Source organism: Bacillus rossius, chromosome 12 (assembly GCF_032445375.1).
Source record: "Bacillus rossius redtenbacheri isolate Brsri chromosome 12, Brsri_v3, whole genome shotgun sequence".
NCBI lineage: Eukaryota > Metazoa > Arthropoda > Insecta > Phasmatodea > Bacillidae > Bacillus > Bacillus rossius.
This window is the reverse complement of record NC_086339.1, coordinates 33,224,695-33,497,879: the sequence shown is the minus strand read 5'-3', so window position 1 is coordinate 33,497,879 and position 273,185 is coordinate 33,224,695. Positions and strand designations below refer to the sequence as shown.

The 273,185-nt window shown below is 37.6% G+C and overlaps 4 protein-coding genes across 6 annotated transcripts; 2 read left to right on the top strand and 2 right to left on the bottom strand.

Moving 5' to 3' along the window:
• The first annotated feature begins 12,822 nt into the window (after positions 1 to 12,822).
• Positions 12,823 to 16,563, top strand: LOC134537813 (uncharacterized). The gene is made up of 3 exons (XM_063378652.1): positions 12,823 to 13,196; positions 13,322 to 13,466; positions 14,699 to 16,563. Exons 1-3 carry the CDS (start codon positions 12,898 to 12,900, stop codon positions 15,506 to 15,508), a joined length of 1,254 nt encoding a protein of 417 aa, XP_063234722.1. The 5' UTR covers positions 12,823 to 12,897; the 3' UTR covers positions 15,509 to 16,563.
• Positions 16,564 to 46,668: 30,105 nt separating this feature from the next.
• LOC134537812 (uncharacterized) lies at positions 46,669 to 61,774 on the top strand. Of its 2 annotated transcripts, none has more exons than XM_063378651.1 (2): positions 46,669 to 46,736; positions 60,025 to 61,774. In XM_063378651.1, coding segments are annotated over exons 1-2 (345 nt in total). In that variant the 5' UTR covers positions 46,669 to 46,735; the 3' UTR covers positions 60,369 to 61,774. The 2 variants fall into 2 exon arrangements, with proteins under 2 accessions (XP_063234721.1, XP_063234720.1); XM_063378650.1 differs by lacking the exon at positions 46,669 to 46,736 and adding an exon at positions 58,752 to 58,891.
• Positions 61,775 to 101,486: 39,712 nt separating this feature from the next.
• LOC134537318 (trissin receptor-like) lies at positions 101,487 to 258,768 on the bottom strand. The gene is made up of 4 exons (XM_063377620.1): positions 258,567 to 258,768; positions 160,264 to 160,408; positions 118,056 to 118,215; positions 101,487 to 102,305 (listed from the first exon to the last, which is right to left on the bottom strand). The coding sequence occupies exons 1-4, from the start codon at positions 258,766 to 258,768 to the stop codon at positions 101,487 to 101,489; spliced, it is 1,326 nt and encodes a 441-aa protein (XP_063233690.1).
• On the bottom strand, positions 153,518 to 157,995 carry LOC134537808 (uncharacterized). 2 transcript variants are annotated; one of them, XM_063378641.1, is made up of 4 exons: positions 157,192 to 157,995; positions 156,902 to 157,057; positions 154,761 to 155,580; positions 153,518 to 154,360 (listed from the first exon to the last, which is right to left on the bottom strand). In XM_063378641.1, the coding sequence occupies exons 1-4, from the start codon at positions 157,320 to 157,322 to the stop codon at positions 153,977 to 153,979; spliced, it is 1,491 nt and encodes a 496-aa protein (XP_063234711.1). In that variant the 5' UTR covers positions 157,323 to 157,995; the 3' UTR covers positions 153,518 to 153,976. The 2 variants fall into 2 exon arrangements, with proteins under 2 accessions (XP_063234711.1, XP_063234712.1); XM_063378642.1 differs by lacking the exon at positions 153,518 to 154,360 and having other exon boundaries at positions 154,594 to 155,580.
• Positions 258,769 to 273,185: the final 14,417 nt, after the last annotated feature.

Here is a 273,185-nt window from a genome sequence, read left to right as displayed (position 1 = left end):
TGTTTACAACATTGCTTACAACATCATCACAAGGTTGTTTAGCTTGTGATACCAACTCTAGTTTTATTTCAAATATATAGGCCTACATTGTTTCTAATCAAGCATATCCTAAGCTAAAAAAAGTTTTGTTTTCCTTTATTTATTCCTATATATTTACTCTGTAAAGTTTGTGTATTATCAACACACATTAGGTATCTAGTTTTGTATTGGTCCAGTGTGATTTTCTATTGAAAGCCAACCCAGCAGTATGTTTCTGCTATCATGCTACGTAATCTCGATAAGCCGTGTAAAAAAAAATTGATTGTCTGTAAAGTCGGTTTACGGACGATAGTTTCACGTGACGTCATAACAAAACATTGATGAAATGATTGCATACTTTTATGAATAAAATTGAATCATTTTTATTGAATAATCACTATTTTGTATGGATACAAAGAAGTAGTAAAATGAAATCTTCAATTTAATTGATACATTTACTTTTATTTGCACTCATTAATTCAAATATGTTTATTAATTTAACGAAGAGATTATTTTAACTATAACTTTTATACATGTTTGCTATTTAACTTCTTCCAATCTGTGTTATTCTGTTAAGGATAGGACAATGATAGGAAAAAAAGGAAACTAATGAGAGTGTTTCAAGTTTAATGTGCCTCGAAAAAGTCAAATCGATGGTTGTTCCAATCGAGTGGAAGAGAGATAGATGCGGCGCAAGCGTACAATGAGCGTAACGGGACACAGCATAACAAGATAATATGCGTAACGGGACACTTTTTCGTGCGTGCAGCCGGCGTTCATCGATTTATTAGACATTGTCACGTAAAAATTCTCCTGGTAAGAGCCCTTACATAGTTTTATCCCGTTTAAAAACTGCAAAGAATCTGTAATATAAATCGTTAAAAAGACAACTACAGCTCGCAAGAGCTCGTGTAAGACTACAATATTGACAGATCCACTCACGTTTTTTGAAAGTAATGCTTGTTCCATTGAAGTGTAGTATTTAAAATTTATGAAACTTAGTGGAGATTAATTCCTTGTACTGTACCAAATTACCTATCCGGAATAAACTATGCATTCTCATATTTACAAATTGGTCAAAAACGTTGGATTGAAGAAGGCTTACCTAAGTTTTAAACGCACCAAACAGCATATACTTGCGCATCGCACCACAATAAAACTATATTCAACGTTTATTTTCCACTCGTTCCATCGTTGTGTGTTACCTGTAAAAGCTGTAAAACTGCGAAAAACCTACATTTTAAAGGAAAAGGGGGGGGGATTTACTAGCATCTTAACGCTTCCTCCCACAAGAACCAACGCTGTTATAACTTTGTTATGACCAGCAAGCTGTCAAAACAGCTTTTGACGTGACAACGTCTAATAAATCGATGAACGCCGGCTGCACGCACGAAAAATTGTCCCGTTACGCACATTGTCCCGTTACGCCCTGAACCGTTACGCTCATTGTACGCTTGCGCCGCATCTATCTATGTTCCACTCGATTGGACCAACCATCGATTTGACTTTTTCAAGACACATTAAACTTGAAACACTCCCATTCGTTTCCTACTTTTCCTATCATCGTCCTATCCTTAACAGAATAACACAGATTGGAAGAAGTTAAATAGCAAACATGTATAAAAGTTATAGTTAGAGACCTGCAAAATTCGCGGATTCATTGACCTCTAGGATAGACTGCACAGTCCTTTAAATACTCGCGGAAATGACACCTGTTCATTGGTTTCTGACGCGTGAGACGTCTCAACTAGGCTGTCCGTAATTTGGCACTTTCTTGGTTTAGTGTTTCCCATTGGCTCACAGTCCCCCGGATAAAATGTGGGCCAATCGCAGAAGCGGTACGAAGGTATAGTTGTTTTGATGCTAGCCTATCGCGAAATGAATCCGCGAATTTCGCATGTCTCTAGTTATAGTTAAAATAATCTCTTCGTTAAAGTAATAAACATATTTGAATTATTGAGATCAAATAAAAGTAAATTCATCAATTAAATTGTACATTTCATTTCACTCCTTCTTTGTATCCATACAAAATAGTGATAATTCAATAAAAATGATTCAATTTTATTCATAAAATTATACAATAATTTCATTAATGTTTTGTTATGACGTTGTCACGTTAAACTATCTTCCGTAAACCGACTTTACAGACAACCAACAATTTTTTTTGTCTCTCTCGCTCGGATTGTAATTCCCCAGTCTGCCGTTGACAGCAGTAAATGGCGCTGAAAGCAAGGCGATAGCAGTCTATGTATACATCTAGGTCGTTGACCAGAGCCGAGTGGTTTGTAGGGAGACGTCGTTGCTCAGGGAAGGGGTGGTCTTGTGGTTACATTGTACCTTCTCCTCCTTTCCCGGTTCACTCGACCGAGACTGTAAAGGGGAAGTACCTAGGCCCCACCGTCTTATATTTCCCAATATTATTGGTATAATTCTAATTATTAACTATTTATCAAAATTTTTGGCATGTCAAGGCATAAATCATTTGTCACAGACCTTCTTTATCGGGTCGTTACCACAACGCCGAACGTACAATAACGCCGAATACCATAACGCCGAATGCCAAATTGACCGCAACGCCGACAGCTAGAAAACTGCTGTGTACCACAACGCCGAAATACAGTAACACCAAAAAATGTTGTTGTGGTGAGGGGGGGGGGGGCACAGGAGCAAAATGAAAAACAACTGAATGAATTTGTGTGCTAACCTTACCTAACTAAACCTTTGTGGCAGTCCTGCAATGACATTTTTCGGGGTTAATATATTTCGGCGTTGTGGTACACAGCAGTTTTATAGCTGTCGGCGTTGTAGTCAATTTGGCATTCGGCGTTATTGTACGTTCAGCGTTGTGGTATTTCGGCGTTGTGGTGCGTACCCTTCTTTACCTTGTTACAACCACACATTTACAAGCAGGCTCTAGTCAGTAGGCGTCGCGATAAAGTAACTTATAATCTCACGCCGGCGACTACAACTGTGTTAAATACTCCTCACTACCGGAGCTAGTCAGCACAACTTGAGAACCCAGCTGGGAGCAGCGTCAAATTGTTTTTAAAAATTGTTTTAAAAAAATCAACCGAACTTGAAAAATCCACGCAATATCTAAAACGCTGTCCCAACTTCGGGGTATCCTAGAAAGCAAAATGTTAACAGTTATCAAAAAAAAAAAGTTGATAAGGTCAAATAATCAGATCAGCATTATTAAATTTTATCGCGTTCATTTTATTTACCAAGTCAAATATAACTCCAATTGCTGTTTTTTGTATACACAAATTAGTTGTTTGGGTGTATAAATCACCATAAAAATTACAAATCTCAAATTAAATATTAATATCTTATTAGCGTGCACGCCTAGATATTAGAAAACTATAAAATAAGAAGTTAAAAATAAGAGTATAAAAGCCATAAAAAAGAATAACAAACCGAAAATGAAATATTTAAGGGTAGTAACACGTCATAAAAATAAATGTGTAACTCCCAATTATTTTGATCAAATAATTACTTAAGCCGGCAAATTCGTGGTGGTTGTAGAAATTCATTGAATTAAACATAATCCAGATGCACAGTGATCCATCTTAAATACTTTCTCTATTATTTACAATAACAATGTTGTAGAGCCCCAAGACGTATAGCAGAAGCTTTTGAAGCCCTTTAGATGAGAAGCATAAGATGTACATCAAGTTCTGTCCCTGCCCGAACACGCCCGAATATTCACCTTCGGCCAACCTCGGGATTTGTTTTATTTTTGCGCAGGAAAAATAAATTCAAATATTAAAAGTGGTTGGTTAGGTTAGCTAAATTAAAACACTTTAAAACAATATGGACGGTTAGTTAGGTTAGTATAGCTACATTAAAATAAACAGAGAAATATATATATATATATATATAATTAAACCCGAGGTTGGCCGAAGGTGAATATTCGGGGGTGTTCGGGCAGGGACAGAGCTTGATGTACATCTTAGGCTTCCCCCTTTAGACCGTAAATCGTATATATTTTGTGATAATTATCGTGCACCTGAAGATTTTCGGTCGGATTCAGACTCACTCTGTATAGCTTTATGCAGCACACGCCGCTGGAGCTGGACATCAACTCACCAATAACAGCGAGCAAGTCTTCAGTACTCGCCAACGATGTGTAACATCTGACCTCAGCAAAAAGTAAAGTCATAAGTTTAATTGTAGCAAATACACTCGTAATATGAAACTCGGACACGAAATACAACGCATAATTCTTTAAAATAATGCCGAGCGTGATAAATATTTACGCAATTTGTGTTTTAAACTACACTTCTGGACGCGAATCACACGTAGTTTCCGCACCCGCCGCTAGAATTCGTTACCGGAACAGCTACGTCGGCTATTGTAGCATTCGATTATAGAAGACCGAAATTTTAAACTTTATAACTAAACGGCTCCGACAAAAAAGAAAAGAAAAAAAACATTTCAAATGTTCCTTAACCCCGGCTTTGGACTAGATTTTCTACAAGGGATTTTATTAAAATACTGCCCATTTTATTAAAATTCAATAAGCATTTAATACTATAAATTTTCCAATTGGCTTTGGAAACTTTAGTTCTCGCCATCCGCCACAGATTGCAGCACCGTGGTTGCACATTTCTGTTCGATGCGACTGCCGTTCCATTCACGTAATTACTCCCGCCAAATGCCGTGTACCGAGAGCTAAGGTGTTACACATAAAAAAGTAGTATTTAGCATTTGACAATGGTATAACAGGTTGCGTTTGGTGAATGAAACGGGAGAACCCCGAAAAAACGCACTAGATCACGGCAACGTCCACCTCGTTTCCCACTTGCGAGAAATTCCCCGCCAGGAACCAAAATTGTATCGCTTTAACCGGAGGTGAGTGATCCACGAATCAGATATGATACTCAAACATGCAGCTTACACTTGTTACTTAAACTTAGACTCACAATTCAATTTGATTATTTTGTAATTACTGTTATTTAAGGGCTATTTATAAAAGTTTAACTCCATAACTGCCTTTTATTGTTTTTTTGCCACATGTATTTCCAACATATATTCACTAAAATGGGTGTAAAAAGTCGTGCTAAAGACGATAATTACGAAGATTTGGCAGTCTTTTTAAACTCAATATATTAGGGTACATTAAGTGAAGATATGTTGAAAATATTTGTTACAGATCAAAAATCCAAGGCAGGTGTTAAGTTAAAAATAATGACGAATAAATGAAAAAAATATCCAAATTGCTTTTGAGCTTTTGATTTTCGCCGAAAAAAAAATGTTCATAAATAGAAGCAAATTAATTTGTGCTTGTTACTCTTTTTATTTTAACTGAAAAATCAGAGCAGTAATTAGTAACTATACCTGCCCAAAAAAGAACTGGCCGCTAATTATTTTCGCTTCAACGAAGATATTTTCGTAATTAAAAAGTAATCCTCTTGCAGACGTGGCTTATCGTCTTTTGCATGCAAACCTCAAACTTAACGGTCCACACTTGAAGTTTCCGCTATATAACGAACGGATTACCACCCAGAGAAAATGAAAATTTTATAAGCTTTTTCCTCTGGAGATACTCAAACCAACTCTTTTGAACTTCGCTTGGTGATTCTTTTTAAGAGGTAATTTCCTTTTTAACTTTTTTATGGTTTTCCTTTTAGCTTCTGACTCCTGTGAGAAAAGTGTGGAACAGATTGAATTAAATATAATAAAAAATTTCAAAGCCCCAAATTACCATTCACAGGCCAGTCTCGCTGTAATATTGGGGTTGAGTTTTTTTACACAAATGCATTGAAATAATTAAATCTGCCATGTACTTAGGCTGCCGAATTATGTGCAGAGAATCAAAGAAACGATTTTCGTTTTATAAAAAAACTCTTAAGTTCTTAGTGGCGTTTCTACAGTGAAAAGACCTAAACAACTTTTCTTGCTGCATATGTTTTCTTTTATTTTATTACCTATATTTACTTAGGACGAAATTATTAAAAACCAAATTGTTCTATCAGTATTTGAGGCTATGAGTGAGACATTCTTAAAAGAAGTAAATTGACCCGTTGGGAAAAAATATATTTATTTATTGTGACATCATTACCGTACGAACCAAAATTTAAATATTAGCGCCATTTCAGTGGCTTGCTTGTAGAGGTGACAAGGCATTTGTTGAACATGCTAAAGCCATGGCATTTGTTGAACATGCTAAAGCCATTCTGGACATTTGGACTCTTCAAATTCTCACGTGCGGGCGCAAGCCGTTAGTTTCAACTACTAATTAATTAGGTTTTTTACTTATTCCGTTATTCGGTTATTACATGCTGGAATTATTTTTATGAAACAATTAATATTTATAATGCGTACGCGTGTTAGTTCAATGTGCTAAAATTTTCTATAATAATTACTTAAAGAAAGTATACCTGAAATATTTAAAATTTCCGTACTATAAGTATGTATACATATATTGTTATTAAATTGACTTAAATTAGTCTGTAAATACTTTATAAAATCTTAACTTAACCTAACTAAGCTGGTTCAAGATTTAGTTTTTTTTAACAGGAAAAATAACATCACGAAATATTTTAATCCTACCTTAACTTCATTATTCTTAAACGGTTTTGTTATGAAATAAAATTTTACGCACCTGACCAATTTAACTAGTAAAAAATGTTTGGAATTAATCACATATAGTTCTTTCAATGGTAAGATTTTAGCAAAACTGTAAAATTGCTCGAGCGAAACCGCCAGTGAGAAATAAAAATTAATCAATAAACCTGCAGAGCACAAGCCTAAAGTAGCTCATGTCAAACAGATGGACCCAACGACGGAACTAAACAGGTTTCGTGGACAACACAGCGACCACAGCACTGGCGAACACAGTTAGTAGGTTTCCTGTGACAGAACAGTTGCGACGTTTCGAGATGTGATGCTTTTCTTCACCGCCATCTTGCGCAAGGTGACAACTGGCCATCGTGCTCTGCTATAGCCACGTGGTCTTCCCGTCATGACGATTGATGATCCAGACCAGCTTCAGTGCTTTCTTCAATCAACATCACCATCACATCACCACACTACACCATCACCACATCACAGCATCACACTACCACTCCACTACATCGTTACACAACCACATCATCACAACACCATTAAACCACCACAACACCACAACCATTATCATTACCATCGTAATACATATTTATTTAATGAGAGCAGAAGTTGGAAAGAGAACATGTTAATATTTTAAGAGGAAAATCTAGGAACCGAACTGCTTTCAACCGGTTTAGTCAATAACAATTCAATATCTTTCTATTTTCAAAATTTTGCTTCGTTTTTATTATAGTGAAATGCCTGAAAGTTAAAAATGACAGACCGCTGCAAATAGTTCTCCTTGTGAAATCACTGGAATTGATATTGCCAACAACAATCTATGTTGTGGTATTAGAAAATCTCTTCATGTGCCATGTTTTTCTTAAGTAAAGGCAAATTTTCAAAACAAAACGTTAAAAAATTATGATCACGGTCTGAATAATATTGAAACCAATAAGGCGTTTTTCGGTTCGCCTCCTTACCCCTTTAAACCTCTCTCTGGCTGCTGTACGCACTTCTGTCAGATCCCAGGGTTCCTATTGCTTCATTATACAGATCATTACCCATTTGTAAACAGTAATAGACCAGTAAGTGGGACTGTTGTTTTTCAAGGAGGATATCAGCGTGTCTTTATAAACCTTCGTTTATGTGTTTACCGCACTTTTATGAGCACGACAGTCGTACACTGTTTAAGTTAAATTTTAAAATATAGTAATATTTGAAGCAACGTTGGCCAATAGCACAGTAATTTCAGCTATTTTTCTATCCATCCATAAAAATGAAATTTTTTATGCGCAAATGTTTGTGCATTATACAATTTTTCAAATAGTATTATATATCTAGACTATTTAAAATGTGTGTATAATTTGTTGAAATGAAATGATTGCCCGTTCGGTGTTTAGTAAAAACAATTTTTCTCCTTGCCCACAGACTTAAGCTTATAGCTGTATTACTATTTATCAATAATTATTTCTAAAAAAATTAATCCTTCATAAACACCACTTAAAATGTAGGGCCTACATATAAATACTGACGTGAGGGTCACTTACTACTGTAAAAACATGGTACATGAGAGCAGGTGGAAACTGTTGAACGTTTCGGAGTATCGCTTAGCATTGACAGCGTACCGCGCTTCGGCAGTACCAACACCAGACAGCCAATCAGGAGAGGCTGGTTCGACGGTCCAGACGAGACTGCCGCCAATCGGCGAGACGAGTGACGTGATTAGCGAGTTAACTTTGGTGCACGGCGCTAAATGCGATAAATTTTATCCCCTGACAGCGAACTAAGGCAAAAGCGTGTTTTGCTGGATGTTATTGAAGAGAATTAGTTTTAATTCGGTAAATAAGTGCCTTTTAATCAAGAGTAGTGAGTGCCCCTTCCTACACTGTTAAAAATTTTCGCCATCAGTTCTGGTTACAAAATATTCAGGGATCTTCGTGAATTGACGCATATCTTCGTAACTTTACGGATGCTGCGTGTACTTAATTTGAATACGAGCTGACAAGAATAATTTTGAGCGTAAACTTAATTTTTTTTAAAAAAATATGATAAATATAAATGCAACAAAACACAAAGGTTTATCTTGTATGCGACGAAACACAGAAGCCATACTTAATGCAGCGTAGTTCTTGCAAAGATCCAGTTAACTGGAACCACTAAAGAGCTTTTCATTTATCGTAGAAACCCCCGTAAACACACTGCAATAGTTGTTTAAGTCTCGGGTCTAACACGGCATGTTGATTTTTGATGTGTAAACATCTTAGCGCTCGGAATGCGGCATTTTGCAGGAGTAATTTCGTGAAAATAGAACGGAAGTCAATGAACGGAAATGTGAGACAAAGATGGTGGACCAACGAGTGGAAACATGAACCCGTATATAGTCTATTTCATAAAAAAATTAGGGTACATACAAAACGTATTGGTGTGTCAAATTAAACTTTACGGTAGTGAAACTACCCTGGAATATATATGGTAAAGTAAAATAGTCATGGTAAAAAGTAATCCAAAGTTTTAAAATACGTTAGAAAATTTCATTACATTATTGATGGTACATGGTATTCTCCCTCAGCTCTAATTGAACCGATAACTTAGTGGCAGAACTCACGCTTGGTAAACTGAAGGGACGGGGTTCCAAACTCGTCAATGGGAATGTTTTCTAGTAACATCATAATAAATTAATGTTAATTCAGCTAGGTAAGTTTAAGGTTTGTATGTAGGAACTATTTAAAACTGATTTCAGTTGTTTAAGCAAAAACTAATTTACAAACTTATACTTCACGTGTTTATATGTGTTTTAAAATATTCCAGGATAACATTTTAGTAATGTCATAGAAGTATAACTGCTAACGTGTGCGTAAACAGAGTATTAACTGTTTAGTGAATTTTAACAGGACGGGTAATATCTACTGCAACTTTAAGTTTGAAAAATACTTGAAAAATAGCTCCAAGTTCGTAATGCTTTAGAGAACAAAAAAAAAAAAAAAATAAAAAAAAAGTTAAATTTTTCTGATGACATTTTCGTCCCAACACAATTTTCCTGGCTAATAAATTATAGGTATTTTTAAAGTTGCTTATATATTCTTTTGACTTTTAGAGTTCAGATACAAAATGTGTTCCAGGATAGTTTACTTTGGTGCACTAATGCGCTTAGTACATCCCACGATATTCGCTAAACATGCACGGATGCATGTTGCCACTCGTGGGCCCACCACATTGACGACTTCGGCAGTTTCTGCATGCATGCACATTGGAGTTTCAACCTGTCAAATTTCCGTCGCATAATGCGTGCATATTTCATTGCATTTCTGGTGCATACTAAAATCTCACCCTGAAGGCGCCGAGTTCCATTGACACCCCTAATGTTATACAGCACTGCCTTTCCAGCCGAAGGGATGCTGAATTCAAATAAACAAAAATAACAAGATGTTAAAGCAGACTTACATTTTGACTGCTTGTTAATCTTAGACAAAATATATTATCAAAGCACGTGTTTGAGGCAATGAGAATGCGGTTTCTGTAACATTGAACATCAACTGTTGATTTTAACGTAACCACATTAACCCATAAACAATGCCGTAATTAGAAGAAGCAAATGCATTTTGAAGAATAGTTTCGCAAGAAAATCTTTTACAAAATATAGATGTTTCTTGTTACCAGCCACTATTTGAATGGATTGGGTTGTCATTTAGACACGCAGTGTTTATTTCGCGAATTAATTAGATAGCAAACAAACTTTAAGCTCTTATAAATTTGCTTCACGTTGATGACTGAACTACAGTGCTCCTGACATGTCCTTGAAGACCCTGGGTCAGTATTAAACAAGAAGAAGTGGTGAACAATAACGTGTAATTGTTCAAAAGATATAACCATTTATCGACCAAAAATAATGTTACGAGTTGGGATAAATCGGGTTCGTAAGTATAGCCCAATTAATGTTGTCCAGTTTTATTTGCTACTAATATTTACATTACTAATTAAATCACCACAATTAATGTCAGTTCACAAATCGCCAAAAATCTTTAGCCTAAGGCCCATAGTTCATACTCAGTCGCACCTTTGAATATATATACTGTATAGAAGTCGCGAGTGGATAGGATTTACTCTACGTTTTTCAGAAGCGTATGATGAGCAGCTTGGTAACTTCACCGCTGCAGTGCGCTGCCGTAACGCTCTGTATCGTCTTAGTTGTTATTTACACGTTAGAGCGCAGCGCTGTCGCCCGCTGTCATTCCCCGCACCCCCCATCTATCATTCACTGCAGCTCAAGGTCGTTCAACGGGAGGGGGAAGGGGTGTTTGAAGAGTTCGACACTTGTCCGCTAGGGACCACCACAAGTCGATGCCCTAGAGATGGTGGCGATTGCGGCGGTGAATTAACCAACTACCTCAAAACCGTATTAGAAATTTTAACCTGGGCTGGCGACTTCTATACAGTATATATATTCAAAGGTCGCACTCTCACGGTCCCGTCATTCTGTGTCGCCGCTCGCTGAACTCTCACTTCACTCTCTCTCTCGCCTGTTGGAACTCCTGCGAAGACCGGCGTCACCGCTTTTATACCCGCTGACCGTCTTTCTGGACCCGGCCGGAGTAGTTGTGACGTGTCGCGTCATCCCGGTCATCTAGGTCTTAAAATAACATTCTGAAACTTAAATTACACTTAGATGTACAGCCTGATAATCAACATAAAAAAAAAAATAATTGACGCAATGAAATTTTGGGTGAATTTCACGTACATAATTGTTTACAAGGATAACACGCAAACGAGGGTAGTCCCTGCAAGATTTTTTTCTTAACAAAGGCAGGACTTAAATAAGACTATATTAAGGATAACCAGAAAACACAAGGGGCATGGCTATCAAATATTTTTTTTTACGGCACGGCCAGCGATCCAAGCTCCACTCCATTACGAATTTATTTCGCGGACGTGATGCGTGTTTCACCAAGGACTTCTCGAGAATAAAACCCTAAACTTCCTTTTATGTTGCCTAGCTGACACCCCTTTGGTGCATTATTCCTACTGCCAACTTTCAGCGCATCATGAAAAGCCACGGTAGAGAAACGGAATGAACCAGATGCTCGGATGATGCTCCCTCAGGTCTTGCCCGAAACGAAGCACGTGATACCTCTTGTTCTCGATGCATTTTTCATGACCCTGCTCGTAAATTTTGGGAGATTCGGGGTGTTTTACAAGGAGCTTCACCAACCTCGCTCGTTTGATCTCGAATGTTGGCTCGTAAAAACGCGGCTGAGAAGGTTAGATGATGCCTATAGCCAGTTCAAGCGCCAGTAAAAAATAGGAGTACTCGGGGCCCACCTCGAATCCCACTTTTATTTAACTTTTATTTTGGTGGATGTATTTATGTTTTCTTAAATACGTCCACAAATATGTTCAAATTTTCTTCCTTCAAACATTGTATGAAGGTATTCCAAAAAATGAGAGCGAGTCTTTTAGTACTCGTAGGAGATGTGTAGCATCTAACCTCGTTAACAAGAAAACTCGTTTGTTCTCATTTTGCAAATACACTTTTAATACGAAAACAATAGCGAAATTTTACGTAGAATTCTTTAAATTAATGCCAAGCGTGATATATAGAGTAGAGTGGGGTAAAAGTGCGCGGCGGGTAAAAGTACGCAGTGCTGGTATATTTGTTCCCACTAATATTATGTTGGAAAACCTTAGTTGGTGTTAAAGGTGTCATGGTGGAGCATCGTTACACGAAAGAACAGCTGGCTTGTACGAACGGCATCAAAACCATTAGGTAAATATTGTATTTCATGATATTGATGTAATATTTAGATTTCTCGGAACTAGTTTATCAAGAAAGGAGTTAGTGTACGAAAATAATACGCTAGGCTGTTTGATAAAGTGGTTTTTCCCGAGTGTCGTAAAGTATCAGATAGTTCGCATTGCATACCACATATAGCAGCACTTCCTGGAAATGGAAGAGAATTATTGCGGGGGCAAAAGTACGCAAGTATAAGAGGGGTAAAAGTTCGCAATGCGAACTTTTACCCCGCATACACATCTGTATTTTACAGTCCTCGAAAATATTGTGGGTAATGATTGTAATACCAATTAAATTTATAGTTATGTTAAAACATTATTTACATACATATATTTATTCTTTTAAACTTCATATATAGTAATGAGGTCATTTTTGACGTGTCAACATCTAAAGCCGCGTACACACTTGCGCGCCGCGGCTGCAATGCAACACGAAACGCGCGCCACCCGCGCGGCGCGGAGCGACACAGCGCGCCGCGAGCGCGCGCCGCGCACCCGGCGAACCACCTGAGACTGACGAACACCGCAGTTCAGCCGGTCATGTACGACGAGGAAGACGAAATTCTTCTCGTTAGCAGTGCTGTGGTTGTAATAGCTGCTTACCATTGTATGCAACGAAAACATAAGCGTCGATCTCGACGATGGTGGTGCTCAAATCTTTTTAAAGATCGTGTATCTAACCAGATGTTAGGAGTCCTGAAAGCTCAGGAAATAAGTGGCCAATACAAAAATTTCACACGAATGAGCCCGACTACTTTTGAAGATTTATTGATTAAAATTGGACCAAAAATCTGTAAGAAGGAAACACACTTGCGAGAACCGATCACTATTCAAGATCGGTAAGTAGCCTATGAATTGTTTACAATTTGTACTAATGCCTGACAGCAATTTCCCTGTCAGCATTATTAAAAGTGTTAATGTTCAATATGTTTAAGTACACAGGTTTTCAATTTTAATGTTCCAGGTTAGCCGTGACATTGCGGTTTCTAGCGACAGGAGACTCGTACTCAAGTCTGCAATATCTGTTCAGAATTTCAAAGCAGGCTATAGGAGGAATAGTAACAGAAGTCTGCTCAGCGTTAATTGAAGTGTTGAAAGAAAATATCAAGGTAAGTTGAACGTTAGAACAAATAAACGTTCTTATTGCTTAAGTTTTTATTTATAAAACGATATTTTCAAAAATACAGTACTCAAATGATGTAAGAAAGAAAAATTAAATAAATGAACTCATTAAATTCAAATTAAATCAGAGTAGTTCACATAAACAAATAAATAAATTAACACAAAAATTGTGATGCAATTTACACACAGTCATTAAAATCATCAGAACACTGAGATGAATGCGATAAAGGACTTTGCATTGACGCCAGCGGTGAAATGGTGTGACTTGAATTTGTTTGTATACTTGTAGCCGAGGCACTAGGTAGCATAGTAACTTGTGCATGTGGAGTCATTTGTGTCGGGGACCGACCAGCTGGAGAAGACTGCGACAGATTTGGCTCAAAGGGTTGTTGTTGTTGTTGTTGTTGTTGTTGTTGAGCAGGAAGATAAACTGATGAAGTTGATGAGTGGGAAGCTGGCTGTTGCATATACATGCGAGTAGAATAGTTTTCAGGTGCATTGGAATGAAATAGTTGACCTTGACCATAGTTGTATGTAGGTATTTCAAACAAACCTCGATCTGCTTTCATCAAAATGTCATAAACAGCGTGCTGAACCCCCAATCTTGTAGCTGAAGAAAATGTCGCCATTTTGGAAGATAAATATGCGCAAAATGTTTTAATCTCGCTCTGTTCAGGAGACATGTTGAATTTTCCAGCAGTAGCTTGTAGAATGCTAACAGCATCCGCTAGCAGTGCAGTTCCATCACCCTGTTGCCTTCCTTTTGCTCGCTTAGGTGCACTTGGAGAAAGAAATTCTTGGTCTTCATTTTGCACATTCAGTTCTTGATGGACGTGGTTTCCTTCAATGATCACCGGCTCCTTAAACATAATAATTAATAAACATAAATATACTTGCGATAAAAGTATTTATTACATAATCCCTCTACATTAAAAATTCTTAGCTTTGTCAGTACAGAAAGTTTCAATATTTGAAAACAAAGGGCAATACTTGTGAGGGAATGTAAATTTTCATCGAAAACAAATGTGGATATTTTCATATTAAATACTTTCTCTTAACAGTGCACAAAAATACGATTTAAATAGTTCCCAAAAGAATCTGTTTTCCTAGGTAAATTTCAAATGAAAATGAAGTAACCTGATTTTCATGTGAGAGGTCATACAGAAATATTATGTCTGTGACCACTATTGTCTTATCATGTATGTATCTATCCTTTCAGCTCCCCAAAAATCCCGCGGAGTGGATGGAAGTTGTGAAGGTGTTTGAAGATCTTTGGAATCTGCCTCATTGTGTGGGAGCTATCGACGGCAAGCATGTCATTATACAGTCTCCAATGAACTCTGGCAGCGAGTTTTACAACTACAAATCACAATTTAGTATTGTATTGTTTGCTTTGGTAGATGGAAATTACAACTTTTTATTTGCTGATGTGGGATGCCAAGGAAGAATTTCGGATGGGGGAGTTTTTAACAACAGTAAACTGTATGACATGATGACGAAGAGAACTTTGGGGTTGCCATCTCCAACAGAACTTCCTGGACGACAGATGAAAGTGCCGTATTTTTTTGCAGCTGATAATGCTTTCGCCCTTGGAGAAAATATATTGAAACCTTACTCTGGAGATTTAGAGAAGGGTTCTTGTAAAAGAATATTTAATTATCGGCTAAGCAGAGCCCGTAGAGTGGTAGAGAATGCCTTCGGAATAGCAAGTTCAGTATTCAGGGTTTTAAGAAAACCAATCCTCCTGGAACCTGAGAAAGTTCAATTAATCGTTACTGCGATTATACATCTGCACAATCATTTAAGACGGCATTCAACAAACCTATACACACCGCAAGAATTAATGGACTACGAGGAAGGTGGTGTCTTGACGGAAGGTTCCTGGAGAAAGGATGAAAATATGACATCCCTGGTTCCATTAAGAAGTATTCCTAGAAGATCCTCTGCCCATTTTCAAAAAATAAGGGATGAACTAGCAGACTACTGCGTTAAAGAAGGTGCGATATCGTGGCAGAAGTCATATGCTTGAAACTAACGTGTGTGCCTAATTCGAGAGGTTTACAATGGTGTTGGCAGACACATAAGTGTATTTGATGGTATTATATCCACTTTTTTACTATCTTCCATTTTAAGGCTAAATAATTTAAAACATAAGGCCAAGATACATCTCTCGCCATTTAATCATACTTATAAAAACTATCAACATGTACTGTTAAAATGTTGAGCTTACCGTGTTCATTGTTGGCCGTGGCTTATCTCTGCCTTCCAGAAATTTTAACGACTCGTAGGTGAACCATCGGCTGGTATACACTTCGGAAGTACCTGCAAAAACATGCGCCAGGATTACATAATTTTTTGTTAAAAATATGTCAATAATTATTTTATATTCAGGTGTGTCAATTAATTAAAAAGTATTAAAAATTAGGATATAATTTGTCATGTTATATAAACACATTGATTGTTCTATGTTCAGCAGTTTCATTCAATTAAAGGTAGTGTAAACTATTAAACATATACAATATGCAATACATTTAATGTACATTTAATGTACTGATAACAACAATTTCTATTATATATAAGAGCTACGTATTAACTACTAAATGTGGTATTCAACGACGGTACAGCAAAATACTGTGAAACCTAAAATTAACATTAATTTACTTGCAATGAGAAGTATAATAAAATCTTACCTTTACCAGTCCCTATTGTGTTTTTTTCTTTTGACTTCTCCCTTCTGTACGACGACAGCAAACTAATCATTTTTTTCCTGCATTCATCTTCTAACTGCCCGACTGTAACAGCTATGTCTCTCCACGCATCCATTTTTTTAGCTTTTTTGTAGTAGTCTCTATTACTTGGGTCCCAAAGCACAGGATGTGTTCTATACACTTCAATCAAGCCCAACATATCTTCTTCGCTCCACTCCATGTTCGCTGCGTGTGCGCTGCGAGCTGCAAACACGTCCACACTGGCGCGCCGAATCCCTTTGTGTTCGTCGAAAAAACCGACAGCTGGCGGTTCGCGGCGCGCGGTTCGTGGCGTGCGCGGCGCACGCTCGGCGCGTGTTCGAGGGCCCGTACACACCTGGCGAATCCTGTTCGTGGCGTGTTGCATTGCAGCCGCGGCGCGCAAGTGTGTACGCGGCTTAATAAATCGATGAACGCCGGCTGCACGCACGAAAATGTGTCCTGTTATGCACATTGGCCCCTTACGCTGTGTCCCGTTACGCTCATTGTACGCTTGCGCCGCATCTATCTCTCTTTCACTCGATTGGCCTGTGCGTCCGATTTCATTTCTAAACATTGACTAAAGTTTTAATTGTTAACATTGAAACTTTATTATTTGAAAAAAAATGGCTGTCTGTAAATTCGGTTTACGGACGATAGTTTAACGTGAAAAATTATGGTCATTCACATAACTGATGATAGATATTTGATTACAGTTTATTTATATGAAAACTTGTTCATAATTATATTTAAACTTTATAGCTAAACGTCAGTTTTTAAAATTAATTACAAGTCATCTACACGTGAACTGTTTCGTCGACTGTTTATTAAGTGAAGTGAAAAGTTAATGTGGTTTTCATTGCTTATTACAACAAAAATTTCTGAAATAAAGGTAAATTATTCTTGCATTTAAAAAATCTGATTTCTAGTATAATTTCAAGTATTTATTCTTTTATTATTAAAATAAAAATGATTAAATTTTATTCATAAAAGTATGCAATCAATTCATCAATGTTTTGTTATGACGTCACGTTAAACTATCGTCCGTAAACCAACTTTACAGACAACCATTTTTTTACAGGAATTATTAGAGGAAAATGAAGCGAAAACTGTGTACTCCAAAGATTTTGACGATAGCTCAACAGAGACTTGCATAACGAGATTCTAAACGTAGAATAGCTGTAGATTATGGCATTTCAGAGGCTACTCTACGTAAAAGACTCAAACAAGTAAAAATCCCTTAGTAAGGAAATTATTATGTCTAGTAAGTTTAATAAAACAAATTGTGCACCAATAAAATAGAGTTCAACGAAAGAAAAAGTTTTAAAAAAAATCACTCACAATTTTAAATCGTTCTGGCAAAGAAATATGTTATTTATGATAACTGTTAAAATACATTATAAGCCCTAATGTTTTTTGAAGCTGATAACATGCTAACATTTGCCACTTAAATCTATTTTTCTGTGTTATTATTGTTAAATTGTAATGAATTAGTGTCTTAAGTAAAACTCATATGAATCTAAATAAAGTATACAATTAATTTTTTTTTTTTACAATTTTATGGTAACATGCGAACTTTTGCCCCACATCATGCGAACTTTTGCCCCACTGGTGGGGCAAAAGTACGTTTTTACTTCATGTCGGCAAACATCCTAGCATTCATAATATTTATAATTATGTTCTAATACCTAGTTCATTAGACTCACGAATGATAATAGGTTCTATGTTACAAATAAAAAATTGTTTGCTCTATTAACATGACAGATATTTGAGTCCAAATATTAAGTGCGTCCTTTTGCCCCACTCTACTCTATATACATGTAAATTGTGTTTTTAAATACATTTATTGACACGAATCACACATAGTTTCCAATTCCGCCGCAAGAATTCGTTGCCGGAGTAGCTGCATCGACTATTGAATCATCTGACTAGCAGAGAAAAAAGCGAAAAAGATTTGAAAAAAAAATTACCAAACCCCGGTTTTGGATCTAATTTTCGAGGATTTTTTAAATACTGGTAATTTTGTTACATTTCATTAAACGGTGAACACTATATAGTTTCCCTTTGGCTTTGTGAACTTTGGTTCGCGCCATATGCCACAGATAGCAGCTCCGTTGTCGCACATTTCCGGTTTATGCGAGTTCCGTTTCATTAAAGAAATTACTTTTACCAAATGCCGTGTGCCGAGAGCTAAGATGTTACACATAAAAATGTTCTGCTTGAGACATGAGAGTCTCGGACATATTTAATGTAATGTCTTGCAACTGCATTCTGGTTTGTACGATGGCATCTCCCACGAATACCATCTGCAGCCACCATTGGGCCAGTTGCACCATCCTGCTCTCTGATCCGCGATCAAGTGATCTTGGCCCAAGATTGATTAAAGGATCGACCCTCTAAACGTTGTCAACAACACATGCTGGGACTACACGACCTTCGCTGGCGTGAACCGTAGTTTATATATCTTCAGTATGCGGTTACGCTGACTAGGCAATGTTATGTTTGTATGCTGGAATGAGATTTGAAGATGGTGCGATCGATTGCGACGTGGCAAGAAAATGGTTGTTTGTGGTAACTACAAGATAACAGATAATTCGTTCGCTACAAAAACTTGCATTTTAATGGCTACTACAAGATCGAAACAGTCCCATGTATTGTTTTGTGGCAGCTCTAGGTTCTCTGGCCTGTCAAGCGACGCGGATTCCAGGAAACCACAAGCCCCCCCCCCCCCTTCCTCCTCGGCGGGGAGAGGTGCACTTCACCCTGCCATTAGCGGCTGTCAATCACGGCCTTCCCCCCTACCTTTAACAGTCATGGAGAGCTGGCCAGGCCTGCAGCCACTCAGTCTCTGGAAGGTTCCAAGGGTTCCTGGTATTTACCAACACGCAGAGCGCTGCGATGTCTGTAGATTTCTGTGGTCATCGCCTCGGGGGGGGGGGGGGGGGGGGGGGGGGCTCCTTGTGACATAACGCACGGCTTCTGGGTGCTTCCACGCGCCACCTCCGCGAGGGTATAAAAGGATCCCGTGCCGGCGAGTGGGGAGTCCACGCCTCTCGGGGAGTGATACCGGCGATACCTGCTAGTTCCCGGCGCGGCTGCACCGGAGCGAATGTTCGGCGACTGAAGACCTGGCGAGGGAGGAAGAGTCTCTTTGATGGCGATGCCAGCGAGAGCGACCCGCAAGAGGGAGTCTCGACGGTTCGGGTCGGCGTTGCGACGCGACATTGGTGAGTGGCGCGAGGCAGTCGTCCAAAACCCTGGTATGCAGACTATGTGTGGTATTAGGAACCGTAACGGATTTCAGAACTGGGAATTTCGGTATCAGCCATCAACGGTACTGAGAATTCCAGGCACTTTCGGTAAAAGGCAGTTTTTCTATTAATGGTGCAGTAGTCGGTGATTGAAATAATAACAGCTAGTTTTGAACCATTATACAAGTTTTAATGACCATAAATTAAAAAAAAAAAAACATTTGTGTCACAATTTATTTTTACTACAAAAAGTATTAACTAACGTGAACAAATCGCTTTATTAACATTATTACTCTTAATCTTTACCAAACATTTAAACAAATAATTGTTTGAACGCATGCAAAATCAAAGAAATATTAACTTAAAATAACATTTGTTATTTTCATAACAAACTTAAAATAAAAGGAACGGTATTTGAAGAATGTTGGCGCGACAAGCACAGGCACCTGAACACTTACCGCAGTTCTAACACCAACTGGCTGTGGAGCACAATGGGAAAGGGGAAAGGGCAGAGGAGAGTATCAAATGAAAGTAACCTTAGCGAACAATAACAAAACTAAAATTTACAGTGTCGACGTGGAGTCCCGAAAGTACTGATGGAACATGGAATCGAATATAAATTCCCGGTTCTTTTACTCTATCACAAGTACAGGGGACTGGGACTGGGATTCCCCGGTTATGAACCCCAGTGCAGGCAGAGTCTGGCAGAAGTGTGAGCCACTGACCGGCCGGGCTCCAGTGGCGGTGTTCACGTTTGACTAATCGGTGCGAGACTATTCTTTCTGTGGCCTAACATTCGCCTTTGTGTTCTTTATTACATTTAAATAAAATACAAATAAAACTGATTTTAATCAATGGGGCTATAATTTCGAATCTGTTTTCCCATTTATAAAAGTATGAATAGGTGTGGTTAAAATACCTCTTTTTTCAATATACAGAGTGTCATAACCTTTAACGTCAAGCCGAAAACATTTATTAAGCAAGTAAATTACTGTTCAAAAAGTGCCACAGAGTAGTATACAAATGGGCATCCGGAAACAGGCTTTAAGGCTGTGGATTGTGATTGTCGGTCCGCCATCTTGGATTGTGACGTCACGGTGGCCATATTGGATGACCCTGACCTTGACCTTTGACCTTGACCTGGAATTTGATCCTCAAAAATCGCCAAAAATGACCAAAATTGGGCAAAAATTGCCCAAAATTCATCAAAAATCGCCAAAATTTCAATTTTTTTGAAAAAAATTTCCGCCAAAAAATCTCAAATAATTCCACAGTTCACAAATTAGGATTTCGAAAATCCTCAAAAGTCGCTTTGCCCTAGAAAAAACGAAAACTCCTAAAAGCGGCTTAAAACTCCTAAGAGCTAGCCGCTTATAAGCCGCCGACCTTGAAAATAAGGATGTCATGACAGCCATATTGGATGATGATGTCACCGTTGCAATTTCCGTTACGGCCGCCATCTTTAAAATCTTTATTTATTATCCGATTTTAATGAATTTTTTTTTTTAAAAATTATAAAAAAATTCAATTAATAAAAATTTAATAAAAAATATTTAAAAATCATACATTAACGACACGGAGCTCGGAGTCCTCAGTTCAAACCCGACAAGCGCAAAAAAAATTGCGACCGATCCTTCCCCCCGTGGTGACGTTTGGCAGACTGACTCCCACCACTTTTCTTAAAGCATATATATCGTCACCCAGTATGACGTCATGTCAGCCATCTTGTCTTCGTTGCTGGAGACCACCATCTTGTTTTCGTCGGCGAGAGTGCGCTGATAACATGTTAGTTTAATTCTTACCCGCTAGAGTGCAGTAATCATTTATTACTATGACACCCGCCATCTTGAAATTTGGCCGCCATCTTGAAAATCCGTAATTATTTAGCTAGAAATTCGGGAAAAGTTCCAAAATTCATTAAATAAATCACTCATTAACTTACATATCGATTCGACCCGCTCCTGTTCTTGGTTCGATACCCGATCGATGCAATAATGTTTAATTTTATGAAAAAATAATAATTTCAATAAACCATGTTAAACTTTCGTAAAGAGACTGTAAATCCTCTACTACCATCATCCTATCAGACGTCAAGACTACCATATTGGAAATTCGTAATTTTAATGCTAGAGATTCGGGAAAAAGTTCAAAATTCATTAAATAAATTTGTAATCTATATACTGATTGATTGGATCGACTAAGGTCCTTGGTTCGATCCCTGGCCGATACAAAACAACATTAATATTTTAAAAAAAGTACCACTAAAGTGTAAGGTTTGAGAAAATAAAAAACACCACAAGTTCTTTTAAAAAAACTTTTATTACATACAAGTACAAAAAAAATACACAGACAAATTACTAAAGCCTTTTGGATTCCTCGTTTCAAACAGTCTTCTTATTGTACGGACTAAGCCTTTTACATGACTTTAAATGTCTATCCGATCCGTTCATCACCGCAGCCAGAGACGGACTGAAGTTCATATAACCAGGGTCCCACTTATATTTTTCTCATTTGCTGGTACAACACATGAGTCAAAACAATAACCATGTTCATTATACTTATCGGAGCATTTTTTATAATGAAGATGTAAGCTATCAAGACGTGAAATTAGTTTATTGCACTTATTGCACTGAAATTGCATTCTTTTAACATTATTAGAACAACTGCTTCTTTCATGTCTGCGAGCATTTAAGGTGATAGTAAATGATGCGTCACAGTATTTGCACTGACGCAATGCACGCTCTTCATTAATTGAAGTATTCAATGCTGATGAAACTTCAGCTGATGGTGGAACAGCACATATCGAAGTCTCCTCCAGTGTTGTCAGAGGCGTCGCCAATTCTGGCTTGTACTAGAACTCTATCTTTGTTTAACAATGAGAAGTTCACAAGCTAGCAGAATATATTTATGTATTTTTTTATTTTATTTTTTTTTAATTTTTTATTAATTTATTTTTATTTTTTAGTATTATTTTTTCCTGAAATTTTATGATATCAAAGAAAACTTGCGGCGGTTTTCTCCGTGTGCTCCTGAATATTCTTGTCAATATTTTGATGGTTTTCTCCGTGTGCTCCCGTTTATTCTTGACAATATTATGGTGGATTTCTCCGTGTGCTCCTGATTATTCTTGTCAATATTATGGTAGTTTTCTCCGTGTGCTCCTGATTATACTTGGCAATATTTTGATGTTTTTCTGCAAGTGCTTCTGGTTACAGATGAGCAATTGATCTCTTCATGAAGGATTTTTTCTATTTAATGAGTCATGTTAATTTATTTAAGGTTATATTTAATTAGTGAATTTCTGCTACTTAATCAACACTTGTAATATTTTTATCAGGTGGAAAATAAAAAAAAAATCATTTTTTAGTCAAATAATCTCTGAGAAATCTAAGAAGCACTAACAGGAAGGACGGACTGCCTTCTCCTTGGAGTCTAGCGAAGCCATCCTTCTTTTGCGATCGTTAGTGAGCATCCCGCATCCCGCATAAAAGAACTAAATATTATTTACCTGCAAGCAACACGTGGCGCCATCTGTTGACGACAGCCGGAACTACTTGCATCAATTTGCTTTGCATTAGATAACTTAACTCTCGCTGATGTAATATTTCAAAAACTCTATTTAAGAAATGGTTCCAATTGGAGAAAACTGACAGTTTGTATCTAACATTAGTCACAGAAGCTACCATGGAACGTGGTTTGTTATCTATAGCTGAATCGGAAGGAAGTTGCTGTAGATACTGTGGCAAGGATTTTGACATGAGAAGGAATGCTAGACGTCATGAGAAGAATGATTGTGCTAGAAACCCACTACGCAACATGTTAAGCTGTAATCGTTGTAGCAGGTTGTTAACACGAATTGACAGCTTAAAAAGACATGGTAGAACATGTAAAGTCAAGACTACTTACGGCATAGAGGACACCGATGGATCCACTAGACTAAAGAAGAGTGATCTGCATTATGACAATAATTTTCCTTGTCCTGAGCGTGATGGTATTAGCTCACCCGATCGTGAGGAAGAACATAAATTGAAGGAGGTTGATGATTTACGGAAGAATGAAGACAATGGAAGAATCCTTAACGTGAAAAGTGAGAATATATTCCAGCCGAATTCAAGTAGATCTTTCCTACTTTGTAAAAATGATGGACTCCTAAAAAGGAAGCATGAAGACGATGAAGACACTTCGAAATCATCAACAACGAATTATTACGGTAAATTGGGTGAAGACGATTCCTTCTACGGTGATTGTTACAGTGACTCTGAGGCTGTTGACAAAGACATAGACTATGATGAAGCACCTAAAGCTGACAAGATCGAAGAATGTGACGGTGTCCTGAGACCGAAACGATGGAAACGACGTGATATATTAAATAAATCTGATAATGCTTATTATGATCACTGGGACGATTGTGATATTAAAAGTATTTATAATAAACAAGCAAGTAAGATGGTGGTAGAAGAGATTGATTACACATCATGGAAAGATTCAAACATATTGGTTGACCGGCTAAGACTTCTACATGGCTCGCTTTGTGCAGGAAACTATCCGTGCATCAAAGAAATATCCTTAATACTCAAAGAACTGAGGAAAGCTGGCTACATACAATAATGGCTTCTTTTACTTGTATTTGTGTAATGTTGAGAAGTAATAAAATATTGAAAGTAAAAATTTAATGTTTTTATTTCTTGTATTCTGATTTCCAACTAAGCCTGTGTGTGTTTCCGCTACTGTATGTGTGATCATTACGTTTCCTGTGTGTACTGTGTGTACGTTCCGTTTTCTGTGTGTACTGTGTGTGCGTTCCGTTTCCTGTGTGTACTGTGTGTACGTTCCGTTTCCTGTGTGTACTGTGTGTACGTTCCGTTTCCTGTGTGTACTGTGTGTACGTTCCGTTTCCTGTGTGTACTGTGTGTACGTTCCGTTTTCTGTGTGTACTGTGTGTACGTTCCGTTTCCTGTGTGTACTGTGTGTACGTTCCGTTTCCTGTGTGTACTGTGTGTACGTTCCGTTTCCTGTGTGTACTGTGGGTACGTTCCGTTTCCTGTGTGTACTGTGTGTACGTTCCATTTCCTGTGTGTACTGTGTGTACGTTTAGTTTCCTGTGTGTACTGTGTGTACGTTCCGTTTCCTGTGTGTACTGTGTGTACGTTCCGTTTCCTGTGTGTACTGTGTGTACGTTCCGTTTCCTGTGTGTACTGTGTGTACGTTCCATTTCCTGTGTGTACTGTGTGTACGTTTAGTTTCCTGTGTGTACTGTGTGTAGGTCCGTTTCCTGTGTGTACTGTGTGTACGTTCAGTTTCCTGTGTGTACTGTGTGTACGTTCAGTTTCCTGTGTGTACTGTGTGTACGTTCAGTTTCCTGTGTGTACTGTGTGTCCGTTTAGTTTCCTGTGTGTACTGTGTGTACGTTCCGTTTCCTGTGTGTACTGTGTGTACGTTCCATTTCCTGTGTGTACTGTGTGTACGTTTAGTTTCCTGTGTGTACTGTGTGTACGTTTAGTTTCCTGTGTGTACTGTGTGTACGTTCCGTTTCCTGTGTGTGTGTGTGTGTACTGTGTGTACGTTCCGTTTCCTGTGTGTGTGTACTGTGTGTACGTTCCGTTTCCCGTGTGTACTGTGTAATCATTACATTTATTGCGTGTAAATTGCATGTATTGCGCGTACATTGCGTACATTACGTGTTGGAGCTGATGGAGCTGTTGGAGCACTTGAAGCTAATGATCAATTGAAGCATAGGAGCAAAATGTAGATGGATCTGATGACGTGAAATGTAGCTCTTGGAGCCTGGCGTATATTGGAGAGATCGAATTTTTTTCGATCAAATGATCCTCTTTTTTAATTTGTAGATTTGACTCTAGTATTATTGTAAATGGATCTTGATTTGACTAGCGTATTATTCCATACGGTGCATGTATATAAGCGAGTCCTAGACAGCAGGACACTCAGTTTGTTACTGCCGTCGACGGTGTACGGATCACCTAGTTTGTTTCTTCTGGTACATAAGTCGTGTAATTGCCTGTTCTTGAGTCTTCGATGGCATCTTAACCGTCTTTAACGTCGTACTCGATGGAGGATGTACCATCGACTACGGGAACCATGACGTCGGCGCCGACGATGTTGGAGCAGATCTCGTTGGCGACGCCTCTGACAACACTGGAGGAGACTTCGATATGTGCTGTTCCACCATCAGCTGAAGTTTCATCAGCATTGAATACTTCAATTAATGAAGAGCGTACATTGCGTCAGTGCAAATACTGTGACGCATCATTTACTATCACCTTAAATGCTCGCAGACATGAAAGAAGCAGTTGTTCTAATAATGTTAAAAGAATGCAATTTCAGTGCAATAAGTGCAATAAACTAATTTCACGTCTTGATAGCTTACATCTTCATTATAAAAAATGCTCCGATAAGTATAATGAACATGGTTATTGTTTTGACTCATGTGTTGTACCAGCAAATGAGAAAAATATAAGTGGGACCCTGGTTATATGAACTTCAGTCCGTCTCTGGCTGCGGTGATGAACGGATCGGATAGACATTTAAAGTCATGTAAAAGGCTTAGTCCGTACAATAAGAAGACTGTTTGAAACGAGGAATCCAAAAGGCTTTAGTAATTTGTCTGTGTATTTTTTTTGTACTTGTATGTAATAAAAGTTTTTTTAAAAGAACTTGTGGTGTTTTTTATTTTCTCAAACCTTACACTTTAGTGGTACTTTTTTTAAAATATTAATGTTGTTTTGTATCGGCCAGGGATCGAACCAAGGACCTTAGTCGATCCAATCAATCAGTATATAGATTACAAATTTATTTAATGAATTTTGAACTTTTTCCCGAATCTCTAGCATTAAAATTACGAATTTCCAATATGGTAGTCTGGACGTCTGATAGGATGATGGTAGTAGAGGATTTACAGTCTCTTTACGAAAGTTTAACATGGTTTATTGAAATTATTATTTTTTCATAAAATTAAACATTATTGCATCGATCGGGTATCGAACCAAGAACAGGAGCGGGTCGAATCGATATGTAAGTTAATGAGTGATTTATTTAATGAATTTTGGAACTTTTCCCGAATTTCTAGCTAAATAATTACGGATTTTTAAGATGGCGGCCAAATTTCAAGATGGCGGGTGTCATAGTAATAAATGATTACTGCACTCTAGCGGGTAAGAATTAAACTAACATGTTATCAGCGCACTCTCGCCGACGAAAACAAGATGGTGGTCTCCAGCAACGAAGACAAGATGGCTGACATGACGTCATACTGGGTGACGATATATATGCTTTAAGAAAAGTGGTGGGAGTCAGTCTGCCAAACGTCACCACGGGGGGAAGGATCGGTCGCAATTTTTTTTGCGCTTGTCGGGTTTGAACTAAGGACTCCGAGCTCCGTGTCGTTAATGTATGATTTTTAAATATTTTTTATTAAATTTTTATTAATTGAATTTTTTTATAATTTTTAAAAAAAATTTCATTAAAATCGGATAATAAATAAAGATTTTAAAGATGGCGGCCGTAACGGAAATTGCAACGGTGACATCATCATCCAATATGGCTGTCATGACATCCTTATTTTCAAGGTCGGCGGCTTATAAGCGGCTAGCTCTTAGGAGTTTTAAGCCGCTTTTAGGAGTTTTCGTTTTTTCTAGGGCAAAGCGACTTTTGAGGATTTTCGAAATCCTAATTTGTGAACTGTGGAATTATTTGAGATTTTTTGGCGGAAATTTTTTTCAAAAAAATTGAAATTTTGGCGATTTTTGATGAATTTTGGGCAATTTTTGCCCAATTTTGGTCATTTTTGGCGATTTTTGAGGATCAAATTCCAGGTCAAGGTCAAAGGTCAAGGTCAGGGTCATCCAATATGGCCACCGTGACGTCACAATCCAAGATGGCGGACCGACAATCACAATCCACAGCCTTAAAGCCTGTTTCCGGATGCCCATTTGTATACTACTCCACAGTTTTCGAGCTATAGACATTGTAATAAAAGTTTGTAATTTTCCACCCTGAACCAAATTATGTAGTCTAACAATATAGGTTTTCTAGTAATTATAAATAACCCTATTACTATTAACAAATCAAAATAAAATGAAAGATGCTCTACCTACTATTAAAGGAAAACAAATATTTAGAATAATTATGTCACAAATTATTTTATCGGGTAAATTAAACTAGTAAGTGTAAAAATATCACTTGGTCAACTTAGAAAATTATTTGAAAATATGGCTAATTAAAGTAGATACTTGTTTGGTTAGCAAACCTTTTTTTTACAGTGTGAATAGTTAACATTACCCGATTAAAAACTGTCATAGCATAAGTTGGGCAAAGAATATTTTTCCCAAAAAGTTAAGTATATTTGATTTAATTTTGAATTTTTTATCAGTAGTAGGGTTATTTATGATTGCGTTGTAAAAATATTTAATAACAATATATAATCATTTGGTGGAGGGTGGGGATTTTTTAAAAACATTAAAAAAAATGCCTATAGCTCAAAAACTACAGCACTTTTGAACTCTGATTATTTTATTTAGAAACGTGAACCAAATGTTCTTGTCTTGAGGTTGAGTTATGGAACACTCGGTTTAAAGTATTCCTTATTAAATAAAAAAACTATTTAAATATTAAAATAAAATAAAGGATATTTAAACAATTAAAATTGCGAAATTTCATGTGTAAAGAGGTTGTAACGCTAGAAAAAGCAGTATTTTCCATGGTTACAACTATTGTATACTATAATATAAAAACAATATAAAATTCTGTAGTATTTACGTCTGATTAAATTAACAAAAATGGATGTGTGGCCGCCATTATCGTTAGAAGCAAAACTTTGCGGGTGGAGAGAAGGAAATTGTAGGGTACACAAATATTTAAAACACAAGTACATACGTGTAAGTTTACAAGCGTACAGGTGAGTGTACTACTAGAATGCGTGAAAGTATTCTATTGCGGACGTATGCGAGCGAGCAAGTATGCAAGTGAGAAATAATGCGAATGTGACGTATACAAGTATTTGCAAACACGCCATCGAGCGCTGCTACTGATGTCATCTTTGTTTTCAGCAAGTCATTTAATAGCTGATAAATACACACAATGGAGTTTCAAGCTGAAGGTTTACACTGTAGCAACCATGGTGATGAAAATTTTAAATGAGTCCTCCTACATTGACATCTACGCCAGGGCAAGTTGGTAAAAAATTAACTTTAACAAAAGAGAGCAACTGGTTAGGTTATGTTAAGGGAGAAAGTTATTGTTCAAGCCGTCTCCCGTTAACTCTGCTAAAATAGAAGCCGAATATGCATAGATAAGCATACCGTTTGTCTCCAGCTTCTGGTTGCAAGTTTTAGCCGGTCGAATCGCACCGAACAAACATTTGCGATACCATATGAGTTTTCAGACAACATATTACGGTATAAGCCAAATACAGTTTTGAACATCGTAGATATGAGACGTCTCTGCAGTTAGAGAAGAGTTTATTGCGGTTGCAAGTACTGAGGAGAGAACGTGCCTTAGGAGCAATATGTGAGTTGCGAATCGTAAAGAAAAAGGAACAGAAATTTATCGGATATGAAAAATAAAGATTAAAATGGATTGTGAGCGGATCCCGACAAAGTCAGACAAACCAAATAAAAACTTGCCTGGATTGTTATATTTCCTTACCACACAATAGGTAATATCAGACGTGAGTCTTAATCTAAAAAAAAAATAAAAAATACGTGGAATTTATTAATGCCATTAATATATATAATTCAATTGAAATGATTTTGTAACTCGGGTATATGGTTTTTATGTATCAAATAAAACTTTTTTATGAGTATTGCAGTTAAAACTTATAAAAATGTATATGTTTTGTTGAATAATAAACATAAATAAATAATAATAAATAAAACATAAAATAATATTTAAATTATGCACTAATTTTCGTAAGAAATATATAGTAGCCTATTATCTCGAGAAACGTATTTCATTTATACAAAAATTTGTTTGTACAAAGTCACAAAATCTTTGTTGTAGTATTACAAACTGTTTCTCTGCTACTGTTTACCGAAGGAATCTTTTGTAATATTCCTGTCCATATAAAGCTAAAAGCGGAAATTTCAGAACGGTTTATTAATATCTGGGTTCGTTTCCTTGACTTGAAATGTCACTTACACTCTCGCTGGGTGAGAATTGTTATTCTGGAGGAGATTAGGGAAGGCCATGTGAGGGAGGAGGGAGGGAATTAGAACGCATGCAGTTCGAAATAATTAATGAACACACGAAACATTAGCGAAATGACTCGAGACAGAGGTGGCACGAGGAGGAAAACGCCCGCTAAATTTCCACCGAATCACGGAATTTTCACTGCGCGAGCGCAAAACAACACATAATCTCCGCGTCTGTGAATGTTTCCTACGCCGAAGAGCGTGCTTTTAAGCTCTGTCGCAACATCTTTAAGTAGTTGGTTATTCTGTAGAACTATTAAATTCATTCGTAAATGTTTATCTGCAACTAAGGTTCTTTTTAATATCATTATTGAGACTAATGATAACTTACCAAACATAAACAATGTTCGTCGCTGACCCGTGCAATTTTTTAGTTACAAATTAAGAAAACACCGTTTTGCGATAATTAAAACATTTTCATCATTATTTTGGAGCATTTTAAATGTCGCTCATTTAACCCTACCGACCTTTCATTTTAGCTACTGTCACATACACGCGCGAAAACCTACCGTACTAGAAAAAATAAAGAAAGAATTTTTGCAAGGATTTGAATAATTAAATAAAGAATTTACTCATAAAAGAATCAGAATACACGAACATTGATTATTCGGGTGTCTTTCTTTGAGTCAGGTTTATCTTTCACACATGATTTGGGATAAGTGCACCTGCTAACTTTTTCACCCTTTCAGAAATTGTCAATATGAATAACTGCCTTCATTCCAATCACAGGACGATTATTAATTTTTTCACGATGCTCATTATCAGAAGAACTAACTAAAGCTTTCTCTCTTTAAGATATTGCCGAATGAGAAACTGTTCAATTGTAATACCCTTCGAATGGTTTATTACCCGCAGAAAATATCTTCTCAGAGTTGACTAATGGCCAGTTTCACTATTGTTGTTCACACTGCTTTGAACCTGGTTCGTGACATTTTTCCTTGCACGATCGTATTTTGAGCGGTGATCGTAGATCATTGTGGACTATACGTTGAACAGAGTGTTCCGTTAGGTCAGGCTAACAGGATCACAAATTCAGTTCAGAAGTGTTTAAAAACAAATTTAACATATAACTGTTAATTTTTATGACGTAAATTTTAAGAATTTGCTTGTTTCATTCCCAAAATCTTAAGAATACGTGGAATATATAGGTATTTTCTTGGTGACAGTGATTTTATACATGTGCTAATATGATAAAAGTTTCGGGAATGGATTTTTAGGTTATGTTAAGAAACATTTTAGACACGCGTTAACAAGTTTTGGGAATGGACTGTTAGGTTATGTTGAGAAAGTAATAGCTATATGAAAATTGTGTAGCTCACTGATTCTTATATATTTTTTGACTTAGACAAATGTCAACATGAAGAAAATGCAGTCAATGTGTTGGTTGACATGCATTATGCAGAAATACCTAGGCCACGCGTGTATGCACTGAGAAGAGAACCATTTCAGGAATTAGACGTTGGGAAATTTGTTTCACGGTTTCGCTTATCAAAATAACTTTAATAGAGGTTTTGTACCTGATTGGAAAGAATTTAACATACACTTCGGAATGGTTTTTCTTTCACTAAATCTAAACGCAAATGCTTCTCTCAATCAGAGAAATTACAACGTTTTCTGTCAGTTTTTTTTTGTGTCCTGTAATATACTCGATGCAAAAAAAAAACTCGTTAGTTTGTTTCTCGTGTCTTGAAACATGCAGCCAACGTCAAACATTTAAACTACCAGCCCGAAACAAAATTATTTTACCAGAAAAAATGCCATCAAATCATTGCAGCCAATATAAATAAGCGTAATTTCTCGTCATCCCTGTTGCCGCTTCGTTCAGTCGAATGAACTTAATTTCATGCGATCTTTGGTCAACGAATTCCGGTTTATTTTTGGCGCAAACTTTGGGTTGCTAATCATAAGGTACCTCCGTTCGACAGTCATAATGGCGCTACTGGCATTAGTACTGTTTGACGCGACGTCCGTGAGTGTCATAATCGCACTTCACCTCAGTTTCCAACGGCAACAGAAACTACTCAGTGCTGAATGGATTACTCGGGTCGCGTCAGACCTTCGCCGACGGACATTCACCAACTGACCTCGGTTCACGAGTGGTTCTGGTCACTTGCCTGGTGCCGAGGAGATCTGTGTTCGATTCCCGGCGGTGTCGATCCAGTTCATTGTTTCTAATCGCAAGTGGGGAACGTAGCGGACGTTTACGTGAGTCTCTCGGTAGCCTTTTCCCCTTCCCCCCTGTCTCTCATACACGCTCATGAATTCCGTCAATCCCCGATTATCCCTGCATCGCCCCTTGCCGTAAAAAATATACCTACTTCGGATGTCGTCGAGATGATTCACCTCACGTCATTCGATCCCTATTTAATTCTTTGTTATGTTATTCATTCGTTTAGTAATTCATTCAGTGGAGCTATGAGATTTTGTTCGTGGTCGGAGGCAGCGGTGTTCTGACACAAGCAAACAAAAAAAACTACGGCACGAAAAAAAAAAAAACTTTTTTTTTTTCGCAACATGCTGGAAATCCTCGGTTTGTGTAAAGCCCCTGCAGACCGCGCGTCACAGTTTACTTTAGCTTCTGCTTGTTGACCCTTTGTTGTTTGGTTGTTTTTTGTTTCCTCCGGAGAGTTTCCAGCTGTTCGTTTCTTGTTCGTTTAGTGCAGACCCCACGAGCCTTAATATAGTCCGTTTCGTTGTTGTCCGCAGCCGTGCACTGCTATTTGAACTTCTGTTTCCAGTGACGTAAAAAAGGGGGCAGAGTTTCGGTTGGGCTGAGGGGGGGGGGGGGACAAGAAACTCCCCTTATGTTTGCTCAAAACTTGTCGAAAAATTCATGCTTAAAATCCACTGTATCTATTAACCAACTCTATCACTATACGAACGATGCACGCTTTCCATTACACGCACGTCAAGAACTGCCAAAATTTTCGTGATATTTTGGCCTCAGGGTGGACTCCTTATTCTTGTGCACGATCAGGATCGAGTTGTTTGCCGATAGACAGCGGCCAAAATTGTGTCATCAGCCCTGGTTACACACTAGTAAACAGGCTGAGTCACGTGGTTTGATGGCTTTGTGGCGGATCAGGATCTTTAATGATTATTTAAAGTTGGTTTAACTTCGAGCTATTTAAGAAACCACTCGATTGCCACGCATATCGTAATCCTGTCGGGTATCGCATTTGAGATGGTTGCCTGGAGCTATGTGTAAAGAAGGTAGATATTTCAGTTTCTATCTATACAGGGTGTGTATAACCCGACATCAAAATTTAATCCATCATACAAAGATGAAAGATGATTATAATAATTTTGAAAACTTCCTGCTTTAAAATTTATTTCTATTGATTTAATATAGTGTTTGCTTATTAATATTTTTGAAGACGTATAAGCAAACTTTTAATTTAAAATAACTTATTTTAAATATTTTTGTTACATCGTGTTTTCTAAAGTGAGTTAGGCTATGATTATACTATTCCTCTCAGGATATACCTATTGCGGTATATGGAATTTCGCTTTAAAAGGCCATACAAGGAAGATTTGTAAAATTTATCCATTTTAAAATCGTTTCAATTGATATAATTTTGTTTTTGATGTGTATACGTATTTATGAATACCAAAATATTATAATAACATTTTTTTATTTAATTTATATGCATAAATATAATGCATTATAATAATGCAAATAATATTTTGAATGTTTGATGAATAAAAATAACTTTTACTTCCGATATAAACTATGCATAGGACGTTTCAAAGTTCATTGAAAAATAACATGTAAACAAAGATGAAATTCTCCCTTACAATTCAAAATAATTTATTGTGAAACATTTAGAATTTGTTTTAATTTTAAGAAAAAATTAAAGAGAAATTATAAATGCATGCTGTTGCTTAGGCGATCTGCTCATCTGTTCTCCGCGCATGAAAAAATTAACATGTAAACTTTCGTTGCAATATGCACTGCAATTCAATACGATTAAAATCTGTAAAGTGTAGTAAAGCACGAGAGCTTGAAAATGTAACAAAATTAGATAAACTTTCACTAATAACGTGCTAATAACAAAGAGGAGGAGGAGGAATGTCATTGAGAAGAAAACCAAGTCAAGACATCGACGTACAGCGAAATGTGACAAATGCAGTCTGATTTGAAGATTATTATCATAACCAAAACCTTTTTCTTTTTCTAGCTTGTTGATTTGGTCGCCATCAAGATGAGTGCAGGGTCCAGACACAGGATCTCTGATAACACAGGAGTTGATGAGTCTTATAAAAATTATATTATTGTCTATTAAAGTTTTGATAGCCGAAGAGTTTAACACTATGGCAAAAATCAATAAGTATTTTGAAACAACATCCTGACTTGTTATTTAAAATAAATGGGTAGATACATGCAAAATTATGATACTTACTGGTACAAGGCTAGATTCCACAAACTTGTAGGCAAATAAATCAGTGCTTGTTGTTTTTTAGCTGCTATTTCATTTTACCTTCTGACCGTAACGTGACAAACAGTAGGTAATACAAAGTCTACATTGAGTATGTGAGACAACTAATGTAGCATCGATGAGTCGACACTCGAAAATAATTTAGGTATCAGTTTCGTTAAATTACGGTAATTGTTACTTATTGTGTATCCAGTTATATTTCAACATAAAATATTAAAATAAAACAAGGGCTGGGATGTCTATGATGCAAGGCAGTATAATTACCATACATATTTTATTTTAAAAATTTAAAATGAAACATTGAGAAACATTGTTTTCGGGAACTATAGCTGTATGCAGCATATCAAATTGTATTTTAACGTAAAACTTTGAAATTAAATAAGCAGTTGAATGTGTTTATGATTTGAAAGTGTGCAATTACCAAAAAATATTTTTATTTGGAAGATATAAAATGGATGACACGATAAGGAACATTCTCGGGATAAATTGCTCCGTGTAACGTATCCAATATTGTGTTTTAATGTAAAATATTAAAATATATTTGTGAAGCGAAACTGTAACATAGCCAAAAAAAAAAAATGTATTTGATTCGAAAATACGAATTATAAAACTTGGGATGTAAACTGGATGGGCAGTGAGGAACGGTGATGGCTGACACGTGGAATTCTTGCTTCTTGTGGACTTAAAAAGAGCTGCTGCTACAAACTTCTCTCTCTGAGACTCTTACAGACCTCTCGCCGACGAGACACGACTTGCGGCAGCGGGGGGCGGCGAGGGGTCGGAAATTGAAACCTTGAAACCGGGGGAAAGTTCCCCGCTCGCTCTGTCAGCCTGAATACCTGTCAGGCAGGGAGCTAACGCCAGCCTCTTCCTTGGGCACGAGTTCATAAAACCATCACGGCTCATATAGTAAGAAGGTTTTCACGGTTTTTTAGGATTTGTCTATTGGAACCCCAGCGGTATTAAAATTTTTACGAAAAAAACAACGTCTTAATGGTTTTTCTTTTATGAACTACCGCAGGGAGCCAAATAAGTAGGGTCAACAAAACGGTAAGCGAAAAGTGCGTGAAAGTATATGTATTGGTCATTATTATCTGCATTTATTCTGGTCCATTGGTTGAACGCTTGCTGGAACCCACTTCATTTTTAGAGACGACAGCACAGACGAACACAGAAGGTTTTCTGCGAGACAAAACAATTACACGAGGCTAAACAGATATTCTGGACAAAACAACGATGAGAGCACATGCGAACATTGAAGGTTTCCTGAGACAAAACAGTTACATGAGACTAAACAGATATTCTGGACAAAACAACGATGAGAGCACATGCGAACATTGAAGGTTTCCAGAGACAAAACAATTACACGAGGCTAAACAGATATTCTGGACAAAACAACGATAAGAGCACATGCGAACATTGAAGGTTTCCTGAGACAAAACAGTTACATGAGACTAAACAGATATTCTGGACAAAACAACGATGAGAGCACATGCGAACATTGAAGGTTTCCTGAGACAAAACAGTTACATGAGACTAAACAGATATTCTGGACAAAACAACGATGAGAGCACATGCGAACATTGAAGGTTTCCTGAGACAAAACAGTTACATGAGACTAAACAGATATTCTGGACAAAACAACGATGAGAGCACATGCGAACATTGAAGGTTTCCTGAGACAAAACAGTTACATGAGACTAAACAGATATTCTGGACAAAACAACGATGAGAGCACATGCGAACATTGAAGGTTTCCTGAGACAAAACAGTTACATGAGACTAAACAGATATTCTGGACAAAACCACGATGAGAGCACATGCGAACATTGAAGGTTTCCTGAGACAAAACAGTTACATGAGACTAAACAGATATTCTGGACAAAACAACGATGAGAGCACATGCGAACATTGAAGGTTTCCTGAGACAAAACAATTACACGAGGCTAAACAGATATTCTGGACAAAACAACGATGAGAGCACATGCGAACATTGAAGGTTTCCTGAGACAAAACAGTTACATGAGACTAAACAGATATTCTGGACAAAACAACGATGAGAGCACATGCGAACATTGAAGGTTTCCTGAGACAAAACAGTTACATGAGACTAAACAGATATTCTGGACAAAACAACGATGAGAGCACATGCGAACATTGAAGGTTTCCTGAGACAAAACAGTTACATGAGACTAAACAGATATTCTGGACAAAACAACGATGAGAGCACATGCGAACATTGAAGGTTTCCTGAGACAAAACAGTTACATGAGACTAAACAGATATTCTGGACAAAACAACGATGAGAGCACATGCGAACATTGAAGGTTTCCTGAGACAAAACAGTTACATGAGACTAAACAGATATTCTGGACAAAACAACGATGAGAGCACATGCGAACATTGAAGGTTTCCTGAGACAAAACAGTTACATGAGACTAAACAGATATTCTGGACAAAACAACGATGAGAGCACATGCGAACATTGAAGGTTTCCTGAGACAAAACAGTTACATGAGACTAAACAGATATTCTGGACAAAACAACGATGAGAACACATGCGAACATTGAAGGTTTCCTGAGACAAAACAATTACACGAGGCTAAACAGATATTCTGGACAAAACAACGATGAGAGCACATACGAACATTGAAGGTTTCCTGAGACAAAACAGTTACATGAGACTAAACAGATATTCTGGACAAAACAACGATGAGAGCACATGCGAACATTGAAGGTTTCCTGAGACAAAACAGTTACATGAGACTAAACAGATATTCTGGACAAAACAACGATGAGAGCACATGCGAACATTGAAGGTTTCCTGAGACAAAACAGTTACATGAGGCTAAACAGACATTCTGGACAAAACAACGATGAGAGCACATGCGAACATTGAAGGTTTCCTGAGACAAAACAGTTACATGAGACTAAACAGATATTCTGGACAAAACAACGATGAGAGCACATGCGAACATTGAAGGTTTCCTGAGACAAAACAGTTACATGAGGCTAAACAGACATTCTGGACAAAACAACGATGAGAGCACATACGAACATTGAAGGTTTCCTGAGACAAAACAGTTACACGAGGCTAAACAGATATTCTGGACAAAACAACGATGAGAGCACATACGAACATTGAAGGTTTCCTGAGACAAAACAGTTACATGAGACTAAACAGATATTCTGGACAAAACAACGATGAGAGCACATGCGAACATTGAAGGTTTCCTGAGACAAAACAGTTACATGAGACTAAACAGATATTCTGGACAAAACAACGATGAGAGCACATGCGAACATTGAAGGTTTCCTGAGACAAAACAGTTACATGAGACTAAACAAATATTCTGGACAAAACAACAATGAGAGCACATGCGAACATTGAAGGTTTCCTGAGACAAAACAGTTACATGAGGCTAAACAGACATTCTGGACAAAACAACGATGAGAGCACATGCGAACATTGAAGGTTTCCTGAGACAAAACAGTTACATGAGACTAAACAGATATTCTGGACAAAACAACGATGAGAGCACATGCGAACATTGAAGGTTTCCTGAGACAAAACAGTTACATGAGACTAAACAGATATTCTGGACAAAACAACGATGAGAGCACATGCGAACATTGAAGGTTTCCTTAGACAAAACAGTTACATGAGGCTAAACAGACATTCTGGACAAAACAACGATGAGAGCACATGCGAACATTGAAGGTTTCCTGAGACAAAACAGTTACATGAGACTAAACAGACATTCTGGACAAAACAACGATGAGAGCACATGCGAACATTGAAGGTTTCCTGAGACAAAACAGTTACATGAGGCTAAACAGACATTCTGGACAAAACAACGATGAGAGCACATGCGAACATTGAAGGTTTCCTGAGACAAAACAGTTACATGAGACTAAACAGACATTCTGGACAAAACAACGATGAGAGCACATGCGAACATTGAAGGTTTCCTGAGACAAAACAGTTACATGAGACTAAACAGATATTCTGGACAAAACAACGATGAGAGCACATACGAACATTGAAGGTTTCCTGAGACAAAACAGTTACATGAGACTAAACAGATATTCTGGACAAAACAACGATGAGAGCACATACGAACATTGAAGGTTTCCTGAGACAAAACAGTTACATGAGACTAAACAGATATTCTGGACAAAACAACGATGAGAGCACATGCGAACATTGAAGGTTTCCTGAGACAAAACAGTTACATGAGACTAAACAGATATTCTGGACACGACAGCACACACGATCGCGGCAGGCTTGCAAAGACAAAGCAACTGCGTCGCTTCGCCAACTGACGTCTGCGACCTTCCCCAGGCGGGACGACTGAAATGTTGCCCCTTGGAAGGGCAGCCCTTCAGGATTTTTCTGACAGTGGTGTTTTTGAAAGGTTGTCTGAATTGTTGCCCCTTGGAAGGGCAGCCCTTCAGGATTTTTCTGACAGTAGTGCTTTTGAAAGGTTGTCTGAATTGTTGCCCCTTGGATGGGCAGCCCTTCAGGATTTTTCTGACAGTGGTTAGTTTGTAAAGTAACCTAACCTAACCTTACCTAACCTAACCTAAACTAACCACTGCCAGAAAAATCCTGAAGGGCTGCCCTTCCAAGGGGCAACAATTCAGACAACCTTTCAAAAACACCACTGACAGAAAAATCCTGAAGGGCTGCCCTTCCAAGGGGCAACAATTCGGTCCCCCCCCCCCCCCCCCAAGGCAACAACTGACCGGATCAGTCGGAGGTGGAATGCGTCGGCGGGAAATGTGAGTGGTCTTGATGTGTGGAGGAGTAAGGGGAAGCTCAAAGGCAACGCCAACGCGAAGGTTTAACCAGAAAACGTCTCCGCAAGTACGTTTGAAATTCCGGATGTTTGTTTGTCGCGGATAAAGAAATCCAAGACCTCGGAGCAGATGCGAGATATAAATGGACGGGCAGGTTGAATCAGTCGGTCGAAAAATTTTCAGGATTCCTTACGAAGGACGTGCCGTTGCGTTAGGTGGGTCCTTTGCCAACACGCGGTCCGAGCAAAAGGACATATCTGCTGTTACTTCCACGAGAGAGTTTCCAAGCGCTGGGACATCTCTTCTTCTCAAACATGGCCTGAAGAACTCTGAAATGGACTCTTCAAATAAACGAAAGAAATCACCTACGATGTCTCGAACTACCAGCACACAAAAAATATATCAAAGATAAAAAGGAAAAAAATATCAATATTCGACGGAGGATTCTGATCACGCCATATTCTTTCATTGCAGTCACAATATCGGAGATAAACAAAAGAGCAGCAGGCAATATATTACAGGCTCAATAAAGGTTGTTCATTTTTTTGAAGGAGGTTATTAGTATTCACAGCAACTTCAGAAAGAATATTTCTTCTACATTTGAGTAGCAGTATGGTTACAATTTGAAAATCAATTACTTTTAAATTTGCACAAACGGAACATGTCCACTTAGTTTCATTCAATTCTCGTAGCCGGTCTCAAATTTATTTAATGATGGCAAGGGGCTCTTAAAAAATATATATATTATTTAAACAAAGCACAAAATTTTATTAAAGAAAGTTTTGAAAGATGACATGATTATGCAAGGTTTCATATTTATGACTAATACTTTAAATTTTGTATTCACTGTTCTTGAGTATACAATATTCAATTTGTTAGTTAAATAATTATAAGTACGAATGCATATTATTATTTTAATTTTTCTTTTGCAATAAACTTATAAAACAAATTTCGCCCTTTAGAAGTCCTACATAACGACATACCCTAATTTTTAAATTACTTTCTTAAAAAATAAATAATCGCATCGGCAATATAGTTACTCAAAAAGTAATTTTAATGTTTATTTAATCTAAATGTAATTAATAATTTGTCATCTAGTCTAAACATTTTTTGAGCTATCTCGTCTAGTGATAAAATCTCTCTACGCCTCTTACATGTGCTCATCAAAGTAGACAATCTGTTTTACTCCTCAAACACAGCAAACTTAGAATTAATGTCCATGACAAATCAAACAGCAAGACACCTTTTTTAATGAATGGCCACATGACCCCCTGAATTGGCATCACGCACTGATCTTAAGCAGTTCTGGACCACAGGTAAACCAAGTCAATTCTTTTAATACTTTAGTTTCCGCTCTTCTTACTCATTTTACACATCATAATCTCTTGCAAAATCGGATAGTTAAGATGTTCTCTTCTAATACTGCAGGTTCTTTCACTCAACCAGGAATGTACCATGTTAGATGACAGTCTTACCACGAAGTATCCTTGCTACATCACTCACTGATTTAGAACACTGCTGTATATGACACCTTCTCAGGCAGCATGCTACGTTATTGATGTGGTCTCATCTACTAAATAATTCGATTACTAAGTATTCAATTATACATGAAGTGAAACTTCTTTAAGCGAGATGGAAGTAAAAGTTCAAGGCCGAAATGACTTATGATGCTAATAGGTTGCGGACGGTGCAGAGAACTTGTTAACTTGAGCGAGCTCCACGTGGTGTCGTGCGGCTGAGGTTGAACCCCGCCATGCTGCAGGGATAGGCGTGTCGCGGCGGTAGGGACCCGCCTGCGCCTGACTCCACCCCGACTTGCTGGCAGCTAGTAAGGGAGTATTTGGGCAGAGGTCAACACAACGGAGTTTGAGCTTATTGTGCACCGCGCCACGGGCCACATTCGCAAGTAAATGGCGTTCTTTTATGTACGTATTATTTTAATTACTTTTGTAAATCAGTATTGTTAAACAGCGTTATGAGAGTATTGTTTTAGCTGTGTAACTAAAGATATTCTCTGCTGGTATAATGCTTTTCACGCTTTAAATTGACAGGGTAATGATTTGTCACGAATTATTATTTGATTAACTAAATCACACACCGTATTATAATTATGAGGCCATGAAGGTGTAAACATTTTAAGTCCAACTAAGAATATGCTAGTTAAAAAAAGTTTAAACAAATCCCGTTTGTGGAATTTTAATTGTTTTTATTTTCACTTTGTGGCAATATGGTTAACTATAATGTAAAGAATTACCGTGAGGTAGGTCCTTGCAGTTTAGTTTTAACTTCGCCGAGCGGCGGACATGTTCTCATTGTTCATTCATTCGACGGCAGAACATTATCAATGCCAAAGAATTGATTGCAGTATGTCCGTGTAGATTATTCGCAGAATCTGTTGCACTATAACGCAGTGATAAGGTGATATTTGCAGGACTACAAAATCGGTCTATTAAAATGGTCGATCTAATCTCACCTATCCATAATATAAAAATAAATTAAAAACTTAATTATTATAATCAATCCTAGCTTTGATATTTACTAAATATTTTTTACGGTGTATTTCAGCAGCGAGTAATAATTTTTGTTACTAATCAAAATTGATTAATAATTATTTATATCCTTAATTTTTATTTTGGAGTAATAATAATGATGCAATTCATGTTCATTTAGAAAATTGCCTTCCTTCTCTATTTTTCTTTTTCTGCCGTTTTACCCCTTACGATATTCTTACATTCGAGGTTTAAATTGCCAAAGCAGTTTCACTTCTATCACATGTAGCCAACTGAGTTACACGCGCTCTTTTGATTGAATTTATACTTAACCAACCGCATCCTTTTACTATTCAATTTCTATTAATTGTTTGCATGCAAACTGTATTTATTTTACTACGTTCAGTGAACATAACTTCTAACGCGTGTACATAAGTACACGAACCCATTTTTTTTCCTCTGTGTATCAGTAAAGACGATAAAATGGAATAACCAACTCTCTGGTTGTGATACCGAGCCTAGAAGCACACGTCCACGACCATATAAGGGAAAAGGGCTTTTGAATGGCGGAGGTTTTGGGGGGGAAGGGGGGTGGAGGTAGGACGATCTGCCGCAGTCCCTAAATCCCTGGCAATAAACAAGCGAGCTTTCCTTCCTGGAACGTTCTGGATCGCAGAGCGCCCATAGAGAACTACCCCCCCCCCCCCCTCAGACACGCCTGCCACACCAATCCAAGTACACACCCCCTCCAGGTTTGCTTCGCGGAAACAAGACTCATTTCCGGTCCGTGGCGATATCCGGCTTGGCGGCCGTAATCTGCCATCCCTTTCCCCCTCAACCAGGAGCTTGATTGGTTCCCTCGCGGATTATTTATCTTCTGACTAGCTCCCTCCAAAACATCCCCCCCCTACCACCAAGGGGTCAGAATGTATTGTTCTTTGTTCCCTGACGTACGTCGCTTGCTTGATCTGCTCGAAACCAATAATCACTCGGAAACTGCACAATTAGCGCAACCGTAAGACAGGGTAGAATTAATTATTCATTTGACACGACCTACGTACTGAAGGACAACCATCCAATTACAAAAATCACTGAATTTTCAGGAGCCACTCGTAAGAAGATCCAGACAGAAGTTAAGACGTCATGGAAGCCAATGAACAAATATAGCTTCAGCCTTGTTTGTATTCAGGTGTTTGGAGTGTAGCATAGTACCAAAATAAATACGAGTATTTTACAAGTATGCACTAATCACACGCCCGTGACGGAACAGTTTCCTCCACAAATAGGCGATGCCTCTTCGGGATCGACCATTTCATTTTTTTGATGTGCAACATCTTAGCTCTCGGTATACGGCATGTGGTGTAAGTAATTTCGCGAATGCGACGGATATGTGTAACAGGAAGCGGGGAGAAGCGTGTGGTTCGGTCTACAGCTGGCGCTTGTGTTGCAACGTGTCAGCGAACGCAAACAATCCCATGACGTTTAGAAAGAGAGAGAGCGAGAAAGGAAGAAAAAGAAAGCAGAGACAGCTGTTTACCGTTCGTTCCGCTAACATCAGTCTTTAAAAGTGAGACGCATTGCCACGTGGCTTATATAATATGTTATAAATATGTTGTGAAATAATAATTTATATCGTATAATATAAATTCAATAATTGCATAAGTGATGTATTAAAAATTTTTTCTTCCAGGAACCGGGTACCAATCGGTCGTCGAAATGCCTCCATCTAGTTTAAAAATAGTCCAACGATCACTGCTAAAAGGAACTCTATTTGTACCATGACCCTCCGCGAGTCACAGGGTGGAACATTTTATAATATGGTTCATTCTTGTGAAAAAATAAACACATACGCAGGGACGGATGTAATTATCCGGAACACGTGATCGTGCTGCAGGCCACGTGACGAGCGGGTGAGAGGGGTTGTTGTTGAGGCAGGCTTAATGCGCGACAAATCGGCTCTGTTGCGCGAAGCAGCCGTGGGCTGTAATCCCGCGGCTTCTGACGAGCTGACCCCCCTCCCCCCTCTCCTTATTCGCCCGGAGGCTCCGGCCTCGTCGACCGGTGATCCGGCCCCGTGTCGGATCACAAACAAAAATAAATATGACTTGATGTAAGCTTTTGGACATACGCCTTTGCTAAGCAAATGTACCTATGTCTGTAGAAGAAAACTACTTACAAAAAACCCAAAAGACAAAAACACAAATTAAGCAAAAAATTGCTGTTGTCAACAGGATATAAAACACCACATAATATTCCATAACAGGAATATTGTCAACAAACAAAGAAAAACAAAGAAAAGTAAAAAAAAAAACCAAAAGACAAAAACATAAATTAATCAAAAAATTGCTGTTGTCAACAGGATATAAACACCACATAATACTCGATAACAGGAATATTGTCAACACACAAAGAAAAGTTCTTACATAAAAGTTAATACATAAAATGTTTTTCGCACGGGTCTGAACTCAGATAAAGCTTGCTGGAGAGGGATCTTGAATATTGCCTTTCATGTGCAGACTTGGAACCAATATAATCCTTTACTAAAAAAGATAAACATTACAGGATACAGCACGTAAACTACTAACATGTTTTGCTCTTTAATCAGAATTGTGAGGGTTGAATATATTTTTTTGTTTTCTGAAGTGGTTGGCCTCTTCAAGCGGAAATCACGAAATCTTCAATCAAAGTACTTTTTACACACATCATACGTCTTGCCTTTAAGAGGTGAGTCTGTATTTGAAAGATGTCTTCCTCCGAATCACATATTCCTCTACCTCTTTTCGTTTTACTTCTTCCTTTGCCATTCATTCTTGGGCAGAAAAAACTTTATGACATATCATCATACGAGTATGTTAGTTTGTAGAAATATTTAAACAACTTTGACTTTATATCTGCAGGTAGGTATCTTGTTACATTTAAACAAACAGCGATATTTAGTAACCAATAAACACTAATAATTACAAGGGGCCAGCCAGTTAAATATATTTTCATTAGAATATTTTAAAAACCAATAAAATATTATATTATATTTAATTAACTGGTCAGTCATATTATGGTGTTAAAATCACGTAATTATACTTATTAGTTAGCTTATGCAAGGGCTTGCGTTTGTAAAGAGTACCAACATACATTATAAATTACAAAATTAATTTCCTAGAAAAGTAAATTTTTAAATATTTCGAAAATTTTGGTAAATTTATGAAGAGAGAATAAGGACATCATTTTCACTATAACAGTATTTAATTTTTAATTAAATATAAAAATAAAAATGCTCAGTTCTTAGTAAATGTTTTAAAATAAGTTACTTTTTAAAGTGATAAGGGAAAAGCTTATAAAACACACTTACTTTAAATAAATCACTTGATTCATCATATACAATAAAATATATTTTTAACAATTTACGCTCACTTTTTCAAATGCCATTATGCATTTTTTTTTAAAGAGATTTCTAAAAATTTTCAAGTCTTTATGTTTGTTAGCCTTTCGTTCTGATAACTGCATGTTTCCCTTGCGCCTTTTATTTAATGGTATTGTAACACTAAAAATAAGCAGCAGCTGCCATTGCTCGTACATTTTGTTACGGTTGCATTTATTTTTGCTAGAATGCCTACTTTATGTCAGAAAAAAAAAGTTATTATATAGGAATTGAGGCTTTGTACATCACTGGCAGTGTTGGCAGTTACTAATAGATCACTTTTTCGTTAAATCAGAATGTTCATATTTTATTCGGTTAGGTTCATATTCAGGGTATGAAGAAACGTTTTTTTTTTTTTCAAGATACGTCGTTTTATTATGTTTGATTCTCTGCGGAAGCGGAAATTCTTTGTGGAGTCTTTTTCATTTGCTTTTTTAGGTTGTGACAAGAGTTCTCATACATAAATTTTATTGGAACATTTCGGAGTACTGAATTCGTTCTGTTATTACAAACTCAAACATTAAAAAACTTAACCACGAGCCACGATATTAAAAAACCTAATCATTTCGTCAAACAACTCTGCCTACTTTCTTTGAAAAGTTGCACACAACATCCGAGCGAAGAGAAGAATGTTTACATTGTATTACAAAAAACATTTCTATTTATTGTAACTCAAAAGAATTTAAGTATTACACAAAACCTTAAAATTAAATGTGTGAATCCAATTATTTTGTTTGAATTTCTAAAAAGAACATTTCTGCAATAGTTGAACAAAAATATTTCGTCAAAAGTGTCCCCAAGTAGTTTTCACATAGAAAGTTATATTTAACAGAAATATACTATTTTAAAAGAAGGATGACATAAATAGTTTCAGTTGAGTTATCGCTATTCCACTTCTTTTTAGTAGACGTTCAGTTAATATTAGGAAAAAAAAAATCAGTGTTATAATATTAAACGTTACGTAAGGTATATTATAAAGTTAAGACTAAATTGTATAGAAATTTCACGGTCAATGGTCACTCCAAGCTCAGTGATCTATTTAAAGTCAAGATAATCTACTGTCTTTTTTTTTTAGTTTCAGGTGAACCTTGATCTATTTATAGTGACGGGGCTACATTACCGCAGCAACGTCAAAGCTATAATGCTCTAAGAAAAATATAGGGTTGAAGGAACCAAATTATGATTTCGTAACCCTTTAAGACTGATTGTCATTGGGAGGGTCAGGAAACAAAGAACACCATATTGGTTTCAATCGTTTAATAAAATTGACAAATTTATCGTCCGATTTTACAAACTTTGCTTCGTTAAAGCATAATATGTAATTTAACTGAATGCATTAGTTCATTATGTCTGGTTGCCACAAATAGTTTAGCCCGGGAAATACAACAGCGTTTAGTATTATTATTTATTTGAGAATGACTACAAATGCAATAATATTGTAATAATGCATTACTTGGTCGGATTTTTAGATCTATGCTTTCACAAAGGCCAATTTTCAATACTGAATCATCGACAATGTTTTATGGCATAAATACTGTTCAAACCTATATTGCACATTTCTTCGTATTTCTCCCCTTTAACATAAATTTGTTTGGCGTTAATGCACAACTGTCGTAGAAATGCACATTACTTTATAAGTTAAATATATTTCTAGTAATCAATATTAATTACTAATGGAATATAATTTAATTACAAAATTGGCGTATAGCAATTTCTCTCATCGTGATTTCTTTGTTTTGCATTCCTTATCTTTTACGAAATTTACTTTTTAATTTTTCACATTCGTTGCACGCAAACGATAACAATATACAAAGTCAAATTGCTATCTCGTTACTTGTTACGATAACTACGGCACTTGAGCGGTTATCTTCTCAGTATTTCTATAGCCTCAGACCTCGGCGTTGTTAACCAGACCATCTTCTGAAACCAGTGAGTATACTGCAGTTATTCCTATTATGTGCCAACGCCTCATTGAACCAGAAGAAAATGCACTTTTCTCTTCACACTCGCGATGTTATCGTCGTACGCTGTAAGCAGGACCGTCTTGAAGAAGGGGCAAAAGGGGGATGGGTGGTTAAGTTTCGAATTTTTTTTAAATGCCCTTGTTTACCCTGACAGGACAAAATCTACAAGACCATTTCTTATAAAATACATTGAAAAACTTATATGTTTTGCGAGATGCACAGACTACTTTTATAGGCATGGCCATGGTATTTCCTTTTTTCTTAGGGTTTGAAAAATTGTACAATATGTATTGGCAGTGAAGTACTCATAATTTCATTTCGGAGGGTGGGAGGAATTGTTTGTTAGGACTACTTTGTCCACTGTTTGCTTTCAAATTCTTTCCTTTTGTTGGTGGGAATGATAGATTTTTAGTTGTTTTTTTTTTTGTGCCGTGCGAACGCCCATGCCCATTGGAGAAGGAGACCCGACCAAATTATTCATACCTGGGCTTTAGTTTTTCTCGGTGGCCCTGGCTACAAGTATAGACATGGATTTAGGTTAGGCTCCGCAATATTGAGCCAGAATCAGGTAGAAGCCTCGTGTTCATTGGCTACAGCAGCATTCCACCTTCATTCCGGACCGTGCGTGATTTCTTCAGCTCTTTTTAGGCTTCTAGTTCTTCAAAGCATTTCAAATAACACGTGTAATTCATGCTATTACCAAATTATAACGCGAATTTTGGAAGGCTCTAGCTGTTAGTCTAAAGTCCGGATTTTTGTCAGCGAATCATTACAATACAGAAGAAAAAAAATCTATCGTGCTTGTACATGACATAAGTGCATTCAATACCAGATTTAATTTCCCCCCAATATTTAATATATTTTAAAGATATTTTAATGCACCTAAATATTGATATTTATAGATATGTGATATTTAAAAACTCTTCCAAATTAAGAAAATAATTATTGACTTTGTTATTTTAGTTGTGCTGTTACTAATTGAAACTATTTTATTTTACCAGCGTTAAAGATTCACTATAAAGAGAATTGTTATTAAAAACAATTATATTATTTGACGGCCAGGCACGTTTGTCTTATTCCATGTGATTAAATTATCTTCTTGAGGCTAAATTTTTGACGTGACAACGTCTAATAAATCGATGAACGCCGGCTGCACGCAAGAAAAAGTGTCCCGTTACGCTGTGTCCCGTTACGCTCATTGTACGCTTGCGCCGCATCTATCTCTCTTCCACTCGATTGGAACAACCATCGATTTGACTTTTTTGAGGCACATTAAACTTGAAAAACTCCCATTAGTTTCCTACTTTTCCTATCATCGTCCTATCCTTAACAGAATAACACATATTGGATGAAGTTAAGTAGCAAACATGTATAAAAGTTATAGTTAAGATAATATCTTCGTTAGATTAATAACCATATTTGAATTAATGAGTGCAAATAAAAGTAAATTTTTTTATGAAATTGTAGATTTCATTTCACTCCTTTGTATCCATACAAAATAGTGATAATTCAATAAAAATGATTCAATTTTATTCATAAAAGTATGCAATCATTTCATTAATGTTTAGTTATGACGTCGTCACGTTAAACTATCGTCCGTAAACCGACTTTACAGACAACCATTTTTTTTAAATTATTTAAATGTTTGTTTGAGCTGTATTTATAACACGTTTGAATGATAACGCTACAAAACTGAATTTTTTTTTTTTTGCAAAACTCTGTTCCCCCGGAGAAACCCCCGGAATGGCCACCGCATGGGGAGCCCAAGAAAAGAAACGGGCTCCCCATTTGAAAGCCACCTGGTAGGTTTTTTTCTGTACCACCCACCGTTTCTTTGGTAGCCTGACTTGTTACAAGGGATTGTATTCCTACCAGAGAAAATGCCACCATTTTGTCTGGGCAATCCGCCTTGGAGGAGCCGGGGCGCGAACCCGGGTCCTACAAGTCATAAGTTATTAGGGATAGGAAAAATTCGCGGGTTCACTTCGCGACAAGCTAAAATAAAAATAGTTACACCTCAGTGCTGCCTCTGCTATTGGCTCACAACTCACCTGGATGACTCTGGGCCAATTAGAAACGCCCGACCAAAGCTTTATCAAATCACAGGCTGCTACGTTGGGACGTCTCACAAGACAGCAGCCAATGGTGGGTGGCATTTGACGGAGTGTACGTAGAACTATGGAGTTCATACTGCAGGTCATTGAACCCGCGAATTTTTCCTATCCCTAGCTCAAAAGGCAAGCGCTTTACCCCAGAACCAGAGGGTAGAGCGGACACTTGCAGTCTTCTTAACACTGACATGTTATTCCACGAGTGCAGTACGGTAACGAACAAATTTATGTATTCTTCTGTTCTTCGTTCAGCATGAATTATATAATTTGTATTACTAGTCTGGCAATTTTTTAGTCGATTTTCTGCAAACAAACTTACAGTCCCGCTGTACAATAATGTACTAGTAAGAAAATATGTTAAGAGCTTGCTTGCACTGTCGATGGTAAAGTTATTTTGAAATAAATGTTAGATATTAACAGTGTGTTTAGTTAAAATATGTGTGTACTTACAAGCATGAAGTTATTGTATATCATTTTATTTATTTGGTTATATAGCCACAGAAAAATTAACGTTGTTATTTCACTTTTGGCTTTTTTGTTTTACAATGCTTAATATGTGCAGCTAATACTGGAAAGCTATTCAAACAACTGTTTTAAAATAGGCATTTTCAAAATCTTAAATTAAGTACTAAATCTATGATAGTGGTGGAGATGTCAAATTAAAAATAAATTTCATACTGACATCACCGGAATTTTTGTTTGCTTTGAAGTTGTTGAATATGGATAAACCTTTAATTATGACACCGATGTGTTATTTATCCAGAATTTTAAAATTAGGTTTAATTTATAATTTTGTAATTTTGCCGGGTGATTTAAATTTATTAAATAACTATAGTTTAGGGGGTAAAGGAGGTATCACTTTAGTAAGTGATTATTTCATTGTTTACAGAAACTTAAGGGACAATTTTTTTTTTAACTCCTACATGAATTCACAGCGCAAAAATCGTGTAACACAATTATTAAACAATCATTTTTATATAGCCTTGCTCGGAAAATTCTTCATTTTTAGATTATCATTCTTAAGAAATAAATATTTCAATTTCTCCAAGATTTCCTCACACACACGCCTTTACGCCAGACTAATTTTTTTTTATTGATTTACGAATTGTATCCTAAAAACATTTTTTTTACTGCAAAAGTTACATACAAACGTTTTATTCGAAGATATAAATCATCAGATTACATGCTCTTTATCCATGCTAGAATTCCAATATATTTTTTATTAAAATTTAAGTTTCTTAAGAACCAATAAATAAACCCTTATAAAACTGTTAAAGCCATTTATCAACAAATATCCATAGCTATCTTATCAATTCGTTTAAAACATTGAGCAGAAACAGAAATTTAAATGAGAATTATAACTGATGTTACTCCCTTTTCCAGTCCATAATTTCCCTGCTTGCCTTCTCTTACCCTTGCACTGCCAATAAACCCAGATTTCCCAATACCAGCTCGTGAAACCCAGGCCTTGCCGTAAGCGGATTGCTCTCTCTCTCTCTATCTCTCTTTCTCCCACTCTCTCCCCCTTACAATAATTCCGTATGCGGAAAGCACGCTGGCGGAATATATTCCTGGAAACGTCACAGTATATAAAGGATATAAGAGGACACACCACTCGTATTCAAACCTTGTCCATTGATATATGTAAAGTCTTGTTTCGCTGCAAAGACCAACAAACTGAACAGGGCATCGTTTATTAACATTTACATCTAGCTAATTAAATTAATGGAAATATTTTTAAATAAAACGTGTAACCCAGAGAGAGAGAGAGAGAAAAAAAAAATTCCTAGAACCAGAGAAATATAATAACTTGCTAATTTAATTATTAGGTGTGGAGAAAACCAATTTTATTGTGATTTTAAATTTAAAAAAAAGAATACAATTATTTCTCTGTAACCTAAAGTCAACCATAAAAATTATAATTTAAAATTTAGAGTTTGTCATGAAAAATATTATTAGTCTCATGTTAACAAATAATTTATTAGTAAATAAAATAATGAAACACATTTTGCAACGTCATAATTCTCCCTTTAATTTCTTTTTATCAATATTGCACTGGATGTTAACGCACAGTGGCATAACATGAATGTTTTTATTGGCCTTAGGCCTACCAAGCTTGTACTCATCCAGGCACAGGCTGGAGCAGCGGTTCCTGAAAGGTGTTCCGTGGAGGCCTGAGGCCACGTGGTTCCGTGAGTTCACTGTGCACGTGTCAGCGCGCCGAACCCGGCAACATAGCAGTCGATGTTATCTTTGAAAGATTTGTGCAATGGGAGTGCATGACTTGATGTAAGCTTTTGGACATACGCCATTGCTGAGCTCATGTATGTCTGTAGAAGAAAACTACAAAAATCCCAAAAGACAAAAACAAAAACACAAATTAAGCAAAAAAAAAATTGCTGTTGTCAATAGGATATAAACACCACATAATATTCCATAACAGGAATATGGTAAACAAACAAAGAAAAACAAAGAAATATGGACTAACAGAACGAAAAAAAACCCACAAATGCTGACAGCACAAAAAATATTGAACCCAAAAAAATTCAGCACTACAGTTGAAACGAGACAACACAACAAAAACGAAAATACGAAACAAACACAATAGTTTTACAAAACAGAAGAGAACGAAAAAACCCCCACAAATGATGACAGCTCAAAAATATTGAACAAAAAAATTCAGCACAACAATTGAAACGAGACAATAACACGACAAAACGAAAAGACGAAACAAACACAATAGTTTTCCAAAACAGAAACAAGACGATTCTGAGCGAACAGCTACATCCATCAACGATTAGTAAACGTATTTTTGATATTTGATACTTAAGGCACACTTCGCACGCTTACATTAACTTTCTAGTGTCATCTTGAAAGAAATGTCCTTCGATAACGAATATTGTACCAAATCATCTGCCGAAACCTTAAAATCACCGAGTGGCGTATTATCATCGGAACATTACAACGTGCAAACGATTAGGTATCAGGGCTTATTAAAACTAAAGTGTAAATAAAATCAATTTTGTTTTAATGTTCACAATTATGGTTAAATAACCTTCTTTGAATGAGTTGGGGTTCCGCCGAATCAAAGGGCCACCGCTGTACCAGATAAAGGATGGAATCGGGGTAACTCTGGTAAGAGTATTTATTTTTAAACAAAAAGCTCGATAATACTTCTCCACTGAAGCAGTCAAAACTGTAAGCTGCCCTATCCGTGTGCACGGTTTTAACTTCAGAGTGCATGATTACATTGGAATCCATGATATCCTTCACTTCTTGTTTATTCATTCTACAGTCTACTCAAAGTAACCAGGTTTATGCTTATGAAATTAATATCATTGAAAGCATGAAATACCATTTGCTTTAACAAAATTTATTTATTATTATTTTGGAAATATTAATTTTTAACAAACATATTTATATAAAAGATTCCCATCACATAGACTCCGTTAGAATAAGTACCTGTATTTCACATTAATCGTTTTTTATTTTAATTTAAAAACTCGCTAATTCTTCTTTAACACGTAACTGGCATAATTTTTTCAATCGGAATTCAACTAACTGATTATATTTACGGATTATAGAACACAATTTACTAAGAAATACGTTTCACATGGATTCAAAATAAAAATTAAATTCAAAGAGCTCTGTAATAAAATGAAATGAGTCTCCAATAATTAGTTTTAGGGTTAAATAAACAAAAAAAATCTTCCTGAAAATTATTGCTCGGAGACAGACATCTGTTTTATGTCACTTAAAATTTATTGCTTAATTTAGTTGGTAGTTACATTTATAAAGTGGTCTTTGAGAAAATTGGTAGGAAAACGTACAAAACGTAGATACAAGTTCTTGTTTTAAATATTAAAACGTTTCTATTCTTAAAACAGGATATTTCTATGTAAAATAATTAATATGAATTAATTTGTTTATCATTAATAAGTGACTTTTAAGGAGGATACTTGGTTTCAACTATTTCTTGCCATAACAAATTTTTATTTTATTTTCATGAGTAAACATTTCAGATCACCCCATACAGCACAAAATGTTACAGATATGTTTCAGAAATATAACTTTTGAAACATTGTAACATGTTTGAAACATTTCGCAACCTACCTGAAACATCTCGGATATATTTCAGAAACGTCAAAATGTCCGCCCTGTGAAATATTTCAATGAAACCTCCCTGCAACATCAAATGGTAATGTTTCTGAAATGTTTCCACTAATGTCCCATCAATATTTCTGAAACATTTAATCGAAATATTTCCATAAATGTTCTGAAATACATATAAAATGTATCATGTGACCCAAAATACCTCTGGAAATTAGGATGACTGAGGGTATATTTATAATTTAAAAGAGTATTGCACTTTAACAGATATCATAATGTTACAGCTGCATTGATCAGATAGTTGCAGTGAAGTGCAGTGACTGTGTTCCAATTCATCACAGCATTCCCTCGTACACTTCCTCTTGATGACTTTTTGCATAATGCCCCTTGACCACACCCTTAGAAAGTGTTAATCGGTGGATTGATTTGATCTTGTTCGTATCTTCTTGTTTTCGTCAAGTTTTGCTTGTCCTTAGTAATGTGTCATTTTTTGATTATATTAAAAAAATAAATATTGTAATATTATTTTGTTTGAAATTATTTTAAAGATGTGCTCTGGTAGGGCATAGAATGTAAATTTTTGTCGTTTTTAATGTAATGATAATTGATTATATTACTTAATAATTTGGCTTGTACAATAATTAAAAATTTACTTATAATTTCTAATGTAAGATTAAAAAGGCCTGCCGACAAAATCCAACAATTCAGGTAAATTAATGAAACCATATTCTCCACCCTACTGAGCTTAATTTATATATATATATATATATATATATATATATATATATATATATGAACCAAGTTAAAGAAATAATTTAATTAATAAAGACATCATATGTTTTCCCAGGTCAGCGTACCAGACTTGCCTAACATTAATTTTACAAACTATTTTATTATTCTAAAAACAAATTATGGTTATAAAAGTAAAATTTAAATAAGTCTTCAGTATGCTTGCAAAGTGAATGAAACTTACATGAATTTAATAGGTAGCCCAGCATTGGTGTCCATGGTTCCTGTCCATTGCATTTTATTTTAATGGGGAATTTGAATGTGATATAGTGGCAGGCAGGCATGCATCTACATCAGTACATGGGGAAAAAGGGACAAGCTAATGCACAAAGTTCCATTATTAAATACAATGACAATGTCATCTTGTAATGAATAAATTAAATTGAGGCTCCCCAAGCTATCTGGATGTGATCTCCTTATGCTCAGCACAGAAAGTAGGCTAATATTTACTTAATCCATAACAACCAAACCCCACTTGCATAGGAGACATGATTACTGAGCATTTTAAAATATAATTTTCACAACCCAATGTGTTATGGCCACTTCAAGTTTGTTTTTGAGTATCATAAATGAGCACTTGTCCATCAATGTCTTTATCTGTATTTGAACAATGTCTTGAGAATTTAGGTATGGTTTTCTATTGCATTCCAGATGTTGACATTCTCAAAAATCACGACACTGTTATTGTGTACGGTATCAGTGGTCTAGATAATCATGTGGTAGCCTATTACATTAACTTAAAATACTTGATACACACAAGAAAAAAAATCGCATTCAACCTCAAACAAATGTAATAGAAATAAAAAAATAATATACCTATATACAATACACTAACATATTATAATAGAAAATTCCTACTTGTATGTTGCACAGGAAACCGGTATTAACATAGTGAACAGCCATGAGACTTGACCTGTGCTCGTATTGTGATGTACTTTTCTCCTTATTTAATGCTATAGTAAGTATATATGGCTGGTGCTTGTTTTTTGGACATTTGCAAGAAAGAATGTGCGCTTGAAAACCCTCAAAAGACATGTAACAATTTTATGTTATAATTAATGTCTTTTTCTTCTTAAACACACATATACTAATTTACAGAGGGTCTAAATATGAAACAATGCAGTCTTAATACAATTTCATCATATAGCTTTATAATCGACATATTGTTTTCCATTTCACACAAGCTCAACATAAATGAGACTGGACTAGAATCGGCTGTCCTCACTAAACAAAAAACTTGTCTGACCAGCCTAAATGAAGTGAGATGGTGGTGTAGTAGTGGAATATAAATGGGAATGAAACTAATGTGCAATGAGAAATACTCTTTAACATTGCAATGTCACTTTCCCTAATTGAAAGACTTATTGTATCAGACAAGAGATCAAATTGATCCAGCTTCCCTAACATTGAGTGGCCAGTGACTTGCTGAAGATACAATAGTGGCAGTCCATAAAAAATCTGGTTTCCTTAATTTTTTCTATAGATAGCATGTTAATCTACCTAAAGTTCGTGGATTAAGCTAGGTTTTATATTTGTATTTTAATACTACCAAATTGACTAAATAGCCTAAGGATAAAACAACAAATACAATATGGCAATAGTATATAGGGTCTCTAAAATCCAAATTTTCAAAGTAAATACACAAAATAATATTAACACAACAGTACTTCCACACAAACTATATTCAAATGAGATAAAAAATTTATTGTAAACAAATAATATAAATAATTTTGTAATATGCAGTACAAAATTTTAAAATAATATGGATGGCGAGTTATACTTTGTACAAAATAGAAGGTAGCTAGTTTAGCCTAACTCGTCAACAATGAAGTCATTAGAGATAGAGAAACTTATTCAAACAGACAATAGGGTTTTGGATTGTAACTTCTATGATCTATGTTATGAAACCAGCCAAGAATGCACCTGAAGTAAGTTAAGAACCATGTATAACCATAATCAGAAAGCCACACCAGGTCAAACCAGGTTCTTTCCATTTGAATACTTAACAATAGAGGCAAAGATGCAAAGGGGTATTTTCAATAACAAATAACAACGTAGTCTGAGAAGTAGACTTTAATAAAAAAAACTATATATATATATAAATAATATATACAATACATGAAACTTTTAACTGACTCTCTATGCAGATGTTCTTGGAGATTTTTGCTGAAAAAAAAAGAAGAAAAAACAATTATTTTTAACTTGTTTCAGGTCAATTATGACATGTATGTGAGATTTTTAAACATGTAGACACTAAGTTGTTACATTATTTATTTTTAAATTACCATGCAAACAGAAAAAAAAAGTTTCTGATGCCAATGATAAATTTCAAAACTGAAAGCATCTTAAAAGGGACAAATTGGTATTGCAACCTATGCATTTTTTTTTTCAAACTTATTAAGCAGGAATACTTCTTCACTGGGAATTTCTTAACATGCTATTTACATTCCTAATAATCAATTTAATGGTGTCTGGTTAATGCAAAGAGGCCCATGACATTGTATAATAACACATTTTAAGCAAAGTTTTAAAAGAAAACTTAAATTTAAATCCTAATGATTTCCTAATAAGTGTCTGTGTGAACAGTGCCTGTGATGTTACATCATTACAATTCAGCCCATGTTTTTGTGCAATAATACTCTAAAATTTCTAGTAATTTTTTGAGCAGATTCTCAATATTATCCTTTGTAGTGCACATTTAATGTTTATTTTCATTATTTAAATTGCTACCACTACATAACTATACACATGTAATCTAATAAATCATCATTTAATGTGTTTCCTTTATTGTCATATAATGGATGGAATTAGGTTTTGTCAAACTCTCCAAATCAAACATACTTGGTTACTACTATAATTTAGCATAAGAAAAACTAATTTAAATAGAAAAACCAATGATGCTTATGCTTAGTACATTACAACTCGAAGACTTGTACCTTCTCTGCGGTAAAGGACAAAATTTATTTCAATTATTTTGCGCTGCAATTCCAGCCCACCAATAAAATGAAGGCCAGATTGCAGAAATAACTTTGTTAAGCGAAATGGCAATTAATGAAACCGCTGTCTAATTATATGTGTAGGCCTAGTGCATTCACTTACAATAAATTAAATTTATGACAAGCCAGATATAATAGCAGGCTTTATTAAATTTCCGTTAATAGTAATACGTAGGCCTACAACATACGATGTAAGTACTACAGAGTGCAGAACATAACATAATAAAAATAATTACTTAACCAGTAGAATTGTAAATTATTTCAAATTAAACACTTCAATATTTATATTAAAATAAACCCAACATAATTAATTTATGTGTTGTGCACAGTAAATAAACATTAATTACCCTTAACTACATATTATAGGTTATGAAATATATTTACTTAAGTATATTATAAAAGCCCGAAGGTGATAACTGAATAAAATAAATTGGTTTAATCAAATGCTATTAAAACCAAAATATTTAGGAACCTATAAGCCTATATTTGTGTGATTTTTAACTAAAGATAATAAATAACCCATACATTAGCATTCGTGTTCTACAGTCAACGACCATATATAGCTACAGTAAGTAGAAAACTTGTTAGATGCTTTCGCAATTTTATTAAATCGCGAATATCCTGTTAATGCATCACATAAATTAAAAAATCAGACTGACAACAGCGCACATATAAATATGGCACGGGAATGTTTGAGCATAATAAGCATACCGACAAAAAAAGACATTCCTTAACCTACAGCTTTACACATTTCGAAGACGCATAAAAGAATGTTTCTATACCGGTACTTGCTTAAGTGCGAAAGTAAAAACAAAAAAAAAAGTAAACTAACATGAAATAAATAATGTTAAAACTTACAATTTATTCATCTCATATAAAAATCCAAGTACCAAAATACTGCGCCAAAACAAGAAATAATACACAAAGACAAAGATTTCTAAACTTCAGTGCCAACAAGCATGATGGGAAGTTTCAATATAATGTTTCAGATACATTTCAGAATCAACCACAATGTAATATTGCCAAACGAATCTTGCTGAAATGTATCTGAAACTTCATTTATAGACATGAGTACTATGTGTCCAATGAAATGTTTATGAAATATTCCAGAAACATGACAGATGAAATGAAACATAGTAATGTTACTGCAATATCACAGACATGTTACTGAAACATTGTGTGCTGTATGGGACAGTATTCAGCATTTGGTAGAAGTAATTTCGTGAATATAACGGAAGTCGTTGAAAGGAAATGGCGGACCCACGTACAGCAACAAAAATCCGTATATAGTCACTTTCGCAAGCATAAGGGTACCTACCAAACGTGTGGGAAAACTTTGTAGTATAAACTGTGTAGTGAATTTAAACAATAATTTTAAGTCATTACAATTTCAAATTTTTTTTTTTCAAAAAATCTGAAATTAACTAAAAAAAAATATTGTCGCTTGTGAAGCTGAGAATAAGGTTTCGATATACAGTTCCCACTATGAATATTCCCTCTATGGTTGAATTGCTTGTCTCTAGATTTGAGAGTGTTTACTCAATCCCATGCCTCATCTATGGTTGCAGTCACGTGGTTCTAGATCTCTAATTGTCCACTCTACACCACGTCTCCTATATGTTTGTAGTGGCGTGCCTCTAGATCTCTGCGCACTCTACGAAATGCCTCCTCTAGTTTTGCAGTCACACATCCTGAGATCTCCAGGTGCACACACTAACAATATCCTTCGGTGTGTTTGCAGACGTGAAGGTATTAGTCAACGGAGTGTGTGTCTGTTCTGAAGTCGAAGTCAACTGGTGACCAAAACAGATCGTACCTGTAAAAAGTATAACATATTATAAATTTGTTAAATAGTGTGCCGTCACCATCACAGTCGTTACTGCATATCTGTGAAGTTTGTGATTACTTCATTTATTTATTTTATCTTTGTCGTATTTCTCTCAGCATTTAATTTTTTTGATCGTTGTTTCTGTGTTATAAGCTAAGTACCTCTATGGAAAAGGAATACTAGAATGGCTTCAAAAAGAAGGAAAGAGTTTTGGAAGGCCATGTTGATTTAAGTGGTTTTCGTGAATAATGTTTGATCAATATAGGACGATTTGATGGATATTTAAGTAAGTGTACAGATATTATTTGGTTTTGATTAGAGTGAGAGTTAAATTTATATATTATAATGTCAGTCCGTAAATTAATGGCATACACATTCTTGACGCAAAAAGGAATTAGTTATTGATATTTTTTAAATAAATAATAATCACAACATAAATCGTCTCATACCCAGATGTGAGATTAAAGAGTTTCAAATATTTTTTCCCTGAGCTAAAAAAAAAAAAAACTGGACATTGTAAAATAAAATAAAATATTTATTACTATTATTCAGACATACCATATCACAAACGTAAGGACTCTTTATTAAGCCATGTCCAACGTAAATCCAGGAAATTAACAAGTTTTGGGTTGTACCGTCTGGCTTATTATTAAACTTACCTTTGATATGGTTGTTAATTATAATAAATAGTAGTATTTAATTAAACAAGGCGTCACAATAGCTTGAAAAGAACTCGATGGGGAAAATCAAAGGATTCCGTCATGTAGTGAAGATTGCTAAACAAACATAATACCAACACATCTGTAAGAGATTAGCGTTAAACTTCATTATTAACAAACATTTTTTTCATTTTGTTATGCACATAGCAAAGAGGGGTTGGGACTATTCTCATTTTGAGTTCAAGTATTAACACAAAAGATTGTACACAGCAACTACCTTACATCTTACCTCCATAGTTGCAGAGACATGTTTTCAGATGTCAGAGTGTTCAATCTACCCCATGCTTCCTCTATGGTTATAGAGACGTTCTTTCAGATATCAGAGTGCTGACTCTACCCCATGCCTCCTCTATGGTTGTAATGGCATGCCTCTGGGGGAAGCCTTATTTTCACAGACGAGAGAGCCAAACGCCTGATCGTGCACCTTCGGTTTTTTTTGTTCATTGTAAATAAATATGGCGGTGTTGATAAAAGGATACTAATGGTCAATTAGGTTAGGTTAGCTACATTATAAATACTTTAAAACATCGTGGACGGTTGATTTGGTTAGGATAGCGACATTAAAGATACGGAAAAAAAACAGGAACTTTAGGGAACTACGGGTTTTGGCTCTCTCGTCTGTGAAAAGAAGGCTTCCCTGCCTCTGGATGTCAGATAGCACTCTCCGCCCCATGTCTCCTCTATGGCTCTGTGGCTCCAGTGGCGTGTCCCCGGCTCTTGGCGCTGCTGGCGGCCCTGCTTAGCCACGCGGCGCTGGGCGCCAACTGGGTGCGGGACTGCGACGAGACGGCCTGCTCGCGCTTCGTGTGCGGCGAGGCGACGCGCTGCGTGCGAGGCTACCGCGCCGACGACGCGCCCTTGGCGTGCGCCTGCTACCCGCGCGTCGACTGCGGCAGCTGCCAGGACGTCTGCGGCGCCAACGCCTCCTGCGTCTGCACCGGCATGAACTGCATGCCGGGCCTCATGGACTGCCCCGACGCCAGCTGCGTCGTCGACACTTTTACCTCCGCCCCCGAGGCCTCGACGTCTCCCGCCGCCGAGTAGCGTCCACTGCCTCGCCTTGGCTCTGCATTCTCATCGTCAATACAACATGGACACCCACGTCCCTAGCCGCTTTGCCACTGCCCGCCACAGCTTCTTCGACTGGTGTCACATCTTCCACTCCGACGTCATTTGCCTCGTCACCGTAGATTATTGTCGCCTGCACTACCTCTTCGCTCTACATTCTCATATTCCATACAACATACACATCCACGTCACTCAAGTTTCTCAGCATCTGCATGACATATCTCTAGCCTCTTTGCCACTGCCTGCCACAGCTTCTTTGACTGGTGTCACATCTTTTACTCCAACTTAATTTGCCTCGTCACCGTAGATTATTGTCGCCTGCATTACCTCTTCGCTCTACATTCTCATCTTCCATACAACATACACATCCACTTCACTCAATTTTCTCAGCATCTGCATGACATATCTCTAGCCTCTTTGCCACTGCCCGCCACAGCTTCTTTGACGGGTGTCACATCTTCCATTCATACGTCATTTGCCTCGTCACTGTAGATTCTGTGAGCCCCATGAATTGAATAACCTCTTCAATATGTATTCACGTCATCAATACAACATAGACTAGGCTGTCTCTTCACCCAAGTTTCACATTCAGTTAAACCTCGTTAAAGGGGACCTATTTAACCTGGACGTCTGGATAACATGGACCAGTTTTGAAAAAAAAAATTATGCTGTTAGTAAATGAAGATTTATTTTACAGACGATGAATCGCTTTCAAACATTGGTTGTTCAATAATTTTGTACCGTCAGTAAAAAAAAATGGAAAAAACTGCGGCCTTCACTACAAGGTAGTTTTGCTGATTGACAATACACCTTCGCATCCGCAGTGTTGATGAACCAGTTGTGGGTATGACCCACGCAGAAGCAGTAGCAAACACAGATAAATTGATGGTTTATGCCAAGAGTCAAGTTAAAACATCGCCAAACCAATCTTTAAAACTAAAGTGGTTGCGAAATTGTGCTGCTCGTAAGCGGATCACAAAACTGAGGCAGCTAAACTCACTGCCATTTTTGCTATTGACCGACTAGTTTGTACCTATATCGTGTTCACTGCAATTTCATATTATGTGTTTTTAGGTGAAAGAGTGCCGATCATAATTTTTAAACTCCATTAAAAATATTTTTGGTAAGTACATACATGTTCTTTTTTTTTTATCGTTTTTCCTTCATTCTCTGGATAACCCGGGTCGACCCTAGTCCCAGTTGACCCGAGTTAACGAGGTTTTACTGTAATCTGCATGACATCAAAAAATCTCATCTACCAAGATAACACCATCTGAACCCAACGTATTGGATTTCCTCGTATCTCTTCATTCACATCAATGGGATGACTTGCAATTGTCCTTTTACCCTAGATTCATTCCATCTGTAAGCATTGACCTCTTCATTGATTATCTTGTGATTTACTATGTTTGTTCATCAACCGTCTTGTCAATTTAGGTACATATCTTCTGTGTAATAATACATTTCATCATTTGAGATTCATTTCACTACTTTTTTTATGACGTCACGTTAAACTATCGTCCGTAAACCGACTTTACAGACAACCAACTTTTTTTTCCTAACCTAACTAAAAAAACTAAGTGTGTTTGGGAGGGGTCCGGGTTAGGGAAGAACCTAAGTGCGTCTCAGGCTGAAACCCTATACTCCTCGTCATATGCACCACAACATTGAATGTCCCATTCCCATAAGCTCGTGTCATCTATACAACATCAAGAACCGTAAATTAATTGCATTTGCACGGAATCATCTGCACCCCACCTTTGGTTCATGTATTCTGTGTAACATCTATAGGCTCATTGGTTTAGATACATAGTACACTTTCTCATTAAATGTTTCACGAACTCTAGCATTATGCGCACCAGTTCATCAACCGATTCGCCAACGTAGCTTCATATCATGCAAATTTTGTCTCATCGTTTCATGGCCTAAACCCCATTTGACTGTTTAAACAGCGCAACTTAACTGATTTTTAATGAAAACTTTTAACTGTTCACCCTTACATTTTTCTGCTTATTCACCGAAGAATAATTCCTTGTAACTCTAGGATATATCTCTTTTTTTTTTTTTTGCTACGTTTCACATCGTACATTGCTTTAGCATCATAACTTTTACCTTTGCATCATATGCTTTTTGCCATACATTTTATTTAATACCCTTAAATTAACGTTTTTGTCATTCTAGCATTATTCCATTCATGTATACATAAAAAAGGTTTCTTCGTTAAAGTTTCATATCGTCCAGCACTTAGTAAAAAATAAGTTCGATATCTTCATACTGTCTTCTCCGATATCAACAGATTTTTTCAAAACAGTATCCACTTGTTCATAATATGAATTTTGTGGCAAGCCATGTTCATTTTTTTCAGCCCTACAAAATTTCTCACCTTGGGTCATATCTTCTACCTCCATTAAATGTTTCAACGTCATTTTTTCGCGCAGCATACCTTCATATCATCCATTCTTACATTGGCAGTTTCGGTGCCCTGCATCTATATGGTCCATACTTACATAATTATTCGCTCTTTTTTATCTCATTAGCATTACATCATCAGATTCGCGTCACTAATAACCATTCTCTCTACCAAATTTTAATATCGTATTCAGAGATTCAGAAATTTTGCGGATTCATTTGGTGACAGGTAAAAATCCAAAGTCCTATGTAAACTCTACCCAAATGCACTTTCCAATTGGCCGGTTTCTTAATGTAGATCCTCCCCTTCCTTTGATTGGTTCAACATGATTCGGTCACTCTTAATGCTGGCTGGTAGTTGATCGGCCCATAGTCGGATAGGGGAGAGTTTAGAGTCAATTGTGATCCAATAAATGAAAAGGTAGAATTTTTTCAGTCTATAATGCCATCAAAAGAATCAGAGAAAATTCCGCGTCCCTTCGTTGAACTCCTACTTCAACTTATTTGTTGCCCTAGTGTCATTATTATGACTACTATTCATACTAATTTACCATTTTCATTAATTTCATAAGTAAACAAATTGTTTTATCAAGCTTACATTACTTTGTCCACCTTTAAATTGATTGCCTTCGTGTACGAAATGTTTCGCCCCGTTGCACAGTGTGCAATATGAGCATTCTGGAGGGACAAAATCCGAAACTCAAGCCATTGATGTTTCCTTTTGCTTTTATTTGCTGTTTTAATGATTTTTTAGTTAACTTAATGATTTATTACAAATTTGGGAGCAAAATTTATAGTATTTATAGAAGACCATACAGGGTTACATTACTGAAATTCGTTTACTTTGCAAAACAACGTACAATGTTTTTTTTTTTTCAAACCAGACTTTACTTGTTAGTGAAAATTCTTTAGTTAATGTTTCTATATATGTACAAAGTTTTTAAGTTTTTATAAAATTAAATTTATTACTATAGAAGCGTTTTTCTGCCATCCTTTGAAGTTAAAAAGGTTTTTACATAAAATATTTAAGTATGCATATATCACCAAACAACAGTTTTTTCAAACGCCTCAACATTAATACTGTAACCACTTGATATGGATTTCAGGATAACACGGAAGTGATTAATAAGGGCTTCATTATTTCCAGTTATAGATGCGACTTCACGTGCATTTTTGAAGAATCTCCTGGCAGTATTTCCATCATTTGTGTTTCCACTACCGGGTATTAGCGTGTCAACCACTAGACCCCAACTCATCTCTAATTATTTTCTTTATTTCATTTTTTTCTCGCTTCATACTTTGATCTATCACTTTGCTCCTCGGACCTGCCACTTTTTTATATCCAACCTGTAAGATGTATGCAGCAAGCATTCAAAGCTCCGAATCCAGGCATGGAGTGTAGACAGACCAAATGCATATGTTGATGGATCTGCATTTGTTTTATGTGATATTTAGTTTTTGTTCATTTGTTTAGGAGATGCTCCACATATATAACATTTTTGTGATGACCTATTATTGGACAAAGCGTTGCAAATTTTTCCATCAACCATAGTCATCAACATTGTTTGACGAACATCTTTTTCATTGCCACAAATTGCCACTCTGGTTGGTGACAGTTAATTTATTTGTTTGTTGATGTTCTTACTTTCATCTTGGATTAATGCTTCTGTTTCCTTTTTAAAGAGAAATGTTATTGGTCGGCAATATATAGTAGAGGAAGGTCTTGGATTCTGCCATATAATTCGTTTATGATCTTCATTTGTGTGTAGCTGCAGAGGAACAAATGATATAACGAAAATATATTCGTCATAGGGAACCTAGCCTGTTTTTTTCTCAGATCTCTGTTTAAATATACTGTGGCCTGAACTTCCATCGCAACTCCACTTGCATATTAACGACATGTCATTGATATCAGATTCAGACAGCATCTGGTTTACTACTTCATTTTGCACTAGTAAAATGTGTTCAATGTTGTGGTTAAGAAGGGCTTGTAGATTTATTTCTGCACTCAGTTTATTGATCAAAATAGCTTCTTTAAGTGGGTAACACATTTGTTTGGCTTCCTGTAACATGTAATATGGTGGATATATATTACAGTTTCTTTCTTTGGCTTGAGACTGCAGAAGCTTGTATTGGTAGGTTGTAAGTTGAGCGTCAAGAAAAAAGCCAATGCCTCTTCATTTTTGTAAAATATAGGTTCTTTATCGGACATTCTTGCTTTCTTTAGTTTTGTCGCTCTTTGTGGCGATGCTGTAGATAATTCTTTAACAATATCTGCTGCATCTCTTTTCCCAGCAGCTCGTAAACTTACTTCAGTGGCAAATGAGATTTCTTCAGGAGTCTGGGACTGCAGCAAATGTTGAACTTTCCTCCTTTTACTCTTTCTGCTAAACTCTTAGAAACGCTTCTTAGGGCGTTCAGCATCAGTTGCAGGCGATGTGCTTGGCCCAGGTGTAGTGCAGGGTTGTGTAACAGCAGACGAAAACATTGCCAACAGTTCATTTCCTAGTTTAAATTCCCCCCGAAGCCGCTGTGTGTTTCGCTGTACAAATCTATCATAATGCCTTACGCTTTGCGCCCAAAGTTTATTCAGTTTAATTAAAAACAACCTCACTCTATTTTTTTAAGATAGTTTGAATGTTTTCTGGCACTTCTTCCAAGACAAAGAAACTCACTACGTATTTACATACTTCTACGTGCCTTTTTGTTTTCTCACTACGCAACCAAATGTTAAAGAGATCGCCACGTGACATGCGCAGTACCTCTGAAAATAATTAAAAACCATCAATCGCGCAAATATGCGCAGAATATTAAAGCGAAAACATTTAATATAAATATGGAGCATTGCACTGCAGAAGTTTCGTGAGGGTATATTGCGGACAATTTTTTATAACTAATTGAAATTTATGAAGTTTACATTTTATTGTTATTTTTCGTCAGTTAATAAATTATAAATGTATGGATAAATATTCACAATTAAGTATGCGTTACTCATACAAATTAAAGAACATACCTTTATGAACGTCTTCCATGATCATAAAACAAGAAAATACCTCTCGCACTAACTGTAACAGCTCTTGAAAGAGCGCACTCCGCACCAATACTGCCCCGGCCGGGAGCACTCCTCCGATACAGCTGTCTTATCAGCTCTCCAGAAGGGACGCAGAATTTTTAAAACGGTCAACCAAACACATTACTGAATGGTCTGAAGTCTCTACTATAACATTTCAATAACCACAACCCATAATTAAAAAGTCTAAAAAATAGTTTTGTCCCTCTAGATTGGTCATATTGCACACTGTGCGTTGGCCATATGGGTGACCACACTACAATACCAGTGCCTTAGATTCTTCGGCCACCTTCAAATAGACAACCCCGCCTCTTAACAACTCGAGTAAGGTCGTTTCATCCACGTAGTCACCGAATATACTGCAACTGATGAGTTTTTATAATGTCCAGCTTGACTAGCCTCTTAATTAAATCTGTACTTTGCCTACCATTTTGGATTTTGTGCGTTTAGCTTTTTTCAGACGTTTATGAATAATTATTCATAGGTTGGGACTGTAAAAGTTGAATTGTATTTAGTAACCAGCAGTGGGTAATGAATGAGTGACCGTAATGTAATAAGTCAGGAAATATTTCCTTAATATCTCAGCTATGAGGCGGTTTCATCGTGCTTTGATTTTGTACCGCAACATCGCGGTTGTGACATATTCATGTGCCCTGTATTACAACAAATATGACAAAATATTAAATAAATAGCTATGTGTGAGCAAAAATGTTTCTTTTTTTCCCACTTCAAAAACAGATGGCTCTTTCATGTGATCACTGTTTATTGTATTTCCAAGTTAGTGTGTGAAATTCTCACAAGAGTGAACAATTTTACCGTCCCAAAATTAAGTTCTGATTATTTCTCGTTCTTATTCTACAACATATCAAACTGAATGATAAGTACATTTAATTATATAACAATTGGTTTGTTTGGATTCTTTTTGTGTATGTTTTGATTTGTTGCTACAGAAAAGACAATAAAAATTTTTTAAAAAAATCAGGATGGTTATTGTTTTAATTACAATTCTCAAATTTTCACGGTGCTGTAGCAATATATTTCCTGTAACTTTAGACAAAATCTGCAGTAATAAAGCAACTGAGTTTATAAAAACTTTTTTGAATCAGTTTTAATTTTCCTTTTAATCATGCATATAGTTTGTTTTCAGGATTAACATTGGCTAAAAATTTGTTAAATGTTGAATTTAAATAGTGAATCAGTTAACACATGTCGGCCTACCAACTCCAGTCTTTTGTATGAAAGGTTTTGGTCGGTAATTAGCAGTCAAACTGTTGAGAAGCATCGACAGAAAACTTATCATAAACATCAGGCAATGATGACACCTTTGTTTTATGTACTAAGATATTTGGACATTATACCACAACTAGGAGGTTGTAAGGCTTCTAAGGCGGCCGTAGATAAATGATGAATATAACAAACGCTTTAATTTAATTCACACGAGATTTTTGACGTGACAACGTCTAATAAATCGATGAACACATTGTTCCGTTACGCCGTGTCCCGTTACGCTCATTGTACGCTTGCGCCGCATCTATCTCTCATCCACTCGATTGGAACAACCATCGATTTGACTTTTTCGAGGCACATTAAACTTGAAACACTCCTATTCGTTTCCTACTTTTCCTATCATCGTCCTATCCTTACAGAATAACACAGATTGGAAGAAGTTAAATAGCAAACATGTATAAAAGTTATAGTTAAAATAATCTGTTCATTAAAGTAATAAACACATTTGAATTAATGAGTGCAAATAAAAGTAAATTTATCAATTAAATTGTAGATTTCCATACAAAATAGTGATGATTCAATAAAAGATTATTCAATTTTATTCATAAAGGTATGCAATCATTTCATCAATGTTTTTTTATGACGTCACGTTAAACTATCGTCCGTAAACCGACTTTACAGACAACCAACTTTTTTTTCCTAACCTAACTAAAAAAACTAAGTGTGTTTGGGAGGGGTCCGGGTTAGGGAAGAACCTAAGTGCGTCTCAGGCTGAAACCCTATACGCCTAGTCATGATGGGATTAGCCATGCAGGGAGAGCGTCGCATGCATCGTGTGCTAAGAGGGGATTGGCCAGCCATGGCAGCGATTGTTGCCATGACTAACTCCCCTCACTCTTATCTCTAGTCTAAACTACTAGGTAAAACCTTCTGTCAAGAGCAGTGGATAATCGCGTTACAACGAGCGCCCTCGGTGTTTGTTGAAAGAGGGGTGGGTGAGGATAGTGCTCATGGTGAAAGGAAGGGGAGGTGAAATTGTGCGTAAGTTTTCCCCCTCCACGCAATCCCTCGCTACGTCACCTTGGTTGTAGCCAGCGCTCTTCTTCCAGGCGCTTCCCATCTATTTCATCTGCGTCTCGTGCGAATTTTTGTTTTTGTTGGTGCTTACATAATCCTGAATGCTTTTATGTAGCTGTGCAGTGTTCGGATTTCACAATCATTTCAAAAAGACTCGAGATTCTGGCATCAAATATTTTTCTTTTCCAAAAAAAAATGTATATCTTTGCAATAAGTGGGTGAACGTATGCAAAAGGAAGGACAATTTCTGTGATAGCAGATTTAAGTTTAAACAAACGTGATTTTAAGTAGAAATTTCACTTGTTGTATAATACGAGTATTTATTTTTAATTTTTTTTGTATGATTAACTGTAGGTTAATATTAGGTCAAAAAAAATATTTCGTGCCAAATACTGAGTTACACCATGGTCGCGCTCCGCTCGCATAAACATTCCCCTCTACACCGACACCCCTAATCAAGGGTCAACTTTCGCGCGGCTGTTGTCACTCGAGGGTGCCGGGGGGGGGGGGGGGGGGGTAGGGTGTGTGTGCGCGGGTGTAGAGGGGATGAACGAAGGGGTGGAAGGGGAAAGGCTTCTGGTGGGTGGGTGTATAGGGGGTTTGGGGGGAAAGTGTATCTCTCCACGGGCGCACCCGGCTGTCGGTCGCATCCAGCGAGGCGGGCGTTATTTATGCGTCGCCAGGGAGAGCCAGGGGCGCTTGCGAGCCCCCCACACTCCCCCACTCACCCCCCCCCCCCCAGCCCAAGCAGTCGACGAGCCTCAAGGCCGATTCGGCTTTCAGGCACCGGGTGGGACGCAAGTTAGCTCTCCTTGGCGGAGGGGGAGGGGGGTGGGGTCGATGCCGGCATCTGAAGGAGAGTGAGCGATGACAAGAGGGAAGCGGCTTTAAAAACACTCCGCGGGAGGATAAGTAAACCGCTGGGAAAATTGAGTGATAAAGCCCGGGTGGGGGGGGGGGGGGGAGGGGAATGTACGCGTGTTTTATTAAAAACAACAAAAAAGCACGAGAGCCAATCTCTCAGTATTCGCCAGAGATGTGTAACATCTAACCTCTATTAACGTGCAATTTTCGTGTGATCTCACGTTGCAAATACACTTGTAATACCAAACTCAAGACACATAATTTAACATGGAATTCCTTTTTAAAAAATGCCGAGCGTGTTATATGTATGTGCAAATTGTGTTTTCAACTACCTTCTTTGACGCGAATCGCACGTAGATTCTGCACCCCGTGCGTCGGCAGAATTTGTTTCCGGAGCAGCTACGTTGTCTACTGAATCATTTGATTAGCAGACAAAAATTGTATACTATATAATGAAACGGCTGCGATAAAAAAATCTTAACCCAGACTTTGTACCTGATTTTCAAGGAATTTTGTTAAAATGCAGCCCATCCTGTTAAAAATTAATTATAAATTAAATACTATGAAGTTTCCCTTTGGCTTTGTGCACTTTGGTTCGCGCCATCCACCACAGATGGCAGCACCATGGTTACACATTTCCGTTCCATGCGACTTCCGTTCCTTTCACGAAATTAACTCCCACCACATGCCACATACCGAGAGTTAAGATGTTACACATCCAAAAAACTCTGCTGTCGCTATTTCATGGAACTTGTTAACTACATCGCAGAGTGTGGACAACTAACTTTACGCAAGGTAGCTAGTCGTGAGTTTGCTCAATGTCGGAATATTGTTCGAAGCTTATTATGGAATATAGAATCCTTTAGCAGATTTACTGGTGCAGAAGCAGATTAAATCAGATTAATTTTTAACCTATTAGATACAAATATAAAGTAGTGATTTGCTATTACTTACTGTTAACATTGAAAAAAAAACTACACATGAAAATGATAATTTTAAAATAACAATTACAAGATTATTTGCTTTGTAATCAGGCCAGTTTTTAGAAAGTAATATTATTTAGTATGCGGAATGAAGAGTAGAGGTTTCCATAACCCTTATTGCCCTTCATACCGCTCACTATAAAATTAGAAATAAGGGTTTGGATACAAAAAAACATTTAAAAATTACACTGTGTAGCATACAGATCATTTTAGAATAGGTACAAACGTTTATAGCTTGCCCAGAACCAAACTCGAAACTTCTGAGAATGCTATATGATCGAGTGTTCCGAGCCACCTGGTGAATGACGTTCTATTATGCTTTTAACTTATAATGGCTTCATTTAAGCAACTTTCTTTTTCTTCTCAAATCGACGGGAGTACGTTTTTTGAGCTTCATTTTTTGGAATATTACTCTCTACGGTAACGAAACCTTCTAAAAAAGAAAACAAGAGTTTTCAGGAACGTTATTTCTTGGTTTTCCAGTGGAGCGAGTTTATTTAGGAACATTATCTTATCTCTTTCCTAGATTGTCCCCATGGCGTTGAAAAGTTTTTTAGATCTAAAGTCCGTTCAGGAGTATCTAAAAGCTTCATAAAATAACTTCTGAAAAAATTCAATGCTATCAACTGCATACGGATTCACACATACATAATCAGGTTTACAATCTGTCACATTGGGAGACACCGAGTGGTGTAGTTCCTCGACTCTAAGTTCTATTGAGCTTTCTAAGTAAATAAAAATGGTTGGCCCGTGAATTGTATTTCATCAATTTTTGGACGTTAAAGTGAGATTATATGATAAAACAAACATATAGATGCTCGTGGAAAGTTGGTAAATTCGCATGACAATGCATGCGTACAAGTAGGCCTACAAAGGACCAACAACATTTTGAATTTGCTATCAGATGGGAAAGAAAATCTGAAAGTATGTTATAAACACGTACATATTTGTGTGAATTACGTGTAAGAAGAAAACATATTGTTACAAGGCCGGCCAGCAAGATCAAAGCGTAAGCCTAGATGATTTCTATGGAAAATCCCATATGCGTGCACGACACAGGAAGACTCGTTCCTCCCCTTACAACTACAAGGTCCTTCCACTAGCGGGACGCTTTCTGACGACTAGCATCCTATCCTCCGCCCACACCCATTGAGTCCGGGCGCCTTTCTGTCTTTCTGGAGGGTTCTGCAGGTTATGAGAGCACCATCGCGTGAAGTGGCGTAACTAGGACGCCCTTGTTCTCACAGCTTCGAGTGCTAAGTAGGGGGGTCAAATGAGAATTTATATAATTTCAACACTAATAAAAATACAAAGCTAGTATTTATGTTTACAGAAAATTTCACAGATAGCAGTAAGGCTAAAGGCTAACACTACTCAAGGATAGGCCTATCAGGTCGACATAAAATGCTAATGTGTGACGCTCAAAGAGCGAGGGTCGCGGGTTCGATCTCCACATGTATGACTCACATCGTGTCATCGTCTGAAACTGTGTGAAAAAGTTGCCAAAAAAAAAATTGGCATGGTCACCTCTGCACTTCGGAGGGCTACGAGACTTTTCCAAGTTGGGACTTGTTTGGTATATGAGGGCCTACCTGCGGTGAGAGAGAGAGGCTTGCGGCGACACCGACGAATCTTTGAAGCGATATAAGAGTGAAGCGAAGAGGACGAGTGATCATCCTTGGCGAGCGATAGTAGGCGACGAGACACTAGCTTCTTTGTGTGCGTGGATCAGAGCATACGGGATTGTGTAGCGGCGCGGACGAGTGAGTAGTGCGAGGCAGTGTGTCGGGACAGAGGTGCGGGGTAAGAGACGAGCAGTAGAGAGAGCTACTGTCTAGCCGCGCTCTAGTGTGGAGAGTGAGTAGTTGGCCTGTTAAACCTAGATCAGTTTTGTGGACAGCCATTGTGATTGTTAAAATTAAATACCAGTAAATAATCTCAAGTTAATTAATAATAAGGCTATCCTTTTCCGGCGCTGTATTTGACACTAGTAATATAATCAATATAGATGCTAAAAAATGTTAATATTTACTAATTCATTTTTAATGAATTTTAAAGTTTTCACAATCCTTTCTCTTAAATGTTAAATACGAATTGTTTTAATTTTAAAAATCGCAACAATGGAGTTATTTATTTATAAGCATATTCAATGAGAGTATAGTTTTGAATAAATTAAAATTATTTTTTTACGAAACTTATTTTTAATGCAATGAATACGTACAAACTATTATATTTTTTATGTATTCACAAAATCCACGAAACAAACATATCAAGTTTATAAATCACGATATGAAACTTATGCATAAATCCGTCCACATTTTACAACGTGACATATACTCAGTTCGTGCGAATCCTGGTATCCCAAGCATCGCTACCACAGCCGTTCCACCGAATGTGCTCCTGGCAATAAATAGCGAGCATGCGAGACCGCCCATTTATAACCACGTCCTTCCTCATCGGGAATTTATGGTCGACGGCAAAGACGCCCAGCAATAAAAAAATAACAAAGAAACCCTTGCTATGGAGCGAGTCTAAGTCGCGCCTTCAGGGAACTGCTTCAGACAAACTTAAAGTTTTTTTTTTTCGTAGGGTGAAATTTTTGCAAAAGGGCCAATAGTAGAACGATGCTGATTAAAAAGGGTCAAGTAACGGTGTCTTATTTGAGGCGCGTGATATTTAATAACGGTTCTTGAGCTCGATGTTATCGAATTCATTTCAAATAACCTTGTGATTAAATGTGCAGTCTATGTAGTGTAAAGGTGGACACACAATCATCCGCACATACATCAAATAATTTTTTTTTTTCCTTTTTGATGCTACCAACACGACTAGAATGATTAAATTGTGGTGAAAATCTATTTTAACAGGTAGGTATATTAGATTCACGATCATGAAAGTTAAGCAAAACAATTTATTTTTTAAGCTCAGATATTTATTACAATATTTTCATTCGTTAAAAATAAGTTCAATCATAATGTGAAAAATATTAAATGGAAACAGATAAACAAATAAACTTACTTAAAAAAAACTTTTACGATATTTAAGGTTGCCGACAATATTTATATTGCTAACATTTTGAAGGTTATTTCAACCATACCTCCGTCCGTCGAAAAATTAAACTGTGTAAGGTTTTGACGAGGGCGGGGGGGGGGGGGGGGGGGGGGGGTGGCGACGGAAGACTACCATACTGGAAAACTACCACAATGGCTGTATTCCGCCTGGCCTCTTCGAAAAAGGCGGAAAAGTACCATAACTGAAAACTGCCATAATTTAAAAAGACGAGGCGGAATTCTGCCATATATTCTTATATACTTCGTGGAATTAGTACAGCTGCTTTTCTCTCAAAGTAGTGTGAAGAATACGTCGCTAGGTAGCGCTGTAACCCCCCTAGTTGTTTCTTAATTTAACTTAAAAAGTTACAGATAGCACTTCAGACGGTGACTTTCTGTAGTTCCAGTCATAAATTAACTCAACAGATCGCGCACTAAAATAAACAAATGTTTCAAAAAAAGGGTTATAGGAAGCAGCACTGTATACCTATAACTACGATCTGTAAAAATAAAAATATGGTAGTTTTCCGTTATCGCACATTTCCTCCTGTATTGACGGGGGTCGACGGAAGACTGCCATACTGGAAGACTGCCATACTGGAAGACTGCCATTCTGGAAGACTGCCATACTAGAAGACTGCCATAATGGAAGACTGCCATAATGGAAGACTGCCATACGGGAAGACGGCCATACTGGAAGACTGCCATTCTGGAAGACTGCCATACTGGAAGACTGCCATTCTGGAAGACTGCCATTCTGGAAGACTGCCATTCTGGAAGACTGCCATACTGGAAGACTGCCATACTGGAAGACTGCCATACTGGAAGACTGCCATACTGGAAGACTGCCATACTGGAAGACTGCCATAATGGAAGACTGCCATAATCGAAGAACTCCGTCGGGGCGCGACGAAAAAGTGCCATAATGTAAAACTATCATAAGTTAAAATGCGACCATACAGTCCTAATACTCAAACGACATGATTAAATTATGTCTATTATCTTAGAAATAATTTGTATAAATAAGTAACATACGAATTATTGTGATTCTAATTGATGTTTTAACTGCAGGTCACTAGTTGAAATTAAATGCAATCTAGTGACCGAAAATCACAATTACCTGACAACCGACGGTTAAGTAACTAAAAAATTGCATGATTTATATAAAATGTTTTAAATTCCACGACAGATTATCACCATCAGTTGTATAGACATCTATAGTACTAAGGTGACAATTCAATTGAGTTTATTTTACGTCATGTCTATCAAAAGAACGATAAACTAAATTTAAGCATGAATTATCTCACAAGAAATGTTTACATTACTACATCTTTAATAGTACCCACATTATGTTCCTGATGGCCTGTTGGGATTCACTTTTCGTGGGCTGACTTCACTACAACCTTACTTCTTAATGGCTGTGGTGTTGTTTTTGTCATCTCGGGGCTGTTACAGGATATTGTGATTCCAGCATTATGTTTTTAGCATGTGCTGTGAAAACCATTAGAAAAGTATTTTAACATATAGATGTACAGAAAACAATTGCCATTAAGAATACCTATATCAAAACAATCACAAATGTGAATACGGAATAGTGAGAGCGATTCATGTTTGCTGTTTAAGTTTTATTGATTAAGCAGTTGTGACATTAGGCCTATATTTTAACTGCGTCAATGACAACGAAATAAATTCAGAATATTAATTCATGGAAGCCTTGAAATAAATTTTATATTTGTTTATCAGGAGAATAGCATATTTCCGATATTATTTTTCTTCTTATTCTGAAATGCTTGCTGGTCCGTAAACATATTAATAGCGAGGTCATTGCAGATGACAAAACACAACGCCACAGTAGAGCGATAATATGAAAGGAATTAGCCATGGCCTACAGTAAGAAACCAACCTACAAATTTATTTAGAAAAAATCAGTGGGGCTGTATCGAGAGACACGGCTGTTGGTTTCACGTGAAACTTGTATGTCAGCGAGTCGCTTTTAGTGTAATAGTTTAAAATTAAAATAATAAAAACGAGACATTGTCTACGTACTAAATATTTTAATTCAAAACAGACACTAAATGGTAGCTTACTATTAATTTCAATTAATATTCGACGAAAATGTTTAACATTGGCATGTGATATCAAAAATGAGATACCGAAGGCATAACATTAAAATTAATGTTTTTTGGTGAACGAACAATCTGTATTGCCCAGGTATTGCCCAGTGTTGTCGGTTCTCTATACAAAAACACACGAATCACCGCGCTATCACGTCTGAGTCGTGAGCTACACTGAACAGAATTTTTTTCCTAATATAAATTAAAACTAAGTGTACCTATTTGGGAGGTATAGGTAGGGAAGACTCTTAAATGCGGAAAATGTTAAAGAAAGATGATACAGACCTTTTCGTCTGTTCTATTACCCATATGTTTCGCTGTGATTTTTAAGACGCTTCACGTCAAAACGATATGACAATGGCCAGCCGGGATTTGAACCAGTTTTCTCTGGGATACTAATCTAGTGTCTTACGACTCGGTCCATAAACTTCGATAATGCATCTTTCTCATCTTCAGATTTCCTTGCAGTGATGCCTCATGCTACAGGCGTGAGTGTACGATAATTGCATAACATTACAAATACATAGTTTCAGACTATAGTACTCCACGTAGGCTATCATCACATGTCTTGAAAAATCATTGACATCTAATATTATAAGTACAACTATAGTAAATTACAGTCACGAAAATTTCAATTCGCGTATTTTGAGTATATCGTGTAGTAGTGTGTGTAACTACTTGTGAATTTGTTTACACATTTACCATGAGTGTAAACAGTATTTGTGAAAGGGGAGGACAGAAGCTAGTCACTCCTCCGGAAACTCTTTTACAAAGATAATGTTTGAATTTTTTTTTAGGCTATTTGACGATCCCTTAAGTGCTTCTGAAACTCTTGCCATTGTCAATTTTGTAAAATAAAATTTTTTCCTCTAAACAAATCTGGCCAACCTACCCCCCCTCTCCTTTTTTTAAACTAGGTTCTTAACACTTATTGTTACAGAAACAGGTTCCTCTTTTGAGTAAGCTTCTCTGCACTTATACCTATGCCTTGTTAATAGAAGAGTAAACATATATACACATAAAACAAATCAAAATACAAATCTGTTTAAAGAAAGTCAGTATCTAAGTGAATTTCAAAAACAGTGTAGTTCATTGAATAAAATTTCAACCAACAAAAAACATTTTAAATAATAGCTCAATTAATTCAGGATGTAGTTTCGGACATACACTATTACTCATTAAACTGTATGTCAGTCTGTTTGTGCCTTAACTCCCGAAACGTCTCAACTGTTGTCGTGGGAAAAACATACTGTGTTATTATGTGCTACCATCGTTGTTGTTTTCAAAAATATCTGTTTTTGTCGTTCAACTGTTGCTTACGGTGTTTGTCAGTGCTGTCGTCGCTGTTTAGTCTCATCGCTGGGTTCACCTGTGCGTCTCTGTATATCCGTTATTTAATTTTTTTATTTTTATCTGTTAAGTTTCATCGTATTCTGTTTGCCGTTGTGCACCGTAAATTTTCTTTGTAAATGGAACAGATATATTCATATAAACTTAGATATTTGTTAATTTGTACATTTACATGAACATAACTGTATCACTACAAAATAGTGTTACCATTTATGTTTTGTGATGCCCCAGTACCTCCAATATTCAAAAGTTATTTGTAAACCCTTGTTTTGATACCTTTACAGTATTAACTGCGCATATTAAGCACAGTAAAACAAAAGAAAGCCAAATAGTTGAATATTTGATCGATTATTTTTTTCCATGGTCTAAATAAAGATTGCCGAATGTACACATCAATTGAAGTATCAAATTATTAGCCAATTTTTGTAAGAAATACTCAGTTATACCTCGATAAACCGTATTTCAGATGTGCAAAAATAACCAAAGCTATGTAGTGTACAAAGTTATAATATCTTTCTTTTAGTATTGCAAACTATTTCTTGTAAACTGTTTTCCAATAGAATATTTTGTAAAAGTACTGAAAAATCAATTCTGTGAGTTGTCCAAAGTATTTTTCGTCTTTATTTACTGTTCTTGTTGCTAATGTCTCATCGTTGTTAGCTCACTGTGTCCGTCTCTGCTGAAATAATTATTTTACCAATTATATCTACGTAATTTTCTGTCTATGTTTTAAATGTTTTGATTTTCCCTGAGTTTCGCTTGTTTTCTGTATGTTTGCACATTTATCTTTCTATGTCCTATGCAAAAACCATTTTTTAAAAAATTAAAGTATTTATTTGGTATTTGAAAACCATACGTTTGCAAAAAAATGTATTTAAAATAAAATTATATAATATTTCGTAATAATCTCAAAATATCAAGTGCAGTATGTATCAAGAATTTAATTTCATAACGAAATTATTATATCTACTTAAGTTGTTGAACTGAAGGAAAGGTTCGAACATAATAATTTAAAACAAAAAATTATATAAGAAAAGTGAAATCTCTTGTTGTATGATATTATTTTTGTACAAAATATTTTTTTAGACGAATATAATCATAACCATTAAATGGACTTTTGATACTATAACAGTTTAAACATAATACATGCTTTATACTATTACAAGTAGAAATATTACACATCCAAAATAAAAACATCGAATGCCAATTTTTGTTACAAATAATTAAATAAAATGTCACTGCGATGTGCACAAACATTAAATAAAAACTTTCCGTAGTTGTATACTCAAAGAAGTTCATGTTTAATAATCCCGATGATTTAATTAAGTTTCTGAGGGTTTCATTGTATGAAATATAACATTTATGCTCCTGCTTAACCATGATGTAAGCTATTACCAAGAATTCTGTACTCAGGAGTACCTTAAGTTCCAATAAAATATAGTTGTATTCAAATACGGTGGATATTTCTCAATAAGTAAGCAAATCTCACACAACTAGTGTCATCTAAATTCTTAGTCTTCAGAAACTGATCGATTTAAGGTCAGTACTATCATTACCTAAAATTCCGGCGATGTCAGTATGGAATGTATCTTTTAATTTGACATCTCAAACACTATCATTGATTTAGTACTTAATTTAAGAATTTGAAAATGCCTTTTTGCAAACAGTTGTTTGAATAGCTTTCTAGTAGGTATTAGATGCGCATATTAAGAACGGTAAAAAAATAATAAAAAGAAACCAAAAGTGAAATAACAAGGTTAACTTTACTGTGGCTTTAAAACCAAATAAAATGTTATTGTATAACTTCATGGTTGTAAGCACACATATATTTTAACTAAACACACTCTTTTAATATCTAACATTTATTTCAAAATAACTTTACCATCGACAGTGCAAGCTCTTACATATGTTTTTACTAGTCTATATTTCTATATAATTATTGTACAGCGGGACTGTAAGTTTGTTTGCAGGAAATCAACTAAAAAATTGCCAGACTAGTTAAACAAATTACATTTTACTGTTATGAAACTACACAATTCATATTGAACGAAGAACATAAGTATACATAAATTAGTTCGTAACCGAGGTAAGATGTTACTACACGAAACAACAGTAAACTCGTGGAATAACATCATGTCAGCGTTAAGAAGACTACGGATAGTCGCTCTACCACTCTGGTTCTGGGGTAGAGCGCCTGCCTTGTGACTTGTAGGACCCGGGTTCGCGCCCCGGCTCCTCCAAGGCGGATTGCCCAGACAAAATGGTGGCATTTTCTCTGGTAGGAATACAATCCCTTGTAACAAGTCAAGCTACCGAAGAAACGGTGGGTGGAACAGAAAAACAACCTACCAGGTGACTTCCAAATGGGGAGCCCGTTTCTTTTCTTGGGCTCCCCATGCGGTGGCCATTCCGGGGGTTTCTCCGGGGGAACGGAGTCTTGCAAATATTTTTTTTTGTAGTTTTGTAGAGTAGTGTGTATTGGCCGGTCCGAACCCTGGCGCTGGCGCGTGGTTTTGGTATCGGTGTCTGCCATCTCTGATTCTGACGTCACGGCGGCCAATTGGATGAGCGTAACGGGACACAGCGTAACGGGAAAAGTAGATCACGGCGGCCATCTTGGATCCGCCATCTTTAAATCGAGAGCCCCACTCATATTGATTAAATTTTCGTCTCTGTCGCCATATTGATTTATTCTGTTCCACTGGAGGCCGCCATCTTGGATACTGACAACTTTGTTTCTGTTGTTTGTTCCTAGATAGCGACAGCGTCGCTCTTGAATTTTTTCTGTTCCACTGGAGGCCGCCATCTTGGATACCATCGACTTTGTTTCTGTTGTTTGTTCCTAGATAGCGACAGCGTCGCTCTGTCGCATCACATAAGGTCGATATTCCATTACCTACCAGAGCTATTATGGTCCTTATCGTCATATTAACTTTAATTTTTTATGCAAAATACATTGGAAGCGCTGTGATTCGAACCAGCTCAGCTATGATCTCTAGGTTGGAAAACATATGCCTTTACCCGCTCGACCATCGAGACATTTACCAGACTGAGAATTAAATAAAGTATATAATAAAATAACATGCATATCGGGACTTGATTTTTTTTTAAATTTTAAGTAATAATAGCACTACCTGTTCGAGACAGAACCACCATCTTTTATTAAGTCGTAACTGTTGCAATTATCGTTTCGCCCGCAATCTTTAAAATCAGCAATTTTTATAATAGAAAATCCGGAAAAAATTTAAAAATCATAAAAAAAAAATAATCGAATTAAATAATAAAAACCATAAAAAACCATTGTTGCCCTTATCGTTACGGTCGCTATCTTGGGTTTTATAGATATTGCATGTTTTGTTATGCCCGCCATCTTGGTTGAGTACTATGTCATCGTTACACTTTATGTTACGACAGTAATATTGGATCCTATTAATGTTTCAATTACCGTTATAGTCACCATCTTGAAATTAAGACGCCATCTTGGAAATCCGTAATTTTTATGTTAGAAATACGGGAAAAATTCCAAAATTCATCAAAGAATTAACTTATTAGAATTCTGATTGATTAGATCGATTTCCGTCCTTGGTTCGAAACATATAAGAGCAAAAAAACACATCAGATCCTTCCTCCACAGAAGCCACCTACAGACTGACCTACCTCCACCAATAACAAGGTATTTACCATCAGCTGGTATGACGTCATGTCCGCCATCTTGTCTTAGTCCTCTGGAGACCACCATCTTGTTTTCGTCTGCTAAAGTGTGCAGGCGACATGTTAGTATAATTTTCTGTTCACTAAACCTTTAACCTAACTGTTGGCATTGAATTTTGTCATTGACCTTGAACTTTGACCTTGACCTTGAACTTTGACCTTGACCTTGAACTTTGACCTTGACCTTGAAATTTGACCTTGACCTTGGACTTTGGCCTTGACCTTGAACTTTGACCTTGACTTTGATCTTTAACTTTGACTTTGATGCCCATCATGGATCCGTCATTTTATGTTTAGTACATGGTACCAGGAGCTACCACCTGCTAGTGGTCATTGCCACCATCATGTTTTCGTCTGCTGGAGGACACCATATTGTGTGTACTCGTCTTACCATCATGTTAGTTTTATTCTAACCTACTACAGTGCAGTAATTATTATTACTGAGGTGCCCACCATCTTGAAATTTGGGCGCCATCTTGAAATCATGTAATTATTTAGCTATAAATGCGGAAAAAATTCCAAAAGTCTCCGAAAAAATAAATTATTAATATACAAATTGAATGGATGGATTCCTGTCCACGGTTCGATTCTTGACCAGTGACAGTTGTAACTAATTATTAAATAAATTTTAGGTTCTGTTTTCCATAACCTTTCGCGGAGTTTATTAATCATTCACTCTACGAAAAACAACTGAAGTCAATATACCTGACCAACGAATTAAATACAATGCCGATTAGACCAACATGAAAGTCTAACTTTTCAATAATCTAAATAACCTATTAGCCGTTTATGTACAAAGCCACACATACAGGCCAATTGTCTTCAGACTACAAGACCGGGTCATGTCAATATCAGACATATAGACCATGAACTCAGTACACACAGGAAAAAGGAATGTACACGCAGGAAAACGGAACGTACACACAGGAAAACAGAACGTACACGCAGGAAAACGGAACGTACAAACAGGAAAACGGAACGTACACGCAGGAAAACGGAACGTACACACAGGAAAACGGAACGTACACACAGGAAAACGGAATTTACACGCAGGAAAAATCGGATTGTACACACAGGAAACGGAACGTACACGCAGGAAAACTGAATATACACACAGGAAAACGGAATGTACACACAGGAAAATTGAAGGTACACATAGGAAAACGGAATGTACACGCAGGAAAACGGAATTTACACGCAGGAAAACGGAATTTACACGCAGGAAAAAACGGATTGTACACACAGGAAACGGAACGTACACACAGGAAATGGAATGATCACACATACAGTAGCGGAGACACATGCTTAGTTGGAAATCAGAATACAAGAAATAAAACATTCTTTTTTTAAAATATAAATAATTCCTTTTTTTGCAATAGTACACACATGGCAGTTAAACAAATTATTATTGTATGTAGCCAGCTTTCCGCAGTTCTTTAAGTATGGACGATACTTCCTCGATATGCGAGTAGTTTCCTCTACGAACAGATGCCACCGACAGTCTTAGCCGGTCAACCAATATGTTTGGATCTTTCCATGATGTGTAATCAAACTCTTCTGCATCCATCTTCCTTGCACGTTTATAATAAATATTATGATCTCTGGTGTCTTCCGTTTTAACACCAACCTCAGGGTAACTTTCATCATCGAGCCAGTGATCATCACAAGCTTGATCAGAATTATTTATTATAACACGTCGTTTCCATCGTTTCGGTCTCAGTACACCATCACAGTCTTCGATCTTGCCTGCTTTAGGTGCTTTAGCACAGTCTTCGATCTCGTCACCAGCTTTAGAGTCACTGTAGCAATCACCGTAGAAGGCATCGTCTTCACCCAGATTACCGTAAGAACTTGATATCGTCGATGTCGAAGTGTCTTCTTCGTCTTCATGCTTCCTTTTTAGGAGTCCATCATTTTTACAAAGTATGGATGATGTACTGAATATAGGCTTGAATGTATTCTCACTTTTTACGGTGTTGATACTTCCATTAGTTTCAGTCTTCCCGGAGCCATCAGCATCCTTCAATTTATGTTCTTCGTCACGATCGGGTGAGCAAATACCATCACGCTCAGGACAAGGAAAATTATTGTCGTAATTCAGATCACTCTTATTTAATCTAGTAGTTCCATCGATGTCCTCTTTGCCGTAAGTGGGCTTGGCTTTACATGTTCTACCATGTATTTTTAAGCTGTCAATTCGTGTTAACAACCTGCTACACCGATTATAGCTTAACATTTTGCGTAGTGGGTTTTTAGCACAATCATTCTTCTGATGACGTCTAGCATTCTTTTTCATGACAAAATCCTTGCCACAATATCTACAGCGGCTTCCTTCCGATTCAGCTGCAGATAACAAACCATGATCCATGGTAGCTTCTGTGACTAATGTTAGATACAAATTGACAGTTTTCCAATTGGATCCATTACTTTAATAGATTTTTTAAAATATTTCATCAGCGAGAGTTAAGTTATCTAATGCAAAACAAATTGATGCAAAAAGTTCCGCTTTTCAACATCAGATGTCGCCACGTGTTGCTTGCAGGTAAATAATATTTATTTCTGTTATGCGTGATGCGGAATGATCACTATCCATCCCATAAGAAGGAAGGCTTCGCTAGACATCAAGGAGAAGGAAATTCGTCCTTAGTGATAGTGTTTCTCGTCCGTCTTATCAGATATATTTGGACTGAGTAATTTTTTTTAAATCCACCTTATAAAAATATCAGTTCTGATTTAGTACCAGAAATTAACCATTTAATTGCATCACAGGATAAAATGACATACCTCATTAGGTAAAAAAGTCCATCATGCGGAGATAAATTTCTCATCTGTAAGCAGAAGCACTCGGAGAAAACCATCTGATGTCTAGTCAGGAATAATGAGAAGCACTAAAAGAGAACCACCATAATATTGACAAAAAAAAAATCGGAAGCTTCTCGTGTGTACATTACGTTTCCCTGCGTGTACATTCCGTTTTCCTGTGTGTACTGAGTTCATGGTCTATATGTCTGATATTGACATGACCCGGTCTTGTAGTCTGAAGACAATTGGCCTGTATGTGTGGCTTTGTACATGAACGGCTAATAGGTTATTTAGATTATTGAAAAGTTAGACTTTCATGTTAGTCTAATCGGCATTGTATTTAATTCGTTGGTCAGGTATATTGACTTCAGTTGTTTTTCGTAGAGTGAATGATTAATAAACTCCGCGAAAGGTTATGGAAAACAGAACCTAAAATTTATTTAATAATTAGTTACAACTGTCACTGGTCAAGAATCGAACCGTGGACAGGAATCCATCCATTCAATTTGTATATTAATAATTGATTTTTTGGAGACTTTTGGAATTTTTTCCGCAATTCTAGCTAAATAATTACATGATTTCAAGATGGTGCCCAAATTTCAAGATGGCGGGCACCTCAGTAATAATAATTACTGCACTGTAGCAGGTTATAATAAAACTAGCATGATGGAAAGACGAGTACACACAATATGGTGTCCTCCAGCAGACGAAAACATGACGGTGGCAATGACCACTAGCAGGTGGTAGATCCTGGTAGCATGTACTGAACATAAAATGACGGATCCATGATGGGCATAAAGTTTAAAGTCAAATATCAAGGTCAAAATCAAAGTTCAAGGTCAAGGTCAAATTTCAAGGTCAAGGCAAAAGTTCAAGGTCAAGGTCAAACTTCAAGGTCAATGACAAAGTTCAATGATCAAGGTCAAAGTTCAAGGACAATGACAAAGTTCAAGGTCAATGACAAAGTTCAAGGTCAACGACAATGTTCAAGGTCAACGACAAAGTTCAATGCCAACAGTCGAGGTTAAAGGTATGGTGAACAGAAAATTATACTAACATGTCGCCTGCACACTCTAGCAGACGAAAACAAGATGGTGGTCTCCAGCGGACGAAGACAAGTTGGCGGACATGATGTCATACCAGCTGATGGTAAATACCTTGTTATTGGTGGAGGTAGGTCAGTCTGTAGGTGGCTTCTGTGGAGGAAGAATCTGATTTTTTTTTTTTGCTCTTAGCGATTTCGAACCAAGGACGTAAATCGATCTAATCAATCAGAATTCAAATAAGTTAATTCTTTGATGAATTTTGGAATTTTTCCCGTATTTCTAACATAAAAATTACCGATTTCCAAGATGGCGTTTAATTTCAAGATGGTGACTATAACTGTAATTGCAACATTAATAGGATCCAATATGACTGTCGTAACATAAAGTGTAATGATGACATAGTACTCAACCAAGATGGCGGGCGTAACAAAACATGTAATATGCATATAATCCAAAATGGCGACCGTAACGATAAGGGCAACAGTGGTTTTTATGATTTTTATTATTTAATTCGATTTTTTTTATGATTTTTTAAATTTTTCCAGATTTTCTATTATAAAAATTGCTGATTTTAAAGATTGCGGGCATAACGATAATTGCAACGGTTAAGGCTTAATACAAGATGGTGGTTCTGTCTCGAACAGGTAGTGATATTATTACTTAAAATTTAAAAAAAAAGTCAAGTCCCGATATGCATGCTATTTTTTTATTACCTTATTTAATTCTCAGGCTGGTAAATGTCTCGATGGCCGAGCGGTTAAAGGCGTATGTTTTCCAACCTAGATATCAGAGCTGAGCTGGTTCGAATAATAGCACTTTCAATGTATTTTGCATAAAAAATTAAATTTAATATGACGATAAGGATAATAATACCTCTGGTAGGTAATGGAACATCGACCTTATGTGATGCGACAGAGCGACGATGGCGCTCTCTATGAACAAACAGCAGATACAAACTTGACGGTATCCAAGATGGCGGCCTTCAGTGGAACAGAAAAAATTCAAGAAAAACGCTGTCACTATCTAGGAACAAAAAAAAAAGAAACAAAGTCGTCGATATCCAAGATGGCGGCCTCCAGTGGAACAGAAAAAAATCAAGAGCCACGCTGGCGCTATCTAGGAACAAACAACAGAATCAATGTCGACGTTATCCAAGATGGAGGCCTCCAGCGGAACAGAAAAAATCAATATGGTGACAGAGACGAAAATTTCATCATAATGAGTGGGGCGCTCGATTTAAAGATGGCGGATCCAAGATGGCCGCCGTGACGTCAGAATCAGTGATGACTGACACCGATATCAAAACCACACACCAGCGCCAGGGCTCGGACCGGCCAATACACACTACTTTGTAGCGTTTTAGTTTTTAGTAACTGTAGCATTATCATTCCAATATTAATAAAAATGCTTTTGTTAAAAATATATTTGAATTAAGTGTGTATCAGTCAGTGATTTGTTGTATACCGATATTGTGTGTTTAACCATTCATCGGTATATATTTTCTTGAAGTATTATTATCCCTTTGTTTCATAGTGGTATTTCTGTGATACCACTTTATAATAATGTTACTATTTGCAATGTTCCAGTGTTATTGCCGAAATACCTCGCGTGAGTAAGCCTTGTGCTGCTATCTGGTGATCCTCACAAGAACAAGCAACATTGTCTGCTTTAATTTTTCCTTAAAAAGTTACACAATATATTGTAATTTATTTTTAATATATTTCTGTGTGCCTCAAAGTTAAATATTAGTCACAAATTATTAACGTATTTTAGACGTTTTTGACGAAAAAACATTATAGGCACTAACACACACAGTATTGTGTGCAGTATAACATCTAGATATAAATAAAATATTCTATTTATTTCAACATGAGCAAAGCCTTATATACTTTCTAACCCTATCTTATTATTACAAAATTATCAATTTTAGGTGTCGTCAAACAATCCGTGGTATATTTTTGTTTTAATTATCTTACAAATAAACGCTTTGCAGTCAAATTTGCAAATGCAATTTCATGGTATTAGATGTTCCGCAAAGTAATAGTTTATCTCCTTGAATATTTACGTTGGATTTGCACTCATCAAATAATGATCTACAATTACTTAAAGTATTCCAGTGCGCAAAAATGTAAATTCTATGAAGCTATTTACATTACGATTTTACGAGTAAGGCCGTTTTCCTCATTCATCATTCATTTTGGCAGAATTATCCTTCGTGCATGGAAAACTGCCATAGGTATTTTTTTTTTTAAATCGTCGTAATAAGAATACAGTGCTTATCCCTATATAAACAATTTTTGGAAACATTTCTTTCTTCTCGTCCGCGATCTGGACGTTATTTGTAATTGCAACTATCACCGTCAGAAGCGCTATCTGTGCGCTGTAAAGTTAACCTGAGAAACAGCTAGAGGGTTGACAGTGCTACCTACCGAGTAATCTATACACTACTTCGAGGGCAATGCCGCCGCTGTACTCTTTTCATAGAGTATGTACGAAAATCTGGCAGAATTCCGTTTCGTCCTTTGAACGTATGGCATATTTCCGTTATAGTACTTTTCCGCCTTTTTAAGAGGCCAGGCGGAATACTGACATTATGGTAGTCTTCCAGTATGGTAGTCTTCCGCGCCCCCGACAGATGGACAAATGGAGTTTTCCGTGCCGTATGATTCGCTGCTAGTCACGCCATTGATGGACGGGTAACGGTCGTATGAGGCGAATGATTGTGAGTCCGCAGCTTAACGTGTCTCAAATTTGACAGTTCTTGTAAGACGTACCAATGGTTCACGGGTCCTTCTAACACAGTTGTTCTGTCAACAGTGGTTTAGAACATCTTCATGTGGTTGTTAGCGTTCGAAAACAATCATCACGTGTTATTTGCAAGTTACAGGTACCACTATTACTACATTTGAAACCTGTCACATTTGAAACAAAGTACGTTGCACAGAATTCAACACTAACGAGGTCCTGCGAATACTCAGACCAACCCGTGGTCACACTTTTGATATTGATACAGGCATTTTATCACTGCCGTAGTTCAAACCTGTGTAAGTGATCGTCCACCAAAAGACGCACGACGAGTGCGTATTTTGGTAAACATTTTCAAAAAAAAAAATTGAATTAAAGACAAGGCTTAGAAACCTGAGAAGTACACACATGACTAAGAAAAATACCGAAAACCCACCGTGAGCTTAGAGACGACTGAGTACTTGACTCACGTGCTGATGTCACCCTAAAGGCCGTGCAACAAACGCTGCCGGCGAACGCTCTTGTGACAGTGCTGGTCCTAAAGTTTTTATGAGCTATAATAGGTCTGTGAGTCTAGTTCCTAACATAGTTGGAAAAGAGGGGGGTTAGGGGGGGGGGGGGTTATATTATTTATTTAAATCTTAAGGGGCCCGCCTCGTCAGGGGTGTATGTGTGTTAGTGAGGCGGGATGATAAGCGCGACGCTCGATGGTATTTCTAGCGCGGTGTCGCCTCTAAGCGCAAGGCTCTGAATTGACGCGTAGTCTTCTCGTAGTCACAGGATAACTGTGAAATTTTAGCGGTGACAGCAACATTAAATGGCGAGTAAATTAAGATAAAGGTGTAATGCAAGTCCCTTAAGTGCTTTTAATAATCTGTACTGGTTGTTTTACGCCTAAAAATTACTCTGAAAACATGCGTTTTAGCCATTGTAACTCTTCTATAAATACAGTTTAAAAACATGATCCAAAATTAAAAGTACTTTTCGGGCCTCAGCGGACTCTTAAATGCTTTTCGTAAACATACCCCACTCGGATATCTTGAGTAGTTTTGAAATCGCGTTGTTTTTCCTGGATCTCTGTGCACCGTCTGTATTTCTAGAAGAGTTAAAATGGCTAAAACGCATGTTTTCAGAGTAATTTTTAGGCGTAAAATAACCAGTACAGATTATTAAAAGCACTTAAGGGGCTTACATTACACCTTTATCTTCATTTATCGGCCATATAATGTTGCGGTCACCGCTCAAATTTCACAGTTATCCTGTGACTACGAGAAGACTACGCGTCAATGTAGAGCCTTGCGCTTAGAGGTGATACCGCGCTAGAATCACCAGCGAGCGTCGCGCTTATCATCCCGCCTCACTAACACACATACACCCCTGACGAGGCGGGCCCCTTAAGCAGCAAACGTTTGTGAGTGTTATTGTTTTAACAACACAACGCAAAGTGTTTTACAATTTGTTTAATTTCATGGAATACATTGAAAGTGACCCAAAATAATTTGATTGCACCTTTGCACAACGGGTTTACGTGTGATCTGGCCTGAGCAATTCGTCATTAGTGACGTCACAAAGACACGGCGTGACACGCGCGCCCTGCCGGTGTGTCGTCGGCCGTCTGACGGCCCGCATCCCGTCCGTAGCGTCACGTCACGTCCAATCAGCTTTCAGGATCGGAAGCAGCACTTAGTATGTCACGTCCGAAGATTGTCCTAACATTGATCTACGTTTAGCGCTTCATGCGCCTGTCAAAAAAAAAAAAATTGCAGGAGGCAGGATTCTTAAAAGTATTCAAGACCTAACAATAAAAAGTGGTCAAAGTTACTTTTAAAGCGAGACTTTTGACTGTTTATCCTCCAGGATTAAGCCTATTTTCAATCGTAATATTTATTTTAAACGTTTTCACCGAGCAAAAGAAGTGACATCATGCAGCTAGAACCATCTCTTAGGTACTCTCGTCCAACCATTGCTAGTGTCAGGACTTATGTCTGTAACAAATCCTAAAAATAAGAAGTTAAAAACAAATTTCACAAAAATTTATATATATATATATATATATATATATATAGGTATGACTTGCCTTGCGTAGTACGATGAAACTTCAGAAGAGTTTGCCACAACATTTATTCCTTGAATGCTGCTTCTTTGGGATCATATGGGGGTGCTCTGGGTTCGATCTTCGGACCGGTCTATCTCCCGAAAATCTCACAAATGGAAAACTTGGCGAACGTTACCGTAAACCGGTGGGATTACTCGTGGTGGAACCGTTCTCCAACTAATGCATTACGTCTCTAATGCCTCATTTTTTTTTTCGATTGGACGGTAAGCCCTTATTTATTCATTAATCATTTTTGAATTGTGTAAAATATTTGACATACCATCTAGAACAATCATCTCGTTCTTAGTTACTGGACTCGAATACCGGACAAACACTAGTAATGATTCTTGTTTGCTATGGAGGGATGTACGTCGTCGTGTGCTCACGTGAAATGCAGTTCAAACTGACCGCTAGTAAATATGAGAACATTGTTAGTCAGTGTTTATCTGAAGTTGTGAAGGAACACATTATCCCCTTGGTTGCACGGGGAACAGGCTGAAGTTGGCCTGCGCTCCGAGAGAATCCGAGGCCCGTGCGCTAATGAATTCTCTGGCTCTCAAAACAACACCCGGGCGTCGCAACACCAGGTGGCCGGACTTCGCGCTGTTACGCGGCAGTGTTCGGCGGGAGTGTGATGACGCAGAGGAGAAGGTCCGTGGTTATGGTCCTCCCGTGCGGGAGACCATCCACCCCTCCCGTGCTGTTCCCTGGTTTCCCGAACAGCGACTAACTGCAGGGATTTCCACGTGCGGGAGAGAGAGGCAGTGGACGAGGTAGTGGAACCACACATAACTTAGAAACACACAACTTAGAACATTCATAACTTAGAAACCTCGAAAAAAAATCAACGTAACTTAGAACTGTCATAAGTTAAAACGACCATAACTTAGAAACACATAACATAGAAACGTCATAACTTAGAAAGTCATAACTTAGAAACACACAACGCCAAACCACATAACTTAGAACTATCATAACTTAGAAAAATTAAACTTAGAACAGGAATAACTTAGAAGATTCTATCTTTTGTGTTTCTAAGTTGTGTGTTGCTAAGTTGTGACGGCACCCCGACGAGTTAGATCCGTACTGTGTCCGTTCCGCGCTATTCCCCTCCCTGCAACCACCGCGTTCTGCCATCCTCGTCCCTCGTGCAGAAGGTACCGTATCCCAGAGGTTCGTGCTAGTGACTGGACGCGTGCATTTGTGATTCGAGCTTGCCACCGAGTACAGTGCTGAATGGGTTAAGGGTGTTGCGTGGTGGTGGCGATGCTGGGATGGGTGTCCACAGCGTCTCCCCAGACTCCTCTGGACCAAGCTGAAGCGGCCTGTCCACTTCCCGTAAGGGACCATTGCCGTGTAATAAATTCAGCACATGGTAGCCTGAAGTGATAATTTTTTAATTCGAGAATCTTCCAAAAATTTCGCAGCATAATGTCAAGGGCATATGTAAGAGTATAATTGATTATGAAAAAAAATTAAAACTATAAAAGTCTACAGTATAAGGAACCAAAGAATACATACATAATATCTCATTTTCGGCTGAATAGCAGTAAGAAATTAATTTTATAATACCAATGGAAATGATTGAAATTTTAAATTTAGTTTGGGAAAGTTTAGTGATATTTTTCGCGAATATATATAATTTTTTAAGTCCTCGGAACAAAATATTTTTTTTGTTTTTATTTATATAAAAAGATGCTCTATTCTAGTTATGTTATTAAATTTTTGGTACGAGTGTTGAAAAAACGGAGTAGCAAGCTTAACATTTTAATTGTTACTAAGCGCACATCTAGAATACGATATTTATTCATTTTTCTTATTTTTACATGAAGCGAAGTTAAAACATGAACACCACCTTGTCTTACACTAAACCACAGATGAAAAATAATATATTACTTTTACAAATGAAAATAAACATTAAATAGAAAAAAATGACTAATTTAACAAAATAGCTTACACTTGAATTACGAAAAAAAAACCGGATAGTTAATTTAATAAATGAATTTCCCTGGTCGTATTTAATGAGCACATAAAACCGATTACACCTTTACAAATAGTAAGGAAATGAAATTATTGATAAATATTACCCTTCAGCTAACTCACGTAACGCAATCATTTAGCAAAACGTTTATTTGCCAAGTGCATTCAATTTAAAAATTAACCAAGCCAGACATTTGATCCATAATGCTGTAGTATAAAGCGATATAAACCCTTCTAGCATTTACTGAAATTTATGAGCCCGAGTTTGCACATATAAATTGTTTGCGGTCCAGGCTTATCTGGGGAGTTCAGACGCCTCGAGCCTGTGGTGGATATTACTCGCGCGGAGCCGACACCTTCAGGCGGGTTGCTTCTTCCGGGAAGCTGGGTGCTCGCTAGCTGGAAGCTGCGTGATGTAGGCGTAGCCCACGAGCTACGAGCTACGCCGCAAGTGGCTGGCGGCGTCACGTCGAGCCGTGGATGGCTCTCCGGAGGGGGAGGGGGTGAGGCCGGCGGAGCTATGTGCTAGGTCGGAGCACCGTGGGAATGTTGGCAGAACTGCCGCCTCGCCGTGAAGATGGTGCGACCCCAGGTACTAGACTACCGTTCTCCTCTCCCGACAGTCCCTTGGGGGTAGAGTTACCAGACACTGATAATAAAAAAGGAGGACATTCATCTCGCAAAAGGAGGACATTTCACTAAAAAGGAGGACAATATATATATTTTTTTTAAAAAGCCATGAATTAATTACAATGGAGTACGATATTTTACAATGTTTTGGCATTTAATACAGTTTCAATATAAAGAATCAAACAAACTACGCATATACAGCATATTAAAAAACACGTGCTTCTGCATGTGCTGCTACCTGTCAAGCTGTCATAGAACTACTTACTAGTGAGATGACTCTGCGGACAGCGCGCGCTTTGCCCAGAGTGTAACTGCAGGAATTATCTCACTTTATAAAAAAGCCGGACATTTTGGAGCATTAAGGAAAATCCGGCCGTACGCAAAAAAAAAATACATAAAAAGGAAAACATGTCCTCCTTTTGCCGGACGTCTGGTAACCCTACTTGGGGGAAGCCTAAGATGTACATCAAGTTCTGTCCCTGCCCGAACACGCCCGAATATTCACCTTCGGCCAACCTCGGGTTTATTTATATATATTTATATTTCTCTGTTTATTTTAATGTAGCTATACTAACCTAACTAACCGTCCATAGTGTTTTAAAGTGTTTTAATGTAGCTAACCTAACCGACCACTTTTAATATTTGAATTAATTTTTCCTGCGCAAAAATAAAACAAATCCCGAGGTTGGCCGAAGGTGAATATTCGGGCGTGTTCGGGCAGGGAAAGAACTTGGATGGACATCTTAGGCTTCTCGTCCCGTGGTGTGAGAGTTTTGCCCGCGCTCCGCAATAATTTCTTCCCCCCCCCCCCCCCAAATTCCTCCCTTCTCTATGTGTGCAACCATTGCCGTTTTTTTTTTACGCGTTGGTGGCTCTGAATCGGTGAACTCGTCGGGCTTGGCTCTCAGTCCGAGACGTGTAACTTGCGTCGAAGGAAATGGATGCAATATCCAGGTGATTTTCTTCAGGTGAACTTCTTCGCCGGAAAAATTATTTTAAAGCAAATGTAACCTAGGCTTTTTAAATGAGTGCAAAATCTTTGGTACCGCGTGTTCATGTCTGGAATCTTCCCAAATGAGGAGACCGTTGCAAATAACAATATTTAAATATTTTAGAGAATATGAATCCGTTACATTATTTTTTTCAACTTTGAAAAGGACTCACAAGTTTTACTGCCGCGAGGTACAAGATAAACCTTACTTGCAGGACAGAAATGTCAGATGAGCTTGCTTACTCTCTCACCAACCTGCAAACATTACACCCTCATAATTACTTTTCTAAAATGACAGCGGGGACCCAAAATTAACTCCAGCCCCTTAATCAAGAGTCTCGAGGAAATTAATCTACAACGTGTTGGAAACTTCAAGATGAAATTGATCCATAACACTTCAGCCACGCCACAAGATGTCTGCGATCAAAGACACGTGGCGTTTAAAAGGGGGGTGAAATGGGAACTGAAAGTTGTCTCAATTCAACAGGTTTTGAGCCATAACTGTTTCCACGAGTTAAATATTTAAAATTGGGACTAATCAAAGCATACTGCAATGCCTGAAGTTAATAGCTAATGGCTGCTGCAAGTGGTTTTTCCCAGTGAAGTCACTCACGTTTTAAGTAATATTCATTACCGATCAGTTTGAATTTATATTTATACTAGCTGTTACCCGACATGTGTTGCAAAGCTGCCTAAAGGAAAGAACGTATTTATTTTTAGATTCTGTTTGTTGAAGTGCTTTTGGATACAGAATTTTTTTTTCCATCTGTTGCGTAAACGAATAAACCAGATGGTTTTCCGACGCGCGAACTGGCCACATACTTGCGTGCGCACGTTTACGTGAAAATACACTAACTGCCAATAACATTATATTAAACCAGCATTGCCTGGGCTAAACACATCATAGTATAAGGAACTCTACAACCTAGTTCCAAGTTTGTGGTCTATACACTTGAAAAACGGAAATTATTGATTTTCAAGTCACATTGATTACACCAAACCGGTGCATCACGGCTACGCATCAGAAAAAAACGGAACGCCAATCTTCAGCTTCATTTTGTAGGAAGGCAGGTAACTCCTAGGCAAGACGTGACGGACGCACTAAACGATAGCGTGGTACGAATTTAAGGCAACGCCATCTATTGTCGAAGTTGTAAACCAAACTGTTACTAAATTCATTAGCAGCCGCAAGCTTCACTAAGGGGATGGGTTTCGCCAAAGGAAAGAGTAGGAAGCGGCCAGACCTTACTGTACCTATGAATGTGTAACGGACATAGAGAAATGACACAAACTCACTGTTTGTGTGTCTATGACCTGCCTACTATGATTTCTTCCATAAAACGGAATTTACACCTTTTTCAGTCCATTAGGGATGGAATTTCATACATTTATGTAGTCTATATCTCTCTCGGCCCATTAACTATCTAGATATATGCAAAAAAAATTTCAATCCGTTGTTCCGTTGCTGCGTGAAAGGACAAACAGACAAATACAATTTCACATTTTTAATATTAGTAGGGACACACACATTAGTTGAAACGACTCGCGCGCCACCTATTGTAAAATGGCTGTACTGATTCAGAAACGTATTTATAATATCACTCCAGTCATTTGATTATTTAATTTCTGGTATTCATTTGCATGAAAAATTAAACAAAGTTCTTGAAGTATAACTTCTTTACTGAGGAGGCAACATTTTCTGAGCGTTAAGAACGAAAGTTCCGATCGCATGAGTGGAATAGTTAGGTACCCTTGGAATACGGTGTGGGGGGCGGGGGGCGGGGGGATTGATAAAGCAGGAGAATGCGTCAGCGGCGACGCCACTCCAACGCATGTACTTGCCGTCGAATGGGAAGACGACAAAGAGGGGAGGGAATAGGTACGTAACGGAGCATGCTATATGCTATATGCTATATGCTATATGCTATATGCTATATGCTAGTTGTAACGGTCGGAAGGGGAGACGGCAGGAGAGAGTAGTAGAAATGAAGCAGCAGTGATGCTACGGAATTCTCGTAGCGCTGCTTGTGTTCCTCTACTCCTCAGTTTTCGTAACGACTGACAATTGAAGCTGTTATTATTATTTTATATCATTTGAAATATCTAAAATTTATTTATTCGTGTGAAAAAGAGTTATTTTTTTGTGCAATTAAGTTCATAATTATTATTAATTTTTATACATATAGCGTAACGCCAAAGCATAGTAATTACGTAATATCATTCAAAAAATGAGTTTACCTAACGATTTAAATGAACAAAAATAATTATTAAAATTTCAGGTACAAGGAAAATAGACCATGCTGTCAATTAGGACGTATGCAAAGGAAATTGCTCACTTGAAGTGGCACACTCATCGAAGCTAACACAGTACCCCATGCGGTGCTAACGCTTAAACTTAAATTCAAACGTAGTTTTAATACTGCGGGAAATAACATAAACACTTTCCGTTTTTTTTCTAGTCGAAACAGGTTACAAGACAACATGAAGCTCTACCAAGCGTAATGATTGTTACGTAAGAAAACATACCGATTAAAACCCTTCATAAATATTACTGAAGTATGTTGCTGAAATATTCCTTCATAAATCATCTTACCTCTTTACTCAATTACCTAAACTGATTTTTTTTTGTTATTAATTACCAAAAAGTAAAACAAAATGGAAGTATTATTTTTCTTCCCATTCTTCACTTGCTTATAAAAATGGCAAATATTTACGTAAATACTAATGTTAGTAATGCGTCCGTCCCCACAAAGCGGGCAGAGACAAGGCGTTAACATACCTCAAGACTCAATCATGCACGACGCGCAGAAAACCTAACATGGAGACTGTAAGGCTCCTTTCAAACTATCAGCTTTTTTTGAAGTGAAACTTCTAATGTGACTTCCAACAAGGTTGCGTTAAACGTTTAACGCTCCTAGGGAGGGGTATAGAAAGATACAGAGTGAGAGTGAATGCGTGGCACTCGAACGCATGCGCGTAGCATACCTGTTACAGGCCAGCGCGAGCGTTAGCAACGAGTAGCGTCCAATATTCCAACGCAAGAGGGAGAGAGAAAGAAAGGTACACCAAGGTAGAAAGTATGAGAGAGAAAGAGTGTGAGTCGGTAGATCCCAAGCACACGCGCGTGGTATTCTTGCTATGCAGCGAAGTAAACAGTGAAGTTTCACTTCTTCCGCACGGAGGGACTCCACGCACTATTATTTTTTTTAAACCGCCCGGAAATAGGACGAAAATACTGTCGGACAGAGAACTTTTTTTTTTTTTTTTTTTTTTTCGTAATTTCCACACTAAATTATACTTGTCCGGTATTTCATCCGGTGTTGCAGTCACGAACAAAAGACAGTAATTATGCGCTGTGCTAAGTTTGTTCCAAATATATTCAAAAAGCGAAAAAGACTGTTTGGATATATATACTTTTTTTAGTTAGAAGGGATGAAATAGGGGCATTTTTTTCTATTTGAAGAACTGATACAAGATGAAGAGATAAATTTAAATCCTTGTAAATCTCAAGCGTGTTATCCCACAAAAAAAAGTTTTTTTTTAACTGAACAAATCAATTTTGTCAAAATAAATGTCAAGTTCACTCACATTTCATGCGACTCTGGAGCAATACTTCCCTCGAACTGAAGGTCGCCGGACGAACTGCCCGGTAAAATGCCGCGGGAAGTGTAAACGCACCAATGCTGCGCAGTGTAGAACTTCTGCGAAATGGTCTCCGGCGCCCGGACGATTGTAGAGTCACGGACGATTGTAGAGTCAGCCCGGCGAGTCATCAGGCAGCCGGATGTGTGTAGTCCCTCTACGTGCCTCGCTACCGTTCAGGAACCGGACAAAAAAAAAACATTTGGTGGAAAGGAGCCTCAGTCTCCAGCAGCAACGATTAGCAGATCTCATAATCCCGCGGGTAATGTAGTTGGACATATTTTGGAATGTAGTGGCAAGCCAAAAGCCAATTTTAAAAATTACAGAAATGTGAAATCAATAAATTACGTCACCGGCACAGCAACTACGTACCTGACGAGCAAACAACAAGCAATACTCACTCGGAACATTTTACGGCAGACGAACCAGCCACCATACACCACACCAATGAAAGCTTGAAGAAAATAAAGAGAGCAAACTGAAGTCGAAGCTGGGGATACATCAGTATTTATACCCTGCGGTGGCCCAGACTGCGCCTGCGCAGAGACACAAGAGGGGAAATTTTAAAAAAAAAGTGACGTCATGGACGGGGCTGAAGGAAGGGGAGAAAAGGGGAGATCAGCGTATGCCTGGCGTCTTCAAAGCTGGAAATGTCCGCTACAATTTAATGCTCTAAAGTGTATTTATATACATTTAAAGTGACGGTACGTTAATTATTATTATTATTATTTAAATCTCAGGAAAAAAAAAGATACATATAACACAAATATTTTGTAAATTTGCACGAACGTAACTTTAGCCTAATTGTGTGCGTAACATGTGACAAATAATTTCTTGTAGTACCTAGTGGAAATGTACCAGTCTGATATACAAACCAAGGTAATGGTTGGCCTTTTCTTTTGCTATTCCCATCTTTTTGCTCCCATTCCTGATGACTTTCCTTTGTCCTGGCTTCAGGGACTCCAGCACGCCAGGTGCAATTTCCTTAATGCTGCTCCTCTCCCGACCGGCAGGATGCCGCAGGACAAAGGACACTCCGCCCTCATCAGCCTCCCGCCAAGAGCTCAGCTCGCAGGCGTCGTAGTGATTCCACTTCGCGTTAGGACGTGGACAGTCTTCCGCGTGAGCTTTAGCGCAGGTGTGTCTTGGATGCCTACGTATGCAGAGTACTTGAGGCAGCTTGTCTCAGCAGCAAGTGTGAGTTGTGAAAATCACGTAGGCTCATACTATCCCAGTTTTAAGTAAAAATTGCATTTAGTTGCATTTACCGTGTATGATTTTAATTTTTGTATGACATGTGTTCCAGTTCAGTGCGTTTTAAAATGGCTTGGTGCCACTAACTATACTTCATAACTGAATATTTGTTGTTACGTTACAAAACTCCGTATATTGAAAGTAAAAAGTACCTAATGTTGCACACCCACTAGTGACATTAAAATCTTTCCTGAAGAAAGTGTTACAAGATTTTTAGTTGAAATATATATCAATGGGTCAGAAACAGGAAACCTTACTTTTTTCCTTAATAGTTAAGTCAATCATTACACAAACCCTATCCTTTATCGATTTAATTATAAAATAAGTAGCAAGCTTGTAGGAATTTTCTTGAGGACGAATACGTTGAATCTTTAGAAGAGACTTTCACACAGGGATTGTAATTCCACAGTGATTTCAGTCCTGCGATAAACTGGCGGATTTAATGCTAATCCCGCTTACGTTTATATATATTATAAATTTAATAAATAAAAGTTCTTTATGTCAAATATCAAAACTTAGTTTGATAAAAATTAAGAGAATTAACTATAGATAGTGTTACTAGTACTCTGGTAAGCCAAATTATTTTAAGTTGTTTGGCTTCTTACACATCAAATACCTACTTATATAATGAGTATAACTTTAATTATAAAAGTATTTTAAATATAAAGTCATATATCCTTGTGGAAAAATCATCTTAGAAAACAAATGGCATATATTGTGTTACTTACCAATCTACTTGTTGAAGAAACACTTATGTAGCCAGCGGCAGAAAATGCTCTTCCGCCTCTACACTTGTTGGTTCGAGCATCAGTAAGTAGTCGTGCATCCTTTCATTCCTTCAGATTAGTATACCGCCATTTATTTTTATAATACTTTTCCACAATCTATGTCCTTTCTAGTTCCTGTTTGTTGAGTGGAGTCTTTATTGTCTTGCTTTATATGCATTTCTAGTTACTCTTGTATCGTTAAATTATTTTGCAAAGAGTTTTGGCTGTCATCTGCTGCAACTAAAACTTTCCGCAAATCCTTAATTTTCGACGTCGTCACCTTTGAAAACCCTGAATACAACATAAATGTTTGACAATTTTATAAGTAAGTGAAGAACGGGAAGAAAAATGATACTTCCATTTTGTTTTACTTTTAGGTAATAAATAACTGGAATAATCAGTTTACGTAATTGAGTAAAAAAGTAAGATGATTTCTTTACAAATGTAAATTGTTGAAATTTTTTATGTATTGATTGTCATGCATGAATTTAAATAGTCGTAGTGTACTTCTGAAAGTAATAACTACATATATATTAACTATTTATTTAACTAAAAAAAATTGATTGGTGTGTGCAATCTCTAAAAGGCCCACTTTTCGGAGCGAAATTATGATCAAGCAGCCAGTAACCAAAAATTAAATAAATTGTTGGAGAAACTTCGTCTTAAACGATAATATGAACGAGATAAACAATGTAATGTTAAACTATGTTATACATGCCACGAATAACTTCATTGTTAATTATTTTTTGGGTAGTTACTATAGGATTGTTGTATTCTTATAGGTATATATATTCTCGACGAACGGGTATCTTGTAGTGTGTCTGATTATCTTTCAATAATCTTATAAGCAATACGTATGGTACAACATTCACATATTATATATCCTTAAAATGAACAGTCTGATAAAATGTTTACGATATTTACTTAAAATACATATTTTAAAATGTTTTGTCTTACTGAAACCACAATACACATATATGTAATTATGTTGAAAAATATCTAGCTATTTTTGTAAACATTACAATGAAAAGTGCAATGTAGTGAATTTCAAATCATTCAGATTTGTTCTAAATATTTTATTTTTATTTTTCAAAATTAGTTATTTAATATACTTAACAGTGCATTACGTTCGCATTTATAAATGTGGTTGGGGTTAAAATATAAATAAAATCTTGTAAACACCTTCAATTATTTCAGCATATAGGCTTACAAATTTTAATATATGAAATAGGATGGTAGTAGGTTTATGTATTCGGTGTTATTAAAATTACACAGGATTAAATAGACATAAAAATAAATAACATTATTTCAGGGATTCATAAATATGTATTTAGACTGAAATTAACAATGTTATTACCCGTCTACTTACCATGAAGTGTTATCTTACCTACATTGAACATGAAGAATGGGAAATGAAACTATGACCTATGCCTAAATGGCAAAAACACTTTCTGAGACATAGCCTTGAACAAATATAAACATCTTCTTTACTGTACTCAGCACAGGTAGCAGATATTTAAAATTAAATTTGTCATATGAATACATATGTAAGTAACATTTCGGCGATAGAAGAATTTGTACTGTTATAAAATTGAATTAAATTATCTTGGTTAAAAATTTTATGTTTACTGCAGTATTTTGAATATTTTTCACATCAATAATAGATTTATTTTTATGGTGGTTTAGAAATGTTTTGGAGAAAGTTTTTAGTTTTCTGCTTCTTAATTAAAACAGCCATTTCTCATCCCTTTGACAATTATTGAAACCTTGCACTTTTAACAATTACCAACTTTCAAAGATCAAAACACTGATAAAAATTGTCTTTAAAATTCGTAACAATCGTAGGAAACACGTTTCATATTGTGCGTTCGATTTAAAAATATGTCTTCAAAACTTGTAACGACACTCATTTATTTACAGTTTTACAGTACCAGACAGGAGTTGATATTCATGCACAATTAAGTCTAGTCTACAAGTCGCAAGAATATTTTGTACACCAATACGTTCTAATTTTCGGTCGTTGCTCATGTATCACTGAATTTGTTAAAAATTAATCAAAATTTAACCACATTTTTAGTTAAAAAGGAAATGAAAGAACATTGACAAGTCACCACAAGTTACAACCAACCAGAATTGATAACAACTGATGAAATCACTTGAAATATCTGTTGCACGCTTATATAATCGCAGCTGATCAATTTTACACATATTCGTATTAGTCTTCCAATTTCTCAAAACCCTCGTAGTAAACTCGTTATCTACTAAAAGGGCTTTAGAAAATTAATATTGTCTTCATGGTGAATTTAGATTATTTTGCCATTGCATGTTATGTGTACGAATGTAAGGTTACGAACCATACTTAAGAGGTTTTAAGCCAGATATTTTTTTTTATCATGAAGGTCACGCCAACATAGATTTATTTTCTGAGGTGTAAAGGTTGAGTATGCAATGAGCAGTCTTAAAACAAGAACGCACCATGTTACCTGCCCATACGGCAAGTATGGTTCGGATAGTTATGGCAGCTAAGACAGTTGCACTTGGCCAGTCCTCTTCCCGATGCAGGAGTGGAGAGCTGCGCCGTATAGAGGCTGTCATACTAGTTATAGGCCACGCCCTCAAAACCTCATCCAGGCTGCGTAATCAGTACTCGTTCTCGCTGGGGCTGGCAGCTTGCACGAGTCGACGGGTCAAATGAGCTGTCAAGCCGCAAGTGGCGCTGGCCCCGCCTTGGTGGGACAGATGCGAACAGGTAGGCGGGGGGATAGCCCGAGTCATCTTCTAGTTTGCGTGTCCTGTACGTTGTTTCCACGGAGCTGTCACTCGGCGGAGGAGCCGATGAGCTCGCGCAGCCGGCGGGGCAGCTCTCGAGCCACAAGTGGGCGGAGTAGCCCCGCACTTGTCAGCTAGCCCCGCCCTGGTCAGCCAGCTGAAAAGTGGTAAGCAGCTTGAAGTCCCAGTGACGAGGGTTATGCCACGCCCTCGAGGTCCCATTCTAGCTTGCGCGTCCTGCATGTTGTTTCCACGGAGCTCATCACTCGGCGAGGAGCCGATGAGCTCGCGCAGCCGTCGGGGCAGCTCTCGAGCCACAAGTGGGCGGAGTAGAAGCCTGTCAGCAGGCCCAGTAACGAGGGTTATGCCACGCCCCCAGGTCCCAGTCTGGGTCACGTGTCCTGTGCGCGGCGCGGTCAGCAGTAGGTGTCGACGAGCGCGCCGTTGCAGCGGGCGGGTCAGCTGCCGGGCGGCGGGCGCGCGGAGAGGCAGCGCGCCGAGGCGGCCCCCTGCGCCGGTCAGCTGGCGCCGGCGCGCTCGGACCGGCTGCGCACCAGCTCGCCCGCCTCGGCGCGGCGCCTCGGCAGCCGCAGCGACGAGCGCAGCACGGCGCTGTTGACCGTGGAGCGCGTGGACGAGCGCCGCGACGCCTTGGCGCCGGCCGGTTCGCGCAGCGCGCAGCACAGCAGCTCGCGCATGCCCTTGCGGAAGTTGCGCGACATGAAGGCGTACAGCAGGGGGTTGACGCCCGAGTTGAAGTAGGTGACGAGGAAGGTGAGCGGCGTGAAGAGCTTGCTGAAGGTGGACGAGCCGTGGTAGGAGGGCGACCAGTACTGCCACATCTTGCGCGCGTGGAAGGGCAGGTTGCAGAGCGCGAAGGTCAGCACGACGACGATGAGCATGCGCACGACGCCGCGGCGCGCGCGCAGCACGTTGTGCGAGGAGGAGGCGGCGCGGCAGGAGGAGTCCCCGCGCACGGTGACGCAGGGCCGGCGGTCTGCGCCCCCGCGCACAGACACCTGGCTGTCGCGGTCCAGCCTGAAGCGCACCGAGGCGGGCCGCTGCGCGCACGCGCCGCACGGCCGCCGCAGCACGCGGCTGGAGCGCCACAGCCCCGCGGCGATCAGCGAGTACAGCACCGTCATCACGCACAGCGGCGCCAGGTACAGCACCGCGAAGTTGATCACGTCGAACAGCTTGGAGTTGTACTTGTTGCGCTGCGGCGCGCAGATCGTCTCCGTCACGTTGTTGTCCAGGTGGTTCACGAAGGTCCGCACCCAGAAGAAGCGCGGCGCGCTGTAGGCGGCGCTCATCAGCCACACCACCACGATCACCAGCTGGAACCACACCGCCACCATCACCAGCTGGAACCACACCACCACCATCACCAGCTGCAACCACACCGCCACCATCACCACCACCCACCGCCCAATTCAATCCACCAAACGAATAACTGGCATAATGCTGGCATTATATGGCATAACTTACAGCCCGATTTATACCAACCTGAATTTTTCATCATTAAATGGATTTCAAAACACAGAACTCTCATACATACTTTTATTTTACTGTTCTAGCCTTAAACAAAATGCCCTTGTACCGCGGTGTTATGTATCATATTTGAGCTCCTGAGTTAGGTACTGGCTGAAAACACAGTAGGCAATAGCAGCACTGCCTACAGTGTCGTCTGTGAACTGTCATATAACTGCAAACAATTAGTGAAATTAAACTTATAATTCGCGTGGCAGCAGCGAAATTTTTTTTAGTAGATATTCTTATAAGTTTAAAAAAACATAGCAATAAAAAATAAATATAAATTAGTTAATATTTATTGTAAATTAATTAATCGAAGAACTCGTTTCAATTCTGTACAAACTTAAAAAAAATAATTGTAAAGCAATGTTTTACGGTCCCATAGCTGCACATTAACTCACTGCTAAGCATACATTGGTGATGCATGTTCTTGTAGTTCTTAAAGCTTCCTGAATTGTGTGGCAAACAATAATAGTAATAACTCCAGGTAGAGGGAGTCATTTGAGGCAACGGGATATCCAGCTACACATATAGTGGTTTTTGATTCACTTGTTGGCTGCTTGGATCAAACCACTAGGTCCTCGCAAATAAGCTAGCTGCCAGACGCAAAATATACCTCTAGGTAGATGGAACCATCATATGAGTGTAATTGGGTTCCATTCATAATATTAAACGTTTCACTTTGATTGCACGAAATCACTCTTGGTAAGCTTTGAATTGATTACTTTGTTTAGGTTTTGACCAACTATTTCTTTGAATATCCCTGATTGATGCTTTTATGTATGTGTATTCACATATAATGTAATCAATTGTGCCGCTAATTAGTAAATTCGACACGATATATTTTAAATTTTTATTATGATTTTAAATTTTTTTGTGTGGAAATTTTATTTGCTCTACTAAAGTGTGATTTTAATTTGTTAGTCCGGTGTACTCCTCTGAGTTAAACTTTGTCTCAGTGCTCTGGAGCCCCTTTCCCATCGGCGTATCGGAAATTCTGCTGGCCTAATCACTGACTGGCAGACCGCTTACCATTTCCCCCGCCTTCAGTCACGCCTCAAGCCTGTAATTTCATTTCCCTTCGTGACTCTAACTGCATAGGCAAGGCTGTAGCTTGCAGGCGACCAGTTCGCAGAGACGAGCTGAGATCCGCCTTTTTCATCACGTCGTAGTGTTATATTCGCCCCTCGGTAGCCACGACGGGGCGTAGTTTCCCACCAACGTTGCATTTCACCCCCCCCCCCCCCTTCTCTGTTCCAAGTAAGACCAATGACCGGTCGTAACCCCCTGGACACCGGTGACCGTTTCTCTAGGTCTGCCGCGCAAAAACGAGTGCGCCAAAACTGATCACAAGCGCTTCCTAGCGGCCAATTCGCGAACTTCTCCGCTTGCCTGCCCGCTAGGGCGCCAGGGAGCAGCACCTGCTTTGCCTTGAGTTATATGGACGCCGTGGGCGAGTCGATTCTTTTTTATTTCAGACAGCCCCCAACAGGTAGCGCTAAGGTCGACACAATGCTACCAACTTCGAGACTTCAATCAGAGTTTTTTTTATGGCCCTCACTCGGGGAACTTCGGGACCTTTCGGTCCGGACTCCCAGTCCTCCCCTCCACTTTTGATTCAAGTTTTACTTTTAATTACGAGACGCGTTTCTCCGCGGGACACTTCGCGCCGCGACTGCAGACGGATCGTTTGATTATCGGCGAGTCGACGAGACTTTGCAAAACTTCCATCCGGCCGCAACCGACTATGTAGTCGCCTAATTGAGGGATGCTATCCCTAAAATCTTTTCAAGTAGTTTAGTCCGTCTGCAATGTAATAGTTATTTTTTTTAGCTTTTAATTTTCTCTTTGAAATTTATTATTATGAAGAAATCATCCGCGTCCTGCCGCGCAATTCGCGAGCTCCCGAGCCTGGCTGACTCCACGACTGCAGCGTGCTGGGCAACTCCCCTGTTTTGGTGAGTGATGATTCGCGAACCCTCCTTTTTCCCTTTAAATTTTTTTCCGGGCATTTTCTGCCCCATAGACTGCCTGTATACCAGTTCTAATCAGTTTTGATTTGGACTGTTGCAGACAGGGTTCGATGACCGGGAGAGATTGATACTCTCATCTCGTGCCCCCCCCCCCCCCCTTCCCTGTTCCGTGGGAAGAAACATTAGAAGAAACTTTCTACCACCCGCCGTGATCGTTTGAAGACCCCGGGTGGTAATGTAATTTCAACATTTCCCCTTTACCTAGCGACGTACTATCTCAGCCGGATGACCAACTCACCAGCGACCAGTGTTTTTCTCAAGAAATTGTAAAACTAATAGAACTAATTATCAATGTAATAATCGAGTCCATCCAACTTTGGGTGTGAAAGTCATAATGCAAATGTTTATATGTCAAACTACGAATGTAAATTGCTCTTAGTAAGCACAGGCCGGCCTATTTTCGTTTTCCTTTTGTTAATCTTTGAAAATTGTTAAAACCTTTTGTGTGTATGTTAAAATAATGGAAACATGATAATGAATCAGGGCAAATAAAACAGGGAAACTATAGATCAAGTTAATCGTGTAGTTTTTATTTTATTGATTATAACGATCCCCCAACTTCCCCTTTGCTTGTTACAGGAAGTTCCTAAATTGTGTTTGTTCCCACCTCGTGTCGCCTCTGGTATATCATTTCATTTAACGTATTTTTTTTCCAGCTTGTTTCCAAGGCTCTTATAATTAATTCCAAATAATTATATTTTGAGGCACGAGGGGTGTTACAACTTGGTAGCAGAGCATGGTTACCTTGGTCTATAGGCATACCTGAAAAATATAAGCATACCTAAACTAAAATTAAAAGTACAAAAAATTTTTTAAATTAATTTTTGATAATAATAATTTTGTAAATAATATTGTAAACTGATCGCTGGTACACCCCCTAGTTATAATGAGTTAAATTTTTAAAATTTATATTGAGTTTTAAATTCCCGTGCGGACTTAGGCTAGCGCATAGCGCGCGAGACGTCCGGCAGCCAGCCAGCTGTCCCCCTCCACCGCGCTCCCGAACGTGCTGTTGACAAGGTCGTAGACACCCCTCCCCGGTCTCTACGTGCCGCTTATCTCTCACGGCGCGCGTTGTCGCGTCGAGTTCAGTTCACCGCCCTGTACGACCTTCGTAGGGGTGTCCAACTGTAATCTCACCTGGAACCTTACTGTCCCAGTAGCGCGAGACGAATGCCCGCGACGTATATTTTTTTTGTTTTTGTCCAATTAATCCTGGACCATAGCAAATTTTTACGTGAGCAACTGTTCCGCTCGCATCCTTTTCCCGACAGCCACATGGGAGCTGTCATGTTTGTTTCCCCCCCCCCCCCTTCCTTCTTCGAGCGGCCTCTGCCGCCCGCTTATCTTCAAGGGGTGACCACAGCTGACGTCTTTGTCGTGACGCCGGGCTCTGTTTATCCCCGCCCGCCGTAGTTACTTTATGACTGAGAGTCAAATAAGTTTATAGTTTTCCACTGTTGTCCCGCAGTAGTCAGCTAAATGTGTTTAAATTTAATTATTAAGTTTACATATGAACAAATAACTATAAGTTAAGAGTACTTTTTTTTAGGCTACTAACGCCATTACTAATAAACACGCACATAATATTTAAATATAGATTTTAATTTACATATCAAGGTCTCCCCCCCATCATAATAATGATTTCAAACTATACTGAAAGACTTTTGCCTTATAAGAATTTCACGTCTTACATTATTAAAGTAATAATGCTTGAAAACATAATATAGTTTTAAAATAATAATAATATAATCAAGCATATTAAAATACGTATTTCCCGAAATTAAGTACCTACGAGGTGACTAGCCTCCTTGTAATGTTTATAGTAATCACCGAGAGTGGTGAAATCCTTTCAACCTCCAACGAGAGGTCCACTAAATTAATTTGGGTACGTTTAAGCATCCCGTCTCTAGGCTAGCACACTCTAGGTAATTTAAGATACTTAAATTTTTAATTTTTCCATATGTAAGTTCAGTCTTGAACAAGCTGCTTGACGTAAATTGTTTTATTTTTTTTAACTTAGTAATACTTCTCTGACAGTTCTTTTTTTTAATCTTCATGAATTTTGTTCGACGATTTTATCTATTTAATTTTTGATTAAGTCCAATTTTTTTTAATAATCATAATTCGTAAATTAAGCAAGAATAATGTTTGTAGTGTTTTTGTATTGATTTTGCGTTAATACTTTTACATGTTTATTCCTTTATTTTCCTTGTACGTACATGTGATGTACAGCGACGTACATAGATTCTGAGCACAGAAGCTGTTACATCTAGCCATTTTTTTTGTTTCCTTTGCATTCTACCCCCAAAGCTGTATTTCTTTTACACCGCTATCGATGATATGGTTTATTTAAGTAAGAGCTACGTGACTTCCAGACGGCAAACTGGTTTCTTTTATGTGTTTTTCTAAAATAGGAGCTAGGTCAAGCTAGCCAACGAGCAGCGCAAAAGAAGGGTCCTACGAGCCAACGAGCCGAGACTCGGTCCTCTAGGAGAAAAATCCTATGACCATAGAGTGTTACTGGGTTAGATCCCCAGCACTCACCTTTGGACGGCCTATGTTCAAACCCCCTCTCAGGCAGTGTGAAACCTATCAGCAGTCATGGAAGATCTAACCGCTTCATGATAATTTATAACCCTTTTCATTGATAATTGTTGGTTTATTGCATTTTACCTTTCTTTAAATAATTTAAATTTGAGTGCGAAGAGTCGTTAATTTATTGTTTTGTTTGCAGAAAACTTTTAAATAATAAATATTAGTTAGTTATATTGAACATCAGAGTTGTATGTGCTAAAATTTCTAAATTTATCGAATATTTAATTTTTTTTAAAATTCATTCATTCATACGGATTGTTGATCTTTTAGGGTTCCAACCCCAATAATTTAAAAACCCGCCAAGGGAATCTTACCCTTAGGCCCTGTGTCACTCTGGGACTGAGGATCTGTTTTACCTTCGGGGAAGCAGCAAATTTGACCGTCTTCTCCATGGCCTGATTGTGCAGGGCTAAGTCCCAATGCCTTCGGCCTTTTATGGAAAGACAATTGTACAGGGGTTCTATTCCCAAATATATTTTGTAAGTTACGGGTTACCATACCCATATACAGGGGTTCCAATCCCCATATATCACTGAGTGCTCAAGGACGCATTTCCCTTGTTTTGGCCTCAGTGCTTTTCGGCCCGCCTCACAGTGCCCATCTTTAGAGTTTTGTCACGTGACACCATTCCCAACATCTGAGATCAACTTTCCTCATTACATTATTCCTCGTTAAGTGTTAATTAATTAATTATAATATACCTTCGATTTGATCAAGATATTTTTTTTATATGTAAGTAGTTTACTACAGTAGATCCTGGTACAGGGTAAGTTTCTGGAACCCAGGTTTTTGGTGGCTCAAGTGGGCCACCCTGACTCCGTCTTTCAGGGGGGAAGTATGTGCCGCTAATTAGTAAATTCGACACGATATATTTTAAATTTTTATTATGATTTTAAATTTTTTTGTGTGGAAATTTTATTTGCTCTACTATAGTGTGATTTTAATTTGTTAGTCCGGTGTACTCCTCTGAGTTAAACTTTGTCTCAGTGCTCTGGAGCCCCTTTCCCATCGGCGTATCGGAAATTCTGCTGGCCTAATCACTGACTGGCAGACCGCTTACCATTTCCCCCGCCTTCAGTCACGCCTCAAGCCTGTAATTTCATTTCCCTTCGTGACTCTAACTGCATAGGCAAGGCTGCAGCTTGCAGGCGACGAGTTCGCAGAGACGAGCTGAGATCCGCCTTTTTCATCACGTCGTAGTGTTATATTCGCCCCTCGGTAGCCACGACGGGGCGTAGTTTCCCACCAACGTTGCATTTCACCCCCCCCCCCCCCCCTTCTCTGTTCCAAGTAAGACCAATGACCGGTCGTAACCCCCTGGACACCGGTGACCGTTTCTCTAGGTCTGCCGCGCAAAAACGAGTGCGCCAAAACTGATCACAAGCGCTTCCTAGCGGCCAATTCGCGAACTTCTCCGCTTGCCTGCCCGCTAGGGCGCCAGGGAGCAGCACCTGCTTTGCCTTGAGTTATATGGACGCCGTGGGCGAGTCGATTCTTTTTTATTTCAGACAGCCCCCAACAGGTAGCGCTAAGGTCGACACAATGCTACCAACTTCGAGACTTCAATCAGAGTTTTTTTTATGGCCCTCACTCGGGGAACTTCGGGACCTTTCGGTCCGGACTCCCAGTCCTCCCCTCCACTTTTGATTCAAGTTTTACTTTTAATTACGAGACGCGTTTCTACGCGGGACACTTCGCGCCGCGACTGCAGACGGATCGTTTGATTATCGGCGAGTCGACGAGACTTTGCAAAACTTCCATCCGGCCGCAACCGACTATGTAGTCGCCTAATTGAGGGATGCTATCCCTAAAATCTTTTCAAGTAGTTTAGTCCGTCTGCAATGTAATAGTTATTTTTTTTAGCTTTTAATTTTCTCTTTGAAATTTATTATTATGAAGAAATCATCCGCGTCCTGCCGCGCAATTCGCGAGCTCCCGAGCCTGGCTGACTCCACGACTGCAGCGTGCTGGGCAACTCCCCTGTTTTGGTGAGTGATGATTCGCGAACCCTCCTTTTTCCCTTTAAATTTTTTTCCGGGCATTTTCTGCCCCATAGACTGCCTGTATACCAGTTCTAATCAGTTTTGATTTGGACTGTTGCAGACAGGGTTCGATGACCGGGAGAGATTGATACTCTCATCTCGTGCCCCCCCCCCCCTTCCCTGTTCCGTGGGAAGAAACATTAGAAGAAACTTTCTACCACCCGCCGTGATCGTTTGAAGACCCCGGGTGGTAATGTAATTTCAACATTTCCCCTTTACCTAGCGACGTACTATCTCAGCCGGATGACCAACTCACCAGCGACCAGTGTTTTTCTCAAGAAATTGTAAAACTAATAGAACTAATTATCAATGTAATAATCGAGTCCATCCAACTTTGGGTGTGAAAGTCATAATGCAAATGTTTATATGTCAAACTACGAATGTAAATTGCTCTTAGTAAGCACAGGCCGGCCTATTTTCGTTTTCCTTTTGTTAATCTTTGAAAATTGTTAAAACCTTTTGTGTGTATGTTAAAATAATGGAAACATGATAATGAATCAGGGCAAATAAAACAGGGAAACTATAGATCAAGTTAATCGTGTAGTTTTTATTTTATTGATTATAACGATCCCCCAACTTCCCCTTTGCTTGTTACAGGAAGTTCCTAAATTGTGTTTGTTCCCACCTCGTGTCGCCTCTGGTATATCATTTCATTTAACGTATTTTTTTTCCAGCTTGTTTCCAAGGCTCTTTTAATTAATTCCAAATAATTCTATTTTGAGGCACGAGGGGTGTTACACAATGTCGACGAGACTTTGTGGCCTATTAATAGGTTATTTTATCTTCTACTAGCTGATGTACCCGTACTTCGCTATGGATTTCAAATGGCATAACACTCTCGCACTACTCATTATATGCACGCCTTTCCTCACCTGAAACGAAAAAAAAAAGGAAAAACTAAATGGAATTTCGAAAATCAACTTATACAAAGAATTTTTAGGGGTACGAAAAAAAGGGAAGATTTATAAATCAAAGACATGACCTTGAAATCAAAAGTTAAAAAAACCCTTCAAATCAGCATTTATTTAATTGATAATGTCAATATGATGGCAATACTTATGATTACATAATGACTGAATTATTATCTGAGAGTGAATGAGGCATGAGGCAATATCCATCACCAAGAGATGAATAAAAAATCAAAAACTGCAAAAACATTGTCAGGACACGAAGAAAGCATTATCAATGCAAAATACATTGACAGAAGATGAAGAAAAGATCAATCAAAATACAATGCTTGGTGATGAAGAAAGAATAAACAATGCAAATTACATTTCTAGGAAAATAAGAAAGCATAAAAAATGCAAAAATCATTGTCGGGAGACGAAGAAAGCATCAATAATGCAATAGATGTTTCCAGGAAACGAAGAAAGCATTAAACAAATGTAAAAGCCATTGTCAGAAGACGAAGAAAGCATCAACGATGCAAAATATGTTGCCAGGAGGTGGATAAAGCATCAACAGTGTCAGAGTCGTTACCATGAAGGTAAAAGGGAACGGTGAATGAAAATTTCTAAAAAATACCCTTAAGGTACCAAATTTCACGTCTTTAGGCCTCACCGACTCTGCGAGACACGAACTGCAGACAGTAACTCTCTTTTTTATTTATATAGATTACGTTTTACATCTCGGTGAAGCCATCAGAGACGAAACAGCATGAATAATTTTTGATTGGGAATGTAGTCAGACATAATCTCTATAAGTGGTAGGGAACCATATCAACATTGGTTTATAGTTAATTCAGGAAAATTATGGAAACGTGCTCACAAACTGTTTGACGGGCAAAGTAATCTCCCGACACTTTTTGAATGCTCTAGCAAACGGAAAAACATCTGCCCCATCCTACGCACTCTACCCCACCACCAAGCTACTGATCGTCTCAACAAACTGCAGTGATTACTATAGACAAATAAAATATTTACTGATAATGGTCCTTTGTGCACACGGTCATAACTTAAATAATGTTTGCAATTGATATAACATTCAAATTTGGCGGATGTAAACCATTGCCCATTCCTTGTTTTTTCGCAAATAGAAGCCCAACAATGGGAAAAAAAATATTTAGGAAGTTGATGTGTGCAATCTTTGGCATTTTATAATTGTATATGTCGAAATTAATATGACCCCTCAACTTAATTTAACAACCGGATAGCGAAGAAAAAATTCTGTTGTATTGAATTTTAATGTTAATTCATTTCTGATGTGTTATTGAATATATGTTTGGAAACACTCTCAAACTAATCTTTTTATTTTTCCGATTCCACCTCGTGATTTCTTTTAAGCTATAAAACCAAATTATTGAATTAGTATTTCAATCAATTGCTTGTTTTGCTTAAAACATGCTATCCCGATTTATTTAAAATCAGAAAACCACTCCATTGACTAATATATCCACGAAGAGAACATATACATTTATTGTTAATATATTAAAACGCGAAGTTCAATGTAGACACAGGACAGAGAATAAAAAACTTGTCAGACCTGAACTGTGAAATGCTGGTTGACACGGTATTTACTTACCTCATGAACGCACCCACTACATTCGTCTGCGACATACATTTCTGACAGGTAGATTGGCAAATAGGTCATTAAATGTCAGGGACCACAATTTATTCCTTACCGCGCAGCCTAGACAGTATATATCATCGTTAAAGTCTACAAAGAGAAAAAATAACTAAGTTTTGTTCTGCAATATGTTTAAAATAAAATAATTACTATACTTCATTACCAGCAACAGAACTATCTGTATACAGAACTATTCAAACCATAGATTAAAACATTTCCATGTGTTACATGTTATACACATAGTATTTATATGTGTTTCTTATAACCCATCATTATTGTTGTACCAATACTACAAGTCTATACCATAGACTAAAGTATAGATGAAGACCGCATGCGCAAGATATGCAGTAGAAAACTTAAATCGAACGGCTAATTTTTCCAATAGGTCAGTCAAAATAGTAAGTCATGCATGGAGTTAGGAATTATCAGGGGACGGTATGTTGGAACGTTATAAATTCATTTTTAACCTTACCACTACCGTATTGTTTTTCTCAAAACTTTTTTTGACGTGACAACGTCTAATAAATCGATGAACGCCGGCTGCACGCACGAAAAAGTGTCCCACTACGGATGTCCCACTACGGATGTGTCCTATTTGCTCATTGTACGCATGCGTGGCATCTCTCTACATGCTCATTGTAGGGCCTACGCATGCGTGGCATCTCTCTTCCACTCGATTGGAACGACCATCGATTTGACTTTTCAATCATATTTTCGTCGTTTGAATTATTAATATTATGTAATTTAACGATTGTCCACCGATTTTCAGCACAATCAGTACGGTTATTTAAAAGTAATGTTGAATATTCAAAAACGTTTTGAACCAACAATGGTGTTTTACAGTTACACATAATAATTTAAATTACAACCGGGATCTTTTGCACAATGTTTTAAAAAATATTGTAACACGATATAAATAACTTTGGTGTATTTTGGATGCGTATTTGTTATAAAATCAAGTTATAAAAACGAAATAATATTATTCCCCTACCGTGAACAAAATTTTTATAAATGTATATATATCATCTGAAACAATGAGTTACTGAATATGGCCTCGTGAGTGAGCGATCAGCGGCGCTATCTTCTAATTGTAAAGTTGTCGGTTCGAATCCTGGCAGGTGCGTTTTTTTTGTACTTGTAAAAATAAATACGGTGCACGTAACATTTCAAAAGTAATAAATATATTTGAATAATGAATGCCAATAAAAGTAAATTTATTAATTAAATTGTACATTTTATTTCACTCCTTTGTATCCATACAAAATAGTGATAATTCAATAAAAATGATTCAATTTTATTCATAAAAGTATGCAGAGGTAGATTTTATCATACAAAAGATAGAATAATTTTTAAAGAAATTCTTCCTCAAAGAATATAATATTTTTAATGCCTTAATGGTTTGGTTGCAAAAACCTATTACGGCTCAGTCTCAGGCCGAATATATTTCCTTTTCTTCTGGATCAATCATTTCATCAATGATTTGTTATGACGTTGTCACGTTAAACTATCGTCCGTAAACCGACTTTACAGACGACCAATTTAAAAAAAAAAAAAAAAAAAATTGGTGCTTGTTAACATTTTATGAATTAGAATCTTCATTGTTAAAACAGTAACTTTTTAAAAAAAAGTCACTTAAAACTGTTTCCACAATGCATAAACTTGACTTCATTCAATGTTATGGGCGTCTAACACATACGACGCAGATCATGAGCTGAAAAAATAAAACCAGCTTAAACAGTTAGCATGTAATCATGCAGACGTGGCTACGACAGATGTCGGATTGTTGAGGTTATAAAATCTCACGTCACTTTGTATGTCCGGGCTAGAAGACAACAAGGGTTTCATATCTAATTACTAGTGCAGATAAATATTTTCTGTGTCAAATAACTAGGTTATATTCAAAATATTTTTAGAAAAAACGTTAGAGTTTCGATGAACCCTAAACAAGCAAACTCAAATGACTTTGTTAACGTTAGCTGAATTTAAAAAAAAAAAAAATTATGTTGACAAATCACGAATCAACAGTCGTTCTGTGTTATGTCGTTCTGCACGGGTTGAAGCATTTAAACTGTGGTTCCTAAAACCATTTGTTTTTGGCGCTGCCATGCATGCATTACTGCGCGGACACTTGGGGCAAAGTGTAGAGTTCACACAGTGGGTACAGTTCTAAAGGACTACATTTTCCGCAAGTGGCTGTGTTCAACCACGGCAATTATAATTCATTCTTATTAACCATCATAAGCATTGTGGAGGACGTTTTTGCAATGTTTTGGGTGTTGTAATGTGGTCTTTACTTCACAGCATGGTGTCTCTTAATCAATTCCTAACTAAGGGCGCGGTTACACGGGACCCTGAACTACTTCAGGTGAACATGTTTAAGTAAACACGTTTACAAACGCGAAAGTGTACGGTTACACTGTAGTTGCTGAAAAGTGTGTTTAGCTCTAATACCGATTGTCTACTATCAACGAATTACTGTGTTGTTGATCTCTATTTTGTAATTGTATCCAGAAAACGCGGGATTTTCTCACTTGTTTATACAGCATTATCAGCAGAAATGGAATGTGTTTACATATTGCTGAATATTTTTTTACATATCGGGAATTCAAACAACATGCACAGTAAAATATTTTAACTTATTTTTTATTATTTTTTGAGCGAGAGTACATATCTCAGTTTTAAGAAAATTAAGTTCAGGATCAATTAAAAAATATATATATATAATTATCTGTTGATTTTTTTTGTTGCATTCGGTAAAATATTACTCGAACTTGTGCCAGAAACACTTTCCATCTTGAATTTCTGCAAAAGACTATTTATATTCTAAACAGCCAATCAGAGGCTAATGTAGAAGATATGTCGATCTGAACTACTTTGCCAACCTGTTTAAGTTAAATGGGAAATGGCCTCGAACGAAACATGTTCAGACTGTGTGTAACCGCACTCAACAGCTGAACAAGTTCACCTGAAGTAGTTCAGACTCCCGTGTAACCGCGCCCTAAATCTTTATTTTGACTGTTCTATTGGAAAAATAAGGCGTTCGACGCAAATGTTCTACTGCATTTCTTGCGCACTCGGCCTTCATACTCAAGTTTATTGATACTCAGTCTAGTATTGGGACAACAGATCCATAGCCAAATACTATAGCATGATTTTTCCTCAATCACATGGAAAGGTTATATAAGCCATGGTTTGAATTGTAATGAACACATACAGTTTAGTTATGTTGCTGGTACCTACTGAAGTTTAGTAATTACTTCACTGCAAACATTTTTACAGAAGTAGCTTAGCTTCTGGGTTGTAACCGCGTCCTAGGAGGATAATTCAACGACGTTTCGGTCAACATTCCAGTCACCATCATCAGGGAGCAGTTACCTACTAAGGTAACTACTGAGTTCTGAATAAATATGTGGCGGAAAAAAATATTTGGTTTAATTATTGATAACTTCCAGTTTTCAGGTTTCCACGCAGTTTTTTCATTTTATAATTTGGCTGTGCTACGATTTTATTATTTTCTTGATACCGTTTACTTTTGGGAAATTTTTTTTTTGATAGCGCTTAAAACAATTTTTCGTGTGAGCTTTGCAACTGCAGCCAGAGAGCGACTGCTGATTAAAAGACTACTGGGTTACCTACTGAGGTAACTGTTCCCTGATGATGGCGACTGATATTGTCGACCGAAACGTCGGTGAATTATTCGCCTCTGGGACGCGGCTGCAAAGCCAGAAGGCCAAGCTGCTTCAGACAATGGCCGTGAAAGCCTGCGAGCAGACCAAGACCTTGTGGAGACTGACTGCGTGGAGGCTACGCAGCAAGTGACTTGGACGACGTCAGAGCCAGCCAGTCACTAGGGGAGACCTAAGATGCACATAAAGTTCTGCCATTCCCGATTACACCCGAACAATTCACCTTCGGCCAACTTCGGGATTTGTTTTATTTTTGCGCAGGAAATAATAAATTCAAATATTAAAAGTGGTCGGTTAGGTAAGCTACATTAAAACACTTTAAAACACTATGGACGGTTAGTTAGGTTAGTATAGCTACATTAAAATAAAAATATAAATATAAATATATATATAAATAAACCCGAGGTTGGCCGAATGTGAATTGTTCGGGTGTAATCGGGAATGGCAGAACGTTATGTTCATCTTAAGCTTCCCAGTCACTAGCCCAACTAGCTCCGGGCACCAGCACCAGCCCAACCAGCTCCGGTCACCAGCACTAGCCCAACCAGCTCCGGTCACCTGCACCAGCCCAACTAGCTCCGGACACCAGCACTAGCCCAACCAGCTCCGGTCACCTGCACTAGCCCAACCAGCTCCGGGCACCAGTCACCAGCCAAACCAGCTCCGGACACCAGTCACCAGCCCAACCAGCTCCGGGCACCAGTCACCAGCCGAACCAGCTCCGGACACCAGTCACCAGCCCAACCAGCTCCGGGCACCAGTCACCAGCCCAACCAGCTCCGGGCACCAGTCACCAGCCGAACCAGCTCCGGACACCAGTCACCAGCCCAACCAGCTCCGGGCACCAGCACTAGCCCAACCAGCTCCGGTCACCTGCACCAGCCCAACTAGCTCCGGGCACCAGTCACCAGCCGAACCAGCTCCGGACACCAGTCACCAGCCCAACCAGCTCCGGGCACCAGTCACCAGCCGAACCAGCTCCGGACACCAGTCACCAGCCCAACCAGCTCCGGGCACCAGCACCAGCCCAACCAGCTCCGGTCACCAGCACTAGCCCAACCAGCTCCGGTCACCTGCACCAGCCCAACTAGCTCCGGACACCAGCACTAGCCCAACCAGCTCCGGTCACCTGCACTAGCCCAACCAGCTCCGGGCACCAGTCACCAGCCAAACCAGCTCCGGACACCAGTCACCAGCCCAACCAGCTCCGGGCACCAGTCACCAGCCGAACCAGCTCCGGGCACCAGTCACCAGCCGAACCAGCTCCGGACACCAGTCACCAGCCCAACCAGCTCCGGGCACCAGCACTAGCCCAACCAGCTCCGGTCACCTGCACCAGCCCAACCAGCTCCGGTCACCTGCACTAGCCCAACCAGCTCCGGGCACAAGTCACCAGCCAAACCAGCTCCGGACACCAGTCACCAGCCCAACCAGCTCCGGGCACCAGTCACCAGCCGAACCAGCTCCGGGCACCAGTCACCAGCCGAACCAGCTCCGGACACCAGTCACCAGCCCAACCAGCTCCGGGCACCAGCACTAGCCCAACCAGCTCCGGTCACCTGCACCAGCCCAACTAGCTCCGGACACCAGCACTAGCCCAACCAGCTCCGGTCACCTGCACCAGCCCAACTAGCTCCGGGCACCAGTCACCAGCCGAACCAGCTCCGGACACCAGTCACCAGCCCAACCAGCTCCGGGCACCAGTCACCAGCCGAACCAGCTCCGGACACCAGTCACCAGCCCAACCAGCTCCGGGCACCAGTCACCAGCCGAACCAGCTCCGGACACCAGTCACCAGCCCAACCAGCTCCGGGCACCAGTCACCAGCCGAACCAGCTCCGGACACCAGTCACCAGCCCAACCAGCTCCGGGCACCAGCACTAGCCCAACCAGCTCCGGTCACCTGCACCAGCCCAACTAGCTCCGGGCACCAGTCACCAGCCGAACCAGCTCCGGACACCAGTCACCAGCCCAACCAGCTCCGGGCACCAGCACCAGCCCAACCAGCTCCGGTCACCAGCACTAGCCCAACCAGCTCCGGTCACCTGCACCATCCCAACTAGCTCCGGACACCAGCACTAGCCGAACCAGCTCCGGTCACCTGCACTAGCCCAACCAGCTCCGGGCACCAGTCACCAGCCAAACCAGCTCCGGACACCAGTCACCAGCCCAACCAGCTCCGGGCACCAGTCACCAGCCGAACCAGCTCCGGGCACCAGTCACCAGCCGAACCAGCTCCGGTCACCTGCACCAGCCCAACTAGCTCCGGACACCAGCACTAGCCCAACTAGCTCCGGACACCAGCACTAGCCCAACCAGCTCCGGTCACCTGCACCAGCCCAACTAGCTCCGGGCACCAGTCACCAGCCGAACCAGCTCCGGACACCAGTCACCAGCCCAACCAGCTCCGGGCACCAGTCACCAGCCGAACCAGTTCCGGACACCAGTCACCAGCCCAACCAGCTCCGGGCACCAGTCACCAGCCGAACCAGCTCCGGACACCAGTCACCAGCCCAACCAGCTCCGGGCACCAGCACTAGCCGAACCAGCTCCGGACACCAGTCACCAGCCCAACCAGCTCCGGGCACCAGTCACCAGCCCAACCAGCTCCGGGCACCAGGCATACGCACCACGAGCCGGGTGGGCGTGAGGATCTGCTTGCAGGTGATGGGGTGTATGATGGCGAAGTAGCGCTCCGTGCAGATCACCACGAGGATGAAGATGGACGCCGTGTAGCTGAGGCTGTGCACGAACTGGTACAGCTTGCACATGGTGTCGCCGAGCACCCAGCTGCCGCGCGGGGACAGAACACAACACAGATCACATCCCAGAGCAACCACTACTTCACATCTCCCAAACATATATCTACACAAATAAACCGAGTTTGAACCCAGGACCAAGTGTGGTTTTTATATTAAAATGTAATGCAGTTAATTTTTTAAAAAAATTAATTCTTTTTTTTAAATTTTTTTTTGAAATATAGAGGATATAATTCAAAATTGTATTTAAGAATTAATTTAAGTAATTTTTTTATAAATTAATTTTTTTTAAATTTATAATGGCGGATTGTGTGTACCAAATATATTTATTTTCCATAAAAACTGAACAAGTGTGTTAAATTTCAGCTGTCTAGTTTAAAACGGAAGTGGTTTGAATTTATCTTGCAAAGATTTGAACTAATGAAACAAAGAAACAAACAAACACTTGAAGTAAAATTAAAGCTTTCATCATAATATTCATCACAATGTACAAAAAAAATTTTTTTTTACATAAATAACCTAGAAACAAACATTGTAGAAACTTTGTTACTTTGAACCATATACGTAACTTAAGAACACAAAGTCAAACCGTCATAACTTAGAAAAATCACTACTTACAACTATCATAACTTAAATACACACAACCTAATAACCATTATAACTTAGAACCATATTACTTCTAAATACAAATACAAACAATTTTGACATAAATAACCTATAAACAAATATTGTAGAAACTTTGTTACTTTGAACCATATACGTAACTTAAGAACACAAAGTCAAACCGTCATAACTTAGAAAAATCACTACTTACAACTATCATAACTTAAATACACACAACCTAATAACCATTATAACTTAGAACCATATTACTTCTAAATATAAAAGGACATAACTTGGAACTATCACAAGCTAGAACCACATATTTTAAAAAAAGGCATAACTTTTAAAAATTATTTTTTTAGATGTTAATAGGTTAGGTATGTGTTTATAAGCTATTACAACACCCTACAATGGTTTAGTGGGAGGCCTGGGTCACCGGGCCACAAGGAAATGACCAGAGAGTTGTGAACCCAACCAACGCCAAATGTGTTACAATTTTTGACGTGACAACGTCTAATAAATCGATGAACGCCGGTTGCACGCACGAAAAAGTGTCCCGTTACGCACATTGTTCCGTTACGCTGTGTCCCGTTACGCTCATTGTCCCGTTACGCTGTATCCCGTTACGCTCATTGTCCCGTTACGCTGTATCCCGTTACGCTCATTGTACGCTTGCTCCGCATCTATCTTTTTCCACTCGTATGAAACAACCATCAATTTGACTTTTTCGAGGCACATTAAACTTGAAACACTCCCATTCGTTTCCTACTTTTCCTATCATCGTCCTATCCTTAACAGAATAACGCAGATTGGAAGAAGTTAAATAGCAAACATGTATAAACGTTATAGTTAAAATAATCTCTTCGTTAAAGTAGTAAACATATTTGAATTAATGAGTGCAAATAAAAGTAAATTTATCAATTAAATTGTAGATTTCATTTCACACCTAATTTGTATCCATACAAAATAGTGATAATTCAATATTAATAAAATTTTATTCATAAAAGTATGCAATCATTTCATCAATTTTTTGTTATGACGTTGTCACGTTAAACTATCGACCGTAAACCGACTTTACAGACAACCAATTTTTTTATATAAAAAATAAAAAGATGAGATTATCTTTGTTTGCTTATAATTTTTTTAAATATATGTTTTAAATATCTAAATGTTGTTATATTTAATTGTTGGTATAGTTAAGTTTTTAAATTAAAAGTTATTTATCCTAGTTTATTTAATTATTACTTGTTGTTTTTATTTGTATTTTATCGCTGGGGAGTTGCGCGGGAGTGCGAATTCAGTTTCCTCGTGTAGAGAGTTTACGTGGCAGTTGGCAATAGGAAGTATCAGGTGGCTGCCCTGTAATAAAGACATTGGCAGGTGTGTGTTGCGAAGTGACGAGACATTCAGAGTCCTCTGCTAGCCGAGGCGAGACCTCGTTGTAGCGCCTCGCGCGCGGGGAGTCAAATGGGCCCGCGACTGTTGGAGTGTACAGCCCATGCCCGGGCGCGGTGCAGAACTTTTCACGAGACTTTGAATTTCACACGATGAGCCTTGAGCACGTTTGTTCGGCTTTCGGGGACAGGCCAGACTTATTTATTTAAAAAAAAGGCACGAAGAAATTTAAATGCCTTGTTTGAGATTAGCTACGAGTGTTTCTGCGGCAGCGACGAGAGAAATGGTGAGTATAACTGATCTGATAATACATGGTGTTGGGCTGGATAAACTAGAAATTTTTGACGTGAAAATGTCTAATAAATCGATGAACGCCGGCTGCACGCCCGAAAAAGGATGATTCATTGTCCCGTTACGCACATTGTCCTGTTACGCAGTGTCCCGTAACGCTCATTGTACGCTTGCGCCGTATCTATCTCTCTTTTACTCAATTGGAACAACCATCGATTTGACTTTTTCGAGGCACATAAACTTGGAACACTGCCATTCGTTTCCTACTTTTCCTATCATCGTCCTATCCATAACAGAATAACACAGATTGGAAGAAGTTAAATAGCAAACATGTATAAAAGTTATAGTTAAAATAATCTGTTCTTTAAAGTAATAAACATAGGTATTTGAATTAATGAGTGCAAATAAAAGTAAATTTATCAATTAAATTGTAGAGTTCATTTCACTCCTTTGTATCTATACAAAATAGTGATAATTCAATAAAAATGATTCAATCTTATTCATAAAAAGTATGCAATCATGTCATCAATGTTTTGTTATGACGTTATCCCGTTAAACTATCGTCCGTAAACCGACTTTACAGACAACCAATTATTTTTATTTATTTTTTCTACGGAGTTGGTGTTCGTTATAAAGATAATGCCACTTTTGCCAACCATTTGCCAGCAAAACAAATCGTATCTCTGCAAAGGCTAATGATAAAAGCTTGTTTAATTGCTTGAAAGTAACTCATTAGGAAGTATCCTTAAAATGTGATTATTAAGTTAATGACACCCGTCACTCTCAACAAACCAACTTAAGCCCTTCGGACCTATGTAACTCTGCATTCTACGTAAAGTGGCACACAGCGCATAGTTCACGTCTCCTGATAGTTGTACAAGAGATAAGACACAGAAATAAAATTGAGCTAGTCTTTCAGTATACTCGCCAGTGATGTGTAAGCATCCAACCTATATAACGAGCGAGTTCGATGCTGGTCATGTTGAAAAAAAAATTGTAATACGAAACTCAGACACGAAATTTAACGTAGAAAACTAAAAATTATGCCATGCGTGATAAAAACACTGCGAAATAAAATATTTGCTTTTAAAATACCAACATTTGTGGACGCGAATCACACACATACTTTCTGCGCCCGCCGCCAGAATTCTCTGCCTGAATAGTAAACGTTGCTTGCCACCATCACGCGCAGATAGCAGCACGAAACAGACGGCAAATTCAAACTTTTAGAAACTGCTCCGATGAAAGTGAAAGAGACCAAAAAAAAATTCTAAACCCCGGCTTTGGACTTGATTTTCGACAAGGAATTTTATTAAAACATTTTTTAAACAGCTAATACCTTAAAGTTCTCGTTCAACTGATATTGCATTGCTAAAATATTAACCTGAAAGATATAAAAACTCAAATTTTAACACTAAGTATATAAGTGTACATTTGTTTTTGCTTAAACGTCTAAAATCAGACTGTAAATACTTCCTACAAACAAACCTTAACCTTATTGAGCTAAATGACCATATTTAGTTGTTTGAACATTATTATATATAACATAATATAAGCTATATATGCATGCTTTACAAGCACGCGATCTACCGCTTTTCTACCGAACCTGTTGGGACTTAGTAAGGAAAAAATGTATATTAATTATTGTAATGCTAGTTTTCTTGCGTATTTAAAATTTGTTATTACTAATTACTATGACTATTTAGTATACCAAATATAACCCAGGGTAGCTTCACTATCATAAAGTTTCTTTTGGCACACCAATACGTATAGTATGACCCCTAATGTTTACGAAAGTGACTATATACGGGCGTATGTTGCTACACGATGTCCGACATCTTGACGACTTTGGCACCGTGGTTGCACATTTCCGTTCATTCGATTTTTCGTTCTAGTCAAGAAATTGCTCCTACCAAATGCCACATTAAGAGAGCTAAGATGTTTACACATAAAAACCTTTTGTACATTTACAAAAGATTCCTTTGAAAGCCAGTAACCAAAAAATAGTTTGTAACACTAAAAAAAAAATTATATATTTGTACAACAAATTGATATGATTTTTTCAAATATGAAATATGATTTTGGAAAATAAATACTGAATATGTACTTTTGCGTTTACAAAAATTGGCACATAATTGTTAATTTTGATAAATTATTTATACAAGAATATTTTTTTTAAGCCATGGAAATTATAATTGACTATTCAACAATTGAACTGTATTTTTTATTAATCTTATTAATGTGCGCAGTTAAAATTGGATAGTTACTCAGGGAACGGTTTACAAATAACTTTAATTAATGTAGGTACGAGGAAAAAAACAAAGCATAAATTCCCGGGAAAGAATATGAGCCCAGTATTACAGCGAACATTCTTTTTTTTTTGTAGCGCTACAGTTTCTTTCATGTAAATGTACACATTTACAAATATCTGTAAATTTACATGATTATTTCATTCCAATTTACAATAAAATAAAACAAGTGTTTGCAGTGTAGCGGGGCATGCCATGTTCCTGGGATGGCATATGCGTGGGTGTGGTGCGACGGATAAATGCAGCTGTTACCTGAGTGCCCGGTGCAATCAAATATTAGCACCACGCACCTTTGTCGGCGGCCGGCGGTGCAACGCGACCGCTGTTGCCTCACGGCCACTTTGCCGGTTCATGCCCTTGAGAAGAGTTGCGAGTGAACTAGTGCATGAGTGCACTACGCCGGCACATCAACCTCTCAGTTCATCAACTCCGTTGGGCAGAGGGACATCAGTGTGAATGTGCCAAGCAAAGATGTTGCCAACACATCAGCAACATTGTTAAGAATTTCCACCTTCAATTTACAACGAATGCTGGTTACATATTTTCCAGGGATCTTCGGGCACTTGAGTTCACTTACTTTGAACATTATTTCAATTTGAATATTCCAGGTAAATTAACATAACATTCGAGAACTGTTTAAGTCTACAGCGAGAACTCTTCTTGACGTGACGTCTAATAAATCGATGAACGCCGGCTGCACGCACGAAAAAGTGTCCCGTTACGCAAATTGCCCCGTTACGCTGTGTCCCGTTACGCTCATTGTACGCTTGCGCCGCATCTATCTCTCTTCCACTGGATTGGCCTATGAATCTACTATTATATTAAATAGGTTAATGCGGGCTTTTCAAAAGTAGCTTTTAAATTTAGTACTTATAACTTTTTTTTATTAATTAATTTTTTGGGTTATTTTTGCATTTTTCAATGTTTCCAAAATAAAGAGAAATAAAGAAAAAGAAACATAAAAGAGAATTTAAATAATATTTAAAAATTTTAATATCAAGTTGAACCGCCTAACCGACGTGCAAGGGAATATACCTACTATTTTATGGAGCCAATTGAACGTTCCAATTAAACAATCACTTTCATTTAAAAAGTTGTAGTTAAAATAATTTGTTCGTTAAGGTAATTAACATATTTTAATTAATCAGTGCAAATAAAAGTAAATTTATCAATTAAATTTTAGATTTCATTTCACTCCTTTGTATCCATACAAAATAGAGATAATTCAATAAAAATGATTTAATTTTATTCATAAAAGTATGCAATTATTTCATCAATGTTTTGTTATGACGTTGTCACGTTAAACTATCGCCCGTAAACTGACTTTACAGACAACACAATTTTTTTTGTCTATACATACGTGTGTTTACTTTTTTTTTTAGGACGAAACATACAACTCGAAAGTCGAAATACGACAAAGTTTATACGAAGTTTCAGTTTTTTGAAGTTACGATGATCTACTCGTTTATAACTACGGTCACCCACTGTAATTTTTAGCAGTGCAGGAATAAGCTTTAAAAGCTTTTTTTTTTTTAAAAAAGAATGGCTACATAAGTTGGAGGAGGGGGTTGGTGGTGGTTTTCAGTTTGAATTCAATAAATAACATGGCAATATTTCAGTCACTGACTCCCTAACTTATAACTTCCATGCAAACTCATAATAATCAAATGTCGGCTTTCAAAGATAAATAAAGACCATCTAAGTAAAGCTTTGCACGTTAATAAAATTGAGCAATACTTTATTATGTCTGTGCAAGTCACCTAATGATATGAATATAACATCACATGTCCCGAGGCGCACGAATTCGTTTGTAAAGTTAAAGGATCTTGAATATTCATCGAAGATAAAATTATTATGCCAAAGGAAAAAAAAATTCTCTTAAAAGTTTTCTGTTAGTAGGCCTATTTGTTCACAAGAAACATTCCAATAAGATTTTTTTTACGAATTACGTAAAAATTTCTTACACCTTGATTAAATTAACAGACAAAATTTGGTATTAACTTTACAGAAACTTTACTTTTTAGTTCAATTGCGGAAAAAAAACTTTTTAATTTTTTTGCAGACTGTTTCGCGATTTCGACGATCACAACAAAAGTTTCACTTTTCCTGGATGATCATCGAAATGAGCGACGGGGAATTTCGCAAGTCCGTACACAACCGGAACAATTTATCATCAGGTACGCAGGAAGCTCGTTAGTCACTTGTTTCTTTGGGCAGCGTGGCGCAGAGAAGCGTCTGCAAACTGAGTGGTCAAGTGAGAGTAGTAAACGAAGCTAATGGGAGCGCATCGCAAATGAACGCCGCTGTGGATTTCCAAGCAGATCCTACAAAATGAAACAATATTAAAATAAAATTTTCTATTAACAAAACTGTTTTTAATAAAAATATGAAATGTCTTCAGCAGTATTATATATAATGTTTATTTTTATTTGTAAAAGCAATTTATATAGGCTATATATTAAAATCTGTGGTAAATTGTAAACCAATGCCTGTGTCATCACCTTAAAACTTATCCACTTGTAAAAATAAGACGAATACATAAAATAAATAAAAATTTTACCAGTAGGTGGACTGTACCCAGAAGCAAAAATGTATAGTTAGTAGATCTGGTCATAAAGGCCTAAATAAATTTATTTAATTAATTTATTTATTTAAATTTGTTACATGCCCACCGACAGTCTATGAAAGTCTCTCTTAAGAAAACGAGAACCAAAACACACACATATATATATACTAGTTTTAAGTTTTGTAAGGTATCATGTTTTACTGGTTATACGACGTAGTTTCAAAGCTGCGGAAGAGGTGGTACTGCTGTTTTTGGGGAATGAAAGAAGGTGTACTGGGTTGGAAGCTTGAAACGCGGTGATGAATCACGTTTTTTTTAAAGAGCTCCCCACGTTTTTTTGGGAGTTATGAATGGCTAACACCCATGCCAAGGCAAGGATTAGGAGGGTGAAAATACAGGAGACGAGTTGATATGCAGGTTTGTGAGCGGGCTTTTGGGCGGGTGCGGGGAAGTCGAACGAAGTGGTAAGGGATGGTTTGAATGGAGGCTAAATCCCTTATTCGAGGAAGGAGGGGATATATTATCTGGTGGGGGAACGGGGAGAGGAGGGAAGTGGGGAGTGTCTAGGAGGGGGAGAGAGAGAGAGAGTTCAGGGTGGGTGTGGAGTGTTAAAGGGGGAAGGGACGGTTATCCGAGGAGGGGAGAGGGTAAGTAGGAAGAGTCAAGGAGGGGGAAAGAGGGATAGCCGACGGTGGGAGGGAGTGTCGGAGAAGTGGAGTTTCGTAGTGTTTGGAAGGAGAGGCTGCTGCCGCTGCTGGAACATCTACAAGGCGCGCCGTCGCCTTCCCGCGCAGCTGTGCACGAACCAGCCATTCTCGTCACATCTCCCCGACGAGCCGCTGCGTAATTGCGAGGGCTCCGTTCCAGCGGAAGGGAAGAGGGTTTTTGTTCCTTAGTTAGCGGGCTCGGCACCCGCCGCCTCTCGCCGCGAATCACCCCATTCCCACGTGTGAGCGCGAAAACACGCGCAACGCCCGCGGCTGGAGACGCGTTTTCGCGTAACCGGTGCGCGGGTGGGAAACACCGGTGCTCCCGGCAAGCGAAGCATGTTTGAGCTCAACAAGGATACACGTGAAGGCACGACCCTTGCTGGGAGAGAGTGCAGACCCTTTTAAGAAAAACAAACATCCAAATCAGGTTTGTGGTTATTGAAGGAAAACACTGCTTGGTAAAATGCCACCACAACAGATGCTTTCACTTGTATTCAAATGTTCTTTGAAAAACAAAAGATGAAAATAAATTGAAGTAAATTATTTAAAACCCAATTTTCAAGAAAGGTTTACCTAGGCCTGTATTTGTTTTTTTAATATTTTAATAACTCTTAACAAAACTGCAATCTCTGTTGGAAAAAAATAAATTGGGCACTATAAAAAAATAAAAATCCTGTACATAGTTACGCTCATCACCGACTGACGCTCTAACGCCAAAGAGACATGTATAACTTTGAGACAAGCGTATCACGAAGCACAAATATTAATATACTCCATAGAGATGTGTACAGAATAGAAAGTGGAAGTGCAACAATAGAGTAAAATTTGAAATTCTCAGAAAGTTTAGCATATGAAAAACGTGGAAATATTTTAGTCTTTTATGTATATAGCCTTTTTTTTGTATGTACAAATATTTCCTTTTATGTAATCACGCCCTCCTAAATTTTATAGTATATTCTTCTTTTGTGGTCACTTGATTTCTGGTTGCTAAAATAATCGGTAAATAGCACAGATTCACGTAATACATAATTTTAGGTGAAATATTTTTTTTATAATTTAATATGTATATATCAGTAGTAATTTTCATTCGAACAATATTAAAATATTTTGGATTTCTAATAAAATGTCGTGTACATTAAATTAAATTGTTGTTTATATTTATCCTTTTAGAACAGCCGCCTTAACAGAAACTCGTCTCATACCTTATCCAATAATTAAACGCAAAAAAGTTTATTCATATCTTAGCCTCTTTTAGAATGATAAAAATTAAGAATTCATGAGTGTTTAGATTTGAGATTTTCTAATTTATCCTAGAATAAAAATAATAACCCTGTTTCTAACCATCGCTCAAAGTTCGTGGCATTGAGTTCTGGGAAGACATTGAGGTGGGCAAACACCCTGAAGATGTTTACTGCAATGTTTGCCGAAATCCCGGTGGATACTAGAACTGAGACGAGGCTACAACCATTGAGGTCAAAGTCCTTGGGAATCCCTTCACAAACATTCATCACGATGTCACAAAGGCACAGATACACAAAAATATAAGTAGGGTACTCCGATGAACCTGAACTGAAAATGCACGCGGTAATGTAGTACGTGGTAACAAATAATCTGAACGTAGTCATTAGTCCATCCGTCATTCTTTCGTCCGTCAACGCCACTCATATCGCCAACTTTACAACATGACTTTATCCGTCCGTCAGAATATTTCCCCAAATAGGTGCTGCCAACAATCCATGTTTATTATCTCGGTGATTTATAGAGATGATGTTTGCTGTGTATGTCGTGTTTATGTACGTTATTTTATTAGTATTTCCTCTGAAAAATTCATAGTCGTGATTAAATTGTTTGTACTTGAGTTTCAAAAACCGCAATGAAATTATATAATACATCTGAACGACCGATACAAAAACCACATGCATTTACTCTGGTAACAATTCACTGCCGGGGCCAAAACCTTAGATGTAATCCATCCGTCCGTTCGTAAAAAATTGGTTGTCTGTAAAGTCGGTTTACGGACGATAGTTTAACGTGACAACGTCAAAACAAAACATTGATGAAATGATTACATACTTTTATGAATAAAATTGAATCATTTTTATTGAGTTATCACTATTTTGTATCGATACAAAGAAGGAGTAAAGTAAAATCTACAATTAAATTGATAAATTTACTTTTATTTGCACTCATTAATTCAAATATGATTATTACTTTAACGAAGAGATTATTTTAACTATAACTTTTATACATGTTTGCTATTTAACTTCTTCCAATCTGTGTTATTCTGTTAAGGATAGGACAAGGATAGGACGATGATAGGAAAAGTAGGAAACGAATGGGAGTGTTTCAAGTTTAATGTGCCTCGAAAAAGTCAAATCGATGGTTGTTCCAATCGAGTGGAAGAGAGATAGATGCGTCGCAAGCATACAATGAGCGTAACGGGACAAAGTGCGTAACGGGACAATGAGTAATCCTTTTTCGTGCGTGCAGTCGGCGTTCATCGATTTATTAGACGTCACGTCAAAGTTAGAGGTTGCCAAGCTTTTCACGGACGGACGGATAGAAATGTTTCGGGCCATCCGATATGCTGCAGGTCACGAGACCGACGTAGGCGACGCGTTGTTGTGATTCCGTCTTAAGTCCTCTTTACACCTAACCATTTGGAAATATAGCTAGAAGCAAGTGGGTTGTTTGCTGGTTCTTTGTTCTTTTCAAAACAATGAATTAGAACACAATACATCGTAGGGACTTGTACGAATGAGAATGCTATCAAAATTACGAGCACGGGTGTCAGTTAAAATTGATCTCATAATTTAGACCTGGTAGTTAACGGCTCATGCTCTGTGACAAATAGTTTAAATTTATACGTGCCATGTTATTTTTAAAAAAAATGTATTGAAACATTTTTTTCTTTTTAGATTTTAGAAAGTTCTGAAGGAAATCTTGAAAGGTTACATTTTAAATACACGTAATTATTTGATCCAGTTCTTATTAAGAGTCCGTTATCAATTACAGTTGCTTAAACGGGATGTGTGAGAGAGCGATTTATAATTTCACCAATTTGCGGACATTTTTTTCTTAAAAAGCATAGAGCGTATAACACCAGGACAATTTCACTAGGGTTTGTCTTTGCAAACATGCTTCCACGAAGCCCATTGGTTAAACGCACACTTTTATATTTTTCTTTCATCCATAACCTTCGTGTGTGCTACGTGAGATCTGCAGCTTTTTTTTTCCCCGAAGGAAGACTGCGAAAGGGAGAAACCTTCCAGCCCTGACATTTCTTCCGGAGAAAACAAGCACATTATAACATCCAATCCCATTTCGTCCTATCCCTCCGAAAGCTGAGTCAGGATTCAGTAGCCATTTTGGTTTTTCAGATTTTGCAGAGCCGCAGCAATTCAGTCGTGTTTGTTTACTTTGTGCTTTCAAAAACAAGATTTTTTTTGTGGTTAGGCTGAAAAGAAGTAAAATGAATGTTCATTAATATGTTTTTCCAATTGTGTATCTAGAAACTTTAAATTTGTGCTGTTGAGTCAGTAATAAACATGCGTAATTTTTTGTGAATATTTATTGGAGAGAGTTTTTTTTAGTTTAATATTACAAGATTTTTTATATTTAAAAACTTTATCAACATATTTTGTTATAGTTTAAATAATGCAATTTTTTTTTAAAATTCACATGTAAATTTACATTACATTTATTTTGTTTATCATCTTATACATTACGGATATGTTTCTTTTTCTTTACTTACTTTCAAATTGTTAATTTTTTTCGTGTATGTAATTGTTTTGTTATCATTAGCCTAGTTATGTGTGTTGTGATTTATTATCTCAGGTACTATAATCTGTAAACTTTATTTTGGTAAAGAAAATAAAAACAGTTTCACAATGTGTATAGTTCTTAATGCAAACCCCTTTATTATGACTTGATCTGTTAAATATTTTTCAATCAGCAGACTAAATGTTGACAGTTTTTCAGACACAAGATAACTAACTGAAAAGAAAGTACAAAATGAAAGATGTGAAATAAACTTTTACACGTCATTCGATTGGATATTTATGCAATGAACCAGTTACTGGTTTAGTAAACTCACTTCAGCATATGCACAAAACAGATTCTATGTTTGAATGTACATATGGTTGAGAAATTTTGTAGTAAACAACTTATTTATTTGTTTCTTGTTAAATTTAACCTTTCATATGATCATAATTTTGGAAATTGATCATGAAAATGATCAGTAGAAAAAAAATTGGTCAGCGATGTTGCAGATTGATCAATTTCACTTTTTATTTATAGTCATTGAGTTTCCTATGTGTATAGTTCTTTTGAATATTCTTGGAATCTGGCCTACCACTACTCAATTTCCGAAATCTTAAATTACTTAGTTAAAAATTAATGACCATACGTTTTGCGTATTTTACACTATACGGAAAAAAAGGCACATAATAAAATTTTGCATTTCTGTACAACGTAACTGATAATAGAATATCTGATCTTTACAAACAGCGACTGAGTGACCTTCACTGGGTAGAGTCCGCAGAATGGCCTGTAATCAGTGTCTCTTCATCTCTTTCTTTTCAAAGTCATTTTTATATTGCTAAATCCTGGGACTGTGACCAAAACTTGTCCGCACAGAAAAACGTTTTCTGTACTTTAGCAAAAGATTCCTTTGGGAACCAGTTGAAGAAAAAAAAAGTTTGTAATTCAACAAGAAAGATTTTGCAACTTTGAAAGGCAATGGTTATTATTTCCATGTATAAAATGCGCCTTTCGAGATAATACTAGGTATTTCTTACGAAAATTGTCACATAATTGTATATTTTATTATTTTTTCACTAAAGCATAATTTTTTTTAACTATGGATAAAAACAATCAAATAGTTAATTTTTGGACTTTATTTTGTTTTATTGTTCGCAGTCAATACTGACTGGAAAGCTATTACGGAACGGTTTACAAATAACTTTTACTAATGGGGGGTACCGGGACAGCACAAGGCATAAATACTCGGGTAAGAATCCGAACCCAGTATGAATGCGAACGCTATTTTGTAGTGATACAGTTGTTTTTATGTAAACGTACAAATCTACAAGGATCTGTAATTTTACATAAATATTTTCGTTCCATTTACAAAAAAATAGTTACAACGTAGCAATGAGTTGGTTTGTTTGAATGCAGTGAACCCGACAACAACTGGACCTAATTAAAAAAATGTATTCCTATTCTATAAAGCTTTATTATTCCAGAAACACATATTGTATGTATATATATGTATATATATACAATATGTGTATCTGGAATAATGAAGCTTTATAGAATAGGAATGTATATATACATATATATGTATATAAATAGGGATAGAAAGAGGGAGAAAGTGTGCAGTAGTGTAAAATAGATACGTTTATAGTGAGGACTGAGGATGAGGGGGTCAAAGACTGACCGCCATCTTGAATTTCAGGGACAAATAACCTCAGCTTGTCCAGGTGGTCAATTGCTTCGGAGTAAGTTGGCATGTAAGTGGAATCACCTTCATCGCTGTCACCATCGCCTGACCTTTAAAATTCCTTAAACAAATTGCCTTACATTCACCAAAACGATTAAGAATTTACCTTTTTAGAAGAAAATATTTCTCGATTTGAGGGAATTTTTTTTTATTCCACAAAAATTTCTGTGGCCTGATGTGTCCGCAAAGTTGCATAAATATCTGCAAAAAAATTCAACTCAAGCTGCTTTGTCCGGACCTTCACCTCAGCTGAGGTTTTATACAGCAGGTAAAATTTGTTTGTTACTTATATCACGTTTTTACCGAACCTCTTGAAATATAAATTTTATAAAAATAAAATCCCAAAATTCCTAAATTACAGGTCTTGAAATCGCGCGAATTTTCCTGTACCTAGCTCATATCTTAAGCACACGAAGAGTTATTCATTCTTAATTTTCAATCTTAACCCCCCCCCCCCCCACCCATCTTAAGGGGATCGCCTATCTGGGCACACACCGTGTGCAGAGATTCAGAAGAAACCTCAAGATCTGAAAACCAATCAAGATAGCTGAGTGGTGTCTGTTTAAGAAAAGCATTTAAGAGTAAGCTGAGGGCGGTTGGGTAATTTTTATCCGCATTCCTTTTTTAAAACGGTATTTTTAGGTGACTGAAAATGGCTGAAACTCGTGTTATCATAGTTATTTTTAGACGTGAAACGCCCAAAGGCCTTTCAATACACCTTTAATCTTCATTTCTCCGACGTCTTGTGTTACGGTAACCGCTCGAATCTCGCAGTTACCCCTTTGCGCGACGAGAAGACTGCGCGCCTTTTCACAGCCTTGCGCTTAGAGGCTATACCGCGCTAGAAGCACCAGCGAGAGTCGCGCTTATCATCCCGCCTCGCTGACACAGATAAACCAACAGCCGGGACCAAGGGCGCAGATCTGCCGGATTAGCAAGGGTGACCCCGCGCGACCCGAGAGTTTAGCGCGTCATCTCTCGATGGGGCGCTTGTATAATTGTATTATTGGCCTACATGCATGCAATAATCAGGAAAAATTTAAAATATACAGAACGTTTTCCATGAAACATAGTTTCAACGTTCACGTTTAACAACCCCGTTACACAGTCACGATCTTGCAAGAACAAGCGAACCCCCTCAGTGAGGGCTTTCCTAATTCCTTGCGTGACGATGTAATGTACGAGAAGCAAGGCATAGTACAAGAGTACTTCTCTAGGGGCAGACACGCCAAAGTAGACCGCATTTACCTGTGTCAGACGTACAGTCGTATTCCGAAACATCTCCTGCGAGACAACGCGAATGTCATAGTGCTTAATTTACGTCAGGCTTATGGCGATCACGTAAACACCGACATGACATTCCAGGAATTCAAAAACCCCCTCGGGATCTACGGCCGTGGCCAGGGCGTTTTTTTCCCTAACCTAAGTTAAAACTAAGTGTGTAAGGGAGGGGTCTAGGTAGGGAAGACTCTAAGTGCGTCTCAGGGCAAGCCCTATACGCTCTAAACATGCGGGTTTTTAACCATGCAGAAAAGGTCACGTGCATCATGTGCTAGGAGGGGATTGGCCAGCCATGGCAGACGTTTTCGCCATGACTAACTCCCCTCACTCTTAATTACAGACTAAAACTAGATAAGTTGGGCCCAGGTAAAACCTCCATAGACAGAGGGAAAACCCTGGGCACATTCATGCGGGATGCAAAGGTCATGCATTATTACAAGCAGGTGGATTACAGGAATCGAAGGATGGTCCTGGAAGAAGAGTGGGGCGTGGTAGAAGTTCTACTATGCAAGGGGTGGGGCACTTGGACTTTTAGTCCGCATTGGTTTGGTTTTGGGTAGAAACGCGCTCCCCCCCCCCCTTCATCCCCTCCCTTCCATCTGCCGCTGACGAGCAAACACGCAGTTTGCCGAGCGCATCAATTCACTCACCACCACGGCGCTAACGGGGCCTCGAGAGTCAAATGGGGCGCGGTGGCGCGATGTTGCTCAGACCACCGCCCGCGGGCGTACGCGGGTCAGACGGTAGTTTGTGTGTACAGTCTTTGCCATGTCAGTACTCCAAGTCGAAATGAGAACTTCCCCCGAAATCTCCTTTTGCTACCTGCATGGCTGAACAATTTTGGTTATACATAAAGTTTAACGATAATAATATGAAAACGCTTTGATATTATGTCTGTTTAACAACATTCACCAAATGGTGGCGTCTTAACGATTATTTCCAGTGAGCTTATTTTCTTCAAGATATTAAACAAGTTATAGCATATTATCCTTTACACGGCTACGATTTGTTATGCTATTCAATTTCTAACCTGTTGACTTCAAAATTAGAACGGAGGCTAGTATACCTCTGCAGACTAATACCTCCATGGGTGGGAGTGACCTTAGTGTTGATACCTACACTTGCCCGTGGCTGACGTACACGAGTGAACATGGGATTATATTCCCACCCCCCTGAAGTTATGAAAAATCATTCAAGATTTCGGTGAAGATAGTGGGTTATTTTGGGTGATGCAAGGTTACCTGAAATCACAAACCACAAATGCAGTGATGCATGTTGAGAATTAAATCTAACTGCCCAAACCCCTTGTTGCTTATGTAAATTTTTAAACACAATATATATATATTTTTTTTTTTGAGAAATCACTTTACCCAAATAATTTACTGTATTCGTCACTTACCCTTGCCTAATATTCAGTACTAGTTTATTGAAAGTCGTCTAAGGCACCCGTTGAAAAATAATGGATATAACAAACACTTTAATTTAATACACACGAAATATTCATTCAAAATTAAATTTTTTAAATATTGGGCAAATGAAGATTATTTCATATATATAAAATGATAATAATATTAAAAAAATTGTTTTTGATGAAGAACCTTATGAAAAACTACATTGCGTATTAACTGTCGCTAGTCATTCAATAATCTTCCTTGTTGGTTCGGTTCAATATACACTAGGATGCCATCCAGACTGGCTGTGCTATTCGTATGAAGGTGTTCAATTTATTATGGTACACAACAACATTAGCCTGCTACAATCCAAATGCACCTTAACATCTATTCGCGATCAATTTAATCTTATCATTGGTGCTGGAAAATTGACAGAACAGTGGTTGGTCAATTCATATTTGCAAGTGTAAGCCTACAAACAGATATGCGCGGCCCAAAACGTGGCAAACTAAGCCACGGCTCGCTAGTTTATCACTGAAAAATGCTGAAACTATCGGCCTCGTCAAAAATATGACACTATGTCCCCGTGCATATTATCTTTGCGCCACGGACTCTGCAGTAATGCGTGAAGCCTAAGATGTACATCAAGTTCTGTCCCTTCCCGATTACACCCGAACAATTCACCTTCGGCCAACTTCGGGATTTGTTTTATTTTTGCGCAGGAAAAATGAATTCAAATATTAAAAGTGGTCGGTTAGGTTAGCTACATTAAAACACTTTAAAAAACTATGGACGGTTAGTTAGGTTAGTATAGCTACATTAAAATAAACAGAGAAATATAAATATATATAAATAAACCCGAGGTTGGCCGAAGGTGATTATTCGGGCGTGTTCGGGCAGGGACAGAACTGGATGTACATCTTAGGCTTCCCATGCTAGGAGGAACAGATTAGCAAAGAGCAATGAAAATGTTACACTGTAAGCGCATGAAAACAGAATTCGTACGGCGTTACAGAGTCAGTCAGTGAATAATTCAGTGAGTCACTGATGCACGTATTTATTTTTTAGATTATGAATATCTGCGCAGTGGCACGTTATATTCCAGTAATAAAAAGCAAATATCCAACGTGAGGTATGTTATCTTTGGAGGTTGAGTCACGTCGAGGTTGTCAACTGTACCATCGTTTCGCTCGCAATGCAGAGTGCATCTTCAGTGCTGAGAAGCCTGGAAAGCCAAGATTGCTTAAATATTAAATTTAATGGGTTGGGGACGCTGATAGCTGTGATACATGTTCAAGGCGCGGATAAGGCTGCTAAGTTCTTAAATTTGCGGTTGGGTTAAAAAAAAAAAAATATACGCAAATAAACGGCAATAAAGAATTATTCTTGTGGGAAGGGTGGAGGGAGGAAAAATGTTTCTTCACTGATTGGTAGGTTATATACAGAATGAGTAAATCATATGATAAAAAAAATAGTTTTCTGGCTGCGCCAATCACGTTATAAGTGAAAATTCACAGACATAGGAAATTGAAATATGTAGTTTTCAGAGTATACAAATATATTGAACACGTGCACAAGTGTTAAGACGACTGTACAGGTATGCGGGTGTAAAAGAAAGTGTGCAAGTATGCTAGCGCGCAGGTATGAAAGTGTGCTATAACACAAAAAAACCCACCGAGCTCTTCTGCTACGATCTGTGTTTTCGGCAAGTCATGTGATAGCTTATAAATAACACAGTGTATATCCACACAGTTGTCTTGATTCTCTTATTTCTTTATTCACTATTCCTCCTCCCCTTCACCATCTCCTTATTCATCCTCTAGCTCCACACTCCTGATAGATACACTTTCGTTTTTTTTTTTTTTAGATCTGATGAGTCATCGCCTAGACTTACCATAATGGTAGTAAAGAATTTTTACCCTAAAAAGTGAAATATTTAACATACTGCGTTGAATAAGTTGTTTATTCCAATAAAGCTAAATAATCTCACTAAAGAATAATCTGAACTCTTTTGAATTTTTACAAAACACTTTTCTTTCCGCTGCTTCATGAGTCCATTTACCATACCAAGTTGCTATGGTGTGAGTGCTTACAAAATTTATTTATTAATAAAAAATATATTTTTCAAACACTACTGATATAATTTTTGCATTGTACAGAAGACGCAGATTTAAATATATATTGTTATATCTTTAAAAAAATTTGGTACTTTTACAAAAATACTTAATTTTAAATTTTTTAGGCTAGTGTGTACATTAATAGTTATGATATTATCTGGCATCCAATAATTAATTTCAACGACCCAAATCGTCCCTTTTAAAACAATCGTAAGAGGTATGTATTCATAGGTGTAAAAAATTCACAATCAAAAATTTGAGAATGAACGGTATGGGGTTACGAATCTGTATGTAGCTAGGCTAAATCGTTTTATACATTTCATCCGTTTTGAAATCGTGTTATATAAACATTTATTTTTTATTTAGAAAATTATTTTGCGTTAAGTCTTGACCAGTTTAAGAAAAATTATCATTGTGGACACCATCAAAGAAAGTGAACTTAGTACCTACCCAAAAATTTAAGAATAGAACAATACTTTTTTGAAAAACCTGTAAACAGCGTTCTTTGTAGATTTAAGGTGAACATTTGTACAGTGCAACAGTGTGATGAGCCGAAAGGCGTGGTTAGGAATATCGCATCTCCAGAAACCTTCTCAATGCTTCGTAACCGTATTTACACCATCGACTCAGAATTCAACGCGGATGTCGAAGCCCTTTGTGGTCGTGTGAACAAAAAAAAAACAGCCCCCAGGAGGCTGCCATAAACATGCATATTTGATGCTGCGGTCACCGCGTATTTCTCGGTCCGTTTCCAGGGAGCAGTTTCAGAACGGCTGGAATGACACTAACTGCGAACTAAAAAGTTTCTACATTAATTTTACGTCAATACCAAGCTCGCGTGTTAACAATGCATGAGCCGACCTCCATAGTGCTGCTGCGTGTTTCACGTGTGCTTTGTTTGGTGCAGAAGGTTACAGAACAGAGTACCGCATAACAATTTTATCGACTAGATAGCGACCATCTTAAGTAAAACCTACTTAAAAGTAACTGATGAATACATTCTTGGTGATAATGTCAGAGATAAAAACACTCTGAACATTAAAAACACCAACTCCAAGAAAGAGAACGTAGAGAGAAAAAAAGAGAAAAAGAAGTAAGAAATGCGTAGTTCGGTTTCGCGCGGTAGATTTTTCGTGAAAATGACGAGATAAAATCATAAAAAGTGTTTCGTATTAATATGTAATAGTAGTATACAATAATCGATTCTGGCGCAAAGTATTTCTTATGGGACTATGGCTTGGTGGCTTACTCAGTTGTAGCTTATCAATCGGAAATATTCGGCCATTTTCAGGGTTGTCCGCCGCTCGATGACTTTGATCAGGGCCTCATCGGTTATTTTAGATGACTCCACATCCGCCATCTTGGAATCCATCTTTTACGAATTTCCATCAATAAGTTTTTACCTAAGATATGATTCACCTCTTAGTTCGGAGACGACAGGTCTGTACACCTGACATTGATGACCTGGTCACGTGGTTTGGAGACTTGACCTTTACTTCTAGCATTGTACATGAACTGGTTGGAAGGTATTACAAGCGACATTATTTTTATTTCGTCGTACTGGTATCTTGTATCAAGTCATTTTTAATAGAGAGAATGATTAATGAAATCCACGAAATGTAATAATAAACAGAATTTAATTTTATTTGAAGCTTTATTTACTCCTATCAATAAGCGCTATCGAACCAAGGACAGTAATCGATTCCAACAATTTTTGATAACTTTTGGAATTTTTTTCCCATTTTGTAGGTCAATTAATACGAATTTCAAAGATGGCGTCCAAATCGGTTTACTGGAGGTTATTAGATGTGAAACTTGAGTCGCTTTTAAGATTTTGAACATGATTGATTAAAAAAGTGGTTTTCACCATGGCTCGCTAGTTTATCACTTAAAATACTACAGCTATTGGCCTCATAAATAATTGTATGACGCCTTACATATTAACTTTGCGCCACGGACCCGGAAACAATGCTAGAAGGAACAAGTTAGCAAAAAGTAATGAATATGTTGAAATGTTAACTGTAAGAACATCATATCAGAATTCGTACAGCGTTACAGAGTCAGAGAGTCGGTGATGAGCGTATTTATATTATTTGTGTAAGCACCATCCTGACATTTGTTTGACGAAGTCGTTTAAGGAAGTAAATAAAGAAATAAATAAAAATACAGAATATTGGCAGGTTTATCAACCAGCTACGTTCCTGCTTGCTTTAAACTTTAGAGTTTCGTCGCACAGTCTTGCCTTGTCATCAGGGAGCACAGTAAACGCAGAGCACGTCAAAGGAAAGCAATTAGTTTATTTCCCGGGATGCAAAAAATAAATGCTACTTCTCCAGGGAAACTGCTGATTTTGTCCACGCTTCGCAAAGCAAACCTGCCTCCCTCCCCCCCCCCCCCCCCAAACACTTTTTTTAATGGCTACTCTTTCATACAATGGGGTTCCCCTGGAAATTGACAACTGACGACCTTTGTGCTTGTACCTTTATTTCTCACGTACTCACTCACTCTTTTTTTTTGTAACTTATGAATGCACCATTGAAAGGGAAACAGCGATTCCAACAGAAACATTATACACGCTTGCAACATCGAAACTTTGCGCACAGCAAAGAATCAAATAATATTTAATGAAAAACTTCCTCTAGCTCAGGCATAACAATGCTATACAATATTTTTCTAGAGAACTTATTTCCCTTCAGAATTATTTACACACACCCAAATCAGCTTCATTGCGTCAAATTCTGCTTAGTTATTGGCGATATAAAAAAAGATTTTTTAAATTGAATATTGAATATGAGAACTGATAAAAAAGTGTATATATATATATATATATATATATATTTTAAAAATGGTTCGTTGTCGGATGCATTATTTTCTTTACGTATAGCATTTTGTGAAACAACCACAAACACAATTTTTTTGAACGTGATGACTATATTATTTTGTCATTATATGCAATTTACTATATCATTTTTTTGCATGGAGTGCGAAAATTTATATTACTTCTCTGTGAATCTTTTTTGATTTTTTAGTCTCGCTTGTACTTTCGTAGCTCTAAAGCACTCAAGGTATCTCATTTCAATGCTTTTACCTGAATTTACATCGTCTGCGTTATTTCTGGGATCAGGCTGTTTCTCGTTGAATTAAAAATAATTGACGCTCTAAGGGGTGAAATTTACTCCGGAAACAAACTATGAATAAAACTTCGCAATCAATTAAGGCTTTGAAAAAATTGAAAAAGAATGTATTTCCAGAGGTAAAAATGAGAATTTTTAGTAGCATTAACTCCGCTAGTTTGTGAGGATTGAATTCATATACGATTAACCGCCGTGCCAATATATATATATATATATATATATATATATATTACACACGATATATTATGTACTGTTATTTTAGCGTGTCTACGTACAATCATGACAGGAATTCAGAGGTTTTTTTTAACGGAATTTACGTCACATTATCATTATCGGTAATAGCATTTGAGCGTTCAACTGTAACTAATATTATAAACTGAAGCTTTTTTTTTTAAATTTGAAAATTTCCTTCTCTCTGTGTTTTTATGTTACTACGCGGTTAATTATTAATTAAAATTCTATTTCTGAAAAAAAAAATATCAGAGAGACTTTTGCTAACAAGGCGCCTGACGGCAAAAAATTATTCAACTCTATTTTTTTAACCGCATCTCTGCCCAAATAGGTATATTTAATTTTATTTCGCGCGAGAAAATCACGGAACAGTGGATGGTACATCCACAACGCAGCGAACTGTAACAAATTTCTAATCCATTCAGTTTGCTTCAGAAAAATTATAGCTTGTTTCAAAGCTAGGTTCAGTCCATTTTATGCCTTAAACGCGCTATTGTTAAAGTTATGTTAAGTATTTAACTTTTTTCAAGATATAGCCGTAGTTAAAAAGCTACGTAAATTGCTCAGTATCGCAAAACACGCAAGGAAAAAAAAATGAGTTCATGTTTCAGAGTATTTATTTACAACCACGTGATGCGCAGTAACGTAATGAAACAATGGGTCATAGTTATATACAGCCCGATAGCGAATCACCGACGCAGTCATTCACTCAAATTCGAATCCACTTCCAGACGAGCTAGAAACTTGAAATTTTCACATAGAGGACTGTAAAAGGTCGAATAATTGATTTTTGACGTGACAACGTCTAATAAATCGATGAACGCCGGCTGCACGCACAAAAAAGTGTCCCACTACGGATGTCCCACTACGGATGTCCCACTACGGATGTCCACTACGGATGTGTCCTGTTTGCTCATTGTACGCATGCGTGGCATTTCTCTTCCACTCGATTGGAACAACCATCGATTTGACTTTTCAATCATATTTTCGTCGTTTGAATTACTACTACTACTACTACTACTACTACTACTACTACTACTACTACTACTACTACTATTATTATTATTATTATTATGTAATTTAACGATCGTCCACCGATTTTCAGAACAATCGGTACGGTAATTTAAAAGTAATGCTGAATATTCAAATACGTTTTGAACCAACAATGGTGTTTTAAGGGCGCCGCCTATGTCCGTGGGAAAATCACTTCGCGCGCTTGGACGGGCTCATCTTCGTGCAGGAATCGCGGCAGACGCTGGAACTACTCGCCGTGGCTTTCCGCCCCTCGAAAGGCGGGATGGTGTCTTCCCCCACCCGACCGCCGAGCAGACACCTGGATGGGAGAGTGCGGGGGCAGGGGAAAGGGCGCGAGGCAGATAGTGAACGTGGTGTCCGCTTCCCGGCACCGAGCCGGCACCTCGAGACATTTGGCTGGCGCATGCGGCGGAATGTCATTGTTTAGGATTTCCGCGCTGAACTAAGGCCAGATTACACTTCAGAGAATCGTGAAAGATATTTTTATGCCATGATACTTTCTTTTGGAATGAAGAAACTATAATATAATTATTATTACCCATTAAACGAATGCTCTGTTGCTTTTAAAGTTGTGTTTGTATGCAATATTTTGCAGCTGATGAAACAATCGCCGTTTATTGTTCTGCAGTAAAATACATCTAGCATATTTCATTTCGGACGCTATTGTTTTCAGCCGTTCTTATAAATCATTAGGTCCGTTCTACAGTGAACGCACAAAAACGAATATTTTAATATACTTGCAACAGTGGACGCAAGCGGACACGGAAACGCTTCGGCATGAGATTGGCAACACAACTCTTGCGATTGCGTTTGAGTTTCCGTTATGCGTTTCCGTTGCTTACGGTTCCGTGTCACTGTAGAACAGGCTTTAGTAAAAATGGTTAACGAATAAAGATATATTTTCCTATTCAAACTCGGAAAATATAAGTGGCCTTTTATTATGAATGCCGTAACTGCATGCAATGATATGAAAGGCTTAGAATGATAGTGGAATAAGGCACATTACCAATTTTTAACAAAACAATTATTTGTTACGATATTTAAAAGACAGAACCAACTAAGTGCTTGAATGATTGTGAGAAAGTTAATAAATATTAAATAATTTAGAGGGGCTTTCGTATGAAACATATTTAATGTAACACTAGTGCTTCGGAATATAAGTGACTTACACCATTAACAATATTAGCCTCTCATATGTTACGTAAACGATGATTGCCTCACTCCTTATATGGTTGGCTGTGAATTAACAAATGGTGTTTCAAATTTGTGGTACTTTAAAACAACTATCTACATTTGCTATCAAATGAGATCGTTTTGTTTCTATTGCATTTAATAACAAATAATTTAGATTATTACCGACTGAACTATTAAACTTGCTACGCATTAGCGTACACTGATTGGCTAAATTTATTGTTATATGTTCGTCAGCCTGTGTGCTGCTTAGCGCTACAGCTCACAATTTTTAAGAGATAGTGCGGAAAACGATGTCTAGAAAGAACATAGCGAATGCAATTTTATTTCAGGAAAAAAAAAAACTGTAAATTCCACTGCGGGTCATAAATAAACTTATGAAATATTTTATAAAAAATTAAGACATGTTTAGTTTTTGTTCTACTGTAAGTTAACTAGTAGTCTAATGTTTATTCGTTTGTGTACTCGTATAGGCCTTTCTATATTGCCTGAGTTTATTCTTATGATTGTCTTAGATTATTCAATGACCTAGTGAGTGTACTAAAGGATTAATTTGTCATGTAATATATGACAATGTTACTCAACGTACTACATCCCTATTTATTGTCGTCGGTATTAAGTAATGTAAACTCTGTAATGTTTCTAATCTTAATGTATTTATATATTATTCTTATTTTAATATGGGTAATACCATGTGTGTTTGTGATCCTTCTTAATGTAACAAATACTATAATGTATGTTTTCTTCATATTCCTACTTAATTTTAAAGTACCAGATGTGTGAATTTAATATTCGTTCACTATTACAATAATAATGTACTACAGAGGCACATGTATCCACAAATGTAAACCTCTTGTAGGCACTTTGTACAGATTGGTAGTAAATCGTAATTAAACTTTTCCTTTGGCAGTGTATACAAAATGCCAAAATAAAATGGAAGGGTATGTAATGAAATCACTTGCTGCAAAGTGTGTATGGATATGTGTATATTTTACAACATATGTATATAAATATCTTTCTTGTAAATTACAACATTCATAACAAAATATATTATTCACACAACACCTAATGCTCATTCAACAATACCACATTTACATATTTTATTTACATTTTATACCTATGAGAATTGTTATGTTCATTCTTACTACAGGTTATACATCTATGTAATTTGTACCACAAAATAAGACAGTTGTCACCATGAATCAGCTTAAGTAAATGGTAAAAAACTGGCTTAATGTTTTGAAACTGTTGAGACAATAGCTACAATACAATAGCTCTGAACATACATACTAATTGTTTACACAAAAAAATATTCCACCTTACATATTTAAACATACAAAAATAAATATATTCATACAACTATTTCAGATTCAGTATAACAAATTATTTCGTTTCGAACACTCTTGATAAATAATACGGTGCAAATACAAATAATGAAACTAATGTTAATACATCAAAACCAAAAATAAAAATAAACAGCTGCTCGATACTAGTAGTAAACTATCAGCGCACAATATAACATGTAGAGTGAAACAAACATTTTACGTATATCTTTTAAAACGATTCACAATGAGATACGGCCCATAATAATATAATCTAAGTGCAAAGTTATAAGACACTGCATGCCAATTACACTGTTACATTATATTGATTTAAGTATTTCACAGCATACACAAACATAAGGTTTTTTTTTCTGTTGGCACGGAAACTGGCAACTGGGCACTTGTCTGTATAACTGTATCATTTCAAACATCTTTCGTCAAACTAGTACGCCAATTTTCTATGTTTCAATTGTTTATTGGACTAGAAAACAAAAATCTATAGGCCTAACTGTAATCTTTATGAAATCATTTTTGTTGTTAATATCCTTCTTTAAAAATGGGAATTTACCTGTACTGTTTGTGGTAATTTTGGCTTACATGTAAGGCTATTGTCCATCAATTGTTTACAGTGTATTATCAGGTTCCCTGATTTCCATATTCCTAGGATAACGTGGATCTATTATTTCCGGTAGAAGGCACGTCATGTAAAACTGTGTCAGTTTGTTGATCATTTTTTCTTTCCAGAAACTGTTCTCTCTTTCAATTTGTTGCACTAGTAAGCCACGTGGTGTCCAAAGGACGAAATAACAGTACTTACGATTGGTAATATGCAGTTGTCCCTGCACTTGGTACATGTAAGCATGTCCTTTCTTCAGAAACATTTTACCATCCACAATGTTACAAAATGTTACTTTTTTCTGTTCCACTGCTTCTTGTGGAGACATTCTGGCAGCTACGGCAGGACATTTTACTTCAAGGATACCATCATCTCCAACAAGACCGTCAGGTGTTGCTGCCAGCCATGGGTGTTCCTTATCGACGAATAAGCCACAGCGAGCCACCTTCTTACCAAAGTTCACTTCAAAATCCTGAATGGCGCTATGCTCATTTTCCAATCCATACCTTGTGGCCTCCGTCCCTGAAAACCTACTGTACAATATATTGACAACGGATTTTGCTCGCTTAGTGGATTTCTTCATGTTACAGATTCTACCGAAATTTGATGCTGTCAGTCGCTTGATTCTTTCTGATTTCCAGAGAACAGAATCATTTTGCCCTTTGGTAGCGATTTGTAGATTTTCTCGTTCTTCATCCGTTTTACAAAGACTAGCGAGAAATTCCTGTGTCTGTCTTGCATATTCGTCTGGTTCCATGTCAGGTATGCGTTGTTCTACACAGCCATAATCCTTGTCAGGACCTGTCACATACAACTTTCTGCGCTTAAATGTTTGTGGGTTTGTCAGCCTCCTGAGCTTTCTTTTCTCTGATGAACGTTCCTTGCGCTGTATGTGAGCTTTAGTGATGTTTCCAGGACTACTGTTTGTTAAACCTTTATGGATAAAGGACTGTGTTTGAGGACCTGAATTAAAAGAAATTACAGAGAGCTCGCTTCTTGTTTGGTAGCCACCACTCAAACAAAAGTTTACTCGTTTACTTGAAACATGCTTGCAAACCACATTATTGAAAGACTCTGCTGTATTAGTATTGACATTATGTAAAAGGCTTACAGCATGATGTGCAACAATGTTTCGAGCTGCTATTATTTCTGACCATATACCTGCCTCTTGAAGAGGCGGTACAAGGTTTTCCTCGTTTTCTTTCAATCCGCTACAGAAATAACCTCTAATTGCGCATCCTGAGTGGTCACCAAATACGTGAAATGGACCATTGTAAATGTCAAGTTTTAACTCCTCAATTTTTCTGTGAATTGGAAACTCTTTTTGAGCACGCCTATGCTGCACAGCTCCGGTGACTGCAGCTCGAAGGCGGAGTTGTTTGTCAGATACAGCCTTTCGTAGAACAGGAGAAACGGAACCAATTTCGTTTTTCGTCTTTTGAGCAATACAACGTATCCTTCGAAGGTAATTTCGCAGTATGTGGTTAGTACATTCAATTTTGGTGATTGTAAAATTTGGACCATATGGCTGAGCCTTCACCAACTGGGTCATAATGCTGCTATCGCCATCTCCTGAAAATGTTTACAACACGCTACGTACTAATGTGATAAATGTATAGGTATTTATTTATATACGAAAAAAATACAAGGCCATGTTGCAGCGTTTCGAAAATAATGAGTTAAATTTATCAGTTAGTTTCCAATGTAATGAATTGAGAAAATTCATGACTCCGTGAAATGAAACTGTGAACAAATCCTTAGAAGCTATTTAAATCTACCACGTATAATTCGGCCGCATACATTATTTTGTCATTCTTTATCTCATTTTCGGGCAAAAAATTGGCGTTAACTTATTTAGAAATATTGGAAAAAAACTGTTATGTTTATTGGTATGACAATACTTTAATAAAACGTTTAAGGTGGTATTGTTAAAACTGGGTGATTTTTCTGTATAGACAAAACATTGATTAAAAATTATTGTGTTTGAAGGGCCGTTAAACGCTGTAACATGGCCTTAAGGCCGGGCTTCAACCAAATTCACTCCGGCCGCGGTATAGGCATTTACATGCAAAACAAATTCCCGCGCGATTTCTACAATTTTTAAGAAAACGGCGTCAAACAAAAGCTATGTTGTAGATTTTGAAGACCTTAACAGCGCTATATCTTTAAAAGTTTTAATTTTTTATTTCAAGATGGTGATATTATGTGATATAATATTCAAAGTATCATATTTTTCAGGCTATTCATTTAATCGCTTAAACGGCTGTACTGGAACCTTGACTGAGTTGAATTCTTTAAAAAAGTCAGCGGGACTGATACTCTATCTTTAAAAACATAGTCACAGGATGATTATTTGTAATGGAAACATTGAGGCCGCGAGGCCCAGCACGTGGTTGTGGGCGAGGGGTGCCAGGGGGGAAGAGGATGACGCGCTAGGTGACGGAGATAGGCTGCCGTGTTGCCAGCTCCTTCCTGGAAGGTCACCCACCCCTCGCGACTGTGAGCCAGGGAGACGAACACGGGCTAGTCATCTGTCACGCCTTGCGCGCGAGGTACTGACATTTCTGACAGTTCTGCATTTACAACTTCACTGGTTAGTGTTTAACTCTTTACAGGACAGAAAATAAAAACAAAAACTGATAGCATGATGGTCATGTATTAAAAACAGTATAAATTGTTCTCGCGCAGTTCGTCTTCACAAATTAAATTTGTTCATTATTTTAAATAGCTTTTTCTGTGGTCGTTTTTTCGTATATAATTTAGGAGGATTTTATGTCACACTGTTATGCACACCGGCGCTTCATAGAAACAATCCTGTCTAAACCAAATGTTTATTAAAATTTTTAACTTCACATTTATTGTGACACAGATCTCAAATTCCTATCTGAATATCTACACATACTTGATCAATTTTTATTTTAATAACGAGTTTAAAAAATAACATAGAATAGCTTTTGCTATCTTTAGGTTTAGGCTTCTCCTGAAAATGCAAATGTTTCTGAAGACGCACAAACTATTACATTATGAAGGTTTGCTTCAAACTTTGATATTATTGGTAGACCTGAGTAGATAAAAAAATATAGCGACACTCACATTCTGTCAATTAGAACTTTTTGTAATAAATTTTTTTTATGGCGTTGAGGCCCGTGGTTAGTTGCGCCCTCGGCTACCTTGCATGAGGGGAAGGGATGGGGAAAGGTGTTTGGCGCCAGCGTCTCACCGAGGTCACTCATTCTCTCTTTTTTAGTATTAGTGTGACGCTCGACTACGTATGACTTATTCAATGAAATTTATCAAGTCTTGGTACGCAGTGTGCGATTATCGGCAGCACAAAATGTCTCAAGAAACGGCCACAATTATCAAAGCGAAAGAAATCCGCAAAAAAAGAAAATGCTTCTGGCACGTAGGCCTACTGCTAAAAATAAAAAGTATGTACATGTGTTATATATATATTATATATACACGGATATGAGACATTTATATTTGACATACTGTAAAACTTTTAAAATATTATTGAAAACAGAATACTGGAAATTAATTTTTAACATTTGTAAGAGTTGTTAAATATATTTGCTCTAAAACCATTTCAAACGAATTTAACGTTTCATTTTATGCGTAAAAATAAGCCTATAGTTTGAAAATGTATTAATGATACATTACACATTTGTTCTAGTGACAATGTTAGCCGTAAAATTGCGGATGCATGCGGGGCAATTTTGATTTTTATATGCAGCTATAAATACCATTTTTATTAGGATGCAATTTTGTCTATAATTTTTTTGTAATCTTTACTGTCAATTTTACGAGCTGGCACTTATTTTCAGCGACAATAGATTATAAAACAGAAACTGAGAAAACAATCCCGAAATATTTCTGTAAAATATGCTTTATGTTATTCATTTTTTAAATTTTACCATGAATAAATTATTTTATACGTCTATGTAAAACAAACATTTTATTAAAAAATTTAATTTAATGTAAAAATCAATTTACGTTAAAAGTAGTAATAATTTAGAATTTCTGAGTTTCGGTGACGCCTTTGCCCACTCACCGATGGATTGCCATTGTGATTATACACACGTCTTATATTTACTATAATGTGACTGAAAAACGTTATATAATTAACGTTTATTTTTATTTAATAGTAATGAATAGTATTAAAAATGTATATTATTGTCATGTTATAATTGCATGTCTGACATCTAACAGGTGCACAAGTTAGTATATTTAGGAGTATTATCTGTGACAAAACAACTTATGTAATTAATGTTGATTACATCGAATCACTGCAAGTCACTTTTGGAGAAAGAACTAATATCGTGAAACGAACAAAAATGCTAGCTGATTGTGAGCTATGGCACAAAATGAGACGTGTGCGGTTAAAAGTCAGTAATTTCGGCGTTGTTTGTCGCCGGAAAGAATCTATGTCCTGTTCAAATCATGTTAAACAGTTACCTACTTTACATGCCCCCGTTTTCGACACTGGCAATGGAGTACGGTGGTCGCAATGAGCATATTGCCATTCAGAGGTTTCAAGCACAAACCGGATTAGTTGTACAGAAGTGTGGTTTATTTTTGGATCTCTAATACGGATATTTCATTGCTAGCCCTGACGGACTTGACCAAGGGCTCCAAGAAACTGAAATAAGAAAAAGAAAGTTTTTTCCACGTGTCAATGAAACGGAAGTTTAATTATTAAACGTTCACACCTTTATTTTTATGAGCTGCAAGGGACTTTAAACATACATAGCGCGAATACTGTTACTTCATGGTAATGTCTGTTGTTCGTCAGAATTTACAAGTAGAAAGAGTAGAAAGAGATGAGCTCATGCGGGAAACAGAAATGTTGCCGAAACTGACTAGATTTTATCGTAGGTGTTTTCTGCCTGAGATAGTGGTGCCAAATCAAAGCATAGACAGAGCAATTAGAGAACCAGGCTACATTTTGGAAGCTGAAAGAAGCTTGGCAGAGAAACAGCAATCAAGACGTCAAAAACTGACCCGGAAAAAGCAAGGGATAAATGAATGTAAATATAATTGAAGTAAGATATTTTTGTTCTTTGAAACTCTAGACGATTGCCATAAAATGTTCTGTTGTGTTCAAATTTGTTCTAACATCGAAAACATTAAGTTAAACGAAAGAAAACAATTTTTTTTGGAAGTAACTGTACATGAGTTTTTATAAGGTTATAATTTTATCTGAAGTTTATATTTTAATTCTGTGGAGACATACCTTTTAAAATATTGTTTACAATGAATTCCGAAGAACTGATTATAGTTGTTTATTTTGATTATAGTTATTTATTTGTTTTGTATGTTGTAGTAATATACGTGTCTTTTGGTCTCTATGCTGATATAAACTGTGTTTCTACTATCAGTTATAGCCTATGGTTTTTCTTCTCATTTTTCTATTTTGTATGATATATTATACTGAATGAGTAAATGTCACTATTATTTTGAATTCTTTGTAAAATATGAAATATAAAACATGATTTTCAAACCTAATGTATTTTCTTTAACTGTGGTTCACATTTCGCAACAACTTAAGAAGTGGTCATTCTACGTAATAACTATTTGTAGTACCGGTAAATGTAATAATTAATACACGGTTACCATTAGTTGTAGGTACAATCATTAGCATTAAACATTATGGCAGAGGGAACATACATTTTTTAAAGAAAAGTTAATCTAATATTGTGTTAATCCTGATTTAGACACATTTTTCACAATACCAATCTTTTGAGCATTGTCATAGCCACATCCTCTGATAAGATCCTTCATAAAGATTAACTCATATCGCTGAATTTACTGATCAATAAAGAAAAATATTTGTAAAATTTACAGCTTTGAAACGTATGGAACCGTATTTATGTTTCAAAAATACATAAAACATTTCTTGTAATTATTTTGACACATTCTCAGCTGATATTAATTGCCTGAAAATAATTTTTAAAAATCAACGCAAACAACTTTAATTATTATGTAATACTTTAGCTGTGAAGTTATATGTGGATGAAAATTATACAAATTCTGGCAGGTTTCATTAATGTTTTATTATTATGAGGTTTTTTTTCTTGCAGCAATTGAATATTAAAAACGTAAATCGGTTTCAGCTAAAAATGCCCTACACTTAACTGAAATTAATGATAAAAACATATAAATACGTTAATGTGTAGTTCTTACTAACTTATAACAAACTTCTTTATCTTGGAGAGATCTCAGTTTCGCAAAAAAACTTCGTTTTCAAAGTATAGTTATATTTCAATGATACATACAAACACACACATACATATATATGTATATATATACATATGTATATATATATGTATATATATAATTATTTTTCATGCATTAAGCACAATTTTACTCTACTGAAAATCTCTGTGTGTATTAATAAATGCTGATTTATCATTATTTGCTTGGTAATGGGAAACTAGAAGGAAATATATATTTTTTAATGAGGTTTGGATGGCCACTTCTAGAAAATTGAGAAAATGACAAAGTAAATACGAACCTTCGTACACACGTACTGATTTCACGTTACTTCTATGTAGGGACTCGGAAATTTCGTGAATTAATCTGGAATCAGGATAGAATTAAATGTTTTAAATGTGCTCAACCCATGTTTGCTTTTCCTTTGGCTGATTTCTTATCCTAGTTGATCAGCACTACCTGATTTACTTTTTTTTCTTCTCCTAGTTGGGCATCGCAGAGGGGTAGCTAATAACTATCGCCCAAAAATGAACTCAGTGGAACAGTATAAATGTTTTCATACTAGCTTGCGACAAAATGAATGCGCGAAATTTACCTATCTCTATTTATAGGCCTATACAGACTGATAATACTGGCTGTGATTCGATTCGCCAGTAGTATAGGAATGTATGTCCGGGCACAGGCGCCAGGCGCTGGTGTCGGTGCCGGGTCAGTGACCGACCGACCTCTGACGTCACGGCGGCCATCTTGGACTAAAAAATTCCTTAATTTTTCTCAGAAATGACTCAAAATGACTCAAAATGTCCCATTTTCCAGGGAAAAATTCCCGTCTCGAGGGAAAATTTACCGTTTTTAGATCTTAAAAATACCAGCGGGTAGAAATATCCATATTGAGGCTTAAGCATCCATGTATACAGCTTCCGATAAGCCTCTGACGTCATAATTTAATATGTCATCATGTAATATGACGTTACAGTTGCAATTTCCGTTACGGCAGCCATCTTGAAAATCATTATTTATTATCCTATTTTAATGAAAAAATTAAAAAATTAATAAAAAAGCTATTTATGAAAAAATTTAATTTTTTTCATTAAAATCGGATAATAATGATTTTTAAGATGGCTGCCGTAACGGAAATTGCAACGGTGACGTCTTATTACATGATGACATATTCAATGATGACGTCAGAGGCTTATCGGAAGCTGTAGACATGGATGCTTAAGCCTCAATATGGATATTTCTAGCCGCTGGTATTTTTAAGGTCTAAAAACGGTAAATTTTCCCTCAAGACGGGAATTTTTTTCCCTGAAAAACGGGAAATTTTTACAAATTTTGAGTCATTTTTGAGGAATGTTTAGTCATTTTGAGGAACTTTTGAGTCCAAGATGGCCGCCGTGACGTCAGAGGTCGGTCTGTCATTGATCTGGCACCGTCACCAGCGCCGGCGTCTGTGCCCGGACATACATTCCTATACTTCTTTCGCCTCTTTTTACTTTTCCGTCCCTGTTTCAGGTAAGAGGTTTAACAGATTTGGTAACCAACCTTGTTTTGTCTAATCTGGTATTTGTCAGTCTGCATTTATTGTAGGTCTTGTCCGCACTGGCCTGTAGATCATAAAAGACCAACTATAAAAATTTCCATGTTTACATATTATATAGTTCGTTAGGAACGCTGCATCTGCAAAGTTGTTGACAGCTCGTCAAGCATAACTTTACCGTCGTTACAGCCAATATATGACTGAAACACTGTTGATTCTTATACTGGAAAGCTTAGACAGTACTCTGTAATTTTTTTTCAATCAAACTGAAATATTCATGCACACAAAATTACAGATATTTGTAAATATGTACATTTGCACGAAAGCAAATCGCTGCAAATGTGGGATTGTATTATTGCCCGGGCATTTATTCTTTGGGTTGTCCCAGTACCTGAATTAGTTACAGTTATTTATAAACATTTCCCTGTATAACTTTCCACGACTAAATGCGCACGCACAAAAGCACAATAAACAATTATGAAGTCCAATTGCTAAATATTATTACATTTTCCAAGGGTTAAAAATGTACCCTTGTACAAAAAAGTCGTAATATAATATTATATTGCAATATTCGTAAGCGCGACAGTAAATATCCAGCTTTGTTTAGAAAAACGCAAATCATAAATTCAAAAATAACCATAACAATGTTTTGTAGAAATTTACTATATTTTCTCTAGTAATATTACGAAATATTTCTTGGCAACCGATTTCTAAAGGAATTTTGTGAAAATGTCCAAAAACATTTTTTTTTTCTGTGTAAGGAATACTATATTTAATTATAATAAATTATTTTTATACTACTAATTAACAGATTACTTCAGTTTACAAGTTTGCAAGCTAAGAACACATATCCATGAACGATACGGAGTACTTGATTTACCTATTGTACTTGCACTTGGCAATTCTTTTATAAACTTAAGTTTTAATACATACTTGTATTAGGTCCTCATTTTTTACATTTCGTTACATTGCCAATGTGTAGCAAGTATATGTATGTATGTACATCGTATTTTATTTCTTACGAAATATTTGTGTCTTGAAATAAATAAATATATTTCAAGAAACGCATCTCGACTACTGTTAAATTTTTTAATAAATGACAAATTGTTTAATGTTATGAAAATAGTCCTGCCCTATAACTCGTGTATATATATATATATATATATATATATATATATACACATATATATATATATATATAGAATCATGTTTATATATAAACATAATTCAAACCTTTGGTCACAAGTGTAATATTCGCATACATTATGTGGATAAGTTAAAATATTTTTAATTAAAAAAAATAGGTTTGTTCATAAAATGAAATGTGTGTGTAGGAAAACCCGCCAGAGTGACGGGGCTTATGTTATGGGACGTGTAAGTGCATGTCATCCTTGAACGTGACATGCAATAGATTTCAGTTTAACTGACCATTGGTTGTAGGATTATAATTTAAAAAAAACGTTATCAATGTCGTATTATCAGAATTCATCTCCAAAAAAATCCTGCTCTATATGATGCCTAATGAAGATTCCGGCTGTCCCGGGCACCGGGCTTCTAGTGCTGAAGCTCTGCTGAGTGGGTGTGCCTCGCCTAACCGTCCGCCCCTAGCTAGGCACGCGGCTGTTCTCCTCAGTTGGACACAGAGCTGGCAACACCGGATGAACACCTGATCCCGCCGGCGCCCCCCTTCCACCCTTCTGCTCACTCGCTGCCACGGTCTTATCTCTGTCTGCGATCTCTCGCTCTCAGCTCCACCCCAGAGCTATCTGGTGACCGTGATTCACAACCGCGACCTTGAAGCTTGCCCTTAAACAAGATAAGACTTCAATACTCTATTTCTCACAAATATTAAAACTAAGGCCGCATACTTTACAAGATTTTTGGGTCCTTTTTTCGGCTAAATGGAAAACTTTATACCTTGCATACCCTTTAAAAATATTCCTAAGAACCATACCAAGACATAAATCTGCAGTTAAGCCCTCAAAGAAGTACATATATTAACATAGTGGTAGGCTCTGAATTGTATGGCTATGCTATTTCTGGGGTATGAAATACAAGTGCAAGACAACATTTCTTTAATTAACACAACTACTTACATACAATGGCTCACTGAAAAATACCTACAGAAAACTACCAAATCATTTTTAACTCGAAATGGCCACATATGCACGTTCTTCTTGTAGGCATATCAGAGCGCTCGGTTACTGCTCTGAGGCTAACTATTTTCATATAGTTCACAATATTTAGTACCTACTCTTCGCGAGGTTACATTTATAAACATTGTAGAGCTAATACCTTTCTTTATATTTAGGAAGTAGCTGTTACAAAAGCGCTACACTTCAGTTCGTTACAATATGCAGCATTGTATGAAAACATATGAAACGTGCGACGTCGGAAATAAAAACATTAAATACCACACGGCATTGAAATTATTTCGAAAATATACTATCGACACAAATACATAATAATTAATAACATCTGAAATTAACTGATCACCTTGTGACTCACCAATCAGCTGATGATATTTCAGGTTATGCATGGAAACACTGCATTTGAAACCTTCCACTATGATGTCAGATTCCATGGCATTTGAAGACTTGTTCCAATTTTTGAAACAGACGTGGTCCTTTGGCGTCTCATTTTTACTGTTTGCTCGTGAACATATGCAGCAGTATCGATTCCTAGTGCTTGCGAAGATAACTTTTTTTGTTTCTTTTCCTACTATGCAAGCCTATAAGAAAAAAAAAAACAAGCATATTTAATCTGTTCGCTGTAAAACTTAATGTAAGGTAACGAACATTGTATAATCAGGATAATTACATTATTTCGAATGTCTGGCATTATGCCAATAGGCTCTAAGTATATGGCTCTATGCCGGTAGGCCTAAAAGACTTTCATACTAGCAAACAGGTCTATCACAAAATAACTATACAATGTTTGCACTTATAAAAAATTTAAATTGTCGCATTTATCTACAAAAGAAGGAAATATTAACAAAATAACTATTACGTGTTGTTCACACTGTCATGAACTTATTTTAGTTACTAATAATACATAATTACTGATATAACACAGATTGCCTACAAATTATTATTCAACACGCAATAAGATTACGTAATACACAAACTTACCACCCCAGAAAGAGCATCATATTTGTTTCCATACGATCGTTTACACCAAGCTCCATCAGTGACAACTGCTATGAGAGGAACTCCGTCGACATCCACACTGCCATTTTCTACTGCCAATCTTGCTTCTTCTTTGCCAGCGGCTTCCATACTTTGACATGCGACATCGTGTATAACAGAAGATAGGGATTTTTGACATTTGTTGAAAGTCTCCTTGGCCATGCAAGGCATTTCCAAAGTTGAAGTTATGTCTTGTAACTGTGTAAAACTTTGGCCCGTTAACAACATACTGTTCACCCATGCCATGTTACAGTTGACTTTATTTGTTTGGGGGTCCTCCGAGAAAATAGATTCAACAGTACCACACATATTACACTTGAAATCAAATTTACTTATCATTCCATTTTTATGTTCTTTTATTAATCGCATATTTTCAAACGAACACTGAAACACTTTGTTATGTTGGCTGATGCGCGACATTTCTTTGAATAGAAAGTCAACATCAAACAGTCGACGGCCTTGTATCGGAAAGGTTGATGATTCAGAGCTGAAAGTTTTTTTAGGAGAGGTTTGTTCGGGTGAAGATGCTGGTGACGAAAGTTTCTCCACGCCTTCAAGAAGCTGAGCGTAGTCACTTGTGACCGATTTTGACTCTTGTTCCGTGTCTGAAAATATTCCAGTAACATCATATTCTTCTGTAGGATAATCAGTAGTTGTGACTTTCTGCGGTGTCGCCAATATTTCGTTTGTCCAAAACGAACAACCTGCTCCATCGATGTCTACTTGATCATGTGAAGCAGTATCGCCGGGAGAGGTGGAACACCTAAAACAAAACAAAATTAAAGATATGATTTTCCTTGAAATAATAATCAAATACGCTATTAAAATTGTAAACAACTATTATTGTTGACATAATTAGTAGGCTAAAATTAATAATATATTTCATTAATTATGTCGCAAAGTTTGGCTCAATGTTCCAATTGTGAAATTACAAAATTGCTGTGTAAAACAAAAATACCACGTCTCAGAATATTTTAATTATATAACCGTTAAAACAAAATAATTTATTAACTGTAGGCGTAATGGAAGATATGTTAAACAGTATTTGAATACAGCAAACAACAACACTTCCAACCGCTCAGCGATGGTAACAGTAAAAAGCTATAAACAAATAATATTTTGAAAACGCTCACATAAGTTATATACAATTGTTACTAGGTATAACCCTTCAACTTTCTTTTAACATAAAATGTAACTACGCAACTGAAGTACTATTTATAAGTGTTAATAAAGATCTAAATTTTAATCATAAGTAATTTAAATAAAAAATGAAAGATTATATTCTTTTATTTCTTCCATATTCCTATGTTTGTAGAATACTGTTACCTACTTTACAATTTGCTAACGAGTTTATCGGAAGAATGATTTGATCCGTGTTGTCTGCAGCCGAAAGCCGATGACCTGACCACTACGCTACCATTTCTTATGATAGTAGTTGAGTTAGACATAATATTTAGGTTGAATTTAGAAGTATGTGGACTGAAAACACTAATATTATATTATGAAAAAATACCGCCTCATAAATTGAGCGCGAAATCTTACAAATTAAATTTGCGAATTAATATGTTTCACTATTTCAATTATTGGTTTAACAAAGTTAATATGTAGTTTTCTACAGTTTACTGATTGAGATGTTTCATCAAATTGAATCTGTGAAAAATCGTAAGTAATAACGAATATTCACTGATTCCGATGTAGAGTCAATTAATTTTCAGTTCTCAGTCATAAAATGATGGAACGTATTTATGTAAGCTATTATAAATACATACGCACACGACATTTAAGAGAAATGTGTCAAGAACAGGCATATTACTTTTTTATTAATTTTCATTCAGTGCAGAAGTATTTGGAAACATTTAAGGAAACGTTTCATGAATCTCATACGGGAAAGCATGCTATAAAACTATGCAGTAATGTAGTGGACTATTTTATGTATGTGTATAGGCCTACGTAATATTCATATACAGGTATTCATGCGTTATAGACGTTTTATCCGTGCTAGAAAAGTAAGAGAGACACCTTCTTTCGGCATTTTGCCCTTTAATTATTCTTAAGTAATTGTTGAAAAAAACTATTATTCAAACCTTGCTGGAGACAACGTTATGTAGCAAGTCTCACTGTCTGTCTGGGTTTTCCTTTCAACAGCATTTTCTATATTCCCCGCGTGTTTGGATGTACTGAAAGACTCATGTGAAGTATAGTTGGAAAACCTTGTTTCATGGTTTTTCACGTAACGCAGCCTGTGAAAGAAAGAACATTTAAATTTAATACAGCTTAAATGGATAGTAAAGGAATATAAAAAATTATGCTATATAACCTTTTCAACTGAAAGTGAAGGCTTACATGTTTCTTAATAAATGTACAACACACTTACCTGCCGTCAACTAAACGTAAAACTTTCCCTTTGTTCCATTTCCTTTTCTTTCGAACTGCATTCAGACGCAAGTGACGTTTTTTACCTCTTCTTTTGTCTTCATTCAAAACTTGCTTTCTCGCAGATTCCATACCTTTGTAAATCAAACCTTTCTAAATGGGTATAAAGGCTAAACGTTCTACTGGCACTTGACGCGAGTCAATTCACCCACACACATTCACAAGTATCAGAGCACGCACGCAGGATGATGGATGTACGAACTATTATCTCGCACCTCGCACTGTGCGTCTGTCAAAGACAGCTACTGCCCTAGACTCAGGTTAGCGACACGCAGCAGCTGGGCACTCCCCCTACCAGCCGGATCTTTTCCCCCCGCATACCCACCTTCCCGCCGCTCAAGGCTACTTCCCCTCCCGGACTGATAGCGGCCGAGCGGAGCGCGTGGTGGCGCCACTTCACTGGAGTGTCTTACTGGCATGCAGTGCTTTAGAACTGCATCGTAGAACCATCGATTTTCATCTACGAAACTATATTTTTTTATCACGCGACGCAAGACAAAGGTGCATTCTACGGGTCTATAATTTTCCGAAGCCCGGGAAAATGAATCTTCTTACCTAAATCTCGCCGCAAAAAGTGCCGTTTTAGCCATTTTCACAGTCAAAACTTACCTATTAGTAAGGGAAAATAGAACGTCTCACTATTATAGGCCTGTAAGCTGTTCCTTAAATGCTTTTCGTAGCCAAACCGCAAAACAATACGTGGAATAGTTTTCGAATAAAAGCCGGATTTCCAAGGCTCTGCACGTCTCTGCGCTCTCCAAGTAGGCGGCGCCCTTAAGGCCCGTCTACAATAGTCCGAACCTGTGCGTGGTCCGTGTCCTTATCCGAATGTGAGTGACGTCACTTTGTCTCACCGAAAACTGCCCTGTCCACAATTGCGATGTCCGATGTCCGAATGTATTGATTTCTAAAGTTGATACCAGAGCGCAGTAAATGTGCCAAACAAAATGTTTTTGTTTATTGTTTTGATGCTTTGTAGTTTGAGATTGAACTTTTGAAAGCTGTGGGAGTTCAATTTTATATATTTATTCAGTAAGGCAAAGTGGCAAATGTAAATGCTAAAAAATGAACTCATATCACAGTAATCGAACAGCATTAATTTTAATGTCGTCTTGCTCTTCTTGAATTACAACACCTTCCATTTCCTTCAATAACAAAAACAAACACCACGTTTTCAAACGGGAACCGGAAATTCAAATATCGTGATTGTTCTGTTCTTTTTCTGTGTCCGAAGTACACAGGTTGGGACAAAAAGTTCAAATTGTCGAATGTCTTCGGACCAGGTAGGTTCGGACCTTCGCCCACTTGACGCATGACGTCAGAGGGTCACGTGGACCAATCAGCGACGAGTGTCCTTCGGACACAGTTTAGGACATTGCTATTGTAGACGGGCCTTTACAGTTACACATAATAATTCAAATTACACCCGGGATCTTTTGCACAATGTTTTAAAAAAATATTGTAACACATTATAAATAAGTTAGGTGTATTTGGGATGCGTATTTGTTATAAAATCGTTTAATAAAAACGAAATAATATTATTCCCCTACCGTTAGCAAAATTTTTATAAATATGTATACAACATCTGAAACTGCTATATTACGTGTGGCCTCGTGGCCATGCGGTCAGCGTAACCAACTTTCAAACTAAAGGTTGTCGGTTCGTATCCCGGCATTTGAAGAAAAAATTTTGTACTTGTAAAAATAAATACGGTGCACGCATCATTTCAAAAGTAATAAATATATTTAAATTAATGAATGCAAATAAAAGTAAGTTTATTAATTAAATTGTACATTTAATTTCACTCCTTTGTATCCATACAAAATAGTGATAATTCAATAAAAATTATTCAATTTTATTCATAAAAGTATGCAGAGGTAGATTTTATCATACGATAAATATAAAAATTTAAAAAAAATTCTTCCTCAAAGAATATAATATTTTTAATGCCTAAATGGTTTGGTTGCAAAAACCTATTACGGCTGTCTCGTCTCAGGTCGAATATGATATTTCCTTTTCTTCTGGATCAATCATTTCATCAATGTTTTGTTATGACGTCAGGTTAAACTATCGTCCGTAAACCGACTTTACAGACAACCAATTTTTTATTTTAATTTCGAACACCCGAAAAAATTTAAAACTATCAAAAATCTACCACGCCAGGCCGTCGCGTCGTAGTATTGTTAGCCTATAGAATAATCTTCATGGTAATGGTAACACCATTGTTATAGATGATGGACTATCGTCTAAACGATATGACCACGAATGATTGATATAAACAGGTTCATTGATGACAGGCTCTATAATATTTTATTGACGAGAAAACGCTATAAAATTACTAACCAGCAAATATTTACTGCACCATTTTTCACCCATGTTTTCACTATGGGACCAATTTATGTTTGTTTGTAAGCTATGGCCATAGACAAATACTACAGAACTCAATACTAGACACTCGGCCTGCTTAGCACTGAAAAACATGAAAACCATGTTCTCTAGCGCTTCTTCCTTACGAAATTTGTACAAAACTTTTGTTTTGAAAAGTGAAGAGAAATGACAGAACTACTTACGACTAGAGTAGTATATGACATGGCATCCAGCACCTGTCGGAGTGAGGAGCGAGGTGAGGGTCAATAAACACCGCTCTGACGTCACGGCAGCCATCTTGGATGACCTTGACCTTTTAAAATTTAGAAAAAAAAATTAAAATTGGCCAATAACTCGCCAAAATGCGCCAAAATTTCAAGGTTTCAGGGGGAAAACTCGCCAAAAAAATCTAAAAAAAAATCTAAAAATTCAAAAATTCCAATTTCGTGGAATAAAAACCCGTAAAAAAATTCAAATTTAGAATTATAAACACCTGGAAATTTTTTTTTTTGCTTTTTTTAAAAAAAACTAAATTCCCCAACCGGTGTTAATCCCCCGTCGACTAGCCACCCTAAGCCACGAGCACGCGAATGTCGCGGAGTCCGGCCGAGGGAAAGGCGCGAGGACCATCAGGCGGCCCGCTCACCTGTCGCACAGGTAGGTGCTGAGGTTCTGGAACACGCAGAAGGTGCCCACGCACAGGTCGGCCACCGCCAGGTTCGCCAGGAAGAAGTTGGTGATGGAGCGCAGGCGGCGCGACAGCGTCACCACCAGGATCACCAGCAGGTTGCCTGCCGACACACACACACGCGCGCACCAACAACGCTAAAACAACACACACACACACACACACAGTTGCATGATATTACCTATAGTGAAGGAGATACATGAAACCCTAGGTCACATGGCAGGTAAGAAAGTGCTGGAAGCTGTCAGCAGACAGTTGTACTGGCCGAACATGCCACGTACAATTACCTCCTATACTAAGTCCTGTGACCTGTGTCAGAAATCAAAGGCACCCACTGAAAACCTGCATGGAACTCTAGAGGCAATCCTACCTAGCCAACCTATGCAGCTAGTGTCAGTGGATTTGTTTGGCCCACTGCCACCATCGAAAGCAGGTATCCACACACACACACACACACACCTACACACACACATACACATACACATACACCTACACACACATACACATACACACACATACACATACACATACACATACACACCTACACACCAACACACACACCCAAACTGTTCCAGCCCCCAGCGACTGTGCAACATTAGCGAACGATTTACCCGCTGAACTTTCGAAATATGCTGTTGTTAACAGCGTTGTCAACACAAACTATCACACAGCACTCACCAACAGTTTTTCAAATTTTAAATATCAGAGAGCACATAAATATTTCTTTAACGGAATGTATTCATGAAAAAAAAAAATAACAGCACAGATATTGGGCTAGCAACGCCGAGGCAGTTTCAACGAAGCAGTAAAAGCAGACAGGCTACAACCTTGCATATGATAATCTAACCATTGGAGGTCAAGAGTTAGCGAGTCGATGTTTGCATTATTCGCCGTGGTAATAATGGAAGTCAAAATAAGAATGACCTCCTCTTTTTTTTTGACCTTCTTAACCAACTGGATGGTAAAAAAAAAATTGAAGGGTTTTCATCAAAATGGAATCAGCACTGAAGGACTGTGAGCCAGTGATAAACCCCTGAACTAAACAAGTGTCGAATCACAGGCATCCCACTAACAGGTGTCACGATTCAGTAGCCAATGAACATGTGGTATTTGCCACAATATATAGAGTATCGTGGAGTCCACTGGCGTAGATCGCCCCTGAAACCAGGAAGCTCCTCTCTGAGGGGGTTCGCTTGCACATGAAAAATTGTAATTGTGAAACGGGAATGGTAAATATTGTTACGAATGCGAGAGACCAGACTGCAATGCCAGGTTCGGAGCTGGCTGGCAGCCCTGCACAGCCACGCACTAACATAAGGGGTCGTCCATTAATCACGTGATGTTTTTTAGCAAATTTTTAACCCCCCCCCCCCCCACCCCCCTAGTGATTTGTGGTGAGGTTTCAGACTACCCCCTCCCCCCCCCCCAATAAATCTCGTGTATTTTTTTGGTACAAAATATTTTTAAAAATTTCAGAATATTATCTTTAAATATAGGTATAATCTAATTTAATTCTGGAAAATTAAGCTCAGTGATAAAAATGTCCAGACACACATCAAGATTGCCGGTTTATTCTCACTGGCATAAAAATAATAAAGGAAAGGCTTATATGTGATTTACGCATGTATTCGGCGCCAAAATCACACATAGTCTTACTGGCGACTAGAAAGCCGAGTCGGGTGGTTCATGTTGCGGCGGGCGGGGATATTGTTGCCTGGCTACGGCGAGTCAAGGTCACGCGTCGCTTTTCGGTTTAGTAGAAATCGCGCGAAAAAATAAATACACGTGATATCTCCCTACACCCCCCTCCCCCTTTGTGATATTTTGTGATTTTTCCCGACCCCCCCCCCCCCCATTTTCGAGCCTCACGTGATTAATGGACGATCCCTAAGGCATGCCACGCGCGCCTGGCCGATATTACAAGGGTCGTCGATACCCCCTCCCCCCTCCACACCACGACCATAGTCCCCTTCGGCGCTGTTATCCTTCGCTGAACGTCTTGGGAATTCCGCGGGCCGCCGCACGGAGCAGCGAGAATGGACGCCGCCCTTCTGGACTGTTCGGGCGTCGAGTCGGCCCCGTGATGACGCGACTCGTCACGGCCGCTCTCGTCGGTTCGAGAAGAGCGGCGCCTCATTTACTTGAGAAGCGACGCCGGCCCCCGCGGGAGTTCCGTGCGGATTCCGAGCGAAGGGAAGTGCGTCATCGCCGAAGAGGGTGAGAAAACCCTCCCCGAGAGTGGCGCTACGCGGAGTTCGACTGGACCGTGCGAGTGAGACCGAGTGGCGCGAGACTGTGTGTGTGGACAGGCGCGAGGTAAGGTTAGAGCCACTGTCGAGCCCAGCTCCAGTGAGGAGTGCGAATTGCGGAACTTGACAATGAGTGACTTGAGAACAAACATTTTTAAGTGCTATAGTGGTTTGTGTTCTGACCTTTTGAAGTAAGAAAATTTATTATTAATGTCAATACTGGTTATTAATAAAACTGTAATAGAAATTAAGTGGGCTATCTTTTACGAACCCAGTTCTCCCCAAATTATAATTCGTAACAATATAATTCCGCCCTCCCCCGTCGCCACGGGAAACCAACAGATTGTCGCCCCTGGTGGACCTAGAGGTCATTGAAACCACGAATTTTTCCTGTCAATGCTGAACTCAAAATATTTCAATTGCGTAGCTCATGCACAGTAATATCAGTATATATATATATATATATATATATATATATATATATATATATATATATATGTATATATGTATGTATGTATGTATATAAGGTTTTGTACTTTAACAAGGATAGTCCGTGGAAACTTCGTAGCCAACGATATAACTTGTAAAATAGCAAGGCAGAGCTTTGTCCATTTGCAATTTTACAAAGCTCTGCCTTGAAGTTTTACAAGTAATATCGTTGTTAACTAAGTTTTCCAAGGATTTTCCTTGTTAAAAGTACAAAAATTTTCAAACTGTAAGTAGTATATAATAGCCGGTTCGAGCCCAGGATTCAGGATAAGGATTAATAATTGTCGCCACCATATTGGACTGTGATGTCATTGACAGCCATCTTGAATGACCTTTAACTGGACCATTCACCATAACCTTGACCTCGAGCTTCAAAATTAGTTAAACTTGCCAAAATGACTCAAAATTCCGCCAAAATTGCAAAAATCCACCAAAATCCACCAAAATCTTCAGTTTTAAAAAAAAATTCGCAAAAATCTAATTCCCCCCCCCCCCTAGTTTGAGGGAAAAAATAACGTTTTGAGGGAAAAAATCCAGTTTAAGTTTGAAAAAATTCCAGTGGCTTGAAATGTCCTAAAAGTGGCTTAAGACTCTTAAAAGCAAGCCGCCCTAAGCCACTTCAGTCATAACCTTAACAATTGGGATATTATAGACGCCACTTGAATTGTGCCGTTACCGTTACAATTTTCGTACTACCACCATCTTGAAAATACGTAATTGTTATCTGATTTTATAGGGATGAAATGTAAAATTAATAAAAAATAATAATTAATTAAAAAACCTTCCACCATTTTGAAATTATGATATCAATGACTTAATATCCATAATTATTATACAAAAAATCAAAAGTAATAAATTATTGAAAAATGTATTCATTATTTTTTATAAAAATTTCAATTTAAAAACGCACTTACTTCATGGAGTCCTCTGTACGAATCCGGTGAGAGCAAAACAAAAATTGCGACAGATCCTTCATGGATGCCACCGACAGACTGACCTCCCACCACTAATGCCTATGTATATATACCTATGGCCAGCTTATATGGCCAGCTAATATGATGTCAAGTCCGCAATCTGGTTTTCGTCTGCTGGTGGCCGCCATCTTGTTTTTGTATTCTAGAATATGCTACCACCACGATAGTTTAAATTTTACCCGATAGAGTTCATTAATCATTTTACTGTAGCACCCGCCACCTTGAAATTTGGGTGCCATCTTGGAAATTCGCAATTATTTAACTACAAATTAGGGGGGAAAATATTAAAAATCATCTAAAAATCGATTATTAAAATATGATTGATTCTATTTCATTCCTGTACGTGGTTTTATACTTAATCGATACAAAAATTAATTTTACATAAAAAATATTAATTTAAATAAATATGGCAAAACCCTAAAATAGGTCTAAATGCCTTATTTGCCAGCCTCCAGTAAGCCAATGATGACATAATGGTTGCCCGCTTTGAAATTCGTAATAATTCACAGAGAAATTTGGAAAAAATTCAAAAAATCACCGAAAAAAAGTTGTTTGTAAATGTTAGATTGATTCGATAGATTTCCGTCCATAGTCTGATTCTCGGCCAGTGATAAGAGTCACTAAAAATTAAAATATATATATATTTTTTTAAATTTTGCTTGCCACTACCTGGGCTAATGACAAACCCTCAACCATATAAGTTTCGAATCGCTGGCTACTCAATTCAGGAATTTCACAAATCAGCTGCCAATGAATATTTCTGGTCTGTAACATGTATGTACATTTCGCAAAAAAAAATATTTCCGAACCAGAAGTGTGTTAAAACATTGCAACACTGTCTGTGGTTCTTAGTTGTCTGGGCTTATTACAGGCGCATGTATACTGTCAGCACACCAATCACAGCCATCCAGTGTGGAAGGAAACACGTCCTGACTGGCCCGGCCAAATATGGCAACAGCATCTCTTGCAGACTGCCGCTGGTGAGGGCTTACCTTATTGCAGTATAATGGGTGATCAGATTGCTACACTATAAATGCCTGCTCCTATGTATCAATTATCATTTTGTTACCCAAAGAAGAACTTCTACCTGTCAAATACTGGATTTTTTTGCAGTAATTGGCATACTTGAATTTATCTGTATTTATCATTTGACGCCGGATAATTTTGGCTTGGTTTGCTGCGTGTGCGTTTGTGAAAACATCTTTTGTTTGTCCGTCCTTCTGTTTTTTTTCTCTACGAGATTGAGTGTAAACAAGCAATGGCGCATGACCAACGTAATTTTTTTATATCACTCTCTCCCGTTTCAAGTATCATGTTGTCTTGACAACAAACAATTATTATTTTGTGTTTTAAAAGGCTTATTAATGACAGCAATATTATTTTTGTCACATATAAATTGTTTTGGTGAGGATACAAAATTATTTTGATGTCACCACAAAGGATTATGTTGTAGGTATGATAAAAAATATCATTTGTGGTGGTAAAACAAGCTTTTTTTTTTCTACAGCAAGGTAGTTAAAAATACTTTGATATCTAGCGTCCAAATAAAATTATAGTAAAATAAATGAAAATATTTTACTGAGCATTGTAACAACACAGAAATATTAGGAGTATTTTTCTCCAAGTTCAAAATTTCTCGGCAGCATTGGAAGGAGAAGGTAGAACTTTCCCGCCAGAAATAGAATAGGCCTAACCATATCGTGACAAACGGCAGTAAACCAACTCCTTACCTTGACCTTCAAGTCGCTTAAGAGCCTACATATGTCAAGAGAACAGCAAGATTGACGCGAATATCATTCGTTATTTCCGATGGAGATGGAAGAGACACTGAATGTTCCTCATGAAATGACCAGTTTATTATGTGGGTTAAGTTCCGTCAGATTATTACAAAAATGATCGAGGTCTAAAAAAATACGTTAATTCAATGATTTCAATAAAGTTCACAATCCTCTACCCACTCAAGCAAATGTCATCTTCTCATTAGCTACAAAGAAAAAAAAAATTCTGTATTAACTTTTACAAGAGATTGTTTTGGAAACCAGGTACCAAGAAATAGTTTGTAATACTACCAGAAAGATATTGTAACTATGTTCAAAACATAGTTGTAGTTATTTTTGCATATATGAAACACGTTTTTCGAGATAATACTGAGTATTTCTTACGAAAACTACAATGTAATTTTATATTTTAATTGACGTTCCAAACCACGCAACAATTTGATTTTATTATGTTTTATCATTCTTATTGTGTGCGCAGTTAATAATGGTAAGCTATTCAGGGAACGGTTTACAAATAATTTTAACTACAATTGTTTTCATGTAAATTTTCAAATTGTCTCATATCTGTAATTTTACATGAATATTTCTGTTCCACTCACCAAAAAAAAGTATTATATTGTACTGATTTGTGAATTTTTTTGACTAGAACTAGGATGCCTGACTAAATCATATAAGTTTACTCAATATGAAAAACTCCAGAAACTTACGTACTTAGAACATTAAAAAAAATCTGTACGATTTCCTGACGGAACGAAGCTTTTTTTTTTTTTTTTCCTATATGAGTAGTCCGAGAGACTGGCATGTAGAAACATTTGGCTCATTTATGAAGAAAGTGATTGGCGTGAATTGTGATGTTTACAAATTTTCACTTGGGCTGGTTAATTGTGAAACCTACATATATATAATTTTTTTTCGTCGATGATTGGATTTCGAATAAAAAGCGCGAGACGATTTCCTCCAAACCCAATCAGACAATAAAATTAGCCTTTTTCAGATTCCAATTCAATAATTAATTTCTTTAGAAAAAGGAAATATGTTTTAACTTCCTACTATTTACCTAAGACAACTGAGAACGAACTGTAATAAATATAAAATGGTGTTGGTTTTGAATAATTCATTTAATTCAGAAAAAGCAAGTCTACGATGAAATTTGCCGTTAAGACATGTTAAAAAAAAATTAATTTCGCTTAAGAATCAGCTGGTACCAGCCGTTTTACCACAACATTTATCATTGTACGTTCAGAGGGCAAACCATATAAATCTCATTTAATTGCAAATGAATAAAGGGTAATCCAGACACGGAAACTCATGTTTTGCTATGCAGTGCTAGGTTCCTCGACAAAGGGCGGTTAATGAATTTTATTCCTGGCACTACAGTAAAAAAAAAACTGAAAAAAAAAATAAATGTGAATCTGTGTTCTGCATATTAATACCACATTATCGGAGAACATGTGCCTGAGAGACAAATGCAATTGTCTGTGTTGTCATGAAAGTAATGTAATAATATATATTATTATTTTTTATTAACGAACTGGTGCGTGTAATTTTAAATGCGCCTTCGAATTTATACTTATTTATGATAAAATACACAAAACTATTTTAAAATTTAAAGGTAAAAAAATACAATAAATTTTGGTAAATAGCTTGTGTCACAGAAACATATTTTGCATCACAATGGATATAGGTAGGCTATATATATGTAATGTTTTATTTCATAAATTTAAACTAGTGGTTCAGGATAGGAGATGGGAGAAGTGGAATTCGAAATCCAATATAGACCGAAATTTTGTCTTATTTCAAATTTAAAGTGTGATAAATTGTATAGAAAATTTCAAAGTTCAGATTTTAAGGTTTTGAAAAACGGATGAGTGTGAAAAAAAAAGAAATATATATATGTATATGCCTACCCAGTGTAAGTTAACTTACCAAGCCAACGGAGCTTGCTTTGCATGAAAAAAACTATTAGAACTAGCTAAGTAAATAACTAGTAGTAATATAACATTCTTAAATTTAAGTCTAATATATGAAATAATATTTTTTTTTTTAAAAATGGGTGCGTTTACTTATGTACGTGCGTGAGAAGTTATACTTCTTTGGCATCATTAAAATACATATAGTTTTTAATTGCATGCAAATAATTAATTACAATAAAATAATAAAAGAGCTGGAAAAAAATTGTCAACACAGTCAATAAAGTTCAGTTTAAATTTTAAAAATTAAATAAAATAAATTTAGAGAATAATAAATAAATTTAATAATAAATTCAAAAATTTAATTTAAATTTATTCATACTTTAAATATTTATTATTTTCTTAATATAATATTCACTTTTCATTTTTATCAAATAGTTTTCATTAAATTTTTTCAAATACTTATATATATATTTATTATTTATTTAATTTAATAATAAATATTAAAACTTAATATTTTAATTTAATGTTCGATTTTCATTTGTATCACAAATGTTTTATTAAATGTTTTATTAAATTTATTTCTTTTTTTTGTAAATATTAAATAACAAATAATAAATATTTAACATTAATAGTTTAATAATATTTAGTATTAATTATATTAAATAATAATATTTTATCTTTAAAAGATTTGTGCAATGGGAGTGCATGACTTGATGTAAGTTTTTGGACATACGCCATTGCTAAGAACTTTTTCTGTTGAAGAAAAACTAATAAATAAAATAAATAAATAAAAATACCCAAAAAAACAAACAAAAAATACACAAAATTAAGCAAACAACTCCTGTTGTCAACAAGGATATGAACACCACAAAATATTCCGAAACAGGAATATGGTCAACAAACAAAGAAAAACAAAGAAAAATGTACTAAGAGAACGGAAAAAAAAAAAAAAAAAAAAACACAAATGATGACAACACAAAAAAAATATTGAACCCAAAATAATTCAGCACAACAGTTGAAACGAGACAAAAACACGACAAAACGAAAATACAAACAAATACAATAGTTTTACCAAAACAGAAACAAGCGACGTTTCGGGAACTGCTATCTGCTCCCGTCCTCAGGCAGAGACGCACATGGTACGGAAACACAGGTGCAGTTGTTTGCTTAATTTTGTGTTTTTTTTTTGTCTTTTTTGGGTATTTTTATTTATTTATTTTATTTATTAGTTTTTCTTCAACAGAAAAAGATCTTAGCAATGGCGTATGTCCAAAAACTTACATCAAGTAATAATAGTTTAATTTATATCAATAAATAATAAATACGGATAGTTAACCTCATTTATATTGGAGCACTTGAAAAAGTATAAAGACACAATTTTTTTTACTAATATTTACGATTAGTAAATAATATTAATCAAAATATTCAATTTAAATCACTACTGAATATAATTTATTAGCACATATATAATTCGCACTTGTATGAAACTAAAACACGTGTTGTGAATGTAGAAACTAGAAACATGTGGATAATTATTATAGATATGAAAACAGTGATCAGAGGCGACGAGCGTGCCAACATGCGCGACTAATAGAGGTTATATTTCTATTTTGTTGGTAGCTTTTTTTTCGAGACTTAATGAGCGGTTTAGCGGGCAGCTTCAACCTGTTAATTTTGTGTTACAGTGATGAGCGCGCGTTTTAAAATTTCACTCTCTTCATTTTTTTCATAACGCGCCTAAAGAAGTATAACTTCAAATATATAAAAAAAACTTTTCGGTGATCCAATTCAAATCTTGAATCTTATGTTTCAGCAACATGCGTTCAACCACTGAGCTAAATACACCACACAAGATTTTAAGGAGAATAATTAATTATCAATGTTGTAATCCCAGGATTATAATTTTTTTTTTTCAAAATTGTTTTTATTTCTTTCTATAACTCATAACATGTATTCTAGGATATTTTCGCTATCACGAAGATTTATTCAGCAGACTATAGATAACGCTAGGTAAGGTTCCGTGGTTAACAAATACGTCTATATACAGGTTAAAGCCGACACTAGCGGTCGCCTAAATGTATGTACTTCAGAATGTTGACATTGCAGAAACCACATGATTAATTTCAAGTTTTTCGTAGCCTATAAGACCTGCATTTATGTGCAGTAGATCACATTCATTAAATTATTTTACTAAGTTATTGATTTTTTCCCTTTTCACGATAATAAATTAACTTCACGAACAGAAACTTTTCTTACGATTTACAGTTAACATAAAAAGAAGAGTTTTTATTCTATATTAAGATACAACTTTAATAGAAACTTGTTTTATGTTCTCATTGTAATTCAAGTAAATAACTACAAAGTTGAGTTTCCTAAAGTTGATCACAATAAATAAAACAGAATATATCTTTAATTAAGGCATGTACGTTTGCATGTGTATTTTTGTTCTATTACAAATTTTCACCTGATCATTGTTTTACTTTCCTTTCTGCTCTCATCGTCAAAAGTTGTAATTAGAATATTATTTATTTCATTTTCAAGTATCTTTGTATTGTCTACAAAATGATTGTTTGCGTTTCTTATTGTCCGTTCTTTTTCTTGGGTCAGTTGTTCGCACAAGCCGAAACAAAAATTTATATATATTTTTTGACGTGATAACGTCTTATAAATCGATGAACGCCGGCTGCACGCACGAAAAAAATTGTCACGTTCCGCCTGAGCCGATCGTGCAAGAACCGGCCAAAAACCGTGCGAGAAAATCTTCTATAATATCAAACAGGTTTAAGGCGGGCTTTTTAACTAATTGTTCGTGATTATATTTCAACAAATTAATTATTTAAATTAAATTTGTAAAAAAAAACTGTAAATGATATTTGAAAATTAAAAAGTATGCAATTTTTCATCAATGTTTTCTTATGACGTTATCACTTAAAATTATCGTCCGTAAATCGATTTTACAGACAATTCCCCCTTTTTTAACTAAATTAAATCACGCAACGCCAAGCGATGCAGGGATCCAGTTGTCCATTTGTCGTAGCTCCCAGGAGCAATTGTTGGTCGGCAGTGCATTGTGGTCCGGCGCCTGTCAGAGCCCGGACGCCAGTTAGCGGCTGAGAGCGAGCCGAACTAGCCAACCACGTATCAAGGATGTTACAAATATTCGTGCTGCACGTGTCAGGAAGCTGCTGTATAACATAACCATTACGTGTCGTCCCATCCCTAGTTTGCAGCGTGCTTTCAAATGGACGTTTACTCTCTCTTTCCAATGCACGATATCTGCCATTAGCGCTGTCCTCGATTCGGTGTGCACTGTTGCCAGATGTACACCATAGAGCATACTTTTCTTTCAATTGTAAGATTTATCTTTGTAATTGCGTGAGCAAAGACATGAGTTATTAGCTATCTATATAAATCCCTCGCTCTATCTCTCTATATGTAGGGTAACATGGTTTGAATCGGGTCAGGGGCCGAATCGGGTCATTCTTGTTCTCGGCGTCATTTCTCGTAAACGAAACGGAGAGAGGTAGCTGCTGCTATCTAGTGTTGAAGAACGTAACTAAAACGCTGCTGTGAATGAGTATGCAACGTTACCGTACGTTCGCTGTTCCATTTTCTGCAGTTTTGTAAAGGTAAGAATTCACGAGTGTCTCTTTTTAACCGTTTCTTATTTTCGTTAGTTTTATTTCACAGAAAAGTAAAACCAATATCAGTATTTAAGCACAGCGGGTCATGCATGCAACAAATACACAAAGTAACGATTAATTTTATGTTTCCGTTTAGGTTTTAGCTTCAGTTAATTTAGCCAACTTAACATTTATAATTTTTCGCGTCACTAGGGTGAATCGGGTCAGAGTTCATAGGGCGAAAAGGGTCATCTGTTTAAAAGGTTTTTATTGAGCGATTTACTTACACTGTATTTTTTTCTTTAACAGATGGGCAAGTACAAGCGGAAAACGACGCAAACGTGGAGTGAGGAAAATATGAGAGAAGCAATGGAAGCCGTAAATAACAGGTACCTTAGTAAACGCGCAGCAGCTAAGACATTTGGCGTGCCATTTTCGTGTCTTCAGCGGCGTTATGCTCGTGGTGTAAAAGTGCAGTTAAGAAAAAAAGGAGGACAAACAACTTTTACACATGAACAGGAATAAGCATTAAGACAGAATTGTTTGACTCTCTAAATGTGGTTTCGGTGTTACATGAAAAGATGTAGCCTAAGAAAAGTCGCGTTTTCTTTTGCTCAAGCAAATAACATACCAAACAAATTTTCAAAAAAAATGTGAAATGACAGGACCAGACTTTATGACGGGATTTCTAGAAAGGCACCCTGACATTAGCCGGCGTAAACCAGACGCTCTTTCTTTCTCTCGCTGTGAAGGTCTAAACAAAGTCGAAGTTAACGAATATTTTGAATTGTTGGAAAATGAGCTTAACAAATTACAACTAATGACAAGTCCGTCAGCAATTTATAATTGCGATGAGTCTGGTTTCTCCCTGAATAATAAACCAGCCAGCAAAATTTTGGCACAGAAGGGTTCACCAACAGTTGTCAGTCAAACATGTGTTGAAAGAGGCGAGAACGTTACTGTTGTGGCTTGTACCAATGCAGTGGGGAATTATATTCCCCCATTTGTAATTTTTAAAGGAAAGCGATATCATAAGGAATATAAATATGGTTTCCCAAATGGCACGGAAGTAATCATGACTGAAAGTGGTTGGATTAATGAGGAGGCTTTTGTGAAATGGTTGCATCATTTTCAGAAATTTAGGGTTGCTGGTCGATGTTGTTAGTTCTAGATGGTCAATCTTCTCACAAATCCATCCAAGCTTTGGAGTTTTGTGAAAAAAATTTGATCAGCATCATTTGTCTGCCCAGTCAAATGACTCACAGACTCCAGCCTTTGGAGAGGTATTTTTTTAAACCTTTAAAAACATTTTACAATGAAACGTGCAACAAATTTGTTCAGCAGCATGGCGGGGAAAAGAAAATAACCCAATTTAACTTTGGAGGAATTTTCAGGATTGCATGGTCACAGGCAGCCACGTATAGAATTGCTGAGAGTGGTTTCGCGTCTACAGGGATTTATCCTTTAAATAAAGATGCAGTTCAAAACCATGAATATCTTCCATCTTCTGCCTGCGAGCAAGTTTCAATGCCTGAAGAAATAGCTGACAGAACCCAAACAGAAACTGTGCCTGCACATGTACCTAGATCTGAGGGTCTAGTTCAAGGAACTTCTGAGGCAGTCCTGGAAGCCTTAAACAGTCCTGGTACTGTTTGCTTTCCTAGTCCTAGCAGACCTAAATCAAGTTTTCATGATCTCTTGCTTACTCCAGTGAAACAAGTGCAAACAAGAAAACGAACAGCAAGAAAACAAACAGCTAAGTTACTTACTTCCCCAGACTTCATTGTTGAAATAAAGTCTATAAAGTTAGGTAAGAACAGAAATGAGACTGTGGAACACAATGAACCAGGCCAAAATAAACAACAATCGAAGAACACTTGCACTAAGAGAAAAATTGGCAGGCGTAGTGACGATGACTAAAATCCCAGCAGCTCTGAATCCGCAGATGAAGAAAACGATACTGCATGCTGTTTCTGTAACCTAAAGTATTCAGATCCACGATCCATCGCCAAAGGAGACTGGAAACAGTGTCACAAAGGCAAAGAATGTTATCACGAACTTTGTGTCGGAGCAGAAGGGAAAAAGTCATTTGTTTGTGGCAGATGTTTTACATAAACTAACAAAGTTAAACCAGTTAGACTTCATTTACTGTAACTTTTTATAAACATGTTACTCTTAATATAACCAGTATTAATTTACAAGTGTACTTTTATTTGAAAATTATGTTGTTTATCTGCAATAGGCTGTTTTTCTTCATAGTAACAATGCAACAATTTAGTGACCCTATTCGCCATTAACCTTGGGCGATTAGGGTCAATTGCAGGGTTTGATATTTGAAGAAAAATTTGTTTTATTAGTGTAAACTGTATTAAATTAACCAATCTTTCTTCTGATAGCATAATTATTTAGTACTTTGTATTTTGGTGTTCTTAATTGCGTGTTTTGCATTTTTTGACCAGATTCAAACCATGTTACCCTATATCTAACTCTCTTTATCTCTCTTCTCCATGTCTATTTCTTCTTATTTATATCTTTATCTTTACAAAACAGGAGACGAAAACACAAACATTGATTTATCTATCTTTTTACCTGTCACAGGTGTGACACAGCTGCATAAAAACACGCGCGTATTCGAATGTGACGTTGTGTCAAAATTTAAAAGAAATCGGGGAAGAACTTTCGGAGATTTAGAGATTTATAACGAGCGAAGAGGGGTATTTAAAAACAAACAAAATGTTTAAATTCGTAAAAAATTGATATATATATATTTTTTTTTCTTCGATTTGGAGTGTTTCCGAGCCATTTGGTGTACTCAACCCCCCCACCCCCTTTAAGGGGAGAGGTAATTTGCCACCGATTTTTCGTAAGTCGGGACAATTAAAGTACCTGAATTTTGACGTTATTCTGGGGAATTTAGGCACCCTCGGACATCCTTGGGGGGGGGGGGGGGGGGTCAATTGCCCCCGAAATTTTCGGGACTTTGAAAATTTATTTTGTAGTGCCTTTCAAAGAATTTAGTTCAAGAAGAAGAATTGAATAATTTAATTCAATCTGAACTAAAAAGTAAAAAAAAGAATAACTAATAAACACGCTTTTACTGTTGTATAAGCTGAAAATAAAAAAAATTAAGTTATTTGTTAAACAGCGACAGAATTAACTAATACTCTGTACAACGAAAATTTTAATAGGCTAAAAATAAGAATACAGTAATAAGCAAAACAATTAATTTTAATGAATTTAAAGCGTGGGGTGCTTGATATTATTTGTCTTAAATGTTCTACCACTAATACATATTCGTTAGGACAGGGTCATTATGAAAATGAAAGAAAAGAGCACCCAACGCTTTTTCTCATTAAAATTAATTGTTTTTTTATTACTTAATTCTTATTTTTAGCTAATGAAAAAAAATCTTTATATAGAATTGTAGTTATTTATGTCGCTGTTGAACAAATTTCTTAAACTTAAATTTAAATATGTTTCTTTATTTTTTAGTTCATAGAATAATTAAGGCGTATTTTTTAGATTTTAAAAATATAATTTTATTAAGCCTACGGATATCTTCGTGAATTAAAAGGTTTGAAGTTAAAAACTTTTAATATGAACTTACAATATTTACCTTGGAACATTGACAAAAACTTCATTCGTGGTCATTTTTTTTTCGATATATTCTTCTTCTTATTTTAGCAAAGTGTAAATAAAATATTTTATTGTATTTCTGTTAATATACCCAAGAAATCAATGTCAGCCGTGTTTTTTTTTTTTTTGCTGAAAAAGAATTTGAAATGTGGTAACAAACATCATTTTAAGAAGACGAAAAAAAAAAAAAAAAAAAAAAACGAGAAGTGTGCGAGCGAAAGTCCGTGTTAACATAGCTCATTTCGTTATTGTTGAGTACACAGTAAACGCACTCGGCACGTGCCAGTTCACCTTGTTTACAACGGAACACAAGACCCGGGAGTCGGAAGTCCGCGGTAAGTTCCCACAGTGAACCTTTCACGCGGAACAACGAAGAGGGAAGCCTAAGATGCACATAGAGTTCTGCCATTCCCGATTACACCCGAACAATTCACCTTCGGCCAACTTCGGGTTTATTTATATATATATTTATATTTCTCTGTTTATTTTAATGTAGCTATACTAACGTAACTAACCGTCCATAGTGTTTTAAAGCGTTTTAATGTAGCTAACCTAACCTAACACTTTTAATATTTGAATTCATTTTTCCTGCGCAAAAATAAAACAAATCCCGAAGTTGGCCGAAGGTGAATTGTTCGGGTGTAATCGGGAATGGCAGAACTTTATGTGCATCTTAGGTCTCCCCAAAGAAGAGCACGCGGTTTGTTCGAGGCAGACGACGCGGTGGTCGAGTGGTCAGAACACTCGCCTTCCGCGGGTCGATCCAAGAGTTTCCGCGAGTGGGTAGAACGTGGCGGACGTTGCCACGGCTTTGAGGGTTTTTTTTTTTCGAGGTACTCCCGTTTCCCTCCCGGCCATCCATCATCCCATCAGGCTGGGCCGGACTCGACAGGACTGTCCCCCTGGGGCGTTTCATCCATGCAGACCCTGCCGTTTGGTGGGAAACTACGCGACGGGACTTTGAAGTCCGGGAGGACCGTCAAGTCCTGTATGTCAGCGGCACGATGCCGAGTCGCTCGTGTGGGGTCGCAGCGACGCCGACCTGTGGCGGCAGTGTCGGCGGCGGGGACGCACCACAACGCCGAAATACCGCAACGCCGAACGTACAATAACGCCGAATGCCAAATTGACTACAAAGCCGACAGCTAGAAAACTGCTGTGTACCACAACGCCGAAATACATTAACGCCGAAAAATGTCATTGCAAGGACTGCCACAAAGGTTAGGTTAGGTGAGGTTAGCAACACAAATTCATTGAGTTGTTTTTCATTTTGCTCCTGTGCCCCCCCCCCCCCCCTCCACCCCCCCAACCGCGCAGCAACATTTTTCGGCGTTAATGTATTTCGGCGTTGTGGTACACAGCAGTTTTCTAGCTGTCGGCATTGCGGTCAATTTGGCATTCGGCGTTATTGTACGTTCGGCGTTGTGGTATCTCGGCGTTGTGGTGACGATCCGTCGGCGGCGCTGGACGGAGCTGGACAGTCCGTGACGCGTGCGTCCGTGCGGCTCTGTGTCCGTGTCCCATTGTCGTCTGTCGTCGTCCGGACAGGCCTGCCAACAGTCGCGACACTCCGCCGGGAGCGGCACACCGCCTCGCCGCAAGCGGAGGCCAGCTGTTCATTCCAGCAGCCGGCAGAGATTCATAACTCCCCTTTCCCCCTCCCTCTCAGCCAGCCCACACGATCCGCCGGCGGACTTCAGCGAAGGAAGCAATTTCACGGCTTCTCAGCCCCTCGGGCGCAGGGAAGCGTTGATATATCACGCGAGAGAGAATGGGAGGGCGTTTCGCCAGGAATTCTCCAAGTTAACACGGTTTTTTTACGCTCCGTAAACTAGACTTTCTTTCTTAAAGAAATAAATATTGATAATAATAACCATATATTAAAACATTATTTCAACGCAAAAAAAATAAATCATTGCTCCCGTTGTTTATTCCTCGGTTATCTTAGCAATAATTACACTTGTACCCCATTTCACAATTTATAAAATACGACAAAAAGAAAACACAAAACAAATTACCATCAATTAAGTTTATACTCAGTGCGAAATAAATAACCTTAATTATGATTTTCAGCTCCCACAACTCAGACATTAAATTTAGAATTTCTTGCAAATAAAATAAAATCGGAAACACACTCGTAAATATAAAAAAAACACGGACTAACATTGATTTTAATATGCAAAATTTGCGAAAACTAGAGGATACATTATGTATGTTAATATCGCATGTCTGTACGGTTTTTGTTGCTGCAAGCTTGCCCCATTTAACATCGACACTAAAACTTCCTTTTGACATGCAACCTTATTTATTGCTTTTTTTCCTCTCGGACCATTGTGAACCGTGAAATAATGCCGAACCTGTGTAGTTTAGGCTACTTGAAGCGTGGATTCATTTTGTGTATGAAACTTGTCGTAGTGAAAATAGAAAAACTTGACTGATAAATTTGAATAAATATTTTCAAACAGCAAGGTCAACATAAATGTGGTATGTTAATCACTCGCTAGAAATTGATCATGGCACTTATCTCGTAAACAGTGGTTTTGTTACTGTAATTAATAATGCATTTCGTTTATAATAGTTTGTATGTTTCTTATTTTTACTACACTTACAAAACTAAAGAATTCAGTAAGTTTTTAAAGAAAATAGTTTTTATATATACTGTAGATATTCATAACTGAAATTTTTCTCAGTGAAGTACTAAGTCATTTTCTAATACATATATCGTACAACTGTATCGCATGCATTCTTAGCTAAGCCACTTATAATATCAGGCATTACGTCATTATAAATAGGTATATTTAATGTCTTATGTATGGACTTCAATTATTTACTTTTACTTTTAAATTAAGAATAGATATAGACGGAGTTAAAAATATTCTTAGTAAAATAATTACTTTAGACCACAAAATCTTACACAAAGTTGATGTAGTTGCTTCGTGTAATATCTACTAATAGGTTTACAGTAAACCATTCAATGCTTGAAACCCAGGTAAACTACGTATAACTATAGGGGTAGTAACATGCCACAAAAATGTGTGGAAAAGAAATGTGTTACAATTATTTATTTCAAATAAATACTTTTGCTACAGTAAAAAAAATTAGCAGTGGTTGTAAAACTTCATTAAATTAAACTTAATCCAGACGCACAGTAATACTTGCTATATTATTAATAAAGAAAATGTTCTTAAGCTCCAACTTAAAAGACGTGTACCAACCTTTGACCACAAGTCGTAGAGATGTTTTCAACTTATTTTGCCTGGATGAACCTGCGACTAAAGGGGGTCGGGTCGAATACAGGTATTAAAATTATAACACGTGTATTTACGTTTGATCACGTGTTACACGTGTTGAAACTTGGCAAAACTGGAAAGATAACATGGCGTGTTTAATTGGCGTACTAGCTGCAAGAATTCTCATTCAGTAATAAGAAATTTTGTGAAATATTATCGAAAATACTGGTTCACTGTTGCCTATACACGATGAGACTGGATTTAACAGAAAATCTTCCGCTGCAGTTTAATTACGATAATTTATACAATTTTTACGCCGTATGGTCTAAAAGTGCTTCTCACGGCGGGTATACGCTACCGAAGTTGGGGCTGAACATAATTTTGATTTTAAACAATGAAGGAAATATTGAATACTGAGCGTTTGGCTTATGCTCAATTGAATTAATTCCTACAACCACAGCGAATTTGGTTAATGTAGCAAAATACTTTATTGAAATAATCGGGAGAAACTCCTTTTATTTTCATATAAATTTTTGTGGCGTTTTATTACAGACACTTATTTCAACGAAATAATTTTGCTGCAGTGACCAAATTTACGGTGGTGTAGAACTTAGTTCAGTTAAAAATAATTCTCTGTTATTTACAGTCAAAATTTTCTTCAGCCCCAACTTCAAAGAAGTATAGCCAGCTTTGGGAAACACTCAAGACGCATAAGTCGAGTATAGAAGTTTTGATAAAGTTCGCCGGCTTTCACGGCCATTGTCTGAAGAGTAGCTTGGCTTCTGGGTTGTAGCCGCGTTCTTGGCGAATAATTCACCGACGTTTCCGGTCGACATTGCAGTCGCCATCATCCGGGAGCAGTTGCCTACCTCAGTAGGTAAACTCAGGATATGGCCCGTGGTGCGAACGTGCAAACAGAAACACTTCTGAGTCCTTGTGACTTGAATGACCATCGACGATTGACAGTGTAGGTTTCTTTTAACTAGGCGCAACTCGTTCAACAATTTGCCATCATCAGGGAGCAGTTACCTACATCAGTAGGTGGCGACTGCAATGTCGACCGAAACGTCGGTGAATTTATTCGCCAAGAACGCGGCTACAACCCAGAAGCCAAGCTACTGTAGAAGTTTTGATCATGTTTCGTCGTGACGAACCTGCAGCTGACTCGGAACTCATCCCGTGGAGTGCAGAGTGCAGAGGGCAGAGGGCAGAGGGCAGAGGGCAGAGGGCAGAGGGCAGAGGGCAGAGGGCAGAGGGCAGAGGGCAGAGGGCAGAGGGCAGAGGGCAGAGGGCAGAGGGCAGAGGGCAGAGGGCAGAGGGCAGAGGGCAGAGGGCAGAGGGCAGAGGGCAGAGGGCAGAGGGCAGAGGGCAGAGGGCAGAGGGCAGAGGGCAGAGGGCAGAGGGCAGAGGGCAGAGGGCAGAGGGCAGAGGGCAGAGGGCAGAGGGCAGAGGGCAGAGGGCAGAGGGCAGAGGGCAGAGGGCAGAGGGCAGAGGGCAGAGGGCAGAGGGCAGAGGGCAGAGGGCAGAGGGCAGAGGGCAGAGGGCAGAGGGCAGAGGGCAGAGGGCAGAGGGCAGAGGGCAGAGGGCAGAGGGCAGAGGGCAGAGGGCAGAGGGCAGAGGGCAGAGGGCAGAGGGCAGAGGGCAGAGGGCAGAGGGCAGAGGGCAGAGGGCAGAGGGCAGAGGGCAGAGGGCAGAGGGCAGAGGGCAGAGGGCAGAGGGCAGAGGGCAGAGGGCAGAGGGCAGAGGGCAGAGGGCAGAGGGCAGAGGGCAGAGGGCAGAGGGCAGAGGGCAGAGGGCAGAGGGCAGAGGGCAGAGGGCAGAGGGCAGAGGGCAGAGGGCAGAGGGCAGAGGGCAGAGGGCAGAGGGCAGAGGGCAGAGGGCAGAGGGCAGAGGGCAGAGGGCAGAGGGCAGAGGGCAGAGGGCAGAGGGCAGAGGGCAGAGGGCAGAGGGCAGAGGGCAGAGGGCAGAGGGCAGAGGGCAGAGGGCAGAGGGCAGAGGGCAGAGGGCAGAGGGCAGAGGGCAGAGGGCAGAGGGCAGAGGGCAGAGGGCAGAGGGCAGAGGGCAGAGGGCAGAGGGCAGAGGGCAGAGGGCAGAGGGCAGAGGGCAGAGGGCAGAGGGCAGAGGGCAGAGGGCAGAGGGCAGAGGGCAGAGGGCAGAGGGCAGAGGGCAGAGGGCAGAGGGCAGAGGGCAGAGGGCAGAGGGCAGAGGGCAGAGGGCAGAGGGCAGAGGGCAGAGGGCAGAGGGCAGAGGGCAGAGGGCAGAGGGCAGAGGGCAGAGGGCAGAGGGCAGAGGGCAGAGGGCAGAGGGCAGAGGGCAGAGGGCAGAGGGCAGAGGGCAGAGGGCAGAGGGCAGAGGGCAGAGGGCAGAGGGCAGAGGGCAGAGGGCAGAGGGCAGAGGGCAGAGGGCAGAGGGCAGAGGGCAGAGGGCAGAGGGCAGAGGGCAGAGGGCAGAGGGCAGAGGGCAGAGGGCAGAGGGCAGAGGGCAGAGGGCAGAGGGCAGAGGGCAGAGGGCAGAGGGCAGAGGGCAGAGGGCAGAGGGCAGAGGGCAGAGGGCAGAGGGCAGAGGGCAGAGGGCAGAGGGCAGAGGGCAGAGGGCAGAGGGCAGAGGGCAGAGGGCAGAGGGCAGAGGGCAGAGGGCAGAGGGCAGAGGGCAGAGGGCAGAGGGCAGAGGGCAGAGGGCAGAGGGCAGAGGGCAGAGGGCAGAGGGCAGAGGGCAGAGGGCAGAGGGCAGAGGGCAGAGGGCAGAGGGCAGAGGGCAGAGGGCAGAGGGCAGAGGGCAGAGGGCAGAGGGCAGAGGGCAGAGGGCAGAGGGCAGAGGGCAGAGGGCAGAGGGCAGAGGGCAGAGGGCAGAGGGCAGAGGGCAGAGGGCAGAGGGCAGAGGGCAGAGGGCAGAGGGCAGAGGGCAGAGGGCAGAGGGCAGAGGGCAGAGGGCAGAGGGCAGAGGGCAGAGGGCAGAGGGCAGAGGGCAGAGGGCAGAGGGCAGAGGGCAGAGGGCAGAGGGCAGAGGGCAGAGGGCAGAGGGCAGAGGGCAGAGGGCAGAGGGCAGAGGGCAGAGGGCAGAGGGCAGAGGGCAGAGGGCAGAGGGCAGAGGGCAGAGGGCAGAGGGCAGAGGGCAGAGGGCAGAGGGCAGAGGGCAGAGGGCAGAGGGCAGAGGGCAGAGGGCAGAGGGCAGAGGGCAGAGGGCAGAGGGCAGAGGGCAGAGGGCAGAGGGCAGAGGGCAGAGGGCAGAGGGCAGAGGGCAGAGGGCAGAGGGCAGAGGGCAGAGGGCAGAGGGCAGAGGGCAGAGGGCAGAGGGCAGAGGGCAGAGGGCAGAGGGCAGAGGGCAGAGGGCAGAGGGCAGAGGGCAGAGGGCAGAGGGCAGAGGGCAGAGGGCAGAGGGCAGAGGGCAGAGGGCAGAGGGCAGAGGGCAGAGGGCAGAGGGCAGAGGGCAGAGGGCAGAGGGCAGAGGGCAGAGGGCAGAGGGCAGAGGGCAGAGGGCAGAGGGCAGAGGGCAGAGGGCAGAGGGCAGAGGGCAGAGGGCAGAGGGCAGAGGGCAGAGGGCAGAGGGCAGAGGGCAGAGGGCAGAGGGCAGAGGGCAGAGGGCAGAGGGCAGAGGGCAGAGGGCAGAGGGCAGAGGGCAGAGGGCAGAGGGCAGAGGGCAGAGGGCAGAGGGCAGAGGGCAGAGGGCAGAGGGCAGAGGGCAGAGGGCAGAGGGCAGAGGGCAGAGGGCAGAGGGCAGAGGGCAGAGGGCAGAGGGCAGAGGGCAGAGGGCAGAGGGCAGAGGGCAGAGGGCAGAGGGCAGAGGGCAGAGGGCAGAGGGCAGAGGGCAGAGGGCAGAGGGCAGAGGGCAGAGGGCAGAGGGCAGAGGGCAGAGGGCAGAGGGCAGAGGGCAGAGGGCAGAGGGCAGAGGGCAGAGGGCAGAGGGCAGAGGGCAGAGGGCAGAGGGCAGAGGGCAGAGGGCAGAGGGCAGAGGGCAGAGGGCAGAGGGCAGAGGGCAGAGGGCAGAGGGCAGAGGGCAGAGGGCAGAGGGCAGAGGGCAGAGGGCAGAGGGCAGAGGGCAGAGGGCAGAGGGCAGAGGGCAGAGGGCAGAGGGCAGAGGGCAGAGGGCAGAGGGCAGAGGGCAGAGGGCAGAGGGCAGAGGGCAGAGGGCAGAGGGCAGAGGGCAGAGGGCAGAGGGCAGAGGGCAGAGGGCAGAGGGCAGAGGGCAGAGGGCAGAGGGCAGAGGGCAGAGGGCAGAGGGCAGAGGGCAGAGGGCAGAGGGCAGAGGGCAGAGGGCAGAGGGCAGAGGGCAGAGGGCAGAGGGCAGAGGGCAGAGGGCAGAGGGCAGAGGGCAGAGGGCAGAGGGCAGAGGGCAGAGGGCAGAGGGCAGAGGGCAGAGGGCAGAGGGCAGAGGGCAGAGGGCAGAGGGCAGAGGGCAGAGGGCAGAGGGCAGAGGGCAGAGGGCAGAGGGCAGAGGGCAGAGGGCAGAGGGCAGAGGGCAGAGGGCAGAGGGCAGAGGGCAGAGGGCAGAGGGCAGAGGGCAGAGGGCAGAGGGCAGAGGGCAGAGGGCAGAGGGCAGAGGGCAGAGGGCAGAGGGCAGAGGGCAGAGGGCAGAGGGCAGAGGGCAGAGGGCAGAGGGCAGAGGGCAGAGGGCAGAGGGCAGAGGGCAGAGGGCAGAGGGCAGAGGGCAGAGGGCAGAGGGCAGAGGGCAGAGGGCAGAGGGCAGAGGGCAGAGGGCAGAGGGCAGAGGGCAGAGGGCAGAGGGCAGAGGGCAGAGGGCAGAGGGCAGAGGGCAGAGGGCAGAGGGCAGAGGGCAGAGGGCAGAGGGCAGAGGGCAGAGGGCAGAGGGCAGAGGGCAGAGGGCAGAGGGCAGAGGGCAGAGGGCAGAGGGCAGAGGGCAGAGGGCAGAGGGCAGAGGGCAGAGGGCAGAGGGCAGAGGGCAGAGGGCAGAGGGCAGAGGGCAGAGGGCAGAGGGCAGAGGGCAGAGGGCAGAGGGCAGAGGGCAGAGGGCAGAGGGCAGAGGGCAGAGGGCAGAGGGCAGAGGGCAGAGGGCAGAGGGCAGAGGGCAGAGGGCAGAGGGCAGAGGGCAGAGGGCAGAGGGCAGAGGGCAGAGGGCAGAGGGCAGAGGGCAGAGGGCAGAGGGCAGAGGGCAGAGGGCAGAGGGCAGAGGGCAGAGGGCAGAGGGCAGAGGGCAGAGGGCAGAGGGCAGAGGGCAGAGGGCAGAGGGCAGAGGGCAGAGGGCAGAGGGCAGAGGGCAGAGGGCAGAGGGCAGAGGGCAGAGGGCAGAGGGCAGAGGGCAGAGGGCAGAGGGCAGAGGGCAGAGGGCAGAGGGCAGAGGGCAGAGGGCAGAGGGCAGAGGGCAGAGGGCAGAGGGCAGAGGGCAGAGGGCAGAGGGCAGAGGGCAGAGGGCAGAGGGCAGAGGGCAGAGGGCAGAGGGCAGAGGGCAGAGGGCAGAGGGCAGAGGGCAGAGGGCAGAGGGCAGAGGGCAGAGGGCAGAGGGCAGAGGGCAGAGGGCAGAGGGCAGAGGGCAGAGGGCAGAGGGCAGAGGGCAGAGGGCAGAGGGCAGAGGGCAGAGGGCAGAGGGCAGAGGGCAGAGGGCAGAGGGCAGAGGGCAGAGGGCAGAGGGCAGAGGGCAGAGGGCAGAGGGCAGAGGGCAGAGGGCAGAGGGCAGAGGGCAGAGGGCAGAGGGCAGAGGGCAGAGGGCAGAGGGCAGAGGGCAGAGGGCAGAGGGCAGAGGGCAGAGGGCAGAGGGCAGAGGGCAGAGGGCAGAGGGCAGAGGGCAGAGGGCAGAGGGCAGAGGGCAGAGGGCAGAGGGCAGAGGGCAGAGGGCAGAGGGCAGAGGGCAGAGGGCAGAGGGCAGAGGGCAGAGGGCAGAGGGCAGAGGGCAGAGGGCAGAGGGCAGAGGGCAGAGGGCAGAGGGCAGAGGGCAGAGGGCAGAGGGCAGAGGGCAGAGGGCAGAGGGCAGAGGGCAGAGGGCAGAGGGCAGAGGGCAGAGGGCAGAGGGCAGAGGGCAGAGGGCAGAGGGCAGAGGGCAGAGGGCAGAGGGCAGAGGGCAGAGGGCAGAGGGCAGAGGGCAGAGGGCAGAGGGCAGAGGGCAGAGGGCAGAGGGCAGAGGGCAGAGGGCAGAGGGCAGAGGGCAGAGGGCAGAGGGCAGAGGGCAGAGGGCAGAGGGCAGAGGGCAGAGGGCAGAGGGCAGAGGGCAGAGGGCAGAGGGCAGAGGGCAGAGGGCAGAGGGCAGAGGGCAGAGGGCAGAGGGCAGAGGGCAGAGGGCAGAGGGCAGAGGGCAGAGGGCAGAGGGCAGAGGGCAGAGGGCAGAGGGCAGAGGGCAGAGGGCAGAGGGCAGAGGGCAGAGGGCAGAGGGCAGAGGGCAGAGGGCAGAGGGCAGAGGGCAGAGGGCAGAGGGCAGAGGGCAGAGGGCAGAGGGCAGAGGGCAGAGGGCAGAGGGCAGAGGGCAGAGGGCAGAGGGCAGAGGGCAGAGGGCAGAGGGCAGAGGGCAGAGGGCAGAGGGCAGAGGGCAGAGGGCAGAGGGCAGAGGGCAGAGGGCAGAGGGCAGAGGGCAGAGGGCAGAGGGCAGAGGGCAGAGGGCAGAGGGCAGAGGGCAGAGGGCAGAGGGCAGAGGGCAGAGGGCAGAGGGCAGAGGGCAGAGGGCAGAGGGCAGAGGGCAGAGGGCAGAGGGCAGAGGGCAGAGGGCAGAGGGCAGAGGGCAGAGGGCAGAGGGCAGAGGGCAGAGGGCAGAGGGCAGAGGGCAGAGGGCAGAGGGCAGAGGGCAGAGGGCAGAGGGCAGAGGGCAGAGGGCAGAGGGCAGAGGGCAGAGGGCAGAGGGCAGAGGGCAGAGGGCAGAGGGCAGAGGGCAGAGGGCAGAGGGCAGAGGGCAGAGGGCAGAGGGCAGAGGGCAGAGGGCAGAGGGCAGAGGGCAGAGGGCAGAGGGCAGAGGGCAGAGGGCAGAGGGCAGAGGGCAGAGGGCAGAGGGCAGAGGGCAGAGGGCAGAGGGCAGAGGGCAGAGGGCAGAGGGCAGAGGGCAGAGGGCAGAGGGCAGAGGGCAGAGGGCAGAGGGCAGAGGGCAGAGGGCAGAGGGCAGAGGGCAGAGGGCAGAGGGCAGAGGGCAGAGGGCAGAGGGCAGAGGGCAGAGGGCAGAGGGCAGAGGGCAGAGGGCAGAGGGCAGAGGGCAGAGGGCAGAGGGCAGAGGGCAGAGGGCAGAGGGCAGAGGGCAGAGGGCAGAGGGCAGAGGGCAGAGGGCAGAGGGCAGAGGGCAGAGGGCAGAGGGCAGAGGGCAGAGGGCAGAGGGCAGAGGGCAGAGGGCAGAGGGCAGAGGGCAGAGGGCAGAGGGCAGAGGGCAGAGGGCAGAGGGCAGAGGGCAGAGGGCAGAGGGCAGAGGGCAGAGGGCAGAGGGCAGAGGGCAGAGGGCAGAGGGCAGAGGGCAGAGGGCAGAGGGCAGAGGGCAGAGGGCAGAGGGCAGAGGGCAGAGGGCAGAGGGCAGAGGGCAGAGGGCAGAGGGCAGAGGGCAGAGGGCAGAGGGCAGAGGGCAGAGGGCAGAGGGCAGAGGGGTCCCCCCCTCTGGTCGAAGCGCCTCTGTAGCAGCGCGCGGTTTCGAACCAGCGACCCCTTGAGGCAGGCCGCGTGACTTTCAGCAGACCAGTCCGCGACGGTGCTGCGGCGCGAACGGGAATATGCCATATCTCCCACGTCACTGGCCGGGGAGGGGATGAGAATGGAGTCTCCATTAGGGAAGAGTGCGTCGCGAGTCTCTTCTCCGCTGCTGAATAAGAATGAGCCTGCCACTGAAAGGCCGCGTCTGCCCTTTGAGACTTGTCTTCTCTGCTACTCCCTTTTCTGCCCGCGAGGACAAGTCTTTCTCGCGATCCGTCTTCGTGCGACGGTCTCTACTGTTGCCAGGACAGATTATACAAATCAAAGATTCTATCTGTGATTTTACAGTCATTACTTACATAAATTGTATTTTGTCGTTACAAAATTCGATACATTATACAAACACAACGTTAATTTTTTTCCAGTCTTTACTAAACTATTAAAAACTCAATTTTTTTTAATTTTTTGGCATAATAACGTTGCACCAGAATTTATTAAATCGTTATTGTATTGCAGTATCTCAAACCCTTTCCCACGATATGATATTATTATTATACCAAAACTTATTTACAAAAATTGGCAGATTGTTACAATTTCTTCTAAATTCTCTAATTTCTGTAGTCAAAATAATAGTGGTATCTTACTAATATTAATATCTTGGAATAACTATACTCATACGTGAAATAATAAATAATTAAAAAAATATATATCACACGTTTAGATCGTTCATTATCACTTTAGAAATATCATACCTAGATGGTTTTGTAATAAATTAATATAGACCTGTCATTTGACTGATGTTTGTTTAGGTATGTTTATAATTCATAATATATTCCTTAAAATGCTACATTATTTGCGTGTGTGAAGATGGGAATGGAAATATAGTTTTTATATAGTTCACTGAATTTAAAATATTTTACTTTCTGCACATGAATTGGAATGTTTGATAGAAATACGAAATATGTTAAAAAAAAGTTATGGAAATTTTGTAATTTCATGGGTTGCTTAGTTAAATTGGCGCAATTTTTTTCCTTTTTTTTTGTGTTGGTAAACATGTCTGAAAATATCTGTACATTGTTAGCCCTGTTCGATGTTTAGTTTGTTGTTAGCTGTCAAAGATTATATGTGTTTCGGTACCATCAACGATTTATTTTATTAATTAGTTTAAAAAAAAGTATCAAATAATTTGCATAAAATGTTGCTATAAGAATGGACTACAGTGTAACAATGTTTAAAAAATATTGGTTGTCTGTAAAGTCGGTTTACGGACGATAGTTTAACGTGACTACGTCATAACAAAACATTGATGAAATGATTGCATACTTTTATGAATATAATTGAATCATTTTTATTGAATTATCACTATTTTGTATGGATAAAAAGAAGGAGTGAAATTATATCTATAATTTAATTGATAAATTTACTTTTATTTGCACTCATTAATTCAAATATGTTTATTACTTTAACCAAGAGATTATTTTAACTATAACTTTTATACATGTTTGCTATTTAACTTCTTCCAATCTGTGTTATTCTGTTAAGGTTAGGACGATGATAGGAAAAGTAAGAAACTAAAGGGAGTGTTTCAAGTTTAATGTGCCTCGAAAAAGTCAAATCGATGGTTGTTCCAATCAAGTGGAAGAGAGGTAGATGCGGCGCAAGCGTACAATAAGCGTAACGGGACAAAGCGTAACGGGACAATGTGCGTAACGGGACAATGAGTCATCCTTTTTCGTGCGTGCAGCCGGCGTTCATCGATTTATTAGACGTTGTCAAGTCAAAAATTAAATGTTTTTGCATCAGGAACACTCAGCTTCAGACAATGGCTCAGCAGTCTGAGAAACAAACTAAACATCCAATAAGGCTTATAATGTACAGATAATTTTCAGACATATTAACCTACAAAACAACAAAAAAATGGTGTGAATCGAACTAATACAATGAAATTACAAAATTGCGTTACATTTTTCACACATTTTGAATACTTACCGCTTGCAATTTATTTGGCAAGGTGAATTTACAGTATTTATTCTACAAAGAACTGCTGTATACATTCTACTATTTGAAGTCAGCTCTTGAAGTAGTTACATTTACTGGATACATTTTTTTAACATAAAGATATTTATTTGGCCTCATTAATTAAAATAGTTTTGAGATATTTTTGATGTTTCAATTTCCAAAAGAATTTCCTACAAAATAATTTAATATAAATATATGGCTTTTAAATGTAAAAAAATGCAGTACGGTCGGAATTAGTTTCTTGTTGTTCTGGTGGTCATTGGACCTATAATAAGAACTTATAGGAATTATAATATGGGATTAATGGGGTTTCAATCGCATCTGCTGTTGCCCGCAGATTCAGCCAATCCACCATTTCTGGTCCCACGCATGCAATTGAGGTTGCAATGAGGCAGGGTTACGCCCGGCAGTGTCCTCTTCAGTTAAGGCGATGCTATGACCAGAGGTTGAGGCTACCCATCCCAACATAGTCACCACGATTCGCCCCCAGCAGCGGTGCCCACGTGGAGGCAGAGGATTGCGACTTGGTGCTGAGAGGCTATATATTCGCATCCTCGCACCCTTTCCGCGAACCTGTTGGATCATGTCTCGGATAACTAGAGCCGGCAACAGCTCCGACACCTCAAGCGACAATCACCTTCCCCGCAGGGTCAGGTCCACTCCCGCCAGACGTTATCAGTAGTAGGAGGAAGGTACACTCCCAGTCCAGTCCAGTCGTGTAGACATGACTGTCAGAAGGATTGCTCCCCTTCTATTTGTTAAACCAGCCCTCTTAGCCGTTAGGCCCTGCCGGCCTGGGCGTGGATACGGATACGACGTACACGCGAAACATGAGAGGTGTTAGACATCCAGCTATGTCCATAGGCTGAGGGCCACCCACCCCAGCATAGTTACCACCTTCAACCCCCTGCCTCACTCAGCTGACCAGACAGTTGGATGTGTCCTGAGCTCTGAGACGTCATCAGCGTTGCTGGCGCCTACCCCGTTCTCTCACATCTCACTGAGACCCCTCAGTCACAGTCAGCACTGCGCCAATCGCCCAGAAGCCAAGCTGCTGGTTGCTGGAGCATGCGACTAGCTGTGAACGTCTGAGCCCGGCTCTTCGTTTGTTTCTCGCGGAGCGTTTGTTGATCTTTTAGTGTAATTCAGTCTTGGAATTTCGCTCTGTACAGACACATTAATGTGGAATATTTATTTCAATTTTGTATCTTGCTTTGAGTTAGCCAATATTATATTATTTTATAATATGATAATGACACTTAACTTTTCTATCGTGAGCGGTCATTTGAATTTTGTTATTTTTTTTAACTTACGTTAACGATTTCATTTTTAAAACTATTGAAAGCTCAACGGAAAGACGTGTAATATCCCCGCACTTACCGTAAGACGAACACATGTCCTGTTGCAGGTGTTTAGTGGATTAATGTACCATGGTTTTAGAACTGATAATAAACAGGCTTGAATTTTTACAATGCTATGATGTATGGGGGAAACGGGAACAGGAAAGGGGCTGGCTAAACGATTATCAGCCCAAAGCGTGAGCTGCCTGGAATCGAGGTTTGACTGTAGTAGGTACTTTCATCTAAGTGAAGCGTATTCACACGAGCTTCAAATCCACTTTCTACCCAAAGATTTCGCAAACTAATCGTTGATTATAGTAGTTACATGCTGTTTTAGTTCTTTGCTTTAATATAAGCGATTACGCAGTCGACTTACGCGTTAGTATTAATTTCGGGTCACCTCAAATTGTTCGCCCACTTCCTCAGACCGAAGTTTGAAGTAGGATGGGGCCTTCAACTCGAGTGCAACCGGCAGCCCCTTGCTACCTTATTAGCTGCAAACCATCCAGGTTCCCGTGGTCTGAGAGACGGCCTACTCAAAGTTGCTACCTCCCACAACCCTAATCTTAACAGTGAGTTTGCAGTGAATTTTGGTACCAACACGAAGGCCACGCGCGCTCTCAGGAACACCTCTTGACGTTGATGCGATGAGAAGAGTTATTGATTCATCCGTCCGTGGTGGTATAATGAACTCTTTCGTATTAAGTGGTTACTCATCTTCTGCGTTTATTTTGTAATTTACGAAATTTTGGAAACAATTATAATAGCTATTTCTTCTCGCACTTAAAAACTGTCGCATAGTTTAAAATTTGGATTGATATTTTGTAAAAAAAAAAAAAAAAAAAACATACATTGTTTACCATGGAAAAGTCAATCATATATTTTTTAAATTGAACATTATTTGGTTTTACAATGTTTGTTAAAGGGTGCAAAAATATCTTGGAGAAGGTTCACAAATAACTTTAACTAACGTAGGTATTGGAGCGACACAAAGCATAATTTTTTGGGAAAGAATCCAAACCCATTATTAATGCGACCATTTTGACGTGACAACGTCTAATAAATTGATGAACGCCGGCTGCACGCACGAAAGTTGTCCCGTAACGCACATTGTCCCGTTACGCTGTGTCCCGTTACGCTCATTGTACGCTTGCGCTGCATCTATCTCTCTTCCACTCGATTGGAACAACCATCGATTTTACTTTTTCGAGGCACATTAAACTTGAAACACTCCCATTCGTTTCCTACTTTTCCTATCATCGTCCTATCCCTAACAGAATAACACAGATTGGAAGAAGTTAAATTGCAAACATGTATAAAAGTTATAGTTAAAATAATCTAGTAATAAACATATTTGAATTAATGAGTGAAAATAAAAGTAAATTTATCAATTAAATTGTAGATTTCATTTCTCTCTTCTTTATATCCATACAAAATAGTGATAATTCAATAAAAATGATTCAATTTTATTCATAAAAGTATGCAATTATTTCATCAGTGTTTTGTTATGACGTTGTCACGTTAAACTATCGACCGTAAACCGACTTTACAGACAACCAATTTTTTTTCGTAGCGATACAGTTGCTTTCATGTAAATGTACGAATCAACAAATATCTGTAATTTTACATGACAATCTCCATTCCATTTACAAAAAAAATATTACAGTGCACATATCAAGTGATTAGTTTATAAACTTTTATCCCTAGGGACATGTATACTTCGCTAGAAGTTGTTTTTTGATAATCTGTGTATTTAAACATTCTAGATTTATCTGAGAATGGTTTATTAAAATAATATAATAAACACTTATCAGTACAATTTTACAAGCTGTATAAGCAAGCAAACATTATATTATGTCCCGACCTATTACAATAACGAAATTATTTGAAGATGTAAAATCTATTAAATAATTAAATTTTTTTGTCAGTCTAAATAATAATTTGCATAGTAAATAATAGTTTTCACTACTGTATAAAAATCTTATTCGGCTATAAAAAACCATTAACATATTTATACTTCTTCTACAGAACTAAAAAAAACTAGAGAAGTGTCATCTCACATGAAAATTTACTTTTTTTGATACCAGAAAGTAGTGCCAAATTCCATAGACGTATGCTCAATAAAATCTCCCTTTTGGCACAGCCTACATGCGTAGGTAGATTTCGGAGAACCTGTTCGTTTTGGAAACATTTGGGAAACTTCTATAAAATTCTGAAACATTTTAAGAACTTAATGTACATAATGTACATTATGTTCTCCATTATTACAAAATTATCGTTTAAATATTAGCTCATTTTCCATGCAGCGAAAATAATACTGTTTTTTTAACTGATTGTATCCACCATTGAATAACTTAGAACGAATTTCATATCATATGCCAAAGAAGGATTTTTTTTTTTTTTTACATTCAAACACTATTTTTCATCCGTTGTACTAGTAAAGTGGTCGGATAAAAATTTGATTTGCACCAAGACGTATTAGAGCCCGTACAAATCTACCTCATGAAATACATCCCTGAAAAATTTGCAAAACTCAGACTAACACCGGTTGTGGTCGTGAGCACGGACGTGGTATACTCAGCAGTTTTTGCAACGAAGTGGCAGAGGTTTTCATATTTAATGTTCGTTATTACCACGTTTCTTATGCGATGTTACTATGCAGTGGTTATTGGAGTTTTCTTACGGTTAAGGTACCTGTAAAGCTGTGAAATTGGTAGCGCGTGACAGCACTGTTGCATGGTGCCAGGCGCTGGATCGTCACGAAAGTGGTCGGGTGTATGCAAGGCGAAGTAAATCAGTTGGATTGTTTGAACTTGAACTTGGTCCTAGTCTTTGTGTAGCTTCACTTTAAGGTTTTGTTGTGTTTGCAAATGATCATACAGCGTTATCAAACTATAATTTTGGAATATATTGATAGAGTTATATGATAGATGCCAACGTTTGTTGATCTTTTAGTGTAATTCAGTCTTCGAGTTTCGCTCTTTACATACATATTAATGTGGAATATTTATTTCAATTTTGTATCTTGCTTTGAGTTAGCCAAATATTATTTCATAGTATGAGAATGACACTTAACGTTTCTATCGTGAGCGGTCATTTGAATTATGTAACACAAGCTCTAGCCTACGCAAACTATATGTTAAGAGAGTATTAGTGGAATATAATTTCATAAATAATTTTTTTGAGAAAATAAAGTATATTGAGCATTAAAATATTGATGATTATATATATTTGCAGGTATATGAAGTAACCATATTTTCATTCTGTAAAATACGCAAGGGAGTGACGCTTAGCATTTAACATCCTTTATTTTGTAAAGTAAAAGTTGGGTGTAACCAGTGTTGCGTTCAGTTTAATTATTTTGTATTTCGTTGTAACTTGGGTAAATAAACACGTGGAAAGAAGAGGAGAGTGCTTAAGTTTTTTTATGTTTTGTTAGTATACTCCCAAATATTATTTAGAGGTCATGTTTAAAGTAAAAAAAAAATGCCCTCAGAATTTGTAAGTATTGTACAAAGATATGCTTAAGTTTATGAATATTCGTGCTCATCGATAATTCTTAGTGATAATTGTTAATATTATATACGTGTCTCCATTCACACGAATATCATAAGGTCGTTTAATATAATTATTGGTGGAAGAGGGGAAGTAACTGAGTTCATTAAAAAAAAAACACGTGTTTACTTGTTTTTTTCCGTGGAAAGCATAGAGTAGAAAACCTTCACCGACCTATTGAAAAGAGAACTTGTCCGATAGTTGGGACTTTTTCCAATGTATTTGCGGGGGCCTGAACGTCAAAAGGACCGTTTTAACGGGAAATGAAAACCGCGCGATCTATGTTACCGCAAGGTAAACCTCAGAAACGTAAAAAAAAAAGAAAAAAAAAAACGTAAACAGGACTGTCCGAAATATCCGTTGCTTTGTGTTGTACTGATGTATATATTCGGGCGCGTTATACTGTAAAGTCATTTTTTTATGAACTCATGCTTAAAAAGGCGAAATGTCAGTTTTATTTGCCGTTGTATTAAGCGTCGTCATAACACACAGCCATTACGAACTGTGACAATGTTGGTCCCCAGGGCGTGACTCAATGGTGATATTTGGATTGTAATTCGAAAAAATTTGGCACCCGTTGTCGTGTAACAAAAATGTTCTATGTTCCAATTCTAAATTTAAAGTAAATTTTCAATAATTTATTTTTTATTTATATTATAGTATTTTATACATGAACCGTAATATTAAAAACAATAAAATACAATTATTAATAAAAACATAAAAACTAAAATTTGAATATAATAATTACAGTATGACAATAACTACATCAAAAGAATACACCAAATTAAAGTAACTAGCTAAGAAAGTGTTAATAAATAATATCAATGCCGCTTTTTCCAAAGCAGGAAATTCCTGAGCTAGGGTGATATCAGGAATTTTTTTTTTTTACCTTGCTTTAAAAATTTCGTCGCTTTAAAGCCGTTAAAACCGTGATGGCGTTATTTCGTTCCTGCAGCTTCCCCTTTAGAGAGATTAAAGTTTAGGAATAAATATTCCAGCTGAACACAATGCAAGTGGATATAAAAATACGATAAGCGTTGGCTTGTGGTTTGGGAACGATTTATTCACTCAGCAGTCCCTTCCCCGCCTGACATCGACGAATCGTGCTTGGTCGACCAACCAGGAAGAAGAGCGTGCTTGGTCGACCAACCAGGAAGAAGTGATGACGCCGCAGGTTGCCGATAACGACTACAATAACCTTCCACGTGGCCTGCGCGCAGATATCGCTCCCTTTGAAGCGAACCGCGCGCCTAAAAGCTGCGAATAGAGGCTGGGCTCCGCAGTGCGTTTTATATATATCTCTCTCTCTGTCACCCCCTCCCCCCCCAAACCCAAAAAAAAAATATAGCTCTCTCCAAGTTGCAAAACCCAAGCAGCCTCGTCGTGAAAATGGTCATGAATCAGATTTATACGTCTCCTTCCACCCACCTTTACATCGTAGGTATGAAGATCGGCCCACTTTTAAACAACTCATGCTAGTGCGTAGCAGACCATGCAAACAGTGCCCCACAAAATGTTAGGATAAAGGGCTTATTTCAAATAAAATTAATCCATTTTTCGATGTTTTGAGTTATTTCATGACTATTATGTGAACTGTGCAGACCATGAGACATCTATTTACCCATAAAACATTGGGAAACGTCATTTTAAATAACTTTTTTTTTTAAATGTACGATGTCTATTATAAAAAAAATATTGTTGATCATAAAATATTTTGTAAATATCACACAATTTGGTTAGTTTCAATATCAATATTTTTCCCCGCATTGTCTAAAATAAAGCCCAAAGCAGGGGTTTCATCGGAGCCGTTTCAAATAGTTTAAAATTTCCTGTTGTTTCTTGCTGCTATCTGCGTTTGATGGTGGCAGGCAGCGCTTACTAATTAGGAGCGCATTCTAGCAGCGAATGCAGAATGTGTGTGATTCGCTTCCAGAAATTTTGGTATTTGAAAAGCGACTATTTTATTTATCAGTTTATTTATCAGGCCTGGCATTATTTTTTTTTTTTTAAGAATTCTACGGTAAATTTCGCGTCTTAGTTTCGTATCATAACTTTATTTGCGACACGTAAAACACGAGAACACGTGAATTTGCTGTTTGCCGAGGTTAGATGTTCACGCATCACTGGCGACTACCGGATGGCTCGCTCACGATGTTTTTTTCTTCTTCTATGCGCATGGCCTCTCTTTCAACCGGACGACAGTATGTCTGAAATAATGTAGGTAAAATCTTGTGCACCTTTAGGATTACCCCCCCCCCCCCTCCTCTTCGTTCTCAGTCTATCATACCTACCGTATCCCTCCTCCCCAACACAAATACTCTTTCAGAATCCAACCAGATATCTCTTCATCTCCCATCCAAAAACCCACCCTCGACCCGAAGCATTATAACCTCCCTCACGTATCGGAAACTCTGGAGGGTTTGTTTAAACAACGAACGCATCCGACTAGCGAATGGAAACAGATAACGATTTATATAAGTTTTTTTTGGTGTAAGGGAGACGGACTTCCTGCAAAAAAAAAAAAAAAAAGCTCGCCATGAGCCAACAGCGAGTCCTCGTTCGACGGCAGTGTGGAAGGGTGTGATTAAAACTCTTCTCTTTTATTCTTGATTTAAGGATTGGGCTCTGAAATAACCCAGCGGTTGCCAGCAGAAACGTTCCGCAGGTGTAAATAATTCATTAAAGTTAGTTCAAGTGCGATCGCAGAAGCCTTTGGCATGGTGAACCATTGTTGGTTTCCGAAAAGAGGATCTTTCTCTATTCCGACACACGGAAATGGATGTTTTGTCTTCCGTTTATCACCTACAAGATTATCATCATCATCTGGTACTTCATCGTCTTGACTTGTGACCTATCGTCAAATCTCCAAAACTGCTTTCGGTAGAAATCATTATTGTCTTTATCCATGAGCGTAGATCCGGGGGAGGGGGCACTGTCCACCCTCCCTGGAATCAAGAAGCCCCTCAGTTTGAGGGTCTACTTACGCTTGCAAAATTGGGACTGTGAAACGGGGTGGATTTACGTAAACGTCAAATTTATGTTTTATAAAAAAAACATTCGGTGATTTTTAAAGTTTTATGCTTATTGCGTGTTCATATATAGGCAAAAATATGGACAGTATACAATATACAAAAAACCTATACAGAGAGGACTTTTGTCGGTTAAAACTCACGCGCAAAATTTCGGGCTAACCCTCTCTCCTGCCCCCTCCAAATAATTTCCGTTGCCCTCCTGGCGAATCCTACAGATTTACTCCCCTAGCTACCAATATACATAATCCACCTGACGAAAGGTGTATTTTATAAAATTTTTATGGGTTAAAAAGAACCTGTTTTAAAGTTCTTTAAGTATTTTATTGGTAGAGCCTTTGAATTGCCTGCACAAATTCGGCACAGAGCATTTTATCAAAAAATTTATCAAGAATTAAAAATGTGTCTAACTACTAACATCATAAGGTTTTAACACTCATCGGTTGTCAAATTTGAAGTTTTTTTTTCTTCTTGTTGGATAACATCTTTAAGAACGTCTTTTTGTTATTGTACTGGCGTAATTTCACTCCAAGGTTAAAATATAATAAGATGGTTATTCCTGCAGAAGTCTGACACTATTTAATATATTTTAACGATTAATTAACTTTCATACAATCCTGCTTAGACGTTTTCATTCCTTTCAAAATTATTTATAGTGCCGGCTTAAAATTTCACACATTGGCCCATAGCTAAGTGGGAACGCATTGCTATGAACTAGCCGGCACATCCAAATACCAGGCGAAGTCCTAAGAAGCCAGAGTAGTGCCAACTCGGCTAAAACCGTTAACAGCTCAACTATTCTAAAAACATCAATCATAGTAATGACGTTGTTTGGGTACAACTAAATATCGCTCGCTAAGCACTGCATGATCGACATATTTTTAAAAAGTCAATCTTTCAAAGGTAAAAACATGAGTGAATGGCGACCGCGCGTGTTATATGGGAAGCTCCGTCTACTGTAAAACAGTGATAATTAACATATTCAGTGTTACTGCATGTTTACATTTCCCGATGTATGGTTCGGAAAAAAAAGACACACAGTTTGTGTAGGTTTACACATTTCTTATGGCTAGAGACCTGTAAAATTCGCGGATTCATTTCGCGATAGGATAGAGTCCAAATACTTTTGACATTATTTTGCTTCAGTGATTGGGCCACAATTTATCTGAAGGACTCTGGGCCAATGAAAAATCTTTAACAAAAGAATTAGCTAATCACGATCTTTCCAGTCAACAGGAGTTACGAGTCGGTAACCAATCAGCAGATGTAATTTGCACGAGTGCATAGAGGATCATGGAGTCTATCCTTTAGGGATTTGAAATCGCGAATTTTACAGGTCTCTACTTATGGCAAGTTACCACTATGTCGTGTAATTTATTTCTGTCTAAATGATCGTCAGAAGATTCACTAAAAGACATGGTTACCCAATTAACAAAAATAAAATAACAAATGGCTTTATAATCTTAAAAATGAGTTTATAAAGGCCGCTTAACTAACGAACCACTAGTTCCTAGTGAGGTCAACACATAACTGACAGATAGTTGTCTGTGCGGGGAGGGAAAGCGACTCAAGTTATTGCTATACGCTAGTTACAAAAAGTGGTATTTATATGTACACTATTTATAGATAGTACTACTTAACACTACTCCCAGGCTAGTTGTAACTACTTAGATTTAGCCTCTGTTTATTCACACCGATGAGTCTACGGTAACTACCTCGCAGTGACAACTAGGGTAGACACTAGTTTTATTCTCTCCACTCATTGTTCTCGGATCGACATGTACGGAATATCTTCTGGACTATTGCAGGTTATCACTGTATTCGAACGTATATCTTAGAAATTGATGACAAAGTTTCAAATAATATATATAATAAAATTGCTGCTAAACAGAACTGGCTTTAACACATTCCTTCAAACTTAAGTTTTGCAGGGTTTTTGTAAAAATCAAAATTTTGTTGGTTTATGAATTATATACAAAAAAATATTAAATAATACATGTCAAAGGCTTCACACAAACTATTAATTTTAAACTGTTTACAACACGTTACTTGCTCATAGTTCATGCAGTTGTTGACATAAATGTTGGCCTTTAACTTTCTCGAAACTATTAAATAAATACGTATTAAGTTTGTAAACAAATTACGATATTTGTATTATGAATTTATTTAAAACTAGCGACCCACACCGGCTTCGCACGGATGCGATCTACTTTCGTGGCTCCAATAATATTTAGTAAGTAAGTACTTATAAGTATCATTTTTCTCTTAAGTGTCTGGTGTTTTCAAAAATTATGTACCTACTAACACGTACTGCGCATAACTAAAATCTTATCTTAAAAAAATGTTTGTTATTGTGAGTTATCCATTGAAGACAGGCATATGCTATACTGAAATTGTCTGTAGGCCTTTTTTATGAGATCAAATTCTGTAGTACATTAATTTTATGTATCAGTCAGTTATGTATAAGTCAGCGTAAGCCACGTAAGCGCAAAAAACATCGATAATTCTCTACTGTTGTTTACTTAAAGCTATCAAAACGGTCTACTGATAATTGTAATGATATTTTTAAAGATTTAGACCCTTTCAAATGGGCAAAAATCTCAATGAAAGACATTTTGAATTCTTAATTTTCTTGCAGTTAAGATAATTTCTGATGTAAATAATGTATTATTGTTATTTCATTGGTAATGAATTAATTTAAAATTGACAAATTAAGTTATCATATTTTTTAAGTGTCTTTTGTTATGTGTTTATGTTTGTGTTGTCCCATTTTATTATTGTGTTTTGTGTATGTTATTGTTATTTTTTTTTGTAATATTTGTTAAGTGCCCACCTGTTAAAGGCTCTGACTGTTGGTAGGCACTCAAATAATTATAATAAATAAAAATAAATAAAATAAAATATGAACGTATTATACACATAAAACTTTTGGAAGAAATTCTCTGAATGATGGTGGAAAACCGCATCTAAATCCGTTGTGTAGTTCATAAGAAGTAAGCGAACAAACGTACAGACGCGGGTAGCGACTTTGTTATTATGCTGTTTGAAGATAATGAGTCAAGAAACGCGAAATGATGGAGGCCAAATAATGATAAGGGACTCCTCCCTTGAGTGGGAAATTTTGTTAACAGCGCTGGAACATCGAAGTTCCTTTCGCGGTGGAGCCGGGATCCAGCCGCTCGCTAACGAGACACTCTGTGTGACGTGGGCGTGTTAGCTCCTCAGATCTGCGACCCCGGCGTCTCGCGAATGTATCACCCGAGCGGCTGTCTCACCCCCGGGCGATACCGCGTCTCCAGGGGCTGTGGAATATCGGGGGGTTGCCTCCCATGGATTCTTCAAGTTGCCCTCGCGCGGCATACGAACATGCAAGGATACACATTCACAAGCGCGCGGGCGTGATTATCCTCGCAACTGTCACGAACCACAGCTTTGTCCAAACTTACTTCCCGGACGAGCAACTCACCTCGAATAAACGAATTGTTCTCATGAAATGTTCGTAAGAAATCACGTCACGCCCAGTTCCGAACCCCGAGTTTTGTAAACACGATGGTAAAAAAAAAATTGGTTGTCTGTAAAGTCGGTTTACGGACGATAGTTTAACGTGACAACGTCATAACAAAACATTGATGAAATTATTGCATAATTTTATGAATAAAATTGAATCACTTTTATTGAATTATCACTATTTTGTATGGATACAAAGGAGTGAAATGAAATCTACAATTTAATTGATAAATTAACTTTTATTTGCACTCATCAATTCAAATATGTATATTACTTTAACGAAGAGATTATTTTAACTATAACTTTTATACATGTTTGCTATTTAGCCTAACTTCATCCAATCTGTGTTATTCTGTTAAGGATAGGACGATGATAGGAAAAGTAGGAAACGAATGGGAGTGTTTCAAGTTTAATGTGCCTCGATAAAGTCAAATCGATGGTTGTTCCAAGCGTACAATGAGCGTAACGGAACACAGCGTAACGGGACAATGTGCGTAACGGGACACTTTTTCGTACGTGCAGCCGTCGTTCATCAATTTATTAGACGTTGTCACGTCAAAAAAAAAAAAACAACTATGTCTCAGTCTTGGCGATTAGAGTTTTTTTCCCCACCCGTGAGTCGGGCCACCGCGAGGGGCGAGCAGTGTCTCGTGACAACAGGACAGGAGTGTGGAGCAGCCTAGCAGGTCTCACTGCGCATTCACTTCGTCAACAACAAGCGAGTCTCCTGAGCCTGCCGTCAGCCCGAGCACCACGCGCGAGTGCACAGGTAAGTACTCGTCACACTGACGCTTTTCCCCTCCAAGCCTGGCCGGGCTCGGCTCGTTCGAGCTGTGACAGTCAGGGCTGTGAGGTGGGATGATGAGCGCGACGCTCGCTGGTGCTTCTAGCGCGGTGTCGCCTCTAGGCGCAAGGCTCTTGAACTGACGCGCAGTCTTTAGTTCGTGCATAAGACAACTATGAAATTCGAGCGGTGACCGTAACAATTTATGGCGGAGAAATGAAGATAGAGATGTAACGCAAGTTCCTTAAGTGCTTTCAAGAATCTTTACCGATTGTTTGATGCCCTAAAAAGTTACTCTGAATACACTACTTGTAGCCATTATAACTTTCCTAAAAAATACAGCTTAAATAATTAATCCGGTTAAAAATAACTAATTATCGGCCCTAGACGAATTCTTAAATGTTTTTTTTTTCATAAACATACCTCACTTGGATATCTATTGCAGTTTTAAAAAGCGTTGTTTTTCCTGAAGCATGTGTGCTGCTGTTCCTTTAATAACTAATCACTGGCTCGCGTCAGTAATAAACTCTGCCAGAACGCTAACGATCGTGCCTTTAAGTTCGTTTTGTAAACTTTCGCAAGCTTTCTTGTGGCCTGTGTTAAACTGTGTCCATTTTGATGTGCAGTGCACTCCCTGAGAGCAAATTCGTATTATATTGGTTTCGGCTTGAGAAGGAAACGTTCCATAGTGCAGCTCTCCTTAACTTCTGCACGCTGTTTATTCACGATTTGTCACAGTGGAGCGTACTGTGGGGTAATGTTTCACGAGGACTTAGGCGCCGTTGCTTCACCAGCATCCTGCGGGGTAACGCTCAACTTGGGGCATAACGGGGCGTCCATAAATTACGTGAGGCGCTTAGAGGAGGGGAGGGGGTCGAACCGAATCTCACCCAATAACACAGGGTGGAGGGGGGTGGGGTTTCTCGGCAAATATCACGAAATTATTTTTCCCCCGCATGAAACAATGTAAAATTGCGTGAAAACTGGGTTAAATTAAGTAAATGATGTTTCTCCACTAAAATATGGCTAAATACTACACAATAATACTTATCGTGGTTATGGGAACGTCACAAAGTCACTCTTGAGACCACGCACGAGTCCCCTTTGGACTGAATTAGAATGAACATTCTTTTACGAATTTTATTGTTCGATTTTTTTTTCACTGTGATGCTAGACAACGTTCTGTCTTAAATTCTAGTCTTAACTAGTGTTAAATTAAAATAATGACGCAATATTTTTAATAAATCCAACGCAATCAAGCAGAGATTATTATTATTTAAAAAAAATTACGAATATTTAAAAATCTCACGTTTGATTAGGGAAGGGAGGATGTCTAAACAAATCTCACATCTCACCAAGGGAGGAAAAAGGAAGGGAGGGATGATAGAAAAATCGCCGAAATCGCCTACCCGGTGCGCACACATACGGTGCGCAGAGCTTCAGGAAAAACAACGCGATTTCAAAACTACTCAAGATATCCGAGTGGGGTCTGCTTACAAAAAGCATTTAAAAGTTCGCTGAGGATCGAAACGTACTTTTGATTTTGGATTAAGTTTTAAAACTATATTTTTAGAAGAGATAAATGGCTGAAACGCATGTTTTCAGAGTAATTTATAGGCGTAAAACATCCGGTACAGATTCTTAAAAGCACTTAAGGGACTTCTTTACACCTGTATCTTCATTTTTATACCACATAACGTTACGGTCACCGCTAAAATTTCACAGTTGTTCTATTAACGACGAGAAGACTGCGCGCCAGTCCAGAGGAGACACCGCGCTAGAAATACCAGCGAGCGTCGCGCTTATCATTCCGCCTCACCAACACACATACACCCCTGACGAGGCAGGCTCCTTAATAGATGGACGCCCTCTAAGACTGCTGGAGTGTTTTCGGTGCGAACTGGGAGGTGACGGGGTATAGGAGAAGGTAAAAAATATTTCAAGCACGTCGAACTGTTTAACCCGGCATTTGCTTTCCCCTGCCAATCATTGTGCGTGGGACGATTGATCCAGCTGTTTGCTGTGTGCGCCTCGATTACACTGCCCGTGGCTGCAGGCTATATGAGCGCGCTCAGCACACTCAGATACCTATACCTACTGATAATAAAACTGTTCGAGGCAAAAAGTCTCTACATGGGATGAAATTATGAACGACTATTTTAAATGGCTATTTACATTATCGGGAACTCAAAATTTTAGTTTTTAAAAATTTTGTCTTTTTGTCTGATTGTTCGAGCATCAATTGAAAACCAATTGACGGATTTCATGAACTTTTTTTTAAATATAAACTAGGCTATATATTTTTACAGAATTTCACCCGTTAGTGGGTGAAAAAGGGGAAAACATGGTTTTTAGATTATGAATTATATTTGAAACTAATCAAGCTAAAGAAAACATATTCGGTACCAATAATAAGCATTAAAAACATCCAACCAAAATTGTTAAATTTTATGGAAATCAACCCCTAAGATGCCAAAAAGGGGTAAGCGTGTTTAAAAAACGAATAATTATATCACTGAATTTAATTCATTAATTATATCGGGTACCAATAAAAAACAAACGAAAACTACCAAACACGATTTTTATATTTTTTTGTGAAGTTCAACCTCTTAAGTGTTGGAAAGAATCTAAGTATGCTTTTAAAATTAACTATTATATCACTGAATTTAATTAAGAGTAATAAATGATATTAAATACCGATAATAAACATACGAATAAGAACAACCACAATTTTTATATTTATCGAAATTCAATCCGTAAGGGGTGAATATGGGGTAAGTGTTTTTAAGATTAAAAAGCATATTTCTGAAATTATTGAGTTCTATTATTGAATTGGGTGCCAACAATAACAATACAAAAACATCCACCCACATTTTTTTTTAATGCGGGGTTTCAGTCATGCAGAAACGGTAGCATGGATAAAGTGCTTTGGCCAGCTATGACTGCAACTAATGTCATGACTAACTCCCCTACCTTAAACTCTAGACTATAACTAGTTAAGTTGGGCCCAGGTAAAACCTGCATAGACACGGGGAAAACCCTGGGCTTATTCGTGCGGGATTAAATTCTGTGCTTGTTGCGTAAAAGGGGTTAAGTCCGAAAACATAGTTTTGAAAAAATCGCGACTGAAAATTATCAGGTTTCTTGAAGTCAGTTTTTTTTAGCTTTATTAACTGCTTTAGAACTCATTATTTTTTTTAAAATAATTTTTCTAATCTCCCTTATCAATTCCGCATACTTGCCTGTGATAATAACTCATTTTTAAGCATTTTTGACTTAACCCCCTTACCGCAACAAGCACAGAATTATAGCAAGCATTAAGCTGGCGGGTTCAGTACAGGAAAAGAAGGATGTGAAGTTTATAGTTAGTCAGGGGCAGAAAGGTTTCAACCATGCTGGGGTCGGGAGCTTGGATCTTGTGGTCCGCTTTGGTGTTTGTGCACGTGCAAGTGGGGACTTCGAGCCTACTTTTGGAAATTTCCCCGAGTCCTGTCTTTTTTGACGTGACAACGTCTAATGAATCGATGAACGCCGGCTGCACGCACGGAAAAGGATGGCTCATTGTCCCGTTACGCTCATTGTACCGTTACGCTCATTGTCCCGTTACGCTTTGTTCCGTTACGCTCATTGTACGCTTGCGTCGCATCTATCTCTCTTCCACTCGATTGGAACAACCATAGATTTGACTTTTTCGAGGCTCATTAAACTTGAAACACTCCCATTCGTTTCCTACTTTTCCTATCATATTCCTATCCTTAACAGAATAACACAGATTGGAAGAAGTTAAATAGCAAACATGTATAAAAGTTATAGTTAAAATAATCTGTTCGTTAAGTAATAAACATATTTGAATTAATGAGTGCAAATAAAAGTAAATCTATCAATTAAATTGTAGATTTCATTTCACTCCTTCTTTGTATCCATACAAAATAGTGATAATTCAATAACAGTGTTTCAAATTTATTCATAAAAGTATGCAATCATTTCATCAATGTTTTGTTATGATGACGTTGTCACGTTAAACTATCGTCCGTAAACGGTTTTACAGACAACCGATTTTTTGCAAGCCACGTGTGTTTCGGTTATTTGAACTCAACCATAACCGATTTCAAAATGTGTCGTCAGCAGTGCGAAAAGCTCTACGTAATATATATTTACCCGCAAGTAGGATAAAAGGGCGATAAGGAAGTTCAACATGCAGGCGGACCTAATAATTTTGTACTGAAAATGAAATTTGTGCGCGTCTAAAGGATTCTTGCCAGCTCTTGGATTTTGAGTCAAACATTCGTGAACAGTGGCCATTAAAAGTTTTTACTTAACGATACTCAACATTTTTAAATTAATATTCAGTTTTGCGTTTTAGGTGTGTTTGCAATAACGAGCTTGTAAAAATATTCGTACAGGACTGTTAAAATGTTTTTTTCTTCTTAGTATATAGCAATTAAGAGGTTTGTTTAGAAAGTCTATTATTTAATGCTATGTTGCATTGAATAGCAAGTAGTGAATATTGATGCATATTTTATTCAATATTTTGAGAATACTTAATGTAATGATTTTAGTAGTGTTGGGGTTATCTATTCTTAACAGTTTCAGCTCACTGTTTGTGATGGTTTTTAAAAATATTTTAAAGTAATTATAATTGGTAAAATCTTAAATATTCTTAATGTATTCCAATCCGTTTTTCTCTTACTTGTTCAGTTTTGTTAGTTATTTGTTTTATCAACATCTGGTCTTGGGGAATATGTAAATTAAACTATTGGGTCAATCTTTATATTTATAAAATTCGTTTTTTCGAAGTTTGAGAAATTGTCAGCTGGGGATTGGGGAGAGCCTACAACGAGGTTATTTCATAGGACATATACACACGGGATATATATAAAATACACGTCAAAACTCTGGGTAGTTGTGGGCCATTTATGCAATGCCATATATAGTGGAGGCAGAAATGTCCTTGAATATAGGGCCAGAAATGGTCCCTTTCTGGACATATGTTCAAGAAACGTTATTAAGTAACAAACATTGTTTTATCTAGGCGTAAACAATTACACGTATTATAGGGTGGGTAGTAAAGATACCGCATGATAATTTAAAGAATGAAAAAATGTGATGTTTTAAATAAAATAATATCATTTCATTGCCTTGGTTCAGTATAGGTAGGGGAAAAATGTTTAGAAATTACAAATTGTTCCAAAATGATGGCATGTCTTCTTGCAGGTAGTTTTCAAACCTTTGCTTTTGTTTGTCTTAAATGATTTTAAAATAAATACAGTACAATATTGTTTTAGCACAGGTGTAGCCATCCTAAAATTGTCTTTTACAATCCCTAAAACAAGTTAGATGTGTTGCTTAATAAAAATGTGTGCAATTTTTTTTGGAGCATATTATATTTTCCTTTTATGCAGGTACCTGAACTAAATGATACAAATATTTTTAACTCCATTTGAATTAGATTTATAAAATAAATAATTTTTTTTATTATAATTGGTAATAGTTTTGGATTAAACGTTATTGCAAAGTGTCAAAATTAGGTTGTTTTTTTATTGTGGATTGACTGTATTACTATTATGCTAGATGTGAAACCAACCAAAATAAAACGATTCTCTTGGTGAACCAATTTACTTAAAATATTTTCAAGTTATGACGACTGCGCCAATGCTGGGTTATGCAGCCGGGTTACGCTGGAAATGGAATGCGGGCAGTGGCGTCCAGGGGTTATATTATAGCTGTGTGAAACATTTAGGGGAGGGGTGGCAGTGTGATATCCCGGGCGAAGGGAAGAGAGGGTGCGAATGCCACACCCGAAAAGGAAGCGGAGGGGGGACACAATTATTTCCGGCGAGCACCCGGCAGATATATTTACGCGGTTGTATATCGGATGCAAATCCATGCATTTATGCGCGTTCCCGCTTGGGACGTGGCCAAATGCACATAATTATCGGATTAAATTTCGTCGTGCTGGAATTTCACCATGCGAATTACCTCCGAAATCCTATATATTATATCAAGCGTTGGTCAAGATAACAGACTCTCAGGAGATAAACGCTACCTTTCAACAGCCTATTATTAATGTCGCCCAGCAATCAACATATCAAATTTATTATATTGTGGTTTTATGGACGATTCAAGGCGATTGTAATCTACCTGACGCATTTGGAATGTAAAAATCGTCTAGGCATTCCTTCATCCGGGGCAGACATTGCGATCCCCCCCCCCCCCCCCCTCAACAAAAATCAACGTAGAAAATACTATGTATTTGCTTCCATGTACATTATATGCAAACTTTTAACTGATTTTTTTTTTTTTAATTTCCCTTGTACAATACGAGTGTTTAAGAGTACGTGTAATTTCTTGTAATGTTTATTTTAAAAGAATTAATTTATTGTTCATGGTTCAGTCGCAACAGAAAAGACATAAAAACACATAGTTATAATTGCGTCACATTTTGTAATTATAACATTAAAATATTATTGAATATATTACAAAAAAAATTAACTAGTTTTTACTGTTGCATTACCTAAATCTTATACGTACCTACTCAAGGTACAATAAAAAAAAGTTATGATAAGAACACGTTCATAAATATTTGATTAATTAAGTCGCAAACACTAACCGTATCGTTTGCAGTTACCTACTACATACTGCCAGATTTGTTTTGAAATGTTCGCCTTATATTTTACACTAGTTCTATTATAAAAAATAATTGTCGGTCTAGTCTACGCCTTCTCTTAACTCGGCGCCAGTGAAAGGCTGCCCACCCCCCCTATCCACCCGTATAGATTATTTTTTATTGCCACTGACGTTCGGTGTGAGGGATCCTGTATGTGAGTTTTGGGCAGAGCATGGGCGCAAAATGTAATTTATACATTTGTCACAAAAAGAAAGTCAAAAAGGCAAACGAAACTCTTAAAACAAATGGCAATTAGCAACGAGCCCAAAAGTAAAAAAAAAAAAATTAAATTAAAAAGATTTAAATTCCAAACAACTTATTTGTGAATTTTATTTAAAAGAAACTGTTATGTTTTCGATTTTGCCACAGCAGTAAACACAAGATAAAAAGAAGTCAGAGTGATTGCATATTAAGAAAAGCATCTTGCAATTTTAGAACACAACAACATTGATTAAGAATAAATCTTAAAACCTAGGCAACCGGTGTCAAAAAACGGACTCTCGTTGCAAAAATTCCAGTATTCGGATTTATTATCGTTCCCTGTGTTTCTTGGGGTGCTTATTCAAAATCTGGAGTTATACACTAATATCCTATATTTCCTAGTGTGTCATGAGATATTTAAAATTAAAAAAAAAGTGAAATTTTGTCACTTCTTTTAGTTTTCGGTTTTAATTTCAGGAGTATATTGGGTAGCGGAAATTTCACCTTACCGGTTTTAAGTAGTCTAAATTGGAGCTCAACCCCAGTTCTGTATGTTCCATGGTTCCTGAGATACATCACTTTAAACATTGGTCCTTATTTAAAAAGCGAAATTTTAATTGTTTGGTCAATTTTTGAGACAAATATTGGGGAAAATACTTATCCTACGATGATAAACGTTATAAATGAATTTGTAGTAAATATATTTAGCTTTAATTCAAGCATAGAAAAACGTCGGTGGACCCAATAGTTGACTAAAAATTTGCAAAAATCCAAAAGTAATAAAACTGAATTTTGGGATGATTGGAACGTAACCCTTTCCATGACTTAAAATATTTTCTAAAAGGGAAGATCTATATTTTGCACGTTTCCTAGGCCTATTATAGGTATAATTGTCCATGACAAGGTAGTCATTGTCAACCCAACTACTCTTTACCAAAGAATGACTATTGCCAAAGAGTTTTAAGATGAGTTACAATAATTCTTAATATACGATCTCAGTACCTATCCCATGCTATTGTTTAAAAGAAGGGGGAATGAGGAAAGGAAAAAAATCACGTCGGTACAAGTGTTTCAACTCTGTCAAAAACTACAGTAGCTGGGTAAACAGTACATGTGACTAATGAAGGCTTCCTGCTGTACCGCGTGGTGTGGCCAACTGGTCAAAATTTCTCCAACATCTGTGACACGTATATCAGTTACACATGTAGCCACTAAACCTCTGCTTCTGTCATTGTATTTGACGGATACAATGAATCATATACCAGCACCAAACGTGTGGAGCGAGCAAAATGCGCAGATAAAAGGCATGCGGTTGAAGTGGTCTCCACTGAAAACATGTCACCAAAGGTCTCTCAAGAGAACACTTTCTGGCAAACGACTAAACTAAACGAGGCGAAAATTGTGTCCGGTGAAGTGGAGGAGGATGCTGACAGACTGATTGTTACCACCGTCATCTCATTTGTCATCTGGTCACAAGGCAGTGACAGTTGTAGGGGAGGATGTTGATCTCCTTGAACTGTTGAAAGGCTTGTCAGCTCCAACCAAAGTCTACTTCCTCAAACAGGAAGCGGGAGAGCCCTTTCTACGTGGTTTCATCCGAACACAGCATTGAATTAAGTGTTGTTTCAACACGTTCTTTTATTGCCCGCTGTAAGCGGACATGAACCAGAAAAGTTCCTTCAACTGGTTGCATGCAAGTGCAAAAAAAAAGAGTGCACAACGACAATGTGAAGGTGCAAGAAGGCTGGGCTGTGCTGCTCTCACATTTATGAGTCATGCGAAGCATGCTGCAGCAATCTACATCACAATGATCGCGATGAGGAAGAGATATAGATGATAAACATCAACCACCTGGTCAAGGTGAACTTAATTAAATGTATATCAATTGCACCTGCAGTCAACCCTTTTTATTCAAACATCTCACACTTTTTCTGCATTTTTTTCTTCTTAAAGACGTTACAGCCAGGGCAGGGCGTTCTGGAATGGAGGGACATTCTGTGCCCAAAGCGCGGCCGAAATAAGACCTTGTTAACTGCAAACGACCCAAGTAATTTCGTGAATGGAATGGAAATTGCATGAAACGGAAATGTGTAACTACGGTGCTTCCATCTGAGGCGGATGGCGCAAACCAAAGTTTACAAATCCAAAGGAAAACTTTAAATTAATCATAATTGTTTAATGAATTTTAACAAGATCAACAATAAATATTATAATAAAACTTCTTGTCGAAAATCAGGTCCAAAGTCAGAGTTGAATTTGTTTTCAAGTCTTTTTCACTTTTATCAGAGCTGGCTCACTATACAGTCTAAACTCTCACTCTGAAAACCGAATAATTCTATAGTGTACGTAGCTGCTGTGGCAACGAATTCTAAAAGCGGACGTAGAAACTGCATGTGATTTCGCGTCCGAAAATTTAGTGTAGAACACAATTTGCGTATATTTATCACGCTCGATATTATTTTTAAGATTTCTACATAAAATTTCTTGTCCGAGTTTCGTAATGTTAGTGTATTTGCTTGTTACCGAGGTTAGATGCTACACAGTTCACCGTTACAAAAGTGCTGCACAATTGATCAAGCTGGTGAAGGTTTCCGATGTGAAGGTTAATTAAAAGTATTCTGAGAAGAATTGCAATCACACTAAAGTGGTGGTTCGCTTTGAATTTTTTTTTTTCTGTCGCACAAGAGAGTCGAAAAAAAAAGAAGCGGTCTTAAGCCACCTGCCACCGAGATCCAAGAAGGAATCTGCTCTGGAGGGGACTCCTCTTTGAGAGTGCTGCCAAGGGGGACACAATGCCACTCACTCCCTTCCACCCTCGACCCTCGACCTAACGCTGATAAATGGATAGCCTCCGGCTAGACAGCTTCCCTCTCGTCGGAGGGCGCAGAGTTTCGCCGTCGCCCACTGAAGAGCCGGCGTGACCCCTGACCCTCTGGGTCCTGGGTCCTCTACCTCGTGCCGGGCCGAATCGGGCATCGGCATTCCACATACGACTCGATGTCTGTACGCGGGGTAGTAAGTATCCTTCAATATTTTCTCTCCCATAATCTCGTTTCTTTCTTTAGTTTGAATTAATTCATTATATAACTATCATTAATTGCTTATAGAATGTTTTATAAAGTAAACAGCGTCTTCTGTCTCCTTTTTGCGCATTAGCGTAGGTGTGTGTTCTCTGGGGAGAGTGAAATATTTTTGGATGAGGTTCCAAATATTAACCTCTTGATGCTCAAATTAGGCCAATTTTTCATACTTAATGTTTATTAATTATTGTCAACACTATTTTACTATATAAGTTATGTACTGTTACGAGCTTACTAGAGGCTGGGCCTGAGGTGGGTGTGTCAGCAGTGACAGGCGGTGACGCGCCGTCTATTGACGTAAGGCATGTCTTGGATTACAAGGGTCTTCGCTGTCACCTCCTACCCCCCCCCCCCCCCCCCCCCCGCACAAAGACTCAACGCATCCCTTCAATCTTTGGGCTATTGTTACAGAATGGGACTGCTGTGGATATTACGCTCAACAATCATAGTATCATAAAACAATGTTGGTTTCCAAGTGACTGGAAATGTACTGTTTTGGATGTAGGTATACGCAATGACCACGCTTTTTGAGCAGTTGAAAAAAAATTCTTGGGCTTCTGGGAACTAAGTCACTATCTGGGACCAGCGATTTTTCACGAAATTATTAAATCACAATGCCTACATTAAAACAGCATTGCATTTACTGTGTTTGATTCTTGATCATTTAAGGTTGGTTTATGTACGTGACTTCTTGTCAACGCACTAAACAAATATGCACAGTGAGGAGGGAAACGAGTTTGAAATGGTTTGGCTAAATAAAACTATCCTTGTATTTTAGGAAATCGCCAATTATAAAGTTTAAAAAATCTAGCGATGCGGACTTTCCACAGAGCTCAGATTATTAATTTGGACGTAATTATTTTTCAGACGAATTATAGACATTTAGAGTATCCAGCAAAATCAATAGGGAAATTGTTAACGTGAACACAGTATTCTATTAGCCTATCAATAAAAAAATATTTTATAAACAGCAGTCCCTCAGCATCAGCACTAGGTTTTTAAAACTTTTTTGCATGGCTTATGTTGAATACCAAACAATGTAAATTAATATTTAGTGACCAGAAAAATTCGAACTGTTTCCTCAGGCTGAACTCTAATTATCTGCCCATTGGCTACATGTTGTCCGGATTGCGTATTATCGGGTAATGTTAATATTGTAATTTTGAAAAATTATCAATTGCAAAAATGGTGTGCGTTTAAGCGTGGCTTCAAAAAATATTGCTAACAATTTTGCACGTATATCTGCATTATTGAATTTAAATAGTTCTTCTCTTAAGAAGTTTAATTCTACTAAGTATTAGTCTAATAATAATTTTCATTTATGTATAGTTAACCTGTACACAACTGTAATATGTAGTTCTTTTTTGAGATTGCAGGACGAGATGTCACGAGTGCATGAATATGTTAACGCGCTAAGACATGAGCTCTTAGGGTACTATTTTTTTGTTGTCGCACGACAGCAGAACAAACACAACGCTAACACGCTGTTCCCACGAGAGGCAAGAGGCAACTCGAGCGGGTTGAAAAATTTGCACGCACGTCCATGGGATATGGTGTGTGTCATTTAATTTGTCTCTAATTTGACAGTTCTAGAAAGAAGTAACAGTGGCACACCATTTCCCAACCGTCGATTGCAAAATGTTTATTTTGGAACAACGAACCTTGCATGAAGTTCTCAATAAACACTTTTAACAGAACGATAGTCGCAGAAGAATAGGTAGATAAGTGTTACTAATTTTGAGAACTGTTAAAATAAGACATGTTTCATTACACAGGCCATACGTAGGCATTCAGAAGTGAATCCGCTATGTCAAAAGGCATGACGATTTAAAGCACTTATACATATAATAAAATTTTACGATTGTACTTCAGCTCTAACGTCAAGTCCTGGAGTACTGAACGAATGAATAAATTGGTGCTTAACGCCTCGTCAACATCAAAGTCTTAAGCACAACTATAGGCTTGATAAGATGGAAGTGGTGCATTGATGGAGTAAATGAGTTGGGGAAAAAATTATCTCAAGAAAGAAAAAGAAAGAAAAAATACACCTCGCGGCAAAGTCCGCAATTTTTTCCCGCTTGCGAAAAAAAACCGGGTTTGATCCCGTCGGGAATCGAACACGTGTTGCCTTTTGAGAGAAGCTGTTTATCTGAGCGACAGACCACCCTGAGAAGGAGTAGAGAATGACGTGCGACACCTAGCGCAACGGAAGACACAAGGGGCGTAACATTTAGCGCGCGGGTTCTAACCGACACATGTGATATCTGGATTAGGGTGCTTGCATGTTGCATACTGCCCATATGCTGGCCCTTATGCATGCAAAAAGCGGGAAAATTTTATGATGTACTGAAAGTTTTCCATGAAACATAGGTAATTTTGACGTTTACGTTTATCAACACCCGTTTCACAGTCATTGCAAGCGCAAGCGGAACCCCTCGGTGAGGACATTCTTGATTCCAGAAGGAAGGGGGGCTAGCCTAGGGACCTCCTACCTCCTCCCAATCCACGCCCACGTTCCTATTCCTCTGTTTCACAAAGCAATTTCACAGACATCATTAGAGGTTTAGCTTCCAAAAAATATACATAAATAATTTTAAAATAAAAGAAATTGGTTGTCTGTAAAGACTATTTACAGACGATAGTATAACGTGACAACGGCATAACAAAACATTGATGAAATTATTGCATACTTTTATGAATAAATGTGAATCATTTTTATTAAATTATCACTATTTTGTATGGATACAAAGAAGGAGTGAAATTATATCTACAATTTAATTGATAAATTTACTTTTATATGCACTCAATAATTCAAAAATGTTTATTACTTTAACGAAGTGATTATTTTAACTAATAACTTTTATACATGTTTGCTATTTAACTTCTTCCAATTTGTGTTATTCTGTTAAGGATAGGACGATGATAGGAAAAGTAGGAAACGAATGGGAGTGTTTCAAGTTTAACGTGCCTCGAAAAAGTAAAATCCATGGTGGTTCCAATCGAGTGGAAGAGAGATAGATGCGGCGCAAGCGTACAATGAGCGTAACGAGACAACGTGCGTAACGGGACACTTTTTCGTGCGTGCAGCTGGCGTTCATCGATTTATTAGACGTTGTCACGTCAAAAAATATATCAATATTTTTAGCTGAATGGCCTGAGCGCCGCGAACCACAATTGGTCAGACCCCGGAGGAGGCTGTTGACAGAGGTGTCCGCCCGGCGTAGCCTTCTTCTGCGTGGGACGTGATTGGCACAGCAGGACAGAGGGGCGACCATTGGTGGAGGCTCACAGACGCCTTCCTACCTTTCATTCACAGTTAGTTAATGAACACAGCCACAATATATTTCGCGGTTTTCGAGCACTTTGAAATTTTTTTTCATATGCCGATATCCCGTCACATGTAGGCCTATCGTACGTGGAAAGATTCCGAAACTATCTGTGTGTTAAAAAACCTTTCGTGATTTTTTTGAGCTTCTTTCAGGTATGTTTCTACTGTAGTCTCACATGAATCACAACCGTTCAGTGCGGAAGCAAACGCGTCCTGAATGCTTTGGTCTAAATAACTCGATGTATTCTATTGCAGACGGTCGCAAATTACAAGGAAGAAGCCGCCAGCGCAATCATAACTCATTTCAGTCTAATGAGTGTTCAGATGGTTTCGCGTAAAATAACTGTTCCTGCCGATACAAGGTCACATCCTTCGGCGGGTCACACATGACCTTATCCTCCTGGTCGTCAAAGGCATATTAAAGAGTACTGCAGTATTATCAACAAATGATGATGAGTCGTTTCACCAATTACTGGGTGTCATAAGCACAGACGACGCCATGGTCATTACAGGCGTGATGTCCCTATGCTTGCAAAGGGACGATGATTCCGCATTCGTTTACCATTGTCTTCCGCAGGATGAAGGTGAAACGGACACCACAAACACCAGTCTTGAACCCAGGGAGAAAGTTTGAAAAATCCCTCTTCGGGGCCGGTTCGAACCCGGGCACCCTTGGCCCACCGGCCAGACGCGCTAGCCACTGGAGCAAGTGGGCGGACATCATTTCATTGGCTCGGAATCCTCCAGATAAACTGTCGTCCAATCACTAAAGCAGCGTGACGGTAAGCGTTTTTTTGATTCTAGCATATCTCGAAATGACTCCGGCGAATTTCTACCGTCTCTGTCATTATCGCAATTCAAGTCTACTCTGCCAACTGAGGAGACCGTGAAATAATCGTGACGCTAATATCTCGAGCTTCGCGGACAGACGTTGTTTGTTCCTGTAGCGGGATTCCCTTGACCAGAGGAAGAAAAAAAGGGGGGGAGGGGGCTGCAAACAAACCTGCCATGCTGGTACACAGAACCAATTTGTTTCCGAGCGAAACTGTCCAATCGAGCGACTAGAGGGTGGCGTGTTTTTCGGTGATTGGACGTCGGAACGGGCGCTTTGTTCCTCGGAGGAAAACAGCAGAGGTATTGTCACGCACCAGTTCGCTGTCCTCGGCTTGTTTAATGCCTCGTCGTCTCGCCCAAGGTCATATTCGTGCTGCATGAATGTATGTCTCAGCACAGGATTAAGGCTGTTGTGCTTGGTGCTGGACGCCATCTTGGATTGTGATGTCACGGCAGGTATTCTCGCATAACCTTGACCTTTGACGTCTCATCCCGACCAACAACTGGGATGACCTGGACCCCGTCCACCATATTTGATTCTGCCGTATTGGTTTATGTCGTCACAGCCACCATTTTGTATTCCGAAAATTGGTTTCAAGAACTGTATTCTGACGTCACAGCCAAAATATAGTTTTCGAATGCTGAAGTTCAACATCTTAGATGGTATAATGTTGGCAGTAGTATATAAATGTAAGTCCAAGGACATGGTTCCGCAGATGGAGTCTGTTGAGTCAACCGCCATTTTGAATTCTGACGTCACGCCGGCCATCTTGGTGTCAAATTTCTTCAAACTTCCTAGAAGTTTCCCTATTTTGAGAGGAAAAAAATCCCGTTATTAAGGAAAATTTACCATTTTATTCCTGAAAAACGTCAACTGTTTGACAATTCCTAAAAGAGGCTTAAGAATCCTTAAAGCAAGCTGCCCCAAGCTACTGAGATCAGGACCTTGACCTCGGGCGCCATCTTTGCAATTTTCGTTATGGCCGCCAACTTGAAAATACGTAATTTTGTAGCTAGTTGGTTATTTCTGAGAACTCACTCTTTGCATTAATTTTTTTTTTTACTTAATGAGACATGCAATTTTATTCTAATTTGCATTTACTTTGTGAATTTCTGTTAATAAATCAGCACTTAAGGATTATTACAACATCAGGTGGAATTCAAAGAAAAAAATAATTTCTCTGTCAAATAATATTCCTAAGACGGCTGAGAATTACCATCATGCAATACTAACATCCTTCTCCTTGAAGTCTAGCGAAGCGCTACTTCACTTGCGATCGTGAGTGAGCATCCCGGCATTCTACAGTGAAAGAGCGACTACCTGTACAACACAGCATGTGGCGTCAACTGTTGTAAGATTCGGGACTACTTGCAACAAGTTATTTGCATGAGATAAATTAACTCTCGCTGCTGAATGGAGCTATTGTAGCCAATGGCAGCACTGGAGACTCGTATCCTCGTAGCCTCGTAGCCTTTTTACCTCGTAGCCATGCAGGCTCGTTGCCATATAGCCTCGTCGTAACTTGAAGTCTTGTAGACTTGAAGTACTGTAATCCTGTAGCCATGTAGCCTCGTAGTCTCGTAGACTTGAAGTCACGTAGTTTCAACGGTTATTAAAAGAAACCTGTTTTTAATGCTCGGCAATCTGAAAACATTTATCGTGCAAACCTCGACGGTTAAGTCCAAGAGTATAGCGAACAGCAACGCATCACTGCGATAGTCTTATACTCCTATCTAGATAGCAACACAAACGCTGGTAGCCTTATACATTTTTTAACTCTAAGCTTATGTTGTGGACAAACTACACGTTCCTTTCCGGTCTGCAATCAGAACGGAACATTCCATGCACAGTAGGAAACATCACAATTTCCATGGTTCGTAGCTCAAAAATATGAGAGTAAACGAGACGAAAAAAAAAAAAATTGTGGAATTCACGAAATTCCGACGTTGGATCGTTTGAGAAGCATTCCATCTGAAAAGCAATAAACGAAAAAAAAAACCTCGCCCATTTTTTGGAAATTCATACAAATTTTTGATTATAATCTACCTGAAGCAGATAGTAACTAGAGCAACGAGACTCTACGACTTTACGACCTGGCTTTTTCCATGCCTAATCTAACGTAAATTAGGTTCAAGAGTAACTTGAAACAAAACACGTAGTCTATGGCATTACTTAGTGCAGGACGTGAAATAAAAACCTAAGCAAACTATGAATACACAAAATTTTACCAGAAAGAGAGTTAATTATAGGCCATTTAGGCTTGGCTTTACGGAAATCTTTGATTTTGTTTGCTAGTTGCAGAAATTAATAAAAAAATATTTTAAAATTATAAAAACAATTTCGTACGTGTTACTCAGCTGTGCAAGAACATTAAATGAACGCAAACTTACCTACAGTAAAAAAACTACGGCAAAATTGGTCAGGCAAACATAATAGTTATGAATATTTCTCTGAGGTTTTAAAAATAGCAGATTATAAGTGGCATATATCTGGCTAAACGATTTGTTACATAACACAAAATTTAACGCCTACATAAGTAGCATCCTTGCAAAAAAGTTCTAATTAAAAAAATAATGACACGGAAATGTCACATCCCAACACGCCATGCAAAGCTGAAACTTAATGCGCAATTACTAAACCGCTAAATATTGCCAAAACATATTTCAATAGACATTTCACTTGCCTTTTGAATTTTATATTTATAGTTTAGTTTCTCACATATCTACTTATATTTTTAAAAAGTAAAAAAGTCTAAAACGGGCCAAACCATTTTTAGGTACCTATATACATTTTATACATTGTACGGTAAGAATTATAACTACGCGCAAGAAATATTTTATACTTAAAATGACATAATAATATTTTAGGATTATCGGTTTTAAGTTCAATGGAAAGCCTGGCACGTAATAATATGATTTTTTAAAAATTAAATAATCTACTGAGGTTTACATTTGGTAGTTTAAGTTTAAATTCAATTTAAGTGTAAGTTTTTTATAACTATTTTGGATTTTACACCTACGGTATAAAATCGGAAAGAATTTTGTTATAATTAGGTAATGTATATAAACATATTTACTAACTCTAAAATTCTGAATTTTCACATGGGCATCTCTGTGGGAAATTGGAGAGGGAGAATAATTAGGAAAAGTTGTTATTAATAAAAAGCGTAACTACAAATCAACTAATATGTAAGATAAAAATTTGATTTATTTATTCTTCATTTAAAATTAGGATGTGATTGTTTCAATATTCTTGAAATAATTTAGGCATATTAAACACATTTAAATCATTTGATTATTCTGAGTATAACTATAACTTAAATTATTTAAAGTGTTTGTTTAAATGATGCCAATATTTTAAATTAGTTACCTCATTAAACGAGAAGCTGGAAATATGGATTTCATCAAATTGAAATGTATCCGAATAAATTTAAACGGGGGTTATAAAATTGGAATTCTAAATTTGTACTCAAAATTAAACAGGCTTACGCATGCCCTCTTTGAAAAATTGAATCGTATCCGGTTTTATTATTAATTTAATATTATATACACCTGACATTTAATTCTGTCTATTTCTTAGTAAGAACTTTTAGTAGTAATCACATACTTTTCTTAAACATGGTAAAATATCAGCAATGCCATGATATTTCGCGAGTGAAAACGCGGCATATGAACTAGTAGTTTAGTAAATGACACTCATTCTGGGAAAAAAAAAGGGGGGGGGGGGGTAAACTTAAAGATATTTTACGAACGTAGAAAAGAAAACATATCGCACCTAGATTATATTATAATTGTTATAGTGGAATAACGAACACTTGAAACAATATTACGTGTTTTTACTCCAAAGAAGCAGTGGCTCTCTTGCATAAATTGTAATATTGATTTTGAGAGATAAAATTGCAGCAGTTGCCGCCTCCCGGGCTAGCAGAGCGCTCCCTTCCCCTCCATCCTTTCCCCCTCTCCACCTTGCCCCAGCCTTCCCCTCCGCACTTCCCCTCCCTTCCCGAGGCTTCCCGTCTTCCCTTCTCCTCGTTTCTCGAACCTTCCCCTCCGCCGCTTTTCTCTATTGTTCTCGAAAGACAGTTCGCCTGTATATAAGGCCGCGAGTTTGCTTAGGCCGGCACTGTCTTCAGTCACTCTCGCTCGTAGGCAGTCCGCTGGGAGGAGGCCGCGCTTCTTATGCTCATGGTTGATTAGTTATGTTAGAAGCTTCGCTTTAAATCCACTATGGATCTCTGCCTTGTAATTTCCGCGTGCATTAATGGTCTGTTTGCTCAAGTTTAACTTCTTTCTTACGAGCCTTCTGCTCTTGATTGAGTGGTCTAGATGGGTCTTGTACCTAATTTTGTTGGATGTTCCATTTATCACCGACCTTAATTTACATGAGTGTTTGCTTGATTATTTGTTTTGCGCATTGGGCTTCCTCCCTGTCGTAATATTTTTTTGTTTTAATGTCTTTTAGCTGGGGTTCGCGATTCCCATTTAAATTTGCCATGAAAGCTTATGTTGCAAGTAAACTTAATGCATAATTTAAAGCCTTAATATTTATACTTAATTGTTTGATAACGTTAGATAGCGTGAGACTTTTATATGACTTTTGTCTGCCTGCTAAGGTCTTTTAAATGTACATTAATTAAGAGAACTTTCCTTATGCGCAGTACTTATATACGTGTTACGTCAGACGCATTTTCATTGCGCAAACTGTTCATGATGCTTTCTTTTCAAGCATCTGTTTTATACTCATGTTTGTAAAAACTATAACGATTAATGGGTGTGGCCTGCACATTTGTTATATCTATTTGTACCTTAATATATTATCATTTTTGTTTAATGAATAAAATATATTTTTTCCTACTTTCATTTATTTTCTAATATAACAACATTTTCACAACTGCTGTTGTATCATACTGGAATGGTACACCATTGGTTCCCATTTAACTAGTTGAAGTTACTTCGATCCCACTTCCACCTAGCTTCAAAATAATAGTTGTTTGTTCGTTTGAAACAAAAAATTGAACTCTAATGAAGTGTGCGGAGCGAGATTGGAGGATGAAAGTGTACATAGAGGAAGTATCGAGAACCACAAATGACGATTTGTATGAAATTGTGACAAATGAAGATGCTTTCGCCTGAAACAGAATGGAGATGCGTGCTATGAAACGATGCGTAAATTTCTGTTTGTGGAACTCATTGAAACTCACTGGCCGAAAGTTAAATTTTCCCGGATTGACAGATATTTTGAACAGATACACACAGCAGCGTCATTGCGATGGTAGATATTTTTAGGACAGTTGATGTGTGACGGGCCATGCGGAATCGTCTATAGTATATTGCACAGCCTACTGTTTGAATACGCAGCTTGTGTGCATTAACAACAGATATGGACTGAACAAATTTACGATTTCCATGTCCTCTAGGATATAATCCAAACATTTTCTACATAATCAGGCAAATTACACTAGCTCATTCGCTGTTGATTTGTGAGATTTGTTAAAAGGGATTCCTGTGATTCGGTGCTTTCTTGTTGAAGGTTTTTCACTGGTTTAGAGTTATTTAGATAAATTATTGTTCTCCAATCACGGAAGCGGCATGACGGTAAACGTGTTTTGATTCAAGCATATCTCTAAAATCAGAGATTTTTTCGGTCTATAACAATGGGACCCACCTCACGAGACTTCTTGTTCCCACTGTACAAAGGTATATGTGTGTGTGTAGGTGTGTGTATGTGCGTAGCGAACCAAAAGTATTGGGTGTATATATAACATATACATATATAATACGTAAAAGGTAAATGAATTGTAAAATCAGTTTCGTGAACAAGGTGAGAAGAAAGTACGTCAGCTGTGACCTTGAAAAATATTTCCCGTTTTCACCCGTGGCCTTTAACTTGACCTATGTGTACCATTGTTAACTCCCAGATTATATTGTTAAAAAAATATTAAAATTACTAGCAAACAAAACTGTTAGGAATTCTCCATTTTATTTTTATGATGACAATTTGAAAATATTTTAAATATATATTTAACAAATGTCTTAATGAACAAAACAACTCCTAAATAACGAATAACTTTGAAAATACATTAATTAAAACGGTCAAAGAGCGGCAATTTTTAAACATTCGATTTTGGTCAGAAACCCATGAAAAAAATACACGATATATCTAAATAATATATAAATTATTGCATTCTGGTTGGTATTGAAGAAACCATATTAACATAAGTATATAAAAAATGAAATTGGTTAACTCTTAACTAATTTAATACAACGATGACATAAATTTTGTCTCTGTGAAATATATATATATATATATATGTATGTATATATATATATATATATATATATATATATATACACATACATACATATATAAGTTGCTGCGCGTAACCAAGTAAAAATAAATAAGATTGCCCATTACTATTAACAGAGCCTAACTTATAAATTTTCTTTTAACTATAGTTAATTGTCATTTTTCATTTCAATTAATTAAAGTTAGTATATAATATTATTTTAAAATAATGATATTATATAAAAGTATTTACACTTGAATCCCCCTTCCGCCATCGTCACAATTCTTGAACCAGTCGATGTGTGGCTACAGTCGGCAAATGTTTCCGAGCCTGGCGCAGTGCGAAGGTAATTTTCCGCGAGGGCCGCGACCTTCATGGGGCGGAAACCTGTCACCGGCGGAGATAACGGCCGTTCATCACCCACGTGGGGCGCTCGGGGGTGTCATTTGTCACCAGCGTTATCATCTGTTGGCAGGACACCAGCTCTATCTGCATGCAAACATAGGCCCTGCCTCGGTAAACGGCGGCGATTCTGCAAAGCTAACAGAATAATACAGCGATAATGACAGATGATTCATAGGCCTACGCGAATATTCCAAGTTTCAAACACCAAAATGTCGTTAATCGTATTCGATTTCAAATACACTCAATAATAACGAATATTCCCATAAAAAAGTATAATAAAATAGTATTTATGTTTTCACTTGCACAAAAAGAAAATAAATAACTCGTAAAACTCTAAAACCCCTCAAACTCTTAGTAGCTATAGTCTAGAGAGGAAATATATATATATATATATATATATATATAATATATGGGAAAGCTGTGTACGGACACATCAGTAAGTTTTTAACGTAAGTCGTGTAAATGGTAAATTTAAGAAAAATACACTAGTTCTAAAATCTGTTCACCAGTACTAGGCCACGGCTGAACTCTTTCGGTAATGCCGAACTCCTTCTAGGCCGTGCAATGTCCGCCATCTTGGCTTTCCACCTCTCCCAGCATAGCCTGCTCTGTTCGGCACCGACGAGTGACACCTTTTTACAATCTTCGCAAGCCGTTCCTCCTTCTAACCGTCATTTCTTGCTATTCCGATTGTATAATTTCGCCACATGCCTCGACATCGTAATATCTCCTAACTATGATTTCGTAATTTAGTCTCACAGTTGTTATATCGTTAAAACTTTTCAAGCGTGGTTTAAAAAATTCACTATTTTCTACAAAAAAAAAGAACTTTATTTTCTTCAAATTGTTCGACGCATGTGCTCAATATCATCTCTCAAAGTAGATGAGTCGCCTGTAAATGTGCATAATCTGTTTGTAACGGTGCATATATTGGTAGGATATTTTTTTTTCGCGTGCGTCTTTATAAACAGTTTATGTACATTTACATACATATATATTTTTTTCATTTAGAGACATACACATGAACAATTTTAATATACTAAAGAGGTTTTTATTTTTCAACGTTTCAAATTTTATCCTATTTTCGTTACACTCCACTTTTCAAACCAGCATCCCGATCATAAGAAGTACGCAAGTCAAAATTGATTGGTAAATAAATTAATGGACACATCACCTACGTACTATTTAAAATTCCATTCCCTGACAAGCTCTTTGTCCTCTTCGGCCACCGATATGAGGACTCCACGTCACACATGAGACATGAGGCAACAGGCGTTGCTGCGAATCTACTAACTGGTGGCTGTACCACCAGCACAGGGGTTAAAATGGCGCCCACCCACATTTGTGTTGTTCTAATGGCGCAACCTACACGTCTCGGGGGAGTTCTAATGGACCTCTACATGCTCGGGGTGTTCTGTTGGGCTTCCGCCCACTTAGGGTGTCTCAAATGGTGCTTTACCCTTAAAAAGATGCCATTGGTTTTAGTTGCTCGTGGGTACCAAAGGGCTCCACCTAACTCAGTGTATCTAATGAGTAGAGATCCGAAAATTTCGCGAATTCGTCTGGCCTCAGGGTAGAATTCAAAGTCATGCTTATCCATTGGTTGATTTCTTATTGAGAACAGTTTTATACTTGTTAATAATTGGCACTAGCTGATTCGCTTACATCTCTCCTAGCTGGGCATCGTTGGCTCACGGTCGTGGAGGGGCGTGTCCAGATAAATGCGGTCCAATCATGAACACAGTGCGAGAGTGTGAAGGTTTGCATTCTAACTTGCGACTAAATGAATGCGCGAAATTTCCGTATCTCTACTAATGAGTAGAGACCTGTAAAATTCGCGGATTCATTTCGCGATAGACTAGAGTCCAAATACTTTTGACATTATTTTGCTTCAGTGATTGGGCCACAGTTTAGCTGAAGGACTCTGGGCCAATGAAAATTCTTTAACAGAAGAATTAGCGAATCACGATCATTCCAGTCAACAGGTGTTATGAGTCGGTAACCAATCAGAAGATGTAATTTGCACGAGTGCATAGAGGATCATGGAGTCTATCCTTTAGGGATTTGAAATCGCGAATTTTACATGTCTCTACTAATGAGGTTCTACCCGTTCGGAGGTCTCATAAATCACAACCTGTCCAAGAGTTGTTATGACGCTTGGTCGCTCGGGGGTTCCGAAGATTGTCTACCGACTTGAAGTTGTAAAGAAGCTCAACTCAGAAGTATTGAATGGAACATACAGTGCCTGGGTACTAGGCGTGGTGGTGGTGCCAGGAGTTTGCCTTCTGGGATTGTGATGTCACGGCCGCCATCTTGGATGACCTTGACCTGTTATCTTAACCTTGATCCCGTACGCTACCGCGAATGAATTAGACCCCAGCCGCCATTTCGGATTCTGAAAATTTTCGCAATTTTTGTTTTTATAAAATTTTGCCAACTTTTATGACATTTTGACCGCCATCTTGGCGGCCATATGAAATTAAAAATATTGAAAAAAATATTTTTGAGATAACATTAAATATTTAAACATTACAAATAAAGAATTATAAAAACTCACGTAAAAAACGTTTCAACCCAACGATAGTAAATTCTTCCCCCATGGTGCCCACAAGAACGCTGGCCCCCACAACTTTCACCAAACCATAGAGAAACGATGAATACGTTGAAAAAATCTGTCAAAAAATCAAGAAGGATTGTCGTTTCATGAACAACGAAATTTCAGAAGACATGCGTGAGTTGGAGCTCGTGCCAGCGTATTTTAACCGAAGATTTGCAAATGAGACGTGTTGCCGCTAAACTTGTTCCTCGCCTTCTCAAACAGGATAAAAAAAAAAAACTTTCGATTGAATTTCAGCCAGGACTTAAAAAAAAAAAAAAAAAAAAAAAGAGATTGAAAGTGATCCAAAATTTTTGATAAAAGTCATTACAGGTGATTTGAATTGGTGTTACGGGTATGGCCCAGAAACCAAGGAAGCGTCAAGCCAGCGGAAGCTCCCAACTCTCCTAGACAAAAAAAAAGCAAGATAAGTGAGGTCGAATGTTAAGACGATGATCATTGTCTTTTTTGATGTTCGTGTAATTTTCACCGGGAATTTGTTCCCCCCTGGCCAGATTGTTAACCTGCACTATTATTTGGAATTTTTAAGATGTTTGGAAGAGGATGTGCGGAGGAAACGCCCGGAACTCTGGCGATCATGTGACTGGTTCCTTCATCACGACAATGTCCCCACACAAAAGGCTTTACGAGTGGACCGCTATTTGGCCTCTCAAGGGTGGTCCATCGTTCCTCACCCTCCGTATTCGCCGGTCCTACCCCCATGCGACTTTTTCTCTGTTCCTGAGAATGAAGAAAAATCTAAAAGGGAATAGTTTTGATGATGTGGAGGCGGTAAAGACCACTTCGCAAAGGGCAGTGGAGGATATAAAAGTTGAAGAGTTGCGGAGGTGCTTCAAACAATTGGGGGGGGGGGGGGGGGGGAACTTTGACAAGTGCATCGCATCTAATGGAGAGGGCTTTGAAGGTGACTGAAGAAATGTTTAAAAAAAAAAAATGTAATAAATATATACTTTTTCATGACAAAAAAATGCGGTTTATTTGTGGGTCCTCCCTCGCATGCAAAAATAACCACAACCATCAGTTGTACAAAGTTATTAAATATTTATTCTAGTATTACAAGATATTTCTTGGCAAGTGGTTGCCAGAGCGTCGGCGAGCGGCAGCGATCGACAGCGTGGCAGGAGTAGCCACGGGCGGGATGCGGTGTGTTAATTGCGTCGCTAATGATGACTGTCGCGCGTGTTGTTGCAGCTGGACCGGTGGCGGGGGGGGGGGGGGGAGGGGGGAGGGGGTGGTGTTTGTTCGTGGCCACGACAGCGCGGTGCGCTCCCTGCCGGAAGAATTGTTGTCCAATTAGCCTAATTGAGCGGCGGGTCGTGAAGTGAGGCAACCGCACGGGGTGTTTGCGCGATCTCGCTCAGTCGCCGGCGCACGTCTCACCGACTGGACTCTCTCACTCTCTCTCTCTCTCTCTCTCTCTCTCTCTCTCTCTCTCTCTCTCTCTCTCTCTCTCTCTCTCTCTCTCTCTCTCTCTCTCTACGACGCGCAGAAACACTGACGTGTTTTCACCTCCCAGCGCGTTAGCTCCTTCTGACGCGGGGAGGATTTTGTATTGGACACTCGTGGAATCAAGAGTGATGTCAAGCTGCACTTGCAACTCTTGAAATTCACCGCAAGTGAGATTGTTGGAAATGGACCATAGTTTAGGTGACACGCCTGATAGAAACCAGTGTCAGCAATCCGATAACTTTCAATTATTTGTTCAAAATATCCCCGCAGTGGCAACCAGTCAGTGATCAGAAGCTAGAGGATGAGATTTGCTTAAATGAGCAATCCAAAAGTCATGAACAAGAGATATTTTATTTGAAAGTTATGATTTATCTTTGCAGTTCTGTAATTCACAAAAATTCATAATATAAATATTTATTTTGTCGTTAAACTAAACGACGTGACCGTGAAAAATATTTTACTACAAAATTTTAAGAAAACAGATGTATTTAAATTAGGTTTATAATAGCTATGCTACTTAAAGGAAAGAAAGTGTTTGTGTTATTTAATTCTCTTTGTTGAAGTGCTTTTGGTTACACTATATATATTTATATGATTTATCCATCTGAGCATTTGAGCACTCAAAAAACACTGAAAACACATGAACTGCCGCTAATTTCATGAAATACACACATTTGTTGAAACGACTCACGCACCACCTATTGTACGTTCTCTCTTACCAAACAGTAACTGTCTACGCATTTAAAAGGGCAAGTGTGCAAAATTGAATCGCAATCGGATGAATGTTTTAGGAACGCATAAGGGGCAAACAATCTAACTTTAATATATATGTATATAGTTATTATTATTAAATATTATCGTTGTGGGGAAAAACTACTAGGTTCATAAATTGATAGCCCAATTAAAGATTTTATTACTACACAGTTTTGTTGATTACCAATATTTACATCACTAACAAATAATCTTTTAAAAATGCCTTAAAATCAATTACACTCAAAAATGTTTATTCCCCAGTAACTCAGTTCTTACACACCGCACACTTTGCTGGGCCGCACCTCAGGCGCAACTCTCGCCGCAGCATTCCTCGCGGACCTCCGTCGTGGGACTCCGTCCGTACTCCGCCACCACCGTCGCACTTCCCTTCGCCGAGGATTTTCTACTCGACGCTTCGCTCGTAACTTCGCTCGGGACTCTCGCCGCACCCGCGGCCTCTCGCCGCCCAACTACTATCGCCGAGAAACTCTCTCACCCAGACTGTATGGAGGCCGGCGTCCCGGGCTTATATAGGCCCACGCGCCACTTCTAGAAGTCACGGGCGCTTCTGGGGCCAGTCACGTCATCCCGCGCCGACCTGACGCCTGGAGGGTCGAGAAGGGCATCGGTAGTTCGCGCGATGGCCCACGGGATTCCCAATTGTTGCCAGGTGCCAGGTAACGGCGCAAGGGCAGGGCGCCGCGCGGGGAGCGTTGGGAAGGAGGTGGGGGAAGCGACGACCCTTGTAATCCGCCAGGCGCGCGCGGCATGTCTCACGTTGCGGCGGCCACGTGACGTCAGTGGCCGTGCGGGGCCGCCAGCCAGCTCCGAACCTGCGCGCCGCGGCCCTGATTGCATTTGTAACTATATATATATATAAATAATTATACATATATATATGTATATGTATATATATATATATATATATATATATATATATATATATAGAGAGAGAGAGAGAGAGAGAGAGAAAGAGAGAGAGAGAGAATATTTGATTAACACTTGGAATATTTTTAGAGACCCTCAACCTATTTCACATTCTATTCAAGCATCAGGTTGACCTTAAAATAGTGGTACATTTTCCTTGGTTTATGTAACACCTCTCAAAGAAAAAAAAAATTGAGCCGGTGCGCTTAGCTTGTTAATTCCATTGTATTACAACGCCAAAGAAAAAAAATCCCTTTTCGCAGAGCCTACAGGCGTAGGTAGATTAAGAAGTACTAATTTATTCTGGAAATATTTTGGAAAATTGTATAAACTTCTAAATATTTTTAAAAACTTAATTTATATGACATATTTATGTTCTCCAATATTAAAAAAAATATTGATTAAATATTTGCTCATTTTTCATGCAGTTAAAACTGTACTCAAATTTTAATTCAATGTATCCAGCAATGAATAACATAAAAAATTTCATATTATGTGCGAACTAAAGTAATTATTTAATTTTTTTGACCTTTCAACGCTATTTTTTTATCCCTTGCACTAATAACGTGGCCATATAAAAATTTGCTTTGCAATAAATTTTTACATGAAATAATATGATTTTAAAACTAAAAAAGTTTTGAATTCGTTTTTAATTTCAACCCGTGTTTTTACGGTAATAATATATTTAATCAAAAAAATTTTCAGCCAAAGTTTGAGATGAATTTTAGGATTTATACAATAAATTATAACGGATTTGATAGTATGTTCATTAAAAACAATAATGCATATTTTATAATTTAAAACTTTGTTATTGCCACCCCTTGCAATAAATGTTTACGTATTATCAACAATTGTTTGAGCCAACAGTTTAAGAAAAAATTAATAAGATTTACAAAATATTTGCACGGTTTTGATAGAGTACTTACTAAGGGACATATAATTAATTTTTTTTTTGACATTCAACCCAGTTTATTCCACCCCTTGCAGTCATGGCAGGTCGTGTAAAAAATAATTTAAGCCATAAGATGTAGATAATAATTCAAGGTTTTACAATAAACTAGAACAGATTTGATAGTGTTCATGGTACGGAAATTATGAATTTTTATAATTCCACACTTCTCTTTTTCTAACCTCTGCAGCATGGTTCTTATTATAAAAAATTGTTTCAGACAAAAGATTTAGATAAAAATTACAATATTTACGGATTCGATGTATTTCCTTACTATAGAAGTTATACAATATTTTTTGTCTTCAAAAATTTGTTTTTTCCACCCCTTTAAAAAAATTTTTTAGACAAAAGTTTTAGATAAACATTATAAGATTTACAAACACTATGAACGAATTCGATGGTGTACCTACGAACACCGTTACAATATTATTGTCACCAACTCTTGTTTTCCCCACCCCTTGCAGTTATGGTTGGTCGTATCAAAAACGTTTTTATCAAAAGTTTTCGGTATTATACCTACGAGTTATAATACGTTCAAACGGATGTGATATTCATAATGTTATGGGTGTTATGAAGATTTTTGTGTTTTCCAACGAAACCTTCCCCCTTTATACCCCTTTGATTGGATATTGACCATTAGCGAAATCGACCGAGATTTTCAGTGTTTTTATTTTATGAATCAATTTGAAAGTGATTTGTGTAAAATTACGGCAGTTATCTTGTCCATATTAATGTTATATATATATAAACTTTAAAGTTGACGATGGTTTTTGGGTCTATGGACCATGGAACGAAAAACTATACATGTAAACATTTTCCGGTAGTCGCACCATGGTAATGTCTACAATAGATAGTATTTCTTCAACAACTACCTAAAAATGAAGGTGCTTAAACCACTCTAATAGCGATGGTACAAAAAATATACAGAATACTTCATAAACTAGCTGACAGGTGACTGGAATTGAGTATTTTTCTTAGTGTCGTATTATAATATTATTTACCTAAAATATATGTAAAATTTATTAAAGATTACAAGGTCAATACATGTAAGGTTATAAATGTAAATATTCTAACTTGTCCCGACAGTATATCCTGTATATAAAAACAGTTTCTTCAATTGAAATTTTAACAGATGTAAAACCTTTTTACATAATAATGATTTTTGTACAATGTTATTTTTTTATGTTCAACGTAAGTTTATAGCTTTCGGTGTTCACTTAAGTATCACTTCCTTCTTGGAAGAAAGTTTTGTTCTTGCCTTTATATTTTACAAACAACAACTGAAATTTAAGTTTTTTTACTTACATAAATAGTTAAATAGAATCAATTCCAAAATACTTAAATTTCCCTAAATCACATATTTAAAAAACTTAAATGTCTGTTAACCAGTATATCCCGATGTATGTATATATGCATGTGCTTCTGGCTACGGGTGGAATGCCTAACCTCCTTCCTCCTTACAAACATGAGCTTTCCGTAAAGTATAAGCCGTCTGTTCATCGCGGTAACGATAAATTGGATCTACAATACCCCTGAGTTCCAACGATATAGTATTGCGTTAACGAACCAAATCCTGCTGATGGGCCACGCGTTGCATTGTTTGGTCCAATCAACAGCGCTTGTGGTAAGCGCTAGTAATTGGGGCGTGAAGCTCCGACATTTTGGACCCTTATACGAGAAAGCATTTTGAATATCTATTTTTAAAAAAAAGGGAAAGCTGAGTTTTCTTATTATTATTCCTGGCTCCAATCTGGAAGTTTGTAAGGTTCAGTTTCACTGTTAAATATATTCACCTTAAAGTTTCGTATGATTATGGTACTAATATACCAGGAAACCTCATTTACTTTATTGGGTCTTATTGTAAAAAGCATATCATAATCATCACAAAGATTTAAAACAGACACATAAAACAAACTTAATATTTCCTTACATAAAACTGTATGATATTTAAAAGTGTAAGCGCCTGCTACGTTTGGGAACACAATTTGCAAATTTTATTACCGATCGAACTCGATGAATTTTCACGTGATGGGCCTAACTTAAAACACAAGTGATGATTTATCTTCAAATAATTTCATTAGTAATATCCAAAAGCACGCCTGGCCTGTAAAAATAAAATAAGTATCCATGTACAGAATTGAGTTATTTTACATTTTTATCGTGTTTTTCTTAAAACTGGCACAGTTGATATAATTTTACACAATTTTTTCGAGAAAACTCAATTGTACTACTGGATTTGGTAAAAATACACGAATGTTCACATTCTATTAAAATAACTTCGTTTTAAATAAGACATTTGGATGTATATATGTAATTACTATGTTCAAGCTTTAAATTACGGGTTTTTGTCAGTACACTTTACTTGTTGGTACACACATACATTATTGTACCAAAAATATTTTTCAGGGTAAATTTTGTACTACCAAGGAACTGCAAAACATATATAGCATTTTTTGTTTTTTAAATTTTACTGACAAAACCCCATTTAATTTACATTAGGTTAAGTGAAGTAGTATTCTCATCAATTCAAAATTTATAAGTCTGCCCGATGGTCATGTGGTTAATTTAGAGGACCAAACATTGAAAGGTCACAAGTTCGATACTCTAATAATGCACTCAGAAAGTAGAAACGTTTACTTGAAAAACAAAAATGATAAAATTAAAAAGCGATAAAAAATACACATAGTTTACTAACAAGTATTAGCTACAAAAATAATTTTTCGAATTAGTCCAAATTACCATGTATATTTTAAATGTAAATTTAACCAACGATGCAGTAATACTGACATTTGTGGTTAAAATATACACGCATGCTTATGTAAATTAACAAATCACAGAATAAAAATACACCAATAGTTATGCCATATTTACCAAACTACAGCAAATGTACTTTTAAACATTCAATGGTATTTTTAACTTGAACACAAGTTAAAAATACATCACAACATATATGTGTAAAAATTATGTTAATGTCGGTAGAGAATCTGCTGCCACGTACCTACATTTTGTGTAGAATTACAGTTTCTTTTTACAGTGAACTTTATTGTGAAATACATTCAGTTATTCGTAGAAGCCAGCTGTTCTACCTTGTTCAAAGAGTTTGATCAGTTCCGAGCTCCCAGCTAGGTCCACACTGAATGAACTTTACTGTCCCTAACCGTCACATACAATTCGCCAAGAATTGGTTCTCCTTCATCTATTGGCCGGGCAGCTGGTGGCTTCTCGCCCTAAACTCAACCAAGTTTACGATCTCATATAGTCTCCCCTCGCTTACAAAACCCCTTGTAAGTGAACCCTAGCACGATAAGCATCCAACGGTATCAAAGAAAAACAATGCTACTTTTCAAGCCCCCATAAAGAGGAAGTAATATTCAGATAACTAGAGAACTGAAAAATTCGCGGGTTCATTTCGCTATAGGCTAAAATCCAAATACATTTGCCTTTCTTGCTGCTTCAGTGATTGGGCCACAGTTTATCTGAAGGACTCTGGACCAGAAGAAGTATCGAATCAAAAGCTTCGCAGTTAACACGTGTCACGAGTTAGTAGCCAATCAGCAGGTGTAATCGGCACAAGTACATAGAGGATCATGGAGTCTGAATTTTTCCGGTCCCTACAGATAACCGATACTTCTACCTGGACCATATAACAGCTCAGGCAGTCATTTGTATCGATTGACTGGAATGTTAAATGGCAAGCAGAGATTCACGTCCCAACTTGTTGCTTCAAGGTGAAACTGTCAAATGTTTTATTTTCTAGGATTTCAATTTATGATGTACTCATACAAATTTTACGTAAAGACTAATCATACATCATATATAGCCTATCTACGAGCTTTTTTTATACCGTGTGACTTTCTGATATTTACCAACAGAATACAGTCTGAACAAATTATTTCACAGCCTTTGAGAGTTGCGATTTTATTTTTATTCTTGTCATCTAGACAATTAACCGGTCAGCATATGAATTGTGTAAATATTGAAGAAAAATTGTTGTAAGAATTCCTTTGTTTTAGTTCAATTTCCCACCACCCTTTTATTGTTCCTGTCTTCCAGATGCTTGTTTCTCACTGTAAACATGTTTGAAATTCATTTTGATCTTCAATTATTTTAAGTGACATCCAAGAGTAAAAATGGTTTTAAAAAAATAAAATAGTCAGAAGAGAAACCGTAATCAAACCAGAAGAAAAAGTTTAAAAATAAAGATCGTAATAGGCTGCTGGAATTTGCACCTTTCTGAAATAATGATAAAAATCTCTTGAATGAAACAGATATAACTTATTTGGAAAATATGAAATTATAGAAATAATGACTTTTTGAACTGAAAAAATATATATCATGGAGTTCATAATTTAAAATTGAACAATTTATTAACGTCTAAAACCAAACAAACTGAATAATTAAATGTGCTAACAACGTCCCAGTAGGATTTAAAAATTGTAACCTTTAATTCTGTGATGTTCACGTTCAGATAAATCTATTCCACAGGAAACAACGCCGCCCCCCCCCCCCCCCCCCCCCAACCTAACACTGGCATTGTGTTTGGGGAGTCGTCACAGTGCTTACGTAACAGATAAATTAAATGAAGAACAAAATGCTTTTGTCACTGCAGTTCCATAGTTTAAAATGTTGTAGAATTAAATAAACAGATTCGTTGAAATGGATGAGAAAAACCCAGGAAAGCAAAACAACAAACAAATAAAGAATAACTAGAGAGATTATGATAAGAAAAAAGAGGGGGAAAAATGTTATTCCGAACAGTTAAAATAATGAAATATTTTCCCCCCAGAAATATATACATCCGCTACCAATATACGTTTTTAGAGATAATACTGACTATTTATTACTAAAATTGGCGCGAAAGTGTATATTTTATGTTATGCTTCATTCAAGCAAAAATTTTTAAACCATAGAAAAGATAACTAAATACTCAACAAAAATCTATATTTTGTTTAACCGCGTTTATTTATTTGCGCAGTTAATACAGGAAAGTTATTCAGCGAACGGTTTACAAGTAACTCTAACTGTCTGGAGTACCGGTACAAGACAAAGCACGGATTTCCGGGTAGGAATCCGACTGCAGTAATATCGTGAACACTATTTGGTGTTGGTACAGTTATTTTCATGTAAATGTACAAAGTTACAAATATCTGTATTTTTAAATGAATATTTCAGTTAAATTCACCAAAAAAAAACTTTTAAGTGTTGTGTTCTAACACGCTATTGCCTCTAAGCGCATAGGCCAACTATAAAATTTGGCGGAGAAATGAAGATAAATATGTAAAGCAAGTTTCAAGAGTGCTTTCAAGAATCTCTACTGGTTGTTTTTGGAATAATTTTTTTTTCTGAACACAGCCTTTGTAGCAGTACTCACTCTTCTAAAAGTACAGTTCAACAATCAAGTACGGAAACAGAGATACTCGTCCGCCTTCAGTGTACTCTCGATTGCTTTTGGTGAACAGACGTCACTCGGATACCTTGAGCAGTTGTCACATCACGTGGTTGCGAGGCGCACTGCGATGTTTGTTTCCCTCGTCGTCCACGAACACAGACCCCGTTACAAATGTCGCAATTATTTCGTCACGCAGCATCCCCGGGGGAAAAAAAAAACGCAAAATGGCGGCAGTGGTTAAATGAGCCGGTGTTTATTTGTGTTACGTGTCCGGCCTGTGTTTACCTGGCGCGGGTAAAACCATCAACGCCCCTTCCATAACGTTTCACTGCCGCTGACGAAGTGAAATCCATCCACCGTGAAACATCGTCAGCCAAAATAACAAAACTGCATTAAATCGATCCCATTTGTGCCCAGTGGCAATGCTCTAGAGAACTTGTGATACGTTTACTTGACACTACTAAATACACATATGACCACCTTTTAATGTACACGTTGCAGTACGCAATCATGCATACCGTATACCCATTAAAAATTATCTAAAATTCAAAATGGCATTTTGTACCCAGAACACTAGACAAAAGCTCTTTTTTTAGATGAAAATAACCATCTTTTTGGAAGGATTAGATACTATATAACTTCAAAATTCTTGTTTTTATTTGGAGAGAGCCTGGAATGCATGCAATTATATGTTTTGACCGCATTTTCACTAGAACATAGGAAGTTTTGACATGCCCAGAAAAAAAGAAGAAAAAAGACAAAACTACAGAATTTTTTTAAGAAAAAAAAAATTACCCCAATCACTTTAAATCCGGCCGAAGGTAAAATGTGGCAGCTAACGATTGACAATAGACGTCGACTTACTTCTGTACAAGTTCGTGGACTCATTGCTGGTAACAGAAAACAACTTAATGTGCAGCTTTGGTTTTACAGTTTCGTGCGTACGATAAATTTTGAGCAAAATTATTTCTAGCAGTAGTTTGTTAACATTTAAGTTGAAAAACTCGAATAATCCAATGAGTTTAAATAGTCTAAAATTTCAGTGCCATATTCTCAGTAAAATTTCCCCTTATTTTTGTCTTCCAAATGAACTATAGTCAGCAGTAAATCTCTAGTGAACAATATTATTTCAGAAAAATTCTACTACACAAATAAAAAATGTGATCGAGTCTTTCAGTACTCGTAATTGATGTGTAACATATAAATCTACAGTATACATATCTACAGTAACGAGAAAATTCATTTGTTCTCATGTTGCAAATACACTTATAATATCACAAGTCGGGCCTCGGACACGAAATTTAACGTAGAATTCATTTTAAAATAATACCAAACGTGATAAGTAAGTTACACTAAAAAATGCGTTCTCAAGTACATTTCTGGACGCGAATCACACCTACCGCAAGAATTTGCTGCCGGAATCGTGGACGTGGTTTGCCACCATGCCGCACAGAGAGCAGCACGATCGCTACGTCGACTATCGAACCATTCGATTAGCAGACATAAATTTACAACTATCATGAAACGCCTCCGATAAAAGCGCAAAAAGACTTGGAAAAAAAAAAATACTAAACCCAGGTTTTGGACCTGATTTTCGATAAGGAATTTTATTAAAATGCTCCCCTTTGTAATTGTGAGTTTTGGTTCGCGTCAACCGCCATAGATTGCAGCATCGTCGACAGCCACTTCCTTTGACACATTTGAGTCGCATTTACGAAATTACGTGGGCGTATCTTGTCTTTTAAAAGTCCATAAATCGCCTTCTGCACGATTGCGCAAAGTATAGTTCTGCTTGTTTTTACAGCAGACAGTTTCTGCCCCTCGACGCTGATTGGCCGATTGTTTTCCACAATTACTGTGGCCCTTCCATTTATTTTTAAGGTGGTGAATATAGGTTTTCGTTATCAACACAATCCAGAAATTAAAAAAAAAGTTACCAAATAATAATATTCTTTTCCAAACCTAAATAAATAATACTTTGAAACGAATTACCTTTGCATATATTAAAAATACATTAATACATTCAACAAAATGTTAATATGAAGGAGAAAATATTGACGTATCACAAATGATAATAAACTTGGCGTCACAATGTACAATTTGGAAGTACCGTGTAAATGTATTACAAAATTAACAATGTTTCTTGTAGCGAAACAATAAAATATTTTGCCGAACAAATTTCCCAATTATTTTCTTGTAAAATATTTAAATGATTTTTTCACAGTGTGTTGGAAAAATCGTTTTAATTGAAAACAATCATATTATTTTTGTGTATCAAAATCAATAATAATGAGTTTGGTGTTTTATGAAAAAAAACTGAAACTTGACACATTATTTAGATAGAAGATTAGATATCTTAAAAAATTACGAAACTAATCGGAGGAAGTTAGGTAGTAGTGTTTAAATAAAAATTTTGCTTAAAATTGACATTTTTTTGAAACCCATGATATTTGCCTTTATTATATTAAATAATTAAACAAATGAGTTATTTTTGGAGTATTAGTTCTTTTTTATATTATGTAATATATAGCATAGCGTGTAAAGTAAAGCAGAAATAAATTTCTAGTTTTGGAATGAGATTTGGACCAAAGTTTTAAAAATAGAGCCAGAATAAATACTTTCACAAGTCTCTATCTTTCATATTGTATAAACTTATTAAATTGAATATACACTTACAAATAATGAAAATCATAATGTTTAAAATTTCAGTGATCTCATTAAGGAACAAAAATGATATATATAAAATATAAAATAAGATATATATGTAAAACAGTAATTATAACAAAGACAGTTTTAGCATACCTGGTTTGTAAATGTGAGGTCGTATATTTCTATGTCACCAGATTTATTATATTATTTAAAATATTTTAATTTGTATGGCTCACACCAATAAATATACCAATATTATTCAGCGATGTTCAGTTTCATATTGCCTGAATAATTCATTCTTATATGCTCAAGCAAAAGTTCAAAATAACTTTGACTAGTGATGTAATTTTATAAGTCTATCAAAATCGATACCAGTTATATTTGACAGCCTACGTAAATATTCTCTAGTTTCCATTTAATTTAATCATATATTACATTGAAAACGGATCTAGCATTCTATATTTGTTTTTAATTTGCTGTTTCATAGCTAATCTGTAATTTATGCGCTTACTCGTAAAATATTTACCCACATATACTGTTTAATTTTCGTTGAATCACTTTTATCATTACTCTTAAATTTTAATTACAGGATATCTGATATTTTAAGTGAAATTTATTTTTTTCGTTGACAGTGTCAGTTTAATTATGTTTGCATAGCTATACATGGTAGTAAGCAGATAACTATTTGAATTATTTGTTTTTTAGTTACAGGGAAAAAAATACATTTTAATATCACGATGAGCGAACAGAATGTGGTTCTGTGATTTAATTTTAGATAACGTTCATGTAGGTTTACTATTTTTCTGCAGTTTTTCAACAAAAATCCTGAATCTATTGGCATTTTTTATTGAAAAAATATTAAATGTTAGTGATTGCAAGCATTTTGATAAACTACAACGACATTGGACGATTAAATTTTTAAATATTTAGGCTAAATATAAAAGTTATGCAATGTATATTTCACAATAAATGCATATCGTATTTATGAAACTGCTACGTTAAATATACGTAACGCTTCAAGAGGAAAAAAAAATATTTATAGGTACCACAAACAGAGTTAGAAATCAATTTAATTAAAAAAATTTTTATAGTTAGCCGATAAAAAGCCAATTAATATTATTTATTATTTTTCAGTATCTTAAGTCTAGTTATAAAAAAATATGAAGAAATAATGAGCATGTGATTTCTTAGCAAATGACAGTGCCTTAATTTTCCTATTGATTAAAATACACTGACTTATAAATAATCATCAGAAATCAATCAAAACGCATTGTTACCCAATTCTACATGAAGACAGTAGAGGAAATTATGTATTCAATGAAATATTTTAAAACTCTGTGCACAGAAAGGTGACGAAAATCTTAGCGTGATCTATACATGTATTAGTATTTCAGTGGATATAACTTTTGGTGTGTGTGTGTGTGTGTGTGTGTGTGTATATCTTATTGTCCTTCATAATTCCTGTGTTGTTACCTATTAAATGTAACATTAACATATTTTTGTAGATAATGATTATAAAACAATTACTGTTTCTATAACAGATTGAATTACAACAATTTTAGTAAAGTATATTTTAGTTATTTCAAGTTTAGTTGCGCATTAATATTGTGTTTATATTTGATTACATATTAGGGTTATATTGTTACTTGTTGAATGTGTCACACTATAATAAATCGATATTACATTAAATTTAATATGTTTATTGAATATTATTAATTAATTTCTATGTTTAACGCTATCTACACGTTGAGCAGAGTTTAGTATTGACGAGACCCCGACTAGATATTAAATACGTATTTACAATACGTAAGGTTTATACCTAAGCTATAATGTGTATTATATATCGCAGCACACAAATACTAGCATAAATACACGTGAAGGTACATATAATGTGTCTAATAAACTGACTAAATAATATATTCTAAGTAGAGTTACCAATATACTTAAAGCATATTTTTTTTTGTCACTGAAATTATTTTTAAAAGATCTTCACTGGGTTGTTAACGGCTGTGTCCTTCCTTTAATTAAAAAAAAATTACAACAGTATCAGGCACAGCTTGAAATTAATTTACAGTAAAAAATGAACAGATGGTTTAGAATAGTGTCAAATATCTTCCCGTTAAACAGGAAATATTAAAATTTTATAAAAATGGCCTCTGAAATACTTTTTTTGGCGCTTCTTAAAAAGACATGATCTAAACTACAATGTATTTATCTGATTTTTATAGTGTTAAAATTTTAAATTATATACATAGTAATAAAACATTTCAAGTATAAAACACTAGATAAAGTACCCGGCGTTAGATGGGCTGAGCACAGGGTGAAGGGGATTTTTTTCCTTTCGAAATCGGATGAAAACAGTAGTTGTCTTCTAAATATAATCGTCAATTGTGCAAAATTTTACCAATAGTTGCCCAAATTTGATTTTAGGAGTAAAATAGGGTGATGTGTCCTGAAAAAAAAGGGGGGGGGGGGAAGCGGGAGTAAAGTAGTGTTTCAAAATATTACATATTCAAATAAAGTTTTGTTCAAATTAGATGTAGATAGAAGTGTTATACTTATTTTTAACGTCAAGTGTGCAACATTTCTTCTAGGAGGACCAAAATATTACTGTAAGTACATAGTAGGAAAGGGAAATGGGGGAGTTTTTCATAAAATAATGCAGTCAGTGAACTTATTTTTTTTTTAAACTGGATGTTGACACTTTGTTTGTACGTTAACTGTTCAAAATTTCACCCAGTAGAGCCAAAAATTTGCTTTAAAAAATAGTAAAGGGGAAAGAAGGAAGTTATTTATCAACTTCATTTAGCCAGGATAAGTGTATGTTTAATAGTAATTTTATTTGTATTTTTAACATCGTGTGAAAAATTTATTAAGGAATGAAAAATTCTCTTTTATGGGTGAAAAAGAGGGATAAAATAGTGTTTGAAAACATCATGTATTCAATAAAACTTTTTTTTAATGAAAATAATAATAGTGACAGTAATTTTCCTCCTCTTTTGAACGTCAAGTGTGCAAGATAATATCAACTTTAATTGAAAGGTAGGCAGGGATGGTTTATCGAAATAGCATATAGATAATTTAATAGGACTAAATTTTTAATCAAATGCAGACAGTTTATTTTATCTTGACTTGAGAACATAGAGTTTGCAAAATTTAATTAAGAAGTACTTAATATTGCTTTATAAGAAGTAAAAGGAATAAGGGTTAGTTTAGCAAACTCTCATATAGACAAACGGATAAAATAATTTTATTTTAAATTGGACTCGCCAAGTGTGCAATCTGTCATTAATAAATACCAATATCCTTTTTTAAGTTATTGGAAAGGGTGTCGGGGTGGTTTCTGAGTCCTCATGTGGTCAGGAAGAAGGGGGTGGTTATTTTGAAAGCAGATAAAGTAGTAAATTCTCTCTTGTTTTTAACATTAATTCTGCATATATTCATTTATATATACCAAAATTATGCTTTCAATGATGAAAAAAGGGAATGTAATGTTTTTTCTTCTAAATCTCATACAGGCAGAGTTCTCACTATTTTTTTTAAATTATTTTTCAAACAGTAATTTTCTAATTATTTTGAATGTGATTTGTGCAAATTTTCACCAAGAAGTGGGCTGGGGTGGTTTTTCGAAATCTCATCTAGACCTTTCTTATGTTTCAAAGGTCAAGTGTGCAAAATTTAATGAAATCGGGAGAATGGCTTAGGAACACATACGGAGTGAACAAAAATTAGTTTATATATATTAGATTACATCTTTACAAAAAAATCTTTAAAGGTCAGGTGTGATATATATTTGTTTTTGTTATAACTCCAATTTTAGTTTCAAGGAAAAGGTTTTTGGGGGAAAAAAGGGGGTGGGGATAACACTGCTTTTACCCTTCTCATATGACGGCCATTGCCACTGTATTTACAGAGCTATCGAAGCACTGATAAACCTGCCATCTCAAAATATAAGAAAATAAAAGACGTTCATTCTTACTGAGCTTAAACTGGAAAATAAAGTTTTTTTTAACTATGAAAAAAGGGGCTCAAATATGTTTGTGAGACTTTCTCAAGTTTTGATTGCAATAATGAAAAGTTTTTTTTATTCTGTTTGAAATAAAGTGTACAAGTGTTTTCCGAGAGTTGTCGAGCCACTCCAGGAGACCGAGTTGTCGCCTGCAGTTCATCAGAGCCATAAAATGAGCGAAGGAGAGCGAAAGAAGGCCAGTCGGACACCCCGAAGAGCGGGAGCCATTACAGACACTTTCTTTAACTGTTCTTTTCCGACTTTTTCCTTCTCCCTCACCCCATCCTTTTTTTTTACCCCAAGTAATGAAAGTTAAGAAGTGCCACTGCGCATGTTTTCCCCATTATTCTCCTTTACCCCCCCCCCCCCCCCCCCCCAACTCTTCACTCTTTCTCCTTTAGTAGCCTGTAGTAGCAACTTCAAAGATTACTCGTGCGAGTTTAATATCCCCAGCTGTCCTCCCACTCTTTCCGATTTATGACGTTGCGAAGTGACAAAACTTATTTTTATTTTTTTTGTCTGGGATTAACTGAACTTTTTTTTTTAAGTTATACTTCACCAGGCTCGTTGATGGTGAGATTTCAGTAATGCGATGGAAATTCAATAAATTGCTCGCGTGCCATGTACGGAAATAAAACGTGATTAAATCGTTAAGATCATGCTACTATTATGAATAAATACGTCAAAATATTACCTTAGTGTTTTCTTTGGGAATCTTTAAAAAAAAAGTGCGTGTCTGCAGAAATTTATTTTAAGTCAGTCATCATTTTGGTCGTCGATTGATCGACTCTGCTCAGTCTAGGATACTGTTCTGCTGTGGCCAAACTGATGTTTTTTTTTTTTTTGTTAAGCATTCGAAGGTAGGTAGTTTATAAACATTCTAGCATACATAAAAAGAAATACTACATATCGACTTGGACCTGATTTCTGACAAGTAATTTTATTAAAATACTGCCCACCTTATTAAAATTCCGAAGTCGTACGGAGAGCTAGCCTTGTGTAGCGGAATTAACCTGTAAGTGCATATTCGTTTTCGTGACCGTAAGAGGACATGTATCACGTGTATCGGTGTGCCAAGTAAAGCTTTGTGATCGCAGAACTATTCCAAAATACATTTTATGACCTCAAATATTCACAAAAAGAAATATTCCCCAAGTTATAAAATATCGTACAATCCTGGGATAAAAACATCGATGGCCAAATATTTTCCTCGAATTTTATCTTGTCTATTTAGCTAAGGAGTTAAGTGAGTTGTTTCGAACTTAAAATTTCTAGTTCTGAATGCCGCTACTGGATTACATATCAAACGTTTTCTTAAATAACTTATTGATTTTGATGCTATAGTTTAAGAAAATTAAATCATTACTTGTGTTTCTTAACTAATTGTTTTAATAAATTTTAATACATAGAAAATACTATTGATTTGGTTATCTGACACTATACTAAAATTAAAATCTTATTAATATAATCGAAGTGATTGATTATGAATATGTGAATATATTTTTATGCATATACAAAAACAAAGAAGAGTTTATGTTAATTTGTTTTAATATATAAATAAACAGTTTAATTATGTGCTAAGTGAAATTTCGCGCATTTGAAATTCAATACAAAAGGATTGTCACTGTCTACGTAAATGTCAAAAAAACCACCCCTATCCCCTTTTCAGACATTCTTAAAGCCAAATTTCAGTACTTCTTGGTGAAATTGTGCGAAATTGGTGTTTAAAATAACACCAATATTACCATCTTAATTCTCTAAATATAATTAAGAAAAAAAGAGGAAGATCGCTGTCTACACGAGATTTCCCCGAAACCACCCATTCCCCTTTACCGTCAACTTAAAACCGAATACTTGTACGTCTGGATGAAATTTCGCCCAAACGAGGAATAAAGTTAAATGACAATTAGGCTACTGTCTATATCTGTTCCAAAATAATAGAGTAAGGAGTCTCAGCTATTGCTATTGACAATATTCTCTCGACTTCATATAGCGTGATTGGCGTTGAGTGACTGTTTATTTTATTTTGCTTTACAATACTGTAGAAGCGTAAATAATAATATAGCCCTGTTTATGCCAACAAATACCTTTTTTAAAATAAATATATCAATATTTATCTGTGCTGGCATTTTTGGCACAACAAGTACGGTTAGTTTCGCTGTCTAGAGTAACCTACACTTCACAGAGATGAACGTTAGAATCACAACCCGAACAGTTCCGAAGTTTGCCGAAGTAAAATGTTAGGTTATGTTAGGTTATCGTAACTTAAATGAAAGTTTTTTTTTTGGGTTAGTGTTATTTTCACGAGAGATCGGAAAACTTCGGAGAACTTCGGGATCATTCGGGCTTCGCTCTCATCATTGTGAAATGAAGGCTTCCCTAAATTCAAATTTTGAATGGACACCCACTCCGTGGCCTAAAATCTCCGAGGTTTATGCGCCTCTAAATTGTCCTCTGTGCGCAATGGTAGTTCCACGGAAGTGACCACCCCTTGCCCCAGTTCCTCCAAGTTTCAAAGCCCGGGTCCAGACGGCTGGAGCTTCCAAACTCGACGACACTAAGTTCAGTCCGAGCAGCTCATGAGCTTCGACGGCTATTGCGCCGAGACGCTACAGCGTCGTCCCTCGCGATAATGCTGAAGTGTGTGTGTGTGGGGGGGGGGGGGGTGGCGTGTAAGTGGTGTTGGTGCTGAAGTTTCGCCGGACTGTGCAGTTGCTTCCCCATTTCGCGGTGAAGAAGACACGCAAGTGTCCCTGTGATGGAAGCTTAAAGACTGGCTGAAACATTTCCGCTCTTAGGAATGGAATATCTACTTGCATCAAGCTATAAAATCAACTAAACACCAATTTATACATGAGCTGTTATATAGGATGTCCCAATTTTCAATGGAAAACCCAGAACAGTTAATGACGGCTCTTAATAAAAAAACTCAAAATTAAAAAAAAAATTCTAATTTCAACTTCATAAGATTTGTATGATAATTTTAAAATTCCACACTGCACCAAATTATGAGATACTGTGAATACTACTTTTTGTCACGAAATCTTGAATAACCTTACTATTGATAAACAATTCAAAATAAAACCAACCATGTTACAATTTCGGAGAAAACTTCTTTGCTTAACTTGTGCGGCAAACATTATCAATCGGGTAACTTTGACTATTTATGATGTAAAAAAATATATAATATCCTAACATAGTATGTTATTTACTAAAATGAGCTATGCTTAAATGAGAACGGAACTTACATTGTACATTTGTGTATATTCTAGCATTTGCTCTTTACGACAGTTTTGTATGTTTTGTAGCCATGGCCCCATACCTATGAGGAAATCACAAAATCCTATATCTTTATTTTTTATCTTAATTTCTTACTTCGATAATTAAAAAAAAATCTCTTAGTTACTAACAGACCCATAAAAAAACCATTATTGCAGCGACTTCTTTGATTTATTCGTTTGTACAGTAGAACTGAAAAACTTGCACCTACTTAATTGTTTATAATTGGCCTATAGTTTACTTTAAACGTCTTGGAACACCATTAGCCAGAAGTAACTAGGGAGAAAGCATGAATAAATGAATTGCCACCAACATAAAAAGCTTAAGAGCCATACCTTGCTTGCGACCAATTTAAAAATAATATGTGAAATTACTTTTATCTTTATAACTTAACATTTTTTGTAATTTTTGTTTTAAATAGGTAAAAGGATATTCATACAAAAGGAAATAAAGTAATCGTAAAACGAATTAAAAGTTCATTTGACTGCAATAAGCTATGCCGTCGCCAGCGGTTTCTACCTTGTAATTGGCGGCCTTCTGCAATAAAAACCATTGCCTGGTTTGCGTAAGTCCCTCTTTGATGACTTATTTATTATTTAATACAAAAACTTGGATGCGTACTGGATAAAACACTACTAATAGTTCAAAATCAGAAGTTGAGAGGATCGTTTACAATCCTATTTTTAAATTAATTTTTTCCTATTTAAACTACTTGTGGAAACATTTAAATTATATATATTTAGGTTTAATAAATAACAAGATGTGCTTGTAAATAATTTTCATAAAATAAACTAAATTCATCAACTTGTATTCTTACATTTAATGTGAATTTAGATTTAATTAACGTTTTACATTTTATATAGTTTTTTCCCAAATATTTAGGTCTACTATCGAATACTTTCACTGCCCGTAGTTATTAAAATAATGAAGACAATAATATTTTGCAGTCAGTTGTAGATCACTAGGGTGCCTGGGAACACGGCGTAGACGGCATTGTAGCGTATTCCGGGGCTCGATAGAAGTCGATGATGGCAGAAATCTATCCGGAGAGGAACACCGGAAGTTACTGATCGTACTTCCGAACTGGTGTCCACAAACCTGTGCTCGCGGACTCTCTCGCAAACCCACTGCTTCACAAGATTAATACAATGGTTGGACACAAAAAAAAAAAGACACGTGGAATTCGAATCGGCCATGGAAATAAAGGGGATGTAATTTAAATAAAAACTTAAGGATTCCCACTTACCAACTGTGTGGGCTCGGACAATGTCCTCACGACACAGGAACACAAACTGGGCATGTTGGTGCGGAGCACAACACACACACACACACACACACAGACGAGGCGACGAAAATAACCTGGCCGACCAGTAAAACTAATTAAATCGAAGGAAGATTCCCGATCTGAGTGACTACATTGTACTCAACGCAAATGTTCTCACGAAACACCGACGAGAACACAGAACCAACTGGCTGCATCGAAGGAAGAAAAAGTTCCTTCGCCTTTTTGGCGGGGGCCAGAGGGCGCCGAACACGGACAAGCCATTCCGCTGAAGGGTGAAAGAAGTCCAGAATGTATTGCAGTTAGAAATCTGCAGTTTTTTTTGAAGATAGGGGAGAACAGTTGATAGAAATAAAAAAAAATTAAAAAAACCTCGAGCGAAGCAACACTTGAGCTTAAGCAGAGAACGCTGCTGTATTGCGGAAACGTTTGTAAGACGCGTGGGACGCGGAAAATATTTGGCACGGGCAGAGTCCAAACTGCGTTTGCAATAAGCAGGCGGGAAAGTGGCGGGATGTTGAGGCCCATTAGTATTGTTACATAAAAATTGCGCGGTCACACAAAAACAAAGTAGGATAGTTGCACCCTGTGATGTTTTTTTTTTTTTTTTTTGCTATCGTCTCCCCTACTAAATGCTATTTAATCCACCCTTTTACATGTAACTCACTCCGCCCGATCTTTAAAAGTATAAATTTTTGAAGTTATACTTCTAATGCGACTTCCAACAAGGTTGCGTTAAACGTTTAACGCTCCTGGGGAGGGGGAATAGAAAGAGAGAGAGCGAGAGTGAATGCTATTGTAAGGAATTAAGTAGAGAGTAAGAAAAAAATAAGATCCTGACAGTTTGTAGTGTCGTCATATTTGTTTCAATTTTCAATACCCTTTTTGTATATTACAATTTAAATTGCAGAAAAAAATCATTTTTCATAGACACATAAATAGTGAGTGTGTGTCATTTCTCTATGTCCACGAGGTCTCGCCGCGTCTATTTTCTCCTTGGGGCGAACCCGTCCGTTTAGTAAAATAAACCGCTTTTATCGTTGAATGATTTCATGATTTATTTCATAAAAAAGTTAGTTTTATAGACATTCAATAGGTCTCTCTCTCTCTCTCTCTCTCTCTCTGAAAATCAATCTATGAATCTTTACAAATTTATTTCCTTTATTTTTTTTAGTTTGATTTGATACAATATGATTTCACTAAAAATCAATTTCTACCCCTTCCTATTTTCATTTCCACATTACGAAGTTTAACTTCTTCCGCGCGGAGGGACTCCACGCATAATTTTTGCATGCAAAAAAACTAATTTTTAATGATGCCAAAGAAGTGTAACTTCTCACGCGCGTACCTAAGTACACGCACCCATTTTTTTTATTCATTACCAAAAGTGCTGCTTAGGTGAATGGGCGTATATTTTGTGCTGGAGCAATTGACTAAAACGGAGACGGAGATTTGCTAGCAGCGTGCTTTAGTCAAAGAAATCCAATATAGAATCAAGAAGAATACAGGTGAGAAAACGACTTGGCTTTGTATTCAAGAGAAGATAAAATATTTGTAGAGGACAGTTACTGACAAAAGGGCACGGTTATTAGTGCATACAATCATAAATGCAATTAAAACGTCGCCAGAACAGAAGTTCGAATTCAACGGGTGGCAGCTAAGAAGAGAGCAAGAGAAGGCAAGGCAAAAAAAAAACTATAGCAGGATGAAAAGGGTCCTCTGTTTAATAAAAAGTTTGACCTCGTACTGCGCTTTCAAACGTAGCATGAACTACGTGAGACGGGAAGCACTAGGAGATAAACGTGAATTGTAATCTACGGAGAAGATTGTTTTACTGACGATAACAAGAACGGTTTCATTTTAGTAGATGAAGGAGTTGAACAGAGAATACGCTTTTTTTTTTCTCTCGCGCTGAAAGCAGAGAATCACTGCAGAGTCACAAGCGGTACTAAATGGACGGGACTTTCATACCGTGTAGCAATCAGTTCACCCACCTAGCTCTACACAATTAATGCAGAACTCGGCAGAACAGAGGACCTGACGAACATCGCTCCAATAGAGTTCGCTTTCTTGCCCAAAAGAAAGAAGGGGGCTAGATGTAAATTACCGTTTTGTAAAATAAAAGATTTTTTACCGGGTCGTAATCCGGAAAGAATCATGATCAACTTCGCTTGTTTCAAACTTCTCGTCCAGCGTCATAGAATGGTGTAATTTACACTTCAACCAGTGTTTACGGCGCAAATCTCGAGACCTGGGGTTGGCGCAGGGCTACAAGAATGACGGAGAAGCGAGGCTTCACGCACGCATGCGCAGCGCTCTGGCGATGAACACCCCGTAAGGACGTTGGAGGCGGATTGCTCCAAATCCACAGCACGGCGCCAGGAGGAGAGCAACCAACAAGAGTCCTTTGACATACCTTGTGCGCCGATGGCTGCAGAATCCAAACCTTCTGGTCGACGTCTGAACACTGTGGGGACACAGAGCATCAAACGAACATTGCTGTCGAAGCGTGGAACAACAAGCTTATGAAAAAATTTCGCACTAAACAAAATTTCTACACCTTTCTGGAGGCACTGAAGCAGGAAGCGGAATACACCGGTCGAAAAAAAAATATGACAGGGCCTTTCTTGGTTCGACAGGATCAGAGATGAAGCGGCTGTACATAAAACTGAACAAGCAAATTGCCATAGTTTTGCACACATTCAAAACTAGTTCATCCAAGGACTTCGCCAAGAGTTTGAGGGTCTCGTCTACATTTAAAAAAATGGAATGACGTACCTGTGTAAGTCACAAGCAACGTAAAACCAAGTGTAATAAAAAAATCAATGACAGCTTCTAAACTGAATAATAACTAAAACTAAAAAAAAACAACAAAAATATCAACAACAAAGGACATATCCAGCTTCTAAATTGAATATAATAACCAACACGATAAAAAAATGTATGAAATAGGACATATCTAGCTTCTTAATTGAATGCAATAACTAACACTGGATTTTTCGTACACTGTAACTGTCCCACTTTCTATGCGAGAGCACAATTTTTCCAGGCGAAATTAACCTATACCACCGGTGATTGTTGTTATTCTCGTAGGGCGCAAATTTTCCACTTTTTGTGCGAGGGCGCAATTTTCCCGATCCCAGTAGGAGAGGAAGTGCCAAATCAACGAACTGACAAAAAGAGAAACAAAGCTACTGAAGCCTAGCGAGAATGCCCTTATAAAGAAAAAAAAAACTTTCAGGCCGAAAGACATGAAATAACAAAAGCGGAAATCCAAAAATTAAAATTCTCGAAAAAAATTACAAATAAAATAACATTAAAACACATAAAATATTTAAATATATTAAATTGACCTACTATTTTATAATAGTGGCACATTTAGCTTAGCCATTCGGGACACGATTGCTTTCTCACCGTTTGGCTGTGATTCTTGTGCTGACTGGCAATGAGCTACATAGCTACAGCGCACTAAAGTCTCTAAATATTTTCATAGTTATACTTAAATATCCATAGTTATACTTAAAAAAGCATAGTTACTCCCCCTAAAATTCTCGAGATATTTTCATAACAAAAATATCCATAGTTATACCTAAAAAATATAATTAAATAAAAAATTCAATTCACCACGGTTTTCCAACTGACTAAAAGGTTAAAATAATTTCTCCTAGCCCCATAGAGCTACATAAACGTAAACACATTCCTGACTCCATTACAGATTACCCTGAAAATTTTAGATTGTGGATTTTCAATAGCTATGAAATAACTTGTAGGTTTTTAAACGAAAAACGTTGGCACATGCAATGGAATATGAATAGTTAACCTATGTCCCTAAAACTTTTATTGCTCTGCAAATGATCTGTTGTGTGAGGTTTCTCAACAAAAGCCACTACCTACACTACTTACTATTGCATGCACCCCAAGTTTTTTTTTCGTTTTAAAACTTACAAGTATTTTCTTAGGTATTAAAAATTCACAAATTTTAGGATTATCTTTAATGGGCTTAGGAATCTGTTTGCGATTATAAATATGTATAGGGCTGGGATAAATTATTTTAAACATTTTTACCCTGTTTTTTAAACGTTGTAAATTAAAAATGTTTTTATTAATTATTATTTTTTGCTTTTGAGCATTGTGTTTGTGAAATTTTGTCATCGATTTTAAACATCTTGATGATATGACTGAGGCATTTTGCGAATTGCAGATTATTTCAGATTCTAAACCTGATACTATCTGAAATAGAAAATTTTTGTACCCACATACCTACAAATAATATATGAAACTGTTCAGTTGATAATACCATTTAAAATAATTAAATAAGCAAGGAAAATTATTTTTATAAGATTTTAAATTTAATATTAAAACATTGACGTGACAACGTCTAATAAATAGATGAACGCCGGCTGCACGCACGAAAAAGTGTCCCTTTACGCACATTGTCCCGATACGCTGTGTCCCGTTACGCTCATCGTACGCTTGCGCCGCATCTATCTCTCTTCCACTCGATTGGAACAACCATCAATTTGACTTTTTCGAGGTACATTAAACTTGAAACACTCCCATTCGTTTCCTACTTTTCCTATCATCGTCCTTTCCTTAACAGAATAACACAGATTGGAAGAAATTTAAAAGCAAACATGTATAAAAGTTATTGTTAAAATAATCTCTTGTTAAAGTAATAAACATATCTGATTTAATGAGTACACATAAAAGTATATTTATCAATTAAATTGTAGATTTCATTTCACTCCTTTTTGTATCCATACAAAATAGTGATAATTCAATTAAAATGATTCAATTTTATTCATAAAAGTATGCAATCATTTCATCAATGTTATGTTATGACGTTGTCACGTTAAACTATCGTCCGTATACCGACTTTACAGACAAACAATTTTTAATACCAAATCTTTAATAGTTGCCAATTTTAAATATTTAATTCATTTATTGAGCTGTAAGTCCTAATTATCGTGCCAGGAAGTTATTTTGAAATCAATTTAAAATCTGAGAGTTCTTTTTATATTTTGAAAAATTTTAACCGATAAAAACGATATAGATTTGTATTTTTTAAGCATTGAAATTGAGGGTAAAATGTGTTAATGAATTTGTAAAGAGCATCAAATAACATAGTTAACTTACAAAGTATTTAGGTAAAATGTTACATCATGTTTCTGAAGTTATTCCGACCTCCATCTTATTGAAAACGTAAAAGTAGCAGTCGGTGACGTAAGCAGCGCCTCTAGAGTTATGCATTATGCATTCCGCAACACTGTACTGTTCGGCTCGTAGCCTAACACCACGAATCCGTGGGGATTTATAAACAAAACAAAATTGTAATAAACAGATGGACAAACATACAGACAAGAAAGAGAGTCATTGTCATCTAGTTTTGAACTATGATAAAAATTCCAAGTCTCTAGTTCTTCGGGAAGTTAGTATAAAACCGATTGCAATATTTGTAAAGAACAGACAAACACACAGCCAAGAAACTAAGTTAAATAAACGTCGTAATGAGATACAAACTACAGAATAATAAAATAAATAAAATAATAAAACACTGGTAATTAAGTAGAAGCGTACGCAATATGATTTACTTCACCGCCATTTTATAAATAAATACATTAACTAATACAATGAGGAGTGGCACGACTATACATAGAGTAGTTGAGCCTAGCATGGCGAATGCGCGAAATATAAATTCTAGCGATATCGTAACTGACATATCCAGCATGGAGTAATTTGTATTCCGCCCCTGCCGTATCGTAGGTAGTTCCCCTCCCTCCCCCCACCCCGGGAATTTTGTTACATTGCGCTTTCAGAAGATTGCCCCGACGTCATTTTCCCAATTCTCCATCGGCAAAGAGATTGGGTAGAAGTAATTGGCTTAAAGCATTTTGTGGCCGGCACTGAAAATAAAATAATATCTTTATGAGGAGACCGCTCAGAAGTGGTAAGGCGAATTTATGGATTTGTATCGAAGAAGGAGAAGCGAAAAACAAAATCGTTCAATATTAGGCGAGAAATGAAGGAATAAATAATGGGAGAAAATCTAAAAAAAAAAAATAGTTATCATTTTATATGTTAAATTAACTTTTTATGATTATTTATTAAATAGTTGTTGAATTATTAATAAAGGCATTTTTTTCTAAAAAAAAATTAGAAAACTTTTATTCAAAATATTTGTTTCAGCTAACAACACTACATACCAAAATTAAAACTTCAAACTTGCTTTGTTTTTTAATCTCTGGAGTGTACAAATTAGCATGACTCAGTCATATGGAACTCAGTTACTACTACTGATTCAAATAGACTTCGAAACATAAAAATAATTATTTTTGGATACATTTGTAACAAACATTTAGTTAATTATAATCCAGAACATTTTAACTATAACAACCATTGAAACACAGAACACGCTTACATCACCGTTTAGGGGGAAATTGGCAGATACTGTTGAAGTAATAACTATTTTGTTTGAAATTGACGTCAGAAGACCTCAAGTGGAGAACATTGAGAATACATCAGCCAATATTTAAGGGCAGGTAAATTTCCTCCGGGTTTATTCTGTTCGGAAAAATAAACTCGTGACTGAAGACCAAATTTATTAGAACTTGGTAGAGTACCAGACAAATTTCAAAGACAAAAACAAAAACGGGTAGCAAAATGGCTGACAGGAGAATCATACATGTAAGAGAAATATTTGTTAAACTCTTGTGGTACGGCCAGTTTCCCCTTGAAATATACTTTTTTTTCCACCGACCTTTTTGTTTAATCCTAATACAATCCACTAAGTAAAATTGTTACTCAACTTACATTCATTAAAATTAAATTTGAGACAATATTTGTTTTATTGCAGGGAAGATTATTATAAAATAATAAAAAAGAGCTACATTGTTCATAAATTTTAATAACGCTTTATTTCTGCATAGGAATACTTTTATTTATTTTATTGAAAACATGAAGGAAACCATTTGCAATCCCAGTCGTTTTTATAAGCGTCTGACGAAACAGAGAAAGACATGAAACAATGAGAATATTTGAACGACTTTATTTTCTGTGTCCTTTTTTTCTGTAATTCAGCTGTCATGGAACTTAATTTATTTAATTTGTGAATAAAAAATAATTATTTAGTTTCCCAAAAAACTCGTGAGACGTTAACAGAAAAATGAGTGCTTTCGCGAGAAAAAAAATTCTTACTGTTTGGCGTGGAACAATCGTGACAACTGCTGGCCGCAGAAGCATGTAATGTTTAATTTAATGTCACGAGAAGCTAACAATAGAAGCAGGGCAGGGCCTGTAAATGACATGGGAAATCTACTCAAGCTGTAATTCAATTAACGCGAGATGTGTATAGCTCGTGCCACGTACAGGCAGTTGAAACCACGTCTCTTGTGAATGCTTCACAGGATAACATTAAATTATGTTTAAGTATTTTTGCTTCATCAGGTAAATAAATGCTAACAATTTGACTTAATTCAGTGAAAAAATTACAGCAACTATATAGGTTTAGCCTAATTACGATGTAAATTTTAGCAATTTTAGGCTAGTTTGTAAAAATTTAAAGAAAACTTATGTTTGATATTTAAAAAAATTCTGATTCTCGACAAATAAAATAATTTACGAAGGCATAGTCCCTAGATTATTAAAAAACTAAAAAGTTTAACTTTCATTTTCTTAATCTCTAAAAACGCAAACTTTATTTTACTAGTTATGAATCCCTTGAACTGCTTAAATCTATTGTTATGGTTATAGAAAGCACTTAAAGCAGTTTTTTGGTCTATATATGAGGGAGAATAAAAATAATGGGCTATTTATGACGGAATAAAAAGATTTGGGGAAACCTCTTATTGTGTACTCTATAACTTTGTACTATAAATTTTTACATTTATGCATGTTATATACATGAAATTTTACGTAACTTCGTGTGTTTAGGCGTTATTGGTGGACAATATATTTTTGAATGTTGCCCATGTATCATTAATTATTTCATCCTTGGCGTAAAACTTTGATTTTTATAATGCTAAAAAAACTTAATTCGAATAACTAATATAACATGCATTTCTAAAATTCTAATTTGGTGTCATGTGCACGTAAGACCAAAGTGAATTTCAGTAAATTTAATAAAATAGTATGACATTTACATTAACTATATTAGCGATTATTAGGGACACCTGTATTTCGCGATTTCATTTCATGTCAAGGTATTTCACAAAACACTGTAGCTTTTCTAAGAGTCATGGCTAATTGTGAGGGTGCAGCAGTACTGTGGCCACATTCTCATTGGCCCCGTCAAGAGCGGGACGACACCTCTCACCGACCTCAGCCAATAACCACAGGAGAAAAGCTGCAGTATTTTGTGAAATACCTCGACACGAAATGTATTCGCGAAATACAGGTGTCCCTAGCGATTATGCATCTGCTCAGAAACTTTAGTTGACTTTTGTGCAGTCCTACCGCAAATAAACTCTAGAAAATGGTAGATATATAGGTTCGCCGTTATCGTGTATGTACTTTTTAAATTTATTTCAATCACTCTCCGTTCTAAACCGATCTGAGTGTCAAGCAAGATGTTGTATATATCGTAAGGGGCGTGTATTATTCGCCATAAAATATCTGATCGCTCATTAGACTGCAAAAAGTTATGCCTGCAATAGCGATCGTCCCCTCGCCGTCTGCAAGATATGCCATTATCCTGTTCGGCCGGGCCAATCAGGACGCGTTTGCTTCCGCACTGGACGGCTGTGATTGGTGAGATGACAGTTTAAAAACCCGGCCAACCACAACAAATTACAGACAATACTACAAAGTTTCAACTTACAGCTGGTCTGAAAATCCTTTCGCAAAAAATACATTTGTATTGATTTATAAAACTCTATCATCATATGGATGTTTTGTTTTGTGTCTGGATGTTAGTTACTTAATTACATTTTTACTATGGAAACAAATTTGATTACTTTTTTTAACATAGATAGCCCATCTATTAGAGAAAATACAGGATATTATTTATCCAGCAAAAGAGTACAGTTCCTTGGGGAAATCAATTAAAATCAATTTTAAATTAATAATAGGCAATAAGGGTCGTAGTATCGCAATGGCCTACTAAATATGTTTAAAATTTTAATACATATTTGCATGATTATTAACTTATTTATTTATTACCAAAAATCTAAAAATTTAAAATTTTTACGACTATATTATGATAATAATGCGGCTTCAGTTATTTCCATAGCACAATGGATAAATATGGAGCCAAGTGCACCAGGAAGTTTTGCGATTAAATATAACTTGAACCCGTCAACAAACGCTCTCAGAGCTACTGATTTATATTTTGACGACCAAATACACCAAGAGATGTATAAACTTCACTTAAAACATCTCATGACAAATGCTATCGTATTCTGCAATGTAAATATTTCGTCAATTTGCATTCCAAGTAATCTGGTACTATTGTAAACATATAGTTGACGCTGTAGATGAAACATGCTTTACTATCATTAACTGCTTAAGTTACCAACACCATAACAAATTATACTATACGAAGTAAAAGTGAAAAAAAAACTTAATAAAATATTTTAGATATTTTTTTTATCTTGAGATATCACATCATATTTATGCACTAAGAAACATTTTCCTAACGGAGTTTAATCAAGCCAAGATCCTACGTGCAAGGAACTAGAATATCTACTCCAATTAGCTCCAAACATCCTAAACTATAATAACAGTTGAAATAAGTTACAAAAATACCATTGTCATATTATTATGCACATTTGATGCATTTTAACATTGCACAGCCATCCTCAAGTACAACACCAGTCGACTTCGATCCCTCCGGTGGCATTATTGAAGCTGTGTTTTGTCACGCAGTACACCAACTGTTCTCAAGACGGGGGTTGTCCATTTCCTCCAACGTAAGCTCTAGCGGGTCAAGTCTCTTTGGTAACTCTGAGCGCGTGGAAAAGTTATCTTTAGAAGCCACTAATTGAGCCTCAACCCGACTGGGCTGTGGTGAAAACCCTCCAGCAACTCGTATCGTGTGTTCTGCAGCAATTCCAATTGTACGTGGGAAGTGTGGCCAACTCCCCTTATACCGGGGTAGTTGCACACGTCCGCACTCACCACGCCAGTCCCGCGTACGCGTCGCCACTGACATACTGATACTGAGAGTGTAAAGAAATTAAGTTTAACAGACACGCATCGACTGGTCTAACATTTGGCAAGTGCGCAAAAAAATATATTAGCATACTAAATTTTCCGACAGTCCTGGAAACTCTATCGTGATAGGTATAATAATGAATTACCAAACCAAAGATGCTCAAACTTAAATACCGTAAAAAGCCAAAGGGACTTAAAAGGTAAATTCTAGGTATCATTTAAATTGGTATAATTACATTCACAGTGTAACGACATTGGTTTACAGACACTCTTGCAGTATAATTAATTCTAATCTAAAGTCCCAAAAAAGTCTATTATGGAGGAGGGGGGAGGAACCGAAATTATGACGTTCTTCAGCCTATATAATCCAACCACTAAATCCCGTCGCCGCACTCTGTTTTAAATACACATCTTCTGTAAATCGTACCAGCCGGGAAAATAAAGTACTAAAATCCAGTTCTCACACTTACTTGGTACTGAAGCATACCTCTGAAGCCGGAGACTCCCGGTGTCGGGCGTAAACCCCACTCACTATTTGCGCTTCTAGCAGCGCAATGCTTCTGTGGCCCGTGCACTAGCCACACACCATCGCGCGCTCGTGTAACACCACGTTTTTCGCTTCGCCAAACGTGCCATGGCATTACCGTCATATTGCCGTTCTTGTTCACGTAACGTAACACAACTTCCCCATGGATGGGATGCGATTCCTACATTCACGAGCAGTTCCGCGGCCGGCGGTCAAAAACACACTCCTCTCGAAAACAGCTGGCAGCCGCCTCCCACTCGTCACGTCAGCTGACGTTACCCCCCTCCTCTGCTACCACCCCTCACTCCGCTAGATCGTTCCGGTTACTTCTCGTACGTCCCACTACAGAGTAAGAGTACTTAACGTAAAATAAACCAAGTATACAATTAAAAAGTTACAATAAATAAATAATAAAATACACCATTAAATAATATAAGGACATAAATAGTGTTATAAAAAATTAAATCATCTTAGAATAAACTTTACGTAAAATAAAAATAATAATAATATCCAAGACGACTGAGGCCGCCACAAGTGGCCTCAGAAGTTATTTCCAGTGGAATTTTAAAAGTTACAATACTGTAACTATATTACTTGAAATTACTCTCTGAGCACTCAGGAGACTTCCTTCCCCCTTTGTTGTTCAGGTGGGACACTTTTGGGCAGGGGTAAACCTTGATTCCCTCTTTTGAAAGAGCTAAGGGTAACGCGGAGGGACATTAGCTCTAACTTATGTACCTTCTTCACTGTACTCACCGTACTCTTTGGATACAAGTGTAAGTATGTATTCGACACTTCTATGATTTGGTGGCCTTTTCTTCTTTATCAAAATGATGCCTCTCCACAATTGTGGTTATTCCTCTAGAGAGGAGATGTTAACAATGGGAAGCCCGCCCAAGTGGAGCGCATGAAAAAAGAAAGAACAAGTTGTTTGTAGGAGGCAGGTGATTGGTGTGGGGTATTAAATAACAAACTTCGGCACTGTACTGACAGTACGTTGGCGAGCAACTATGTTGCTTAGGGACGGTCCCGTCACTCGCTCTCTCGTTCCCTCCAAAGTAGCCCATTATACTTCCAAATGGCGCTGGGCAGCCGGGCATTAGTCATGCCTCGATGGAACCTGCCAGTCGCTGATGGAACACAGCCCCCACCCCCACCCCACCTCTCCGGGGTTTGTCCTCACGCCAGCGAGGCGCAGGTAAACAGGTCGATGGTGCACCTAGTTGCGGCTGCGAGCGACAGATGAGTCCGAATAATTCATCGGCCTCCCCCTGTCGCGCCTCCCAGACCCGTCGCCACCCCCCCTCTTGATCAAAACCACCAAACTACCCACCAACCTACCCCCTTTTCCAACCACATTTTTAGGGCCGTGTGGCTGATGCTGTTTGATCGCTACCCCCCCCCCCCCCCTTCCCTTCTGATTCTCCATGTGTGCCATACGATTGTGTACATTTCGGCTTGTTAAAGGGGGTTGCTAACTAACATTTCAGCACTGTATTCGCCCTAACGGTTATACCTGATTCCCACAATTCTTTACACAGTTGTAAATATTTCTAATATATAAAGTTTAGCTAAAATTATATTATTCTCAAAAGCATGACCTGAAATACCATTACTAGCAATTTTTAAAATTCATCGTCCTCGAAAAAAGACTAAATCTCCAAGCTGGAATTTTTTTCACTAAATAGTCAATTTTTCAAATTACCATACGATAAAAAATTTTCAGTTGTTAAAAATTTTATTGTCTTGTGTTCATTTTTTCAAATTAATCAATTATGTAGAGCTGTAGACTTAAGATATCTCAGTTTATTTCTTAGTATTTAAATTTAAATGTATAGTTTCTTTGAAGCTCTGTAAAATAATTTATGTTTTTTTAACTATTCTATTATTGTATTGTTTTGTATTATTGTATTATATTGTTTATGGACATCCATTTAAATTGACATTGTTCTAAAATAAATATTACAACTTCTGTCATAATTAATACTGACATTTCATTTTGACCACATCTGAGCAACCCGTGGTTGTAAAATTGACTATGACATTTACATTGAACACCGAATCGTTACGTGAATATATGGTTATATTAGTCTCAATGGTTGGCCACAAATACAATTGAGGTTACAAGTAATCAATATTTATGTAACGCTACCAAGCTAATTGTGCCTACTATAATTAGTGACGCTAAGATTTTATCATTCTTGACAAGCTACTAAGATTCCAAAAAATTTAAGTTATGAAATAACTGAAATCAAGAAATCTGTTATTAAATATTTTATATTTTAATCATTCCCATTAAGAAATGATGAATAATGAATTTAGATTTCCATCCATGCTATGCATGACAGATCTTAAACATGTCGCATTTATCTGCAACTCCATTCCGAGCGGGATTATTGACTTGGCTGCGTTATGAATCGGCATGATTTGGTTGCAGTGAAACATTTTAAAAGAACTCTTTTGAGATGGCAGTCTCCACATGTGTGCGCGGGATTGGCGCTGGACTCGAAATAAACTTTGAATATATATACTGTATAGAAGTCGCGAGTGGATAGGATTTTCCCTACGTTTTTCAGAAGCGTATGATGAGCAGCTTGGGAACTTCACCGCTGCAGTGCGCTGCCGTAACGCCCTGTATCGTCGTAGTTGTTATTTACACGTTAGAGCGCAGCACTGTCGCCCGCTGTCATTCCCCGCACCCCCCACCTATCATTCACTGCAGCTCAATGTCGTTCAACGGGAGGGGGAATGGGTGTTTGAAGAGTTTGACACTTGTCCGCTAGGGACCACCACAAGTCGATGCCCTAGAGATGGTGGCGATTGCGGCGGTGAATTAACCAACTACCTCAAAACCGTATTAGAAATTTTAACCTGGGCTGGCGACTTCTATACAGTATATATATATTCAAAGAAATAAATTGCCAGACGACGCTGCTTCAACAGATAAGCAGTGGCGTAGAGATTTCGGGGGAATTCGTGTCATTGGGATCAACGACGAACGAGAAGATGGAGTGAATTCTCAAACCAATGGAAGAAAAGCCTTGAAGTGGCTGGCGCGTCAATGTGGGGAATTTCCGAAACGTGCTTATTTCTATTAAACTTTTCACATCCGCTCATCACTAGGTACAGGAATAATTCGCGGTTTCAATGATCTTTAAGGAAGACTCCACAACCCCATACATACTCGGGTAAAATCTACCCACTCATTGGCTACTGATTTGTGAGACCTGTCAGCTGGGATGCTTGGAATGCGACACTACTTTGGTTAAAGATTTTCATTGGATCCGAACCCTTCAGGTTAACTGTGAACCAATCACAGCAGCACTATGAATGTACATGCGTTTGGATTCTAGCATAACGCGGAATGAATCCTGGAATATTTTCCGGTCTCCACTCATCACATTGAACTGGATAAGATATAACTTATCCAATCTTAAAAGTGATGAGGGGGTGCAAAAAGTATGTATTTTTCACAAAAGAAAATTTTAACAGTCAACAGAATGTTAAAAGGGTATGCCTTCAATAGGATTTCTTTATGGTAAGTAGCGACCTTCTGCAAGCGAAGACATTGCCTTGTTTGATCCGACCAATCATAACGCGTCTGCTTCCACGCTGAATTATTGCGATTGGCGGAATAAAAGTAAACATTAAACTGCAAAAAAAATTCAACCAAATCACGAATCACAAACAACGCTGCAGTGTTTAAACTATCACCTAGTCTCGAAATCTTTCGTCCAATAATACATTCCCCCTTATTTTGTGCTATACAAGAATGTAAATGTGGAGCAAGTGGAGAAATAATCCTACTTACCAAAGAAGCAGAAGGAGAAGACAATCGTGTACAAGGTGATGAAGATGGCGCGAACGTCTTGCCTGTCGAATATGTAATAGTCTTCGACGAACGTGACGTTCACACTGAGATCCGAATCATTTCCGTAGTAAACCTCCCTTGGAGGGAACGCGCCTTCTAAGAATATCTCATTGTTTTGCCACGAAGAGTTTGCGCCGGTCATTATGGAACGTTACCAGGGTTTTTTTTTATCTTTTTTTTTTTTACCTGTCGTCACATGTCACTTAACGCACAGGCTCATGATGTAAGGGTTCGCGAACTGTCGCGAAAGGTTCGACGAAGCCACGCTCGCCTCTACTGTCCAATGCGCGCGAGCGTGGATCTTCATGGTTGCTCGGTCGCCCAGTCCACTCTGAGAACACTCGAACAACTTATTCTTCACGCTCATGCGCCACCCAAACCTGAAACACAAGACGTAAAGCTCAATTTTAGTAAAATTAATCACTTCACAAAAAAAAACCAACATTAATATCAATCATCGTGCTGGTGACTTCGCGTTTGATTCGTGATCGAACCAAAAATGCATAATATTACCAATAAAAACTTTCACTGGAAAAGCTCGTACCGAACAAGATACTGAAAATATAGTTATATAATTCATCTGAAGTTAAAATTATTATGACATCTTTAGTATCTAAAGGTTTTTAAAATATCAAATGTACAAATATTGTAAGCCGTGATTTTAAAGGAAACAGTTCGTATTCAGATTATCATACTCATTATTCAAGAACGAATGTTTCGCTCGTAATTCAAACACGTCCCAGAAAATGGAAAAAAAGTGGTTGGGGGGGGGGGGGGGGTGGGGGGTCTAAACACCACTCATTCGAATGTGCCCACGGGGAAGATTACATTAAAATATCATGGAAGGTTCCATGCAATTACAGGGGAAAGGGCAACCCCCAGATGTGAAAATTTGATTAAGAATAATTTTCGCACCCAGTAAGGATTTTGGACTGTGCTTAGGTTTATTCAGTTTATGAGAAAAAGGCTCTATTAACAACTTTAAATTAGTAATGTACACTACATTAAAATTTCACATGAGCTATGACTTCTATACTTATAACTTACATTATTATGAAGACTTAGAAAAATCAAGTTTTTTGAAGTGAAACTTCTTTACAACCGGTAGGGTAAGTTGAGTAAAGACGTCATTACAGGGAAACGGAAGTGAGTATAGGTAACGAGGTCACGGATGTAGCGTACATTGTTCGATGGCGCTGGGTTTGAACAGGTGGCTCTTGTTAAGGGGGGTGGCGGTAAAACGAATAAAGTAGAGAGTAAGACATGTTTGTAACAATTATTGTGACTAACCATTGTGTACGTTACTGATTAATTTCATCGTCGAAATGAATTATTCTATTTTTTCAAATGAAACTTTTTCCCAACTGGTATCACACAGGAGTTTTGTCATCATGTTTGCTACAGTAGTTCTAAACCTTCATAGTAGTCTTTATTGTTTAGTTTTATGGTTCAAGATATTTGTTGAATATGTGAAAGTATTCTTTAAACCCAGTAATTTTGATGGCAGGAATATTAAATTATTTTGTGTGCCATGAAGTTGTGTGTCCTCTATGTATGCAGCAACGAGCAACGACAAGAGGAATAAAAAAAAGTCCTTTTTGGCATAGTCTATAGGCGTGGGGAAATTTTGAAGCACCTATTTCTTCTGGAAATGTTCTGGAAACCACTACAAAATTATTGAATATTTTAAGAATTTAAAGTGCATGATATCCTTCATTCTATAATTTTCCAAATAAATCGATACAATATTTTCTAATATTTCATGCAGTGAAAAGGTTTTTAAGGTTTTTAATACGATGCATCCAGCATTGAATAGCTTATAACCCATTTTATATAATGCATACTAAGGAAGTTACAAATTTTTTGACCTTCAAAAACAAATTTCTATCCCTTGCATTGGACCAAAGTCTAAGATAATATTAATATGGTTAAAAAATTGATAGTAAAGAAGTTTTTAATGTTTCTTTAATTCAGCCCCTGCTTTTGCGTTAATAGTTCGTTTCATCTTAAATTGTTTCAGCCAAAAGTGAGAATTTTTACAATAAAAAATAGCGGATTTGATTATATTCTTACAAAATATATTATGATATTTTGTCTCTTAAACATTGTTATCTTCACCCCTTGCAGTCATGGTTTGTTATATGAAACTTTACATAACACAAACGTTTTAGACAATATATAGAAATTTAAAATAAATAAGAACGAATTTAATGGTACGGATATTATAATTTTTTCTACCCATGCGTTTATCAACCACTTGCAAAAATGGTTGTCCTATCAAAAATTGTTTCAGACCATAGTTTTAGATAATTTTTAGATTAATATTAATAAATTATAATATATTCTGTAGTTTTATAATACTGTAGTTTTTTTTTTCCTTCTAACCCCCGTTTTTTTTCACCCTTACCAGCAATGGTTGTTTGTATCAAAAAAAATTTCTGACAAGTTTTAGATAATTTTCAAATGGTTAACAAACATTTTGGACGGATTTGATTGTGTTCTTACTAGGAAACATTAATTTTGTTTTGTTTTTCAACCCCTGTTATTTTTCACCTCTTGCAATAATGGTTGATCGTATAAAAACTAATTGTAACAAAAGTTGTAGATTGATTTTAAGGTTTTTCAATAAATAACGGATTTAATAGTGTAAATACTGTAGTACAGGAAATATAATTTTTTTTTTAAATTCTACCCACTGTTTTTCTATCAAATAATTGCAGCAATGGTTCCTCTTATCAGCAACAGTTTCAGAAAAATGTTTTAGATAAAAATTATACGGTTAGTTAACAATTGTAACGGATTCGGTCATGTGCCTACTAAAGGGGTCACAAACTTTTTTGTCCTCCTACCCTTGTTTTTTCCACCCCGTGCTGTAATGGTTGGTTGTATTCAAAATGTATTTCAGACAAAATTTTTGGTATTACTCCTACGAGTTATAATACGTTTCAACGTTTGCGATATATCTCATATTATGGGAGTTAGACGATTTTTCGGTTTTTAATAAAACCTTACCCATTTGTTCGGTTTTTTTAATTAACGACCTCAACGGGTATTTCCATTCCTTTATTTCTTTATTTTTTATTTCAGTTTGGAAGTGATTTGTGTGAAAATACGGCTGTAATAGTTTCAATAAAAGTGTGATATATATATTTTTTTAAGAAAGGCTGTTAGCTATATTTTAAGAAAGACTACCTCATGTAGACGTTACCAAGGTGCAACTTGCATAAAATATTTAAATAGTTTTTCGTTTCAAGTTATAAAGGCTAAACTATCACCAACTCAAGAGTTTAATTAAATAATAGGAAATTATTAACTTTCTTCAATAAATCAAGTGATTCTAACCTGAAACATTCAAGAGTATGTAAAAATGGCATTTGTAACTTTGTAAAAATACAATTTTTTGATCATAGTAATCTTTTACTTAATTTTTCGGCTTCTTGCAGAAATGTTTTTAACTAATATATTTTTATAATTCATAGAATAAACCATTATTCATACAACATAGCTTATAAGCTAATGGTAACTGCAGAATCACGAATAAAAGAATTCCAAATGTTTCCATAAATCATAACAAATATAACTACATAAACATGATTTTTTTTAAATATATTAAAAGCTAATTTTATTTGCGATATTTTTCTTGAAGTCAGACATTTTCTATGGCAGATTTAATTCAATTATTCTCATTGAAAGCACATTTTCGACTAGCATTTACACTGCCTTGACACAAACTGAGACGATACACTTCGAAATGAGGCTCTTCATAAATTCATGCTGCAATAAAAAAATTTACGCCACAGAAGCTTAGGAATATGTTATAGATAAAAATTAGTTCAGCATATCCACAATTTGTTTTAAACATACTATCCTCGCATATTTTAATAGTTTCCTTTTTTATTTTTTTATTGAGGTTATGAATGTGTTGTAAACAAATTTAAATTACATTGATTTCGATGCAATAAGAGCGAAGACTATAAAAATAATAACATTCTTAATTAAGGTATTTTCTACTGAATATTTTTAGATTTACGAACTTTGATAAATAGGATACGAGGGGTTACCAAATCAGGTATCATATTGAACAAGCTTAGAGGGAGAGTTAATTTAAAATGTAATTTTTACATGGAAACTTCACAATATATATATATATATATATATTTTGCTATAAGAAATACAGAGTGTGCTAGATGTGTTATTGCACATGTGTAAAAGTCCGCAGAGTTCATTTAATTCATGATTGGCATTTACGTGAACTTATAATCGAATGTGGGAGGGGGAAAGAGAATTGGTAACATTTGCCGTTATTTTACCACGCCCCTACTGATCTGATAAAATCGGTTATAGCCAGCATAGATCCTTTGCAAAAATATATATATATATATCATAGCCGAATGAAGATGAACCACGCTATTAAAATTTTTGCAGTGAAACGATTCCACGTGGAATTCTGTATTATTTATAACGTAATCATTCCCGTTGCAGCTAACATAGCCTGGCGAAAAGGATAAAAAAAAACAGTTTGTTTACAACTCTAGATTGGATGAATTTTGCATCATCTGCATTCGTGAGTAGAGTTCAATGGGGGAAAAAAAGTCTTAAAAAACGCTTCATATTTTTCGGATGTTTGTAAAATAGTTTATTTTATCTTGCATATATTGAAGAAACAGAAATACTATTTCGAAACCGAATAAAATCGTTATTTAACTGTATCAAGGTTAAATAACGGTAATCATGGAAGCATCGAGGTTAGCACCACGAAAATATATTTTGTAAAAGTTTTGAAAACACGCCTAGCTTAATACTTACATTGTTGCGAAAATGACTTTATAAAGCGCAGACATTCTGAAATAAATAACATCGTATCATTGGATCACCAGACCTTGACGCACCCTGAAAATGGAGGAAACTGAAAATATAAGATACAGGGAAATACACATGCCACAAACGTCTTCAGTCCGGAGAAAAGATGGAACGTGGCACCAGTCAACGGGAGGAATACATTAGTTTGTTTGTTTAAAATGTGCGAAGCCTAAATTGGCACAGAAAAATAACACAAATTATTCAGAGCAGACTGCGTGGCAGTCCACAGCCTTGCTTTTAGAGGCGATACCGCACAAGAAGTACCAGCGAGCGTCGACCTTATAATTCCGCTTCACTTTCTGAATTATAAACCTTAACCCAGTAGAGCTTGACTATAATGCCTCCTTTCTTAGTTTATTTTTTTTGCGTTAGATTCTTAATTTGAGTTTATGGTATGTGTTCTATTATTACATATTTCTCTTCTAGGATTGATTAACTACACTTTTCTCACGTGTTTGTTTAGCTAAATAACTAATCTCTACCATTGTTCTGTCACTTTGTTGAGCTTTTGGTTCTCTCTGACTAAGAAATAAATTTTAAAATAATGCCATTCTGACATTCATCAACAAGTATTAAACTCCAATTGCATGAATTTTGAATTTTTGAATTTCTTAGTTTCCAAATAATTATTTTTTTCCAAACACCATAGACCAGGGCTAGACAAAAGGTTGATGCAACGATAGATTAAACTCTAAATACTTGTATGTGTTTGAGACGTTTTTCATTGTTGTGACCCGCCTCAAAATAATCCAAACTATTAACTGATTACTTAAAATAGTTATCATTATTGGGTTCGTCTACCTGTTGCAGTATTGTCCAGGGTCTTTTTTTGTCTGCAAGGAAGTTTAAAACGAATCATTTTACGGTATTGAAATTTTTGCAGAAAATATTGTTTGGGTGTTTCAGCATCTCTTCTATCACGGTGTGTATGGATATATTTTTATGGAGAAAGATTTGAAACATTATTGAGAAAAAGGGTCCTTAGCACAAAACTTCTCAGATCAGACATTATTTAATAAAAAAAACAAAGTTTTGGGAAAGCAGCAAATAAGTCAAACAATAGGGTTTTTAATTAAATATATCGTCTGTGATTAAGGTTTAGAGCAGCATTCATCGAAACAACTTTGTATTTGTTTATTGAACTAAAAACAGCGCGAATGTTAACTTAATTCACAAATGAAAGCTAACAATGCCACAGGAGACCCTCATCCATCACAATAAAGCTATTTGGAACGATGCCATGAAAGTTAATTCAAGCAATTGCTTTCCTGGAGAATTCAACTGCTTCAAAAACTTACATAATCTCTTATGCTGTTACGAAGCATGGCGAAAAAAAATAAGTCATTCCAACGCAATTAAGCGGAAAAGGAGCCGTACTGTTTGTATGTATACTTTTAGCCGTTATGATCCAAGTCATTCAACATATCATCGGCAGTGGAGTCTTTAAAGACGATGAGATTAGAATGAAATGAGAATGTATCACTGATGTAATAAATGGGTGGACGGAAATGGTAGTCCCCCATAAAACCACCCGTATCACGAAAACGTCTGCCACGTTTTCCATATTTGATACAAATCCAGATTATATTCCACTGAGAATCGAACCCTGATCACTTTGGGAAGCGAGTAAGTTGATGATTTTGTTGGGAAGTGAGTGATCTGATCACTTACGTGGGAAGCGAGTGATCTGATAACTTTGGTGTAAATCGAGTGATCTGATCACTCAAATACCGTGGACAATACAAACCTACACAAAAAATCTGGAAAATGATTCCAAGAAAGGGTTATGTTTTAGGTCTGCCACATCGGGCTACTGTTTAATATGTTTATTAGGTTTAGTCATTATACATTTTAACAAGTATAAGCCAAACACTAGTGCTAAGACACGTTGACATTGAGGAGAAGCTGCTTCATTATTTTGAAAGACCCCATCTTACAGCACCTCCTGCCACAAACGTAACTTCAAAGGCTATCACTCTATGTAAAAGCAGAATTTAAAAAAAAATGATTAAAAACCATATTTCTCTAAAAATGATTTTATGGTATTCGTTAGTTCTGGATAGCTGTTTTAGACAGTTTACGGTTGTTAGGTAACCTTGTGTTTAGATCGTTTGAGATCAGCGATGCTTACAAATTTTTATTGCTAATTCGTAATTTCATGTTCGGATGTAGCACATATGCGCCTAAAGGGAACAAAGCAGAACAAACGGGTTCGATTACACAAGATTAAAAATATATATACATTTAATTTTCTTTAACTCTCAATAAATAACTTAAAAATGTTTCTACTATGTATAAACATGCCTAGGATTATGCGTGCGAAATCATTTCAGCGATGATTTAACCAAAAGTGTTGTAAGTACAAATAAGAAAGCTACGACGGTGTTATTATAATTAATTTTAGTTAATAGGGAATTACCAGATGTAGCGTGAAAGTGACATTAGGTGATAACGACATTAAACATGAATGACAAATTCTGGTCGTGAATATGTGAATTCTTGGCGCAGTTCACTGTTAAATGAATTTCCCTATAATTGTTAAGACTCATTCCATAAATTTTAATACGGGAATCCCAGGAGTATGCAATTCCTTAATTGAGTCTTGAAATTTAATTTAGTCTTCAAAGAAAAGGACAACAGTTCTCGAAATTACTAGTGCAAATGAGTTTCAGTTTTGCAAACAGGAAAATAGCGAAATCTTTAGTTAAAATAACTTGCCACTCAAGGATGTACTTCCAATTTCAGAAAATTCACAGCTATAAAGCATGAATAACAATTCACTTGATGGACGATGCAGTTTTTTTTACATAAAGTTTGTAAAAGTTATGGTAATTTGCTTGAAATTAATTTCCGCGTGTAAACATTATTCCAAAAGAAAGTTAATAGTTCAATGGGAACTTGATTTCCATAGTGAAAACATTATATGAGGCAATTAAGGCATGATTTTGGAAACGCGTAAATTTTTATTTCTTTTAAGAAAATACGCCTAATGGGCAACACATGAAACAAATGAATATTTAGTTCTGTGTTAACGTATCACCCAATGAATGGTAATGCTTAAAATGGTTTTCAAACCTTAAATACGTTAACTGTTAACATGCTTAATCACGTGGTATACAGTCAATTAACGGTTTTTTCCTGCCTGCGAATTAGGATTATATATATATTCGTAAGTAAAAAAAGTTTTTATTTTACCGTTAAAAAAACTCAGTATTCCAGGATTTTAGGAAAAGCTAATTTTCTTTGATTTAATGATGATATTTTAAAAGTAATAAATTTAATGACAAAAGATACATATAAATAATTAGCTAAAAGTCCATTCAACTTGATAAAATGTTCGCGATTCAATTTAGTATTAGAATTTAAATGACGTGTAAGGTTTTTAAGTTTAAACATTAAACATTTATAGATTAATAACACCATTAGTAAACCATTAAACACAGTTATGTTCAAAACATATTATTACTCATTAAAAAAACGAAATTACGGAGGCAAAATAATTTAGCTGTCCTATTAATTGAGCTGGAGACCAGGCTGCATCTCAACGCCGTAGTTTCAACGTTGTTGTAGCTTAGAGAGAAACTAGTCCGCCGAGTTCTGAGGCACTCGGCAAATTACTGCCAGTTGCACTCGCATCAGACACGCCAACAGGTCTATTTAATCAACTAAATGTAGACAAAGTGCCACTTACCCCTGCCTGTACAATTGCCATGAAAGAAAACCCCAGTTAAATGGTGTATTATTACAGTTTCATTATAACTATTAAAATAAATCATACATTAAATTGAAAGTAAACTATCATAATTTGTTACATATGTTAAATATTTGCACCTTAAGTTATACGGCATCATACTCAAAGAACTAAGAAATGCAGACTATATACAATAATGACCTGTTTACATGCTAGTGTATAAAATAAAATAAAAAATTAATTACATTGATTTCAAAAGGTTTATTGTTTTATTTATTGTCATCTGATTTCTAAAACTGAGTTCTCGTTGTATCATAGCAGTCGTCTCCTACCAATTGTATACCTCTGATGAGATATTATCCCTGTGATATCATATCCTTGTGATGAGATCATATACATACGGCGAGATCGTATCCCTGTATTAGATCGTACCCAGTGTCATATCCCACTGATTATATCGTATTCCTGTGATAAGATAGTATCCCTCTGATGAGATCATATTCATGTGGCGAGATCGTATCCCTGTGCTGTATTCCTGTGATGAGATCAATCCTTGTGATGAGATCGTATCCCTGTTCCGTATTCTCGTGATGTGGTCATACCCCTGTGACGATATCGTATCATTGTGACGATATCGTATACCTCTGATGAGATCGTGTCCCTGTGATGAGATTGTATCCCGGTGACGATATTGAATCCCTGTAATGAGATCGTATCTCTGTGATGAGATCGTATCCCTGTGATAAGATTGTACCCCTGTGATGAGATCGTATCTATGTGATAAGATCGTATTTCAGTGATGAGATCGTATTTCTGTGAAAACATTGTATCCCTGTGATGATTATGTATCCCTGTGACATATCCCAATGATGAGATCATATTCCTGTGATTTTTTGCTTATCCCTGTGACCATATTATATCCCTGTGATAAGATCGTATCCCTGTGATGAGCTCGTATCTCTTTGATGAGATCATATCCCTGTGTCATATCCCAGCTATGAGATTGTATGCCTGTGATGAGATCGAATTCCTGTGCCGTATCTCTGTGGTGACATCGTATCCCTGGGGCGAGATTTGACTATCTGTTAATAAAAAATTTCTCTACTCTAGCGGGTAAAAATTAACTAATGTAGCAGTGGCGCACTCTAGCAGACAACGAAAATGAGACGGTCACCTCCAGCAGAAGACGACAAGATGGTCGCCATGACACCTTACTGGTTGATGTAATATCTGCCTTGGCATTAGTGGTGGGAGGTCAGTCTGCCGGTGGCTTCCGTGGAGGAAAGATCCGTCCCCCTTTTTAATTTAATTACCTCGCAAAGTCCGAACCAGTACCATTTTATAAAATTTTATTATAAACATTGAATTAATTATTTATTTAATGAATTTTAAAATTTTTCCCGAAATTCAGCATAAAAAGGCGGATTTTCAATACGACGGACAAGTTTCAAAATGGCGGAAGGATTGGGGCGCTCAATCCCAAGATGGAAAATTTAAAGATGGCGACTGGGTTCAAAGTCAAGGTCATCCAAGTTGGCTGCCGTAACGTCAGAATTCAAGATGGTGACAATAACAAAAAGTGAAATAGTAACGACATAATACAAAATGGCCACTGTGATGTGAGGGTGGTTGGTACCTCACAACTCAGCCTGGAACCTATCCCCGGATGCCCTTTTACTCAGGAGGCACTTCCCTTATTTTAGCAAGCTTCTATAAATTTGACACTGCTTTGTCGAATATGCATATTTCATTTATTTATTTTTTTAAAGTGAATATCACATATTTATCTATTTATGATTACAATTTTTCTTGTGTGATATTCTTTCCTTGAATGTGCATGCACTGTACATTTCAAAGGGATTGGATTGGATTTATGGAGTCCGCGAAAGTAAACAAACAGCAGCAAACGCAAAGCAAACAATGGGAACAATCTACAATCAAGCAAGCACATTTCCTACACAAATAAAGCGGATTTTGGCGTATTGCGCGCGTAGTGTATTCTAAAATCAACTCTGCGGTTAGTACACCGGAAGCCATGTGCGTTCGAAATTTGATACTTTTTTTTTCTGAGAAAAATATTTCATTTGTTACTGCATTACATAAAAATTGATAAAAAAATGTATTGTAGCGAGCACACAAATATTTTCTCGATATAAACCCCAAAAATGGTTGTGATTATAACAAAATTAATATCGTATCCTGGATAAAACCATTTGTAAGTGCAACAGTTTTCATTCAGCAATAAACCACTTCATGTACAATTCAGAATTATGGTAGGATTTATAATCGAGATATTTCTTGTATGTCCGACATTAAACTACAATATTTTTCAGTGTACAAAAAATTTTACTTCTCAATATGTATTTTTCTTTCTTTTAAATGACTGAATAGATCTGTTCAAGAACATCTAAGAGACTCCATTTAGTGGGTTCGTTCCGTTTCAGGTCATAATTTAATTTATATGTTAAACGTTGTTGAACTTAGTCGATGTTTCGTGTTCTTGGTTTCATAAAAATTTAATATGTAAATATCACACATTTTGTATAATAATGCTCCATAGTAAAAATTAAACGTTTTGTGGTGTGCTAATAAGGAAGATTAAACGGAAAATAAAACTGAAAATTTAGTTTCAACAAAATATCTACTACAGATTACTTTATGGTGTAAAAAAGTTTTTTTAAGCAAAAATTTATATTGTATGTAACAGTTAAAATCTTAAGATTTTAGTAAATTTGAAAAAAAAATATTATACCACCATATCAAGTAGCCTGAATCATTTAATTTAAACCTAAATATTTTTACAGATAAAAAACGTAAAAAAATTGTTTTGCAGCTAAGTATATAAAATTTATGCACAGTATATATTTATTTTTTTAAAAAAATATAGCAATGTTAAAAATTTACAAGTACCTACACTGTAAAGTGCTTCACGTACGCATAAAATTATAGCTGTTAAAGTGACACACTCTCTTACCGAATAACGATCATTAAACATTTAGTATCGAAATGCTTATTTACTGTGTAGTCGCCTTTCCTTTATGAATTTTAATTTTTCACTTTGGTTTCTTGTTTGCAGTTTGCTTGTTTTTTTTAGAGTCAAAGAGAATTTTAAGGGACGCGCCCTCCAAGATTTTAGTAAATGTTAACCTCTTGGTAATGAAGTTCCCCCTGGTCTGCGATCTAACACAAAACTCTCAATATGAGAAAGAAGTGTTTGCGAACATGGCCACAAAAAAAAACAAACATATTTTAAGTACGAAAGTTCCTGAACAGAATATTAAATGGAGTAAATCGTCACGCGAAAAAAAAACTTTACATTAATTAGAACGCACTGGAATTGATGTGCAGCAGTCAATATATAGAAAGTCATGTGTCAAAAACTTCGGAAAAACGACTGTGTGTCAAATTAAGTTTTGTTAAAATTACTTTCGGAAAAACTTCTCTTAGTCCACTGTCTGTCGGTTAGTTGTATTTTGCAAGAGCTAACATAATTTCCCATCGATGTTAATTTTCGTTTTTTTTCTATCAAATGACGGTTGGTCAAATTAATGTAAGCTAAACGATTATCGGTAAATGACGTTTCGGCTACATGATTTTCGGCAAAACGACTTTTGATCTTCTGTAGTGGCTTTCGGCAAAACGAATATCCGTTTACTGTCTATCGGAGAAACGATTTTTGGTCTACTACCGTGCCACAAATTACGCCAAACATCATTGAAGGTCCCACAAAAGTTATTTAAAATTAAAAGCAAGTATAATAGTTCATAATTTTTACTAAGACGAATGTTTCCTATCAAAATCAAATTCAGGTGAAGGCTGGTTGATATAAATAAATAAATGACATAGATTACAGTTTCATGAAAAATATTTTTCTCATAATAAAATTTATGCCACCAAGATGTTTGCTATTCGGTATTTAAATATAAATCCACCTAATAAATCACGAACATAAAATTTAAAATAAAATTGGATTAAGTAAACTTTGAATAAGATATTATGTAAATGAATTAAGTTGAATAAAGTCAACTATTAATTTCTATAATTACACTTTGGACATAAATTACACCATAAAAATATTTTAACAAAAACGTATTTGCAACAAAACCATTGCTAATACCAAAAACTTTAAATATAAGATGATAGGTGTATAACAATACAAAATATTATCTACATATTTTAATAATTAACTTTTTTATTTTACAAACTTTCCTAAAAAAACCTATTAGTCCCTAATGTTTGTAAACTACTATATGTTTTACAGTAAGCGATAACTATTGAATACATGCGTTTCATGAAGCAATTCATACCTCGATAATATTTTTATATCTATCAATTATAAAAATTATCTGAAACATTCAAGAATAATTTAAACCATTCGACTTCATTTGTTAAAACACTCAGTCTTAACTACGTTACCTGCTTTGATAAAAAAGAGTATCACTAAAATAATAAGAAAACAATTAAACTTAAATGTTTGTTTATTCATAAATATACCTGTTCTTTGGCATCTAGAGTGAGGCAAGGTCCTTGAAAATAATATTGTGCCAAACCCTTGAGTATACCTTATTTCATACACGATACCTTTGACGCCTATTTTAACCATCTTTATGGTTTAGTTATGATAATTAATTGCAAACTCTAAATACAGAAAATTATCCCCATTTAAGAGTTTGAAATCGTTTGATACGCTTCATTATTAATGATTGTTCAATTTGCTTGACAAGTAATTAAATTATAATTTATTCTCATATAAAAAATGTTCTTAACAACTAAGGGAAAATATTGTTTGATATTGTTTTAATGGAATCCTTAGTTTTTTATTTCATTCGTGAGCCACACACATATCATTTTTACCAACATTATATTGATTTGTTTCAAAATTTCTTTAAAACATTTAAATAACATATTTTCTAAATTATTTGAAAAGTATGTTATTGTCTTTAAAATAATATCATTTCGCCGAAATTAAATACTCGTACCTAACTGTCGTATTTGAAAGTATCGTATGAATGTTTAAAACATTGATCTAAATCAAATTTAACTTTAAAATTAAAAAAAAAAGTTTAACATTAGATAAACTAAAATCTGTGATTTTAATAATGCAATAACTAAGTTAAAATAAAAAAAATAAAAGATTTTCCCGAATTATAACGTTAAATTAATTACTTCGTAGAAAATAGGTGTGGTTATTGTAAAAAAAAATATTACTCCTTTAATTTTAAAGTGGTTTATTTCTTCTCACATCCTTCAATTCGCAAAATGCTACAGTTCCTATTATCATTTGTAATAAAAATTTGTTATTATACTTCCAATTTAATAATGTATAATACGTGTTTTAGACACATAAACAGCTTATTTAGTTTTAGTACACAATTTCAGCGAAAAAGAAAGTGTCCAGTAGGAGATTTTTTTTGCGTGTTACATAAATTACAAACCCGTAAATGATTTTAAAACAAATAAATCTTCACAAGACCAACGCTAATATATTTCACGCAAGATAAAGAAATTTATTGCGTAAGCTGGCAGCGGTTCGTAAATTCCCGTTATTTTTTGTGCCGTTCTCTCTGTCTCTGTCTTTCTCTATCTGAGGAATCTTGATTGCGTGGCGAGCAGAGCATGGACTGTTACGTCTGCAAAAATACTAATTTTCAATTCACCTGATCCACATAGATTTTAGCAATAGCTGCGATAGTAAAGGTAAATATATCATGAGCCCTTTATTACTAGAGACCGGAAAAATACGCGGATTCCTTTCGAGACAGGCTGGAATCCAAACTCATTTAGCTTAATGCTGCGTCAGTGATTGGACCGCAATTTACCTGAAGGACTCTGAGCCAATGGCAAACACTCAACAAAAGAAGTGTCGAATCATAAGAATCGCAGTAAACAGGTGTCCCGAGTCGGTAGCCAATGACCAGGTGATAGTTGCCCGGGTACATAGAGAAACGTGGAGTCTATCCTAGTGGTCATTGAAGCCGCGAATTTTTCTAGTCCCTATTTATTACTTG

Bases quoted from the DNA above. Each gene is read 5' to 3' on its own strand.
- LOC134537813 (XM_063378652.1), top strand. From the start codon at position 12,898: ATGTACGACGAGGAAGACGAAATTCTTCTCGTTAGCAGTGCTGTGGTT. The intron at 13,197-13,321 runs GTAAGTAGCCTA...TTAATGTTCCAG, and splicing joins CCGATCACTATTCAAGATCG to GTTAGCCGTGACATTGCGGT. The intron at 13,467-14,698 runs GTAAGTTGAACG...CTATCCTTTCAG, and splicing joins TGTTGAAAGAAAATATCAAG to CTCCCCAAAAATCCCGCGGA.
- LOC134537808 (XM_063378641.1), bottom strand. From the start codon at position 157,322: ATGGAATCTGCGAGAAAGCAAGTTTTGAATGAAGACAAAAGAAGAGGT. The intron at 157,058-157,191 runs GTAAGTGTGTTG...TTTCTTTCACAG, and splicing joins TTACGTTTAGTTGACGGCAG to GCTGCGTTACGTGAAAAACC. The intron at 155,581-156,901 runs GTTTGAATAATA...GTTTTGTTTTAG, and splicing joins ATAACGTTGTCTCCAGCAAG to GTGTTCCACCTCTCCCGGCG.
- LOC134537318 (XM_063377620.1), bottom strand. From the start codon at position 258,768: ATGACCGGCGCAAACTCTTCGTGGCAAAACAATGAGATATTCTTAGAA. The intron at 118,216-160,263 runs GTGAGCGGGCCG...CCCGCGCGGCAG, and splicing joins AGCACCTACCTGTGCGACAG to CTGGGTGCTCGGCGACACCA. The intron at 102,306-118,055 runs GTGCGTATGCCT...GTGTGGTTCCAG, and splicing joins TCACGCCCACCCGGCTCGTG to CTGGTGATCGTGGTGGTGTG.